General features: G+C 34.4%; 1 long non-coding RNA gene across 13 annotated transcripts; it reads left to right on the top strand.

Moving 5' to 3' along the window:
* The first annotated feature begins 69,112 nt into the window (after positions 1-69,112).
* On the top strand, positions 69,113-254,479 carry LOC144301721 (uncharacterized). 13 transcript variants are annotated; one of them, XR_013368462.1, is made up of 11 exons: positions 69,113-69,367; positions 114,974-115,099; positions 128,483-128,533; positions 180,851-180,900; positions 182,810-182,891; positions 184,471-184,552; positions 184,984-185,161; positions 192,858-193,048; positions 195,602-195,732; positions 229,337-229,446; positions 253,761-254,479. It is a non-coding gene; the product is annotated as an uncharacterized LOC144301721 (long non-coding RNA). The 13 variants fall into 13 exon arrangements; XR_013368465.1 differs by lacking the exon at positions 182,810-182,891 and having other exon boundaries at positions 69,114-69,367; XR_013368463.1 differs by lacking the exons at positions 128,483-128,533; positions 182,810-182,891 and having other exon boundaries at positions 69,115-69,367; positions 253,761-254,478.
* Positions 254,480-278,724: the final 24,245 nt, after the last annotated feature.

Below are 278,724 nucleotides of genomic sequence, written 5' to 3'. Positions count from 1 at the left end.
AAAAGTTTAAAATTTATTCTGGAAAAAAGTGAAAATGAAATAAAAGGGGGTTAGATAATTCAGGAAGAGTGTGAGAACAGTCATTTATCTATCCAGCATTTTCTCAACCAAATAAATAATTTTTAAAATCCTAACAACAAAGAGATTTTAAATACAAAAAATCAGAGCTGGAATCTAAGGGTTGGCATATCCAAATTCCATAAATTTTGAGGAATTTCAGATTGTCATTGTACATATAATAAATGATTAAGAAAAGTTTATAAGGGGGGCAAGACGGCAGAAGAGTAGGGTCCCCAAGTCCCCTGTCCCCACCAAATTACCTAGATGACCTTCAAATTATCCTGAAAATCTATTAATTCGGCCTGAGATTTAAAGAGAGACCAGCTGGAATGCTACAGTGAGAAGAGTTCGCGCTTCTATCAAGGCAGGAAGACGGGGAAAAAGAAATAAAGACACAAAAGGCCTCCGAGGGGGAGGGGCCCGCGAGGAGCCGGGCTGAGGCCGGGGCGAGTGTCCCCAGGACAGGAGAGCCCCGTCCCGGAGGAGCAGGAGCTGCACCGACCTTCCCGGGGGAAAGGGGCTCGCAGGGAGCTGGAGCAGGACCCGGGAGGGCGGGGATGCCCTCGGGCTCCAGGGACACTAACAGGCACCTGCGCCCCGGGAGAGTGCGCCGAGCTCCCTAAGGGCTGCAGCGCGCACGGGGGACCCGGAGCAGCTCGGGGGGCTCGGGGGCGGCTCCAGGGAGGGGGCTGCGGGGGGGAAGCTGCTCGGGGGACTCGGGGGGGCGGCTCCGCGGAGGGGGCTGCGGGGGGGAGCAGCTCCGGGGGCTCGGGGGCGGCTCCGCGGAGGGGGCTGCGGGGCGGGAGCGCGAATCCAACAGCGCAGGCTCCGGAGCACAGGGCGCCGGGACACAGCCCAGGATCCCGCCTCCCCCGGGACAGGCAGAGGCCGGGAGGGCCCAGGACAGCGAGGACGCTCCTGCCCCAGCTGAGCAGATCAGCGGCCCCGCCCGGAGCCTCCAGGCCCTGCAGACGGAGAGCTGCGGAGCTACTGCGGGGGCTGACTCCAGGGCTGCAGAGCTGGCCCCGCCACTGCGGTTGTTCCTCCTGGGGCCTCACGGGGTGAACAACCCCCACTGAGCCCTGCACCAGGCAGGGGCAGAGCAGCTCCCCCGAGTGCTCACACCTGAGAATCAGCACAGCAGGCCCCTCCCCCAGAAGACCAGCTGGACGGACAAGTTCCAAGGGAGGTCAAGGGACTTAAAGTACACAGAATCAGAGGATACTCCCCCGTGGTTCTTTTCTTCTTCTTCTTTTTTTTTTTTTGTTTTGTTTTGTTTTGTTTTGTTTTGTTTTGCTTTTTGATTTGTTTCCTTCCCCCACCCTTTTTTTTCTTTCTTTTTCTTTCTCTTTTTCTTTTTCTTTTTCTTTTTTTCTTCCTTTTTTTCCTCTTTCTCTTTTCTTTCTTTCTTTCTTTCTCTCCTCTCTTTTTCTCCTTTTCCCAATACAACTTGCATTTAGCCACTCTGCACTGAGCAAAATGACTAGAAGGGAAACCTCACCTCAAAAGAAAGAATCAGAAACAGTCCTCTCTCCCACGGAGTTACAAAATCTGGATTACAATTCAATGTCAGAAAGCCAATTCAGAAGCACTATCATACAGTTACTGGTGGCTCTAGAAAAAAGCATAAAGGACTCAAGAGACTTCATGACTGCAGAATTTAGATCTAACCAGGCAGAAATTAAAAATCAGTTGAATGAGATGCAATCCAAACTAGAAGTCCTAACGACGAGGGTTAACGAGGTGGAAGAATGAGTGAGTGACATAGAAGACAAGTTGATGGCAAAGAGGAAAACTGAGGAAAAAAGGGACAATTAAAAGACCATGAGGATAGATTAAGGGAAATAAATGACAGCCTGAGGAAGAAAAACCTACGTTTAATTGGGGTTCCCGAGGGCGCCGAAAGGGACAGAGGTCCAGAATATGTATTTGAACAAATCCTAGCTGAAAACTTTCCTAATCTGGGAAGGGAAGGAAACAGGCATTCAGATCCAGGAAATAGAGAGATTCCCCCCCCCCCCAAAATCAATAAAAACCGTTGAATACCTCTACATTTAATAGTTAAGCTTACAAATTCCAAAGATAAAGAGAAGATCCTTAAAGCAGCAAGAGACAATAAATACCTGACTTTTATGAGGAGGAGTATTAGGGTAACAGCAGACCTCTCCACAGAGACCTGGCAGGCCAGAAAGGGCTGGCAGGATATATTCAGGGTCCTAAATGAGAAAAACATGCAACCAAGAATACTTTATCCAGCAAGGCTCTCATTCAGAATGGAAGGAGAGATAAAGAGCTTCTAAGACAGGCAGGAACTGAAAGAATATGTGACCTCTAAACCACCTCTGCAAGAAATTTTAAGGGGGACTCTCAAAATTCCCCTTTAAGAAGTCCAATGGAACAATCCACAAAAACAGGGACTGCATAGATATCATGATGACACTAAACTCATATCTGTCAATAGTAACTCTGAACGTGAATGGCATCACAATGCCAGATTTCAGGTTGTACTACAAAGCTGTGGTCGTCAAGACAGTGTGGTACTGGCACAAAAACAGACACATAGATCAATGGAAAAGAATAGAGAACCCAGAAGTGGGCCCTGAACTTTATGGTCAACTAATATTCGATAAAGGAGGAAAGACTATCCACTGGAAGAAAGACCGTCTCTTCAATAAATGGTGCTGGGAAAATTGGACATCCACATGCAGAAGAATGAAACTAGACCACTCTCTTACACCATACACAAAGATAAACTCAAAATGGATGAAAGATCTAAATGTGAGACAAGATTCCATCAAAATCCTAGAGGAGAACACAGGCAACACCCTTTTTGAACTCAGCCACAGTAACTTCTTGCAAGATACATCCATGAAGGCAAAAGAAACAAAAGCAAAAATGAACTATTGGGACTTCATCAAGATAAGAAGCTTTTGCACAGCAAAGGATACAGTCAACAAAACCAAAAGACAACCTACAGAATGGGAGAAGATATTTGCAAATGACATATCAGATAAAGGGCTAGTTTCCAAGATCTATAAAGAACTTCTTAAACTCAACACCAAAGAAACAAACAATCCAATCATGAAATGGGCAAAAGACATGAAGAGAAATCTCACAGACGAAGACATAGACATGGCCAACATGCACATGAGAAAATGCTCCGCATCACTTGCCATCAGAGAATACAAATCAAAACCACCATGAGATACCACCTCACACCAGTGAGAATGGGGAAAATTAACAGGGCAGGAAACAACAAATGTTGGAGAGGATGCGGAGAAAAGGGAACCCTCTTGCACTGTTGGTGGGAATGTGAACTGGTGCAGCCACTCTGGAAAACTGTGTGGAGGTTCCTCAAGGAGTTAAAAATAGACCTGCCCTACGACCCAGCAATTGCCCTGTTGGGGATTTACCCCAAAGATGCAATGCAATGAAACGCCGGGACACCTGCACCCAGATGTTTCTAGCAGCAATGGCCACGATAGCCAAACTGTGGAAGGAGCCTCGGTGTCCATCGAAAGATGAATGGATAAAGAAGATGTGGTTTATGTATACAATGGAATATTACTCAGCTATTAGAAATGACAAATACCCACCATTTGCTTCAACGTGGATGCAACTGGAGGGTATTATGCTGAGTGAAGTAAATCAATCGGAGAAGGACAAACATTATATGGTCTCATTCATTTGGGGAATAAAAATAATAGTGAAAGGGAATAGAAGGGAAGGGGGAAGAAATGTGTAGGAAATATCAGAAAGGGAGACAGAACATGAAGACTCCTAACTCTGGGAAATGAACTAGGGGTGGTGGAAGGGGAGGAGGGCCGGGTGTGGGGGTGAATGGGTGACAGGCACTGAAGGGGGCACTTGACAGGATGAGCACTGGGTGTTATTCTGTATGTTGGCAAATTGAACACCAATAAAAATAAATTTATTACTAATAAGAAAAGAAAGAAAAGTTTATAAAGTCAACTTAGAATCTATCCTCCTGAACATGAGGTGAAAACTTTTAAAGGAAATAGAGGAGTTAATGACTTAAACATGCATTGCCTTTTTTAGAAGATTGAAGGATTGTGATGACAGTATGTCATAAAAAGTTGAATGTCCCACATGGCTTTTCTTTAGTGTGATAATAAAGAGAACTGTGCACGTCATTTCAGAGTCATAAACAGCTATATCAAACCAGAGGTCTTTGATGATTTAGGAAAATAGTCTATAAAGTTCTCTCGTTCAAGAACTGATGTACCTGGAGAAAGGTCCTCACCGTTTGACCACTGTACTAGTAAACATAAGATATGGGCAGTTTACTTGTTATGACTGAACTGTATCCACTGAAAATTCGTAGATTGATGTCCTAACCCTGACCATGACTGCATTTGGCAATAGTGCCTTAAAGGAGGTAATTAAGGTTAAATGGTAATACTCTAATCCAAGGTATTAGTGTCCTTCTTAGAAGAAGAAGAGATACTAAGAGAGTGTGTGTGAAAAAGAAAGGCCATATGAGGACATAACTAGAAGGCAGTTGTTTGCAAGTCCAGGAGAGAGGCCTCAGGAGCAACCAAACTGACCAGCACTTTGATCTTGGGCTTTTAGCCTCCAGAACAGTAAGAAAATAAATTTGTGTCAATTAAGCAAGCCAGCCTGTGGAGTTTTGTTATAGCATCCCTAGCAGAGAACACATCACCTGAAACATCATTTAAGTAGTAATGGCATTTGAAGAGCTGACATTTACCATGAAAGCAGGTAAAAAGAGGCAGCAAGACCAGGAACAAGAAATAAGGGGATAGGATAGGTGTGTCAAGATATTTGAAGGTATCAGGGCACCTGGGAGGCTCAGTCAGTTGAGCTCTGGCCTTTGGTTTTGGCTCTGATCATGATCTCAGGGTCCTGGGATTGCGTGGCATACTAGGCTCCAAACTCAGCAAGGAGTCTGCTTAAGGATTCTCTTCCTCTGCCTCATCCTCTGCCCCTACCCCGTGCTGTGTGTCACTCTCTTTTTCTCTCTCTCTGAAATAAATCTTTTTAAAAAATACTTGAGGATATTGTCAGCAAGACTGGTTACAGGATAATTTGTGGCCAGGCTACCCTAAATCCCACTGAATTCAAAGCAAATGTGTGCTGTTAACAAAAGGCAACATGATAAAGAAAACCATATTTGGCATATAGTTTTTATAGTGTTTTCAATCAAACCAAAGATAAAGGTGCTAAGATTTGAAATTCTCCTCTTAGAATGTTCAAGTCTACAAATTTTCCTTTTTCTGTATTTCAGTTAAATTTCTGAATGGTTAACAATTTTTAGAAAAAAAAAAGGTAAAAAACTTGGATAAAGTGAAGGGAAAAATCATAACGTGAGTGAGAGAAATGCACTGAAATCTGTATAAAATTATCATTGTTTAATAACAAATAAATAGGAGGGGGATGCCTTCTCCATCTGCCTGTGTCTCTGCCTCTCTCTCTCTGTATTTCTCATGAATAAATAAGTAAAATCTTTAAAAAAAAATAAATAAAAAAGAAACCAATAACTAGGAAAACTGGTAAATTAATGAAAAAAGATTAAGATTCCATAACATAAACATATAACTCAAGAAATGATTTGAAAATATGAACATATTCTTATAGAAGCGAGAAATAATTTTAGACCACAATAATTGTGTATTCTAAATTAAAATGAAAATTCTGAGTTGTGCATTAGAGAAGAGATAATACAATAACAGAATGAGAAAGAAAGGTAAATGACTTGCTAGTGCAAAAACAATTTAAAGATTATGAAATTCTGAAAATAAGTTTGATAGCTTTTATGAAATATATCAGAAACATTAAAAAAGTAAAATTTGGACACTATCAGCATTGCAGGTCATCTGCACATGAGGTACTCTCATAATTATGGTGATCAAGGATATGATAATTATAGAAAATAAAAAATAGAAATGCAATACATAAATAAATGATGTCTACTCATCTATTCAAGTCAATTATTCACTGACATTTGTGAACATGTAGAATGTATAATACAGATACTATATTTGGCACTGAGGACTCTATTGTGAGCAATAATAACCTCAGTTTTGCCTAACATTACATCATGTAACTTAAAGTCCAGAGTGAAGAAAAAATAACAATAAAAAATACATATATACTTGGGATGCCTGGTTGGCTCAGTTGGTTAAGCTTCTGACTCTTGGTTTCAGCACAGGTCATGATCTCAGTCATGAGTTTGAGCCCCGTGTCAGGCTCTGCACAGAGTGTGGAATCTACTTGTCCCTCTCTCTCCTTTTGACTCATTTGTGCAGCTCCCTAGCACTCTCTCTCTCTCTCTTTTAAATAAATAAAATATTTAAAACACACACACACGCATGCATATACATATACACTTGCATTTACACAGACACAGACACACATTGAAATGAAGTGGAAAGGTTTCACTGAGGATATGACAGGCTGAGGAATTTCCATCTGAGGAATAAGCAAGAAAGAAACAGGAGAAGTGACACGATAGATTTTCTCTTTAAGAGAGAATTGTTCAGTAAGGTCAAGTCCCCATGCCCAGGATTACTATTCCTAACTATCCATATGAGGGACTAAGAGAAGTCTGGTGGGACTGATTCAGAAAAAGAAGGTAACATTGTGGTAATGAATGGGGCTGAAGTAGTTCGGTTCAGAGCCAAGTCATTGCGGGCAACCATAGGGTTTCGTTCCTGTCTATGATTAATAGAAAGCTAGTGAAATATTTTAAACAGAGGAAAGAGAGGGAGGTAAGATGTGGGAGGGGGGAGATGATATGATCATATTTGAAATTTTAAAATCTCTTTTTGGCTGAAAATTGAGAAATTAAGATAAGACAAAAAGGATAAGTAGACTAATCATATATGTATTGCAGGAGTCTATTTAGGTTATATCTCATACAACTTGGTTAGCAGCAGGAGAGAAAGCAGATAGACTGAGGGGATACTGAAGAAGTAAAATCCATAGACCTTGTTGTCTATGAGTCTGATGGAATGGGGAATGTCAACCTCTGGGACCCTGGCTATAGGTTCACTGAATTTGATGCCATGGTGTCAATACTCTCCTCATATACTTTGAATAACTTTACCCCAATAAATGTTTCTACTCCCAGCAACCAGCACCTTCATCTCCTTGCCAGCGTGCTGCCCTCAAGCTCATGGAGATTCCTTAAAATCAACTCAATTCTCATTACTCTCAGACAGAGCTTTGTATAACTTCTAAGAACTGGGGCTAACTAGAGCATGCATTGCATCAGCTCAGGGGAGATAACAGTTCTCCCTTTAGCTTTTAAAACGTTTTAATCATACTGTTCCCTCGGGGGTGTGTGATGAGCTTTCTTTTTTTTGGGAGGAGGGGGTGCACTTGCATTTCATTAAATACATACTATATAACAAACAATACTGACAACCAGGTTTTGTGTCTTAGATTCATTGTTGGAATAATTCACAGAGTGTAACAACCTCCATAGGACACTCATTTATCTTACTCCACACAATATTATATATTCTTTAACTCAATGATGTAACCAGTTATCATTCAATGGCCAAATTGTCAGGTGTTTCTAAGACAAAAAGAAGGAATGAAATACTCCTCTCAATTTTTTCTTTCCCTCCATTTAATTAGATGACTGTTTGCATGTTTATAACATCCTCAATGTATATTTATGATTTCTATGATAGCAAATTTTACAGTATTTGATGCATGAAAACAAGTACAGTAAAACAATAACAATAACCAAAAGTTGAACCATCCAATGAGGCTTTGGACTTCCTTTCTTTAAAAAGCATGTTACTTGTGGCCGTAATAATTCCTTAGCACTTTTATGAAATAACTAACTCTTGGAACACTCAGCCTGCAACACACCGAGACACGCACGTGCGCGTGCACACACATACACACACAGACGCACACACATCCGCTTCTTTTTGCAAAGTCTCACTCAGAAGGCAGGTAGCTGTAATACACTTAAAAGACTTCCCTTGTCTGTCCATTTCCACTACCAGTGCATCCAAAAAAAATGAAAGAAAAATATTGGGAGTTAAAAAGATAAAGGGCTTTGTAATGTTACATTCCTATCCTTTCATTTCTACCTCTAGACCCCAGAAATCTGTCCAAGAATAATCCTTTCAGATTCAGAAAGCATAGATATTCAGCTCTTCATGATGTCATGCCCCAAATTTTTTTCTTATTTGATACCATTTGACATCCATTTTTATGACAACATATCTATAAACATGTAATTATATGTGAACCTACTATTCATATCTCTGAACATAGAGGAAAAGCTCCTGACATCTTTTTCCCATCAGTAAAATGTTGCTTTATATTGCAATTGGCTGCTGAGGTTCAACTGATACCAAGAATGTCAGAGAATCTTTTTATTAATTAATTGATTATATTTAGAGCAGTTTTAGGTTTCAGATTATTGATCAGTTAGTATAGTGTTCTCACTTATCTCCTCCCTCCTCTTACTTCTCCTATTATTAATATCTTGTGTCTGTGTGATACACTTGTCACAATTGATGAGATAATATAGATACATTATTGTTAACTAAATTCCATAGTTTATATTAGGATGTACCATTCAGATTGTACAATTCTACAATTTTGATGATTGCATGATGTCTGTAGTTAATATTATAGTATCATACATAATAGTTTCACTGCCCTAAAAATCCCCTGTGCTAATTTATTCATCTCCCCTCCTCAACCCCAGACAACCACTAATATTTTCACTGCCTTTATATAGTCTTGCATTTCCCTGAATATCATATAATCGGAATTGGACAGCATATAGCCTTTTTAGAATGGCTTCTTTCACTAATCAATATACCTTTAAGGTTTCTCCATGTGCTTTTATGGCTTGATAACTGATTTATTTTTATTGAGGAATTATATTCTAGTATATGTAAATACCATAGTTTGTTTGCCAACTCACCTTTTGAAGGACATCTTGGTTGTTTTCAAGTTTCACCCATTCATTTTTGTTAACAGGTGTTTTCCACTTAATAACCAAATTGCTACTATGCCATGACAGAAGAGGTAATTCCCACTGATGTGCTTCTTAATACACTTTTCTCTCCTGTCAGTGGTGAAAAATAATTTCTTCTAGTGAAATGAGGTCTTAAAGAGTGGTGGAATTTGTCCATAATCTGTTATTGCAAACTCCTAAAGATATTCTCTGCTATAAGTTTGGATAAGATAGGTGTTGCATAAAGTAGAATAAGTATTCTGGACAAAACCAAAATAAGGGAAGTATCCAGTTATTTCTGTGCTACCTAATATGATACCTTCCTTTCTGCCTATTGTATAGAATTATCATACACCTTTCCCAACCAGGTTTTAATGTGTGCTGGACAAGGGTTGGAAGATTTACCTCCATTGAATTTCAGAAACCTTAATCAAGAAAATGGGGAGCTTCCTTTGGTTTAGCAGGAAGGAAATCTATGATTCATCTGAAGGGGCTATCCATTTTTCTGGAAGTTTTGTCATCGATCCACAAGAGTTTCAACCTGCTCACGGATGTTATGTACATTCCCAGACCTGCCAACAGTTATGTTCTCCTTTATATCCATTTTACATCCTCACATCAGTGTGTTCTGGGGAGATGCTTCATTTTATAGATATATCTATTTTATTTTAATTTTCAGAATTTTTTTGAAATGTTTTCCTGATAAATGATATGGAGAAGAAAGGTATAAATAGCAATGATGGGGAATGCCTGGGTGGCTCATAGTTGAGCATCTGCCTTAAGCTCAAGGCATGGTCCTGCATCAGGCTCCCTGCGGGAAGCCCGCTTCTCCCTCTGGCTATGTCTCTGCCTGTCTCTGTGTGTCTCTCATGAATGAATAAATTAAATCTTTAAAAAAAAAGAGCAATGAGGGAACTTTACAATATTATTAAAATGTTATTTACCTCGAATAAATGACTCAAAGAAACAATTCTGCATGTATATTAGTGCTCTTATTTGGATTGTTTTTATTCCTAATGAAGGAACACGTTGATTATATAAAATATTAATTTGAAACAAAATATATAAGTTACTCACACAGAGATATAATCAGGGATATCATCATGCATCAAAATTAAAATTATAAAAAAAAATTAAAATTATAGATAATCTCAATAATTCAACATTTGAGGTACTACACAAAACGACCATTATTAAAAGCAAAATGTTTAAATGCCATTCTACTTCTGTTCAATAGATGGTTTGGGGAAATTTTTTTTAAGTGTGGTAAAATTTTTGTTCAGTTAAATGCATTAATAATCTAAAATGTACAGTGTGAATTTTGGCAAAGGCATGCATCTGAGTAACCCATATGTCTATCAAAATGTAGATGTTTCCTCTTGCCCCATTACATGCAATTCTTATCTCCATCAGAAACACCACTCCTCTGGTTCTATCATCCTGAGTTAAATTTGCTTTTTCCAAAACATCATATGCTTGCGATCATATAATAAGTACAGTTTTGAGTGTTGCTTCAGAATAAATGTTTGGAGATTCACCCATGTTATTATGTGTATCAGTATTCTATATTTTTTGTTTTGTTTTGTTTTCAAAGAACATTCCATTCTATGAGTTCACTAAAATTGTTTACCCTAGTCTCCTGTTGGATTTTTGTTTGATGTTGGAGAGTAAACCTGGCCCAGTTACTCCATCTTATTTGAGAGCAGTGGTCCATTTAACTTTAAGAAAATACTGGTTAAGAATTGCATAATATACAGCATCAGTGCAATCACAATCTTGCAGTTCTCAGATACAGCTCAGAATCCCAAGCACTCATTGTTCAGAGATATGTTTGGTCATGAGATATATGAATGAAGAAGGAGGGAGGATCCATCGCAGTTCAGGAAACATGATCAGTGGGGTGCTTTCAGCTTTCATACCTTCTTAGCCTTTGTTCCTCAATTACAGATTGTAACGTAAATCTTGAAACCCTCAAGTACAGAGAATTTGGATGTTTATTTAGGACAGTGAAGAGTATATAGAGCAAGATTTAAAAAATCCTTGCTTATTTTATATCTGGTACACTTCCATATAGTGACTGAATTGATATTGAAAGGAATTTAACCAAGGATAAAAATCTCATACTCCTTAAGGCTGGAGGTATGGCAGCCATGAGGTTGTGCCACTTGTGTCTGCAGGTTGTGCCTGCTGCTCACCTGCAAGGAGCTCAGTTGGTCTTTATGTGTTGGTACCATCAGGACCTACTTTAGCTTTTAAGCAGAGGCTGCACTCTTTGGGGGAAGCTCCTGGCCAATAGGCCTGTGTGATGAAATCCTAGGGCTGAACTATGTCTGCTCCATGCTGGATTTTCTGTTAGATATCTTTGCTCTGGAATTTCTATTGGGTTGGCTAAGACTGTCATTTCTATATCATGATTTGAGGCTCTCCTTGACCATTCTGCCCACCCTACCCCCCATCCTATTTATTTCCTTTTAAATCTAATTCTATTTTCTGATGTCTGTTGCAGTGTCACAGCTATCTGTTCAAGTTTATAAGTGCATCAATGGAATGTCTAATCATGAAGCCTGTATACTTTCCTCTTGATTTAGTTGGGTCCTGCACAAAGCTAGTGAAGCTGAAACTGCAGCGGATTTAGAAGTGCAGGAGATTCATTAAGGAAGAAGGAGGGCGGGGCAGCCTGGGTGGCTCAGCGGTTTAGCACCGCCTTACTCCCAGGTCGTGGTCCTGGAGTCCCGGGATTGAGTCCCATGTCCGGCACCCGGCATGGAGCCTGCTTCTCTCTCTCTGCCTGTGTCTCTGCCTCTCTCACTCTCTGTGTCTCTCATGAATAAATAAATAAAATTAAAAAAAAAAAAAGGAAGAAGGAGGGCACCTGTAAAGGAGAAAAAGCTGAAATAATCAAGGAAAGTCTTTGGAACATGATTTGCAAATTTAGCACTAGTAATTCTGAAAGAAAAAAAAATCTAATGATATCAAGAAGAATATTAACAATTTTTCTGTTTTAAAAAATCCATCATTTGATGGTTTCTATATGACACTCTCATAAGTATGCTACTGTACCTTCTTGGGGAAACTTCATGAGTTTTGTGTTTTCACTAAAAATCTTACCCAATTAACTAAACTTAAAATGTTTCCTCTGGTTCCACAGTTACTTGTGTGATGCACTGGTTTAAAAGCCGAAGAGTGGCAAAATAATGCAATTGTTTTTATTAGCCTGGGACTTTAAAAGACTTAATACAAAAGAAACTGTTGCAAGTGATATTGTTATAAGTAGGTTTTTCAGCATAATTTTTACTTTAAAAGTCCCAGTGAAAGAACCACATGGCTCTGTAACACAAAAACAAAATTTTCCTTCATGAAACATTTAAAATAATCCCTCAGTCCCAGAAGTTTCTTTTTATGTATTAAAATTCTGAATGGAAACTGAACTCATTAGCTTCTACCATTTATCCCTTATTTTCTGGATGAGTACTGTAATCAAAATTATATTTGCTTTGCAATGCTTTGGTAATGTAATAATATATCACAAGGGTAAATTCCTCACAGCATACCTCTTCAGAAACTGCTAACTCCTGGCATCCGATGCACATCTCTAGTGACTAATAATTATATGTGAGTTACTGCAAAATATAATAGAAAGCCAGTTATCAATTCTTCTTCATTTACCCCTTCCCTTATTCACTTAATCAATAAGCATGCCTTCCGTGTGCATGATGTGTCAGTTAATGAGTAGATATAATCCTTGACATCAAGGAACAATTAAATATCTCTGCTTTTTCCTTCAGAGTTTACAATGATATTGAAATAAGCATATTACTTTCGTAATTTATATACAATTGTTTGAGTTGGGTACAAAACTCTTGTCTCATCTAATTATCTTCATTCATCTTCATAGACTTGTAGGAGACACAGACCTAATAACATTGTGTTGTATGTGTAAAATTCTGTCACATGCAGCATGTCTTTCTGTGCTCTTCCAGCTCTAAGAAATCTCAGGCTTATTTTCTCTGGTCCTGATGTAGTCAGGGGCTTACTTTTATGTCATCATAAACCATATAGGCACCTAAGCTGCATCCTCCTCTTCTGATGAGCTTAAGGATGCCCGAGGTTTTGACTGAATGTGGTTTCTGCACAGGTTGGATCAAATGGATGTGGAGCACTCGGGGGAATGATAAATTCAGCCGCATTCAATGCTGGCTGGGGTTTTTATGGTCAACCCCAGAAGAAGTAAAAAAAAACAAACAAAACAAAAGGTAACTGGTTTCTGACTTTTACAGGACTCCCTGGTAGAGGAAAGTGCTCAGTGTTAGGAGTATTTCAACAAAATTGAAATTTTATCAATTCTTTGTGGTCTCTCTAACTCCTCAGCCTATGGTTTTAGATCGACCTTTAGGACTGGTGAATTTTGAACTCAAAAGTCAAGAATTTGCTTTTCTTTTTTTTTTTTTTTTTTCTGGTCAAGTCTAGTGATCTAGGGTGGAGAGTGGCATGTTTTTCTTTCTTTCTTTCTTTCTTTCTTTCTTTCTTTCTTTCTTTCTTTCTTTCTTTCTTTCTTTCTTTCTTTCTATTTTAAGATTTTATTTATTTTATTCATGAGAGACAGAGAAAATTAGGCAGAGACACAGGCAGAGGCAGAAGCAGGCTCCACGCAGGGAGCCCGATGTGGGACTTGATCCCGAGTCTCCAGGATCATGCCTTGGACCAAAGGCAGATGCTCAACTGCTGAGCCACCTGGGTGTCCCAATATTTTCTGAGACAAATATAGAAATAGACCATGTTTAAGGAAAGAAAATAAATATGCACTTCTAAATATCATGTTACCATACTGTTCTATGTTTTTATTAGAAATTTTTAGCTAAGAAATATTGATTACTATCTGATTTGGTAAATAAATGTTTCAATAACAAATAGAGCCATGCAAACAATATCATAATTCTCAAAAACATGTATAACTCAAGTTTCCTTTGAGGCCTGTGCTTTTATGTAAATTATTATATTTGGATCTGCTGGACTTGTATAATAATTAAAATTATGAATATTTTTGATTGGATGTTTTAAAGTTACATAATGAAAGATATAAATGGGCACATAGATATTTAAAAAAAATCTAATTGTGGAATAACATGGGAAAAAAGCACATAATCCCTGTTACAGTTTTCATGAGTTAAACACATCCAATGAAAACAGCACCAAGTTCAAGAAGTAGAACTCAGCCTGCATCTCAGAAAGCCACCCTATGATTCTTTTCCAACCCTAATCATTCTCTTCACAGAGGTCTTGATTCTTGACTACACAGTTTTGTTTTGTTTCTTTAGAATATACATACATTTCTTTCTTTTGTGACTGACTTTATTGTTTGATATACTGCTTGTTATTTTCATCAATGAATTATGTGTAGTATAAATTTGTATATTCTTAGTGATATGTGGTATTTTATTGTATAATATCCACAATTTGTTTAGTGTTACCACAATGGATGGACATTTCCCTAGTTTTCTGCTTGGAGCTATGACACTTAATTCTATTAATTCTATGAACATTGTGGTATGTGTCCTTTGTCAGACATTTCTGAAAAGTATATACTGAATGGTGAAATTTCTTAGTTATACTTCCTTCTATGGCATTATATTACTCTTTTGAATCAGATCCAATGTGAAAAAACCCAAAAGCATCATTATATTTTATAAACATACTGTGTATCTAGTTAATATAACCTATATATTTACATACTGTATTTTTTTCACACCGTTGAGTTCAGCTCAACTTTCACTTATTATCCAGGTACCAATTTATGAATCAAGTTTTACTTCTTATAAAATTCACTGAACACATAATCTAAGTACTAAGGAAGACAATTCATTGAAGACACATTACAAATAGAAAGAAAAACAGAATAATATAAAAAAAATCTCTTAGAGACAGCTTAATGAGTAAAAATTGTATTGGAGAGTCAAAATATAAAATCATATTAAAATCTCAATATATTTAATTTTCTTTCAAATTATAATCATCAAAAAAACCTGTATTATCATTTATCAAAATAGATTATACAGTCATGCAATAGTTATTGTTTTTAAAATTAAGACTTTATTTTTTAAAAACCATTTATTTAAAGTTCACAGCAAAATTGAAGAAAAGTTACAGAGATTTTCCATATGCCCTCTGTCTCCCCACGTGTTTAGCATTCCCCATTAAATGTCCATGAGAATGGTATTATTCCTCTCTTAAATTTCTGATACTAGTAATTTGTGTCCTTTTCTTTGTTTTGTTTTTCTTTTTTTTTTTCTTAAGAAAGCTACCTAGGGGCTACCAATTTTATTTATCTTTTCAAGGAGCCAGTGTTAGGTCTTTTTTTTTTTTTTTCTTTAATTATTATCATTTATTTTCTTCTGTTTACTTTTGTTGTTGTTTTTAAGATTTTATTTATTCATGAGAGACGCACAGAGAGAGAGAGAGAGAGAGAGAGAGAGGAAGAGAGGCAGAGACACAAGCAGAGGGAGAAGCAGGTTCCATGCAGGGAGCCCGACATGGGACTCGATCCCAGGTGTCCAGGATCACACGCTGGGCTGAAGGTAGCGCTAAACCGCTGAGCCATCCGGGCTGCCCTTCTGTTTACTTTTTTTTTTTTTTTTTTTTTTTTATTCATAGAGACAGAGAGAGAGAGAGAGAGGCAGAGACACAGGCAGAGGGAGAAGCAGGCTCCATGCAGGGAGCCCGACGTGGGACTCGATCCCGCGTCTCCAGGATCACGCCCTGGGCTGCAGGCGGCGCTAAACCACTGAGCCACTGGGGCTGCCCTTCTGTTTACTTTTGATTTAATTTTCTCTCTTTTTCTAGTTTCCTAGGGTAGAAACTTGTATTACTAATTTGAGATCCTTTTTCTTTTGTATTAAATGAAGCCAAGGATATAAATATCCACTTAAATACTGCTTTTGTTGTATTTCACAAATTTAAGTTTTTATGTTTTCATTTTCATTTAGTTCAATAAATTTTTAATTTCTCTTGAGAATTCTTCCTTGATCTGTGCTGTTATTTGAAGGTGAGTTATTTAAACTGCATGTATCCTGGCACTTTCTGACTTCTTTGTTATTAATTTGTAATTTAATTCCACTCTCCTTTATCTCTGATTAGTTTCCTTGCTTTGAAATCTACTCTAAGATTAATTTAACTACTTTTGCTTCATTTGGATTAGTGTTAGCATGGCATATTTTTACCATCCATGTCTTTAAATCAAAACATGTCTTCATACTTAAAGTGGGTTTCTTGTAGACAGCATGTAGTTGGGTATTCTCTTTTGATCCACTCTGACAGTCTCTGCCTTTTAATTGTGGCACTTAGACCAGTGACATTCAAATTGATTATTGATATAGCTGTATTAATAGCTTCTACCATATTTGTTACCATTTTGTATTTGTTGTGTTTATTCTTCTTGTTTTGTCTTTCACTTTTTCTGCATTTTGTAGTTATTGTGGATTTTGTATAATCCTCTTCCTCTTATTACTTAGCATACTTGATTATACTTCTTTTCTTTATTTTTTATTTTAATTACAATATAGTTAACATATATTGTTATATTAGTTTCAGGTGTATAATATAGTGATTCAATAATTCCATACCTCACCACGTGTACATCACTATAAGTGCACTCCTTAATCCCCCTCACTTATTTTACCCATCCCCCATCCATGTATGCTCTGATAGCTATCAGATTATACTTTATACTTAAGCCGTTTCTTGGTTTTGATTTCTCTTTTTTCCTTTGTTTATTAAATTCTACATATGAGTGACATCGTATGGTATTTGCCTTTTTCTGACTAACTTAACATAATACTCCCTGACTCCATCCACATTATCGCAAGTGGCAAGATTTTATTCATTTTTATGGCTGATATTATATATGTCTGTATGTATCTATTTTTTTTTTAAGATTTTATTTATTTATTCATGATAGTCACAGAGAGAGAGAGAGAGAGGCAGAGACACAGGCAGAGGGAGAAGCAGGCTCTATGCAGGGAGCCCGACGCGGGATTCGATCCCGGGTCTCCAGGATCGCGCCCTGGGCCAAAGGCAGGTGCTAAACCGCTGCGCCACCCAGGGATCCCTGTATGTATCTATTGTAATGCCTCCAGCTTTGTTTTTCTTTTTCAGGACTGCTTTCACTATTCGGGGTCTTTTGTGGTTCCATACAGATTTTACGGTTGTTTGTTCTGTAAAAAATGCTGTTGGTATTTTGCTAGGGATTGCATTAAATGTGTAGATTGCTTTGGGTAGTATAGACATTTTAATAATACTTGTTCTTATGATCCATGAGCATGGAATGTCTTTCTATTTCTTTGTGTACTCTTCAATTTCTTTCATCAGCGTTTTATAGTTTTCAGAGTATGGATCTTTCACCTCCTTGGTTAGGTTTATTCCTAGGTATCTTATTATTTTTGGTGCCATTGTAAATGAGATTGTTTTCTTAATTTCTCTTTCTGCTGCTTCCTTATAGTGCATAGAAAGACAACAGATTTCTGCACATTGATTTTGCATCCTGTGAATTTACGGAATTCACTTTTCAGTTCTAATAGATTTTTGTTGGCATCTGTAGGGTTTTCTATATATACTATCCTGCCATCTGCAATTAGTGAAAGTCAGACTTCTTCCTACTAATCAAAATGCCTTTCATCTCTTTTTGTTGTCTGATTGCTGTGTCTAGGACTTCCAGTTTTATGTTGAATAAAAGTGGTAAGAGTAGATAGATGTCCTTGTCCTGTTCCTACCTTAGGAGAAGAGCTCTCTGTTTCCCCATTAAGGATGATATTTGCTATGTGTTTTTCATATATGGTCTCTATCATGCTGAGGTACATTCCTTCTTTTTTTTTTTTTTTTTTTTGGTACATTCCTTCTAAACATACTTTGCTGAGGGCTTTTATCATGAATGGATGTTGTATTTTTCAAGTTCTTTTTCTGCATCTATTGAAATAATTGTATGGCTTTTATTCCTTCTCTTATTGATGTTGATGTATAATGTTGATTGATTTGCTGATATTGAATCACCCTTGTAATCCAGGAATAAATCCCATTCAATTGTGGTGAGTGATTTTTTTTTTTTTAATGTATTGTTGGATTGGGTTTCCTAGTATTTTGTTGAGGACTTTTACATCTGTGTTCATCGGAGATATTGTAGTTCTCTTTTTCGTGTGTCTTTTTTCTGGTTTTGGTATCAGGACGATACTGACCTTATAGCATGAATTGAGAAGTTCTTCTTTTTTTTTGAATAGTTTGAGAATAATTGGTATTAACTCTTCTTTAAATGTTTGGTAGAATTTGCCTATGAAACCATCTGGTCCTGGACTTCTGTTTGTTGGGAGTTTTTTGATTACTGGTTCAATCTACTTGCTGGTAATTTGTTCAAATTTTCTATTTCTCCCTGCTTCAGTTTTGGCAGGTTATATGTTTCTAGGAATTTATCCATTTCTTTTAGATTGTCTAATTTTTCGGCATATTGTTTTTAATAATATTCTCTTACAACAGTTTACATTTCTGTGGTTTTGGTATTTCTTCTCTTTCATTTGTGAATTTGAGTCCTCTTTCTCTCTCTTTTGGCTAAGTGTGGCTAGAGGTTTATCATTTTTGTTAATCTTTTCAAATAACCAGCTCCTGCTTTCATTGATCTTCCTTGTTGTTTTTGTTTTGTTCTGTTCTTTTTAGTTTCTATATCATTTAGTTCTACTATAATCTTTAGTATTTCCTTCCTTCTATTTGTTTTAGGTTTTGTTTGTTGTCCTTTTTGTAGCTCCTTTAGATATAAGGTTAGGTTGTTTTTGAGATTTTTCTTGCCTCTTGAGGTAGGCCTGTATTGCTATAAATTTCCATCTTAGAGCTTCTTTTGCTGTGTTCCAAGGTTTGGACCATTGTGTTTTCATTTTTGTTTATTTCCATGTACTTCTGATTTCTTCTTTGATTTCTTGGTTGACTCATTCATTGTTTAGTATCATGTTATTTAAACTCCATGTATTTATAGTCTTTCCAGGATTTTTATCTCATGGTTGATTTCTAGTTTCACAGAAATTAGAAAAGATGCATAGTAAGATTTCAATCTTTTTTATTTGATGAGGCTTGTTTGGTGGCCTAATATGTAATCTATTCTGGAGAGTGTTCCATGTGTACTTGAAAAGAATGTGTATTCTGCTATTTTAGGATGGAACATTTCCAATATAACTGTTAAATTCATCTGGTCTAGTGTGTCATTTAAAGCCACTGTTTTCTTGTTAGTTTTCTGTTTGGATGATCTGTCCATTGATGTAAGTGGGCTATTAAAGTTCTCTACTTTTACTATTGATTAGTTCCTTTATGTTTGTTATTAACTGTTTTATGTATTTAGGTGTTCCCATGTTGGGTGTATAAATATTTACAATTGTTATATCTTCTTGTTGGTTTGTCCACTTTATTATTATATAGTGTCCTGCTTTGTCTCTTGTTACAGTCTTTGTTTTAAAGTCTATTTTGTCCCACATAACTATTGCTACCCCAACTTTCTTTTGAGATCCTTCTACATGATAAATATTTCTCTATCCCTTCAACTTTCAATCTGCAGATGTGTTAAGGTCTGAAATGAATCTCTTGTAGGCAACATATTTCACTAATTTGTTCAGCTTGATTACTTTCCATTACTCTGTGTTTTAGTTCATTTGTTCCTCTGCTTATTCCAACCTGCTATTCTATCAAGTATATTTGTAATTTCATTTATCATGTTCTTTATCTCTGGATCTTTCTTATTTATGGGTTAAGGGTCTCACTGATGTCCTCCATTCTTTTCTCAAGTCCAATATCTTTATGATTGTATTTTAAATTCTCTAACAAGCATGTTATTTATATCTGTTTTGCTTAGGTCTCTTGTTCTGATTTTGTCCTGTTGTTTCATTTATGACATTTCTCTGTTTTCTCATTTTGCTTACCTCTTCATGTCTGTTTCTATGTATTAGGAAAGTCAGCTGTTACTCTTGAAAGTAATAGGTAGGATGTGCACTTTTAACTATGTGGCAATGGTCCTCTTCTGCCAGAGATGCATTTTCACTATGGAAACCAGGCAGCCAGGGCCACACAGAATGTGCAGGTGGTTTGCAGGGGTCTTCTGGGATTGGAAGGGTGTGGTCTACAACACAGGGTTTGAGGCAGGTCTTGGAAGAGCAGGGCACAGTGAAGGCAAATTAGGTTGTGAATGCCAGCACTGTGTTTGTTCCCACAGGTGGCTCCTATGTTTATGTTTATGATGAGGGGTGGGTAGAAGGAAATGGCCCCTGCCAACTCCTTTGTTCCTGGAGAATTCTTCAAGGAACTCTGAGATTAGCCCCAGGTGCCTTTCAAACTACTTTCAAACTGTATCTCAGCGGGTTGTTTGCTAAACTATCTCTTTAAGGACAGGGGCTTAGCTTCCTATTGCCCTCTGGGTTTTCTCAGAGCCAAGCTCACTGATTTTTCAAGTTCTAGGCTTTAAGTCCCACTGGTTATAAGCACTTATGAAATTCCAGCTCCTCTGATTTTCAAAGCCAAATGTTATGGGGATTTCTCTTCCCTTTGTAGACTCCCTGGTTTATGCTGGTCTGTTTCTCACTCCTCTTTGTGCCCAAATCTCCATCCCTCTGGAGGTTAGACCTGCAGGGTTAAGTTTCCATGGAGTCCTCCCTCTTCCTATCCACTTTAATGTGGCTTTTTCTCTACATTTCTTTGTGGGGCTTGTTCCATCAGTCCTTGCACCCTTTTCTGGGTTGTTTGATCTGGTGTGAGTGTTATCTTGTATTTGTGGGAGAAGATGAGTTTAGGGTTCTTCTATTCCAACATATTCCCCATGAGTCCAAGTTATACTTTCAAATATTTTTTTAATGATTTCCCTAGAGTTTGTAATATGTATACAGTTATAGCTAATCCAATTCCACCTTCAAATAACACTATTTGACTTCATGGGTAGGTAAGTATCTTATAATAACAAAATAAGTCTAAGTCTTTCCACATGTCCCTTCTTTCATTGCTATCAATTTATTACATTTAGGTACTTTTTTTTTTTTAGAAAGTAACAAATGATAAAACACATTTGGGAAGGTTTATACATAATTTTGAAATAGTAGTAATCATCTAGAAAATACATACTTTCTATGGATAAAAATTATTTCCCCAGAATTTTGGAATCCATCATACATATTCAGTCTTAAGGGGAATTCTTTATGGATATGCCTAACTTACCAAATTAAAAAAGGAAACAAACAAACAAAAAAAAGAAAAAAGAAAAGAAAGAAACACATGTCTTAATTTGTAAGAACAAAATGTTTAATTCCATTTGCTTAGGATCTATAATAAGGAACTAAGTGATTTAGATACCTTTTCTCTCTTATTAGAGTAGATGCACAATGTTACCTTAGTTTCAGGTGTATAACACAGTGATTCAACAGCTCTATATGCTGTGTTATGCTGACCACAAGTCTAGCTACCATCTGTTACCATGCAACGCTATTACGATACCATTGATTATATTCCCTATGCTATGCCTTTCATCCTTGTGATTTATTCATTCCATAACTAGAAGCCTGTTTCTCCCATCCCCCTTCACCCATTTTTCCCATCTCCTACTCTCTTCCCCTCTGCAATCATCAGTTTCTTTTCTTTATTTATGTTATATTTCTGGTTTTTTTTTAGATTCCACATATAAGTGAAATCATATGATATGTGACTTTCTCTGAGTTATTTCACTTAGCATAATACCCTCTAGGTCCTTCCGTGTTGTTGCAAATGACAAGATATCATTCTTTTTTTCTGGTGGAGTAATATTTTACTGTGTTTACATATAACATCTTCTTTATCCATCAATCTATCAAGAGACACTTGGGTTGCTTCCATTTCTTGGCAATGGTAAATAATGCTGCAATAAATATAGAGATGCATATATCTTTTTTTAAAGTAGTGTTTTGTTTTCTTTGGATAAATAGCAAAGAGTATAATTACTGGATCATATGGTCAATCTATTTTTTAAACTTTGGGGGGGTTCATACTGTTTTCCACAGTAACTGCACCAATTTGCATTCCCATCAACAGTGCATAAAGGTTCCTCTTTCTCCACTTTATCTCCAACACTTGTTATTTTTTGTCTTTTTGTTCTAGCCATTCTGACAGGTGTAAGGTGATATCTCACTATGGTTTTAATTTGCATTTCCCTGATGATTACTGATATTTATATTGTTCATCTGTTCCTGCTTCCTACTTTATCTATTTGAGTCCTTAGCACATTAATCATGGTTGTTTTAAATTCCTAGTGTGATAATTCCAATATCTTTGCTATGTCTGGTTCTGATAATTGCTCTGTCTCTTCAAATTGTATTTTTTGCCCTTTGGAATGCCTTGCAATTTTTTTTTCTTGATAGCCAAACATGGTGTGCTGGGTAAAAAGAACTTCTGTAAATAGGCTTTAGTAGTGTGGCAGTTAGGTATAAAAGGAGGAGAAGCATCCCATAGTCCTACAATTAGGTCTCAGTCTTTTAGTAAGCCTATGCCTCTGGACTGTGAACTTCATAAGAATTTCTCAGGGTTTTTTTCCTCCCCTTTTGGATGGAACAGGATAGCTAGAGTGGACTAGAGTTGATTATTTTTTTACTTTCATGTTAGTTAGGCTCTGATAATACCGAGCAGATTAGGCTCTTGTTAACTAGTTTTTCCTGAAGGAAGGCCTTGTTAAGAACAGGGGACCCTGGTGTATTTCAAAATGGTTCTTTTTTTAGAGGGGATTTTTCTTCGATATTTACCGTGAGAACATGGTAGAGCTTCTGGAGGTAAATCTTACAATATTGTGGAGGCACCCTGTGACTGGTTCCCTTTGAGGATTTTAATTTTCAGTCACTCTGAGCCTCCAGCAAATTGTCAACTGCAGTTGAAGCTTTCCTGCTTTGGCACTGGTTCTCACAGTGATTTTCACTTGTGGGTCGATGCTCTGGTAAGGCACAAATCCCTGTGTTCACCTACCTGTCTGTCTCTTCAATCTCAGGGGCAGTGGTTTGCTTTGTGTTATTACTTCTCCTATGGATCTGAAAAGAGTTATTTATTTTTCAGTCTGTTCAGCTGTTTACCTTACATAAGGAGCTGAAAACCAGAAGTCCACAAATTAACTTCAAATAATAGAACCATACCTTAGGGAAAATATATCGATATACATATTTGGTAAACATGGGTATATAATCTCAATCCTTTGGACAAGGGTGTATAATCTCAATCCTTTGGACAAGCAAGCAAAATATCTTATCTGTATTATCTGCATGTTTTAGGTTAAAATTTGCCTTTTATCAAATACGTAATGATTATTCCAAAAATTATCAAACTTGGCAGCCATTTACTCAAATAGATGCTCCTTAATATCTTAAAATATATTTCTAATTTTTTTTAAGATTTTATTTATTTATTTATGAGAGACACAGAGAGAGAGGCAGAGACACAGGCAGAGGGAGAAGCAGACTCCCTGCAGGGAACCCGATGTGGGACTCCATTCTGGAACTCTGGGACCATGCCCTGAACCAAAGGTGGATGCTCAATCACTGAGTGAGTCCCTAAAATATATTTCAATTTGTTATAGAATTTAGGAGAAAAGTTAAAATTTTGCTCATCTAAGAAAAATTGTCTTTATGGAGTTAGACAGATGTACAACTAATAAAAGTAGAACCATGCATAGGTTAACCTCAGAAAAGTAAAAATTAATAATTAAAACATTTCAGTGCCTTTTAAATTATTTCCTAGAAATATATATGAAATCCATTGACTGGAATTCTTTTCAAAAGAAAACAAAAACAAAAACAAAAAAATCACTAGAAGGGATTCCCAGTGGAGCACAATGAAATGATCACATGCAAAATAATTTATAAAGGATATTATCCATATGAATTAAAATAATAAATGAGGGAGCAAATGAAAAAGAGAAATATCAATAACTTTTGAAAGTAGATGAAGGATAAATAGCTTAGTGAAGTTTAGGAAACAATAATCCTAGTAGAGCTGAATACTGAGTAGAAGCAAACCAGTTTGCCCACAAAAAGGTAAGCAGTTGGAGCCAGCAGGTACCCTAAAATACTAAGGTCAGACACAGAGCTAAAAATGGGAACATTATGTGAATGTCTTTGGATAGAGTGACTGGAACACAGACTTCTCTGAGTATTCACAGACAAAGAATTTCCTTGTCTACAACTCTGTCAGCAATATCTGATTTTTTTTTCCTCTGGAGGACTGAATCCAAAGAGGCTCTGGAATTGTGGCCTCCATTTACAGCAGATTATGGGTAAAGTGCAGTCTTAAAACTGAGGGGTTTGATAAAAGGTATAAATGATGTAGTTATGTTCTTTTCCCAGATCTGCTTTTAAAATGCTGCAATCCAAGCATATTATTTTCCAAATACTCATAGCTATTTTGCAAAGAAAGGGATCAAAGGATTTTTTTTTTTTTCCTGAAGAGGTTGAAACTTCTGTAAAGGAAAAAAAAAATTATTCTGCACAAATTATGGTACAACCTTTGGTAAAACTGCAGTGATGCTCATCAGATGACAAGCCCCAAGAAAAGTTCACAGAGATTTCAGCCAAATTTTGCATATATAATTTTAAATATGATTTTAAATATGAATCAGTTTTACTAAATAAATGGAAAAGGAATAAAAAATTGTAAATTAAAGGGAATCAAATAGGTTGTTAACACTATGAATACAGGAAATATTGTCTTGATATACTGAGAAGCAGTACATGAAGTACAAAATGTAATTTATTATAAGTCATAGAAATAATAAAGGTTAAATACTAGAGTAGGTTTATAAACATCATATTCATCTAGTTTCTTTTTTAGACTCAGGAAAATGGAGTGATGTGTACAAATTTGAAAGCATAGAAGTTGGTAAACTATAATTTCTTATATAATTTACATCTATCTCATAATAGATATTTCCAAAATGGTCATCATATTTTTAAAAAATCAATCAGGTCTTTTCCTTCCTCGCCCACTGTCCTTTAAATGAAAAAGGCTAAGAGTTTTGGTAAGAAGTATGAAAATAGAATCTGTATACTTAGAACAGAATAGACATAACACAGAAACAGAAATAAATATAAGGAGGACATGAATAAAAGAGAACACAGATTATTTCTCACTGTGAGTCTAAGCTAGCACAGAAGGTACCCTTGTGTTTAGGTAGGAGGGAGACGAGATGAAATTATCACACCCTTGTATTTTTGAGAAGCATATTGATAGCAGCTGTCACACTGTAGGAGATCCTCATAATTCCTGCCTGTGGCATAAGGTTCTACCGTTCTTGCTGTCACTGTCTCCTGTGTTTTGAAAGAGGAGTTTGACACAGAGCATAGTATAGACTCTCAAGATTCTGGGAAAAGACGAAGTGATGTTGGCAGCCACAGTCGGGCATGGACTGCTGCAGATAGCTCTGTGCGATAAAGAAGGAAATTCAGTTCAGCCACTTCTTAACTTGCAAGCATAGAAAGGGCACATGAAAAGTATTGTCTGTTAATTTTAAATTTTACTATAACTCTACAACAGTGACTCATTAGTCTAGTTAAGATAGCCTAGGTTCTACTGCAATAATAAACTTCAAAATCTCAGTAGCAAACACAGCAAATAAGCTCTGCCATAGGTCAGAGTGTTTCTATGCAGCAGCTGTCCTCTAGTCATGACTCAGTGATTCAAAGTGTCTCAGTCCTGTACCACCTCTCTCTCAAAACTTGATTCTACTATTGCAGTAAGACAGTGGGTAAAGAGAAGTCTGGAGAGTCATTCAGTGCCAATCAGATGTTTTGACTTAAAAATAACACATGCTTCTTCCTATCAGAGGATTGTTTATAGTCATATGGTCACCTAAGTTCAAGGAACCCCAAAGTACAATCCTTTTGTGAGCAACTAAAAGACAAGAGAACTGAATGCAACTACTACACCTGGCGAAATGCCTACTTCAGATGCAAAAGGAAAGAGTTACCAGAAATAATTAATGGAACGTGTAGAATCATTGAGGAATAGGAAAAATACATGATGATTTTTTTCAAACTTTGATGTTGTGAATTTTATGACAAATTATCTTGGGCTTACAGGAGGGAATAGAAAAGATAAACATAAATTATAGAAAATAAGTAAGTAGAAAGAAATGCTTTTAAAATCCAATCTCTGAAACTCTGCAATAGATTGCTAAATGATGTCATTGAATCTTAAACCTAGGGTTTTTCATCAATTGCTGTGTAAGACAGCATTATAAACATTCGTGGGCATAAGAATCATGTATACACAGCTTACTCCTTCTCTGTGAAATATTGATTCAATAGATCTACCTCTAAATTGGATATCTTTTTATTTTATTTTATTTTTTTAAGTGAGAGCTCTGTGTGAGCTCCATGTTGAGGGGTAATGCTGCAATAAGGTACACATATTTTTTTCTTTCTAATTCTATTGGTCCCTTCTCATTCCAACTAAATAATTGCATTAATATTTTCTATAGAAGGATAATTTTCAGCTTTATTATGTAGTTAACATCAGTGGCAATTATTTCTTCTAAATGAATCTCTAGATGCAAATCTTAAAAGGACAATTTAATGGTAGAGGTATGTTTTAAAACAATAATTGGCATCACAGGCTGGTGAGTTTTGTTGTTTTTCATTATGTTTCACATCTGCATTATAAAAAACTATAAACTCTCCTGAGTTATCTACCATTAGCTAATCATATAAGAGATTATTCCTATAAATTAAAACCATTGCTCTGCCTTCTTGAGAGGTGTTAAATTGAAATAAATTAGACCTCTAAGTCTCTGCTTCAATATTTCCTCTGATCTACAAGAATATTTCTTGGAGAAGTGCCATTTCTCCCTTCAGCTCTTTAACTCATTGATGATTCTATTCTTTTATGAGAAATCCAGTTTATTTATAGAACATACATGTTATAATATTGCAGTGATTATGTATTTTCTTTAATTGTTGTCAAACTACCATCTGCAATATATCTGGTCTTCTTAGAGGGTGCCATCTAGAACACCATCTATCAATGTTTGAATTATTAGAGCATTTTTTCCTACCATAATGAATAATATTAAATACCACAATAAACATCACATTAGTACTTTTTTCAAATTTACTCATGTTTAAAATTAAAATAGTTTTATCTATGTGAAGTAGACAACTCTAATTTCTTCAGATGACTTTTGTGTTTTCAAATTTATTATTATACAATATTTACATAATTTAGAATACTTAATATTAGCATGTGCTCAAATTCATATTTGTGCTCAAATATATTTATATTTGTTATATCCAAATATAACACTTTATATTAAAGTGTTATGAATAGGATTCTTAATTCGAGAGTGTAAATTATAAAATATTTTTTACTTTATGAGCTAAGTGATTAAGCTAATCTGTATATTAATCTTCAAAATTTAGCTTTAGATCATTGTCCAATGTACCTCTGAATTAGGATTTGGAATAAATGATATATTTTGATATGCTTCATTCTTGTGAGTTAAATATAATATGTTAAATTGTTAAAAATATGCTGCAGGTATTTAATAGAAGTTATTCAATTAAAAACATTTAATTCAATTATATGTGGCATATAGATACATATTTTGTAGACTGGAAGACAATATAAAAGTATATATACTAAAATATTTACACTATTTACCTCTGGATTATGGAATGTACATAATTATTTTTGAGCATTTTTTAGATTTAAAGATTTCTACAATCACTACGTATTATTTATATGATAATTATAAAGAAAAAAGTTACATACTTAGGATATTTTAAGAGTATAACATTCAGTTTAAGTAACAGATTTTTTTTCTTTTTTAAAACTTTTTATTGTAATTTGAGTTAGTTAACATGCAGTGTAATGTTTGTTTCAAGTGTACAATATAATGACTTGACACTTCCACACATCACCCAGTGCTCATCACAACAAGTGCATGCCTTAATCCAAGTTAACAGATATTTACATATAACATTTCAGTATGGTGTAGATTAGTACCTTTTTTTTTTTTTTTTTTTTTTATCAGTTCAGGCTTGGTACTCTATTTTCTTTTCCACAAACATTTAGAAAGACTCAACTATTGATAATTGAAGTATTCTTGTTGTATTACAATAAGACAATGTCCACATATTTTAGTGGAAAACATATAATGCTCCCACTATAGAAAGCTGATTACTTAGGAGCAAACTAGTGGGTGAGAATTTTGATAAAAGATCATACCAACACTCCAAGTATACTGAAATATTTAATTCCAAGTATATGCAAATAAAAGTGACTAGTTTTCATTCATTAAGAAAATATTGAAGGCTATGCATTTCCTTCAGGAATAACCTAGGAAGGGCTTTGTCATAACCCATTTTTTTGGTATGAAATGCTATTTTATTGCTTGCTAATTTCAGATTAATGTGTTGATCACTCTTTTAACACTGTATGAACTCTATTAATCAGTCCTTACAAAATGCTTGTGAAGTATATATTATTTTCTCCTATTTGCCAATGGAAAATGAAATTGGATATTTCTTTAAAAGTTACCCAAATCCACACACTTAACAAATGGCATATTTGAACCAAAGAAGTCTAGTTGCTTTGTTAATTTCCATACTGAGATCTTTGATAATACACAGTTTCAGTTTGTTGCTTTGTTAATCTTTATTTTATACTAAGATCCTAGATAATACACTCTCAGTTTTGATGACCTCTTTGATCAAGGGTTAATCAGAGATATATTTTAAAGTTATTTTTCAGCTTCATTTAGGTTTAAAGTTCAAAATATATAAAAGATCATATTGCAATGACATAGATGAAACTAGAGGGTATTATGCTCAGCAAAATAAGTTAATCAGAGAAAGACAAATACGATTTCAGTCATATGTGGAATTTAAAAAGCAAAGCATATGAGCATAGGGGAAGGGAAGGAAAAATAAAATAAAAAAAGAGAGAGAGAAGGGCGAACCATAAGAGACTCTTAACAATGGGGAACAAACTGAGAGTTGTGCTGGGAGGTGGGGGAGGATGGGACAATTGGATGATGGGCATTAAGGAGGGCACTCGATGTAATGAGCACTGGGTGTTATACGCAACTGATGAATCACTAAACTCTACCCTGAAACTAATAATACACTGTATGTTAGTTAACTTGATTTAAAAAAATAATATAGTGACAATCTTCTCTCCTAATTCTGTTCCCTGTAACCATTTGAATTTTGTCTTTTATAAAATATATATTCATATTCTTTGTCTATTTTCCCCACTCTTGAGGTATTGATTTTTTTTATTATCTAAAAGTAGGGTTTTAGTATGAACAGAACTTCTCAACTTGTATACTACAGGAGCCTGGAATGGTTTAGAGGTGGTGAAATATCTATCTTCTCCATTTTCTGTTGTCCAGAAATTCTTATTCTTGTCTGTGCCTCAAGCAACCAGTCCATTTACTGAAGGGTGTGTTACATGGAAAAGCCAAAGAAATAAGCTCTTTAATATAAGGATTGTAAATATTTTCCCCCAAGCTTTTTAGTCATTTAATTTGTTTCATGATAATTTTTATGCAGAAATTTAAAATTTATGCAGCTGGTTTTATCTGTCTTTTATGGCTTCTGGGATTTGTGTGAAAGTTAGAAAAGTCTTTACTACTTGGAGATTATACAAAACTGCCACTATGACTTTATCTAGTATTTTATGAATGTTTATTATATTTAAGATTTTAATCCTTTGGAAATGATCCAGGTAAAATATATATGACATGGTACTTAATTCCCATTCTCTACTCAAATAACCCAATGTCATTTATTTCTTCAGTGACTTGAGTATGTTTATTAGAAATGGTGAGAATATATTTTGGCTTTATTATGGACTGTCAATTCTGCTCCTTAGAACCTATTGGTTTCTTTATATGCTGTTAGAATTTTTTTTTTTAATGATTTTTATTCATTTATTCATGAGAGACAGAGAGAGAGAGGCAGAGACATAGGCAGAGGGAGAAGCAGTCTCCATGCAGGGAGCCTGATGTGGGACTCGATCCCGGGTCTCCAGGATCATGCGCCGTTAGAATGTTCCTAAAATTATGGCGGCTTTATAACTGATAGGAAAAGCCCTTCTGTTTATCCTCTCTTTTCATGATTTTCAAGATATTCATGCTTTTCCTTCTTCATATCTTTAGAATATCTGTATCTTGGGGCACTTTACATTGTTTCCAATAGCATCTACTTTCACTTACTCTCTTACCAATTTCAACTTTATTTGTGTGAAATATTTTGCCTTCTACTTTTATTCCAAGAAAAGGCACAATATTTTATTTATATGTGCCATATGTTTGAGGTTTTGCTTTCCTTATTTTTTATAAGTTACCATTTAACTAACTGCTATTATAATTTGTGAAAGTTTTTTCTCAAATATCTTTACATGTAATTTCCTATTTTATTTTTCTTTCTTCATTTACTTACATTATCTTTGTAAAAACTTTGCCTGCAATTCTTTTTAAATAATATGCATTAATAACGGGAGTTTAGTGGACTGCAGTCTTTGTGGTAGACTTGAGGGTAGTAAAGTGTCAGGGCTATGTTTCACACTGGGTTGTTTCTTGGGGTACAGTTTTGTGTTTGGGGTCTTTTGGGCTTCTCCAGATCCAATGAAAAGAAACACTTGTTGCATATTTTACAATACAAAAATTCTCTTATTTGTTGCTACAGAGGCACACAAAGTCCAGAAATGTGGCTTGTTAGTGATATTCTTTATTTCCACCTCTTCTTCCTGAATTCTTTGGAACTTATGTAGACACTGCCATCAGTCAAGGAATTCCCATTCATGTAGCAGCCAACTGGAATATGAAGCTTGTTCCGCATCTTGGAGAAATGTGACTTTTATTGCACAAAGCCATTAGATCTTCTTGGTGCTATGCTCTTTTCATCATCCTCTGTTCCACTTTTCCTGCACAGACATTGTTGCTATTTTATATCTTTGCAGCTTTCAAAAGATGTTTGGTCATTTTTTTCCATTAGTTTGTAAATATTATTTCATTGTCTTCTAGTTTCCAGTGTTATTGATAAATGCATGCCATATTCTTTTCTTTCACAATTAAATTGTTTGAGAATTGTATTTCTCCCTCCCTCTCTTTCTCACTCTCTTTCTCTCTCTCTCTCTCTTTTTTAACAATCGGATTTGAACAGCTTAGTTATCTCATAATTTTGTTTTCTTTTTTAGATCTCTAAAAAGGGTACAGGTTTGATTATTATATCTACATAAATTGTTACTCTTTTTTAAAATATTTTATTTATTTATTCATAAGAGACAGAGAGAAAGAGGCAGAGGGAGAAGCAAGCTCCATGCAGGGAGCCTGATGTGGGACTCGATCCAGGGTCTCCAGGATCAGGCCCCGGGCTAAAGTTGGTGCTAAACCGCTGAGCCACCCGAGCTGCCCAAATTGTTACTTTTTATATGTTCATTTTGTTTATTGGGACTTAACTTTAAATTTATCTTTACTATTATAAAATATTGTCTCTGCTTCTTTCTCTTTTTTTGCCTTTGTCTCATATCTCTTTGCCCAACTTTGGTTTAGAAACTTATTTCTTTCTTTAGTGTTTTCCTTTAATAGCATAGAGCTAATTTTAAATTTTTTTGCTGAAATCTGTTAATAAGAATTTAGTCTATTTACATTTACTATAAAAATTGACAAATTTTACTTTGTTTTTCATTTACCCTTTATTGTCTTGATTCTTTTGTCTCTTTTTCCATATGACCTTTAAGTCCTCACCAAGAGGACTTTTTCCTCAGTGTTTCCCTATTTCCATTCTAATAGATTGTAGCTTTTACTTTTATTTTCTTAGGAGGAATGGGTAGAGGGGGAGTGGCATCGGGAGAGGGAGAGAGAGAAACCTAAGCAGGCTCCATGCCCAGCATGGAGCCCAATGAAAGTCTCAATTTCAGACCCTGAGATCATGACCTGAGCCAAGATTAAGAGTCAGATGCTCAACCCAGATGAGCCACCCAGATGCTTTTACTTTTTAATGCCAACTCTCTATTCATTTAACATTTAAATTTTATTATAATAATTATTTTTAATTTTATGATTCAGGAAAGCCCCTGGATTATGGCTTTCTTATATCAAAAACACCTATTCTGTTATATATATTTGTATTTCAAACATATTACCAAGTTACTAATATTCTATATATTTCCAGTCATTTTTTAATTACCCATTTAGATTTATCCATACTTCTTACAAAACTATTGCTTACCTTTGTTTCTTCTCTTATTATATTTCCCCATACTTAATTTATTGTTACATTAACATTTTAATAGAGTCTTTTCATAGATATTGCTCTTTGAGAGTGTAGGGGCCAATGGCAGGCTTCCCCAAGACTGACCAGTTTGGTAAGAACATAATCTTGAATTAAAAGCAATCAAAACCCAGTAGATGCAAGAAAAGCTCTCTTCACAGTCCTCAACTGCCTAAATTTCCATTGGAAAATAGAGCACCCTTATCAGGAAAAGCACTATTAACAGAGACACCCCACCCACCCACCCTTACCTAAGCAACTTATCTGCATAACAGGGCAACTTTTGTTTTTCAAAACATCTCCTTTCACCCTCCTGCTGATGGGCTTCCTCCCCTTTGTAACCATTAGATTCCTGACCCTCTCCTTAAATCTTTTGAGCTTCATGTGGTCTCATTGTTTTTGGAATTTCTGGGTTTATGTAGATTCCCCAGAGGGAATTTGATTTTCTGTTAAACTGTCTCATTTCAATTTGATTCTTAGTCTAGGTAGAATGATCTTGAAGGGCACAGGAAGGTCTTCCTCCCCAAGAGAATGCAGTCTGATATCTTCTCTTCTTCCCTACATATCTGCAAACATTTGTATTTCATGGTGATAGGTGAATGATATTATGAATAGGCATAGAATTATTGGGAACTAACTCCTTTTCCCAAGTGTTTTATGAATATTATTCTTTGTGCTATACCTCTTTTAAGTTGTTAATTCCTGGGACACCTGAGTGGCTCAGTTAAGCATCTGACTATTGATTTGGGCTGAGATCATGATCTCAGGGTTGTGAGGTTGAACCCCCCATTGGGCTCTATACTGAACAAGCAACCTGCTTAAGATTCTCTTTCCCTCTACCTCTCTCTCACCACTCTCTCTTCTTTCTGTCTAAAAAAAAAAAAAAAAAAAAAAAAAAAAAAAAAGCCATTGATTGCTATTCTTTAAATGGTGATTTTTTTTTTTTTTTCTATTTGACAATTTGTCAGAATCTCTTTGTATTTTCAAGACTATACCAAGGACTACATTCATTTTCTCATCTTCTAGTCATAATTTTGGTGGGACTTTTAATTAAAAAGCTTCATTGGTATTGATTTATTTCCTCCATTTTCTCTGTTCTTTATTTCCTCTTCTGATAATTTTATGCCAGTTTAGTGATGCTTTGAATTGTGATCTTCTCTGGTCATCTAATATTACTTACATTTTAGAGTTATAAAATAGCTCCATGATAATAGTTACTAGTTATATTTAGTGAGAGACAAAAGGCAGAATGAATGTACTTACTCCATCTGACCCAAATTAGAAACTTTTCTAGAGATTGAAATTAAAAAAAAAAAGTTAAATGGCAGATTACACACACACAAAGAAGAGTAAACTTGAAGTTAGACCTAAAAATCATTCAATATATAGCAGAGATAAACATGGAGATGAAAAATAGGAAAGAGGGGATCCCTGGGTGGTGCAGCGGTTTAGCGCCTGCCTTTGGCCCAGGGCACGATCGAATCCCACGTCGGGCTCCCGGTGCATGGAGCCTGCTTCTCCCTCTGCCTGTGTCTCTGCCTCTCTCTCTCTCTCACTCTCTCTGTGACTATCATAAATAAATAAATAAATAATTAAAAAAAAAGAAAAATAGGAAAAACAAGTTTACAATCATGGAGAATAAAATGAAGTAAATAGTATACATTTAGTTAGATTTCTAAAATTAGATAATAAGGAGAATGAGTGAGAAAAATAGTAAGAAAAAAGCTGAGGATTTTTAGAATCAATAAAATTATTCTAGAAAGAATTAAACATATTGATAAAACTTCTATTTATCTAAACAGCACTCTAAAATGTAAAGCTGGAATAAAAGATACATGTTAAATATGTATCCACAAAAGTTGTGTGTCAGGTTTCTAAAGAAACTCTACAAATCAGAAAAATAATATGGGAGAAAGAGACAAAAGATATGAAGAATCAGTTTGTTTGTTTTTTTCAGAAGATGTAACACTAATGGAGAACAAAAACATACACAAAGTTTACTTTCTTCGGTAATCAAAGACATGCAAATTAAAACTATAAGGAGACTTCATTTACGTGTGTTTTAAATTTATTCAACACTTATTTCACTGAGTATTCATTAATTGTACTAAAAATTTTAGAAGCTATAAAGTTGAGGAATGCAAAGCAGGCTAACTGCCATCACTAAGTTTACAAAATGGCAGAGGAGAAATAATTTCTATGGATATAAGGTAAGAAAATAGTATCCTAGTTAAAAGGACACATTGTTAACAATAAATTTTTTTTAATTTTTTTATTTATTTATGATGGTCACAGAGAGAGAAAGAGAGAGAGGCAGAGACATAGGCAGAGGGAGAAGCAGGCTCCATGCACCAGGAGCCCGATGTGGGATTCGATCCCGGGTCTCCAGGATCACGCCCTGGGCCAAAGGCAGGCGCCAAACCGCTGCGCTACCCAGGGATCCCAACAATAAATTTTTAACACAGTGAAATGATGTGTGGAAAAGAGGTGTGTTACTTAAATAATTTATGGAGAACTAGTTAGATATACTAACTTTCCCCACCTGTAAAAATGCAAGCCTAACTAACATACTTATTTTTTGTCTTTTGAAACAGAATTAACTATTCATTTTATTTATTATATTGGAATAGTGCTTATCTAAAAATTAGTGCTACATATGTCTGCCATTTATACATGGTAACAAAATTAATGACAGCAATCCCACTTTTTCATCTTAGACAGCCAGAATCCATCATTGCATCTGCCTCATAATAAATTTTAATTACAGGAATAAAATGTAAAAAAAATCATTTATTCATTGTGATAGAAATTGAAACCCAAAAAAATATATCTCTACTTTCTTTGGTAGATGATAAAAAATCGATGAAGATGGAGTGACATGATGAAAACCATATTTTAAAAAGATGAATTTACCTGCTCTATACTTGATAGACTGGATAAAGGAAGAGACTGTTACAAGGCACTGAATACATCCATTGTGAGAGAACAAGCTTGTGAACAAGGGTACCAGCAGATGAGTAAAGATGATGGGACTATTCAATAGGCAAATTGAATATTAAATGAATAGTCTTTAATAGTGCATACAGTGGATATTGATGGCTAAGAGAAAACAAAGGAGGAAAGGACACAGAATATTTGTTCAGTGTGAAACTTCTCTATAGTATGTAGATCATTTCAACTGCAGGTTCAAAGATGAAATTAATTTAGTGAACCAGTTAAGGAGAAGCAAACACCAACACAATTGAATTGTATGTCGATAGATATCCAAGGTGGCTCAGAATAAAAAGAGTAAAGAAATGTTGATTGCACATTAAAATATGCAAATTATTCAGTGTGGAAATTATTTCTGGGAGAAGATGAATATTGTAAATGATTATATTAACAAAAGAGTAAATAGAATTGGAAAATAGGAGTAGCAGATGTTATCTTTTGTTTTCTACTTGTCAGAGCCAGCAAGTCCTACATTTTCAACATTGTGATTTAAATTCCTCTTGCCCACCAGTAGGCATCAGGTGTATGAACTTAACCTAAATACTGGATAAGAAATCTTCAAACAAAATGAGACACTATACTTTGGAAGCATGGCTACCTAAGTTTTTAAAAGTTGAGCCTCATATTGTCAAATTCTTCACATAAAATTAGTCAATATGAATCAAGACATTTGTAATATGCTTTAACCTTAATGAACTTGAAAAGTTCTTTCCCTTTATTGTTGATCTGTCTATATACATGCGTAATCTATGCTACTCACTCTTCCCTTTATCTACTTGTATAATAATTTATAAAGACAAACTATAAATATATATTACAATTAGATCAAATTATTCCCACATATTCAACACTATATTATTATTCAAGTTCCAGAAATTAATTTTAAAGTGCTATTTTAAATATCCTAACATAGATAACACTTATTTTATACATAAGTAGGAACTAATTAATATGAGGTGGTTTTGGAAATCTAAATCTTCTTTCAACTTGGATACAGCTTCTATTTGAAGAGTTTCTTTGTTATATTGCTGATTGCACTATTTCAAATTAAAATTTAATGCAACATGTTGGTGAATTATCATGCTCTGTATGCAATCACCTTTATAGATTGAATGATTTTAATTCATAATATATTTACATAGATTTGACCAGAAAAAAATTAAATTGATTTAAAGTCAGAACAACTAAATTCTGTTACAATATTGTATAATTTAAGATCTTATCATTCAGTTTCTCTCTTGCTAATGTATGAAAATTATGTTTGCTTATTACTATTTCAAAGAACAGCTAGTTGATGATTGGTAGTTGTAATAAGACCTCTGGTGTTTTGGATGAACATTCACCAGGGGAATATGTATATAGCATCATAAAATTGATTAAAACTTAAAAAATAATTTTGGTTTTGATGTCATGGGTATAAAATGATCTCTTCAGCATTAGTCTACATTTATAGCCACAACTGAGATGAAAGCTGGTATTTCCATCAAGAAGGCTATAGTCCATTATTTCTGACCACATCTATTCTTGTCACTTTTGAATCACATTTCCTCCTCACCGGAATTATTATAAAACAACTGCAAAACAAAAACAAAAAACAAAAACAAAAACAAAAAACCCAAACATCTACCCAAACTTTTCTTTTTTGAATAACACTGAAATGATATTACTGAACCAAATTCTTATCAATAAATCTTTTTCTAGACACCAGAAATAATTGTATTATTTTTCATGCTTTCTGGCATGGTCAGGCAATCAGGTTCTTTAGAGAATTAAGTTTTTTAGTAAACAGCTTTCTCATGAACATAATCTATACATAAACTAACAAATTTCAACAAATAAAAAAAATTATAACACTGCTCTAATACTAAACACACATATGTAATTCATGTATATGTTTTTTTAATTTTTTTTCATGTATATGTTTTAATACTTCATAAAGTATATCAAAACCTTACAGTGCATTAAAGTCATTAATAGTACTTATATTAACTATTTCATAGTAAACCTCCATATTTTTGCCTCTTTCCTTTTCCTCAAATAAAATTTTTATTATACTTTTAATAGATAATATGATCTGTGTCTTATTTTAGATATTATATGGCATAGGAAAAATTACTTGGTTCTTGTCCCAAGACATTTACAGTTTAATCTCTCAGTCATTAAAATATTTCATTCTTATTTCTATAATCCCCATGTTGTACCCTAATAGCAGATCAGTTTTTAACCTACATATGTCTTTTTACTCTGTATAAAAATAACTACCAATATAAAATTTTGAGAAATATTTTCTGCTCTAATTAAAATGGATTGGCTAAGATGTATTCTTAATTGATTCTTAGCAGTTTTAAAATAAGCAGAAAATAAAAACATATTATCCAACATATGTAACCATTATTTATGTGTGTGTGGTAAAATAATTATGAGAATAATCTTCTTTTGTAGTTCTTTTGTATAATGAGTGGCAAAATAAAAAGAAACTTGTATCATAAAACTTCTTAGTATTAATTTAAAAATCAAAGAAAAATATGTATTTTAAATCTTTAAATGCATATTACATTAATGCAGTTTTATATTTGAGGTAACCTAATATGGTAAAAAAAAATTGAAAGAAAAGAAGAAAAAAAGAAAAGAAAAGAAAAGAAAAGAAGAAAAGAAAAAATAAATAATTGTGATGGACTAAGAACTTGGAATGAACTAAAGTTTAAGTATCATTTGTAATACCCACTTATTGTTCTGTAATTATATAAAATATTTTAAGGCATTTAAGATAACAAATACTTCATACACTATTTGATAATTGTCTCTTAGTGTTTTAATATTCTCAAGGCCTATAATGATTCATTGTGACCAAGGACCTTTGCTGAAGTTGAAAGGACCATGGGTAGCCCTGAAAATTATAGTATAATTAACTTGATTAGTTTATTTACATGTTTATGTTTTTAAAATATACACTGGATAAACATGTCTAACTCAGAAAAATATAGGATTGTTTTTATATTAACCATCTATTATTATCTTCATATGTCAAATGATTTTTATAAGACATCATTTAAGAAATTAAAAACATATGGGGTGCCTCCATGGCTCAGTTGGTTAAACATCTGACTCTTGTTTCAGCTCAGGTCAGGATCTCAGGGTCCCAAGATCGAGCCCAATATCAGGCTCCATGTAGCATGGAGTCTACTTGGGATTCTCTCTCTCTCTCTCTCTCTCCATTGACCCTCCCCCCACTCTCTCTCTCTCTCTCTAAAATAATAATATAAATAAAATAAGTTTAAAAAAAAGAAAATCTTGAGAGTTTTTTGGTTGCTGTTATTTATTTATTTTTTTTTGGTTGCTGTTAAAATAAAGTGGAGACCATTTGTTTTTATCAGTAAACCCATAATTATAATTTTCTTTTTGTTTTCATAATTGTAATTTTCTTTTCTGCAATGGCATAATATTCTGAACAATTAAATTTTATTATTCAGGTTTTCATTATACATAGATTTAATACAATGTAATTTAAATTTTCCTATCTTTGGGAAGCCTAGGTGGCTCTGTGGTTCAGCATCTACCTTTGGCTCAGGGTATGATCCTGGGATCCTAGATCAAGTCCCACATCAGGTTCCCCACAGGAAGCCCACTTCTCCCTATGTCTGTGTCTCTGCCTCTCTCTCTCTGTGTCTCTCATGAATATATAAAAATCTAAATAAATAAATAAATAATATTCCTATCTTTTAAAAAAATCTCTCCAGTATGTTTATAAGCAAATTAATGTTACTATAGTCATATATTTAGAATATTATTGTTTCAAAAATAAATGTAGAAAAATTAATTCCTTGATAATTGGAATAAAAATAAATGTTGATTTATCAAACTGTTTATACTTTTAATATATTAGTTCAAGTAACATACACATATATAAACACATTCATATGCAGATACATATATGTCATACATGTGTAAGTGCATGTATGCAATGTAAATACATTTTATATTTATAAATATATATATAATGTGTACAAACACACATTTACTGTTATTCCCTATGATATAAAATGTATGTTCTTTCTCACTGAGTCAAAAGATAAAAAATGTGTAAACAATAACAGAACAATCCAATTTTTTTCCCTGACCACTGAAGAATGAGGACAGTGAATCATGATTAGTTTGACATTCTTTGTTTCTTTTTTATAAAGACAACCTTAACAGAAAGATCAGAAGTTTATAAGATGATTTTCAAAAGTAAAAGCAGTAACAAAACTAATTTTTTCAGTGTAAACACCATTTCCTGGGAGTCCCTGGAAGTATCACAAGTTCACTGTGTGACAAGTTTATTTATAAAATCTGGACTTTAGGTTCTTTGTATAATCAAAGCATTGAAAAAGAACAGTAGCATTTGATATATTTTAAAACTTCAGTACATTGTAATAGACACAATTAAGATTAAGAGACTAGGTAATGTAGACCAACCCCATTTTCAGAGGACATTTAGAAAAGATGTGAGAAGTTTTAGAAATGCCACCTTGAAAGAACTAGTAAACAAATGAGATAATAAATAAATACTGATTCAAATTGAGAAATGGACAGAAATCCAAAATTATTCTTTTGACTTGGGACTTTTTTGCTTTTGGAGAATGCTAATCTCAAAGACATGGATTAAGACTGTGCAAGGCTTTTGACAGCTTTGAAGTTATAGTGTGACACAGATTAATATCCAAGAATTGCCATAGTGAAACTTCATTACCTTGGAATAGAATCCTAAAAACTTATATTCTGGACATGGGGGAATTACCAAAACCACAAGCCAAAATAAAACAAAACAAAAACACTCAAATTCACTGTACTTCCTTTGTGACTGTCACATGATGACCCAGAAAAATTTAATTCTGACAAGGAGATTGCCATTGCCTTTTATTATCTTGGTGCATGTATCATAAGCAAATGGGAATCTTCTTTAGAAAATGACATCAGGCTTGACTTCAAATTATTTCTACAATTTCTCAAAATATACTACCCTGTCTCACAATCCATACATTCAGAGATAGTAATTACCAAACAGTTAAGTTCAAAATAATTATGCAAAAAAACCTCAAAAACCAAAACAAAAATCAAAACAAAACAAAATAATTATGCATTCTCGATTTGAGATTTAAAAAATTAAATATTATAGTAGATAATTGGAAACCATAAAAATTAAATAAATTTGAAAAATACTAAATAGAAATTCTAAAAATTAACATATTTACTAAAATTAAGACAAAATTAAAATTAGTAAGTATAACTAGAAGGAAATGGAATACAGAAATATAGTTAAATGAGCAAAAAATAACTAGAAATCCATTATATGTTTCAATATCAAATGGAGTTTTCAGTAACTCATTGTAAATAAAAAAAAGTTCAGTTAAGTTGTGAAATTATTTTAAACTAATTGTTATTGGAAATTCAACATCTAAACACTTGTGGTAGGAAGATAAACATCAAAAGGGATAATTGTATCCTTAAATATATATTAGGAAAATGTAAAATATGAAATCAGTGAACTATTTATATACATTTAAAAATAAATACATTCACATAGAAAAAGTAATAAAATATAAAGAAATCTCTCAATAAAAAAATAAAGCTACATACAACTCTTTAGTAGGAGTAAATGACTCATAAAAAATGAGAGGACAAAAACAGTCAATGTTGGGAATTAAAAGAGACTTTCACTCTAGACTCTGCATAGTTTAACAGTATATTAAAAGAATACTTGGATAGGGAATCCCTGGGTAGCTCAGTGGTTTAGTGCCTGCCTTTGGCCCAGGGCATGATCCTGGAGTCCCGGGATGGAGTCCCACATCAGGCTCCCTGCATGGAGCCTCTGTCTGTGTCTCTGCCTCTCTCTCTCTTCCGTGTCTTCCATGAATGAATGAATGAATGAATGAATGAATAAATAAATAAATCTTAAAAAAAATACTTGGATAAAACTAATAATATCTTTGAAAGTTTAAAAGAAATGGAAAAATTCCTAGAGAAACCACTGCAGTATATCTAAACAACATGATATATTGAAAATTAAATATTAAATATTTCTCTATAATTTGTTATGTATATGTTTTTAAGTATATAGAAAAATAATAAGATTTTCATAGTAAGTACTCATATATTCACCACTAGATTCTATTATTATTTTACTATACTTGCTTTATCACATAACTCTAGACATTCCTTTTGCTAGCCATAAATGCATTTTATTTTTGATGCATTGGAAAGTAAATTGTGGGGATCCCTGGGTGGCGCAGCGGTTTGGCACCTGCCTTTGGCCCAGGGCGCGATCCTGGAGACCCAGGATCGAATCCCACGTCGGGCTCCCGGTGCATGGAGCCTGCTTCTCCCTCTGCCTGTGTCTCTGCCCCCCTCTCTCTCTCTGTGACTATCATAAATAAATAAAAATTAAAAAAAAAAAAGGAAAGTAAATTGTGGATATTAATAAAATTTCCTCTAAGCATACATGCTATAAGCTGAAGTTAAACTTTTATATACATTTTTATATTGAGGGAAAACTTGTATACAATGAGTTTTACAAATCTTAAGAAAATATTCAGTGAGTTTTGACAAATGTATATATCTATATAACCCTAAACTCTACCAAGGTATAGTGCATTACTTAATGGCCTGTTTCTAGTTAATTCCATGGTTTGTACCCATATACGTCCCTCAGTCTCTTCCTATTTTCTCTAAGTGATGATCCAGGAAGAGGGAGGATAGAGGAAAAAAAGGGAGAGCTCTTCAAACTTCAAAAAAAAAATCACAAAAGAAGCTTCTAGTCATGACTGCAATGTTAGTTCTTGAATTAGATTGCATAGCTTGTTCAAAAGGTATTAAGATTTAGACGAGAAGAAAGCAATGGAAAAAAAGAAACCCATAAATTGTAATTAATTATATCATTGTAGTTGCCTAAAGAAAAGAGTAACCCTTAAAGGAAATTTATTTATGCAATAAAAATATTAGTATTTGAGCATATCTGGCTTATAGTTACCAAATTTATACCAGTTATAAAAATGAGGTTCAATAGATGAAAAAACATAAGTGTTGCTTCTGCTTTGAGTTACTTATGACCCCTTTCAATCTTTCTGGCTTTATCAGTCTAATAGCTTCTCAATCTAAATTCTTTGTGACAGTGAGCTCTTCTATTTCTCCCACTGAGGTAAGTGAGCCTTTAACTAAGGTTAGCTGTAAGAAATGAATCAGGATCAATACGAATACAGGGCTTCTGTGGGAGTATATAGAGTATTTCCAGCGTAATATGAAGTCTGGAGAAAGATTCATATGTATGAATAGATGAGACAAAATTTTGTCAGTATGAGATAAAATAGTTTCAAGTGTGGAAAGTAGAAGAAGAGAGAGATGAGAAATAAGATATTTCATGATTAATGAATGACACCAAAGCACACAGGATTCACACCGCATAACTGTTTTTTTACTACAAGCGTGATCATGCTTTCTTGTGAATATTCTTAAAAAAGGAAAGGATAGCAACTGTAAGTCATGAGGAATAGTAAAACAATGATATTCATGAGACAATAATCACGTATTTCAGAAAAGTTTTTCAAAACTCAGGCTTCTCTATCCTTAATAGGCTGTTTATGGAAGGGCCAAAAAAATTATAGCTCCCTTGAGCTGCAAGCACAATATCATTATTTACCTCTACTAAATATAGAAATCCTTTACACACTTCTGTTGGCAATGGTGTTCCACAAATGTCAGCATCATGCTTTGTTTTTTAACTTTATCAATAATATCAATCGTAGTCTACTTGATTTCAATCACTCTGAGGAATCCAAATACACATCACCTTCTCCAGGGCCTCAGGTCCTGAAAAGAAGACATTAGTTCAAAATAAGGAAAAAGTGGAAAGGTCAAAAGGGACTTTAGGAGAACTGGAAGCTAAAATGAGAAAAAAAAAAAAAGTGTGTTTGGAGAGTGTATCACATTTCACCAAAATCATATTATAATCATTTTAATACATAAGGCTCTCAAGTTCTATTGTTTTCATTATAGAAACACACACATTTATAATAGACAGTTGGCCAGAATAGGAAATATATTCTAATATATCCTGTAGATACAATGGTCTGAATTACTTTATATAATCACATCCACCTCTTTCCACCCTGACTGCTGAAAATTGTGCAGTTTTGTAGGTGGAAATAGAATATCTTTTCTAAATTGTTAGTGAGATGTTAATAGTTATTCCAAGATAAAAGAGACTATAATTGATAAGATTGAGAAAAGTTGGTTTAAAAAATTAAATAACCATATATGTCAGGGTTTCTCAAAAAATATTCTAATGAGAATTGTAACAAAGTGTTAGTGAAAGGTGACTGAACATGATGCTTGAATGTGGGAAGTGGTGTTTTATAGGAATTGGAAGTCAGTAATGTGGTACTAGGAACAGAGGAAGGGAGGCCGGAGAGATAGGAACAAACCAATTATGTGGGACTTTGTCATTATCTAAGAGGAGTGGAGAAAGTCTTTGAAAGACTTCAGAGGAGTAAGTAACCTAGGTGTTAGAAGATGACTCTGGCAGCACTGCAGAATGGATTTGAGCGTGGAAGAAAAGGGGATCCAAGTCAAGAGAATATGCCAGTAGTTGAGAGGAAGTAGAAGATCTTTAAATCAGAACAGTGGCCATGGTACTGTGGAGACATGTCTATGCCCAAGGCAATTTTATTGACTGATTTATGCATTCATTAAAAAAATTATTTGGTCCCTACCATGGAACTAGAGCAGTTCTAGTCAGAGGAGATATTAATGAACAAGATAGATAAGGGCTCTGCTCATTTAGAATGTATATCTCCTGGGTTCAGAAATATAAAAACATATGTAAAGAAACTAACTGAATAAGTAATAAAGTTTAACATGATCATAATAACTCTGCAGAAAAAAATGTAAGACCATTTGTGAAAGAATAAATTAGAATTCATAGAATTGAAAATATAATTGTTGAAATTAAAATCTAAATGGACAAGTTAAATAGCACATTAGAGAAGCTGAAAGAAAAAAGGTGACTGGGATGGTATTATTTAGAATGAAATACAAAAAGAAAAAGAAATTTTAAAAGTACATAGAGAAACTGAAGGAGAAGAAGAAAATTTATGGTGCTAAAAGTCAGAAAATCAGCTACCTGTAGGTGGTTATTGATTATAAGTGGCACAGTGATGCCTTCTGAAATACTGAAATTGTTCCATATCATGGGTGTGTATAAAAATAAATTTGTATTATGACACATTCTTCTATTTGGTTTAAAGTTCTAGATGTAAGCTATAACTCAAAAAAAAAAAAAGTAAAAACAAAGCAATAAATAAAAAGTAGATAAAAAGAAAAACTAAAAAAATGTGTGGGTTTTTTTTTTTTTTTTAAGATTTTATTTATTTATTCATGAGCGACAGAGAGAAGGAGAAGCAGACTCCATGCAGGGAGCCCGACGTGGGACTCAATCCAGCGTATCCAGGATCATGCCCTGGGTTGAAGGCAGCGCTAAACCACTGAGCCACCCAGGCTGCCCCAAAAAATATGTTTGATTAGAGTTTTATATGTAGAGAAGTAAGTAAATAGATGAAAAGCAAAGAAAAAATAACTGGAAGATTTCCAATGACGGTTTTAACATTTTTTGGGAAAAATAGAAACATGAAGAAAAAGCAGTCTCTATAGAATTAACTTTGACAGGTGAGAAGAGTTTGAGTTTTGCTTATCTTAGCCAATGTTTTTAAGGACCTTTTCAATACTTCTGTAGCTTTGTACAGAACATTCCTATTAAATAATGTGAAGGACAATCTATAACATATGGGCTTCGTTTAGTATATTGAATATAAAGCTGTTAACATTATTCTGATCATTCATTAAAAGCAAAGACTTCAAAAACAGGCAACAGAAGACTTTTTAAAAGGGATGTTAGGATTTGGAATATAAAAGGAAAGCGTGCTGTAGCTCCACTACTACTTTTAAAGCAATTGGGACCCTTGAGAATAATTACAGCTGTTACACTTCTTTATATCTTTATAGGATCCCATGAGAGGTACAAGAACATTTTCTTTAGGTTGCAGGTTGGACCTTTTTTAGTTCCAGGATGCTAATTGAATAAATAAATATTAAAACAAGAACAATCATCTCAATAAGCCTTCCAGAATTATACTTTCAACCTTTCCCCATTATTTATTTTTCTTCATCTTTCATTTTCATGCCTCCATACTTTTCTTGTGATATCCAGTTGTATGTTTCATAGTGACTATTGGAAAAGCCATGCTATCTCATAAGCAAAGTTCAGCCTATGTTCCTCTACTGCATCTTCAGTATAATACATAACATTTTGCACAATTTGCATCACCAAGATGCCTGTAACAACTTTATTTTCTATATAATCATGCACAAAAATATTACTGAACATTTTGTCACAGGTCAGATTCTGGAGAATATACTGGAGTAGAATTTCAGATGTAAGATATGTAGTAAGAAACAGCAGTAATGGGAAGGTTGGAGGAAAGCAAGAGTTTAAACTGTGATACAAACCATTCATCAGAATGTCCTATATCAGATAGAAATGGCTGAGACTGTATATCCTGTCTCATTAGAGATCAGAGCTCAGAGTTGTAGGGATGGTAAGCATGAAACCTCCCAGTAGGTAGGGGAGATAGTTATAAATGGGGCCATTCCCCATTTGTGGCACAAATCTTATATCTCTTATTACCAGACCTATGTATTTTTTTCTTTTGGGGATATAATACCACTTTTTGTTCTCTGATTTTATGAAATACTGCATGCTAGAGAATGGCAAAACATCCTCACAGAGTGTTGTCTGAGCTGGCACTTCAGTTATGTCTTCAACAGGCAAGACAATGCTGAAACATTGAGTATGTGATACAATAAATGTTTCTTATGTTTGCAATCCTACACCCAACCTATTAAATGGTTCTGCTGGTCTGATAAGTTCTTATGTAAGATTCCACGTTGAAAAAAGCAAACTCTTCCACATGCTTTCCTATTATAGTGCTGACTGGTCTCTACAGGAAGAAATGGTAACCAAACTATGGATGGAATATGTAACAATCCCTGTGAGAATGAAGTGTCATTCTATGATGAAAAAGTCCCAATGTAGTCAATTTTAGCCATGTAGTTGGTCAGTCTCTTTGAGAAATTATGCCATATGAGAGTCTTAGCACTTTTCACTCTTGTTGACAGGCTGTACATTTGGCATCAGCAGTAGATGGTTCAGTTTTGATAAGAATGGGTTCTCGGTATTGGCCATTATTAGCCTCCATCTCTATCAGTGTGGATACCTCAGTCATGTATTCATTATGGCAGGACTGGGTTGCCCAAGACAGAGGGGCTTATATAAATGGCTTGAATCATTTTGCCTTTTCATATTCACCTCAGACTACCTTGCCTCCCACTCCTGAATAAAACACTTTCCTTTGATTTTCATGGCCACCCACAGATGAGGCTGCAGTGAAACCTCTGTCAATTTTGGTTAGCACCCACATACTGAAATAACCAAGCACCCACATATATAAACTAACGTTGTTTTCATCGTTCTCCTCCTTCAGCTGGTTATTTGGAATTCTTCCATAAAATGACAGACATATACTGTCTGAAGGAACAGAGCTATTGTAGAAGTGGTGGATACTGTATTGCTTGTGACTTCTTGTCTTATGTGTGCCTTTACCACTTTATCATACAATGGATTATCTCTTGGCCTTTATGGCCACATGACAAATCTGTAGGACCCAGCTCATGATGGTAGCTCCAGCCATATGGTCATTTAGTATCTCATGGTTGAGTCTTTTTCCATACCTACCAGGGCCCAGAGACATGTAAGAATTGTTTTTCAGAAGGCCTATAATTCTCTTATAGAGATTTCATGGCTTTGCTTCAGAAACTCAGGGCCTGTGTCACAATGCTTTTAATATGGCTTGCTACAAACTTCATGTGGAACCTTTTCCCTCCATTGATACTACCAATTTCATAAAATCTGCCAGATTACAGGGCCTCAGTGACAAGGATGTATGTACCACACCTTAGATCTACTGTAGAGGAATTTCCTCTTTTAAGACCCATTCAGAGATGGAAGCATTTTGCATGCCTGGTTTCTGACCAAGACATATTCCTAGGTATGAAATTTGCTGTTTCCAAAATGTGAAAAGGCCCACCAGAAATTTTGCCTCCTTCTTTGCAATAGGCAGTATAAGGTACAATAATTTATCTTTTACCCTGGAGATTATGTCTTCTTACCCATTAGAATCACTTTTAATATTTAAATGCAAAAAGTGAGCACATTTCTTTTTCTTTTTTAGATACATATGCAGGTCCAGTAGCTAAAATGGGCAGAACAAATGAGCTCCTGCTCTGTCCTCCACACTCTCCATCCAGCTTCAGCTGCTGCCAGCCCTCTCTCATTTTTAACATAGAAATTCACAGTGGCTGCTTTACACTACATCTGTAATGCATTATGTATTTCATATTTTGTACATGTCCCTTCCCAACACCTCCTTACTTAAAAACAAATATTCAGAGGTACATCCTTCCTAGTGGCATCACTTCCTCTGCCACAAGGGGAGTCTGAGAAGATCTTGTAGTCACAAGTTACTTGGCAAAGGGGGTGGGATGGCAGAGCTGGACTAACCATCTACATTGCTGCACTCTGGTTTCGGAAGGAGGACAGATGAAATGGGACAGTATGGAGGGCACAGCTGCAAGTTAGCCATCTCCATGATAAACTGGTAGAGAATTCTCCCCACCAAGTTTAGATAGATCAGTGTTCTAAAGTCACAAAAAAAGAAGAATCAAAATAATCACCAGTTCAAACACTATTGAGTTTTCAAGTTTTTCTCACCAAGGTAAGTCATATAACATTAACAATCGAGATCTTTCCAGGAAGTGAAGATAGAGCCCCTGGCATTCTTCCAGAGAGTTCTGTGCTCCTCCCTAGAAGTATTTGCCCTTGCTACAGTTGTAGTTCCATATTCAACTTATCAGTCTCAAAGACAAAAGGAAGAACCAGGATCATGAAGGAAAATGGTTCCAATCCACAAGACTTCCCTGGAAAACCTGTACATGTTTTGAGCTACAAAGAGAGAGAGATAGAGATGGATCAGAAGTGTCTCTAGTTGTGGACTGGGCCCTCTCTGGGAGCATCTCTATTCGACCCCACAATCTCTCTGACATGGCTTATTCTAGCTCCTTGTCATTCTCCTCTTCCAGTGCCTCCTTAGACTTCTTGGCATCGTCTCTCAGAAGCAATTTGTACTGGAACGGGGGAACCTCAGGGCTGGTAGGGTGGCAGCAACCATGGTTCTGGATATTATGTCTTGACCTGATTTGAACCACTAGACCCTTAAAAATATTATGGATAGGTGGCTCAGTTGATTAAGCATCTGACTTTTGGTTTTAGCTCAGGTCATGATCTCAGGGTTGTGAGATTGAGCCCTACATGGGGCTCCTTGCTCAGTGTGGAGTCTGCTTGAGATTCTTTCCTTCTCCTTCTTCCTCTGCCCCTCCCCTCACTGCTGCTCTCACTCTCTCAATTAAATAAATAAATAATAAATAAAGGGTTTTCTTCTTTGCTCAGTGCATAATAAGCTATGCAAATGGCAATATATCCCTTTAAGAGAATTACTGGAAGAACAATTATCTTGTATACTTGCTGTGTTGTGTAAGATTTTTCTTTCTGAATACTCAGCCACATCTTCAGTTGGTGGCTTCTAGGGTGACCAAATAGCTCAACTGTGGAAACCAGACATGAAATCACAGCCCTCAACAATCTAGTTCTTCATTGTTGATTTTTTTCATGCTTTCCCTTGTCAGCTGCCCATGCATTTGTTTCAAAGGATGCTATATTTTATTAAACATACCCATGACTCAATGAGTCAGATTATTTGGGCTGCCACTTTGACCTTATGGGTTGTTGCAATAATTATGACCCCACCCCGACCTCTGGAGGTTAAATTCTTCCACTTGGCTTCTATTGTTTCTATCATCACCACTATCTTTAAACTAAGTTTTGTAACAGTCTCTTACTTATATCAACTTGGGTGAACAACTTTGGGTTTTTCTGGAACAGAACGGTTTCCTGGGATATAGAGTACTAAAACTAAGAGAATTGGTCATCCTACATACCACCAGCCCTGGACTACAAAGGAGAACCATTATGAAACTTTTAAATTCATGCTGGTACTTCTCTACTAGAACACTTTTTCCATGGCCTGGGTAAATAATGTAGCTTCTGGGTCTTCTTGGGAGTCATGATTATCTATCTAGTTTATCTCTGACCACAAACAGTGTACCCTATAAAGGATATCTTATTCCCCCAAATTTCTCATCCCATCCTTTATGTTTGCCATGGCAATTCTGATATTTCAATTCATTCAGCAAAATTTAGCATCACTTTTTCCATGCATCTGAGAGGCACCCTGGTAATGCATTAACATTTCCTTGAGTCTTTTTCATCATGTTAAATATTATTCCTTGGAGAGTGCCCTTAAGTCAAAAACCTATTTCCTATCCAGTTTTATGGTTGACATTCAGTGCCCTCTGTCCTCCCACCAGAGGAGATAACTTTTTTGTGTACAAAGAGGACTCTGGATTTCGTAGCTGGTTTTAAATTGCCTATCTCCTACCCTCAGTTCTTCACTTTCTTTCAGTAGAGCACCAGTGGTACCTGGCAATAGCCATCCAGTTCCTTATCCTTACAGCCACTATGTCTTCAGTACATTTTAATGTGTAACACACCACGTATTATACATTAGAAACACAGGAATAGCTTCACATTTCATCACCAGTGAAGTTTTAACAATTGGACTGCCACACTGTGCCACTGGCTGCCTGTGGGCCATCTATCACAAATCATAGGTCCTCACTGCCAGCCAGGTAGTGAATCATCCAGCTCTAAAAAGTCACCATTTGCTTTCTTGGACTACTCCCAGTGCCAACTATTGCCAGTTGGGTCTCTAAAAGTAGACACTGAGATGGAGTTTAAGGTATAAGATGATTATGAGGGATCAACACCAATAGAAGAAAGTGGGAAGAAACATTATTGAGCAGAGGAAGTAGTCAAGCTACAGTACAGGCCCAGCACATCTTTGATCCATCTGATGAGAAGCCCATCAGATTGCTCTGTGTTGAACCAAAGTGCATGGGCCTTTATATCATTCCTATCAGTAACTGTGGGATGTGGGCTGCCCCAGCGATGAGATCTCTGCAGCTGAGGCAGCCCCTGCAGGGTCCCACAGCTGGAGGGTATGTGCTGGCACTGCAACCATGTAGCCTTCCTTGAAAATAGATCTACAGGTCAACCTCCTTGTCTCCCAGAACATCATTCTCTGATTCATGCTATCTGAGGGAAAGAAAACAATGTATATTAAATGATCATTTTTTTTGCCCTATTATTACTTGTACTTGTATTCTGAACAAGAATATTTATAGATGTTAAATTCATCTCACCATTTTAATAGTAATTGTAATTATGCATACAATTGGCACTCTCATCCTAGTAAAATTACTGATATGTATAAGCTACATGTAAATATAGGAAACGAATAAAAGCTTGGCCCTGTGTGTACTAGATTATAATAAGAGTATAGGGGGAATTATGATAGGGTTCAGTTGCTTGCAATAAAAATCGGGCATAAAAAGCAAACAGTGGTACAAATGGGTAATTAGGCTGGTCTTTCTCATGTTACAAGTAGTTGGAAGGTCAGTATTACAGGGCTGGATTTTACTGCTCAAAGGCCTAGTCTCCTTTTATCTTTCTTCTCTATTCTTCGCCTATCTTTTCTCCCCTTGATTATAAGATGGCAACTAGACTCCAGGCATGAAATTCTGTATCAGACACAGAAGGAAAAGGATAAATGGTAAAGATGGTTGATGACTCTTTTCCTTGTATCAGGAAAAAAACAAAAATGCCTTCCCGGAATCTTCCTTACTCAGGAGATTCATGCTTGTATCTCAATGCTTAGAATTATGTCACATGGTACCATTACCTGTAAGGATGCTTGTAGGGATGGTTTTTTACCTGAGCACATTAGTACCCAAAACTACATCTAGGTTCTTTTTTTTTTTTTTTTTTTTAAGTAAGATCAGAATGTAACTTGCAGTGTTTGCCATAGGGCGTGTTTAAATTATTAAATGGCTAACCGCTGACTGATAGTACTATTAATATTGCAGAAACAAACTTTATAGAGAATTTTAGTATCTTTAGCATTATGTATACTATTACCACTATGTTCAGCTTCTTTTATTTATAGATTGAGTCCAGTTTTCACCAGTAATTTTGCCCTGAGATGGTCTTACAATCAACAAAATAAAGGCACATTCTTTCCTGATATAGTCCTCACAAATTTAAAAGCATTCTTCTAAGATATCAAGAAAGGAAATGAACTTCTTTGCAGTTACCTATCATAAAAGTGTGTTAACCTTTTAGTCACATGCTGTTGAAATGTGTTTAAAAATTCCCCCTTCCTTTCAGCATGCAGTAGTAATAGATGAATTATTTATAAAAAGAAAAAAATGACAAGACTATAAAATAAGATAAACATCCCAGTCTATCAGAAATAAAACAAAAACTCAATAAGGTAGTAGGGCCAATGCCTGAGGCCAGCTGGACAGCAACACCTGAGGCAAAAATCAATCAATCAATCAATCAATCAATCAATCTAGGAGTTCATCTTCTGTGATGTAATTGGTAACTGAAATGTTCCTATTGAGATTACCATTACCAAAGTCAGTTTCACATATTGGGCTGGAGCATGGATCTTCTGTCCATATAAGACAGATGCAAGAGACCTGAGGGTATTCACTGCTTGGGGCTGCAACTTCTATCAAGCTGTCTACCTAGGGTCAAGAAGAAGCAGGCAGAGCCTCAAGGCCAGAAATTTAGCCAAGTTACTTGCTACCTTAGTTATTATCTGTCTCCTCAATGTGACAGTGGGGATGGGGCCCTGAGTACCCCTCTTTCCACACTGGGGAGTCCGACAGCTAACATGGAGGAAGCAAGATTAGCACTGGCCAGATAAATGAGTTGAGTTTCTCTGCAACCTAGCCCCCTTAGAGTTATTCTTTAACTTCCTTAGAAACTCCCCCTTCTCCCCTTTTGTCCCTCTTCAGTTGTTTGAATCCACATTTTGAAAAAGACTGATCTCAGAAATTCTGATAAAATAAATAAAATAAAGGAATTTACTGTTTCTTAGAGTGGTTTTGTTTCTTTTTGAATTTTGAACTTTAAGGGGTCACTTCTGCCACCGTTTTTAATATATGTCCTGCCCCCAGAACAAGGCACACTACCGAATTCAGTTATACATCATTAGATTATTCCTTCTACTTTGCATAGAATTTATTAAATTAATATCACCTAAAAAGTATGCTAAAAATAGATGGCTTTCTTACCTACCAATGAGATGCATAACTGATTCAATTTGAGAGAAAGAAGCATTAAACCAAGTGAGATTTCAATAAAGGTAGCAGAGGGAGTAAGTTAGCTGTAGGAGGTGAGCCAGCTGATTAAATTGAGCCAGAGTCTAAAATTTGACATGAATATAACTCTCCAAATATTTTCTTCTTTGGGATACACCCTGGAAGTCCTGGAATCATATTCCTCTGACTTTCCTAAAAAGGCTTTCATATACTAAAAAATATATATAGTCACTTTCTGCAGAAGAAAATTAGGATTTCCCAATCCAAATACTATAATTTTCCAACTAGATCTTAACTTATTTAGCCCTACATTTTTTGTATTTTCAATAAATCTGAGTTAACATTGGTAGTTCTTCTGACTTGCAGCCCTATGAAGCAAATAATGCCTAAAATTTAAAGAATTATGTTTAGTCAGGGAAACAAATGTGCCTATGATTTTGGAACAAGAGAGTAGGTAAATTTCAACTTTTACTCTGGCTGCCAAAATGGACTAAAGTAAAAAGCACAGATCATTTGCTTTGTCGTCATAGCATCCACAGACATAGTAAAAGACAAGGCTATAATGTACTTATATTATTTTTTGTGCATGAGCAGAGGTTAGTTTTTTTCCCTAAGAGAATTGAAAATTGAAGACAAGCATGCATGCATGCAGGCAGACACACATACACACAGTGAATGGAAAGCATTTAAGCATTTTTGGTTGATCCAATACCCTAATCTTGTTCTTTTCAGGGGCAGAGATAGTGCCTATGAAACACTTCAACAGACACTGTGTTTAGATTTTATCTGTGATTAAAAAGATTTTACTGTCACTTATCTGACAGAATTGTGATGTGATCATTGGCAGATTGGTATAGAAAACTTGGGTTGCAATAAATGATGTAATAAACTTTCTTTTTTTCTTAGCAGGTTACAGCACTAGACACATTTTTAGTCTGTAAACTTTACTTATGGTGCTTCTTTTTCTTTTTATCAATTTGTGTCTCTTTCAGAGGACTTACCCTTTGCCAACCATACTCTAAACTCTTCTTTCAGACTCCCCAACTCATGAGAATTATATGATGTTTTATTGCTTTATAAAAGAATTTTTGAACTATTGGCTCCAAGTCTTATATAGTTTTAAAAGAAAAGTCAACAGCCAATACCAATACTTATTTTTTTTAAATTGAAGTTTGATTTGCCAACACATAATACCATCCAACACTTAAATCTCGACTTAACAACTTTTCTCAGAAAAAATTAGAAACTTTGAAACTATTAAATCTGCCTTCTCACGTGGTTGTGATTGTTGAGTGCTAAAAAGAAGCTGGCCCTCCAGAAAGGTTAGGTGGTCCCCAGTTCACCCAGGCTCTTCTAGCCTCTTTTGTATTATACTTGGATTTAGGCTATTTCTCTCATTTGCATTAACAGCATAGCCCCTGTGGGCTTTTGAATTTGTGACCCCTATTATATAACTTTCTCTCTGAACTGTCAGCTAAGCCCAATTAACATGTTTATTGATAAGACAATATCTCTCACTGGTACATATTAATAAGAACTACTTGAAATCTTTCAACACTTAAACCTTTCAAAATCTGAAGAAAAAAAAGTGGTTAAATAGAACATATTTATAGAAGTTGTTACCTCTGGACCAAGTGTTTCCTGAAAACTTCTTAAGAGTGGGATGCCAATTCTAGTTTCACCATTGGCCGTATGATCCTCTTATTCCATCTTTTTGAACCTTTATATTTACCTGTAAATATGAAGAAATTGGGTTGAGACCCCCGCCTTCCCCCACTTCACTATCTCCATTTCTACCTTGATTCCTTCTATCTATCCCTTAATCTCCCCTTAGTTTTAAAACTAAGGTTACTTCCTTCTGGAGAATATTTTCTAGATCCATTTTTATTTAGACAGATCTCTCTGTATTCTCAATATTTTATGCATACTTCTCTTGTAGCCATTATCATACTGCATTATCATGTTTTGGTTTTCACAAATGATGGAGTTGAGTTTTACTGTATAATATGTATCAGTAATAAGTGTTTCATTTTTTTTTTTTTAAGTGTTTCATTTTTTAAATGTCTTTGAATTTGGTCTTTAAGCCAGATCATCTAAGACCTCAACTTCCTATCCAGGGGAAAATCCAATTTTAGGACTGTTAAAGGGGAACTTTGTCCTTAAAGCCAGGAAAAATCCCCATGAGACCAAGTACACTCAAGGACAAACACTTTTCTCAATCAATAGTCATCGCTGTTGATAATTTTCATTGAGAGAGGTTCTACTGGTCTCTGTTAAATTTGGATAGGAGTATCTTAGCTGAAGCCAGAAGACTGATGCCTAAAATCCAGTCTCCATTAACAATTCATTCAAGCTAATCACCTGATAGCTTATATGGGCCATTTCTCAATAATTAATGAAATCACATAGCCATCCTCTCTCTTGCCTCAAGAAAATCACTTAAAATTTTTTTTTTTCTCAAGTTGACACATTTCCATCACTTCTAAACTTCAGTTTTGCCTTCTGGGACTTTTGAATTCCATCTATTCTAGGAGTCTGGATAGGTATTACATTGTAGATGGTTGCCATTTATTCCTCTGTTCCTCAGACACTAGTTTGTTACCTTCTTGAGGAGATAAGGAAACAAAAACAAAAACATAGTGAGACAATAATTTTTTTAAACACTGATTGCGGTAATTTGATAGGTAACATAGAAAAATAATATGGAACCTTCATGCAAGAGCTAGGGAAAAGACAATATCTCAAAGATTGAGAATACAGTATTCGGAGTATTTTTTGTTACTTACTTGTAATTTCATTGAGGGTAGATATTGGTCTTAGTCGTGTTTATTTTCTCAGTATTAGCCCAATATCTGAATGGTAATAGATGATACATCTTTTACTTGGATAAATTTATGGATAATATAAGCTAGAAAATGTTATTGTTCTAAGAAATTTAAATATTAAAGTAAGGAAGAAATATTTGGAGATAAAAAATTTAAAAAGAAAGAAAGAAAAGAAAAAAAGAAATATTTGGAGATGATCTAAGGAAATAGCAGGATTTGGTATAATACTTTTATCAGAGTATATGTCTTAATAAATGTATAAACTTAAGCAAAGGAGATTGAAATTAAATGAATGAAAGAGCAATCAAGATAAACTAACATGCACTTAATATGACTTTGCCATCACACGATGAGATGGACAGTCTACTAATTGCCATCTTTGTTTTGGAAAGAACACCTAAGGGCATGAGAAGACTTCTATTTCTTAGAAACATTTATATATAATATATAAAATAAAGTCATTTTAACTTTTAACAGCATAAAGGATCACACACAGATGCAAACACACACCTAAAATGAATTAACTGAAAACTAGTGTTCCTGAAAATCCTACATTTGAAGTAAGGTATGTGTGAACACGGAAGGCACAGGAGGCATTACAATCTAATATTATACAGAAACAAAATCTAATACAATTTGAGACTTCATACGGAGAGCAATCATATCAGAGAGTAAGAAGGTAATAGTTCCTCTTTACTAAGTTCTGGTAAGAGCATTGGGAATACATTGCACGTTCAATCCTGGGGATCTCTGTACTGAAAAAAAAAAAGAAAGAAAGAAATTCATCAGCTAGAAATATGTGAGAGAAGAGGTACCAAAGGTTGGGGTGTTAGAAGAATTGAGGCTCTTTGGGAAAATAACAAAATAACTTATAACATCTAATTGACCTAAATCATCTGGAGTAGGTAAAATTTTCTTCAGTTACATGGAGAGTGTAGTCACAGAAGACACTGAAGAAATTACCAGGGCAGTGCTTCCCAAAGGTTACCTTGAAAACAATTTCTTTAGGAATCTGATTGGACTCGGAAAAGCAATTCAACCTTAAAATTTTTCTCCCCAATGATATTTCCTATCACTTCCCACTCTTCATCTTGTTATTTAAAATTTTGTACAGTCCAGGGCTTTTTCCTTTCTTTCTGTTATAAACTGTAAGCTACTTTATACAGAAATCCATCCGTTCTGTTATTATTATTATTATTAACAACAATGAACAGAATGATAATCTTTCAAATTCAGGAAAGTTGAACATGTATATGTTCTTAATCAGCAGAAAGATTAATTTATTAATCTGATTTGCACAAGCAAAATATGAACAATGTTGGTGATGACATGTTTCATGTTTTTATGTTTTTACTTGTGCTTTAGGAAAATCTAGAATATACAAATATATTTTTAAAATGGTGAAATACAATTCCATAATAATTCTTTCCAAATCCAAAAATGAATGCACTGAGACATTGAGAAATTTGGATGTTTTTTGGCTTCATTTTCATAGCCATAGGTCTCAGACAGCATTATTTGTCATATAGTAAGATTTCTCTCTTTTCTTTAATTTTTTAAAACAATATTTTTATTAGAACTACCCACATATTGAATGAGCCTTTATCAGAGCACTTTATAAAATTCTTAAAAAATGCTTTAAACATCTTTTCAATTATTTTTTTATGTTTACATTTAATACTTGGTGTGTTTATTTTATTTTTGTACCATTAATGAGCTTTTGATGATGTCTTTTCTGAAACAAGTAAGCTTACTCAACAGGGACTTGCACTGGTGAGGATCTTTCAGGTTTCTGTGAGGTGGATTTCTTGTATTTGAGTCTACTCACATGTGCTGCATGTCCACACTTTACATGTCCCCATCCTCTACCTCCCTACTTCCCTTTACAACTTATTCTTTGAAAGAAAAATCCACCGAAGAAAGTTCCGCACTTCATTTAAACCTTTAGAGCTAGGATTTGTTACTATTGTGTCTGTAGGGACTGATGTGAGAGAAAAGTAGGAATTGAATCACTGTCTCTCATGAGCAGAGGATTTGCTTGCCAGGAAAGGGCTAAATGGCAACTCTCAAGTCCTCTTACTAAGCAACTGTATTTCCACTTATTAAGCAGGTTAAGGCTTATTAAACTGTCTTTTCTTCACAATAGCTAGTTTTCTTTTAAGTCAGTTGATTTTTATAAGAAAGAGTTCAACAGTATACCCAAGGCCATTACATAGTACATGATTATACTGTCTATACCAGTAGCAAAAATTGATAGATACAGAGGATTACAGTTGGGATGAGTAAAAATGGTTAGTACTTAATTAATCACATATTTATAAATCCTTCTAATTGATTTCACAGAGGTGCTTCAACCAATTGGAGGGATACACATAAAAATGCTTTACTTTTTTATATAACTGCTAATAGCTGTACAAAGTCAAATCCACTTTGCTAGTGGGAAATGAGTTTCCTTAATAAATTTCACTCTGATTACATTTTTAAATATAATTTGGATTTGGAATTTACTGTAGACAATTTAATTTCAATCTGATATTAATCTTTTAGTAATCCTTCTTACCACAGCTGAGGTGAGACTCATAGTTCTGAACTGAAGGCATGGGGTTGATTATTCACTTTCAATTCCTTCTATCTTCCCAGGGCTTTTTGTTTTTTTGTTTGCTTGTTTTTGTCTTTGTTTTGTTTTTTCCAATTGCTGAGAAAAAGATAAAAAAGAAAAGAAGATTCCTTATTCCAGCACCATTGGTGAGTAGGTTATCTTTCATGTTAGTAATAAATGCTATTTATTTTGTGAATAATTACAAGGCTGTAAAGGCAGCGTTGTGACTCCTCATATTGGCCCCAAAGTGATATAGTTCATGGCTCAGCCTATGGCTGGATGTGGGTGTGAAACCTTAGTGGGCCTACTAGTGAGCATCTCCCTAGGCCTTGACAATTAGAGACGGGACTATACCAAATGTTTTCCACATGGTAACATTAGACCACGTTCATCAAATGGACTCAGTCCCCACCAATTCCGTAGTCCCTGATCTCAATCACTTCCAATGGTCTAACTCAGGATAGCAGACAAAAATAGAATTAATTTTTCTAACCTCTTCAAGACAAGAGAATTAGAACCAGTGATTCTCCTCGCTTTGTCTTCTCATAGTGCACAGTCATTTGACTACAGTGTTTTTTTTTTTTTTTTTTCTTTCCCTGGGACACATCAGCTGATTCATGCCTTTAAGTTTTTGTATTTCCTGTTTCTTCTTACTACAATATTTTTCCTTATAATAGATAAATAAATCTTTAAAAAACAGGGGCTACTGAGTGGCTCAGCCAGTTAGTGTCAGACTCTTGGTTTTAGCTCAGATCATGATCTCAGGGTCCTAGGATGGAGCCCTGCATCAGCTTCCATGCTCAACAGGTAGTCTGCTTGAGAACTGTCTCTTTCCCTCTCCCTAAACTCCTCCCCCATGCTCTCTCTCTGAAAAATAAATAAATAAATAAATAAATAAATAAATAAATAAATAATAACTAAATAAATCTTTAGAATATTATTTCCTTAGAAGTCTTTCATAGTACACTCTTTCTTCCTTCAGGTGGTGCTATGAAATTAATTCTGCTCCCCCCTCCCACTTGAATTCATATATTGAAGCCCTAATTAACAGTGTGACTATATTTGAAGAGGGTCTCTAGGAAGTAAATTAAATAAAATAAAGTCATAAAGGTAGGACTCTAATCCGATAGAACTAGTGGTCTTATTTTTTTTTTTTTAAGATTTTATTCATTTATGCATGAGATACAGAGAGAGAGAGAGGCAGAGACACAGGCAGAGGGAGAAGCAGGCTCCACACAAGAAGCCCGATGTGGGACTTGATCCAGGAATTCCAGGATCATGCCCTGGGCTGAAGGCAGGTGCCAAACGGCTGAGCCACCAAGGGATCCCAGAACTAGTGGTCTTATAAGAAGAAGAGAGAAAGAGATATGTTTCACTCTCTTTATGAGCATTCACCAAGGAAAGGCCAAATGAACATACAACAAAATGGCACCCAACTACTAGCCAAGTAAAGAGAACTTACAATGAAATTTATCCTGATGGCACCTTGATTTTGAACTTCCCTGCCTCCATAATTGTGAGAAATAAATTTTCTGTTAAGTAAGTTACCTGGTCTATGGTATTTTGTTATGGCAGCCCAAGCAGACTAAGAAAGATGGTAACTCAAAGGCCACTTGCTTAGAGAGAACATTCTCAGATACTCATACCCTCCATGAAAAAATCTCAAATATACTTCATAATTTGATCCTTATTCTCAGCTTTTATTGTGTAGTCCTAATGCTTGACAGAACTTTCTTATTTCCTTTGCTTTAAACTATGACTTGGATTTTTCTGAATAAGCCAACTTTAGCCCACCCATGTATTTATTTCCTCTGATCCAGTATAGCTCTTGGGGATGATTAATTTTTGTGAGTGGCGCTTCATTGGAAGTACTTTTCACAGATGTCCCTGTGGCTTCATGAGCAGGGTCCACAAAACATGGAAAAGAACTTTCCTGCTTTGCTTCACGAGTTATCATAATTGCTACTATAGTGACATCCCTCTCTCGACCAGAAAAAAGTGCTTGGTTAGTACTGTTTCTTTATAAACTCTTCAAAATGTGCCAAAATATCATTTGAAATTAAAATTAAATAATTATGCCAAACAATCTGTCATTATGTTGTCCTTTGTGCTCCACTGGAACATGTCATAAAATTACTATGATATGATGTAACAAAAATTCAAATATCACAAGAAGTTAAAAATGCAACATATAATCCATATTATTTAATTAATTCTCCAATTTTCAAATATAGTTTTGCTGTCTAAAATAACAAATTAATTAAAATAAATCTAAAACAATGTCTCCAAATTCACTGTTAATTTGGGAATCTTCTCCATCACTTTTCTCCCACCTATCCCTTTTCTAAGCTTATCAATTTATTTCTATCAACATGTGGTGGTATGGTGCTCTTAAGACTAACTATATACTCTCAGTTATTGAACATGAAGTTAAATGAATAAATTTTTCCTGAGATAATAGTGGAACTCTTGAGTGTCAAGTGGAAAATTAATCCAATGTAACAGTAACCTCCAAGAACACTAATGGTTCCAGAGACCATGAAACAGAAAGGATTTCAGACTACACTTACATCTTGAATCTCATGTTAGTTGAATCAATTTAAAACACACATCAAATAGCAAGAAGAAAGAGTTTAGGGGAGTTAACATTTTGAATAGGATGCAAGCTAGGTAGAAACAACAACTTAGAGGCAAACACACATACGAATTAATGAATAATTTTGTAAAATTTGTTTAGGTATATATTCATGAAAAAATGTCTGCTTAACACAATAGAGATATTCTTTTATTCCCTGCTTTTGTCTATTTAACAAACAAAATCAAATTATCTTTATCATTAACTGTAGACTTAAGTGATAATTTTAATAGTTTCCTATCACTGATATCTATATGTAACCTACTGATTTAGTAACCTCATATTATTGAATAGTAGCTATTAATATCTTTTTTTATTAATGTGAGCAATACAATGTAGGAATTCTGCAATTGTTGAATTATTTCCTCTGAGTCAATTTCCTAATGTGTAGTCTTAGTAAAAGGATCAATGTCTTCTTCACACTTCTGAAAAAAATTGAAAGTATATGTTGTGCTGCTTTAAAATGTCTATTGTAATCACCAGGATAGCCCTTAGGAGTGATTTATCATAGAATGGACACTCATGGGAACTACTTTTAATAAATTCTTCTGCACACCCAAAGTGGTAAAGGATTTTGCTTTCATTTGCATTCTTCCACAAATAATATTTTAAACTTAACAATTTTTTTTAATTTTTTAAGTAATGATCACTTTTGAACTATTAATCTGTGTTTTGGCAACCCTCTTTTCTGAGTAAAATCATTGGGTTCCAGATATTTTTTTTCTCATTAAATATAATCTAAAATACTTTTTAAAATCTTTCTCTTCCTTTTGTTTTCCTTTTCTTTCCCTTATCTTTCTTTTCTTTTCCTTTTGAGCATTTTAGTCCTAAAAACATTAGAAGGAATAAAGGAGTATAGATGTTTATGGTATAGGAACCTGGGGGTCAGAAGCCACAATGATATAAGAGCTTGCAGGAGGTGGGTTAGAGTTCACATAAAGTAATAGGCAACCTGTGAAGGAAAAGTAGATTGAAAAAGATGGCCTTGTTTGAGGTGTCACACCCCAGGCACTGTAGGGAAGTTTTGCATGTGGAAAGATGGACTCTTGAGATAATTGGAGTCCAGGAAATATTCACAGGGGCCTCGACAGTGGGTCAGTGATCCCGTATAAGGTGTTCTAACCTGATCAGAGAGAGAAGACCACCATGGGTGGTAAGATCTTGGTTTGTGGTGGGGAGGGTAGTTTTGGTGGGGAGAGGAGAGACTGGTATGATGACTGTGAGCTCAAATGGGGTGAGAAAGTCATTCATCCATTGGTGACACTGATATGGGGTGTCAGACCCTGAGAAATGTGAGGGGGGCATTTCAACAGAAAGTACTCAGTGTGAATGTCAGAGCCCAAGCAAGGTGGGAAGATTGTCTAAATGATGCATGACTTAGCACTGGAGGTCAGAACAGGGTAAGGATAGTAACTACACGGGCGGAGGAGATGACAATGAAAATAGGACATTTACACATATGAGAGAATTGATCAAGAAATTAAATATAAGGAAAACGGAAAACAGATTTCTTACTGTTTAAGAAAGAACTTCTAGTTATAGAAAAGCAGAAAATAGATGGCACCTGGGTGGCTCAGTGGTTGAGCGTTTACTTTTGGCTCAGGTCATTTTCTCAGGTCCTGGGATTGAGTCCCATATCAGGCTTCCCGCATGGAGCCTACTTTTCCCTCTGCCTTTGTCTCTGACTCTCTCTCCGTGTTTCAGATAAATAAATAAATAAATAAATAAATAAATAAATAAATAAATAAATAAATATTTGAAAAAGCAGAAAATAGAAATTGTGCTGTTAGTTCTATATTTGTATATATTTGTTGGATACATTCTGTATGTATGTGTGTGTACATTCTGTAGATCTATTTATTAGGAGGTTTGGGGAATAATCACACCTCAATAGCAATATGTACAGTTATGTCATTGGGAAGGAAAGCAAAGCTTCCTAGAGAAATGTCTAGTTTCAAGATTGGGCCAGAAAAATGATGAGACAAGAAGATGAGCTAAAACATCTTGTTGTACCCCCAATAAAGAGAGTGTTTAAAAAATGAAGGAGACAATTTCTAAATAACACAAAATCCAGATGTATTGAGTTCTTTCTGGCCAAAACGAATACCTCAAGCATCAAAATAATAGTAATAATAAATTATCTTTTCACTGAATAAACTAAGAAAACATGAATCTATACAGATGTAAATAAGGGAATAAATACTTTGAGAGTTTGATGATGAATGGGATGTTTTTACAAATTCAAAACATTGCTCCCATAAATTCATGTTAATTATGAAGAAGTAGAGGAGTAACTTTATATTGGAGAAACCTGGCAGATAACATCTTAAGTGATCAAAGTGAACACCATTAATAATTAGACAAATTGATGTTGCCTACCACTTGATAGAAGTAGTTAGAAAATGTACCATCACCCCTGTGATATTTCTGCCAAACATGTGTGGCCTGAATATTATGAGGAAATGTTAGACAAACCCCCCAAAAAGACACATTATACAAAATAAGTAGCCTATAATCTCAAAAGTGGGAAGGTCATGAAAATCAAGGAAAGACTGAAGAGACATTCCATACTAAAGAGACTAAGAAGGAAGGATATTTAACTGCAGTAGATGATGCTAAATGGAAACTAAATAATAACATTACTTAGATCTTTGAGAAAACTTGAAGAGAATCTGAAGATTAGATGGTATAGCAAACAGCCTCCAAGATATCCCCAATGACTCCTGATCCTACTATTCACATCTCAGTGTAATCCCCTCCCTTTAAGTGTGAGCTGGAGCTAGAAACTCACTTCTAATGGAAACAGTATGGTGAGAATTTTAAAATGCTTCTCTCAATAGTAGGTTATAAAAGGAATGGGGTTTCCAATTTGCGCCATCTCTCGCTTTCTTATCTTCTCACTCTGATGGAAATTGCCTGATGTTTTGTCAACTACTCTTTGGAGAAGCTCCTGTGGCAAGGATGTGAGGGAAGCTTCTGATCAATATAGCCAGTGGGGCACTGAGTCTCTTAGTTCAAGAACCTATGAGCATGTAAATCTTGCCAACAGCCATGTGAGTGAGCTTTGAAGCAAGTCCTTCCTGAGCTGAGTCCTCAGATGAGACAACAGCCCAAGTAGCTGCTTTAACTGCAATATTATGACCCAGTGGAAAGATCCAACTAAACCACATTCAGATTCCTGTCCCACAGAAAGCGTGAAATAAAAAATGTTTTAAGCAATTATATTTTAGGACTTTTTATGCAGTAAGAGATAACTATTACACATAGTTATCAATAATGTTTCCTTGCTAAATTCTTGATTTTGATGAATATATGATGGTTATGTAAGAAAGTAGCCTATTTATAAAATACACACACACACACACACGTTTTGGAGGGCAATGAAGTGTCAGCTTGGCAATTTACTCTCCAGTGACTCAAGAGAGAAATATTTCCGGGATGCCTGGTGGTTCACTGGTTAAGCCTCTACCTTCAGCTCAGGGCATGATCTCTGAGTCCTGGGATTGAGTCCCATATCGGGCTCTTAGCATGGAGCCTGCTTCTCCTGTCTCTGCCTCTCTCTCTGCCTGTCTCTGTGTCTCTCATGAATAAATAAATAAAATCTTTAAAAAAGGAGAGAAATATTTTCTTGTAATACTTCCATTGTTTATTATTTTAAAAATGTGTTGGAAATTTAAAAAAAACTAATAAAGCATAGGTTTTCCTTATTATTTCATCTCTTTCTGCTTGGAAATATTGTTATTTCCTTAGGTTTATTTTTAGTTGTCTATCAAGAACATAATATTTGCTTCTCTGGAAGCTTCATTGTTTTCCTTGGACTTAAACAAAGGGAGTTCAAATATCAAAGTAGATGAAGGGAAATATGTGAATTCAATAGCTAGATCCAATGTCTCTTTTAATTTCCCTGTGAAGCTTTAAGTGGAAAATACATACTAGAATACATACTAATTATATATTCTGCAGAAATGCATTCCTCTATTAGCACAGATAATCAAGAATTAACTGTGTAGAAATAAAGTTCTATATAGACGATGAGAAGACAGTGCCATCACCTGCAAGGCAAGCTCATTCTATTCCTAGTTACATAATAACTGTTGTTATTTTGGGAGCAGACATTTGGAATTAATGATATTTGTGATCAGGCATTAATCTTCATCTTAATTATTTAGAAATTTTATTCTCTGTAATTATATTTTATTCCATGCGTTACTCTTCATCCATATTAGATTTTTACCTGCACAAACACTTCTCTTTAAAAATGTCCATTAGTTGATATACTTAAATGCTTATGTTTTAATCATAAAACAAAAAAAGTTGTTTTATGTACAATAAACTCATATTTTTGGAATTTTTATTTGTAGGACTATAGCACTATTTTTAAGTATTTTTTACAATCAAAACATTCCATGTCAATTTTTCTGTCTTTAATTAATTATTTTTAAAGAATTTTCCTAGGTATTTGATAACTCATTATCACCTACTGAGATAAATGTTTCTAGTTAAATCCCTAAAGAGTCAATGCTACAAATCCTGTAGCATCTATAAATAACAAAATCTAGATAATATAAGTCAAGCATAGGCAACATATAATACTTGTATTTGCAAAAGAAGCACAAGTTAGTTCTGGAAGTAATATTCCTCTACGTCTTTGATTTTTTTCTTTCTTTGTGCTTTCTTTTTTTTTGCTTCATCCTCTGCTTTCTCTATTCAATACAGTCAATTCTAATTATTTTTATTGTTTTTGTTTTCTGAGTTTACCATTTCTGCTCTTACTTCTTGTCATTCTGCATTATTCTGCAAAGAATCCAAAGATGGATTTAAGTCATATATTTATGTATTTTTCAAGATTGTCTTATTTAAATATATTAAAAGTTTTTGTGGAACTTATGGTTAAACATGTTTAAACATATGGTTTAAAAATCATTTTAGAAACCTAAGAAAGTTGAGATGCCTGGTGGCTCAGGGGTTAAGCATCTGCCTTTTTGTACATCTTACATTTCTTATTGTACATTTCTATGCTATTATTGTGGCTTGCATTTTTCAACCCACTAATATGATCAAGGCCACTTCTCCTGATATCTGGGCTGCATGATGTAACAGTCAGAGACAAAAGCCACATGGAATAAGGAAAATATATATCACCCTTCGTCTCCAGTGGAATAGAAAACTCCAATCATCTTGCTCTTCTCTAGAAGCACATAGTGCTATTAGAATTTCAAAACTTTTTACTAGAGCCTCAGTCTTGAGAAATTTTTCTTAAAGCTTTGGAAGTCTGTAAACATCTTAATTTTAGAAAATTTGGCAGAATGTTTAATTACCAGAAGAAGATCATGCTATTAATCAAATTTTGGAATTGCTACCATTACAAATAAATGATTGTAAGGAAATTGAGGATTTAATTACTTCTTTCAGATGCAACATTCTGTTTGCTTTCTCTTTGAAATTGTCCCCAAATGAAGACAGCACAATAACATCTTGAAGGAAATACTGGTAAACCTCATTTAATTTGTTTCTATCCCTTTTAAGAATCTACTCCTATTAAAAAGGAATGGCTTGTTGATAAGAAAGCAGTCCAGTGTTATGACAGATTCAGTCTCCCCAAACTACTGACTTTCAGTTTGGCTCCAGAGAAAGATTATTGCCTCAGATATTTATTTTGCTGGTTCTCATATAGTTTAAACTCCATAGTTGAATCAAAATGTTAAAAGAATAAAATGGTCAGAGAACTCTGAGAAATCTTATTAATTTTGTAATGGTGTTGAAAGCTTACCAAAGATTTCTGTTCCCTAAAGCTACTGCTTTGAGTAAATCAGAAGGGATTTCTTCTTAACTGCAGAAAAGAGGCTGGTCTTTCTCTGGTTTGCTGTGTATAAAATGACAAATGTGGAGCCTCAGCATGTCTTATGGATGCTTGTCTGATTATGTCAGCTTTGATTTTTAGAATACACATTACATGTATACAGGCACATGTATGCATGCATATATATTAATTTACAGCAGTACAAATATGAGGGAACAGAAAGTATAAATGAACCAATTGTTGGAAATTATGTTATTTGTTTTTTTTTCAAGTTTTCTTTTTTTTTAGCTTTTATTTATTTATGATAGTCACACAGAGAGAGAGAGAGAGAGAGGCAGAGACACAGGCAGAGGGAGAAGCAGGCTCCATGCACCGGGAGCCCGACGTGGGATTCGATCCAGGGTCTCCCGGATCGCGCCCTGGGCCAAAGGCAGGAGCCAAACCGCTGCGCCACCCAGGGATCCCGGAAATTGTGTTTATGACTGTGATGGGTACATACCTAATCTTAGCTATCATTAAAAGTTACAGAATTTCCACAAAGTTGTTATTTATGAAAAAAATCATATGATATTTTAAATTAAATACTGGGGCATGGAACAAAAACAAAAGGGGAAGAAGGAAGAAATGTGGCAAGAGAGGTGCTAACAGTCCGGGAGAGTTACAAATAAAATCTAAGAATATGATATCTGTCAGTCTGTGGTAACAGCTACCTGAGAATTGACAGCAAATGAATAAAATATTTAATAAATTGAAAAAATGCACAATAATTATTGTATATGAAGAAATTATGTTCTACATTCTAGGTGACTTACCTTATGAAGTTTTTCTTCAGTTAATTATCCAACAAATATTAAGTGAGTGCTTACTATTGCCACATTTTATTCTAGGCACTTCTGAAAGGACAGTGAGCAAAACAAACCAAAATATGTCTTTTCATGGACCTTACATTCTAAGGAAAGGACTAACAATGAAGAGGTTAGTTGAGTGAAATATATGATGATTTATATAGCATTTAGAAATAGTATATATATAGTAGTAGAAATTTAAATAGAGTTGTTATGGGTGAGAGAGAGAGAGTCTGCATTGGGTGAATGGAAGTCTCAGTCCTTGGATTCCCCATGAGAAGATTTATAGGGGGAATCTGCTCTCAGTATAAAGACAGCCAGAAGGAAAGTAGCAAGCACAGACACTCTCAAAGTGGGAGAGTTGGCAGGTCCCACTTCCAATGTGTTTGTTTGGGGATTGGGTATTACTGAGTGTCTCTGGGCTGGGGGGGAGCTGTGATATACAGTGAGGTGGTGTAAAATGGAGGCTGCTTCCAATCACTTGGGAACCTCCTCCCACAGGTTGGAAGGGGGAGTTTTTTGAACCTACAAGGTTTGTATAGGAACCCTCATGGCAGCCTTTCTTCATTGGTTGGATTTGTTCATACAATGCTAATGTATTATAATGAGTCTAGGGGCAGAGAAGGAAGAGGAAAATGCATGTTCTGTACCTGTGGCTCTTGATCATCGGGCCTGAGGTCCTGGAAGCCACAAAGTTAGGATGTTGTGTTCCCAGGCTTATAATGTGTAGCTTATTTATCTAGGTCCTTGCCTTCAGCTCACATGTCTCTATCATTTCCCTTCAAGGACTTGAGACTCTCCCTCAGATCTAGCTCCTCTCTCGCTTCTACATAACAGAGTTACTGTGTATGGTAAATATATAGTAATGTAGATGGTGATAAGTATTAGGTAGAGAACATAAAGCAGGGAAAGGGCATGGAGATTCAGTTTTAGTATGGTGGGTATGAAAGCTGTCACTGAAAGGTGCCTTCTGAATGAAGACTGGGGGTAGTGAGGGACTAGCTCTGCAAGATGTGGGAAAATAGTATTCTAGATGAAAGGACAGCAAGTGAATGGGCTCTGAGTGAATGAGATATGTTTAAAGAAGAATAGTAAGCAATTCCATAAGAGGGGTGTGAAGAAGGAAGAGAAGAGTGGAACATAAACTGAACTCTTAGAAATAACAAACAAATTGTGCAGTTTCTCCTAGGTCAAAGGATTCTGGGTGTTACTCTTTGTAAAGAAGAAGGTATCTGAAGAACATGATATGATTTATGTTTTAAATAGATCCCTCTGTTGATTGCAGTGATGCTTTCAAAGAGTGTATGCATTGCCAAATCGTACCAAATTGAACATTTTAAGTATGAGTATTTTTTTAAGTTTTTATTTATTTATTCATGAGGGACACAGAGAGAGAAAGAGACAGAGACAGAGACATAGGCAGAGGGAGAAGCAGGCCTCCTGCAAGGAGCCCAATGTGGAACTCATTCCCAGATCCGAGGATCACGACCCAAGCTGAAGACAGATGCTCAATCACTGAGCCACCCAGGCATCCCTATTGGTACTTTTTAAATGTCAATTATGTTTCAATAAAAGCTGTTAGAAATTTCATCTGGCTGCAACATTGAGAATTGAGTGTTTCTGGGGGCAAGGCAAATTCAGGGAGACCCCTTTGGGGCTCATTCAGTGATAGAATTGTGAGACCACAATGCTTGGACCAAGATGATAGCAGCAGATATACTGAGAAGTGAGCATGTGCTGTATATATTTTAAAACTGATACCAACAGGATATCCTGATGAGTGGATGCTCACTATGAAAGAAGAGGGGCATGAAGGAAGATACCAAGGTTTTGACTTAAACAACTAAGAAGATGGATTTACTATTAAGATGCAAAAGGTCAAAAGAAAAACATGTTTGGATATGGATTAACAGGAACTGTGTAAGTGAAATTTCTATTAGATATCTGGGTGAATCTGTCAAATAGGCATTTGGATAAATGTGTCAAATTCAGTGGAGTAGTCTGTGCTGGAAATATCAGTGTAGAGCTGTTTATCATCTATCATCTATCAATCTATGTCATATCTACCTACATGTTCACATATCTATATGTCAATATCTTATGATGTTTGAAAGTATAAAGCTATGTGTTACCCTTTAGAAACAATGTGTAGACAGTGAATGGGAGATAACTGTGGGGGCATTCTCAAAGTTAGAGGTTGGGAAGGTGATGCAGTATCAGTAAAAGAAACTGACAGAGAATAACCAGCATATGAAAGGGAAATAGAGGAAGACAGAGTGATTAACCATGTAAATTACACTACGATGCCACATAAGATGAACCCTGACAAACAACATTTGGTCACACTGAAATAATGTTAATGTTGGCCAATTAGTAAAAACCTTAGAGGAAGAAATTGAAGATGAGGAGGAGAGAATTGTAGAAATTCTTTCCCAGTGTTTTTATCCAAGGGAATAAAAATAATTATACCATGATTTGGAGAAGGAAGTAGACCAAACAATTTGTTTAACGTGGGAACAAAGAGCTTATTTCTTTGTCAATAGAAATGAACTTCTGGGCTGGGAAGCATAGAAGTAACAAGACATAAGGGGAAATTGCTTGAATCATGTCCATAAGTCATCAAGAGGCATTGTGTTCAAGCATATGAATAGAGGAATTGGTCTTACCTATTGCATGGACAGTGCATCCGAAGACGGTAGGAAGGACATGTGCCTACAAATGCTGATAGGGAGATAGGTATGGCTGCAACTTGTAGAAATCTTTATCTCATTGATTTTTTGTTTTCATTAAAATAAAACAAAAATTCATTAGCTGAGAGTGAGGTTGGAGTAAAGGAAGTTGGAAAGTGTGAGAAGAGAGGGATAATTATGAGTCATTTACAGAGGTAGAAGAGTGAATAAAGTAGGGATGTATACAGTTGCCTGGCAGCAGTAAGGCTAACTATATATAATGGATATAAATTCATATAAATGGTGACCAGTCAGCATAATATCATCATTTTTTTACTATAGCCATGTTCAGACACATGGATGCAGCTATGTGATAGAAAGAGCTTTAGATTTAACCAGGATTGTGGTTGAATCAAAAGGAGAGTGATGCAAGATCAGAGATCTTAGTCTCATTTGTCTGACTTCAAAGCCCTTTTGCTTAATTATTCTACCAGATTCTTCCCACAGCAACTGTATAGATTCTGAGGAGAGAAACAAAAAATGGTCTAGATGCTTAGCATATTTAAAATTATCTAGATGCCAGAAATTCAAAAATTAATCATAACCAGGTTTTCACTTAATTGGATTCATGGTACTAGATATGAAAGTATTTTTAAGTTCCTTCCAGTTCTCTTAGACAAAAGTAGGTAAGCATTTTAAAGGAACTCTCATCTACTAGCTTTTTTAGCATACAATATTTTTATATTTTCCTCATCAATACTGTAAAAATTGTGTTAATAGTGGGAAAATGACTTCAGTTGTTTAAAAGTTTGATATACTCTTTAAGAGACTATTCATAAAGTTACTATTGATGTTCATATATGTGACAGAACATCTAGTGAAAAATCACCATATTTTAGATTAAGTTTTACAGATGGTATTTCAGAAGTATTATAATGTTTGGCATTGCTGCTAGTTTTATGTCTAAAATTGATTAGAAAAATCTAAATTTTAATTTGATAATTAAACTATATTTTTTATAGAAAATATTAGAAGTCAGCCTGAAACTTACTATACAAAAATGAAACCTTAATGATTAAATTTGGTTACTCACATTTACTGAACTTTTATATTCCAGATGCTGTTTTTCAGCACTTTTATAAAAATTTTCTCGCTAGAAGTATACAACAATCTGAAATAGAAGCTAAAATTATTTCGATTTTAAAAATTAAAGCATAGAGAGGTTTAACAACAAGCTAATATCCATAATAAAAATTTAGTGTAAATATCTATGTATATAAACATGCATTTTTAATACACAACATTGCAAATATAATTTTAAGAATCAGCATATTAGTCATTTGGAATTTTGACATTTGTTAAAGAAATATTCCAATTTCATTTAGTTGAAAACTCCTTATTTAGGAAAATTCAATTTATGGTCCAAAAAAGAGGGGGTGGGAAAAAAGAGAAACAGATACTAGGGAACATTAATTGGCAAATAAAATAAAATATATGATAGAAAAGCCAAACTGGCAAATTTTTGTATAGTTCCTTTATAACCTGACATTGAAATATAACCTGATAAGGCTTACTTTATACAAATTTACATGCATACATACATATGCATACATACACATAATCTCTACTCTCTCTACATATAATATAATGTAGAAAAAATGTATATGTAATTTAATAAATAAGTGAATTCAAATGTTAAGTGAAATGTGATCTGCCTTACAACAGAAGAGATAATTCATATATAATTAAAATATTTTAAATATTTCTTCAATTGTTATATTATTGAGTTATATGAAACAAATTCATTGTCGCTTATGTTTTTCATAAAAAAAATAAAGTCAAAATGCTTATATATGTTGTAAACCTTCTAGTAAATACCACCGTTTTGGAAATGATGAGAAAACAAGAACAGATAAGTTAATATATGATTCTTAAAAGAAAATATACTTTATAGGTTTAGACTAACATAATATCTGGACATTCATTTAGTTCAAAAATTTTTAAATGATCTAGTGTAGTTTCTTGAAGGCAACATAGGTTATTTTGCAGTTATCAAAAAGCTATTTTGTTATTATATGGACTCTGCTTGGGATTTTTTTTTTTTAATTTTTATTTATTTATGATAGTCACAGAGAGAGAGGCAGAGACACAGGCAGAGGGAGAAGCAGGCTCCATGCACCGGGAGCCCGACGTGGGAATCGATCCAGGGTCTCCCGGATCACCTCCTGCGCCAAAGGCAGGCGCCAAACCACTGCACCACCCAGGGATACCTCTGCTTGGGATTTGTAATGCACTATGCAAACATTAAATTTTATATTCAACTAATTGTTTTAGGTAATAGAAATATAGATATGGAAGAAAGCATTACTGACTCCAAGAGGGCCATGGTCTAGAAAGGGAAATAAATAAATTACAGTAAGTTACATTCTGACAAAAATTAATGCAGGGTGCTAGGAAAGCCCATACGATGAGCAACTTTATCAGATGTATGTGTGCCTATATGCAGAGAAGGAAGAGAAGAAAGAAAGGAGAGTCTTACAGGGAGAGCAGGAACTAGTGAAGATAAAGTAGACTGTAGGTAAAAAGGAAATCGTAGAATGAGATACTGCTAAGAACCTTATTCAGATCACCAATATCTTTCTCCCAGATTATGGCAATAGCCTAGTACCTGTTCATCCTGGTTCCACTCCTACTATCTACAACCAGTTCTTAACACTTAACACTTAAATTGATGTCTCTCAAAAAAATCTTCCCGCGAAGGAGGAAGTCTTTACAAGGCCCTCTATGACTCTTGTCTCACCTCCCTACCTCTCTGTTTCTTACTTGCTCACATTACTCCACTCAGATTGGTCTGTTTTGCTTCAGACATGACACACAGACTTTTCCTCATGACCTTTAGACTTGAAATCCTATTTTTTTCTTTATTTGGTTTGTTCCTCATTTTCTTTACTTGGATGCTATTTCTCAATGCTACCCACCCAACTTAACCACTTGAATTTACATCACAAAATTCCTCCTGTGATACTAGTATTCTCTTTGACCTTTGTTCATGCTTTATTTTTCTTCCCATAGCATTCTCCATAGCATTTAGTACCAACTAACACAGCATACAATCCACTTGTTTATTATATTTATTTACGTTTTTGGTATGCTTTATCTCCTATCCCCAAGATTTTAAGCAACATGAAGGCAGAAATATTTCCTTTAAAACTTATTTGTGCATGCCAAATCCCCAAACAGATTTGTTATTTTTTTGTCTCACCTATAGTAAATGCTTAATGTAATATTTATTAAGTATACACCAGAATAGAATGTTACGTATAAGAAGTCACAGAAGAGTGGCCATGCAACAGTCTGGAAACTTCAAGTGGTTTAGAACTGCTAGAATATCTGAACTTGAATGTCAAGACTGGAGAGAGATCACTCTAAAAACTATGCAAAGACTTTTCTGGTTCGTAGGTCAAATGTAAGAAACACATTTATCTTAGGTAAATAAGATAGAAAAAACTAGGGCTCACATTAAAACATGAAAAATTTATGCCAAAGGATAAACATTAGTACTTTTAAATACTAAACATCACTCAGAGTTGTAAAATGGTCACATGAACCATAATAGTCTCAGTTTGTTTTGCACTGGCCAGAACTAAATATTTAAAAGTTACACTCTTTCCCCCATAAAAAGGAATATCCTAAGGATAAGTAAATGCCTGGCCTCATACAGAATTATGACAAAAACTTTGGAATTTCTTTTCCTTGGAGCCCATGCAAATAGCTAAGCATACTCCTTTTAAATAAGTCTATTATATCCCTGCAGAACTCAAGTTAATTGTAATAACAAGCTATATATGATTTTATAAGAGAAAAAAAATTCCTTGGCTTCCTGTAGGGCAAAAAGACAAATAGACAAAGAAAATTTCTCATCATACAGACTCTCGCTTTCTCTCTCTTGCACTTTTTCTATTATAAATTAGAAGTAAAGTTTAAATCACTTAGAAGATTATTTTTTATACCCAAGAAGCCAGGCAAGAGTATAATCTATTCTGAAATTCATGAGAAAATCCTTTAAAATGTCAGACAACAGTTAAAACATTCTATGATTAGGGCATATTTTAATTTTCTTAATGTCAAAACTCTGCTGTGGGAGAAGCTTATGCACACTCATTTGATATTCACACGAGCTGATATTAAAATGGAGCCACACTCTTACAAGTATCGATATCAGGGATTGAGGATATTTTTAAAGGGAGACCAGTCTGACCTTCAGGAAGGACAGTGCAGAGTAAGATGAACCAGAAATAAAATCATTTTTTTAAACAATAAATAGCATAATTTCTTTTAAGAGGATCTGGGCAAGGGTAGATAAAATTTTTCTCATGGATAATGTTCATTAAGTACATTTGCATTCAATTAAAAGAATTGACCTGGGACATATATTAAGTGAAGGTTAGACAAGGTGATCTTAAGTGTAAGATACTTCTATCCTTTCAAATAATGGGGACAATGCAACAGTCATGTGAACACTTCCCAGACATGGATAGGGGCCAATGAATTTAGTACATTTCATATTCTATAAATATTTCTTAAGAAGATGCAATGTTCCAAGTGTTAACCATTAGGAGATTTCTTTCTTCACTGAGCATAGGCTCCATGAGGGCATTTTTGTAGGTGAACTGTACTATGTATTGTGAATATAGGAGTGAACATGGGACAGACTTTGCCCTCGGGGTTGCATTGAAGTGAAAAAGATGAATGTAAGTCAGTCTTTAATTTAATGTCAAGTAGTGAACAGTGCTGTGAAAGAAAAGAAAAGCATATTTTATGGGGATAAAATATGACAAGTAAATTGCTCTTACTGATGGCAGTTGAGGAAGTTCTCTTGAAAGAATGGACATTGGAAGAGCGATGCAAAAAGTTGGAGACATGCGTTATAAACATATAGAAGAGCATTTATGGAAGAGTGAATAGCAAGCTTAAAAACTTTGAGATGGAAAAATGCCTTACATACTTATGGAAAATTAGAAGTCTGGTATGGTTGTACTAGAGGGAAAAAAGAAGCAGTGTGGTAGGTTTAAGATAAGACCTAGAGACATAGCTCCATGTCACATAGAAATTTGTAAGCCTCTAGGAAGGATTTTAGATGTTATACTAACTATAAAGAAAAGATATCAGGGGACTTTGAGTTGGGTAGTACTAGAGTGTTAAAATCTGATTTATACTTCAAATAGCTTCAGAGCAAATGCATAATCTCCTATTGCTTATATTCTAATGACTTTAACTATGAAAAAATGTCTTGACTTTGGTGATAGCAGCAACAAAACACCAAGCTATATATTACCTCATATTCTATGACTGACATTACCACATGTCAAGTCTTTCTATATGAGCTATAAGGGGTCATAGTTGGCAGAGAAATCTCAGTCTTTTGCACATACTATTTTTACTAAAGAGAAACTTTGACCAAGGCCGGCCTGATGAGGGTGAAAGAATGCAAAAACAACACAATCTGCATGAAAAGTGGAACAGAAAAGAATAGAGAAGATCTTATATGTTGGGCAATTATCAACATAATTGTCAAGATGTTAAAATAGAGTTTATAGGGCACCTGGGTGGCTCAGCAATTGAATGTCTGCCTTTGGCTCAGGTCATGATTCCAGGGTTCTGGGATTGAGTTCTGGTTCAGGCTTCCCCCAGAGACCCTGCTTCTCCCTCTGCCTATGTCTCTGCCTCTCTGCCTCTCTGCCTCTCTCTGTGTCTCTCAAGAAAAAATAAATAAAATCTTTAAAAAAGATAGAGTTTATAAAATCTTACATAAAGGATCAAAAACAAAAAAAGCATATCTAATGTCATCCCTAAAAATAAGTGTAATACAGATGAAGCAAATTTAGAGTACTGTGGTCTACTTAAAATAATGCATGCATATCCCAACTCCCTTCTCTGAATCATCTCTTTTGCTATGGTACAAACGTAAAGGAAATGCTTTGGCAAGTGGCAGTCAGGCTTCCTGGCAAAATACCAGTTGAGAGGTCTCCGGAAACACTAGGAACACGCTCATTTTAGCATATTAACAACTTTTGGAATTCCCTTAAAACTCACTTCATAGCAAATAGCTTTTAGTTATACATAAATTTGAAATCTAAGCAACTCTTATTATAAGAATCAATGGAAGGTTGTCTATTTGTGGATTATTTTGCAACCCAAAAGGAGATATTTAACTAGTATAAGACCTTACCCTGAAAACCACTATTCAAGTTCAAAAACCTGGAGAAATACTTTGACCTTTGAATGGATATATTACTTTAATGTTTTTTGATGAACATAAAAAAAAGTTAGGTAAATGTAGAATTTAAATGCAACTTCAGATGCACAGCACTATACTTTTTTAGATGTAAAGTTAAAGGTAATGATTTTGTTAAATCTTCAATATATGTGGCATTAAAATTATGATTTATTGTTTCACTTGCATTGCTCTACCTTCTGTGTTAAAACTTTGATTTTCCTTTAAAATAACAACAAAGATTGAAGTGAAAATAAATATGGTTAATCAGATCCTAGATCATGATATTCAAGATAATGAGTTCTATTTATTTGTCTTATATTATTTGGATACACGTGTACCTTTTTTTCAGTTCTTAGAAATAAACTCAAAACTCAAATAAAAGTTTAGGTATAAGTATTGCTATTTTTGTTAAATGCAACCCTTAATTTTCCATGCCCTAGCCATTTATTTTACTAATTTTACTACATTTGGAAAACACTAAATATATTTGAAAAGGATATTGCTAGAAGGATTTTTCTAATTATATCTTCATCTCATCTATGTGCATATATGGCAAATCATTGTTTATATAGCCAATTTTTAGACATCAAACTAATCATTACATATTACCTTTATTTTTAATATATATCCTTTGTACTTTATAGTGATTACTGGAATATAACCTCCATGAAGGGATGCTCTACAGCTCTTGTGTTTATCCATGTATTTCTATTGCCTTGAGTAGATATCTGTTGAATAAATGGCTTAATAAGTGATTATTCTCAGCACATCTTGCTGATTTTTATTTCCACTGCTGCTAACTATAGCCATAGCCTTTTAAGTTCTGGCTTACTTTTTGATCTTCTAAGGTTGAGTCAATCTCTCTCTATATTTTCCTTCCAGAGATGCCTTTCCGTTTGATTCTCCTTATATATAATATCCATTCTTATAACTTTCAGTGTTTTCTATGTATCAATGACTTCCAAATTTTTAATCTCAGTCCAGACACTCCTCTAAGCTCCATATTTTCAGTCATACTACCTACTTGATATCTCCATTTATCTATTTCTTAGGCATCTCAAATTTACTATGGTTAAATAACAGTATTTGCATCTAACCACTCAAAATATTTTTCATAATATTCCTTATCTTGGAGCTCAACCTGGAGATATAGAAGTCTCTTTTGATGCTTCTATATCCGACATCTTGAATATTGAAGATATCAACAGGTCCTTTTAGCTATTGGCCAAAATATTTTGAATCGATGCATGCTTTATATTTGTACTGTTGTCCTTTTTTTTTTTTTTTTTTTTTAATTTTTTTTTATTTTTATTTATTTATGATAGTCACAGAGAGAGAGAGAGAGGCAGAGATACAGGCAGAGGGAGAAGCAGGCTCCATGCACCGGGAGCCCGATGTGGGATTCGATCCCGGGTCTCCAGGATCGCGCCCTGGGCCAAAGGCAGGCGCCAAACCGCTGCGCCACCCAGGGATCCCTGTACTGTTGTCCTTTTATCTAAGCCACCATCATCTGTCATCTCAATCAGCATAATATACCTCTAACTTATTCACTTTTCATTTATGTTCTCATTTCCCTATTGAAAGGGATGATAATATATCACCCCAAACTTTGTCTCTTAGAAACAAACAATATTTTAAGCTGAAAGGCAAGTAAAAAGTAGTAAGTGCGGCAAAAATTTCTCCTTTTTTATTTAAAGGCAGAAAATAAGTTCTCTTTTAACTAGAGACAGACTAATCATCCCAGAGAGGACACCAAAGGAATTTGCAAGCAAATCCTAAGAAGGTTGAAGAAAGTGTTTTCCTTCCCTATAGTATTTATTTATTTATTTATTTATTTATTTATTTTTTTTCCCCTATTCTATTTAATACATAGTAGTCAGAATGATGATTTAAGTAACTAAAACTGCGCATTTGAGGTTTACAATTTGGTGTCTCAACTTGAAACCATCACCACAATCAAGATAATAAATGTAGCCATCAGCTCCAATAGAGTTCCCTTTATAAATCCTCCTTTCTGTTCTGCCTTCCTCTGCTTTTGCTCCATCCCTGGTCAACTCCTAATCTGTCTTCTGTCTCTAAAGATCATAAATCGATTCATAAATAGAATAATAAGTGAATTTGAGTATGCATTCACATCTGACTTTTTTTCACACAGTGTGATTATCAGGAGAGTTCTTCATGTTGTGGCATAGATCTATACTGCGGTTGTTTTTCAAGGGACATTTTATTATTTTCTTGTTTAAAGGCTTCCATTATTTTCTTGTTCATAGGAGATATTTGAGCTGTTTATGGCTGCCAAATTAGTTTGACCATCCTTATGGTGTCTGTAGATGTGTCCCCATTTTGTGTGTGTGTGTGTGTGTTTTTTTTTTTTTTTTCTGTTGCTGTTGTAACACATTAGCACGATGTGCTTAAAGTAACACAAATTTATTATCTTACTCTTTGGGAGATCAGAAATCTAAAATGGATCTTCAGAGCTGCATTTCTGTAGGAGACTTTGGAGGAATCTATTCCCTTGCCTTTTCTAGCTTTTAAAATCCCCCCTGTATTTCTTGGCTTGTGGCTCTTTCCTTTGTCTTCAAAGGCAGCAATATAGCATTATCTCACCTTTCTAAATTCTCCTTTCCTTCTTTCAACTGTTTCTTAATCTTTCTCTTTCTCTCTGTCTCTGTCTTGTGTGTATATGTGGCTAGCAACTATAAAGTTCCTTTTGCATGTAGTAACAAAACGTATCCAAAGATTCTGGGAATTAGATATGAATATCTTTGGTAGGTCATTATTTAGCTAATACACAGTCTTCTAACCTAAAATGAAAATTAAAATTCATTCTTCTAAGCCTTCTCATGGCTATTATGTAGGCATTTATTGTATGTTCCCCAGTCAGAATCGTTCATTCAAAAATCATGATTTAAAGAGAGCAACATGAGGAAGTAAGGATACATTTATCTTTTGTCACACATGATGAGATATATTTCTAAATTCTAAGAAGTAACAGTGGTGAAACTTCTAGATCCCAGTTCTGAGCAGTATCAGTAGCAGTGGTCACTTTTTCGTCTACAAAATTGAACTACTAGTTTTAGAAGGTAGTTAATAGTAAATTTTTTGTTATAGTAAATCCATATATTGTGATGTGGCATTTCTCCTAGAGAGCTCTGCTCTATTCAGTTATTCTATGAGCTATCTAGAAACAAAATCCATTATTTCCCTAAGTAAATTAGTAACAAATTAGTAATAAGGACTTTATTTCAGCTAAAATACCTTACTGCTATGGAAATTGGTACTGAAAGTACCAATTCTTTCTGATGAAAGATCCTAAAGAAAATGGGAATCTGGAATTGATTATCAGGTCTGTTTGGGTCCCAGAGCAGTGAGATGGTAGCTATAATGAAAATATTGGACTTTATCAGCCCATAGAATGAAATGGTATAATAGTTAAAATATACCATAATATTTAAAGTATACCAGAAATCAGAAAGGATTCCAGATAAATCCTTTCTCATTTATCTGGAAAGGAGTGTGCATTGGATGAAAAGGTTTTGAAGCAATATGATTAGCTTGAGGAATATACGGGCTATGGAGTTTTGTGTATAGCTTAAAGATTGGAAGTTATAAGCTCAAAATTCTAAATCTAATTCTACAGCCTCAAGAACTGTAAGAAAGTAAGGATTTTCTAAAATTAGCATAGAAGAATCTCAACTAAGATTGAAAAGGTAACATGGTCAAAGGTCAACCTGAAAATGTTCCATGTTCTATTTGTTAATTAAAACATGATTTGAGTTGAGAGCCACCAAATTCATGTGTGAAAGAGAAAACATTAGTAGGAAAAGAATGGGCCCTGTGATTGTAATGGGGGCATGGGAGTGTTCAGTTCACCAAGAGTACTTCAAGCCCCCAGAAGTCCCTGACTCTCCTCTACCAGCAAAAGCAGCACCTCCTCCCCTTGCTTTTTTTTTTTTCCTCCTCCCCTTGCTGATGATGCTAATTCTCCTTTGCCTAATGACCCTAATGACATCCCATGATATAGTTACTCTCCGTAGAAAGCCACTTCTTACTTCCCAACCCGATGCCTTTTATTAACCTCATAACTAGAGATAATTGCCTACATAACCCATGAGGCCAATTATCAAGTCAAATCTTAGAGGAAAAAGGCTTACACATGAAAAGAATTATGAGATTTTACAACAATCAGAAAATATGTACCTATGAATAGATTCTGAAGACCAGAGGAAAAAAATAAATTAATTTTGATACAGGTTAAATTTAGCCATAAAGGTACATTTACCAGACATCCCTGAGTCAAATGTTTAAACTCAAGCAGCTTGTAAATAGTTCTTTTCTTTTTTCTCAGTATTTTGAATTAAGCATAGATTTTTTTGGTGACCTGTGAAAAATAAAGTTGATGTATTAGAAATCTTATGATATAATATAAAGAAATGCAAAGATTTAAGGAGCCAGGGATGTTAGAATGGATTTATCTTATGCAATCTGCCCAACCACCCACTAACCCTAATCCATTTCTAGTTGTGTGTCAGATAAGCCATTTTCAAGACAGTGAAAAAGACTTCATTGGGACAAAACATGTTTGAAAACCATAATGACTATTTTCTATAGGCCAGGAAAGGTGGGGTAAGACTTTGTCACTGAAATGGGCTCTCAGGGACACCTCGTTGGCTCAGCCGTTGAGCGTCTGCCTTCAGCTCATGCCATGATCCTGGAGTCCCAGGATTGAGTGCCACATTGGGCTCCCTGCATGGAGCCTGCTTCTCTGTCTGCCTGTGTCTCTGCCTCTCTCAGTGTCTCTCATGGGTAAATAAATTAAAAAAAAAAAAAGAAAAATGAAATGGGCTCTCATTGTGGGAGTAGCCATATTGCAGTACTCAAAAAGGGCGATCTCCATGTGGTTCCACAGCAGATAGTGACTCAATGTTAGTACACACATATATTTTCTTCTATCATTTCTGTATTTGAAACTTTAACATCATTTACTCTATGTTAAATATCCCAGGAAGTGTTAGAATAGTGCTTTGGAAAGGAATATGTGTCTTCACTGCCCTTTTCTTGTTTATATTCTAAGATAATAAATTCAAACAGACATTGTAATTAACAAATCTATTGTATTAAAAGTCATCATCATACATTATAATAATGTGCATATTTCTTTGCTCTAGCACTGATCTGTGCATTCATTTTTTAAAAGATTTTATTTATTTATTCATGAGAGACACAAGAGAGAGGTAGAGACACAGGCAGAGGGAGAAGCAGGCTCCATGCAAGGAACCCAGTGTGGGACTTGACCCCGGGACCCCAGGATAATGACCTAAACCAAAGGCAGATGCTCAACCGCTGAGCCACCCAGGTATCCTGATCTGTACATTCTCAGCAGAACATCAACATAGTACCCTGAAAATAATTGTCATTAAATTGCGTATATTACATACTAATAATCTGTGTTTGTCTTAAACAATATTTAGTACCAATTTTGAGAGGGGATGGTAAAGAGAAAAATATAAATTTAAGGAAAGGTTTCTAAGGTATGGTGGCAAGTATGAGGTTTGAAAAGATGATAAAAGGTATTTTGTGGATTGAGAATAATATCACACTTGAGATTGGTTTCTTTTGGAAAGTAATACCAGGAGAAAGAAATGTATGGAAGACTGAATAATGAAGGCTGTGAGTAGAGAAAACCAATACAGAGGTATATGAAAGAGCGGGTCACTGCTTGGGTGCCATGGATTCAATCCCTCAGATCTTCCACAGCCACTGAGCATGGACCTCAAAATCGTAAGCACAAGAAACAGAAGTCCCTATCCCCTTTACTCACAGGTTGCTGAAGGGTGTAAATTCCCTTACACTTCCAGGCTTGCTCATGCAGAAGTGCTAAACTGGTTTCCTTAGGTACCCAAGAGTAACATTTCCAAGAAAGTTACTGGTCTCTGATCTTATCTCAATTTAGACTTCCCATAATTTGGATTCCAATGATTGTATGCTCTAGGGTAGTAATTTTGGAGAGTGGGGCATTGACTTCTGTCTTTGCCTCAGTCTCAGGAATGCTCTTTAAAATTATGCAGGATTCACTCAGCTGATTTTTCTTGAGTGAAAAATTAATCTAGATGCCATTAGAGTAAAATATACTTAGAAATGCATTTCTGTTTGAATATAAAACTGGTAATTAGAGAACTTTGCATATAAAAAAGAAAACTCTTCACCTGAAATAACCCACTGCCTGCTGTTCATTTGCATATCTTCACTTTAACAGTTAGATTCAAGCAGTCGGAATATGTTAATAGCTGCACCCATTTCATATCCTAATGCAGGAAATCCAATAGCTCAATGATAGGCATATATGTGCTTTAAAGAGAATCTCTAAAATTACTTGGCAAAGGAAAAATATTTCTTGCAGCTCTGCACAAGTTCTCAGGAAGCCCTTTCAGGAGCTACAGTGAACAGTCCATCAGCACCAGTTTTAAGCTGCAGAAATGGCATCTTTCTACCACAGGCACTATGTAATCTGAATTTTAATCACCTCCTTTTCTTACCATGTCTAATCCTTTCTCAAACAGCTGATCAATTTAGCTTTACCTTATAAAGAAATATGTTACATAAGTTCTATTCTGATATAGAAAAAGAAATACCGTGGCAGCTAATAAAATGTTCTTGGTTCAAATTAGGAAATAGAAATTTAAAACTTAGTTAAACAACCTCATATGACTCCCTGCTATTACATTAAATCTCTATTTAATCTCATCCTTCAGAGTGCCTAAGCATTATTCACGACATTGTTCAAAATGAAGGTCTCCACATACCCCAAAATGTAAATTTAGTTAGTGCAGAAGTGGCCTTTCAGTGTTTTGGTTCTTTTTTTTTTTAAGATTTTATTTATTTATTCATGAGAGACACACACAGAGAGAGAGGCAGAGACACAGGCAGAGGGAGAAGCAGGCTCCATGCAGGGAACCCAATGTGGGACTGGATCTCCGGAATCCCAGATCACGCCTTGAGCCGAAGGCAGACGGTCAACCACTGAGCCACCCAGGTGTCCCTGTTTCAGTGTTTTTAACAATCACAAAGGTGATTTTGATACTAATTTGAGAAATCCTACTTTAAACTGACAAAAAACCTGACATACAGTATATGTGTCAGTAGTATAGTGGGATTATTATTATGTATCTATATAATCAATGTATATCAAATTTTCTCATATATTCTGATGACTTCCTTCTTTCCAGTTCCCAAACAGATACAGCCAACATGAGAACATAATAACTACCAGTTGTAAATTGGAACATTGTATCCCAAATAGAAAGTGTTAGCAGAAGCTGCCAAATGCTCAACACCTGCACGGTTATTTGAGGTAGTAGATCATGAAGTCAATGTATAAAATTTCTCATTGGCCCAGAAGAAAATACTGTCAATCTGCTATATCACTTGGAGATTATCGTGCCAAATATGAAAACTTAGTGCATACGTTCTCAGTATGTACATGATGTTTTATATATGATTAACCCCAACTCTATTTTATGTTTTATTTGCTTATTCATTTCTGTATCTGCAGTTCCTGGACCTATAAAATAGTCAGTGTGTCTAGTTGAAGAGATGTGTGTTCATAAATATATTTTTGGAAACTACAATATTTACCTGATTTACTTAGATCCAAATGGTATCTCTTTTTACTTCCTTATTTTGTATGTTACAACCGTTTGTACTAGAAGCCTATTTTGATGGGGCTGGTGGCAGCATTTCAAACTGAAGATCCCTGCTCAGTGCTATAGGTTTAACACCTCGTTTCTTGAACGATATTTTGGAAAACTTCCCAGTTCTACCTCCAAAACAGGTGGGACTGGGAAAAGATGCGTCTGTCAACAGGGCTCTATAACTCCTTCAGTTTCTGTCAAGTAGTCCACTGGTGCATTTACTTTCCCTTCTTAGCTATTCAATATCCAAGCACCCGGCTGTTGGCTGATGAACTGCTCCCTTCCAGTGCAAGCAGCAGTCCAGACATAACACACATGTCTCAGCTGCCTACACTGTGGAGAAAAGCACACTGCAACTCTTCTCTGTAAGAGGAATAATTAGTGACAATCATTTAAAAGGGTCAAACTTAGTCCAAGTGAAAGAAAGAGCATCTCATTGTGTTTGAATCCATAATTTAAAGAAAGTTAAGTTCACTTTTTAAAAGAATGTTCCGCCTCGGTCTGGTTGAAGGTGGTTTAATGACTAGAACCATAAACCTGATGCATAATGGCCAGCATGTCAAATACACAGAAACCATTATTAGACTGAACATTTTGATTTAGATGGCTAAATGGGTTATGTTTTACTTTAAAACTTAGTTAAATAACCTCATATGACTCCCTGTTATTATACTATCAACCTTTCAGTATGAGTTCAATAAAACACTCATGTGACAGAGTTCCCCAAATAAAGGACATTTCATTCTTAGTATTTTAGTGTATTAATATTGGTTTAATGAAAACACATTTGTGTAGTTGCATCACAATTGTTTATTAGCAATGGGATAAAAATATGTTTTACATTGATATATTTCTAAGAAATAATTAGAAGAGCACCTGTGTGCTCCGTGTTTCCCATTTATTATAGATTCATTTCATTATATATTGTGGCATGAAGATGGTAACTAAATTAAAAGTTAAAGTGTATGGACATTTTAATGATTTTGCTTTCCCAAAAAGACAATATTTAACACGCAATGTAAGATTCAGCTTTTGTAAGCTGATTCAAAACCATTTTTCTTAGCATTAAATCAGTTTCTGAACATACACTGAGAATTTTAGAGAATTATTTTAAAAATAGAAATAATAAAATTGTATGTTTCTTACTGATTATATTTATTTTTGCTTTGTCACAGTGAAACCATTCTGTATTTTTTAAATTTAGAACTTATATAAATAATTATAATAATGTTGATGTGATTTAAGTCACGTGTGCTAAAGTTTTTGACAATTTCTAGACAAATGGCAAAATCTTATAAAATTATTTTTCAGTTTTAATTCCAGAAATATTAATTGAAAGAATTATGCTGAAATATTCCAACACAGGTTGAAATAAGATGGAAAAGGAAATAGATTTTTAAAAGAATATTTCTATTTAAGTTGATATTAAGAAACAATATCATTTCACCAGTCAACACTTTTATAATGCTGAGATATAAAAGAGGCTTGTTATCTATAAGGAGGCAGATGCTCCTGAATTAATTCACATATATCACTGGGAATTTGCTCTTTAGGTGAAATAAAGTTTATCATACTGGGTAGAAGGCAGAAATATTTTTTTAAAGCCCTATGTAATTTCTTAAGCTCTTATAAGTGAAGAGCTGGAAAAGGCAGGAATGAGTCTTAATTAAGCATTCTTATTGATGAGTTATTTCTGTTCTATCAAAGATATCAGTGTTCTCAATTTTAATATAATTTTAATAAATTCTATTTAAATAAATATAAAAGAATTTGGAAGATAAGTAAAACATGTTAAGGAAATTTAACATCTAGTGAATAAAAAGTCACATGGAATATTAGAACTACACAAATTAGACACTATTCTGCAAACTAATATTAATGTGCTCAGCATTGTGCTAGAACTGACATAGTATCCCATATTCATTCATTAATTGTTTTTTAAGATTTTATTCATCCATTCATGAGAGACACACAGAGAGAGAGAGACAGAGAGAGAGAGAGAGGCAGAGACACAGGCAGAGGGAGAAGCAGGCTCCATGCAGGGAGCCCGACGTGGGACTCGATCCGGGGTCTCCAGGATCATGCCCTGGGCCGAAGGTGGTGCTAAACTGCTGGACCACCGGGGCTAATCTACTTGGGGTGATAGGATAAATTAAAAATAAGTTAAAATTGTCTATTCAGATAACTGCATTTTTGATACAGGATAACATCGTGCTGATATACTATACTATTATATACTAGTGGATTATTACTCTATGAAGCGTCAGACCTCTAACTATAAAGCTAAAGAGTAGGAGGGCTAAGCAATAGCTTTACAGAGGAAACAGATACTGGAAGATTGTTGGGATTGAAATAAAGAGAAATGATGGCATCTCAGCTATAGGATAGAATGCAAGTATGTGGGGGAAAACTTAATAGGATTATAGAAATAAGAAAACTGACATGACCACACATGCATCTAACTGCTTCTTTAGTCTAAGACTTCTTTTGGATATAAGATATAAAGTCATCCTGGAAGAAATCGAGGAATATAAATTCTAAGAACTGAGAAATCAAAGATACTTTCAAAGTATTTCAGAAATAGAACAGCGACTTCTTTCACTTTGTTTCATTAAACACTGGTTGAGTTGGAAGGAGCCTTGGAATGTTGCCAAGTTTGCTTTTAAATGCCTATTATTAGAAAAAACGCCAATAATCTGAAATTGCTGTCAATTTTACCCTCTGACTGCATCACCCAGTTTTAAATGTTCCTTCTTTCCATCCAAAGTCAAAATGAAAAGACAACAGCATGACAATTATACGGAGTATCTTCTGTTTCCTTCTACTAAGGCATCTTTGTCAGGCACCAGACTACTTTTTTTAAGCTTCTAAACTTAAAGATACCCCTATCTTGATATATTGACATAGTTAAGGAAATAAAATGCTTCTTTCTTCTTATTTTATGTAGACCATTTTCTTTCTATGTTGCTGTATCTTCTTAATTTTTTTTCTATTTTTGTCTCCTATTTCAAAGCATTAAAAGAGTTCTTTCTTTCTCAAAATGTCATTTATGGTACTGAGAATTAACAAGTGTTGAGAATCAAAAAGTAGGAGAGTGGGAAATTAAGATTAAAATAAATAAAGGAGTAAACCAATTTTTTTCTCTTTTCTGTTCATTTTAATAAGAAGTCAAAAACATTTATGGGGGCTAACCAGGTAGTTCTTAAATAAGGCAACCAAAATTAAAGGAATTTGACAATAGTTAATGGAAAAATAAAAGATAACTAAAGAAGAGTGAGAAAGATAACCAGAGAAACTATAGTTGAAATCTTTTTTATTTTCTTCCAATGCTTAAGTTTAACACAGTATACTAAATCTGTCCTATTCAGATCCACAAACAATTTTGTAAAACTGCAACAAAGAAAGTGAAATGCCCCTCATTAATGTTAGTAATATATGCCCTGTTTAACAAAAAAAAAAAAAAAAGGAAAAAGTAAAAGAAGAATTCTAAGATTTCTAGAGCTGAAGAAATAGAAGATATTACCTGGTCAATCTTGAATTATAGATAAGAAAAAAAAAAAAAAAAGAAGAACCTTAGAGTATTTGTATCTTTTCTAGGAAATCTCATGTAATACAAAGATTAAAATAAAAGTATATAACTATATCCTATATATCAATATCTCTCATCTCTATTATTTCTATTCATCTACATCATCTATCTATTGAATGCACTTTCATTTTAGTGTTTTTTCTAATATATCCAAACTCACTTTTTATGCAAAGTAATGTAGTTAATCCAATATATAGTATCTTACACGTATGCAAAGAAGGAAGAAAAAAGAGGAGAAAAAGGAGGAGAAAGGAGGAGGGGAAAAAGGAAGAGGAAGCAGAGGAGGAGAGAGGGAACCAAGCAAGGAAAGATAGAGGATTAGAAGGAAGGAAGGATGCAAAGGATAAGAAAAGTGAAAGAAATAGAGGAAAGGAAGTTTTTGTTTTGTTTTGTTTTGTTTTTATTCGAGAGAGAGAAAGAGAGAGAGAGAGCGAGAGAGAGAGAGAGAATGAAGCAGAGACACAGGCAGAGGGAGAAGCAGGCTTCATGCGGGGAGCCCAACGTGGGACTCGATCCCGGGTCTCCAAGATCAGGCCCTGGGCTGAAGGCAGCGCTAAATCGCAGAGTCACCCGGGCTGCCCTGGGAAGAAAGTTTTTAAAAATCCTTCAAGTGTTCTAAGGAAGTGTGAGAAATATTCTACTATATTTATTTAGTATGAAGAGTTTTTTTGAAATCTTGTGTCCAATAAAGATGTTTAATATAGATATCTGATAGGAGGGAGCAAGTTTTCATTGCATTTCTACATATCTTATGATAACACTTGTCCTAGAATATCTTTTTAAGGATATTTATATAGTATCCATCGTGTTTGCTCTGCATCACCCATATGGGGCTTGGGCCAGCAAGAAGAACCATAAGACTCATGCTATTTGTTATACCACAGGTAATAGTCCTTTGTCTCTGACCCAGAAATATCATGTCCTCTGCCATCATTTATGCCACTGTGGCAGGGTAAATTTTTAGCTTGTGAGTGTGGTAAAACCTCGAACCCTTCACAATTTCTGATTGAGAACTGCTTCTCTTTTGGGGAAGGTTTCGGTGAGGATCTTGTAGAGACATAGTAGGGATATTAGATAAATTGCCATTGTCCTTTTTAATGAAATGAACCATTAACTTACTCAGCAGTCCAATGTAGCCAAATAACTTCCTTACTTCATCTGACGAATGCTGTGATAGGTGGTGGACTCTTGAGCAAAAATAAAGCGTATCTATAATGAGAATATCATGTGCTTTACCCAGATGATGGGCAAGGTTGGTTTTTGATGCTCCTGAGGTTCAGGGCAGACCATCAGCCTCCAAATTTTCCAATCTGTGCCATTTATTAGCACTAAAGCGGTTCTAGAATCTAGCATCCAGTTGAGTGCAATTGGTATCTGGTTTGATTGAACCTGCTGTCACCCATGTACCTGCTTTTTTACAGCAAGACTGCAGATGTCAGAATATTATTTGTCAAGCACACAGTAAGATAAAGAATCTGGAGATGCTGTTTTTTCTTGCCACTAAAATTAGAGAGGATATGCTGAAAAGATAATATATTGTACAACTGGGTCAATCTGCCAGGCCAAAATGGAATGTCAAAGTGTCAGTTGTGATAATTATAAGATACATTATGATTAAATGGGCTTCCATCTGGAGCTCTGGTGAAGAATTATGCCTTGAGAAATTATGCCTGGAGAGATATAACTCAAAAGGCTGATGGCACTTGGTACTGAGTAACCCCGAACACACTCAATTGGCTATATTGTTGAATTCAGATTGATGGTCACTGACCAAATTTGGCACTCTGCTGAGATATTGCTATGATAGGCATCTCCTAATCGACTATTAAAAAAAAAATAACATAGGGTCTTGCAGATAAGGTTAATAACTGAGAAAGTTTAAAACTTAGGCTGTGTACTTTTAAGTTTATATAGAACTTAGTCCTAAACAAATTTTCTTTCTACTCCCTCATTTAAAGCCATCACTATTTGTTCCTCCAAAAGCAGGGGTTACATTCATGTCTAAATAACCTCAAACAATTGTAGCAAGACTTCTGAATGAAATATTTGTGTTTCTTGTCCTGAAATGACACTGATGTGATCTTTCAGTGATCTTTCCTCTTCTAGCCATTTAATATTATCTTAATTTAATTTGTATTCAGGGTTTGTAACAACTTTAAAAAATTTAATGTATGATTTCACTCAGTCAATAATATCTACTATGCATATACCAGTTCCAAAATATTTTATTGAAAGTGACACAAGGAAGAGATTTTATGGATGCTTATATTAAAATGCTTACAGACAGGTTAGCTATACATAATCTATGTGTTTTAAAGGAAGCAATTAAATGTGTTTAGAGAATGAGATCATTGGGGTACATGTGATTTCAAATTATATTATTCAATATATACTAAATATTATCTGTAATAGTTCATTGAGAAGTACATAAAGAGTGAAATGATAAATACAAACTTTTGTTTTTTAAAGATTCTATTTAGGGTAGCCCTGGTGGTTCAGCAGTTTGGAGTCGCCTTCAGCCCAGGGCCTGATCCTGGAGCCCCGGGATCGAGTCCCACGTCAGGCTCCCTCCATGGAGCCTACTTCTCCCTTTGTCTGTGTCTCTGCCTCTCTCTCTCTCTCTGTGTCTCTCGTGAATAAAGAAAGAAAGAAAGAAAAAGAATGAAAGATTTTATTTATTTATGTATTTATTTATTATTATTTTATTTTATTTTATTTTATTTATTTATTCATGAGAAACACAGAGGCAGAGACAGAGACAAAGGGAGAAGCAGGCTCCCTGCAGGGATCATGCCCTGAACTGAAGGGAGATGCTCAACTACTGAGCCACCCAGGCGTCAACTTAAATAACAACTTTAAAACCATATAAATAGTCATGGCATTCTTCTCTGAACACTATTGTTAACATACGATTTTCTTGACTGGAAGGCTTAATTTTAGATACAACTTTAAACTTTTTTTTTTATTTATTTATTTGAGAGAAAACAAGAGAGAGAGATCATAGAGGGAGAGGAGAAGCAGACTTCCCCCTGAAGAGAGAGCCAGACATGGGGCTCCATCCCAGGACCCCAAGATCATGACCTGAGCTGAAGGCAGATGCCTAAACAACTGAGCCACCCAGGGGCCCCTAGATATAACTTTAATATGAAAAGATACTGCATTAAAATGACCTATAGACAGAATTTTAGAAACCACTAGGCATATCAGTTGCATCAACATGACTGTCTCTTATTGAAAATACTTATTTACATTAACTCCTAATATCTCACTATAACTTGTGCTAAAAGAAATCAATATTCTCTGGCCTTTGTTGGTCTCATAGAAAATTATAAAAATAGGGATCCCTGGGTGGCGCAGGGGTTTGGCGCCTGCCTTTGGCCCAGGGCGCGATCCTGGAGACCCGGGATCGAATCCCACATCGGGCTCCGGATGCATGGAATCTGCTTCTCCCTCTGCCTATGTCTCTGCCTCTCTCTCTCCCCTCTCTCTCTCTCTCTCTCTGTGACTATCATAAATAAATAAAAAATTAAAAAAAGAAAATTATAAAAATATTAAACTTATATAATTTACTACATCTCTTTTCTGAGTACTGGATATTTTATCCAAATCTGCCTGTTTCAAACAGCTTATATAAAATCTTATAAAATTAAGATATAAACTCCATCTCTCATTGCAAGAATTCTAAAAATCTCACTTTTTCAGTTTTATTGAATTATAATTGACAAAATTATGAGATATTTAAAGTGAAGATCATAATTTGATATATGTATACATTTTGCAATAATTTTCCCATGTAAGTAAGTAACACATCCATCATCTCACATATTTATCTTTTATTTTTTTTTTATTTTTATTTTTTGGTGAGAACATTTAGATTCTACTTTCTTAGTAAATTTCAATTATACAATACAGTGTTATTAACTATAGTTACTGTATTATTCATTACATCCTTAGTCCTAACTCATCTTATAGCTGAAAGTTTATATCCTTTGACTAACCTCCCTCTAACTCCCCTACTCCCAACAATGGCAACCACTTTTCTACTGTTTGTTACTATTAGCTTAACTTCTTTTTTTTTTTTTAAGATTCCACATATAAGTGATACTTTGCAGGATTTATCTTCCTCTATGCAAGTTATTTCATTCAGTATGATGCCCTCAAGATCCATCCATGTTGTCACAAGTAACAGGAATTCCTTCTTTTTTGTGGCTGAATAATATTCCATTGAATGTATGTATCTCACATCTTCTTTATCCATTCATCCAATGACAGACATCTAGGTTGTTTTCATACCTTGGCTATCATAAACAATGGAATAATTAACCTGGGAGTACATGTATACCTTCAAGATAATGTATTTATTTCCCTTGGATGTACACACAGAAGTGGTATTGCTGAGTCATACAGCAGTACTATTGATTTATTTATTGATTGGTTGATTGAGGAAACTTCATACTATTTTCCATAATAGCTATACAAATTTACATTCCGATCCACAGCGCATCAGCCTTTTTCTCCCCATCCTTGTCAGAATTTATTATCGCTTGTATTTTTGGTGATAGTAATTCCAACAGGTGTGAGATGTGACTTTGATTTGCATAAAATCTTATTTGTAATAAGCTAATATACCTAACTAATTTTATTTCTGGATATTTATATTTTCTTCTCTATCTCTTCATTATTTAAATCAGAGATTGGGATTTGAATTTTTACTGATTGTGACATCTTGCTTTTTTTTCTTTCTTTTTTTTCTTGCATATTGCATTGTACTTGAAAGTTATGGAATCCACTGACAGATGAAAATTACATAAAATAGATCAATGAATTGGCATATATTTTAATAGTTCTTAAGCATTTTCCCCCATTGCTTTCCTTGGATATATGCTATCTCCTTGGCAGATCCATTTATTAAAAAGCACCTTTTCCTGTCCTTTATATTAAACTTTCACCTTGTTCTTTTGAATTTAGCTCTCTTCACTGATTTTCTAAAGCTTATAAGAAATGCTGGCAATATGGAAATGAGGTCTGGCAGAGGGGTGTTGAGATCTCCTGCTACTCAGAGATATAAAATAGATAAGGCTATGAAACAAAATGTCCTTCTGGGTATTGGCAATTGTAGTGCAACTTTTATTGCAGTTATTAGCCTCTAAGTACAAAGACTATTTTGTGGTTGTGCAGCTGTTCCAACAGATTGTCTTCTTCAGTGAAGTACAAGAAGTGATAGGAAGTTGGTATTTGTAAGTGAAATCTGAATTTAATTATTTCTTAATTAAGAAAATGTTGTTCCATGATATCAAAGCACAATACAAGAAAATAGAATCAAATGGCTAAGGAGATTTAAAAAGAAAAAAAACAATGCAATATAAAACAAAATGTAGAAAGTACATATCAGTGAAGATAAAGAACAACGAGAGATTTAAAGAGAGACCTGACAGAGAAGTTATATCAGGTGCAAAACTTGTCATTTTGTTTTATTGCTTTTCTGACATTAATTATAAATGACAGGTGACCTGTCAGCTAAGTACAGTGTGTTCATAGAGACTGTAAAAAAGTTTTAGATCCTCTGATAACTCTACTGGGAACAAAGCACAAAATTCAAGTTAATTTTAGCAAGACTATATTATAAAAGATGGTTTTAGAATTAATCAACTATTCAAAACATTTTACAAACATTTGATAATTAATTAATCCTTGCACTGTAATTTTGTTTTTATTTGATATTGTCTGATTATCACATGTTTTCTCTATTAGAAAGAACAGCCTATGAAAAGACCATATTTATTTTGTTCAGCACATAGTAGGAGTTAAGTGAATATTTATTAAAGAAATAGTTCACCTGGAGACCAATGCAAGTATTATCCTTTATACAAGGGGAGATTCTCCTGTGTACTGAAACAGAAAATGCACTTTATTAATGTGTTTACATTCAAAGTATTTAAGTAAATATGCATATGTACATATATTTCAAAATCAATAGGAATAGAAAGGTACAAAATGATGTAAACATATTTTTAAACCCTTCCTCCATTCCTCTATTTGAAAACAAATAATTTGAACCAAATTAAATACCTTATTTACTCCCTGTTCCTCAGCTGTGGGAGAAGGTGCTCAATTTTGAAAAGAAACATCAAAGATCATAGAATAACAATAACTACCATCTATTGTGCCCTTATTAAATGCTATTAAGCCTTCATAATGGCAAATCTAAAAAGGTATTATTAGCATGCCTATTTTACACTAAGAGAGCTGAGTAGCTAGTCAGTTCTAAAGAGGTTTGTTTTTGCCAAGGAATACATCTTCTACAATACATTATCTGAAGCCCCTTTAGCATCATCATCATCATCATCATCATCATAATTATCATTATTACAAATAATTTTGTAGGATAAGTAATTCTATCTCTATTGATAGGAGATTTCTAACAGATATAAGAGAAAGAATTGACAGCTCTAGGTTTGATCAATTGGGAAAGAAATTATGGTCAATACTATCCAGAAGTCCAAGAAGCTGGTCATATTAGTGATTATTCACAGCCATGATAATAAGTAAAATCTCACATAAGATGTATTCAGTGAGGTCTGTGATACTGTAGACATGTAGACAGGATCAAAGTTCCTTAAATACTTATCCCAAATGTTTGAAGAAAAAAAGTTACACAAGAAGAAATTACAGGTATGCCCTCCGAGCACTGGAACCTGATATTTAGAAGGCAGTACTATATAATTTGTTATATCATTATTGTTTTATGGGCTTACTGCTCTGTGAGGACAAATATTACATATTTGTACCAATATGTACATCACAAACAATATTCCCAACATCTGCACATCTGCTAGCAACCACCCTCACAACCCCAAAGATGTCTACAGGTATAACTTCAATATTCCCTAGACACCATCACTTATTGAGTCCCTTATATGATTGGTTTTCTTCTAAAAGATCAGATTCAGTATGATTTTTTATAAAGATACGATTAATCAGTGCCTTGATTGTGTAAACTACGGAGTTCTGCAAGATCACAGTCAAACTTCTCTGCCTTAATCTCTGGTGACCACATAGCTATCTCTAACCTCTGCAGGAGATATTTTGGAAATCCCAGTATCACAATCCTTTTCTTTCTCCCAGAATCTTGCTTTCCCCACTCTTGAGGGTGAAGGAAGGCCTCTGAACATAGTATGATGTAAGCAGCTTTTCCTAGAGCATAAAGCAGTGATGGCTTGCCTATTAAACAAAACAGTTGTCCAGCCAACATACACTGCTATGGTTTGTAAAAAAAAATCATGAAACATTGAAATAATTCAAAGAAGACTAAAAAACAAATACAATATCAAGGTGATTATGATGTGCAATTGCTAAGAAAGGTAATGGCCCCTTTGATTATATTTGGAACATAAATAGGAGTTACTAAGAAAAAAATCCTTTCTTTAGAAGCATATGGAGTAAGATGCTGAGACAGCTGAGAGAAACAGAACTTCCATGTTTTGGGGAGTTATTTTGAAAAATTATCCTTAGATTGAGGTGTTAAAATAGATGGACATAGAAGATATTGAGACATAGAGTTTCCTTGCAATATAAAGACCAAAATCCTTCCCTGATTAAAAAAGAGAAAGAAGGAAGGAAGGAAGGAAGGAAGGAAGGAAGGAAGGAAGGAAAGAAAGAAAGAAAGAAAGAAAGAAAGAAAGAAAGAAAGAAAGAAAAGAAAAGTAAGGAAACCAGTCTATATCCTCTGACTTTATTTTGTACTTCTTCTCTCAATGTCAACTACATTCCACCAAACTACAGTGTTTTTTCTTACACAAAAGTATGCAGAAGAGTAAGGAAAGATTCTACAGTTTTCATAGAGAAAGAAACAGTGAATTCAGTATAGTACAAATCAACTTGTCATATTACCTAGCAAATTCTAGGATTGTTTATTAAATGGAAGATATGTAGAAATTGAAAGACATGGAAAAAATGGGAAATAGAAAAAATGTAGAAATTATTTTATGCTTTTTCAAAAGAAGCCATGCAGCTTTTATCACCTTTCCTTTTTCTATTGCTCAGTGCATTTTCAGATTCTTTTTTTTTTTTTTTTTTTTTTTTTTTTAGCATTTTCAGATTCTTAGTTCAAGAGATCACTTTATATTTAGGACAACTGCTTCAAAAATCTTTGTTTTTGTGCATAGTATGTATGCTGTACATATGCATAAATAGTTAAATATGCTCTTACCTTGTTAAAAAATTTTGTGTAAAAAATATTCTTGAGGATCTAACATTAACCTAAGAGGAGAGCTCTGGTAAATATATTTGCTCTATCATAGTGAATGTATTTATTAATATATTGAATTAAAAAAACATAAAGCATCCTCCTCAACTTTCCATATTTTTGTATTCATTCAACAAACATTTACTAATTTATTAAATTACTAGGTCAAAAATGAATAAGACATAGTTTCTACCCTTGGGAAACTCACAGTCTAGTAGGGAAGACATAAATAAATAACACCCTAAAATATGAAAAGTGCTATAAAGGATGCTTATGTCAATGATTCAAAGGGAAACCTAATGAATTTGATGACAGAAGTGATGTATTGATTATAAGTTCAATATGAGTCAACAGTGTGATTGCTGCCAGAAAGAGAAAACAAAAACTTAGCCTGGATTTGTGTATATTTAATGCCCAGAAATGAAGAAGAAAATCATGTCACAATACGATTTAAAAATTCGATCACATCTGGACTGTCACTCAGCAATTATATATGGGCTTTCAGTAATGGAATGGATAAACCACAGGGATAAAAGGTACAGCTTAGGAAATACAGTCAATGGTATTGTATTTGTATTTATGGTGATAGATGGTCACATTTATGGTGAGCATAGTATGACATACATATGTATTGAATCACTATGTTGTGCACCTGAAATTAATATAACATTTGTGTCAACTATACTTCAATTAAAAAACACCTAGATATGTTTAAAATTGACAGAGAAAAAAACTAAGTAGGAAAATTCTAGGAATGGTATTCAGGATAATAAAAATTGATGACATTGTGACATTGAAATATGTTGAAGAGAATGGGACTGTACTGTTTAGTATAAAGAAATATGGAGGGCACATGGATGAATGAATGTGGTTTTCAAATATTTTAAGAATTGCCACATTAAAATAAAATCCATTTACCTCCAGAGCATAGAACTAAGATGCTCTGGAACATTGCAGGAAGGAAATTCCTGTTATAACACAAAGAGCTGTTTTTTGTTTTTGTTTTTGTTTTTGTTTTTTTTAAATAATTAGAACTATTTAGAAATTGAAGAAGCTTCTCCTAAACTTCTTTCTGACTATCCTCCACTTAGAGGAGGCAAATGAACTGTCAGAATTGTTGCAGAATAGGTTGATGCATTGGGTGGGTGAGTGAACTGGTTGACCTCATGTTATTTTTAAAGCTTACCTCTCTCTATTTCTCTTTTTAATACACCATGCACATAAACATAAATGCATGCATTCTTTCAATCTCTCTAACATATTCTCTATTTACATACACACTTAAAACTTTACACACATGTTGTGTGTCTATGTAAACAGAAAAGGCATCTAAATTCATTGGAGCAATTTTTATTTGAAACAGGATAGGGAAAAAAACATTTACAATAGAGTATATCAACAATGACACATTATCCAGTGATTACATTTTACAGTAAATATGTGCATAAGAGATTATTGTAATGATCTGCTTAATCTTTGATACTGGAATCATTTTTAAGCAGTAAAAATAGATGGACCCCTAGATTAGTAGTTTATAGTGTTACCAGCTAACCTGTTTTACTACAGATTTAAATGTCCATTTTCACCTGGTTCTAAGATATTGATCCCCAGTATCAGACCGATTTCTCGCTTTCTCATCTCTATGTGCAAACTTGTTTTTCATTTGCTTATTTCTTTACTAGAATTTAAATTTGTGTCTCAGTCCTTACCTTTAAAATCTGCTGAATTCTTTTTTTCCTATATCCCCACCCCAGAAGGTCCCTGTTGTTAGCCTCCTACTATAAACTGAGCTACCCTTACAACATTGATGTTTTTTTTTGTTTTGTTTTGTTTTGTTTTTTAATTTTTTTTATTTATTTATGATAGTCACAGAGAGAGAGAGAGAGGCGCAGAGACACAGGCAGAGGGAGAAGCAGGCTCCATGCACCGGGAGCCCGATGTGGGATTCGATCCCGGGTCTCCAGGATCGCGCCCTGGGCCAAAGGCAGGCTCCAAACCGCTGCGCCACCCAGGGATCCCAACATTGATGTTTTTAATGGAAATAATCTTGTTCTTAAAAAAATTGAAGACTCATCATATGTTAGGCACTAACCTCCTTCTTTGAGAGACATTATCTCATTGACTTCTCATAGCACCATCCTGTGAACTAGATTTCAATATCGCCATTTTAAGGACAATGACTAAATCTGCAAATAAAATTTCGGTTAATGTCTTACACTTGTTCAGTGTTCAAGATAGGAATTGAACTCGTTATATATTTTAAAGTCAAGTAATTTATTAAGCAAATTAAAATAGAAACATTCCTCCTGAATTTGAAGTTTAGATTTCTATCATAAGCAAAAAAAAAAAAAAAAATCATAGATAAGTATGAGAAAAATTAATACAGTAGTTCAAACATAAAAATAGAATAGCCAACGTAATAATGTAATATAAGATCTAATAGAACAGAAAGAATATATTAAGTCAGAAATGTAGAATGAAGAGTTTAGAGATTAAAAATATTGGGAATTACAAGAAACTGGAAAATGAAAGAAATTTAACAGATAGGAAGATATGTGGCATCTAAATCAAGAATATTTAACAAAAAAAAAAGAATATTTTAAGATCACTTATAATTTGGCTTTCTTAGTTATCACCAAGTTCTCTATATTACTTATCATATCATGTAATATCATAAAAATAATTGATATTTTTGTATTAATTAGCCCAGTATGTAAGTCAACATTATTTTAATTGTAAATGACATGTGCTAAAATGTGAAATTGGCTGAGATTAAGTAGCGCTGAAGAAGTAAAATTCTTCCTATAGCAATAAATAATTTTCATACATTAATGAAAAAATAATTTTGCTATTTTCTGTAGGAACTGAAGACTTCAACTCTTGTATCTATGAAAGCTGGAACATTAGAAAATAAAATAAAAAAAAAAAAAAGGGAGAGACACCTGGGTAGCTCAGTGGTTGAGCATCTACCTTCAGCTCAGGGCATGATCCTGGAGTTCCTGGATCAAGTCCCACTTCGGGCTTCCTGTAGGGAATCTGCTTCTTCCTCTGTCTATGTCTCTGCCTCTCTCTGTGTGTCTCTCACGAATGAATGAATGAATGAATGAATGAATAAATAAATAAATAAATAAATAAATAAATAAATAAATAAAATCTTTTTTAAAAAGCTGTAACATTAGAAAACTCAGTAAGAAAAAATGAGAATATTAGTTTATGTTAATTTCAACTTGTAATTTGTGAGGTCTTAATACAAAAAGACAAGCTTATCTGAAAAGTAATACCTATTAGCATAGATGACTTTATTTCTTTAGAGACAAGTAATTTTACATTTATTAGGTAGGACCATGGAAACAACACTTAAATTTCAGTGCCATACATTAGCAAATGTTTACTGCTTACTCATATGGTATATTAGTTATATGTTGGCTACAGCTTTGTGGCACTAATTCATCTGTCCTTCAACTTGGGATCTAGACTTGGTAGTCTTTACCTTAGATGTGGACAAAGAGGTGTGAATAAGACATGTGATGGCTTTTAAATCTACTGCTTGGGTTTGGCATACCTTACCTCTACTTCTTATTTTTCATTAGCCAGAAAATGAAGTGGCATGCCCACAAGGAAAGAAAATAAACTACTTAAGTAGGGGTGAGAATGGCCAGGATATGTATATAAAATCTCTTTATTAATAAGGAAGTAAATATCTGTAAGCAATAATACAAACTACTATCCACTGTTTTGTTTCATATTCATATCCTACCTCTGCATGCAAAACACATTTGCACGTATTCAGGAAGACACTTTAAAAGTCTCATCTCATCAAGATATAGATTCAAAGTTTTAGGTTTCACAATAATCTATACATCTGGTATAGATGTGGCTGCTCTTGATCTGGATATCTAAGAACTGAAATATGAGAACACAGAGTAGTCAAAGAGGGATAAATAATTGCCATAAATACTATTATTTATTCTAGACAAAAATAGACAATAGCAACTGCTCCATAGCAAATTTCAAATACTACTGGGAAGATGTTTTGAGGACTCATTCTCCAGGTTTCATAAAATATTTCTTCCTAAGGCCCAGATTATATGTCCTGTGATTAGCTCTTGGCTTTGCCCTTTGGAGGTTTTTTCTTTTCTTTTCTTTTCTTTTCTTTTCTTTTCTTTTCTTTTCTTTTCTTTTCTTTTCTTTTCTTTTCTTTTCTTTTCTTTTCTTTTCTTTCTTTTCTTTTCTTTTCTTTCTTTCTTTCTTTCTTTCTTTCTTTCTTTCTTTCTTTCTTTCTTTTTCTTCTTCTTTCCATTTGGTTCTTTGGTCATAAATGAAGCAGGCATTGGAGATTATGCCATGTTGGGGTTGGGTATCTTTCCCAGCTAGCTTTCTGCCCATAAAAGTTGAAATGACTTATAAAGCTTACCTTAATTACCAAGAAAAATTAGTAGTAATGAAATAGTAATAGTCATGCCTAACCATCCATTGGTCATAGCATCAAATTTCCTTTGGCCAGAAGTGAGAAAGCTGAGATCAAGAGATGGGCAGAGCACCTATTGTTAGATTGAAATTCCCGGGCCACAATTAGTCCAGTCCATAATTTGACAAGTTCACCCAACTTTGAATAGAAATTGAATAGAAGTTGACTAGATACAAATGCTGAAAAGTATCTACAGGATACTTAATGGAATTATACTGTCAGGGTACTCCTAAACTGAGGAAAGAAAGGCTAATTGGCACTTACTCAGATTCTATGAGAAATCCTTTGTTTCTACAAACTAACACTAAGTGTTAAAGAAGAGTAGGCTCTGAAAGAGGAGTCCCCACAAAGGCCATTCTTTGTAGTATCCATTTTATAAGGTGCCATGGGGGACAAAATAAATGGTCATCACAGATTGGAAACCTGTGAAAGTTCTGCCATTTGCAATTAAGGGAGCACTAAATGAGATAACATTTCCCCTGTTCTATATACATGCATTATATATCAAGGTGTAAAGAGTCATACTTCAAATCAAGTATTGCTACTTATTTTACTAGGAACATTTTGGCATAAAACTTGGTAAATTAATTTTAATATTTATAACTAATGTGAAAGAAGAACACTGTAGTAGGTAAAGGGATGTTAGCAAATATTTCCACTCTTTGTCACTGAGCAGATGGTAGATGTGATAGATTGTGATAACAATTGACACTTTTCATCCTTTAACATATCCAGGACTTTTGCCACAGGAGTTTTGTGATGTCACAGTTTCTCCCACTAAAGAAGCAAAATATATTTTCCTGCCCCTTGGATTGGTATTTGACCATATGATTGGCTTGGACCATTTGAATAAAATTGAAATGTCTTTATGCCAGTTTCAAGTTAGGGCTTTTATATACCTACTTGCTTTCTTACCCTTCTATCACTATTAAGAGCAGAACATGCTTGAACAAGCTGCCCCTGAAGAGGAAGAGAGAGGAGTGAGGCAGAGGTTAGCTCTGAGGTATGAGTAAACCGGTTAGTCATTATCAGCATTGTCATCCAGACAAGCCCAGCCTAGATTGGCCATCACCCAGGCAATCCAAATAGTCATAAGCTTAATAAAAGTTTAATGTTCATTTTGTATTTACTGTGGGTTTAGTTAACTGATACAATAGAAGACATGTCTCTGCTCTTTTAAATCCAGTTTGGCCATGTATCTTGTTTTGACAACCAAATTTTAGGAACTGATATACAATTTGCAAATCTCTCCGTGTCATGACAACAGAAGTGTTCTAGAGAAGGTATGCACCGTCAATTTGGATCTGTAAGTGGAGACAAAATAAAGCAAAATCACCGGAAAATCAAGATAGGAATCAGGCAGAAATGAGAAATAAATATTTTTGCTTTAAGCCCATCCTAACTGATAAATGAAGTATTTTTTTCTTTGTAAAATATTAAAATGTAGAAAACTAAAATGTGCCAAAATCTGAAAAAAGGTTATTGTCCTTTACATTAATATATAAGAGAGAGGAAAAGGAGAATTGGCAATAATAAAAAAAAAATACTATAAAAATACTTGGCCAATTGAAAATAGCATAAAATAAAAATAAATATGCAGTTTCTCATACTCTGAAATATTTCAAATTTAATCTCATAGTTGTATAGTTAGAAAAAAACAATGATAGTTTATTATCTTTAAATCAGGCAATTAGAACTTTTGATGTTAATGTAAGAAGCCTTATTTTGTTCACAAAATTCCCTCAAGTATTAAATTTTTATGTCTGAAGCACCTGAGTAGCTCAGTGGTTGAGTATCTGCCTTTGGCTCAGGTCATGATCCCAGGATCCTGGGATCAAGTTCTGCATCGGCCTCCCTGCATGGGAGTCTGCTTCTCCCTCTGCCTGTGTCTCTGCCTCTCTCCCTGTGTCTCTCATGAATAAATAAATAAAATCTTAAAAAAAATAAATTTTTATTCCTATTTTCTTAAAAATCAAAACTTGGACATTTTCTTATAATTTCTATTTCATCATTTCCTGATTCTTATAACTAGAGGATAAAAATAAACCATATTACAATAAAGACATGAATATTTAAGGACAGTTATCCAGAAACAAGGCGAGGGAGACACACCTGCATAAACCAGGTGCTAAAATAAAGTGCTACTTGATACTTAATATTAAAAATTAAGTACATATTTAACATCATACTTTGCATCCATTCTCATTTGTTATTTCAAAAATTACTAAAGTATGATCATTACCAGTTTTAGGGAAACCTATAGACTATAGTCTGGGACCTGTGTTTTACCAGGCTCCATTCTGTTCCTCCTCTGGATACACCTTTCTCCAATGTGCAAAGTCTGAGGGCTCAGGGGTATGTCAATACCCGTACCTCACATTTCTCACTCCAGACTATGCTCTGAGTAATCTGGATTTTAAAATGTCTGTTCAATATGCCCATGCCCACTTCCAGGGCTTTTGTGAGCTTCTCACTGGTTCTCATTCTCTCAAGAGCTTATGTGTTGCCAGGGTTGGTGTGCACAGCTTTGGGTCTATGTGAAGACTAAGGGGCAGCTGCTTGAGACAACTATAGAGAGAGGTTGAAGAGTCTGGCTGATGTTCTCACAAATGCCTTGAAAGACCCTATATGGTCTAAGGCAGAGCTAGGTGTCCAAAGATAAGTGATATGGGCTGAAGACCAATTCCTCTACCCCACTGCACATGGCATAGAATTCTGGAAGTCCTGAGAATTTAAAATTTTAAACCTTACCTTTCAAATCACCTTGTGATGAAGTTGTACTGTTTATGATGGAAGAACAATATAAAACATTTTGTGTAGCCATTTATTAGTTGTTGTTTTTTAAAAATTTTATTTACTTATTTTTGAGAAACACACAGAGAGAAGCAGAGACAGAGGCAGAGGAAGAGGTAGGCTCCTTGCAGGAGACTGATATGGAACTCCAGGGATCATGACCTTAGCCAACAGCAGATGCTCAGCCACTGAGCCACCCAGGTGTCCCAACCATTTATTAGTTTGAATTATTACTTTAAAATCAGGCATATGGTAATTGTGTCTCCATTACTACTACTGCCCACTTGTACAAACAAAGTGACTAGGATTTAGGTTAAACCAACTGCTCAATTTCCTATGGCTAGTAAAGCACAGAATAGGGACTATACTGAAAACCTGTAGTATTTTAAAACTCTGTATGCTGGCCCATTTTAGTTTCACACTGCCTGCAAATGGAATGATGGAGTAAAGCATCATGTAGAGAGAAGTAGAACAGTGAAAAGTTGTACGATATTTACCAAAAAAAGTACATGTTGTATATGTCCAATTAAGACTTAGTCTTTTTTTTTTTTTTGTAGTTTCAAGTTTTTATTCAAATTCCAATTAACATATATTGTAATATTAGTTTCAGGTGTAGAATTTAGTGATTCAACACTTAAATACAACACCCAATGCTTATCATAGTATTCTCCTTAATATCCATTTAATCCATACCCCCGCCCACCTCACTCCAGCCAACCTTTGTTTTTTTTCTCTTAACTATAAAAATCCATTTTGTGTATTGCCTTTCTCTTTATTCCCCCTATGTTCATCTGTTTTGTTTGTTTCTGAAGTTCCACATAAGATTGAAATCATATGAATTTTGGTTAGCATAATAAACTCCAGCTTCAACCATGTCAGTGCAAATGACAAGATTTCATTCTTTTTGATGGCCAAATAATATTCATGTATGTGAATATTCATTCATACACACACACACACACACACATATGGGGATATTTTATCCATTCATAAGTTGATGGACATTTGAGCTCTTATTATAATTTGGCTATTGTTGATAATACTGTTAATGCATGCATCCCTTTGAATCTGTATTTTTGCATCCTTTGTAGTGCAGTTGCTGAGTAGTAGGGTAGTTCTATTTTTAACTTTTTGAGGAAACCCCATACTGCTTTCCAGAGTGGCCACACCAGTTTGCTTTCCCACTAGCAGTGTAAGGAGGGCTCCCCTTTCTCTGCATCCTCCTTAACATTGATTGTTTCCTGTATTGCTAATTTTAGCCATTCCGATAGGTGTTGAAGTGATATATTATTGTAGCTTTGATTTGTATTTCCTTGATAATGAGTGATGGTGACCATCTTTTTATGTGTCTGTTAGCCATCTCCATGTCTTCTTTGGAAAAATATCTATTCATGTCTTCTGTCCATTTTTTAACCAGATTATTTGGGTTTCGGATGTTGGATTGATAAATTAATTATAGAGTTTGAATACTAACCCTTTATCAGATATGTTATTTGCAAATACCGTGCCCCATTCCATAGGCTGCCTTCTAGTTTAGTTGTATGTTTCCTTCACTCTGCAGAAGCTTTTTATCCTGATGAAGTCACAATAGTTCATTTTTGCTTCTGTTTCCCTTGCCTGTGAAGATAGGTCTAGTAAGAAGTTGCTATGGTCTAGGTCAAAGAGTTTGCTGCCTGTGTTTTCCTTTAGGATTTCTATGGTTTGTCTCAAATTTAGGTCTTTGACCCATTTTGAATTTATATTTGTTTGGTGTAAGAAAATGATCCAGTTTCATTCTTCTGCATTTTGCTGTCCATTTCCCCCATCTATTTATTGAAGATATTTTTTTCCATTGGATATTCTTTCTTGCATTGTGGAAGATTAGTTAACCATATAGTTGTGGGTTCATTTCTGGGTTTTCTATTCTGTTCCATTGATCTATGCTTCTGTTTTTGTGCCAGGGCTACACTGCCTGGATGACTAGAGCTTTGTAATTATAGTTTGAAGTCTGGAGTTGTGATGCCTCCAGCTTTGGTTTCCTTTTTTCAGATGGTTTTGGCTATTTGGGCTCTTTCATGGTTCCATCCAAATTTTAGGATTTTTTGGTCCAATTCTTGAAAAATGCTGGTGGTATGTTGATAGAGTTTGCATTAAAAATGTAGATTGCTTTGGGTAGTATAGACATTTGAACAACCTTTGCTCTTCCAACCCATGAGCATGGAATGTCTTTCCATTTTTTTATGTCATCTTCAATTTCTTTCATTGCTGCTTTGGTTTTCAGAGTACAGGTCTTTCACCTCATTCATTAGGTTTATTCCCAGTATCTTAAGTTTTCTGGTGCAATTGTAAATGGGATTGACTCCTTACTTTCTCTTTCTGCTGTTTCATTATTGGTGAATAGAAACGCAACAGATTTCTGTCCTATAATAACTTTTAAAAAAAAAAAAAAGATTTTATTTCTTTATTCATGAAAGACACAAAGAGACAGAGACACAAGGCAGAGGGAGAAGCAGGCTCCCTGTGGGGAGCCTAATGTCGGATTCATTCCCAGGACCCGGGGATCATGACCTGAGCCAAAGGCAGATGCTCAACTGCTGAGCCACCCAGGTGCCCACCTAACTTTAAATCAAGTCAGTTGCTTTCATCTAATGTTTATAATAGTTGTTTCGCTGTGTTTGGTTCTTGAAACATTTCTTAGCAATTTTCAAAATACATTTACATCAATACAGTGTCAAATTTAGAGATTTTGATGATTCCATCTCCATGTTGATGAAATGGTTTACCAACTCACTGGAAATTAGTCTCAAGTTAATGTTGCTCCTGATGTTATATACATTCCCATGCTGTCTTTAAAATGCATTTTTGACATATTTAACCTCTCTTCTTTTTCTTAATGATATATTTCAAATAATTATTTTTTTCCAAATAGAGCTTTTCTTGTAAACAAAATATAAACAAATAATTATTTTGTCTTTCTGCCCACTGACATACATTTATAACTTATAGATTATAGCTACAGAACATCAAAACAATGGCATGTAGGCAAAAAAGGGGAAAATAAAGTTTCTCACTGGCTCCTTTGCCAATAGGCAGGAATTATGGTAGGAAAAGTGATGGGGATTATCTATCAAGTGGATGTATGTATAATAGAACTGAAAGTAGTTAAGGTGTTTCTAATGCAGACATGGGTAAGTTATATATAATAAGATCTCAGTGGGTTTGAAGAAATCAAATAGGTCAGTGTTTCCAACCAGGGGTACAGATGAGAAATTTCTGGGGAGCTGTTAAAAAATACAAGTGCTTAGGTCCCACTACAAAGCTATTGAATAAGCATTTCCTGGAGTCCCTGAGGAAAAGAAACATGTTCATTATAGTTAAAGACAATTTTTTAAAGATTTTATTTATTTATTCATGAGAAACAGAGAGAGAGAGAGAGAGAGAGAGAGAGAGGTAGAGACACAGGTAGAGGGAGAAACAGGCTCCCTTCAGGGAGCCTGACATGGGACTCGATCCCAGGTTTCCAGGATCACACCCTGGGCCAAAGGTGGTACTAAACCTCTGAGCTACCTGGGCTTCCCCAGTTAAAGACAATTTAAATTATACCTTAGGGGAAGTAAAATTCTGTGTAGGTACTGACTGTGTCCATTGGCTAGGAAATAAAACAATCTTATTCAAGTTATGAACTTAAGTGTTACCTAAATAACATAATGTCTTAAAACTTCAGTATGTCATTATAAGAAACCAAATCCAATACAACTTAAAAAAATAAAATAACTTTTTATATCTTAGCTTTTGTAGGTATGTAACCTTGAGACTTTGGATAGAAGCCTATTGTGATTTCTGAAACTATCCAAGAAACTGCACTGCATTGAAATCATAGTTTAGCATAAGCTCATTTGAAGCATTTTTCATCTCTAGAGCATAAAGTCATCTTGAATACAGCAATATTGGAGAATTTAAGTCAGTGTATCACTCCATTTTCAAAGTCAAAATTATGCCTAGGCAAAAAACTGAAAAGACACACTTGATCAATAATTCCTTGTTTGATGGCCACTCCCTTTGACTCTCCTAGAAGTGCCCAGATATTTTATTTCTCAAACTCATAGAAACTTTGATCATGAATTGAATGGAGTTTTAGGAAATTTCCTTATCAAGATCAGGAATAAAATAGCTAGTATTTATTGAGTGGTTAATGTGTGCCAGCTACTCTTCTGAATACTTTGTATGGATTAACTTGTTTAATCCTTTAATAACTCATCAAATACTTTGTTATTATCTCATTTCATGGAGAAGGAAGCTGAGGTACAGAGAGCTTAAATAAGGGGCCTTAGGTCATACTGGTAGTAAGTAGCAGTCTAGCATAGAAATTTGGGTTTATAATCATGATGCAAAGTATATAAATATATATTAATATATAAATATGCATATATGTTTTATATTTATATTACATATTATATATTTATATTATTATATTTATATGAATTTGTTTGTTTATTTATTTATTTATTTATTTATTTATTTATTTGACTGCAAGAATGCCGGAAAAATTATCCACTATTCTTAAGGTTATGTGATGTGAAACCGGTGTGTCCTTTACCTGTCTTGAAGCTTTAGCACACTACCTCTCTCACTAACCTTTATCTTAAGTACTCTATCATCCAGGATCTGTGCATCCTCCCTGCCATCTGTTCCATAGAACTAAAGATTTGTCATCTCCATTCTATTATACCCTGCATTGAAACATATCTGTTCTGAGTTTCTAGCCATCAAAGGCAAAGTTTCTTTGCCTTCAAAAGGAGCATGACTAATTAGATGTACCACTATTATCAGAAAAAGGCAGAACTATCCAAAAAGAAGCAAATACACATTCTAAACACAAACTACTAGATTCTGTTAGAAAGTCTAGCAAAGCATGCTTAGCAAGAAGGTAACTCCTCCAGAAACCTGCCCATTTATCTCTTTAGCTGGTAGAGAGGAGAATAGAATTTTTCCTAGTTCTAAGCAACTGATAATATCTCCTGAGATTAGGATTAGAAAATACTTCTTATAAACAGATGGTTAAGAAACCAAGAAAATAGGATGAGAGTAGGAGGTCCCTCATACCTCTTGAAGAGCCCATTGGGTAATGATCTCAGTTCAAAGCACATTTCATATTCTCTTTTTTTTTTTGTTTTGTGAGAAACACAAATCACTTTGGCCACTTATTTTTTTGCCTTTACTCCCAACATGAACTCAATATTGTAAACTTTTTCTTTGTTTCAAATATATTTGTTTATTATAAGATATCAAGAAAATAAATTTATTTTATTGCTGGTAATGTTGATTTTTTGTTTTGTTTTGTTTTGCTCTACACTTTTTTTAAATAGAAGATTAACCAATGTTGAGGAACTGTGATTATATCAAAGGCAATTCATTTTAAAGAAAAAAAAAGTATAATAAAAATGAAAGCCAGCATGCAATGCTCTTTTCCCCTAAAAATAATAATTTAACAAACATAATCATTTACTGTCCAAAAACATAATGTCCAAATATTCAGGAGGTTTAATATTCTTATTGGCTGTTTTGTTTGAAAAATGTATTTAGATAAAAATACTTTTCTTCTAGCCAAACATATTTTAAAAAGTTAAAATATTTAGAAACATTCTGAATTAAAGAATTACATTGATTTAAAAAGCTCGGTTTTTCCTTTAAAATTAATTTATGTGCATAAATGAACCACAAAATTCCATATTTCTACAAAATCAGTCTAAAATTAAGGCAATTATCCAGATTAATTCAGGAAAGCACATTGTTTTCTAGGAAGAAAATGGTTTTCTTTTTCTTTTTCTTTTTTTTTTTTTAAGGATTTCACTTATTTTTTTTGACAGAAAGACAGCAGGAGCAGGGGGAGGGGAAGAGGAAGAGGGATAAGCAGACCCTCTGCTAAGCTAGGAGCCTCATATGGGACTGGATCCCAGGACTCTGAGGTCATAACCTGAGACAAATGTGACTGAGGTATCCAGGCACCCCAAGAAAATGGTTCCTTAGTTTTCTGTTATCCTGCTTAACTGTTTATCTAAAATTTTTTCAGAAGAATGCCTACTCTTTTCATCTTTTTCAATATTTATGTTGGATTTTAGTTTTAAATGCGATTTTCTTGTAGCAAAATATGACATATTGTTGAAAGAAAATATGTAAATTCACATTGCTAAGTAACAAGCTTATGTCAATATTTCACACTTCAATCGTGAAAGCAAGTTCTATTAAGTTGATGTATAATTTAACCAGTTAATATCTTCATAATAAAAGAAATTTCATTTCACACTTTTATCCACAAAATACCATTTATATCATTAATAATGACATTTTCTATTTGATCTTGATCATTATATGTATTAATAGAATTACCTGTAATTTGTATTTTAATTTATGGAGAGTCAACTTAGACAATGAAACTAAACCCAGTGAAATATATTTGTTAGAGTTTAAGATGAGGTTTACTAAATGATATGGCACTCTAGATCATATCCATAAGATAAACTATTGTGATCATTTTTTAATTTTCCTGAATTTTATATTCATATCATGGTACATATATGGAGGAAGGGGGAAAAAGTGAGAAAATTTGTATTCAATATAAAGTTATAATTTCTACTTTTGTATTTCCTAATGCTGATTTATTTTATTTTAGTAAATATATATGATAGATTCAGGCTAATTATAATAAATATTTTCATCAGCCCCAAACTAAGTAGACTTTAATGTCTTAATCTATGTAATCATTTTTGTATTGAACTTTAATGCTTTTTTTTTTTTTTTTACATTTTCTTTATGTTTTAATTGATAGCATAGTGGTTTATTTTTTAGGTTATCAGTGTTATACTTTTGAGATTTTTAAGCTTCCACATATCTTGTAATGCCATCCTTATTTTTAGCTTCTGCTTCTTAAATAATTTCTACAAGTTGAAAACAGTTCAAAGCATTTTACTGTATTATTTATATCCTGATATACTATGTAGCATGTACATGGACATAATCAATTCAGGGAAAATACACGGGGGACATAAGCTATACACATAAAAACCTGGCTCACTCTCATGTACTATCTGGACTCATGCTCATACAAGTTTTACTCATATATATTGTGAGAAACTGTGTTTGAAGAGCAAACATATTTTATGAAATTGATGTTCACTGAAGGATTCTATTTAGATTATTGATGATGAGGAAAGTATGCCAGTGACTATTTGATTGTTCTGAAAGATTTTTCCATACATAGTTTTCTTTGTTTTGTTTTTACATAAATCTCTAATGCATCTAACATTCCAAAAAACACTCATATATTAATAATTTCATAGTCCATAGCTCCTCATTATGAGGAAAACAAATATCTGGAGTTTGACAGAGGAAATCAACCATAAGTAGTACACTATTTAAGAGATAACAGCATTATTTATTGTATCTTGATGAAAAATTGATCGGAAAGTGACTATATGAGGTAATAGTAAATCAATTTTTAATTAATAAATTTTTAAATTGTTGGAAGTCCATGCAGTCTTAATCTTAGTTCAATTTTAATCATTTTTTTGATCATAGGTCTTTATGAAAGTCTCTTCTGAAAAAAACAAAATCAAATTGTGGAGGGTTGTATCTGGTCACAGAAGAGATATCCAACATTTAGTGACAATATCCATATTTTTTGAAAATAAAATAAATCAAATCCTCATGGTTATGAAAATAATTGGAGATATTAAAGTTGCTCAATCTTTGTAATTATAAGAAGCATATCCTGATATCCAACCTATCCAGACCCTGCTTTTGCTTTATGAGACAAGTAATATGAGAATTATTTAGTTCTTACTGTGAAGGGATGGATAGCATTAGGAAAAATAAGTTGCACTCACAAAATCATTACCTAATTTGTTTAAAAAAACTGCAAGATTAATGATTTTTTAAGGCAGTGAAACTCTCTTTTTATTTGTGCTGCCAATAAAAGAACCACAGATCACAATGAACAAGAGTTTTATGAAATAAGACTTTGTTTAAATAAACTCGTTTTTGTTTGAATAGTGCTTTCATGTGAAGAATTAAATAACATATCTTCACTGTGGAGCTTTCTTTCAACTCCTCCATTTTCATTTTTCCCACTTATTAAAGAAAAATCTAGAACATAAATTGTACTTTTTGGTGATAATCTCATAGATATATTTGGTCAAGGAATAATTATTAGCTACATCCATCATCTATTTAAGTAATCATGTGTCTCTAGAAATGCACTTTGAATATACCATGAAAAAAGTTTCTATTTCAGTTTTAAATATCACTAAATACAACGTTCAACTTGTTACTCTTTTAATTCTTTTTATAATAGACTACTCCCCTTTCCTCTGGTATTTGTTTTTTACATTATGACTTGAAATAATTTAGGATCAGGAGTTTTATATTATTTTGAAAAGATAAGACATGGTTAAAAGGTAGACATACTTTTTTAGTGAAGTTAGTGGCTTTGTAAAAAGTAAGTTTGTTGCCAACATTTATAACAAGTCTAGGCTGGGGAGTCTAAATTTGAGGCTCTTCTTCTGTGGTTGTTTTGCTCTGGCATGTGATCATACAGGACCCAGGCTGACAGAGGTTTCAGCATTGCAGAGCTGTGTTTGTTAAGGTCACTATATGTATATCCATGACAGTCTGTTAGAAAGAAAAAAGAGCATAGACAAGTTCATAAAGGATTGTTAGAGCCCAGCCTTGAAAACAGGAACATTGTTTCCATTTAGAGTGGCTAAATTCAGTTTGCTTTTGTCTTTCCTGATTTTAGCACTTAAATTGCCACATTGTGGGAATCCCCTTAGTTGTGTATAGAAATGGTTGGTTGGTCTCACTATTTCTGCTCACATTCCACTGTGGAGAACTTAGCCACATGGCCACACCTAAAGGCAAAAAAGCTCAGACAATACCTTGCTCTGTGGTTAAGAGGAGGATTATAGATTTGGCTGCTGGCAATCCATTCACAAAATCCTCCACAAAAGACTAGAATTTATTAATCTTTAGTTCAAAGGCCCTAGCTTAGTACTTGGCTTAGATAAGGATGTAAATAAATGCTGATAAAATGACATTAATGACATAGATATGTCTTTGTCCCTTTAAACTTAAAAAAAGAACTGAACAAATATGTGGCTTTCTTATATAAAGCTCTGGTAAAACCCTTTGTTTAAGAAAAATATTTCTCTACTGTAATGACTTGATGTTAATAATGAACTCAGTTTTCTATCTTAATGCCCACTCTTCTCAGTCTCTATAAATTAGCTACTCTTGTTTTTAACAAAGTAAGAAAACATATTTTCCTTTAATGGACTGTTAAATATTGCACTTCATTACCTCCTCCTTTTTTGACTTTGGAAGCTCATCTATATTTAGCTGAGTGTGTAAGATGTAATTGACAGGGTACTTAGTAGAAGGAACAAGGATACGGATTCAGGTAACCTAAGTGTCATCCCTTAGCAGATGAATGGTTTTAAACATGTCACTTAAACTTTCTGGACTTCAATTGTTCATTGTTGGACTTCATTGTTTCTCAGATTGGAATATTAATATATGTCCTATCTATATCAAAGGATTATATGAAAGATAAAATTAGGCAGTGTAAACAGAATGGAAAATGTTAGGAGCACGTTAGGTCTGCTATTCACTTACTGGGACGTGTAAAGCAGCATGCTTGCTTTTCAGCACTGTCATAAAGCACAGACTTCAGAAATCTCTATTTCTGAGCATTTTCTTACCATTGCAGATAAAAGTAATCAATGAATCATCGTGTTGTTGGGACTTGTTTATTTTATAAGATAAATACCTCAGAATGGAGGGAATTATTTTCCCATTCTTGGAGAAACATTGCTTTTCTAAATATTGGCAGAGTAAGTTATGTTGAAATGTTTTACTATCTGCCTTTGGTCATAATACGTACTTCTAAAACTATAGGATGATGACCAATTGAGAAAAAAATATTGCAAAGTGATACATTTTTTTTTTTTGTGGAATATAAAGTTACCTGCCCCTAACAAAAAAGCATTAAGATAAATACACATATGGGTACCCAACTGATGATGCTAACTTCAACTGAAAAATAGATTTTAGCCAATGCATAAGGTCAGCATTTTTATGTATCCATTTCTTTACTTTTGAATTAATCAAAGGCAGTTTAAGAGTTCTTTGTTCTTTGTGATAATATGAAAGAGATAGAAGGAACAGAGAGCAGAAAGCTAGTTGGAAAGACAGAGGTAGGCTTAGAACAGGAGTTTTTAAACTATGTCTCTTGGGCAACTCAGCTGACAGGCAGAGAGTGAAAAGAGAAACAAGGCAGGCAGGCTGAAGCTCTGTCACTTGTACTTCAACCACAACAGTACGTTTTTATCTGATTCATGGATCCTGATGAGAAAGATATCTCACTCCTTTAAGGGAGCCTGAAAATCTTTTAAAATATATTTTAAATTTCATATATTATAGAAATACTTTTCAAGTTGTAGAAATTTGATCAAGGGTCAAGCAAGTGTCCTGGAGAAAGGGTAGAAACATACTGAACTGATGGAGACTACATTATGCTTTTATATAGTGAAGGAGTATCTAGGAAATAATCTTAAAGGAAAAAAAAAAAAAAAAGCCCTAGAGTTAAACATATAATCAGCTGAAGATGACTCCGTCAGGATCAGAGGAAAGCTCTGAAGACATATATGACATAGGAGGATGCCATTGTTCTGATCCACAATGTCACTTGTTATGGCCACAGCTGCCTAGAGATAAAGTAATTTTGTATTAAAGGGGCTACACAGTTGGAAGTATTGGTGGACAGAGTAAGAAATTAAGTGCTGGTATGACTGAATAGATTCGATTTTAGGGTTTGTTACTTGAGCTAAATAATATCAGTAGTTAGTATTGATCGAGTGTTTTCTATGTGCCAGACACCTTAAGAATACACATTCAATAGCTCACGCAGATATTTCAAAATTATTATTCCCATGTATGAAAAAGGAAAGTAAATTATGGAGATTGGGTAGTTCCCCAAGGTCACACAAATGGTAAAAGTAAGGATTTGGATCAGTTGAGCCAAAGTTCTTAACCTCAATACTATATTTTATTTTGAATTCATGTGAAATATTGATATATTCCTCCAAAATGAAATGATCACTTTTTATTTGACTTTCTTAGACCTAAAATGTAATATTATACTTTTAAGAAATTACATTAGAAAAAAATTTGTCATTTTTTATCAACTTTTAATTGATAATTTGGAAGTAACATAAACTCAGTGTTTATATTCAGTCAGGCCTGGTTGGAATTCCAAATCCATCTTTCATTCTTACATGTAATTTGAGGACAATAGAATCTACTGCAAAGGATGGTTTTAAGGCCTAGATGATATACCATATTACCATATAAAAGTGCTTAGTTGTGGGCCTAATAGCTCTGTGAATGTTTGTCCTCCTTGATTTATATTTCATGTTTACAATCTTCCTCTCTGTCTCTGTCTCTGTCTCTCTCTCTCTATATATATATCTATATCTATATATCTATATATATATATACACACACACACACACACAAACACACAAATATATATATATAAATATAAACTATATTTATTTACATAAACAAAAGGCTTATGGAAGTTATTTAAAGCTTTTGTTTTTAAAATCTTGAACAGAATTCACACTAAGGTTAATCCCAATGGATTAATGGAGCTGTTTCCTAATGGATGAGCTTTTCATATTAGTTGGATGAATGCCATAGACTCTTTTTTTCTTGGTTTGATACTATTTTGAAATATCAACATTTCTTTTTGTCTCAGAAATGTTCTGAGAATGGACCCCGTTCTGAGGATGGATTCCCATTTGGAAGAAGAGAGGAGAGAGTGTTCTGCGCTCACTGCACTGAAAGTACGTTTGGTTCACAGAAATACAGAGAAAAATAGAAGGTAATGTTGGATTTTGACCTTCAAAAGATCTAAGCATAAGGCAAGTTTTTCCTACTACAGAGGACATCAGTAAAATATGGTAAAAGCAGAGGGCAAGAATCAGAGAGAGCTGGCTGCTCAGGAAGTTTCCTCAGAAGTTCTGGAAATGACTTTTCACCCACTATGAGCTCAAAACACCAAAAGAAGGATAAAATTCTCAACTTATGTGGGAATCTGAGCAGAGGAATCCAGAGCATTGTTTTCCAGATGGGACTGAGGAAAATAGAAAGTTTCTAGAATTACCTCACATCTTGCCATGATTCATTAATTCATGAGTAATATGATTCATTAACAATCAACTAGATATGACTTTGGTTTGGTCTATTCACATAGACAGACCCTGAAGCAATCCTTCTGAATTCACTGCAGATGCATAGTTACCTGAGAGTATTCCAGAATTCTCTGTGTTCTTCAAAAGAGCCACAAAATACATGGAGAACGTCTATAGATTTGAAGAGGTCTATAGTCAGGATAAAGAGGATATTGAGTGATGTATGTATGTGAGCTCTTGACCAGATAGGAATGAGGACGCTTAAGGGAGTTAGGGGATACACACTAGTAACTTTAACCAGTGGAGAAAAGTAGAATAGCAAGGGCAGGGAATCCAGGCAAGACTTGAATGTGGGTAGTTACCTCCTAGATATTTTATAAAATCATTTGGAAATGGTCAAAGTAGGAAAGATACCTGAATTCATTAAAAGAAATTTGTTTTTACAATTAGAATGTGGGTAATGTCCCCACTGCAATAATATTGTCATTGCCTTTTTAAGTTGAAGTATAGTTGACACACAATGTTACTTTAGTTTCAGCTGTACAACATAATAATTTGACAGGTCTCTTGTCATTCTGCTCTATCTCCTATATTTCATTGACCAAAACTTAAGGACTCATTAAGTGCAAGAAAGACTGAAAAATATGATCTTCCTACCCAGAGGAACAAAAAATAGATCTAGTGAGCATCTAACTCTGTTCAACAACATGGTAACAATTGCTGTCAAGACAAATACAGTCAATTGATATGATAGAGATTAATGGGGCAAATGTGTAGACAGTATTTTAAATATGATCTGTAAGGAAAGCCTGACTAGAAGACTTTTGTGTGGAGATTTGAATGAGGAGAATCAGTAAGCTACACAAATAACTGAAGGAAGAGCAGTCCATAATAACTTTGATAGATGGAAGTCATGGGTTATGTTCTAATAAGAATAAAATGACTGTACTTTGATATAGGCAGTTCAATTCCAAAAAAGGTATAGTTTTTAGATCTCTTTTTCTCAAGATCTTACCGTGAGCTTGGCAAAATATTTATGTAAAGAACCAATGGTAAATATTTTAGTCTTCGTGGGTTATATGCAATGTGTGTCTTAACTAGTCAACTTTGTCTTATAGTGTGAAAGTGCTGTAGACAAATACCAAAAAAATGGGTATTGGAATGGCTGTATTCCAATAAAAAATTTAGCAAAATAGGCAGAAGGCCAGATTTGGACTATAGGCTATAGTTTTCCCACTCCTACTTTATAGCAACATCTACAGGATGCACTGAGTTCTAATATCTTTTTTATTCTTCATTACTTGTCATACTTTTAAAACAATCAAGCAAATTATTTTATGCCTAACATAGAATTTGGTAACTTGCCTAACAAATGCATGTTTAAGACAATGCAACATACTTCATACTATGACAAGAATAATCAGACTGAAATAGCACATTACCTTAAGATTACTTTAATATTTATGAAAGTATATTTTTAAAGTTATTTTATTATAAAACTTAGGAGAAATAAGTCAATAGAGAGATTGAGCAAAAACTATTGATAATGTTAGAGTGAGTTTTAATTTTTCCCCTGAACATCTGCTACTGCTGTAAATTTTTAAATTGTTAATGCCTTAGATTTTTCAGTAAAATACTGTTATCTTTTCTTTTGACTGTAATTAGAGACCAATTTTAAGCTTGACTAAGTGAGTCTCAAAGTCAACCTCCATTACACTTAGCTCAAGGTGTTTTTTATAGTTACTCTTGCAAATTCTCTTTCAATTTGACCTCAAAGCTATGGAAATACTTATGCAGTAGCTTTGTGTTGAAAACAGTGTAATAGAAAAATGAACTTGCTAAATTATTGCTTGATTACTACATTGCTTATGGTCTGATTGGAAGGCACTGCAATTTTAATTCTACTATATTGCAGAAAAGCATTATATATGCTTGTGCAATGGGATTTGATTTCTTAACTGATATGGGCTAAACACATTGATAATAACTTTGGAAGTTGAATAGTGTGCACAAATGCAATACACAAAATTAAATCATCATCTTGATTCAATATTATTTCAGGGGAAGAAATAACTTTTTATTTGCTTTTTAATAAAATATATATCATTCTAAAATGTTCATGTCAATGAGCCAATAATGAATAAAGAAAAGACAATTAATACTGTATGTGTGTGCACACAAACAGTATATGTGTATAAATGTATATATCAGCCACTTCAATCACTAAGATTCATACCCTCAAAATGAAATAGCATATTTTTCATTTAAAAATGTTTTCATTTTTAAATTGCCTATCCATAATAATAATCAAATGAGTTATATGTATGTATATATTTTTATATGTTATAACATATATAAGCTAATAGAGAGAGCATCTCTATATTTATTATCTATCTATCTATCTATCTATCTATCTATCTATCTATCTTATACATCTTATGTAATAGTCTTCCCTTCTCAACAATTTTACTTTCCAGTTTTAGTTTTCCATTGTCAACTCTGATCTAGAAGCAGATGACCCTTCTTTTGATGTATGGTCAGAAGGTCACTGGTAGTCAAATGCTGTATCACATCCTCTGCTGATAAGGAGCACATGGCGGATTACTCTGTAGAGGTCCCAGACTCCATCTTCTCTGTTGCTCCACCATATCCTAAGGCATCTGGAGGATTATGTAGGAACTTTTAGATTCTAGGAGCCAGCCTTGCATCTCTTCCACGTTTCATTGTGTGTGTATTTGTGTGTATGCATATAGATAGATGATAGATAGACAGACAGATACCATATGTACATACATAACTGGTTTAACTCTTATTACACTTAGGCAATGGCAAAAAAAAAAAAAAAACCTAAATTATGTTTTTAAAAATATATGGGGGATCCCTGGGTGGCGCAGCGGTTTGGCGCCTGCCTTTGGCCCAGGGCACGATCCTGGAGATCCAGGATCGAATCCCACATCGGCTCCCGGTGCATGGAGCTTGCTTCTCCCTCTGCCTATGTCTCTGCCTCTCTCTCTCTCTCTCCGTGTGTGTGACTATCATAAAATAAATAAATAAATAAATAAATAAATAAATAAATGGATGCCACTCTGTTATAGGCAAAATTTGTTGGTGTTTCTTAAGGTTTTGTCCTATTTAAAATCTTGCTTGGGATCAGATGGTCAAATTTTATTTGCAAGTCTAGAGAATATCAATATTGTGATAGTACATGGTGCTAGGCACTAGGGATATATAGAGTAAGAATACAAAATACTTGCACTCACAGAAATAAAAATCCACAGATATAATCCATCCAGTACAAAGTAGTGGGAAGAAAAAGTGAACTTTGCATCAAGGACTCTGATTTTGTTTGAATGCAGACACTAGCCAGCAGTGTAACATAGAGAGAGTTATTTAACATTTCTGGTGTTAACTCCTGAAAAACGGTAAATTATACTAGAGATTATATATCTGGAAGATCTCTTCTAATTTTAAAGTATTAAAATCTTAACATTGAATAAAGGCATACAAAATTGTCTCTACTTAAGTAACAACAAAATTTGATGTTTTGATTAAGAGTGTGTCTTGCTACTAAATGAATTATCTAGATTAATAAGTAAGGGCTTTCTATCTTTCCAAGTCAAATATATTTTTAAATTAAGATTTGAAACATAAACAAGTAATAAGCACAAGTTAAATTTGTATTTTGTACTTTAATCTGTACTTTTAAGAAAGGCTTATATCAGTAGGAAAAGTGGGATTTCAACAACATAAGAAGAATCATTGGAACCACATGTTTCTATAATTCTAACAGCACAAAATCTAAATCTAAAGAAATCCTCGCAGAAAAATTATTACTTAAATAATTTAGGAATATTTATAATTTATTGCAAATTACCAGAGTAGGGGTACTGGATTTAAACTTAGTCCTAAGTCAGTTACTTGCTAGTCAAATGAATTTGAATTTGAGCAGGCCCTAATTTCCTTATCTACATGGGTTTTAATATATGATCTGTTAGGTTCTTAAAACTAATGACATGCGGTATGATATAAATGGCCCATTCAAATATTTCTCATTTTGACATCTCTGAATTTCCCTTGCTCTTGTCCAGGAGCAACCATTTTGTAATTGCTATTGTTTGTACATGTGCAAAGAAGGGTACTTTTCTTGTCACAAATGGACAAATGCAAACCCTTTGCTTTCAGTCAACACATAATTTAAGAACCATTTGAAGAAGGAATGAGAATCTTGACTGTTATTTAAATATCTTCTGATGAAAATTTCTGGTCTAATAAATAAATTAACATCTTCAAATTTTGCAGAATGAGAGTTAACAGGTTGGAAAAATCTTCCCTTTGACAATAATGAAAAACTTTTGTAGAAATTTTGCATCTCAATTGCACAGAGAATATCTTCTGACGAAATATACATAGGATGACTCTAAGTAGAAAAGTAATTTAGAAGAATTAGATTCCAAAAAAAATATTTTAAGGATACCTGATCCACTGTATTTGCTAATATCTATATCAACGATATATATTTCTATCTATGTCTAAATTTATGCAAATACAACTAAAAGAGCTTTCCTGACAAATATAAAATATTATAAGTATAATTACATTCTAATGAAAGTGTATGCCATGTTTTAATTGACAGACTATTTTTTAGTGGATATATAATAATGGTATATTTTACAAGTGATGGCATCTTTGATTTCATAAAATACAATAAAGTTACATTATAAATTCAAGTGTTATATGTAAAAAGTCTTGGTATGTTATTATTACTAACAATATTTTGCTTCAGCATCATTCAGAAGCAAAAAAAAAAAAGCTAATATGAAGATTACACAGGATATTGGAGTAACAGGTTATGTTGGGTAGTTGAGAACTTTTATATGTAAAAAATATATATGGCAGGAAAATAATTTATGGAACCAGATGTAAAAAAAAAATGCTTGCATTACCTCAAAGAGAATAAATAAATGTGACATTGATGGGAATTGCTAAATTTAATTTCTCATACATCTAAAAGCTATCTTGTGTTTCCTTCCTTATATTTATTTTTTAATATGCAGAAAAATATTAGAATACCACAGGAGGATTGGAGGGATATATAAGAAAAATTATATGTAGTATCAACACTAATATATTGACTTATTCAGTTACAAAGGACATATTAGAATTTATTATGTATTATGTTCTAGGTGCTGCAAATTTAGCTACAAACAAAACAGATGAAAATGCCTGTCCTTATGAAGCCTATATTTTAAAAGAGTCAATAAACATAAATAAATGTAGAATACATATTAGAAGATGGCAAATACTCTGACTAAAAATGAAGAGGAAAGTGATGTTCTCTAATAAGGAGACCACTGAACAGAGACCTGAAGTAAGAGGTAGAAGATATTTGAGCCTCAGATGCAAAAGTGCCCAGGCAGATGGAATATTACATACAAAAATATTTTTTTATATAAGGAGTTCCTTTGATAAAAGAGTTTTGATAAGATAGCTTACAGGCTGGCATGGTCACCCACCCTAAAATTTTAGATGTAGAGTCAGATGATTCAAATCACTCACCAGTAAATAAAAGTAAAGTACATTCAGTGCTCACATCAAGTTGAAGATTTTGGGGAAGGGAAGAGCTCACATAGGAGTCTGAAGAGCAAGCTGTGAAAGCAACAAAAATGGACTTTAACTTGGACTTTAACTTAACTCATCTGTTAAGTTCCCATGCTTGGAGAAGCTAATGTCAGCTCATCATGTGATACTCAATTTGTACAATAAATTATGAACCTGAAAAATAAAAGGGGGCAGGCTGGGTGGCTCAGCAGTTTAGCACTGCCTGCAGCCCGGGGTGTGATCCTGGAGACTGGGGATCGAGTCCCAAGTCGGGCTCCCTGCATGGAGCCTGCTTCTCCTCTGCCTGTGTCTCTGCCTCTCTCTCTCACTCTCCAAAAAAAAAAAAAAAAAAAAAAAAAAAGAAAGAAAAGAAAAAAAAAAAGAAAAAAAAAGAGGAACTCTGCTAATAGCTTTACATATATTAAAAAAAAAAAAAGAATAGGAAGTGGTGAGAGTTAGCTTCAGATTTTTACTGTGAGTAGGGAATGAAATTGGAATGAGATTTCTCATGTGGTCTAGATGGACTGTGCTGTTTGAAATGCCCACCATCCTCCAGGGGCAGAAAGTACTCATAAGTGGGTCCTTCTAAGTCACAAAGATGGAGAAGTGACCGGGTGTTAAGACTGAAGAGGGAAAAAAAAAGGAGTGAAGAGGGAGACAGGAAGCCTACTTAGGGTCAAACATCAATGACAGAGTAATGTTCTTTATTATAGGAGTGAAGAGGGAAAACAAAAAAGGAGTGAAGAGGCAGACAGGAAGCCTAGTTAGGGTCAAACATCAACGACAGAGTAATGTTCTCTATTACAGGAAATCAATCTAATTTCAAAGCAGGTATAAAATACTTTATTAACATAATATCTTAAAAAGTATTTTAAAAAGATTTATAAGTACTGTAGAATAGTGAATGAAAAGATATTTGTTACATAAAAATATTGCCAATAAAATGGTAGGAATACTAGCAGTTTGGATTAATGAACAAAACTGCTTAGTGTTTTCATGTTTCAAACTGTTTTGCATTTTTAACAATTCAATTTAATTTATGTCCAATTTTTTATATATTTTTCTCTTTAACACCTGATATCCAAATTAACCTCTAGTACCTCTCAAATAATGAGAAATAATATAAAAGTAAATGAATACATGTATTTACAGATATGTAAAGTTTTCAGAAAATTTTACAGATATTTGGTAAAGAAGTCACCAAACTAGGGCTAAATCCAATATGCCTCCTGTTTTTATAAATAAACTTATAATGAAATGCAGACAGGCTCATTTGTTGAAGTATTGCCTGTACTACTTTTGTGCTACAATCATTCAGTTGAACAGTTATGACAGAGACCTTATGATGTTCAAAGCTTAAAATATTTACTATCTGGCCCTTTACAAAAAAAGTTTGCCTAGTCCTAATCCAGTTTTATTAATTTGATATTTTCCATTAATTTATAATGGTGTATAAGTGTAATCTTCATGACATACAGAATATTAAAGAACTCACAACTTTGTAAAAGTCATGTAAATAGATATAGGGATTTTACATTAGAATGTTCAGGGAAGGCTGACAGTAAAATACATATTATAGTTTAAAGAGAAAACAACAACAACCAAGATCACATCACAATCAAAACCCATTTTTAAATCAAAACATTAATTACTTCATGGTACTTAGCCGACTTGCCCCATGTCCAGATGTAGAAAAATGGATAACCATTAATATTATCAAAAGAGTTCCTTTGTCCTAAGAGCAAATGTTTATTAAAACCAATACTTTTGATAGTCATAGATGTTTAGACAGCTTTTCTTATCTAATTTTGTATTTGTCTGAGCCTGCTCTGCTGCTAACTGCACTTTAGAATGACTGACCTTGGGAAATAAGAGCCAAGAAAATAGTAAGCAGTAATAGTGTCATTTATGATTAAACTTCAAAAACCTATATATCAGGTAACTCAGCTTCCTCCATATCAAAAATTTCTGGTCAACCTTACCTTAATCATTGCCAATCTTTCTGTAAATCATCTCACTCTGTCTCTCTGTCTCTGTATCTCTATTTCTTTCTCTCATTCCATCCTTCTCTCTCTTCTTCCTTCTCTCCTCTTTCTCCTTCTCATTCTGCTACCTCTCCTTTTTTTTTCCTTCTCTATCTTTCCACTATTTCTTTCTCTTTTCCAACACTACCTCTTTTTTCACCTTCTTTGCTAATCCTGGAAGTACTGGAATCAGTACTACAGGGGCCCCAGCATTTTAGAAACTAAAAGATAACTAAAAAGTAATCATGCTTCAAACTATAGTCCTCATGATGCTCATACTGAATATGAATTAAATTCTGGTTGATCCCAGTCATTTCTGGGATATTACGATCCGTCCCTCACACACACACACACACACACACACACACACAAACCTAGAAAAAACCACACAAAACATTTTAGTAAGAAAATGGAAAATGATTATCACTGAAACTACATCCACAGCCTGGTCTCCTCTCTACTCCCATTTACCTCCATATCACACAAGAAATCACAGCCTCCACCATTAAGGTAATTCGTAACCTATCTTCTTCCTTGATTCTATAAACTGCACAGCAAATGCCATTCATAATATTGACTATATAATTTAATATTGATATTAATATTTAAATCTTAAGTTTTGTGTTTTTAATTTGCAAGTGTGTATCCAGACTTTCATTATGCGTATATATATATATATATATATAATATTATATATATTATATAAGCTCCTATAAGGCACATGTTGTGCTTCCTCTTCTCATGCCTTTGTCCCTAGCTCCAAGTTCAATGACCTAAGTGATTTGTTTAATTTAAAAAATGCATTCCAAGAGATCTAATGATATGAAAAGACTGTTAAAACATTCCACATGATGAACTATATGATCCCTTGTGATAACATAAGGATGTGAAAACAGAAACCAAGAAATCTGAAAAGGATGACTTCATAGACACATACATCAGGGAGTCAGCATGTGGAGTGTTCATCAGAGTTGCCATGTGAAGATACGAAAGATGTCCCTTTCTATAATCCCTTGTACACAGATTGGGACATAGACTAGGATATTTCTTTTATCACTTTCTGAAAAATGTTCAAATATTATCAGTTATCTCCCTATCCTTTACTGCAAATTGAGTGTTAATCATAAATCTTGTTTGTTTTTGCTTTTTAAAGAAATATGAGCTTTCAGTCTTTTAGTCTATTATTCAAGTAAACTTAAGCAAGGCCACAGCAGTCATCTGGGTAGTTCCATTTAGGTATTTTTCAAGCTGGATCATTCAGGTCAAATACAAATGTTTTTCAATCATGCAGGTTTTTTTTTTTTCCCTTTCTCGATTTAATTTCCTCATCATTCCACTTCACATTGCCTATGTAAATTAAGCTGTCGTGCTGTAAACCACAGTTCCCCCTTGTCTATTTTCTCAGTAACAGCTTCAAAGTACTAAAAAGCTAAAATAGCTACAAAAGAACAATTAATTTGAGCAAAATCACAGAGGCGCTGTAGGTATTAAAAACACTACAATAAGGCTTTTATCAGCCAGCTAAACTGCACAGCATTAAGCTCAAAACTAATAGGGCTGAACATGCAGCACAATGATGAGGATGATAAAGGAATTTCAAGGACATGCAGAGAATTGGGGTAACGTGACTTAGAAATGATGCAGTTATTTCAAATAAACATCTACATAAGTACATATGAAAAATGCTGATCTGTTGGGAAAGGCAGGTTTAGACCAGTAAGTAAAATTTCATCTATTTTTGGAGAAACTTACATTTTTATGGAAATGACTGTTGATGATTTTGATACGTTCCCTGAGGTTGCTCAACATACACCTGTAGATTGGCGACTGGCTGAAAATTTGATATTTAAAAACTCAAATCTCTGAATTGTAAAAAAAATAATAATGGCATCTTATATCTAAAACTGCCTGAATGTTAACATTAAAACATAATCAGGAGTGTCACCACCTCCTGTGGTAAACAGAAATGGAAAAAATTATTTTAGTTTTTTAAAGATTTTTTAAATTTTTTTATTCATAGAGACACAGAGAGAGAGAGAGAGGCAGAGACACAGGCAGAGGGAGAAGCAGGCTCCATGCAGGGAGCCCGATGGGGGACTCGATCCCGGGTCTCCAGGATCAGGTCCTGGGCTGAAGGCGCCGCTAAACCGCTGAGCTACCTGGGCTGCCCGAAACGGAAACAATTATTTTAATCATTAATTGTTTATTTAATGGCTGCCCTTCATACAAAATTGTGTTAGGTTCTGTGGGCTGGAAAAGAAGTTAAGCTATTGCTGTAATTTCCAAGTAAACACATTAAATGCTTCCAGAACTAGATAGAGAAGAATGAATTTCTAATTGTTAAGTAAATACAGTGGATGCAACAAGACCTAGAGGGAGGATAATATGGGAAGATACACCTTTATTTATTTTGCAACCAGATATATCTATATTTAAATCCCAGGCCCTCCATTAATGTACTGTGAGATTTTTATGCCACTTATTCTTTCTGTTCCAGTTTAAGTTTCTAAACTGGAAAATGGAGGAGAATAAGACATACCTCACAGAGCTGTTATAAGGCCGAAATAAGAAAAATACTTTAACTGTGTAGCACATGGTCAGCGTTCTGGGAATATATGCTTAGTTTATCTTTTTTTTTTTAATTTTTAAAATGATTTTATTTATTTACTTGAGAGAGAGAGAGAGAGAGAGAGCGCATGAGCAGGGGAAGGGTCGGAGAGAGAGAGAGAGAAGCAAACTCCTCCGCTGAGCCACGAGCCCAGGTGAGGGCACAGACCCCAGAACCCTGAACTAAAGGCAGATGCTCAACAGATTGAGCCACTCAGGAGCCCCAGTGCTTAGTTATCTTTAACAAAGATATCCACATACAACAAATACATGCCTACTATGCTTACTATAATTCATAGAATTAAAAATATTAATTTTTTTGGAAGTAATCATTTGGTCTAATGTATTTAATTTACAGATGTGAACGTTGATATTCAACAGCTGACATCTGAGATTCCCTCTGAAAAGGAATACCATGTACAGAGTGCCCTATAAAGAACCAATAAATGTTGTAATGTGTTTTGGAATATTAGATCCTAGACTCCACCGCTGAACATAAGAGAATACTACTAGCCCGTTCTTTTAGTTGTTCCTTCTTTTTCCAATGTCATACTTCAAGAAAATCTAAATTACTTATTGCATAGATTTGCATGCTTTCATTATAATGTGGCCACACGTCAAATATTCATTTGCATATAATTCATAACTTAATATAAATAAGAGTTCCAAGTTTATTTAGACTGATTTATGTAAAACACAATGAGAATTATGAAAAGCAATTTGTCTAACATTAGCTCTTCAATATCAGAAAATTTTTTTTTTAAATGCAAGATATTTACACCCAGAGATTGTAGAAAACTCACTGCTTACTTTGTGGTAACTATATTATGCTAATTCAATGTATATTAAGAGAAATTTTACCAGTGCTTATTATTATCAAACTGTGATGTGCAGTTAGGAAATATTTCCAAGCAAATGGAAATAATTAACAGTGGTCTTATTTTCACACATTTTTCTGGATATACAGTTTAAGCTTTTCTACTTCACATTTTACTTTATAAATTCCCAAACCTGCCAAAATGATGAAAAAAAAAAAAAACCCATATAGATAACACTTTCACTCACATTCACACATTTTTCCTCTTGTTCTATTTCTCTGTTGAATTATTTGAAACCTTTTGTAAATATCCTTTGACCTTACTCCCAAATGCTGAAGCATTTAAATTATATATGACTTTATAAGGAAATTTATCATTGATTCAATAATATTATCTAATAAAGAAAGCATAGTCAAAGTATCTTTTGGAGCCGGTGTTAAATTCACATAGAAAGTTTTGCTCTGTACATACGTTTTTCCAAACCTATGAGAGTCACAGATACACTACATTTATACCCTTGAAATGTACAATCTTAACACTATGTAATGTAAGGTTTGTTTCAGATTTCAGTTATTACAGCTTATTATGATATTTTCTAAAATGACATTTTATAAAGAGAAGTGAATCTTGAACTGATCGCCCCATTTTATAATTCAAGGAAATATAAAGATGTACAATGCAAGTGTGAATAAAACAGAAAATAGCATGCTATACTAGTCATATACATCTTTAATAGAGATCATTAAATTAATTTAAAATCAGAATTTGAAATTCTGTACTCTAAAGTATAGAAAAAGTTTCTTGTATTCTTATATGGATATTTTGATAGTAATACCAAAAAACAATACTTAAATAATATTGAATTTATCCTTATAGGATTATAAATATACAAAATAGATTCTATTATTAACATAACTTGAATCTTGATGGTAGAGCAGGAGGCTAGGCATCAGTGGGTGGTTATTGAAAGTACTAATACTTTATATATATATATGTATATATATACAAATATATATATATATTTGTCCTATACATTTCATCAACTAAATATTAGAGACATTTACTTAATGCAGTACAATATTCAGCATCCAACTACAGAAGAGATTTGTTTTTATTACCAGAACATTTGCCAACATATTTACTTGATTTTTTAAATGTATATGTTCAATCAATAAATACTGAGCGTCATCCTTGTTCATTACATGAAACCAGGTGATGGAGGGTATACGAATATGAGTTAGATCTTAACTATTCTTAAGATGCAAAAATCTCATAAAAGAAAAGAAAACAGAATCAAAATGTATTAAGTAGTTGAGACAGAATGAATCTATGTTACTTCTGGGAACAAATTTCTTCAGTTTGTTAGTGTCATAGTTTTATCATAGAAAAGATAAATAGAGTATTTGTTCAATGTGAAAACACCATGATCCAGAGAAGATCCAAAATGGTAATTTCCCTAACATTCATTTTTCAGATCTTGTTGTATAATTTCTAACTACACAATGAATTGCAAATGCAGTAAAATTGATATTCTTATTTTTTAAGATGTTACTTACTTATTCATGTGAGACAGAGAGAGGCAGAGACAGAGGAAGAGGTAGAAGTAGGCCCCCGACTGGGGAGCCTGATGTGGGACTTGATCCCAGCACCCCAGGATCATGAGCTGAGCTGAAGGCAGATGTAACCACTGAGCTACCCAGGGGCCCTGATATTTTTATTGTTAACAAACATTTAAAGCATAGATATTATGTATTGATTTAATATTTACTAAACTCTACTCTGTTTTAAGGTATCTTCTATATATTGTGGGTAAAATGTAAGTCTTAGTTGCTTTAGTTAGAAAGCCACACTTGTCAAGCCTTGGCAGGATGAGAATGATAAAGGGCGATCCTGAGACTCTTCAGTAGTCTGTTTGATAAACTGGTACATGGAGATTGTTATTTTTTAAATGGACTTAGAGAATTACTTATAAGAATATAAATGTTGAAATTGATGCTGTATTCTATTTTCTCTGCCAACCCATTAGTTCAGTGGAAAACAAAAAAGAGACTTCATGAATCTTGATTCTGACAGAAAGGTAAATGATTAAAACCTATTCAGTTTGTCGGATGAATTTTCAAAATTGTTGATACACTGATAATTAAAGCTATATATTAGTTGTATTATATTTTTCCATAACTCTCCTACAGCAGCTGGAAGATATTAGTTTAGTGTGGACCCATTTAAAACGAGTCTTTTATTTTATTTCCAAGTGTTAGTTTGGAACATAAAAGGTAAAGGGAAATTGTATGCTTCTATTAACTGTAGGAACAAAATATTGAAAGATTGGAGTTCAGGGAAATGAACACAATAGAGAAGCTATAGGAAATTATAATGAAACATAGGAGAAAGTAAACTGTAATTAAGCTTCTGAAGCTTTTCAATAAAAAACAAAAATATATGAGTGGAGGAGCATGGCCTTTGTTTTCCAGTTACAGCCTGTCATTCATTTCTCTTAGTCTGTTATCACATGACCCATTTAGTGACAGTAATTCCTGCACTGTTTGGGGCCAGCGATACTGAGCTAAGAGGAAAGCAAACGAGACCAGTTGGAGTTACAACAGCCTTTTCCAGACCAAGGGCGGGGCAACTGATGGAGAATAGGGTACACCTTAGCGTCAAAGGTAGGACAGGAAGCAAGAGAAGTTGGATGCATTTCTTGGACTGCACAAGTGAGTCCCCTTTTCTGATTAGGGTTTATGAATGTCTTTCTCATTAAGAAAATTTATTATTGATTGACTGATTGATTAATTGATTTTGCTACACTTTATTCATTTTCCTGATGGCAAGGAAACCAGAGGAGCTTTCTTATAGAGACACTTTGAATTGCCTGAGAGCATTACAGATAACTTAGTGGACACATCAATAGAAAAGAATATACTGGAGATATTCAGTGTTCTCAGTCTTAGCATAACGTGTTAATCTGTTGCAGTTTGGTTGCAACTACAATTTTAATTAAAAATTCAAAAATGTCATACTCGTATATTCCTTGGTGTGTTACTGATCCAGATGCAAAGCTAAACAAATATATATGAATAAGATGATACTAAGTTTTAGAGAGAAAGTGACTAAAAAGGGCATAAAACTTGAAAAGAGAAAAAGAATTTTGTGTGAAAATAGAATAGACATTCTTAAATAAGAAAAGATTTAGGGGTGCTTGGATGGCTCAGTTGGTTAGGCATCTGCCTTCGGCTCAGGTGGTGACCCTGGGGTCCTGGTATAGAGTCCCACATTGAGGTCCCTGCTTCTGCCCCTCCCCTCTGCTAGTCCTCTCTTTCTGCCCCAATTAAATAAATAAAATTTTTAAAAAAATTCATAACATGGAAGTGTTACTGTCATTATTATCCTTATATTTTTCTGTTTCTTTTTACTTCCACATATACAAAGACAACAAAGGCAATAGAATAAACCACATGGATTTTCAGATCATTAGTTTCCTCTCTTCTAAACTAGGGAAAAAATGATGTAATTATATTCATCATATATAAGAACCTACCTGGTGTTTGGCTTACTAGGGTTCCATATAATTTGGTTTCCTTTCTTTGAAAGTGTTTAAAATTACTCCCTGTAATATTCAATGAAAAACCTAATACAAGGCCAGGCAATAAAATGGATTCAAATAAATGTATGGAGAAAAAAAATATTGTACACACAATATTAACACAAAACAAGCAATATAAAACTAAACACTAAATTTATGGCTCCTATAGTAGTAGAAGTATAATGCAGGAGTAATTAAAATAGCACAAGGCAACATATAATTAAATAGTGATACTTATTAAATCTAGCAGTAAATAGTTGTATAATTACTTGTTTAAGGAGGTCAAAGAAAATGGAGAATAATGGCAATTCTATTGGTCAGGAAATATTTAATGGAGATGGCAGGTCTTAAACTTGAAGAAATGACCCAGTGGGACAAAGATCATTGGGAGAAGAAACCAGCTTTATGAACGAAAGGTCAAAGTATGTCTCCCCAAAACAAAAACACATATACAAGATGCATTGGCTATGTAGCACCCAGTCAGGAATGGTTTCATTATTTCTCTATTCACAAATGGTATGACTTGTAATAATAATCAGATGAAATCATAAAAATGTATATATGTAAAGACATTACATTCATATTTTCTTGACATAAAGTTTTATAAATTTTCATTTATAATTACTTGTTCCATATGTTTTCCAAAACATTTATTTTCTTGCCTGAACTAGACATAATCCTTCAATTTGGGGGTCCCCACCTTAAACAGAATAGCATTATCAAGGTGTAGCTTTAGAATGACTCATCCACAGACAGGAACTTTGGAATTCCTTTTTTTTTTTTTTTTTTGTATTTTGTAGATATCCCATTATATTTTGTATATTTTAGAAATTTGTAAGTTAGACAATAGTGTCACAAACCTCATCACTCAGCTTTCACAATTACTAGTAGTTTGAAAATTTTCCTTCAGTTACAGCAATTATTATTTTTATTTTTTTAAATATTTTTATTTATTTATTATTTGACAGAGAGAGAGCAGAAGCAGGGTGAGTGGCAGGCAGAGGGAGAGGGAGAAGCTGGCTTCCTGCTGAGCAGAAAGCCTGATTTGGGGCTCCATCTCAAGACCCTGGGCTTATGACTTGAGTGGAAGGCAAACACTTACCCAACTGAGCCACCCAGGCTCCCGTATTACAGTTATTTATTTATTTGCTGTTTTAGTCCTAAAATAAATCCTAGATACAGTTTAATTTTGTGCACACACATTACAGCATTCACCTTCAACAAAATCACACTTTTAAAAAACAATCTCACAAGTTATTGCATTTAATATAATTGACAATATTTGCTCAATGCTATCTTAAATTTTGATTCTGCTCAAATTTCCCTTTTGTAAAATTTACCTTTGTAAAAATTTACCTTTGTAAAAATTTACCTTTTTTGCACTTGATATTTATTTATTTATTTTTAAAGATTCATCTATTTATTTATTTATTCATGACAGACACAGAGAGAGAGGCAGAGACACAGGCAGAGGGAGAAGCAGGCTCCATGCAGGGAGCCTGATGTGGGACTAGATCCTGCCTCTCCAGGATCACACCCTGGGCTGAAGGCAGCGCTAAATTGCTGAGCCACCCAGGCTGTCCTGCACTTGATATTGATTTGATTAAGCAAATTAATATTATATTTCCTTATTCAGCTTTTTGTCAGCTTGTTGAGATATACTACAAAATTGTAAGATACTTGAAATGTACTGCGTGATGATATCATATACATGTGCATTGTGACAGGAGTTAATTGACACATCATCACCTCACAGATTAATGTAATTTTTCTTTTTCAGTGAGAACATTTAAGTTCTACTCTCTTAGAAAAATTTAATTATAAAATACAGTGTTATCAACTATAGTGATTTTTTTTTTAAGATTCCACATATAAGTGTTAGCATGCAGTATGTGTCTTTCTCTCCCTAGCTTATTTCACTTGACATAATATCCTCCAGATTCATCTATATTGTTGCAAGTGACAGGATTTCCTTATTTTAAAGCCTGAACAATATTCCATTATATACATACATAATATATGTATCTCACATTGATATATTTTATTATATATATTAAATGTGTATATATATTCCATTTTACATAGAGAATATGTGTATATCACATATATTTACTTTTCATATATTGTGATATATTAATAATGTTAATATAATAGATATTAAATATGGATATGTACATAGATAATCATTTTTGATCCTTTTATTTATTAATGGACACCTGTTATTTTCATAAGTTGGCAATTTGAATAATGCTGTAGTGAATATGGGAGTTCAGATATATCTTTGATAATATGGAATTAACCTCCATACTATCTTTTTATAGTGACTGTACCAATTTACATTACAACTAACAGTACATAAGAGTTTCCTATTCTCCACGTCATCCCAGCGTTTATCTATTTTTCCTTTTTTTTTTCTATCTTTTCAATAGTAGCTCTTCTAGCAGGTTTGAGGTGATATCATGATGATTTTCCTGATTAGTGATATTGAGCATCTTTTCAAGTACCTGTTGGCCAATTATAGGTCTTCTTTGGACCCACCCAATGTCATTTCATATATTCCTTCTCTCCTTTATTCTAAAACAGATTTCCTTCTCCTTAGCTTTTAATACTATTTATTGGTTGAAGATATTGGATAATTTGTCCTGTAGCATCTGGCTGATTTCAACTTTATGGTGTTTTCTAACATGTACCTTTATCTTTTATATTTCTAACACACTGGTTATTTAATATGGAGGCCTTATTAATATTAAATTTCTTTTTTGTGTAAAAATACTTCATGTTAACAGTTTTGTGTATGTTGTGCTGCAGCAAATCAGGTGGTCTATAGTGTCTGATTTTCTAAATTTACTTTAAGTTTGATCAGCGAGTTCTGATGTGGTCATATTGATTCATTCATTTTTCTCTATCACAACATTTCCAACTTGTTTTGCTTAACTAGTGATGTGTTTTATATAGGTTACTTATTTCACTAGGGATTGCAAATGATGATTTTCTAATTTTATCAACATTTCTGCAGTTATTTCTTTTAGTCTTTAAGAACTCTCATTGATCAGTTATAGTTACCCTGAAATTGAATTGTACAGGAAATACCATATCAATGCTTGGTTAGATTTGTGCATTTATTTTTTTAGAATAACTAATTGCATGTGTTTCAATGATTTACAGTCAATATTCTGTTTGATGCTCCAATTGTCTTGCACTTAGCCAGTGACTATCCTTCCAAGTTGGAGCCCAGGTTCTTTTAGGGACATTGATATTTTCAATGCTTTCTGGCAAAACAAAATGCCTGGGACATCCTATATATTTACTGCCCCGGATGTAGATTTATCCATTTCTCCAAAGAGCTCTTGTTCTTTTAATCACATTTAGAGATCACAATCTGAAGACTCCATGTGTTCACTGCTACTGGTTTGTCGTGAATATTGAAAAAGAAAAAGCAAGGAAATAATTACTATTTAGAAAAATAGAAAAAAATCATATGTTTGTATATTTTTTCTAATGCTTAGAAAAATCATTAAGTCTAAGTTTCATTAATTTCTTCTATTTTTATTCTATTTATTTCGCTTACACACAAAATCTTTTCTCCTAATGACTTCTACATCATTCCTTATTTGCTTTAACCTGTATTTATATTTAATATTTCAAAATACCATTGTTCTTACTAAAATGAAGACTATGATGCAGTTTAAGATTGTTTTGATCATTTTTCTACTGTAACTCGCAGTAAGAATATAGAGTCATTGATGTAATTTTTATCTGTGTTGTTGTAGCACCAGTTTTATTTAAAAGTTACATTCTTTGGTTTCAATTTACCTTTGACTTTTAGTTACTATGGTAAAGGATTGTTTTAGAAATCAACCTGGTGAAGGCAGAGTTTTTCCCATATGGGATTAGAAATTTATCTCAGGTATGGATTTTTCTTTGTGGTTTTCAATTCTTTTTCCAGCATCACTGTGTATAGACAAACAGAAACAACTAATTCATAGCCATCGTGTTCCATGCAACATTACCTCTGACCAAAGAACACTTAAAAGATAGAGGGCAGCAATGAAATTGAGTTCATGGAATTCTCTACTCGTAGCACATACTCCAACATCCAGAAACAGAGTAGTGAAATGGTCTACTGACAGCTCAGTGATGATACCAGTCAGGAGACAACTCCTTGTGTGGCTGGCCTTAAACCAGTGCCTTAAGCTGCTGCCAAGCATTTGATGTCATTTCCTACTGCCTGAATGCAGGGCTTTTCTTCTTCATCTCTTCACCCTGCCTCTATCACTGTAGATCTTGTAGATCACCTAGTTATAAAGTAGTTTGGGAAACTCATTTACATACAGAGATACTTGAGCACATTATGTCACTAGATTTATTGAAATTATTTTTTTTTTCCTATCGCCATCTTAATTGCTCTGTTTCCGTGGAGAGATTTGGAGAAATTTAGAAACACGAATGACCATTTTTTCCCACCTGCTCACTTATTTTTTAAACTACAGTGGTACATTACTCATTCAGATCTGGCTTTCAATCCTAAATGTCATCAGATCTTTTCTCTCACATTTCTTTAGGAAAGTATTCCTGAAAAATTTTTTGATTTGGAGCCAGCAGGACAGGTTTTGATTTCTGTCTAGGTGACTTATTTGATGTGAGAATTTGAATAATGTACTTAATTTTCAGAAACTTCAACTATCTTTTCTGAAAAAGTGATAATCCTACTTACCTTAGACAGTAAGGAATAAAATAATGTCCGGGCAGCCCGGGTGGTTCAGCGGTTTAGCCCCACCTTCAGCCCAGAGCGTGATCCTGGAGATGGGGTATCAAGTCCCACGTTGGGCACCCTGCATGGAGCCTGCTCCCTCTGCCTGTGTCTCTGCCTCTCTCTCTCTCTGTGTCTCACATCAATAAATAAATAAAATCTAAAAAAAAAAAAAAAAAAGGAAAGAAAAAATGAAAAGAAAACATTAAAAAAAAAAGATTAATTTCTTAGGCACAATGTTGAGACATGGATATTTTCCCTTTTCCCCATTGTGATTTAATTTTCTGTTTTCTTACATTTCAATAGTTGAAGACATCAATTAACAAACAATTTCTATTTTTCTTTGCAAACACTGCACCTTGGGAGTAAATTCCTTAAGAGAAAAATTGTCTAGCATCCAAAGATATTGAAGGAAGCACATTGGTTTATTTCTTTTCAATAAAGTGTTTACCAAATGTATATTGTCATAGCAATTCCATCAAGAAACTTCTGACAGCAAGCCATCAAAAAACCTAACCACATTGGCTAAAGAGATCGGTTTCATTAAAAATATTGATCACTCATGTCTTCCAAAGTACTTATGCTGATTTGTCAGACATATTCAGTTTAAAAATAGTGAAAAAAATAGTAGTGTTATATATGTAATATATGTTTGTAGCAGATATGTGTAGTACTTGACTTTAAAATATAAATTCCTAGAAATTGAGGACCTTGTCGTGTCTATTTTGTGTATCACTCCTAACATATTGTGAGAGATCAATAAATATTAAACCAACATATTGTGCTTCCACAAAACTAGACATGAATTCAGAAAGTGACAATATAAGCACTGGGCAAAATATCTCATTTGGAACTAACCATATAAAGAGGCAATAGGGAACAGATTAAAGGGCACTGTGGTCTCATTCCACAAGTTTAGTTGGAAAATAAACCAGAGAATATGGGAATATGTGATTGTATAGCTTTCCTATAGGCTCATCCCTTCTGGGCTCCACGGGGTTTTACAACAGTATCTTTCCTCTTCACTGCAAATCTGTGATGCTCACACATTGACAGCAGTTAGTTCTTCTACTTATTGAACTAAAATTTTAGTGTGACAGTTGTTCCCTCAATGACTAATGAAGAGTCAGAAAAACATAAACCACATTCAATTCAGTTCTACACAACCTTGGGTTGATTATTTTCAAGATGATAGTAGAGAAGTTAAAGTAAATGAAGCACATAGTCCATATTTTCTTTAAACAGTATTTTATAGATTCTTTCACTTAGTAAAGCTGTATCTTTAGTCTTGAACCGCATTCAGGTGCACCTTATATGGTCTCATTTGTCACATATCAGCAGGCAAACAGAGCGTTTAAAAATTACTATGATCTATGCTTTGTGTTTTCATAATATAACATTTTTACTTTTAGCACTGTCGAAAATATTAAAATATTACAAACACAGTATTTAGTCTTTTCAATTACTCTGCAGGAAGAAGAGGTATTGTTTTTCTCAATAGAGAGATGAAAATCTGACCCTAAGAAAAATTATGTAATTTGCATAAGCTCATTAGCAAGAGGCCAGGCCAGAACTTGGGCCTCTGGGCTCTACTCTGCCACATATTTTTAAAGTGATACACTGGTTGAATTCATTAGTACTGAGTTATGTATTGAGTGCCCACTATGTGTCAAGAAGGGCTACTCTGCTAAAAACGGTAGAAAAGGTCACTTCCTTCCTGAGCTCTGTAACCTAATGAAACATCTATACAAATAAATGAAGTAATAACACAATGTGTTAAGTGCAATAAAAGCAATACAGAGTGTGAGATACAGGACACCAGAGACGGACTGTGGTCATAGGGCTGCCAGACTAAGAAAAAACAAAAACAAGATACCAGGTAAATCTAAATTTCAATTAACCAGCATTTTCTGTTTGCATGTTTATGTCCTATGTAATATTTGTAACACTCAAAACATTGTTTAACTGAAGTTCATATTCAACTAAGCATCCAGTGTTTTACCCTTACCAGCTTCTTTCGGAAGTGACATTTGACCTAGGACCTGAATAAACTAAAGAGCTAACTATACAAAGATTCAAACAAAGAACATTCCAATAGAAAATCAGCTAAGTTCTGAATCCAGAAGGCTCTTGAGAAACCTGAAGAAGCCAGTATGTCTTGATTTTGGTGAATGAGGGTGATAACAGTGCAAGATGAGGCTGAAGAGGTAAACAGAAGCCAGAAATATAGAGTCCTCTGGGTAAGGGATATGGACTATATTCTTAGTACTTCATATTAAGAGATTGTAAATTAGAAAGGCGATGACTGACTTTTGCTTTAAAAAAAAGACCCTTCTGGCTTCTGTGTAGAAAAGAGGTTGAAGATGGGAGCAAAAACTAAAGCAGGGTGCATGATGGGAGATTATTTTCAAGGTTCAGGGAGAAAATCTTGGCTTGAATTCAGGGATGATGGTACGCACAGAGAAGTAGATGGATTTGAATTTGACCCTTCTGTCAGAACCCAGAAGGCATGCTCATAGATTCGATATGAGGGATGAAAATGGGATGAATTAAGAACCCCTAGGTTTTGGACTCTGGTGTATAGTGATGGAATTCCCCGCGATTAAGCAGAATGTATAAAGAAAAACTCAGGGATAGGTGTTGATAATCAAATGATCTTTTTTTTTTTTTTAAAGATTTTATTTATTTATTCATGAGAGACACAGACAGAGAGAGAGGCAGAGACACAGGCAGAGGGAGAAGCAGGCTCCATGCAGGGAGCCTGACGTGGGACTCGATCCACGTCTCCAGGATCACGCCCTGAGCCAAAGGCAGCGCTAAACCGCTGAGCCACCCCAGGCTGCCTCAAATGATCTATTTTCGGCATAAGTTTGAGAGGTCTGCTAGATTTTAAAATGGAGATGCCAAATCAATGATTGATTCTTATCCAAGAAAACAGAATGAAAGTCCTCAATGAGAGTGACATTTAGAGCAAGATCTGAGAAAATATCACAAAGAAAAAGGACATGTAGAGAAAATCCAAAGTTTCATAACTAAGGTCTGAAAAATTTAAAGGAGTAAAAATCAGCAACAGAAAATGAGAAGGAGGTCCTATAATGTTAGGTCACAGAAGCTAAGAAGAACAATGTTTTATAAAGAGTAGGATGACCGATCACCTTTTTCTGAATATACTGCTGAGACTTACAGTGGGTTCAAGACAAGCGTATACATCTGATTTGGTCAAATGGCACTCACACTGAGAAAAAAGAGCTCTTCAAAAGTATTAACTGAAAAATTCAAACTTGATCTCTAGCTATTTTGGAACTGAAATTTGTGTTTGTTGAAACAGTTTATGTTGCTATTTGTGGGGGATTCAAGCATTAGAAACTCTCTAATATATTAAGATGAGTGGAGGTATTCCTCTTCTAAAATACTGTTCCCTATTTACTTCCTTATCAAGCATTTATTTTGCGTCTATTATATACAATAACTAATTTAATTTTCCGGATAAAAGGAAGTTGCTAATATATTTCTTAATCTCAGGAATGAAAGTAGAAGAAATGGAAAAGTCTGTAACAAACTGTACAACAGTACCATTTTATAAGGGCTAAAATAGAAATGTTAATAAAGTTGTACAAAATTTTGTTTGGGATATTTGGTGAATGTACATTTGAACCAAAACACCAAATAATATGCCAATCCTTGAATTTCAATTAAAGGAGTACTTTCCAAATGATTGGTCCTTCTTGCTGATCCCTAGAAGCTGAAGCTGGTGAATCACTTGGTAAAAAATCAGTATTGTTGCATATCCTACTTTGTCTTTTGGCATTCACAAGGAAAGATTAGTGCTACATTATTAAAGTGGTTGATGTTAACTTCATCCTAAAAGTTCCTTATTTCAGTGTAGAGTGCAGAATACTATGAGAGGAGGCTTAAAATACATTAAATCTATCAATTATAATGTTGACTGCAATATACTGAAACTATTTTTGATCTGAACGATCCAAGCACATTTTCTATACTTTGTTAGTTTAATCTTGTCAAATTCACTGAAAAACAATCAAAACGAGATGTGTTTTTATCCTTTAAGAGTGAATCCATGGCATTGCGCTTTATATATCAATCTATATTTGTACCTTCCCTGGAGACAAGGAGAGCTCATCTTTGTGCTCCTGATGCGTATTTATGCTTCATTGTTTTGTATCCAATTAAAATGTATTATACATTTCACAGAAAAGTAATTTGTTTTGTGGTTATATCTGTGAAAAAAGTATGTGTTTAATCTTTCCATAATGCTTAATTGGAGGAAGTTACTTAGAGAAAGTAGCCTTAGAAAAAGGAGTTTGGATGGATGAAAATACCATTACTGAGGTTTTGTAAATTTTTTTTTTAATTTTTTTTATTTATTTATGATAGTCACAGAGAGAGAGAGAGAGAGGCAGAGACACAGGCAGAGGGAGAAGCAGGCTCCATGCACCGGGAGCCTGACGTGGGATTCGATCCCGGGTCTCCAGGATCGCGCCCTGGGCCAAAGGCAGGCGCTAAACCACTGTGCCACCCAGGGATCCCATTACTGAGGTTTTGAAGGGAATGAAATGCTATGTCAAATCATGTCGAGGAAAAAATTCTCAAATTCAAAAACACTACATATGTAATTCTCTCAAAAATTGATTTAATGTCTCCATAGCTTTGAAAATATCATCCTTATCCAACAGTCTTCAAAAAGAGTTATCAGTGGAGCCTTTCTTAGTTTATGATAACAGCATAACTAATGACTATTCTGGAGAATTAGTGGTATTGCTGACAAAAAATGAAGAGATTAATTATAGTAATATGAATAGTTTCTATACTTTTTCCATAAATAATTTGTACAAAACCATGAAAACTTATAATGTGATCATTATCACACCCAAATGTCCATATTTGTGGTTGTTCATGTAAACAAGGAAATAGTAATATAACTCTTCCAAAGCATCTTCAATTGATTAGCTGTGTCATTGGAGTAAATTTTGGGTTCCAATTCTAATATTTAAAAAAGAGAAAAAAAATTGGTTCTAATTAAAAAATTACTACTACTACTACTACTTCTACTACTACTACCAATTAACCTAATATTTATTGAACACTTACAACGTTCCTAATCACTTAGCATGCATTATATCATTAATGTTTACAATATTCATATGTGTTAGGTAAAATATTTTCCTCATTCTTATGAAAACTTGCCCAGGGAGTTTAATGAAACAGCTTAGTGTTGTCAGTGAGTGGTGGGATCAAAATTCAACAAATGCTGATGTGTCTTTAGGCATCTTTAGTCTTGTACCAAATAGTGTACCATGACACCTTTTTCTTTCTGTACATTTTTTTCCTAGAGTTATTTACTTCAATTTTCATTTCTTGGGTATTTTATATTGCTATTTATAATTCTTCCAAACTCTCTATCAGAATAGAATTTCCCACGTGGCAAAGCACATCAGGTGATGTATCAGTTCCAATTAATTTTCTTTCCTGGAGTCTGTCCTCTTGGCACTTTCTATTCTTTTGCCCCTATTTGTACTCTAGTTCTGTAGGCCAACAGTACAGCTGGCTCTCCTCTTACTGATCTTCTTTGGATCAATTTTCTCCATTTTGCTAGAAAGTGGCTTCCAGAAAAGTATGGATAATGATTTGCATAAATGGTACATTTTTGAGATATTGTAAGCTTGAATGTATTTCCATTTTACCATCATTTTTAATTGAAATTTTTACTGATAAAGAAACCCAGTTGAAATTATTTTTCTTTAGAATTTTGAAGGCATTGTGCCTTTGACATCTCACTTCTGATAGTTCTGTTGGGGAATCAAATGCCATGTTAACACAATTGTTTACATGTATTTATCTTCTTTTCCCCCCTCATTTTAGCCTCTTCACATTATCTTCACTTTTCAGAAGTGAGAAAATATGTATTGGAAGACAATGCTCTGTGAATATTTTTACATTGATCATGATTTGCTGAACAAGGATTGCTAATGACCAAGGTTAAAAGTATGCTTGAATGGCAAACATGCATTGCACATTAGAAATTGCCTATTTCTAAAAAAATAATAAAAAAATAAAATAAAAGAAAAGAAATTGCCTATTTCTTTGATAGGATTTAAAGTCTTCTCTGTCCTGAAGCTCTTTCTTCAGATTACAGAGATGAGGTAAAGGTAGAGATTTTCTCCTTTTTCTAGAGAGGAATTGTTTATATTTCAAAGCAAAGAATTTCTTACTCTTCTCTCTCTCTCTCAATCTCCTCAGATGTAGGAGAGCTAGATATCTCTTAATCCTGTACAAGCTACAAGAATTTGGAGTTTTTGTTTTGTTTTGTTTTTTGTTTTTTGTTTTCTTGTGATGCAACCCTATAGCATATGCAGACTAGAACAGGCCCTATCCCTTGAATCATTCTTTGGGGAATTGGGGTGTGGGGAACTGGTATTTTGATGCTACTCTGCTACCATGACTAATAAAAGGTTCAAACTCTCACCTGGACATTGCAGGTTGACTAACATTTAAGTGGGTAAAATCTTAGATCTTCACAATCTCAGGTGCAAAAACATGTTCAATGTGAGTCATTTGTTCATTATTTGTTCAAGAGACCCTCAATCTAGAAATTTATTTCATTTAGTCTAAGATACTTCCTTTTATTGACTTTTGATGACTCACTTTCCTCTGTTTTCTCTGTTCTCTCTTTCTGGGATTTCTATTACTTATATGTTAGAGCAGACTCCACTTTTCTTATTTTTCTTTCTTTTCAATTTTCCATGTTTTGTTTTTGATGTTGAGATTGCTATAATTCCTTCAGTATGACGTATATTTAATGTTCTAAGCAATATAAAAAAAACAAGATTTTTATATTTTGACTCGATTTTAAAGCAGTTTCTTTTATGTCCTGTGTCTTTTAAATATAATTAATTATTGTTTCATGAGTAAAAATACCTCACCATTTTGAATATATTATATTCTCAGATATTATAATATCTAACTTTTTACTCAAGAACTTCTTTTTCTTGTTTGATAATGTTTCTCACTGTCATTCCTCAAATCCAAATATTTTTGCAATGTCTACTCATATAAAATTTTGAGGCACTAAATAGCTAATGATAAACATTGTGGAAATATGAGGATAGGCCAGGGACTTGCCAATTGTTAGGATTTCTTGGCAGGGAATTCCCAAATGTGAGCCTGTGCTAGTCTTTTCTCTGGGACCATTTAGTTGCTAACTGAGGTGAAGTGATGGAAGGGAGTGGATGCTGATGTGTGACTATCATCATCCTAAAACTGAGCACCCCAGGGAGGTTGGAGATTTTAATCATTCAATGTAAAGATTTTCATTTAACCCTACTCTTTCAGATTTTGCTTTTACTGTGCTCCTCTGTGACTGAGATCCCAGAGTCTGGGCCCTTCTAGCTAAGTTTCTTTATAGAATAAGCTAAGCATTGAGAATAGTCAGTTTGCCCCATATTTAGAAGATAGCATGGAGTTGACATGGGGAATATAACATGTTTTTTTTCCTTACACAGGCTTTCTAACAAATTCTCTGTTTCAGTCATGCCTTCATTCTCTCCTTCCTACTTATCAGGCACATCCAAAGCCTTAGGATTTGTGGTCTTCAATAGAGAAACTCATATTTCTTCTTCTTAGAATTCATTTGTTCTGGTCTGGTGTTCAGCTTATTTTTCTGCTAATTTCTTCATGTTATTATCACCCTTCAAAATATTAGTCATCTATTTTTTTTTATTCTCTTATACTTTTTTATCCTACTTTTTTGAAGTAGGATAATATTTTTTTTCAAAAAGATTTTTATTTTAAAAATTTTAATATTTTGTTTCAACTCAGGTTGAGCTGAGTTTCAGGAGGGAATATATCTAAAATATGTGTTCAATTCCCTATGTTAATTTGGAAATCCAAATTCACTTTTTGTTTCAAGTTAAACAAGTATATATTTTGTTTACTGTTACCTTGAGTTCTATATTAAGCTTTTTTATCTTAGTTTTTATACTAGCCATTATCTACTATGTCCTAAACAATAGCCATAAATCTGATTAAAATATCATTAAAAAAAGTCTAATTACTCAATAATCTGAATAGTCTATTCATTTATTGAGTCAACAACTATTCAGTGAATGCTTGAACTAAATGAGTTAATAAGAAAGCGAGGCTTCCTACTGCCTGTGAGAGCACATTCAATGAGGAAGCCAGGTATTAAACAATAGGCCTTATTATTAACTACAATAACTATTTTTATATAAATCATCATATGCTTTAACTATAATTTATATAGTGTATAAGATGGTTATACATTCTATATAGAATGTAGAAGAGGAAAGAAGGTTTAGAAATGCTAGACACAGTACGAGAAGGGCAAGTTGAAGTATTAACTGACAGTCTGCCTAAGCCTTATTTAGAGGTTGGTATCTGAGCAAGGACCTTAGGAAGGTAATGGAAAAAATCAAATGGATATTTAGTAAAGAAATGAATATGTAAACAAAGATACCAGTGCAGTAATGTGTCTCCCAACTGTTATGTTCAAGGAATAGCTAGGAACCTTGTTGGAACAGGATGCAACAAATACTGGCATGAATTTCAATATGCACCCAAGGCATTATGTACATTATAAATGGATTTTGAATTTTATAAACTGAAGACTTCAGTAGTTCACTGTATTACGGAATTCACTTTTTGTTCTTTCTGTTATTCTGCTGAACATAACTGAATGTTTATTCCTATAAGTATTTTTTTTACAGATTTTATTTATATATTCATGAGACAGAGAGACAGAGAGAGAGAGAGAGCAGAGACACAGGCAGAGGGAGTAGCAGGCTCCATGCAGAGAGCCCGATGTGGAACTTGATCCCTGGACTCCAGGATCATGCCCTGGGCATGAAGGCAGGTGTTAAACCACTGAGCCACCCAGGGATCTCTTTTTCCTATATATATAAAAGCTGTATTTGTGTTAATTTTCTGGATTTTTGCCCCCAAGAATATTGCACTGTTTCCTCTCAAGCCTGCCTATCATAAATGTACCTTTTCCTTGTAGTTTTAGTTCTGTATTTCATGCTGTAAATGACTATGTTTCACTGTTTTTTTTTTAAGTTTATTTATTTATTTTTTTAGTAATCTCTACAGCCAATGTGGGGCTTGAACTCATGACCCCGAGATCAAAAGTTGCATACTCTTCTGACTGAACCAGCCAGTTGCCCTATCTCTCACTTTTTTACTTTGTTTCAGAAATAACTGACACAAATTAAAAATACATTAAATGAATAAGATATCTCCATAAATTTTTAGGGAAGGAATTATGATCGTATCCAAAATACTCTAATAATTTTTACCAATAATTTTATCAACAAAATTAGTTGCACCATGAAAACAACTTTTATATGAGCAATAAATAAGTTGGAAGTAAACAAGTCTATCGCAAAAATGTAATATAATGGATATGGCATTTTTGCAACTAAAGGAAGAACTTAATATTGATTTGGTGGAGGAGGGTTGTGAGAGACACATTCCTTGGAAGGTGATATAGAATCAGATGAGCAATTTTCAGGCAGGCAGGCAGGCAGGCAACCTTTATGCCTTGAAGTCTTATACTCAAACTGCTCTTAAAAATAAATGTATAATGCCAAAACATCTTTAAGTGAGGATAGAATGGGGTGGGGTGAGAAGAGATTAAATACAAAATATTTCAAAATATATGGAAATAGAATCTGGGCCTCAGTGAAGATTCATAAAAGATGCTACCTCTTTATCCCACGTGTTGGGATGAGAAAACCATTTTGGGTCCATGTAAATATGGTACAGGGTTCAGTTTATTCTTTCTGATATTCCCTGACCAGAAATAGCTGAGTCAAGTGAAGTATCAAATATATGTATTCACCTGAAACAGTCAGGTCAAAATCACGACTTCTTACAATTATTTAGTAAACTCGATGGCAAAAAAATAATTCACTCTGTGAAAGGTAGTATAAGTTTTTCAGGTCCATTTTGACAAGAATGAATAAAGCCATCATTAAGTGAATAAGATGTTTTAAACACTGAATTGAATCTATAGCTACTTCAGACCAGATCCTTGCACTTGTCACTCATCATTCATTAAATGAATGAATACGTACATACATACATACATATATATGTACATCTATACCAATGAGTTTAAATGGACCTCTATCCAGAATAAATTAGTGTATCAAAGGCTCAGGCAGTTTTCTCCTAAACTGTTTTAATTTTTACAAATTATTATTATTTATATTGACTTAAGGAGTCTTTGTTAACCTCCTAGTTAAATGTATCCTCAAATCTGGTTTATTTGTGTTAACTAGTTAAAAAAAACAAATCCTTTTTACTTTTTAGTTTTTGATGATAGCAATTTAAGAAATTCTAAAATCAAATGTTTAAAACAAAGAATGTCCACATAAGTCATAAAGGCATGTTTCTCTCTGACAGCATGTCTATTCAGATAAGACATAAGTATAAATGTACCAAGCATGCACTGTGATTTTAGACTTCCTCCTTCATGTGCAGGAACGCAACCAAATTAAGTCCTCTGAAAGAATAAACTTAGAAATAGGATGCAGTGTTTGTTTGCATAGATGTGTGCACACTTATGTATGCTATATCCCTCATGTTATTTTTTTCTCTCTTTTCCTGAGATTGGAGTCCATGGATGATCAAAGGGCACCAATTACAATGGCTCACTTACTGAGCATGTTAAAGGGCTTTAGGACCTCTGTTTTGTTGTTGTTGTTGTTGTTGTTGTTCTAAATGTTGGAGATTGGTTAGTTTCTCTTGCTAATGATTTGACAACACTGCACAAAAGGCATTGAGGAGCTATCAGATATTTTCAGGCATTTCATATGAGAAATTTCCTGCCCTTCTTATTAATCACAAGAATATCTTTTTATTGTCCTCTTTCCAATCATATTCACACACTACTTAAGATTTCAAAGGATAATTTCATTATCACTTAATATTTTATTACCACCCTGTACTATGTGTTTAAATGAAAATTTCTTAAAATTCCAGTTAATGGCAAGAGAAAATAGAGAACAGAATAAATATATAATAAGGTGTGCTATTTGGCTACTATGATTATTTTTTTATAGTATCTTGAACAGTTAACTTCTGGCTTAACTGTAAAGCCCAAGTCTCAATTAAGTTTATATTTCAGTGGTCACCAATTACTATAGAATAATTTGATTGAAATATAATATGATGTGGTTGAGTTTACTGTTTTTCTAGTAAAGGAAAGGGCATTTTAACATCTAGAAATGCCTTATAAGTAGAATGAGGGAAAACCAAGACATCCATGATTTAGCTTCACAACAAAATTTCTATCTCCCAAACAAACTCAGAAGTTAATAATAACATTGGAATTTATGAATATTGATAATTATCTTAGCAAAGGTGTATAGTTTTCTTAAAAACTCAACATACTTGAGTCCCCATTAAGGAGATGGATTGCCTACCTTTAAACTCACGTTCTATACTTGCTAACTTAGCAAGTTTGAAAGAGTTTCTCAATTTCTTCCAGATACAGTTCCTTTCTCTCTAAAATAAATGTAATGCCTACTGCTTTAATGCCTACTGCATAGCTATTTTTATGGTTAAATGACATAATGATTGGAAAGTACTTAACATGGCACAGACATGCAGACATGGGACAGTTGTTAGTTGTCACTGCCATTGCTACTGCTGTTGATGTTGCTATCATCTTTAGAAAGCTTCAACTATTAGGTGGCTTAGTTGGTTAAGCATCTGACTCAGTTTCAGTTCAGGTAATGATCTTGTGGATCATGGGATTGAGCTCCACATTGAACCCAAGCTCAGCAGAGACTCTGCTTAAAGATTCTCTCCCTCTGCCCCTCCCTCCACTCATGCTCTCTTTCTCTTTAAAATAAATAAATCTTAAAAAAAAAAAAAAAAGCTCGAACTATTAGAAAGTTTCCCTTCCATGAAGACAAAAATCTCATATTTGTAAATTTTATTTTCTCTTTCCACAATTTTTTTGCTTGATGAAGACAGTCAAGATAAAGCTCGATAGGTTTTAAGTGATACTTTCCACTAGATGTGGGATATATTTTAAGATTTTAAGAATATTTGCAATTTTTAAAATTTATGGGTTAAGAGTTAAGGTAGTTATCTAATTTATTGTTCCAAATAGGACTTATTTATTTATAAAATATTTTATTAATTTATTTTAGAGAGATGGAGAGAAAGGGAGAGAGCAGGGAGGAGGACTAGAGGAAGAAGGAGAGAATCTCAAGCAGATTCTATACTGAATGCAGAGCCTGATGCAGGGCTTGATCCCACAACCCAGAGATAATGACCTGAGCCAAAATCAAGACTTACTTGCTTAACTGACTGAGCCACCCAAGTGTCCCCCTCCCCCAACTATGACTGTTTTAAAATTAAGAATGGTTCTTATTAATTACGTGGGAACCACAAATTGAATACACGATTGAACCTCACTTATGCTATTATATACTTTTAAAATAAGAAATACTAATAGGGAATTTTGTAATGTTCACCCTGAAAGTATCTGTTATGCTATTACCTATAATAGGCTAGAAAATAAAAGAAGCACGTGTCCCTGTGTTTAAATCTGTCTCATTACAAAGGCAATATGATTTGGGAAATAATTTTAACAACAGCTCTCTGAAATTTTCCATAGCTTTGTGAGAGACAAGAGTAAATCTTAGGATACTAGGAAGCTTAGAGAATGTTCATTGCAATCTCTCATATTATAGATAGGGAAGTTGTGACTGATACATAAACTCACCTAAAGTCATATTATTGTTGAGTCCAGTCTTCTAATCACAGGCCATTTTAGTTCCATTTGTATGTCACAAAGGCTTATAGGAGCAAAAATATAGACCAAGTAAGTGAAGAAGGAAATCCATATTTCCACTGAGTCATTTGTTATTGAGGGTAAACACAAAAAAAGTCACATGTGGTGAGGATTAAACCAAAACTATACTCCTATTTTTCAGTTTTGGGGGGAGCATACCATAAAGATGTTTATTGATATGATAACATTTGTATTTTATGCATCTTGTTATATTTTGGTTTATTAAAAGACAAGACAGTGATCACTCAAATGAAATAGATTTACTTTGCAATACATTTCTTTAAATTATCAAGTAAATGCTGTAAACACCATTTCTAGTTTCTCTGAAGTCTTCCAAAGCTGTACTACAAAAAATAAAATAAATAAATAAAGTTGTACTACAGTAGGTCATCAATTTTGGAGAGGTGATATTGGTAAGATTTCATGATAGGCAAAGCATGTGAATATTGCATGCATTTAAATATGGAATAATAACTAATCATCTATAGAGGAATTTGCAGGAGCCAAGACTATTTGTCTTTTTTTCTTGCTAGGAATATGCATACGTCTTGATTTTTATACTCCTAAATGATTTGATAAATACCTGTACCCTTTTTGAAAAATGGAAACAGAACCATTTTACACTCTGACAAGTGCCACAAAGTCTTTTTGTTTCCTCATTCCCTGTTTCTAATTATGTTGTAAGTTTTCTCTGAATACATAAGATTTATGGTAATTTTAAAAAGTAGAGTGCAACAAGGTGTACTAAAATATTTTATTAAGAGTAACTGAATATGTTGGTATTTAAAACTTAGTTAAAAAAGAACAAGCAAATGAGAAACTGAACAAAGAGTAGGAATATTAGATATCCAACATGGATTTGTTCCCTCTTCTCCTGTAGCCAAATTAGAGATGTGTAATGATGTTTTGTTAAGTGATTCAATGGGAGTCACTTGTTCTCACCACTCATTGAGCTGCACAATTGTCCTGCTTTCTTTAGGAGTCATCTCTCCAAAGGTAGCTGGGTAAGCACAATAAAACAATGAAACAATGTGTAGGCTAAAAAACCAGAAATTTATTTAATAAGGTTCAGGAAAACAAATCCCTTTAAATAAGCACTGATGCAATTTGGAATATTGCAAATGCCTACAATTTTCAAGAGATTAAGTCAAATATTCTTAACCCAAGTCACATTAATTCTTCTAGCTTTTAACATTGCTTAACATTATAATATTATAAAGGAGTGATGTGAAAAAACACTTAAAATTCTATATAATCATGTAAGCCTTTTTCCCTTTTAAGCAATTGTTCTGGGAGCTGTTAGTATGCTAAATTTCTCAAGCTATTTTTGAAACTGTTCTTTGGCTTTTCTTTCTTTCTTTCTTTCTTTCTTTCTTTCTTTCTTTCTTTCTTTCTTTCTTTCTTTCTTTTCTTTCCTTCTGTCTTTTTTTTTTTTTACCACAACCTACCAGAATGTTCTTTTTGATACAACTAGCTCTGTATATTTAAAAGATAACTTTCATATTCTCAAATAGCTAAAAATTCTTAACAATGTCTACAACTCTCTTCCAAATCAAAAACAGTGTCTCTAGGCAGCCTGGGTGGCTTAGCGGTTTAGCGCCTGGGATCGAGTCCCATATTGGGCTCCCTGCATGGAGCCTGCTTCTCCCTCTGCCTGTGTCTCTGCCTCTCTTTCTCTGTGTCTCTCATGAATAAATAAATAAAATCTTAAAAAACAAAAATCAGTGTCTCTGAAGTGAGATTAATTTACTTGTGTGGGTCAGAAGTCCTCTCTACTGTTGTCAGCGATTTTATAGTGACATTACAATTGTAATAAAAGTGATTCCAGACATAAAAGGTAAATTATTATGTCATGGTGATCTTTTAATTTGTAAGAAAGTTCCATGCAAATTACTTTTAAAATAATCTCATTAAATATATATATGTAAATTGCATATAATCATAAATGATAGGAACACTTGAGAATAGCAGAACAATAAACCTGCAAATTATCTCAAAATTCTATCATATTATAACATTGAACCAGCGTATACAAATTCTTCTATTAAGAAAGAGAGGAAGAAATAAAGATCTATAAGTTATCACAGTTTTACTAATAATGTTGAAAAATGGAAATGATCTAAATGTCCAGAAATAGGAGATGGATAATTATGTTCTCATTTAAATGCTTATGAAACATATACATGCTGTAAGAAATTGTTATAATAATTGCAAAAATCAGGACATGAACTGAATGTACAGAACGAGTGCACCAATTATTTATGCTAGAATAAATAGATGCAATAACAGCTATTTCTGTGGCAGCAAGGAGAGGAGATTTGGTGAGCTTAATTTTTTTATTTATATATTTGGCATGATATATTACTAACAATGAGCGTGTATTCCTTGCATAGCTGGGGGGTGAGAACAGTAGCTGTGATTTACTTAATTTTTAAAAGGAAATAAACAAGAGGGTCAGAGTGTGGGTACTGCTTCCATGAGTTCAAACCTTATTCTGGTAAACAGTTTGTGTATAGTGCTGTGGATTATTTGAGAAACATAACTCCGTAGACAAATGCTTACTGTCAAAGCTCCTGGAAAAAATTGCAGGGCTTAAAATAAACTTTAACCCCTTTAGTGCATCTCTGTTCAGCTTCTCCAGTTCTTCCATCTGCCAGCCCAAGCCCATCTCATTGCTTTGGTTGCTTTACAAATACAACCCAATCTTTGCTGCCTCTCTCCTAGATAAAACTCACTTCATTTAGTACTACATTAAATTAATTTGCAGAAAAGTCAATATTTTTATATGGAGTAAATATTTTCTACTTAGTGGCAATGAATGATAGGCTTAAACATCTGGGATGTGTTTGCTTACTTAATGAAAAGCTTATTATTTCTGGCCCAAATACTCTTTTATTGAATCTATTGAATCTTTTATTTCTGTGTGTCCCTGAGATCTAATTTTCTTTGTGCTATTAAAACTCATTTCTAAGAACTGAGAACAGAGTCGAACCATCCTGACCACATAGGTCTTTTCACATAGATTGCTCCTCAATACATATACATTGTCTTATTCCAGAGTTTTCACTCATGTGTTCAAGAAATTCTTCTTCACAGCAGCAGCAAAGCAACTAATCTCTTCCTTCCCATCTCTCTATTAAAAGCTATTTACCTATTTATTTTTTAAAGTTATGTCTACTGAGGTATGACTTACCTACACTAAAATTCACCATTTGGGGACTTTTTTCTGGTCAGCAAATATCACAGGGACCAAATTTGCTTTTTGCCTACAAGAAAATCAGGACAGGTGGGGAGGACAGAATGGTATTTCGACTATTCATCAGGAAGTGCAGGACTCTATGAGAAAGGGGAAGCAAATAAAATTAGTGCTGATGATTAACCCAAAATAACTGAATGGAGAGAGCCATAGTCCAGGGCAGGGGAAACTGGAGGAGTCTGTCAGGATTTATGTGTTGAGGGAATGGAACAGAAAAATATAGGAAGGATACACAGATGAAGTTTTCAAGGCAGAGAACCAGAGAGAAGGGGAGATTGCTCCAGAAAAGAGTTCTGAAGATCTCAAGAGACGTCTTTAACTGTTCAGATAAATAATATCACCACAAGCAGGTAGGAACAGAACCCAATCCCAGGGAAATAACCACCCAAAAGAAACAGATGGAACAATCACCTGGCTCACACAGGACCAGGAATAGTTCCTGTGCTCACTATTCTCACGATTCACAGGGCACTGAATACTTAGAGGTACTGCCTATGCGGTAGAGCAAAGTAAACCTTAGAATAAGAACCTTAGAATAAAGCTCTTTCACTTCAGTCTAATAAAATATAAAAGAAAGCTTCAAAAATATCAAACCTAATTGCATTCCAAAATAAAGCTCAAGGAGATTTATAGGAATCCAAAAATTCTCATTTATTTTTATGTGTATATATGTGTGTGTGTGTGTGTGTGTGTACATATATATATAATGTATTTATACGACTACAGCAGTACTTGTTCCCCAACAAGACAAAAATTACAATGTCTGATAGTCAATAAAAAAATATTGGGTCAGACAAGAAGCAAGAGATTACACTCATAATGAAAAAAACCTCAGTGAAAAAAGACCCAGAAGGGCACAAAAAATAGAATAAATAGACAAACATTAACATAGTTAATGGGATTATATTTCAAATAAGAAGGTGAGAAAAGTTTGAGCTGATTAAATATAGAACAGAGCACATTATATACATTTATATTCTATATCAAATATATGTATATATCATAATATGTATAATATAGTACATACACATAAATCAGATTCAACTTAACAAAGATCGAAAATATATCTTATATGTAATATACAGTATCCTGTTTAGTGACTAAAAAACAAAATAAGGGCAGCCCGGGTGGCGCAGCGGTTTAGTGCTGCCTTCAGCCCAGGGCCTGATCCTGAAGACCCGGGATCAAGTCCTACGTCGGACTCCCTGCATGAAGCCTGCTTCTCCCTCTGCCTGTATCTCTGCCTCTCTCCCTCTCCCTCTCTCTCTCTCTCTCTCTCCTCTCTGTCTTTCATGAATAAATAAAAATAAATTCTTAAAGACACAGAAGTACAAACTGTTTTAAGTAAAATTCTGAAAAAAATACTGCAAAAATAGAATAGCAGTGTTTATGTATAACTTCAAACACCTGAATATAAGTAAATTTACTTATATTATGAAAATAGAAGAAAGAAATAATGGCAGAAAATTACCCAAATTTTATAAAAACTATAATTCCTCAGTGTCAAGTAGCTCAATGAACTCCAGGTATAAGAAACATAAGAAAAATAAAAATAAAAAGGCAACAGAGGCATGTCATAATCAAATTGCTTAAACCCAAAGATTAATACAAAATCATAAAATTAGTCCACAGGGAAAAATATAAATTGTATAAAGAAGAACAAAGATAAAGAATGATGGCAATGCTTTATCACCAAAAGCAATGCAAAAAGACTATGAGACAACATCATTAAAGAACTGAAAGAAAAAAGAATGATGTTAGAATTCTATTTATAGTGCAGACACCCTGAAAAAAATATAGATGGAATAAATGCTTTACAGACATATAAAAGTTGAAAGAATTGATCACTAGCTGACCTGCCATACCAAAATTGTGAAAGATAATCCTTTAAGGCAGAAAAAGGCCAATACACTCAGAAATCCGAATCTACACAAAGAATAATTAGCACCAGAAATGCCATGGGGCAACTGTAAAAAATATCTTGTAAAAGGATAATTGACCATGTAAATAAAAAATGTTAGTAAAGTGCTTTTGATTATTTAACATACATAGAAATAAAATATACAGCAATAGTTATACAAAGGTCAGAAAGTAAAAAATGGAAAACAATTTTGTAAGGATTTTAAACTATATGTGTAGTCACATGAACTTTTTTAAGGATGGTCTGTGGTACGTTAATAATGTATGCTTTGAAATCTAAAGCAAAGACTAAAAAATAAAACAAACAATAAAGAAGATGAAATGGAACAATGAGAAAAATAATCCAATTAATATTAAAAACGTAGGAAAAGTGGAAAAAGGAACAAAGAATACATGATTTTAATTTTAATTCAACTACAGCAATAATTATATATAGATGATCTAGCCACCCCAATTTAAAAGCTGAGATTCGGAATAAAAAAAAAGATAACTGTGTATTGTCAATAAGAAATGGATTCTAAGTATGAAGAACAAATACCTAACAAGAACAAAAAAGTAAAAGGGTGTAAAATAGTATAAAGCACTAACACTAATCAAAAGAAGCTAAGATGGCTATATTAACATCAGGCAAAGTAGATTTCAGATAAAGTAGTATATTACTAATAATTAAGGGTTTCAGTTCATAATCTTAAAGGGGTAAATAACATCAGGTGCACATAGCAATTCTAAAAAATATGTTACTTATTAACAGATTTTCAAAATAGACTCAAGAAGAAATAGACATATCCACAATTATAGCTAGGAAGTTGTCTATTCCTTTGAATAATAGATAGAAAAAGTAAAGAGAAAATCTATCTGGGTTTAGAGGACTTATCAATTGACTTAAACCTAAATGAAATTTATAGAATACTTAATTTAAAAACAAAAGAATATATTTTCTTTTCAACTACACCGAAGAACATTTATAAAGATAGACGATATTCTGGGATGTAAAAGGACAAAATAAATTTAATATTACTCATTTCACAAAATGTGCTCTCATTGGGTTACAATGAAATTAAATAGGAATTCCATAATATAATTGCATCTGGAAAATTTCCAAATATTTGGAAACCAAATAGCACACTTCTAAATGACAAAGATGAAATTAAAATGAAAATTACAAAGTATTTGTACTAAATGGGAACCATAATTCATCATATCAAACTATGTGGAAAGTTATTAAAGCAGTACTTTAAGAGAACTATATTATAAAAGAAGAAAAGCCTCAGATCAACGATTTCAGGGATTGATAGACATGATGTGATTTATTATTAGAAACATATATTTGGTCTTCCTCCCAAGTCCTGGCACAGAGCTCCTAAAACTCTCAGAATTCCTTAAGTGATAAAAGCCATAAAGGTGTCTTGATATTCTTAACAATTGCCTTTCAATCTTAGTTTATGTTAATGAGGTGACTTTTGGAACCTATCTTAGCAGGAGCACTAGTGTCCAGGACACCAACCATGTAATTGAAGATTTGGAATTTTCTCAATGCCCTCTAGGGAAGGAAGAGGGGCTGGAGGTTGAAACAATTACCAATGGCCAATGATTTAATCAATCATGCCTACAGAATGAGGCCTCTGTAAAAACACAAAAGGACTTGGTTGAGAGAGCTTCTGGGTTGGTGAACATGTGGAAATTTGGGGAGAATATCATGCTGAGAGAAGGCCTGGAAGCTTCAAGCCCCTTCCCTATATATTGCCCTATGCATATCTTCCATCTGGCTATTATTCCTGAGTTATTTTATTTTATAATAAACCAACAAGCTATTAAATAAACTGTTTCTTTGAACACCATGAGACACTCTAGCAAATTAACTGGAACCATGAAGGGGGTCATTGGATCTTCCAGTTTATAGTCAGTGGTCAGAAGCACAGGTAACAACCTGAACTTGCTATGGGGTCTCAAGTATTGGAGGGAATAGAGGAGAAAACAGTCTTGTGGGGCTAACCCCTAGCCTGTGGGATCTGATGCTCTCAGTAGATAGTGCTGGAATTTAGTTGAATTATAGGGCATCCAGCTTGTGTTGGAGAATAGCTTGATGTGGGGAAAGAATCCACACAATTAGAATTGATCCCAGAATATATTTTTTGTCCTTTCTATATTTTATAAATGTCACTCCATTGTCTCTAATTTCATGAGCTATCTGCTAGAATTCTCATCATTATTTCTTTGCAAGGAATATCTTATTTTCTTACCTGCCTTCATAATTTTCTATTTATTTTTGCTTTTCATTTGAGCATGATGTATTTGGATGTGTGCTGTTTGTTTTGGTACTTCTGCAAAATATAATTCTCTGATGCCTTTCATTAATTTAGGACATTCTCAGACATAATCTCTTCGAGTATTACTTTTTGTACTGTTCTTTCTCAGTTTTCACCTTGAAGGATTCCATTCCAAAAACATCATTTGATGTTTTTCATCTTTTTTTTTTTTTTTCGCTTGGGTGATTTCTATTGAACTACCTTAAGGTTCACTACTTTTCTCCTCACTTGTATTGATACTACTAATGAACACTTTAAAGGAATTCTTCATTTCTTTACTGTTTATTTTGTTTCTAGCAACTCTTCGACTCAGTTACCATCTCTCTGCTGAAATGGCTAATCTGATCATGCATGTTACCATAATTTCCACTGGAATTTTAGCCGATGAATCAGTTATGGTAATGATTATATGATGAAAGTGATGACAATGGTATTTAAATTCTCTCTTAATTCTAATATCTGGGTTATTTCAATCTGTTTCTATTTATTCCTTTATATATTGACAGTGGGTTGTATTTTATTGCTTTTCTTTGTGTTTCATTGCCTTGATTTTTTTTTTTTTTTCATCAAATGTCCCAAAGCATGCATAGAATGGCAGGGACTAAGGTAAAGAATATTTCTATCTAGACATGGACATATGTCTTTTGCTAAGCTTATTGAAGGAGGTTATGTCAATCTACTCAGGATTTAAGCTGAGTTTGAATTTTTGTGTTGCTCTACTTATTAATGCCCAAGAGCTTCAAATTCCTTTAGCTTTGTTTGACCTAGGATGAATGCTATTTTGACTGTGAGTTTTAATCAATGTTTCCATTCTACCCTCAACTTTAGCCTTTCTTGAGCACCTGTGCCAATAAGGGTCCCTTTCTCCATGTACTTGCCCCTATCCCAGTGGTACATTTTTGTTGGTGCTTATTTCATGCTTACTAGCTTGATGGTCAAGCAGGGTGGTCATCTGATGTCATAGTTTGTCCCAGTTAGGCAAGACATGTTTGGGTGCATTTCAAGGTGGGATTTTCTAAATAATCCTGTTCCTTCTCCTTACAGGCATCAAAATCTGCGTTGTGGGACACCTGGGTGACTCAGCAGTTTAGCACTTGACTTCAGCCCAGGGCCTGATCCTGGAGTCCCAGGATTGAGTCTCACTTCGGGTACCCTGAATGGAGCCTGCTTCTCCCTCTGCCTGTGTCTCTGCCTCTTTGTGTGTATGTCTTTCATGAATAAATAAACTCTAATGTTGTTTGACATTATTCTTTAAAAAAAAAAATCTGCCTTGTAAATTTTGGGGACTTGTGCAAGGGAATTCCATCTCCTCTGCCAGCTATGCAAGATTACTAATAGTATTTGTATAGAGTAACCCTTGAAAATGTGGGTTTGTACTGTGCAAGTCTATTTACATGTGGATTTTTTATAGTATGGTACCATAAATGTATTTTTTCTTCTTTATGATTTTCTTTAAAAAATATTTTATTTATTTTAGAGAGTTGGGGAAGGGCAGAGGGAGAGAGAGAGAAGCAGACTCCCCACTGAGTGGGGAGCCAAATGTGGGACTCAACTTCATGACCCTGAGATCATGACTTGAGCTGAAGTCAAGAGTCAGATGCTTAACTGACTGAGCCACCCAGGTACCCCTTCTTCACTATTTTCTTAATCAGTAAGGCTTCTTGTCAATAGTAGGCTATAAGCAGTTAAGTTTTGAGGGAGTCAAAAGTTATATATTTATTTTTGACGGTGCAGGGGATCCATACCCTAAACCCCTGTGTTGTTCAAGAGTCAACTGTATATAGTAAATAGAAAAAGACCATCCGGAGATGTCTTCTAGGGACCAAATTGTCTGCCCAAATATTTTGGATATGCTGAAGCCCTAACCCCCAATGTGCCAGTATCTGGAGATGGGATATTAAGGATGCAATCTGGTAATACTGTGACCTTGTAAGAACAGGAAGAGAGAGAGAGGTTTCTCTCTTTTACTCCAGTTGAGGGCACAGCAAAAAGATGGTCTTCTACTAGCCAAAAAGGGAGTCTCAACAGAACTTGACCAGGCTGGTCCCAGACTTCAAGGCTCTGAAACTGTGAGAAAATAGATTTTTGTTGTTTAAGTGACCTAGTCTATGTATTTTTTATGGCAGCCCTAGCTGATAAGATGATGTCCATGTCTTAGTCCCTAGAACTGTGACTATGTTACCTTAAATGTTAAGAAGGACTATACAAATGCAATGGAGAGATTATCCTGGATTATCTAGGTGGATCTAACTTGCTTTCATGAGTCTTTAAAGTGAAGAGCTTTTCCTGGCTATGGTCAGAGATATGAAAACTGATGGAGGGTCAGAGAGATTTGACATGTTTTCTCTGAAGATGGAGGAAAGGGAAAAGAGCCAAGGGATACGGTTGGCTTCTAAAAGCTGTAAAGACAAGGAAATAAATTATCCTATATCCTCCAAAATATACACATCCCTTGTTCAGTGAGATATATATAGGAATTCTGACCTACACATATGTAATCAGATTGATTTGTATTGCTTAAAATGCAAAGTTTGTGTTAATTTCTTACAGAAGCAAAAAGAAACAGACCCAATATAGAATTCTTAAGCCATAATTGTTTCCTGTCCCTACTACTGTCCCAAATGTAGATGGTTATTTTATTTGTTTTGGTTTTGGTTTGTTTTGTTTGTTTTTAGAGAGAGAGGGTAGAAGAAGAGGGAGAGAATCTTAAGCTGGCTCCATACTTTGTGTGGATCCCTATATGGGGCTGAATCTCACAACCCTGAGATCATTACCATAAGACCATGAACTGAGCTGAAATCAAGAGTTGGTTGCTTCTCAGATTGGGCCACGCAGGCACCACTTAAATGCAGACCTTTTTTATTTGTTTTCTTTTTATTCTTCTCCCAGTGATAAGTCTTCAATTGTGCTCCCAGGGTGAAAAAAGTGGACCCCCCCCATCTTTGAGGTTTCTGCTTTTTACAAGAGAAGGGTCTGTGTCCTTTTTTAAGCCTTTCCTGTATCTCAATAATTGGTCCCCTCCCTCAAGCCAGAACCACAAAGTAGACTCTCCAATTTTCCTCCCTTCCTCAGTGTTTTTCATGAGTCCCTGATAGAGGAGAAAAACGTGCATGCCAACACAAACTCTACCTTGGCTTAAGCTCTTCATGCTTTCATGCTTAGCACATACTTGATATTTAACTGTATGTTAAATTTTTAACTGAATTATTCGTATTCTATGTGGCAACCAGAGGCTCTGCCTCCCATACTTTTCTACAGATGGCTCAACATTTATGTTCTGTTTTTCCTATGAAGAGCTAGCCTTCCTTGAGTTAATACTACTTAATTAAAAAATGTTATGATTTTATATCTTATCTGGCTTTTCCTTATAATAAGGGTGGGGGCAATGCTCTTGTTAGCTTTCTATATCTCAAGTAGAAGCAAATTCCAATTCCACTTTTAATGCAGGTCTTTTGCCTCTTTTGTTCATGAACGTGAAATGATATAACTAAATATATGCCCTAAAACTTAGCATGTCTAATAAAATATTTATATTACATATTCCAGCATGAACACATTATGCTTTTAAAAGCTATTTAGGGGATCCCTGGGTGGCGCAGCGGTTTGGCGCCTGCCTTTGGCCCAGGGCGCGATCCTGGAGACCCGGGATCGAATCCCACATTGGGCTCCCGGTGCATGGAGCCTGCTTCTCCCTCTGCCTGTGTCTCTGCCTCTCTCTCTCTGTGACTATCATAAATAAATAAAAAAAAAAATTAAAAAAATATAAAAAAAATAAAATAAAATAAAACCTATTTAGTAATAAAAATTAACCACCTATGTTACTTTTTATCTGGATTCTTTCATTTTCTATGTCTATCTTGAAATATGATCAATATTAAAACTAATGTTCTAATAAGAATATATTACTAAAATAAGGCAAATCAAATGCTATTATATAAACTATGTTATATAAAAACTTACTTATAAATATGTATAAAACATTAAAATGAATGTGGAAAAAAATAATTGCTAGTAGAGATACTCATATTCTGGAGATCCATAAAGATGTCTTCTAGATATCTTTTCTAGAGGAATTATGCACATATACATAAGAGAATAATAGCACTTCTTTTTTTTTATTTTTTTTTTTATTTACTTATGATAGTCACACAGACTGAGAGAGAGAGAGGCAGAGACACAGGCAGAGGGAGAAGCAGGCTCCATGCTCTGGGAGCCCGATGTGGGATTCGATCCTGGGTCTCCAGGATCACGCCCTGGGCCAAAGGCAGGCGCCAAACCGCTGCACCACTCAGGGATCCCCTAACACTTCTTTTTAAAAAAGATTTTATTTACTTATTCATGAGAGACACAGAGAGAAAGGCAGAGACACAGGCAGAGGGAGAAGCAGGCTCCATGCAGGAAGCTCGATGTGGGACTGGATCCAGGGTCTCCGGGATCACCCCTGAGCCAAAAGCAGCGGCTCAACCGCTGAGCCTCCCAGGCATCCCAATAACCCTTCTTTCAATAGTTTTGTAATGAAGAAAACTTGGGAAAAAATCTTAAGCAACATAGAAAAGGTTAGGAAAAATGGGGCTTATACATAGAGCAATATTGCTGTTAGAATGTATTATATTTATATGAATAATACAGATAAATGTCAAAATCATAACATGAGTGAAAAGAAACTTTCAGAAAGATAGGTACAGTATGATAAAAATTATGAAATATGTGTATAAAACAGAGTGGTATAAATTATTTTGAGGTTTGTGCATGTGCATATGGGTGTAATACACTTTACAGAGCAGAGACTTCACAAACCAAATTCATAATAGAGCTAAAGTACGGTGGTGAAAGGATAAAGGAAATGGGATAGTTCGTAATTTGATTTCATCCTTATCTCTAATGTTTTATTTTTGACTACTAAAATTATGTAAAGTGACAATGACAAAATTGTATTAATCTTTAGTCAAATTACACTATTTATTTTACTCTCTGTCTGAATTTTTATTTTGTTTCCTAGTTATAAAAAAATACTACATTGGATATAATTTGTAATCAGCTTTGACAATTTCTTTCTTTAATCTGTACTTAAGCTCTACCAGGATTCTTCTAGGCAATACTATATGTTATTTTTAAGTGTATGTCCTTGCATTTATCCCTGCTGGATGTTATTATTTCTTTTGGACAGTTGACTAAATCTTAAAAGGCAATGTAGATTTCCTTATTACACTTAGCAATAGTATCTATCTAACACCTTACTATTGCCTGTGAATTGAGTGAGCATATTGGCAATTCCTTTGTTCAAATCATCCAGATATTTTTATTGAATGAACATAAATAAAGAATGTTTACTTTTGGGGACTACACAATATCCCACCTTGGGATGATGCTTAACTACTGGTAACTATCGAAATTCAGCCCTAAGGCCCATTAATTAGTCTAACCACTAGAGTCAGTATATGCAGATCTAGTAGGAAGAAAAGATGGAGGCCAAAGATATTTTCCAGAGTTTGATCATCAGTAATTAACATCTTTATTGTAATAAGGCACAGGTTTACATATTGATCTCTGATTAGCAATACAGAAATTCTCATAGCCTTTCAAGAAAGAGACTAAAACACTGTGGAAATCTAAAAGATTCTAAAATGTGATCCTCATATTTTAAGTGCAAGATTGAATGTGATAGGTATATGGTTCTCTGTTTATGAAGGAAGCTTAGGAGTACATGTCAGAACATCTAAGAGGCAAAGAATGCATCATAATTCATCATCAAATGTCCTATTTTTAGTGAGCAGATTTAGAAGCTAGGACAAAAACCGGTTAATAAAATAAGCACAACTGGAAATAAAAGTTAATATGAAAGTTACTGAAAACACAAGCAAACTTGTAGAATTCAGTTAAACTTATTACTTTGCTCTTCTCTATGTTATATGACAGTTATAAAGGAAAATGAATGATAACAAAGATCACAATTTATTGAGTAGGTGGTATGTTCGGTAAAACCTTCAATTTATTGAGTACATGGTAGGTTCGGTAGAACCTTCTTTTACGTATATTTTTTTATTGAATGACAAAAATCATAATTACAGTAAATAAACTGGTTTTTTTTTTTTTAATTTAGAAATGTAAGCTATACTTGTACTCCCTTTAACTGATTCCATCAGTATTGTCTGGATGTAACTTTGCATTCTAGATTTAGTTTGACTCTATATACATTTTTAAGAGTTCATTTTGTATGATATGAATTTCCTAAGACCATATTATTTTTGCTACAGTCTTTAATGCACATGAAGACATTACACATTTATATTACTGTAATCTTTACGTGCATCTATATACACATACTTAGATAATATAAAGGATTCATAGATCATGTTTCATTTTAATTGCTCTTATAGAGATGAATTTAGTTGGGGCACCTGGGTGGCTCAGTTGGTTAAGCGTCTGCCTTTGGCTTAGGTCATGACCCTGGAGTCCTAGGATCAATCCCTGTGTTGGGCTCCCTGCTCAGCAGGGAGTCTGCTTCTCCCTCTCTCTACCCCTCTGCCCTGCTTGTGCACTTGGACTCTCTCTCTCTTTCTCTCTCAAATAAGTAAATAAAATCTTCTTTAAAAAGGAAAGAAATACATTTAGTTATTTCTAGCAGCTTTTATAAATTTATTTTAATTATTGCAGCATTAATGTTTGGACATTCTTTTTAATTTATTTGTAATTTAATATTATTTTCAATTGGTTTTTCAATTGGTTTTTAGTTGATATAATTTGTAACTAAAACATGTGCTACCTTTAAGTGTTTTTAAAATGTTCCTCATGATGTAAGAATTATCTGTTCATTAATCAATGCATAAAACCTTTTGATGTATTTTATATATTTTATTTTAAAGCTCCAATTATTTGATAGAGTTGTAGGGGAGGAAAACTTTCCCCTTCTTCTCTTCTAGTTTCTTTGGCTGACCTAATAATTAAGTTGATATAAAACAGATTTACAGGAGAAAAAAACAATTTAATTTCATATATACATAAACCCATAGAAATATGAGACTCAAAGAAATGATCATAGCAGGCATCTTTCATGTCTTTAGACAAAGAAACAATAAATTTGTGAAGAATTGATAAGACAATAAGAATTGATAAGGGTTTGGGGTTAGGGAAGTAAATAAGTAAAGAAGTAACAAGGTTTGTAACAGCCTTCTTGGCTCTAAAATTTCCTATCTCTAATGAAAAAGGTACTTTCTATCGTTGTGGCACAAGGAGGGTACTTTCACATGGGAGGTTCATTTCCTGCTTTCAGAGAAACAAAGAAGGATCAAAGTGTCCTTGCCCTGGTTGTTTCTTAAGTAACATTAACTCAAAATAATCAAAATGGCAGGACACCTGAGTGGCTCAGTCGTTGAGCATCTACCTTCCACTCAGGGCATGATCCTGGGATCCTGGGATCGAGTCCTGCATTGGGTTCCCTGCATGGAGCCTGCTACTCCCTCTACCTGTGTCTCTTCCTCTCTTTGTGTATCTCATGAATAAATAAATAAAATCTTAAAATAATAATAACAAAAATGGCATATTTTGAGGTGGCATATTCTATTCCTCTTGAGAATACTCATTGCAGATATAAGCATCTCTTAAGTTGTTTTAAAAAATTACTCTAGGAGACATTTGTTTTTCACAGAATATCAACACAATTTTGCTGTTGTCTAGCTATTAAGTTAGGCATATTATATATATAGTTTTCCAGGAGAATTTAACTGGGACTCTTCAGGATTAATGATTTATTCTAGACTGGATTTTCAGCTGACCAATACATAAACAAAGTCATTAAAGAAAAATAAAAATGGCCACAGCATTTTCCTTTCTCTAATCCTTTGGGATGCCTTGTCCTGCATGATTTCCTCAAGATAATGGCAAATGGTTCATCAATGACATCTGACATTTCCTTAATTACCCTCAGGGCACATGACAGGAGAATGTTCTGATTTGAATTCTTCCAATTTTTCTAGGAGATACTTTCTCATTTCAGCCTGATTCTCATTCCATGCTCCAGGTAACAGGTTTCTTCTAACATTAAAAGCTTTATTGCTGGCTATCATTGGGTTTCTTCTTACCTGTCAAAGTAAGGTAATTTCCTCTGATTCTCCTTTTTTATTTTTTTTCTAATATATTCACATACTTTTTTGAAAGGATAGGTAATATTTTATGGACTCTGTGAGGAGTATTTCCTCTCTATTTCTGGCCTTCCAACATTAAACCTAAGTAAGTCCACTAATTAGACATTTCAACTCTTTTACCTAACTTTGAATTCTGTTTTATACAGATTTTTAAAATTTCAGTGATCAATTATTGAGTTTCTAGGCATATTTTCACATTCAATTTAGTGACACAATGGGATTTTCATCAAAATGAATTCCCAGTAAGTGAAATTTTAAAGTACTTTTATTGTATTCAAGCCAGAATTTTGCCTGGGCAAAAGTTAGTGGCAGGGTTTCATCAGAAACATTCCCTTTATGGGGGCAAAATTATTGGATTTTGGATTTAGAAACCAGAAGATACAGGTTAAATTGTATCTTTGTGACTCTGGAACAAATTCAATCCCTCTATGTGTATATAAAACATGGCAAATAATCTCTGCCCTACCTACCTCACAAAGAACACTGCATATGAATGCATTTTATAGACCATGAACCTAGGGACAAATGCAGTATACTGTTGTTAAAAACATATCCTATAAAGAGCAAATAAGAAAAAGACTCTGAGGAACTGAGAAAAACTGTTGAGGCCATGTCTTCCAAACTTAAGCATTCCCATAGCATTTACAGTTATTCTCCAGAAACTCTTTTGTATACTTGATTTAGTCAGATGTTACAGGGGAAGGAAATCTGCTTTTGTAGCTTTATGCTGTAAAAATGGATAATCCCTATGTCATTCCCTAAGGGAGTAGGAGGCTATCAAAAGCTCTTCCCACACAACTCACTCCAGCTGAGTTGATACACATACCTTTTCAGTTCAGTGTCAAGCTCCCATTGAACTCTGTGTCAGCTGAACAGCTCTTCAAATTTCCTTATAAGCTTCATCACTAGTTTGCTCACTGATGCTGAGATGTTGCCACTTGGTATATTCCCACTTCTTATACTGAGGGCTAAAATTCCCTGTTATCAGAGGACTGGAGAACATGAAATGTTCAAGTCTTACTGGGAGGCTGTCTTTCTTTAATATTTCACATTAGTCATTCCATTTTATTAAGCCAGATATTGCAAAACACAAAGAGGGAAAAAGGTGACAGAGGAAAAGGGATGATATGCTTTATACTTGATACATTTGAATTTCTAAGATGTTAATATTAATGATTAAAGTGCCTAAAATGATGTCCTAAGTAAAACTAACCATGGTTTATTTATTTTTGTTCCAATGGACACAATGGCCTTTCTTTTTCCAATTACTTAGAATTTGAGTACTTAGTTACTGGCCAAGTTACTGGGCTTTGGACAGTTCTCTCAACTTCTTTTAGACACCATCTTCTAAGTTGTCAAATGGGACTAGTAATATTTATGTGTCCCAGAATCTGTGAACAGTAATTGAAATAATATATAGGGAAGCATATCTTTAAAGAAATAGAGTATATTATAATTGGTATATATTTCACTTTCAGCAGGATCTGTAGAACATATACAACAAACCTATACCCAAAAAAATTAAGACATAGGACTATTATGCCAAGGAGCATAAGTTATAATTGTGGATCCAAGATCAAAGAATATAATAGTAGATACAGTATACAAGAACAGAACAGAATACATAGTATACAAGAGCAGAATGTACTGAAATATATTTGCTAAATATTATGGTTCAATTATTACAGCTAGGTATTCAGGGAGGTTAAGATCAATAAAAAATAAAGTGGGAAGGACCTCACAGAGATTTTCTGGGAGGCTTGGAGATATATAGGATTCAGATAGGCAGAATATTGGATGGAGAAACTCACAGGTAAAAGGAGAAGCATTCATGATTGCAAAAATCAAAATGACTGAGAAAAAAAATGAGGACTTTGCTTTCTAGAACAAGCATCATATTCAGCTGATATGAATAAAAAAATAAATGTTTGAGGGCAGCCCAGGTGGCTCAGTGGTTTAGCGCCTGCCTTGGGCCCAGGGTTTGATCCTGGAGACATGAGATAGAGTCTCACGTTGGGCTCCCTGCTTGGAGCCTGCTTCTCCTCTGCCTTTGTCTCTGCCTATCTCTCTCTCTCTCTTTTTTTCTCTCTCTCTCTGTGTCTCTCATGAATAAATAAATAAATAACTAGAAATCTTTAAAAAAAGTAATTTCTTTGGATAGGTAAGATGAAGTCAGTTTAGAAAAGATTTTAAAAGTAAACATGTAGTGCATTGAGTGGGATGGAAAATATGATTTTTTTTTAAAGATTTTATTTATTTATTCATGAGAGACACAGAGTAGAGAGGCAGAGACACAGGCAGAGGGAGAAGCAGGCTCCCTGCAGGAAGCCGGATGTGGGACTCAATCCTGGGCTCCAGGATCACGCCCTGAACAGAAGGCAGCAGCTCAACTGCTAAGCCACCCAGGCGTCCCTGGAAAATACAAATTAAAGCACAGCTTTTTAGCAATAAAATTATGTTAAATTTCTTTTAAATTGTACTTTTTTTTAAGAAGTAGTCTAGCAATGAGAAGAGAAATTAGAATTGAGAAAACAAGCTCTTTGTGGCACCTATTTATGTTAAAGGTGATGATGTTATATATTCAAATATGGTGGGAATAGAGAAAATGATAAAACTCACAGAAAACAATAATATAGTCAAGACTAAGTATCATCTTTAAGACTGACAGAAACAGTAGCAAATCATACTGTAACTCTCCTGAGAATTTCTTTCACCCTGCCATTTTAATATGAGTAAACTTAGGTAAAATTAACAGTTAATGGCCATAAAAAAATAACTCACTAAAAATGAAACCTGATATGCATGTATTAAAGAGAAATAGTTTCTTTGTTCTGGCAATGATGGCAGACTTTCTGGACTGATTTTTAAAAAATATTCAGATATCATATACCTGATTTTTTAGTTTCAGTTTATAAAATCCTCATTGTTCTACTCCTTCAATGACTGAATAGGATTCAACAACATGGAGCCCTCAAGAGTCTGGGGTCTGGGCTGATTTTGTAAAATTGCTCTCTATTAGATAGACTTCTGAAAGCAGTTGTCAAATCACACAAGGCTGCATTGGCTACAAGCTATTGAAAGCAAAAAGACAAACATAAAATAAATGGTTGACCTAGCTCAGCTTTGCAGTGAAGGAAAGCTACGCATGTCAGTCAGATCACTGTACAATTCTTCCTGGAACAGATAAAACTTACAGGAGGAGAAAGGAGGGGGAAAAAAATGAAAACTGAAACCTAGAAAAGATGTAAAGACCAAGTGAAAAAATAAAACCCCATAGAAAACAAAAGGCAGGCACAGCACAGTAGAAAGGCCAAATTCATTTTTATTTAGTAGAAAATTCAAACATTCATTTCCCCTTCCTTTTAAGTTGATCACCTTAGGGCCATAATGGTTCACGGAAACAACCCAAAGCACAGGAGAGAAACAAGAGCATCCGATGGGGAAAAGAATCAATGAAGACAAGCTGGTTTAACTTTGAAGAATTATTAACCACCAGAAAAGTCAAAATGGTTAAGAAACAAGGAGATGTAAGTCAAAGAGGAGAGTGTGAAAGATTTATTTTTAAATCCAGTTGACATGCCAGTTTACCCAGTCAAGAACTAAGGTAATAGCTTAAAACATCTTGGGAACTTTTCTATGAAGTATGGTAAAACAAGAATAGAAAGGGCTTGCCAGCTCTGTAGGCATGCACAGATTCATTGAATTCCTAATTACCCAAAGGCATCTTTTTTTTTATTTTTTTAATCAGATGATCTTTGTTCACTGCTGCTAAAAAATTTAGTATCACTTTAAAAGTCACACAGAATATATTACGAGTAAGATTGGAAAATGCAATCTTTTCTGATGATGGGTCTCTGAGTTTGCCTTCTCTGACATCCTTAATGTAACTGGACAACTGGCACTTCTTGGAAATAAAGCCCATGGCCATCTTCGAAAAGAGAGTTTTAAAAATAATCTAATCACACTATAAGCCCATCAAATTATGACTTTATATTAATTTATCTTACAGATGGCAGAAGCAGCTTATATACATATTTGACTCTATGAAATAAAACAATGTTTTAAGGGTAAACAGAAAATATGTGTTCCCAAGTTTCCTATTATTTTTCAGAAATATTAAATACTAGACTAATAAAAATGTATTCCATTACAATTTTTAAAGCATATTTCATACAATTAAACTTAATGCTTTGTGAAACTTAAGTAGACAAAAAAGATGGGTAGCTAGACTCCTCCCCACCACAAACACAAGCACAAACACAAAACATTGTAGCCGCTCTACATCCCCAAGGTATTTTCTCCAACTTTTGGGTTTCCCTTGGGATCTCTCTCTTCCTCTACAATAATGAGAGATGTACATTCTCTCAAATTCATCTAATTTAAATTGGGAGAACATTGGAGTGTTCCTCCAGTTTTCCCTTGCCACTTCTATTACTCTACCATCCTTACAGAAAGTCCCATCTGTTCTCATTCTTATGTTCAGCTTTGCAACCCTGTACCCTCCTTCCACCCAGTGTTAGCTACTAACCTAACAACTCCCTCTCAGGTTTAGAGATACATGGTCAGTCTCCCTGTTTATCTCACCACCTGTATCATCTGAATGACATTATTTTTCCCCTCAGGTGATCCAGACACTGTAAATCATCCACTGGAATACAATTTTCCTCTCCACTGTACTTCAACCACACCCTTTGTGCCCACAAACTAAGATTTTTGTCATTTCCCTCAAACTGTTACACCTCTGAAATAATAAACTTATATATAAAGTGATCTATCAGAAGAAATATGTATTTAGTCCTGTTTCTGCACAGAGCTCCTAAATTCCTTGGAATTTCCCCGCAACAAGAGTCTTAATGGTGTCTTTTGTTATGCTAATGAGTGACCTTTGAACACTCCTCACCCTCCAGCTAAGGATTGGGGCTAGTTGCCAGTGGAGCCACATTGTAATTAGAGGATTAGAACTTTCAGGCCCACCCCTTTCCCCACCCCCCAGGAGGAGATACATGCTGGAAGTTAAGTTTAATCACCAATAGCCAATGATCTAATCAAATCACACTGTGTAATGAAGCCCTTCTAAAAAACCCAAAGGACTGAATTCAGAGGCCTCTGGATTAATAAATATGTGGAGATTTGGGGAGAGAGGCATGGAAGCTCTAAGCCCCTTCCCCATACCTTGCCCAATACATCTCTTCCATTTGGCTGTCTCTGAGTTATATCTTTTTATAATAAACTGGTAATCAAGTAAGTAAAATGTTTCTAAGTTCTGGGAGCAACTTGGGCAGATTAAACCCGAAGCAGGGGTGTTTGGAACTTCCAATCTATTGTCAATTTGGTTAAGAGCATAGGTGACAATCTGGACTTGCCATTGGCATTTGAAGTGGGAATGAGGGGGCCAATTTTTGGGCTTGAGGCCTTAACTGGTGGGATCTGTGACTATCTCCATGTAGGTAGAATCAGAGTTGAGTTGCACTATAGGACACCCAGCTGGTGTCTAAGAATTGCTTGGTGTGGACAAACAACAACAATGTTGGATTTAGTGTCAGAATCCCACTGTAACATTCCACATTCTTTGGCTCCCTTAACTCAGTTACTCTTCTCACCTTTCCTTCTACCTAATAATCTTCTCCACTCCCTTGAAACACTGTTGCCTTATTAAATCATTTTTCACTTTTTTAAACCTCTGGCCCTATGATATCCTTATTGATTCTCAGCCAATGATTCGTATTCTTAATTCAAAGACAGTAGGAAAGTAATCAAACAGAAAAGCCTTCAAATTTCTTCCATCAAACTAAAACTCATCTCTCCACCATCCTTTTATGGTTCTTTCTGTTGTGCTTCTGTGTTCTTCTGTGGGATGAAATTCTACTCAGACTGTAATCAGATCTTAGTTTTGATATTCTGACCTCCCAACCCCCATCCAATTGGAGTCAAGGGCCTTTTTAATCTGTTCCCAAAGCATTTTATATATTTCTTCTTTCTTTCAGGACATCTATTGACTTCCGGCAATAGCATATTAAGTTTGATAAACCTTTCATCCTACCAAGCAGACCCTAGAATATCCACCTGGGTACATACACATTTACACAAATGAATACACATATATTTATGTATGCATACATAATATATGCATAGGTTCATTTTTTAGTACAGTTTTAGATTTGCAGGAAAATAAAAAAAAATAGAATCTCCATAAACAGAACAGTTTACCTTATTGTTAAACCTTTAATATGGTGCATTTGTTACGATTAGTGAACCAATTTTATTACATTACTATTAAAGCTCATAGTTCAGATTTCCTTTTTTTTTTTTTTTTTTTTCCCCACTGTCCTTTTTCTGTTTTAGAATTCCATCCAGGATATCACATTACATGTAATTTAGTTTAGTCATGTGTCCTTTGGCTACTTTTGACTGGAAGAGTTTCTCAAACTTTCCTTGTTTTTAGAGCCTTTATAGTTCTAAGAAGCATTGGTCAGTATTTTTTAGGATGTGCCACCATTCAAATTTGTCTGCTATTTTTCTCATGATAAACTACGGTTGTGAGTTACTGGAGGAAGATCAGAGAGGCAAAGTGCCATTTCTTCACATGGTATCAAAGGTAAATAAGATCACCATGATATACAACTATTGATGTTGACCTTGATCACCTAGCTGATGTGGTGTTTGCCAGGATTCTCCACTGTAAACTTACTTCACACACTCCTTTTCCATACTGTGCTCTCTGGAAGAAAAAAAAAATAAAGATTTTATTTATTTATTCATGTGAGACACACACAGAGAGAGAGAGCAGAGACAGGCAGAGGGAGAAGCAGGCTCCATGTAGCGAGCCTGATGCACAACTAGATCCCAGGACCCCAGGACCCCAGGAACCCAGGATCCCAGAATCCCAGGATCACACCCTGGGCTGAAGGCAGGTGCTAAAACACTGAGCCACCCAGGGATCCCCACTCTCTGGAAGAAATTAACTGTGTTCTGCCCCCATTGTGAAGTCAGGAGTTATGTTCCTTCCTTGAAGGCAGATTATCTATATAAATTATTTGGAATTCCTCTGTATGGGAAATTTGTCTTTTCTCCTTCATTTATTAATTTGTTTAGTTATTTATTCATATCACTATGGGCTAATAGGTATTTATGTTACCCTATGGTTATAATATACTATTACTTTATTTATTTTATTGTTGTTCAAATTGTATCAGCTTTGGCCACCTGAGGCCACTGGGAGCTCTTTCAATTGGATCTGGGCTCCTTTGTCATACTCCTATTATTGCGTATATGTGTGTGTTATGTAGCTATTTTGGTTTGTTTTATTTTAAGCATTTCTTTATTTTCCAACACTACAAGTTGTTCCAGGTTCGTCTTGTATATTTCTTGCATGAGCCCTAGAATTAACAATTTCTCCAAGGAGCCTGCTTCTTTTTGTTGGAGCATAGTATTAAAACCAAGACTTGGATACTAGTTATGATCATTGCTAGTGGGTATTTATTCCTTTTAGGTCCTCTCCATTGTCACAGTAAGAAAATATATCTATGTATACTAACCTATGTATATTCACTTACCTGTACACATTTTTATATGTTACCCTCCATATCTATATTAAGCTAAACATGAATTCTTAATTATGACTCCAACATTAATCCATTACTACATGGATCATTCTTGCCTACTTCTTTTGTTTTATCTATAAATTCCCACTCCAACACTGAAAAGCCTGGCTCCCAAAATCCCCCATCCATTTACTTGAGTCTACATTTCCAGTATACATATAAATCAGTATGAGATTTGTCAACCATTACCCTGTGGAAAATAATTTATCTGCTAGAGTACAGGCCTTATGTGCTGTCCCTCTACCTGTGTTCTTACTAACTTCACTCAATTCCAAATGAATAAGGCTCTGATATAATTTTGCTTGCAAAGTAGGGTTTTGTTATGGAGAATGATCTGGGTATATATTTTTAAATGGTTTCCCTATCCCTGTTAGAAAAATAAGTTTTTTTCCTTTTTCTTTTTTCTTTTTTTTTTTTTTTTTTTATTCTTTACCATGAGAATCTGGTGGGGTTCCTGGAGGTAGGACTTATGAATATGTAGAAGTTCCCCCAACACTTAAGGCCCCCAGGATTTTCTCATTCTCATACTAGTTCACACTCAGCCTCTAGCAATTTGTCAAAATTAGGATTTAAGTGTTCCTGCCATATAAACAGCTTCTGCTCCAGGTAAGCAGATCTCGGTTGTTGAGTGGCAGTTTGGCAGTCTAATGAATCCAAGAAAAGTAGTTGATTTATAATTTGTTAGCTTTTTTTCTTATTATAAAGATAAAAGTGATGACATCTAAGCTCTGACTTTACCTGCTGCAATTGAAACCAGAAATTCTTCATATAATTTAGAGGAAGCAACTAGACTTCTTAGACTCCCTCTACTTACCCAGTTCAGCTTTTTTTCCATACCCGAAAAAAGCCATTCAAGAATGCTGTTAATTCGATAATTGTACAGACTTACCAGATATCTCCCCAGGCCAAACATTAGGGTCATTAGTTATTCATCTTATATATATGTATAACAGTGAGATTAAAAAAAAGTGTAGTGGTAATAATTCCAGAGATAGACATACTAACAAAATGAGTAAAAGCTGAAAGAAATACAGAAGACTGGGAAAAAAACAAAAGCTGTTGCAAGCAACATAAATTCTTGCCAGTCTGCCAACTTTTAGTTAGGGGGCTCACAGTCTTACAAATCTGTTATATAAACCTGGTGGTAACTTATGTGTTTCCATTGAATGTAATAATTCAGGTAATTATAAGCTCAAGTCATGAAAATACAAAAACACAAAACTATGTCTGATGCATTAAGTGTATTAAGGCAGGGATATGCCTAACGTATTTTATAGCAACCCCCACACTTAATACACTTACACTTAAACACAAATTGGGACATAAGTTAGTCAGCTTCTATTGCCTGGAAAGCCTTATATAGAATACCCCAGTCTTCCAGGGTTCTCAGTAGGTGAACTGGTTTCTGCATATGCTATCTATGAACTATCTGCTACAATAGGTAATTGTAGCAAGTGACAGCCATATTAAAAGAAACATTTTTCTTACCCAGGCAGTGCTATTATGGATAAATCTCCATGAAATATCTTGACTATATGCATCAAACTGAAGTTGGTTAATAGTCACCTAATTCTTGTTCATGAGAGTGAAAACAGACTACTGGAATATTCCCTGATGATAGATTGTTTTAGGGACATGACAAACGATCTTACAGTTAGTGACAGAATCATCTTTTACTTTTTATGAGAGTGGCTGAAGAACAAATGCTTGCACTGTGACCATATTGTATAAATATCTGTTTAAAACCAATTTGGGGGGATGCCTGGGTGGCTTGGCGGTTGGGTGCCTGCCTTCGGGCTCAGGTCCTGATCCCAGGATCCGGGATCGAGTCCTATATCAGGCTCCTTGCAGGAAGCCTGCTTCTCCCTCTGCCTGTGTCTCTGCCTCTCTCTCTCTGTGTCTCTCATGAATAGATAAATAAAATCTTAAAAAAAAATTTTTTTGGAAGGGGTAACTCAGTCTTTCCTTGTAAAGACACATTTAGTAGTTACTTAGAGTGCCTCATGAAGCTGGTTATGGATTTTCACGAGAGGATACTAATGGTTCTCAATGACCAATAATTGATTAAAAGATACTTTCAGATTGCACACCAGCAAGCTATTTCAGTACAGAAGATACAATTTACAGAGCTTATCATAGTTCAAAGTTATGCTCCTTTGCCTGAAAGTCTGGCCTGATGTACTTCAGAGTCTGAGAAAAGGAGTGACATTATCAAAATGACACTTTCAAAAGATGATTCTTGGCGTCACTGGGTGTGACAGATCAGAGTAGCAGAAGCTGGCTCTGGAGAGGTTAGAAAGGAAGCACTTTATAGACATTTAGCAGCAGGCTGAATTTGGCTGGACGAGGATTCTGGTTATGGCTGAAGCAACACAAATTAATGGCTGTAATGTGGAAAATTAAGGAGAAAGTTTTGGCAAGGCTTGAAGATACTCTGAAAAATCAAAGGAAAAGAATAATATTTACTTGTCTTCTTACTGAATAGAAATGTCATTAATTACGGCTTTGGGGAAAAATTATATCAGAAATGAATTAGCTGTTATCTGTCTGAATTAGGGACTGAGGTATTTCCTAATATAATGAATGCTTCAGCATGGGGAGATACTGTATGTAGAATAGGATGTCCAATGGGATATGAGTGGGTATTGTCCAATTAAATTGCAACCAAGGCACAATGCAAAGGGTAAGGGTCTTGAAATGCCTTTTTCCAAAAAAAAAAAAAAAAAAAAAGTTGCCAGAAGTTGGAGTCAGTTACCCTCTTACAGGTCTCACTGAGCGCTGACAGAAATAGCCCTTTATTTGCCATATCCATAAACCTCTCCCCAGGAAATAAGGAGTGAAAGTAAACAGTGCGATTGTGTGTTGGAGGATGCTGATATCCCACAAAGTATATTATTCTCTTGTCTCACGTCAGCTTTTCTACCCTGAGCCAAGTGAAGGATCCAAGAACATCACTCACAGAAATTAGAAAGGCCTGGAGAAAAGATTATAGTAGGATTGTCACATAAAATATAGGAAGCTAGTTAAATATGAATTTCACATAAACAACAAAATTTTTGTATTTCAAACATGGCTTATGCAATATTTAAGATATGCTCACAATAGACCATAGTTACTCTTCATCTAAAATTTGAGTGTAACTAGGCACCCTGCATTTTTATTGGGTAAATATGGCAATCTGAATATGGTGACCTGGGTGATAGGCATCTTGTTTCCTGGATGAGTACTTGTTTCACTTATTTCACTTCAATTTTATTCTATTATTACCAGCTGGCTCAAGCATGATGAGAGAATTTTTTAAAAATGTATTATGGGAGGCTAAGAGCATGGCACAGTGTTGAGATGTCTCAATGAACCAGTTCTCTGCTTTTGAGATGTGATAAGCTCGATTGTCTTTCCATGACAAGCCAGATGCCTGCCAAGAAATTTCAAAGAGTAGCAGTATCTCAGAGCAGGACTCCTAAAATGTACTGTGCAAAAAGAATTCCCAGGGGATCTTGATAAAAAGCAGAATTTGATTTTGAAGGTCTAGGGTGGCACCTGAAATTCTACTTTTCTATTATTAGAAAAGTTATTGCCAAGGTTGAAGTTCCACTCATCACACTTTGAGTCACAATGCAGTGAGCATTATCTAGGGTGCAGAGTTAATGCAAAATATTAGGTCCAAAAACTTGGTCTTGTCACTGACCTCAGAAATTTTGGTCATCTAGATATACTAATCTAATTTGTTTTAAAGATTTATTTATTTATTCATTCATGAGAGTCAGAGAGAGAGGCAGAGACATAGGCAGAGGAAGAAGCAGGCTCCCCACCGGAAGCTCCATGGGGGACTCAATCCTGGATCCCAGGATCATGCCCTGAGCCAAAGGCAGATGCTCAACCACCGAGCCACCCAGGAATCCCTACTAACCTAAATTTAATCAAACTTCAAGCAAATGAACTGGTGTAAGAATCCAAAATACTATGCTGTAAACCACCTTCTTCCTTATTAATAAATTAAAACCTAGCACAGAACATGTCATTTCTCTCCATAAAGCCCTCTATAGCCTCCTATTCTCAGAGTAAAAGCCAGTGTACCTCATGATGGCTCTGAGGCTCTGCATGTCCTGCCTCTCATTTACCCTCGTGACCTCACTGCTAAGAGTCTCCCTACTTATCCTCACACTCCCTTTTCTTGCCACATTAACTTCATAGCTATTATTGGTAGAACACATCAGACATTCTCCTGTCTCCAAGTTTTTTTTTTTTTTTTTTTTTTGCTTGTTTTTCCCAAATTCTCTTCCTTCCAACATGCACAGAGCTTCCTTTCCCCCATCTTTCAAGACTTCACTTAAAATGTACCTTCTCAGTGAGGCTTTCCTGCTCATCTTGTTTTAAATTGCAACTCTTTACCCCACACTCCGGGTATTCCCTTACTCTGATCTAATTTTTTTCATTTCTGAATATAGCATATATTTTGCTAATGTGTCTTTTTAATTGTTATTCCTTATATTCTTATGCTAGAATGCAAACTTCATGAGGGCAAGAATGAAGCGCACTGCTCAAACATCATTCAAGTCATAATAAGCTCTTAATACATGCTTTCTTGTTTGTTTGTTTGAATTCAAGTAATTTATTTGAGAGGAATTACTGAATGAAAAGTTACTTTGAAAAGACAAAGGAGGTGGAAAGTCATGAAATACACTTATACCACGAGATAGTAAGCCTGATAAAGCATCCCTGGACCTTACCATGTCTCTAAGAATCTGATCGTTTTCTGTTGATATTATTCTATTTTTTGTTAATGAGTTTTGGAAGCACTTTTCCAAAAATTTGTTTTCTCTCTTATTCTCATTTCTCCTTGATGGTTGTATCCATTTCATTGAATCAATATTTTTAATGTTAACACCACAGACTTAGCTATTCTGTGGAAGAATTTTATCTTTTTCAGATAGCTGGACAATTATTTGATATGATCTAGGATAGCTGATTTAATTCTCAGAGATAGGGAGATGTATAGATGTAGAGACTTTGTTTTGTATGACAGCATCTGAAAACATATGATGTTGAAAAGAACTAATGGTATGAACTGACGACATAGTTCATAATGTGTAATTTTCTCAATTGTGTAATTTTCTCAATTGTGTAATTTTCTCAATTGTGGTAGAGAAAGGGGAACAAAAAATTATGAGAGTCCACGTTACATAAAGAAACTTCATATAGCAAATTCAGTGTCAAACTATTTTAACTGTTCCATATTTAGTATTACATTAGTTTATTTAATCCAGTTTTTGAAATATCTGACATTTGAAGTGTAAGAAATGAAGATAGTTGAGAAGAATGTTAAGAAATTGTTTGAGAAAATTAGGAAATGTCGTTGAGATACAGCTTTCCATAAGGGAGGGAAGATGAGGATTAGATAAAGAATAACACTGATTAATCAGGAGTTTAGTAGGTACCCTATATATAACTTGGAGTGTACTAACATAAAACAGGTTTAAAAATTATATAAAAAAAAAAAAAAAAAAAAAAACATGTGAAAAACCCATAACCTAAATTCCATGACAAACAGATCATATAGAACATTTCGGATTTCCCCCAAATGATTTTATACATTTTTGGAATTAAATCTCTTTTACAGTGTTGTTTTTTTTTTTCCTGAATATCCATCAACATACTCTGTATTAAGATTTTTGTTAAATTTTATTTTATTACCAAAACACCAATCAAAACGGCACTAGAAACAAAGTCTTAGTAATAGCATTAACCAAAATGATTAAAATACTTCCTTTTATACTTTTAAAGCTAAGGGTTAAGTGCCAGTATGTGTTTTAATATGAGACATAGAGAGAGAGAAAGAGGCAGAGACACAGGCAGAGGGAGAAGCAGGCCCCATGCCAGGAGCTGGACTCAGGACTCGATCCCGAGACTCCAGGATTGCGCCCTGGACCAAAGGCAGGCGCTAAACTGCTGAGCCACCCAGGGATCCCCTTACTTCCAATTTAAAACAAACTTGAGACCATGTCTGTATTGTTATTATCATGGTTTTAAAAATAAGTTCAAACTCTAAAAAAAAAGTGTTGAATAGTTTCCTAATGGTCTTTAATATATGCATTTCATTTTATATTTGAAGATTTGAAACTCAGATAAAGTCATGTACTTGAAATTACCTTTTTCTTTCTTCTATCAAATTTTGAAATGATAAAATTTATTCTCTATATATTGGAAAATATATTTCCATTTTGACAAAATAAATTAATATCTATATAATATCATAAGGAAATTTGAAGTTCCATAAAATGTTCAGAAAACTTATTTCCTACCTTTGTTACTATAGATGTCAGAGCATTATTACCTGTTCTGACCATACTCCAATTCCAGATTCATAGTTCTCACTTCCTGCAATGTAAAGGTTTTGTACCATTAAATCGCCCACCTCATTACTACATAACTAATTGGACTAAAGGGGAAAACCTGACCTATTGTAGGCTAGCCATCTCTGTGTCATTTGACATGTCAGGTAAAGTTGAGCCAATCTGATTCTCTAATTCAGAAATTTAAATTCAAAATCAAAGGAAGAATTGTCTTATTAGAAGTAAAAGGGAAAAAATAATATGTATAGACACATGATTGGGCAGAGTGTATGTCATGTAGAAGCCAAACTAATGAGAAAGCACAGCAAGTCAATTCATAGCATGATAAATAAAGCAGACACATAATGTCACTGGACTCATGTATCAGCAGAGGACTAGAGCAAAGATTGGTGAACTCTCTCTAGGTTGTCTTCAGCCTGTGTGAATCTAAAACTGCCCACTTGTTCCAGACTCACTTTGGCCTATTCTACTATATCCTGTTTTCATAAATCTTCATGAAAGAACTCTCATGGATTCACATCCATCATTATAATATCATCCTTCTACTTGAATTAATTTGACTGTGTCCCTGCTCTTTGCATTCAAAGATGGATTTTATCCTAACTATACCTTTGAATATGTAGCAGATTGAATAGTGGCCCCAAAAAGGTAATCCACAGAAACTGTGCATGTGACTTTATTTAGGAAAAGGTCTTACAGATGAATGAACTTAAACATATCATGCAGGATGATCTCATCCTGCATTACCCTGGTGGGCCTCAAATCTAATGATGAGTGTTTATAAGAGACAGAGAAGATACAGACACAGAGGGGAAGGCCATGGGAGGACAGAGGCAGAGATCAGAGGGATTCAGATAACAGGACCCTTGGGAGTCACCAGAAATTGGAAGAAGCAAGAAAGGATTCTGCTCTAGAGAATTCTCCCCTTGGAGGAGTTTCTTCCCCTTGGAGGAAGTGCAGGCCTGTTCTGGATATATAAATCTTGCCTTGTTTTCTTAAATGGAATATTGCGGGTATAATTTAAGCTTTTCTTAACTCTGGATAACCTTTATAAATTTTAATTTTATATTTTGCAAAGATAATGATTCTGTCAGTGATTGTAGATGTTTTTAGAGCTGTTGGTCCCTCCACCAAGTGACATTATTTCTCCTTTATGGCAATATTTTTTAGCTGTTTATCTACTCTTTAATTGTCATCATTTTATTTTCACTTATTAAACAATATTCTACCATAAAATATTAATTTAACTTATTTTGCATATTAGTGCTATTATTTTATAGAAATGCAGTGCTTTCAAAAGCTATCATTGGTACAGAACAAAATCATTTCATTTCCTAATTATTATTGGATTCGCTTTGTGTTTGAAGGGAGGCATTAAACACTATATCTTATCTATAAGATTTTGATTAAGTTGGGGCAGCCCAGTGGCTCAGTGGTTTAGTGTCGCCTTCAGCCCAGGGCCTGATCCTGGAGACCCGGGATGGAGTCCCACGTCAGGCTCCCTGCATGGAGCCTGCTTATCCCACTGCCTGTGTCTCTGCCTCCCTCTCTCTCTCTCTCTCTCTCTCTCTCGCTCTCTGTCCCTCATGAATAAATAAATAAAATCTTAAAAAAAAAAAGATTTTGATTAAGTTGTTAAGCATCCTTTACCTCAGTTCCTCTGTTTGTAAAATAGGGATATGATTAACTACTTTATGTGAGAATTAAATGAATGGATATACATGAATACTTAGATCAGTGTAGTTTTATATTAAACATTACACTGTCTAGTATTAACCAAACTCACTGTTATTTATGACTATTAATAATTAGTTACTACTTATTTTGGTTGTATGTGTTTAACAATATTTCCATCACCTAAAAAAAAAAACTTTACTTTTGATATATGCACTGGAAACAACATAATTATATTTTTATAGAAACATTTTAAGTGCTAGTATGTAGTTTCAGATTAATAATCAAAAGGGTTCCTCTAGTTGTCTAAATTTCAGTGCTTCTTTTACAGTACATATTTTTATTCCTGAGTCTTTTGTTTTTTTAAGGGAGCTATAAATACTCAGCTTCAGTCCCTTCCTTATGGAAGACAGGATATAGTTGTTGCAATTTTGGTTTTTCTATTTTTTGTTCATATTGCTGTATAGTTGGTATTTAACATTATATTAGCTTCAGTTGTATAAAATAATGATTCAATACTTGTATATAGTAAAAAATGAGCACCACAAAAAATCTAGTTAACAGCCATCACCATACATAATTACAGAATTTTTTTTTTCTTGTGATAAGAACTTTTACGGTCTATTCTCTTTAGCATCTTTCAAATTTGCAATACAGTATTATTAACTGTAGTTGTCATGCTATACATTACATTCCCATGACTTATTTACTCTTTATTTTATGAGTCTTTTTTAATATTAAAACTAACCTTGCTGATCCTCCCAACACCCTTCTTCGATGCACTCGATCCTAAAAAAAGGCATCACTGGATTTTCTCTTCCTCAATTTCAAAATATAGAATTAACTTCTCTTTTTCTCTCAACGTGGCATCCAATCTGTTAACAATCCTTTCTATTCCAACTCCAAATACTTTTAGACACATTTCTACTTCAACTTGTATAGTTCATGCCTTACTTTCTATAGCTTGAGATATGGAAACAGAGATTTTATTTGCCCTTTCTGTACTGTTTTTGCATGTATGTGTGTGTAACTAAAGAGAAACAACATAGATATATTCCCAATCTCATGCATGATACATAAGGATATAAGGATAGATGCTCTGCTGCCTCTCACCTCTAATGTTTCATAAGGGTTGCCATTCCTTGATTCTCAAACACCTTAAAATGATTAATTATGACACAATGGAGGCTATAAAAATCATCTCCAATCTCTTTAATTCTTACTTTGGGTAATATTCCAGCCACTAACACCAGTTAGGTTCCCACATCAAGTGCTAAAGGAGAACATATCCTTCTTTTTAGAGTTTAGGTTCATGGATTTTTTTCTAACATTAAAATTACATTACATATAGTGACAAACATCTAGAACTTTTATACTTTAGCAATAATTTGGGTAAAGTAGATTTTTATGGTAAGAAAAAGCATCTAAGAAGTTTAAATACTATTTTTGTGTTGTAAAAAAATGATACAGAGACAGCAAATTCTAAATGATAAAGAGAATCTATTTTAAGAGGCCATCTCTATATCATTTATACATATCTATATGTATATATGTAAATACACGTGTGTATGTGTAAAGGAGGCATACAAAAGCATACGTTTACACATAGTGTGGAATACTTGCCCTATTAGAATTTCTGTGCTATCCCAACATCCTCAGGCACAGGGTGGATTTTAGTTAGACAATCAACATTATATCATGAATGACTACTAGTATTAGCAAGGTAAATGTCACTGTCTTTTTTTAGTCACTCTAAAGAATCTAGTGATCCACAGTTACCTATCCAAACTGGCTAAGGCAGGTTGGATGATGAGGCTATAAAGAATGTAGGGTTGGAAAAGACAGCAGGAAAAGAGGCCAAGAGAAACTTCAGAGGCCCCATGTGAGACTCTTTCTATGTGAACCAAAAAGTGTATTTCATCATTTTCTGAACAGGCACTTTTTTCCCTTGCTCTGACACTTTTAGGTGGAGTGACTATCCTTGGCCATCAACCCAAACATCTTTATCCAAAAGAGGTAAGAGGAATAAATTCTGTCATTGCATTCCTTTCTGTAATGTTGAGAGACACCGAGAGTACTAGAGCTAGCAGGAAATGGGCTTGGGCTCCAGGATTAATGTGGCTGGGCCATCAGACAAAACAGTCTAAATTCATGCATGTTCTCCAAAACCACTCCAGAAAAACACCACTTGGCAACTCAAGGCCTTTCTTTTGTAGGCATGGATCACAACAAAAATAGACTAGATGAATTTCTTGTTTTTATAAAAGACTGAGCTAAAATGGAAAGGCCACTCTCCCATTCCAACCACAGAATTGCTAGGGGGAAAAACCCACCACAGGAAAAAACTACATATAAAAAGATTGAGTCTATCTCCATAACAAAAATAAAAATCCTGGTTGAAAGAAACAAAAAACTAACTCCAAATCAGAGCAATGGGAGAGAGTTGAAGGCAACAGGCACACAACACTGATAATCATCTAGCTGTGTCCTCCATGTTGCAGGGGTTTGGTAGCTTAGAAAGCAGCCCCATACACTCAGGGATCTGGGATAGAGGTCCCTTCATAAAGCTGGAAGGTGTACAGTCCATCAGTGGACCTAGGAAACTCTGTGATTGTGTTAGCGAATATATAATAGAAGTATGCCACCAGACTGGGCCATGAGAAGAAAAACCTCTTGCTAGAAATCTGATACATGTGATTATGCTGTTTGGGATAAATTCTGAATTTTAAGTAACTGTGAGTGGTAGAGCTTTGTGCCTAAACTCACATGGTTTTTGGCCACCATTGTTGCTACTAGGCTAGGGCTGTCAGTCTGTGCAGGTATAACTTGACTACACTTGGCCTCTGGTATGTTATATGCCTCTTGCTTCCTGTTGTGGACTTTTCTACATGGAACGCATGTGAGAACTACTCAAGGAGCATTCTGACTTATCCATAAGTCTGAAAATTCAATGGAATTAACACCAGAAGAGGCAACCAATGACCAAATGAGAGGAAAAGCTGATATATAAATACTCTCTTGTGTTCCTTATAGGCAAGTATGCCATATTTAGCAAATAAGAATACCAGACACCATCATTTTAATTTCAGACAAAAATTTTATTTTATTTTATTTTTAAATTTTATTTATTTATTCATGAGAGACACAGAGAGAGAGAGAGAGAGAGAGAGGCAGAGACACAGGCAGAGAGAGAAGCAGGCTCCATGCAGGGAGCCCGATGTGGACTTGATCCTGGGACTTCGGGATCATGACCTGAGCCGAAGGCAGATGCTTAACCACTGAGCCACCCAGGCATCCCATGAAATTTTACTATAAATAAATTGCATGCAATATTTGGGACTTATATTAAAAATATTGTTTATCTGAAGTTCAAGGTTAATTGTGTGTTCTGTATTTGATCTCCTGATCGCATTTGAGAAGGCAAGTCTAAGACTCATTCTAAATGGTTCCTCAGAGAATCCACACTGGAGAAAGTCCCAGTTACCCACAGCAGTGGCCAGCTTAACACACCATTTAATGTTCACTTATCTCTAGTTTTATGCTGGTCAGTTCCTTATTCCCATTCCTGGGGAAATCTAAAAAACAAAGGTTTTCAAAGCAACAGCACACAGAGATGGTTTACTTGGAGAGAAACCATAAAAAGTAACTCTTGACAGGACACTCTCCAGTGGGATTCTGGAACTATATCACTGACAGGGAAGCAACAATTAGTACCTATGGCTGGTGGGAAGTGGACTGATGATTACTATAGACTGAATGTGTGCCTCCAAAATATGTATGTTGAAAGCATAATGCCCACAGAGGTAGTAATAAACGAGGTGAGGCTTTGGGGGAGGGGGGTTGTTTAGGAAGAGAGACTCGGATAGGACTATTCCCTTGCAACTGAGACCTCAAGGAGCGCTCTTTCCCCCTCTCTTATATACAGAGACAACAATAAGTCTGTGACCCGGAGGAGAGTCCTCACCTGACCATGCTGACACCCTGATAGGCTTCCAGTCTCCGGAAGTGTGAGAAATAAATTTCTGTTATTTATAAGATATCGGTCTGTGATCTTTTATTACCACAGCCCTCCATTAAGGCTAAGCTAGCTAGTGGGCTATCACTTCAGTAAGGCAGTGATAATCCTTGGCATCCAATTATGATAGAGTTATTAAGATTCTTACATATAAGGACTCCTGGGTGGCTCAGTGGTTGAGCATCAGCCTTCGGTTCCGGGTGTGATCCTGGAGTCCTAGGATCAAATCCCACATTGGGCTCCCTGCATTGGAGCCTGCTTCTCCCTCTACCTATTTCTCTGCCTCTCTCTGTGTGTCTCTCATGAATAAATAAATAAACTTCTTAAAAAAAAAAAAGATTCTTACATGTAATGGATTGGGATGAGGTACCAAAAAAAGGTGAGGCATTGAATTTTGCAGTATCTGTCCAAAAACTGTGTAAGTAGCCAACTTTTAAGAATGGATTGAAAATCAAATGTTTGTCAATGGCCTTAAAAAAAAAAAAAAAAGGCAAATAAAAAAAACTATAGGCCAACTCTGTTGTAAGTGAAATTTGTGACCTTGTCAATATCTATAATTGTTTACATTTTTTTGCTATTTATGATGTACCATATTAGTCATTTTATATCATCCCATAAGAAGAACCAATTTTCATCATTCCACTTATTTATTGAAAAAGCTATTATTTCCTCACTACTTTGCAGTGTCACTCTGTCAGATGTTGTTTCCATATACATGGGGGCCTGCCTCTGGGCCGCTTAGTCTATTCTATCCTATTAGTTTTTCTCTAAAACCAATACTATACTATTTTAATTACTATAGCTTAATAGTAAATCCTTTATCTGTAAAGAAAATGCATGCTTTCATGTTGTTTTTCAAGAGAAAAATATTGGATGGGCAGCCCTGGTGGTGTAGCGGTTTAGCACCACCTGCAACCTGGGTGTTATCCTGGAGACCTGGGATCGAGTCCCACATCGGGCTCCCTGAATGGAGCCTGCTTCTCCCTCTGCCTGCGTCTCTGCCTCTCTCTCTCTCTCTGTGTGTCTCTCATGAATAAATAAATAAAATCTTAAAAAAAAAGAAAAGAAAAATATTGGATATTTTAAAAAGTTTTTTTTTTTTTTTTTTTTTTTTGGCTGTAATTGCATTGGATCTATAAATCAGTTTGGAAAGAATTTCATCTTAATTATATTACACTTTCCAATCCATAAGTATGTTTATCTATTTAATTAAGTCTTTTTAAATGTTTCTCAATAAAGTTTTGTGATTTTTCCCATAGAAGATGCCCACATATCTTGTGAGATTTCTTTCTAGACAATTTATATCTTTTTTTCATAACATTGTAAACAGTAGCTTTCAAAATTTCATTTGTAAACTGCTTATTGCTAGTAAGTAGAAAATAAATGGATCTCTACATTGATTTTGTATCCAGCATCTTTGAAAAACTTTCTTATTATTCTTATAATTTATCTATGGATCCTAGGAATTTCTCTGTACACAATCATATCATCTACAAATAATGACAGTTTTATCTATTCCCTGCAATTTTTGTACTTCTAATTTTATTTTCTTGTCTTACTTTACTGCCTAGGATCTCCAGTGTAGTGCTGAATAGAAGCAATGGAAATAGCCATTCTTGTCATGTTCCTGATTTTTCCAGTGGTCCATCACAAGTATGTTTGCTCTAAGTTTTCCAAAGATAATCACTAGCAGATAATTTTCTAAGTTTCCTATGGATGTTTGTCTTAAATATTTTTATTTATTTAACCCTTTTTTAATGCTATCTATATAATAATTTGGTTACTTTAATATGTCAATTTATTTAATTATAATAATTGTTTTTCCTAATATAAATAACCTTTTAGTCAATCTTATTAAAGTATCAAATCTATCTGAATAAAACTATAGATAAAATGCAAATCTATTCAAAATTCCTGCTGATATTTCAGAGAAATTCGAAATATATTTCTAAAATGCATATAGGAAAGAACAAAGCAAGTTTTAATTGGAAATAAAATTATTTTTAAAAATCTATGTCCATATTTTCTTAAACAATCCAAAAAATCACTTGAAAGCTTATTTTTTTTTAAATCTTTGTCTAAAGATGTCGTCTGCACTGGGGTCTTCATTCTCCATTCAACAGGGAAGTTAACACCCAAGGAACAACTCTGAACCTATACTTCTCCCTTCCTATGGAGTGCCTTCAGCTCACCTCCTCAATGAACCACTTTCACCCAAATCCTTTTCTCACCATCTTTTTTGTGGGAACATAAAACTAAGAGGTACTTTGGATTATTTTTTTAGCCATCTTTTTCATTCTCCCTTTCTTATATTTCTTAGGGTTTTCCATAAATAAACAACATGCTTACTTCCTAAATAATTGATTTTAGCTTTTATCCTAGAAACATGTATAAACTAGAATAATGTAACATAAACTTCTGGTGACTTAACTGTTTCTACTATATTTTAATTTTGTAAGTTATTTTTTTCACATTGTTTCTTTATTGTTCAGTATTGTTTTTAAGATCCACTTTTTTTAAAATATTTTATTTATTTATTCATGAGAGACACAGAAAGAGAGGCAGAGACATAGGCAGAGGGAGATGCAGGCTCCATGCAAGGAGCCTAATGTGGGACCTCTGGGATCATGCCCTGAGCCAAAGGCAGACACTCAGTTACTAAGTTACCCAGGTGCCCCAAGCTTTGATATTTTCAGGCATCCATAAAATCATCATCACAGACAAGAAAGTGAGCATATTCATTACCTTAAAAGTTTTCTTATACCCTAATATGATTCCTCCCAATTCTTCCTTCATTGCTAGAAAAGCATATAGGTGTGCTGTCTCTCCCTAAGGATTAATTTGTTTTTCTAGAGCTTTATATAAATGAAATCATATGTGGCTGTATCATCAGCACATTCAGTTCTGGTGGGAAGGAGACCTTTATTTATTTAGTAACGTGGGGTTGGTGATCCATATTAGCAAATGAAAAATTGGGTTATTCTCATAGACACTCCTGTCTTGAACAATGTAACAGTCAACAACTGCCTTTCAAATTTGAAAAAGGGAATAAGCCTAATTGCCCCATGGTCAGAAAGCGAAGTGACAGGATAAATTGTCAGTAATCTAAATACAGCATAGAAAAGTAGAAAATAAAATAGAAGGGAACTGAAAATGAAAGGCACTTCCATGGTGTCTATGGTTGGGTCTCTGTACAACTTGTTTGTTTCTGATCATAGATTGTACCTGCATCAGTACATCCTTTCAATAACTTTAGAGCAAAATGCTGTGCCCATATTTATGCAACACCAACTATAGAATTATTGTTTTTAAATTATGTTTCTATTTTACAAAAGGCATGCTATAAAGATGAAATGTCTTTCAGGCTTATTCTTCATATTTGAGGATCATAGTACATCAAATTATCATATTTTTTAAAGTGAGAGAGACAGTCCTAGGACATTAAAAATGCCTTTCAAAGAAATCTACATACAAATGTACTTATTTGTTATTAGTGTATACATTGTAATATAAATTTGATATAAATGTTTGATATAAATATCAAAGATAAAGAGAAGTTAGGTACTAGCAAGTTAAATAGGGTTGATATGAGGACAACATTCCAGTATCTCAGAAAAGTAGTTTCACAAACTTAAATTACCCCTAATTTCTAACAAAATTAAGTTACTCATTTCATCTTGTTTATTTAATTATCTGGTAAAAATAAAAAGTCAGGGAGTGAGTCTGAATCAAAGTAAAGAAAGATTTAATTTTTGTTTTACAGTGAGTCATACAACTTAGTAGTTAACAATAAAATGTTTTAAACCATATGCTACTTGTGGTTTTCTGTTAAGCTAGAAATTAGATTGTACTAATTAGAGTGTGGGCTACATAGAAAAATATACTGCTTTATTGCAAACATGCTTAGATAGAGACCTACACTGAATCTAAGTAAAAAAAACACCCAAAAACCAAAAAACCAAAAAACTAAAAAACCAAACAAAAAAAAACTGTATGATAATTATCATACAATTCAATAAGTAATTTTTTTTTAACTTTTGGATAAAAAAACAAATGCCTGGCTCAAAAATCACTTAATCACATTTTTATATATCCCTTCTGTCATACAATTTATTGTGCATACACAAGTGACTTATGTACCAATATAATATGATTATATTATACCCTTAAATTTTCAGCACAAATCTATTTTGGGCTACTCAGTATTATCTTCATATTAGAGATAATTCCATGAAAACAAAGCCCAAAAATCTAGTTCTGATCTTAAGGTATTATATTTTGTCTTACTTAGTAACCACTTGGTAAACTAACCTACCATTCATTTTTCCTTTTTGCTGGAATTATATACTAACATGGTTTTATCATTGTATGAGGGAAAAACATTTCTTAGAATAGTGTATTAATATAGTAAATCATAACTTAAATAGATACCATGTAATAATAACCCTCTTATTTACTTCTGGAAAATTAAAAGTTGGCAGAAAACACAGATGACTTTGTCATTAATACATTAACATATTGAAGTTTACTCATATGACAGTGATCTTAGTACTATTTTCAGCAGTGGTGTAATTTTTCATAGATTGTGAAAACATTCTGAATATAAAAGGTGAAATTAAACATAAATTGCAGAATTAAAGAGAACAAATATGAAATAAAAATTAAAATAAATATTCGATTTAATAAAAAATAACTTTAAAAAAATGTTAAGGGAAAATATTTTAAATTACTATGAAAACTTTAGGCCTTCTATTAGTAAAGGCAAAAAGCAGAAATAGAGAGTCCAGAGAAGCAATTTTGCCTGACTTTGAAAATGGAACAAGCCTTAAAATGATTTAATTTCTTTACCCTTTTGCACTTCTTATTTCTATATGCATTTCATACATCTCACTTCTTTTTACTGCTCCAATTCTTGGAACCTTAGAAATGGGTTATGAAAGGAGTGAGGGTATGCTACATGAATACTGGATTGAATGAAGAGAAGGATTCCTAGTGAAATGGAGTTGGTTACTTCACTCTATGTTCAGAGAGATTTCTCCCCTTTCCTCTCTTTTTCATAACTATCTTCAATCTCCATTCCTGTAGAATATCCATGCATTTTCCTGGTCAGTAAAAACTTCTTTAATCTCTGTTTTGATGTCATTGTTGCTTTCCCATAATTGTGTTCATAAACATGGCTGTTTAAGTTCAAAGCACTTATTTTTTTTAACATGCAATGTTTCTTTTTGCGTTCAAATTAGTTTAGAATATGTTAGTCCCTCATCTAATTCAGGAAATAGCACATTCCTTTTAATTATCGCTCTTGTCATTGACTGGAAATTAATGAAAGAAGGACCTAGATAACACATTATTAGATTCCTACCCAAAACAACTTGCAAGGAAATATATGTCTTTCCAGCGATGAATGGGAAGAATTCTGCCAAGAATTTACCATGTCATTTGTTGGGAAGCCATGTGTTGACGTTGATCTTAATTGGCTCCCATCAAATGACATATCTTGTTGACATAAGATTGAGTATGGCCATCACCAGTCATCAGCACTCTAAATATTGATGTAACATTGCTTTGCACTGGAGTTTAAAATTAAAGTAAATATGTAAGATGTGAAGTAGAATCAGTATGAGCCAGATACAAGTTACTAAAGAATTCTGTGCCTAAGAACAAATATGACATACAGAATTGAGTGACATCTTTCTTTAAAATTCTAGGAATAGTTATTTTATTTCCAAGGCTAAAAAGCAGTTTCCTATGGTTCCAAGCTAGTAACTTTCTGTGGCGAGCACTGAGGAGTTAGAGGCAGATACTATTAAGTTAATGATGAAAAATGAATTCTAATTTTTAGCAGTTATTTTTAAATAAGTCAATGACCCTATTGATTGTGTCCTATTATTTTTAATAGTGTTTACTTATAAGGAAAAGGTGTGTTTTTATAATGTCTTATAGAAAAGAAAAAAATGAGGGAGAGAAAAATCTTTGTAGCATATCTCTCCTAAATAATAGGTGATTATATTCCAACTCATTTTTACTCCCAAAGAAATACTGAATTTGGGAGCTATAAATATACTCTAAGTATCGTATCAAGCTTCCTTGTACCAAGAAAATATGCCATGCAAAATCTTCTAGGTAAGAAAGACAAGACAGGAAGTTCTGGGGGGAAAATATGACCTTTTTATCCTCCAACTCTTTGTTCTTTTCTATAATCAATATGGTCTAAAATCAAAGACAAAAATCCATATTTTTCTTTATAAAGTATATTTTATATGAAGTATAGTATGTAATGACAGTAATAAGACCTATTGACTTTTAGCTGAATTGAACTCTCATACTTAAGCCTATTTAATCTTTCAACACCTGTTATTATGCCTGTATTTCATATAAAAATATTCTTCATTGAAGTTAATTAATTTCCCAAAATCACAAATTTAATAAATATTGAAGCTACATTTCAAACCCAAGGCAACTTAACATAAAAGCTTGTGCTCATTACCATGCTATTTAGTCTCCTAAGAGCTTACATAATAGTGCAACTCCATGGGTCCATAGAAATAAATAGCATTTACACTTAAGCACTGAATTGCATTCCATCAAAAAATAAATAAAAATAAATAAAGGTGCTCAAGAACATTAGTAAATATATAGAATTTATTTTCTTATTTAAAGAAAAAATGAGGTTTGGAATGGTTAAGTACCTTGCCTAAGGTCACACAGCAAGTGCCTAGCAAGACTTAAATGAAAATATAAAAGTAATTTATATTACATATCTAACAGTGAATATTATAATTTATAATACACACACTATTTGAATATATCTTTCCTGCTGGGGGCATTTGATTAAAAAAAGACAAGGGGAAGTATAATCAAATTATCTATTTAAACTACCTTGCCCTAGAGAGTGTATAGATTTAATAACCTAATAGCATGTCCAGTGGAAAAATAGGATCTATGAATTACATAACGGAGAACCATTGCTGTTTTATTTTATGCTCTTTAGTGAAAAGGCAGAAGTGGAAACAGAAATTCAAAAATAAAAAGTAACGATATAATTGCCTACTGATATTTCTGTGGAAGTCATTCATTAGTCCTTTTAAGAAATCACATATGAATCTTTTAGAATAGAACGGTATCCTAATGTCCCCATCAAAGGAAAAGGTTAACCTTTGACTTACAGGATTCTACTGCAGGCAAAACACAACTAGCAGAGAGTCTGGCAGAAAATAAGTAACAAGATTATTTATAAATTTTACTTTATTTCGTGTCTTCAGGTTTATTTGTTTATTTGATGTCTCAGGTCATATATGAATGGTAATTGCTCAGCAGCATCTGGGTTTTGTGTGTTATTACAAATGAAGAAAGTTTATCATTTAATCAGTTTTCCTTTTTCTATTCTCCTGGATCATAAAAAAAAAAAAAAATAGACCCTATTTATCTGCATTAGAATTCTTTACACTTCTTATTTTTCATCTATTAAACTCTTTGTTGTGTTACATAGGTTAAACTCCTCTACCATTTTGGAGTTGTCCTCCCATTCTCTAAATATTCTTTTTATTTATTTATTTTTATTGAAGTTCTATTTGCCAACATATCGTATAACACCCAGTGCTCATCCTATCAAGTGACCACCTCAGTGCCTGTCACCCAGTCACCCCATCCCCCACCCACCTCCCCTTCCACTACCCCTTGTTCATTTCCCAGAGTTAGAAGTCTCAAGTTTTGTCACCTTCTCTATATTCTTATGGTCTAGTCTTAGCCCTATGGCTCTCAACAATTTTAAATGTTATTTAGTTTTATTTAAGTGGTATCCTCTATATTAACAGGAGATATATTACACTAAAAATTCTAAATACTTTTTTTTAAGATTTTATTTATTTATTTATGAGAGACAGAGAGAGAGAGAGGCAGAGACACAGGCAGAGAGAAAAGCAGACTCCATGCAAGGAGCCCGATGTGGGACTGGATCCCAGGACTCTAGGATCACTCCCTGGGTGGAAGGTAGGTGCTCAACTGCTGAGCCACGCAGGTGTCCCCCAAAATTCTAAATAATAAATGTTTTATTTCTTCTGGAGAAGTATGACATATTAGATTGGTTAAAAATAAATCAAGTTGGGTACGCCTGGGTCTCCTGCCTTTGGTTCAGGGCATGATCCTGGGGTCCTGGGATCAAGTCCTGCATGGGGCTCCCTGAGGGAGTCTGCTCTGCCTATGTCTCTGCTTGTCTCTCTCTGTCTCTCATTAATAAATAAATGAAATCTTTAAAATAAATAAATAAATAAATAAATAAATAAATAAAGTTGAATGACACTCCTACCACCACAGTAAAATTATTTACTCCATGTATACCGATGATAGTCTTCAAATGAACTCACTAAATGGTGGCAAATCAAAGATGTCACAAAACAAGTTTCTTATTTATATCCTTATGAAATGCAACACTAGAATAGTAGTAAGTTAAAGATGTCCCAGAATTATGTTTCTTGTTTGTTTATTTACCAAGAGCAATGTTGGAAATCACAATAGCAGCTGTTCCAAGTGATCGACATTTGGGAAAATACATAGCATTAGAAAGGAGTCCTGGGACACATCATTCCTGGAAGAAGCAGATATGACATGAAGCTCAAGCTTCAGTTGCGTTTATGTGATCATATATTGCTAACAAATAACTACCAAAATATATATTTGCAAAGTTTACAATGTATGATATTTTTTGGGTTGTTTTCTTAAAGAGTACTCTCAAGTTGTATAAAATTAAACCCCACAAATTCTGGTTCTATACTTGACTCCTTGACATATAATCTGGTATATCTGGGATATGAAAATTACATGTTTCAGTAATATAGCAACATCATAATTCTTGGCAGTGTGAGAGGCATTAAGGCCCATCCTTTTGATTTCACAACAAAATGAATTAAAATTCTTAAATTATGTTAATATTTAAACTACTAATACAGTGCTAATTTGGTGCTTTCCTCTTCCTCTTAAATTGGCAATTAAAACGAAAATAAACTTTGTTAGAGTATAATTTAAATACAATAAAATACACCTGTATTTAGGGTATATTTCCTTGAGTTTTTGGCTAATTTACACAGTTATGTGATGATATTTACATTCAAGATATGGAGTATAGCTCCTAATGCCATGAAAGCAGAGGCATTTTGTGGATCTGCTCCCCAAAAAACTGATGAAAATTATTTTAAAAAACATTCGAAGTCTCTGAAATTAGCCCTAAGTTTATATAGCAAATGAAGAAACTTTCATTCAAGAAAATCTTGAGTATCAGTAAGAGCTGTGAGACTCTATGGTTTCTAAACGGAGAATGCATTTTCCCTCCCCAGTCCTAGCTCAGGTAGGCAGAAACTCTGTTTCAGTCTAGTACAGTAAGAACACAGGCCTTCTTCTCCCTCTAGTCCCCAGTCAGTGGGTTATCTTCCCAGGAGGGGCAGGATATCAGCTTTTCTCATTCTATCACTGGCTACCTACTGGGAAGGCTACATAACAAGTGAGTCAAGAGGTGAGGTTTTCCTTCTTGCCGCCAGCCCCCAACCTAATGTTTGACAGTGGATTCTTACATGTAACACCCAAAGCATGAGAAAACAAATAGAAAAATTTGACTTCATGAGTGCAAAGATTTACTTTGGGAGAAACATTACCGAGACTACTGGAGTCATGATCTCTTATTCCTCAGCTCATGAAGTGGGTATGAGTGTGAAAAAGAGGCAAGTTGAAGAGACTTGGGACTATTTTCCACCCATCCACCAAGAACTCAACTCCTAAAGCTAGAGTATCACTCAGAAAGACACCGTTGTTCCTGCTCCTAGCACCAGAACCATGAATTAGAGAATTTGCCTGGGAAGAGAATTAGCCTTCAAAACAGTTCCAAATCATTTCCAAAAGGAATTAACTTTTTTTTAAAAAAGATTTATTTATTTATTTATTTATTTATTTATTTATTTATTTATGACAGAGACAGAGACAGAGAGAGGAAGAGACACAGGCAGAGGGAGAAGCAGGCTCCATGCAGGGAACCCGACTCGATCCAGGATCTCCAGGATCATGCCCTGGGCTGAAGGCGGCGCTACACCGCTGAGCCACCCGAACTGCCCCCAAAAGAATTAACTTTAATTGCAACAGACTATGTAGAAGTTCAAGCCTAAGGTAACTCAAAAACAATGAAAGTTGTGGAGAATCGCAATTGGGAGGGATTGGCAGATTCATTGGAGATAGAGGCCAGCTAGTTTGCTCGAAAGAAGCAGGGAAGACTCCCTCACCCTCCAAACTCCCCTTGGGTAATAACAAATCTCAAACACTGATCTCAGGAACAATCCTTTTATAGAAACCCAGATTTAACTGGATTAGCCTGTGAAGTCATCTATTCAGTAGGATATTATGGAAAACAATAGATGAAGCAGCTGGTACTTTGTGGAGCTTGATGGGCAGGTGTGGTCAGAGAAAGAGATAGTAAAAGAGATCTCTGCTAAACTAGTCATCCCAAGGCATATCCAAACTGCATACCCTTAGAATTACACTTCAGGGTGAAATAAACATAACTAAAATAACATAGCCAGTCACCAAGTAAAGAAATGATATCAATGAGCCCCATAGAGGAGGAGGGCCAATACACAAAATTGCTACAATTATCTAAAATATCCAAGTTCTAACAAAATTTCCAAAGCATGCAAAGAAAAGGTATAATTCACTTTTTTATTGTACAAAGTAGCTTCAAAGGAGTCATTATAAACATGTTCAAATGACTAAAGAAAACCATGAGAAGATAAGATATAACTATAATATCATATCAAATAGAGAATATAACAAAAGAAAGAAATGATTTTTTAAAAAGCCTAATAGTAATTTTAGATTTGAAAAGTACAAAACTTAGGGCACCTGGTGGCTCAGTTGGTTAAGCATCTGACTCTTGATCTCTGGTAAGGTATTGATCTCAGCCTTTGTGTTTGGCTCAATGCTGGGCATGGAGCCTAGTTGAAGAAGAAGAAGAAGAAGAAGAAGAAGAAGAAGAAGAAGAAGAAGCAGCAGCAGCAAGAAGAACAGCAACAACAACAAAACTTAACTGAAAAATTTGCCAGAGAGGCTCAATAATTGATTTGAATTGCAAAATAATTAGTAAACTTGAAGATGTGTAAACGTGACACATGAGTTCAAAGAACAGACAAAACGAATGAAGAAAAGATAGAGTCACAGAAAAATGTGAGACATCATTTGTATACCAACACATAAATATTGGGAACACCAGAGGAGAGGAGATAGAGACAGAAGAAAAAAAATACTGAAAATCTTACTAAATTTATTTTAAAAAAACAGTAATGGATACAAAGACATGTTTTTTTTTAAGAAGACACAATGCCCAAATTGATCTATACATTTAACCCAGTCCCTATCAGAATCCCAGATGGCTTCTTTATAAAAATTGACAAGATGTTCCTAAAATTTATATGGAAATGCAAGGGACCCAGAATAGCCAACCAATGTTGAAAAAGAACAATTTGGAGGATTGACACTTCCTGATTTTAAAACTTACTACAAAGCAATAGTAATTTAAAGCACTGTGGTACTGGCATAAAGATAGATCATAGGATACAAGTGAGACTCCAGAAATAAACTCTTGGCTTTATGGTCAACTGATTTTTAACAAGGATACCAAGATCATTCAATGAGGAGGCAATAGGACATTCAGTAAATGGTAATGGGAAAACTGGATAGCCATAAATAAAATGGTAAAGTTGGACCTTAATTTGTTCTATGTAAAAAAATACCTCAAAATGTATCATGAGTAAATATAAGAGCTAAAAGTATAAAACATTTAGAAAAAGTATAAAACATCATGAGTAAATATAAGAGCTAAAAGTACAAAACATTTAGAAAAAAAGTATAAATCTTCAAGATCTTGAATTTGGCAATGGATTCTTAGATATAATACCAAAAGCACAAGAGAAAAATAGATAAATGGGACTTCATGATGACTAGAATCTTTAGTGATTCAAAGGACACTATCAGGAACATGAAATAGCAACCAACAGAATGAGGGAAAATAATTAAAAATTATATATCTAATAAGGGACTTGTATCCAGGATGTATATAGAATGTTTACAACTCGACCATGAAAAGACAAACCACCCAATTAAAAAATGGGCAATAAATTTTAGTGGACATTTATCCAATTAGAATAGGTAAATGGGTAATAAACACATGAAAAGATGCTCAACATCATTATCAGGGAAATGAGGACCAAAGCCATAGTTACCACTTCACACTCACTGGAATGACTGTAAGAAGTTAGATAATGACAAGCATTAGTGAGGATATGGAGATATTGGAACTCTCCTACACTGCTGGTGGCAAGATAAAAGAGAGTGACAACTTTGGAAAACAGTTTGGCAATTCCTCAAATAACCCAAACAATCAAACATAGGGTTATCACAAGACCTAACAATTCCATTCTAGGTATATACCTAAGACCTATTAAAACATATGTCTATGGTAAACTTGCACATAAATAATGACAGCAGCATTATATATAACAGCTAAACATGGAAACAATCCTCCAATTTCCATCAACTGATGAATGGCTAAACCAATGGGGGTGTCATAGCCTGCTTATTATATAAATATTATATATATAATAATATATATTATAAATATATAAATATTATATACTGGGTGGCTTAAATAACAGAAATTTGTTTTCTTAGAGTTCTAGGGTCTGGAATTCCAAGATAGAATGCCAGCATGGTAAGGTTCTGATGACCACTCTCTTCCTAGCTTGCAGACAGCCATCTTCTCACTGTATGTTCAAATGACCTCTGTGCATGCCCTTGGAGAGGTAAGTCTCTCTCTTTTACTCTTCTCTCTCTTTGTAATTTTTTAAGATTTCATTTATTTATTTGAGAGAGAGAGAGTGAAGAAGAGAAAGCATGGGCAGGGGGAGAAGCAGAGGGAGAGGAGAAGCAGGCTCTTGCTGAGCAGGGACTCTGGGGATCCTGACCCAAGCCAAAGGCAGATGCCCAAGAGATTGAGCTACCCAAGGCACCCCTCTCTTTTCCTCTTCTATAGCATTGCCAAGCCTATCAGATTAGGATACCACTCTTATAACTCGGTTAACTTGAATTACCTCCTAAAAGTCCTGTCTTCAAGTACAATCACATTGGGGATTAGGTTAAACGTATGACTTTCAGGTTAAACAGAACAGATGGACAATTCAGTCTATAGTTGTGATATTTAGCGGTAAAAAGAAATGAGGCACTGATATATGCTACCACATGAATGAACCTTGAAGGCATTATGCTGGGTGAAAGAAAGTGGTCACAAAAGAGCATACATGATTTCATTTTTTATGAAATGTCCACAATGGGCAAATCTATAGAGACAGCAGATTAGCAGTAGTGTAGGACTTGGGAGGTAGGGATGAAGGGGGCAGGTGGCAAAGGAACGAGAAGCTGAGAGGCAAGTGATAGTTAAGTATACATGTTGCTTTTTGATGTGATGAAATGTTCTAAAGATAACTATTATGATGATTGCTCATATCTGTGAATATGCTAAAAAACATTGGATTATATCCTCCAAGTTCATAAATTGTGTAAGATGTGAATTATATCTCACTTAGGCTGTTATGTAAATGATATGGTGTATTTCCCAAAATATTTCCTTCAGCCACACTCCCATCTTGCCCCAGGCTATCCCCGATCTTTCTTACATTATAAAACTAGATTTGTATTTTCTAAAATGTCATAAGAATGAAACCATAGTGAATCTACTCTTGTTTCTAGCTTCTTTTGTTCATTATAATGTGTTTGAGATTCATCCATACCGTGTACATTGCTAGTTCCTGCTTTTTATTCCTGAACAGTATTATACTAGCGGTTATACCATGTTTGTCCATTATCTTTTGATTTTAGTTTATGGGGATTTTATGAATAAATCTACTCTGTACATTTGTGTGCAAAGCTTTGACATATGTTTTCATTTCTCTTGGTAAGTACTTTGAAGTGTAACTGTTGAATTCTATGTTAAGTACAGTAGTCAGTAAAATCAGCAATAATTATCTGCTATTTGCTAAGTGTCAGCCATTGTTTTAATTTCTCTCTATATACTAATTCATTTAATCCTCACATAGCCTAGGACCCAGTGTCCAATAGCAATGATTTGTTATATATTATTTAATATATATGTATACAGTAAAGTTATAAGATATTTTAATAATTTATCTAGTCTATATTCTTAGCCCAATTTGTACCTGACAAACTTGAAATACAGTTTCTTCAATAGCAATGCTTGTTATTATACAGAGATTGCTAACATATAAATGCACACAGTAAAATTTCAAGATGTTTTGACATATTCTGATATTGGTTTTAATGGAAAACAAATTTAAATCTTCATGTGCAATGATCACTGGAAAAAATGCTTAAAATATGAGGAAAAATTTCATTTATAATTATGAAACTGGAAAATAAGTTTTGATCTCCTCAATGTTGTCTTTTGTGGAACATAATTGTTTATTCATTTCTCTTTTTTTATCTACAATCTTTCTTTCTTAATTAATTCCTCTTTATCAAGTTACTAATATAATTAATAATAATTATTATTTTTAACTTTGTATACCAGTGTACACTAAATTGTATTTATTTAATTTTTTATTATTATTGTTAGGTTTCAAAAAGGATCATGATTTTGCACTCTGAATCTCACAGTTGGTGATGTTCAGAACCTTATCTGTTAATTATTGGTGTTGACTACAATGCTGGTGAGAGTGCACGTTGTGAAAGAGCTCACCACTGCTCTGCACCATTTTGACTCCCATCTTACATTTCTACATACATACATAAGAGTTCTGTTTCTAACACTCGTTTCTTCTAGATTCCACAGGTAATGATATTTATTTCCAAATTTTTATTTAGTTGTTATCATACTCAAAACATTGCCAAATAAATTATTGGATGCTTACTTTAAGATACAGACTGTATTCTCACCTCCTAATTAGCATTTCCACCTACATGTCTGGCTGATCATTCAAACTCAGTGCATCAAAAAACCAATTTCCTCCATTTGGCCCATTTCCAGTTAAACATTATTGATGATGATGATGATGATGAAGAAGATGAGGATGCTGACAATGATAGACTCAAAACAGATTTGCCATTCCTTCTAGATCTCTTTAATTAGCAGTGTTACTATCTATTCACTAAGTCCCATATATTTTCCTAGTCTATGTCTTTTCTTCTTCATAGATATTCCCTTATTAATGCCCTGCTTTATCCTCTTCCTGGAATAATAACTTTTAACTGATATTCACACAATTACCCTTTTCCTGTCTGTATAATTCTCCAGACAGCCACTAATACAGTATTAAAATCAAACCTGTTTTTGTCATACTTTTCTTAAAATAGTTTACAGTTTCCTTTGAGATAAAAACCAAAGCTCTTGTCTTGGACTTATGAGGCCTCTCATCATCTAGAGCCAGACTACATTCATACTTCTCATCTCATGCATTCTCCAGCCATACAAAGTTATAGGTCACATGGTAACATATAAGGCCTTCAATAAAATTGATGATATCCATGCTTTCTCTTCATAAGCACTTTTGTACCTTTTGTAGACCAGAAGAAGAACTACTAGAAATACAGTTCTCTTGTATGACATAGCATAGGCATTTTGCAAATATTTACTGATGCAAAAATACCACATTTAGATATTTTCTATATTTTCTATAAAATTCTGGCAGCCACGGAGCTGCATCACACAAAACTCTCTTCAAGAGATAATCTGCTGCATGGAGTACAATTAATTAGCCAAGAGCCTCCAACTGTAGCACTTTAGGAATCTACCACACCACCATTTGAGGTAAGACCACTCTTCCCTCCCTGAATGTTTGCTATTCAATGATTGCACACAGCAAATAATCCAGTATCTGGTCAACTTTTGCCCACTACTGGACACTCGTAGACAGTATTTACCCTGGAAAAATCTTTGGGGGATGGTTGGCACTTTCTCAGAGGTACATTCAAGTATGAAGCTATCCCTATCCAATATCCCTTTCCTTATCCTCTGCTTTCATGGAAGTTGGATCACCATCAGTGTCAGAGCTCTCTCTAACTACTCGTGCTCCTTCTACTCCTTATCCCCAGTACCCTCCTGGGCATCTAACTTAACTGTGTCTCGGTATTTACTTTTATGAGGTCCCAGACTGACACAAAGGCCTTTTTTTGATTTCCAAATCAAACATGAATAAACCTGGAGGATGTTATTCTGAGTGAAATAACCCAATCACAGAAAAACAAATACTGTATGATTCCATTCACCTAAGGTATCTGTAGTAGTCATAGAAGCAGAGAATAGAAAAATGGTTGGTAAGAGCTAGGAGGAGGAGGAACTAGGGATTGCTGCTCGATGGTTGTAGAATTTTCAGTCATGCAAGATGAAAAAGTCTAGAGATCTGTACAACAACGTGCATGTAGTTAACAATACTATATATGCTTTACACTTGACAATTTGTCAACAGATTAGATTTCATGCTATGTGCTTTTTTTTAGTATAATAATAAGTTAAAAAAACTCAGTTCTCATACTCAGAGAATTTTGTAAATTTGTACATTGTGATACATTTTCCAAATTATATTCTAAGATTTATTTATGTTGCTCTTTTTACTATAATATGAGCTATATCATTAGTTGCATGAATAGATTTTTATTAAATGAATTTACCCATTCATGATTTTAAATTTATCATGAAAATGCATTATACCCCTACACAGATTTTTTTTATTTTTTTATTTTTTGCATGCACACACACACACACACACACACACACACATGCAAGTCTGGTTAAAATCATATTTAACTTTTCATTCAGGGAAATTTTCTGAAACATCTGCTATTTTCATATTCCAAAAATAAATATCACATAGATTGTGCTTTGAGCATGCCACAGTACTTATTGGAATTTATTACTTTGGGCTGAAAATAAGTCTCTCATCTCTCAATTTCAACTCAGAGGATAATTATAACTATTCCTTTAAACCACACAGAGAACAAATATACTGAGATTAACAAAGTTCAAAATGAACTCAAAAAGTGTTAGAAAGTAGAGGATAACTAGTATAGTTTTAAACTCTTGAGCAACCAAACTAACTGAACAATATAATGAATGGAATTTACCAGTCATACTGGAAACAAAGGGGGGGATGAAGCTAAATTAAGAACACATAAGCTTACAAAATGATGAGATCCCAGTAAAGTTGGAGTTGTAGCATGGCTGCTCTTTGTACAACCGACGACCTCCTAAAAGTTGAATTCTAGCTGCAAATGTGCATATATTAAATTAATTTGCTCATTGTTATAATTCTGAAAATAAATTCTTATGGAACTGAACTAATTTCAAATTAAAATCAACTAAGAATGACAATATTCACTTCAAAGGACTGCCTATTTTTGATAAGGTATAATTCATTTGCATTTCAATTTCTCAGCTTAAACCTTAAATAAATGTTATTCAAATTTACTCTCACTATGTCTTGTTTACATAATCACAACAGACACAATGATATCACACCACCTGGGTTCTGTGTGATGTGGTATTACTTTTAACAGTAAGTATGAGACTTGTTACCATATTTTGGCTAAGAAATTCTGACTCTGCTAATGTTTTTCAATTTGTCAAGTGGTAGAGGGGATAAAGACAATATAGAAGACACATTATATATCTTTAATGAACTTGCAAACTAAATGAAAAGAGAACAAAGTTATGTATCAGACAAGATGAACATAATAAAAATTGGAGCAAAAAAAATGGAGCAAAGTATTCTTTTATTTTTTTAAGGTTTTACTTATTAATTCATGAGAGACACACAGAGAGGTGGAGACACAGGCAGAGGGGGAAACAGGCTCCTCACAGGAAGCCCGATGTGGGACTTGACCCCTGGAGGCAGATGCTCAACCTCTGAGCTACCCAGGCGTCCCGGAGCAATGTATTCTTAAAATGAATATGATCTACAGCTACAAATACATTATTCGGTAGAGAAAACATTATTGTACAACCTCTGGAAACATACAATAAGTTTGTAGCCCGGATTAAGACTGTCTAGATAGAATTAATAGAAGTTAGAAGGAACAATAGGAAAAATAAGATAGAAATAAGAATTATTATGATATTATGTGTGAAAATAAAGTGAAAAATAAAGACAAGAAGTGTGGTTTAAGGCACCAGGCTTTAAGATAAAGAATTACATTTATCAGAATAAAAATGGGACAAAATTTAAAGGGAAATGCAAAACTTGGAGATAAAGATATTTAACAAGGTTACTGTAGATGTAAAGATACATTTAGAAGTCAATTAGAAAACATGAACTCCCTAAGAAAGAGCAAAATCTATCAACAAAGCATTCACAGAAAAAAAGTTCAAATTGATAGTAATATATGCTAACTACTTAGCTTGACTAGTTTGAGTAAGCAAAATCACAGTCCTCCCCAACCATGTCCACGTTAAACTTGCTGGAATGGGTGAATATGTCATGTTCTGTGGTGAAGAGGGACCTATTTTGTTACTCTAAAATATAGCCTTTGACATAAGGATTATTTTGAAAACAGCATGTACAGGAGGGCATTCTGAGCTCCCATTTCCTTCCTGAAAGCAGGAGATAGAACTACCTTGTGAAAGATGGTCTCCCTATTCCAGGAGGAAAGAGACATCACCAGCAAACAGCTGGGGGGAAATGACCAAGAAAAATCTGCACAAACATACCTTGTTAAAATAACTTTTAACTACCTTTAATCTCTCAATATGTTTAATGACTTTTCCACAACTTCCTCTTGTTTGCTTAACCTGGTATAGATGCATTTAGGGTTGGCTGCTTCTGTGAGTCTTTGTTTCCTTAAGGCTCCCATGTGACATAATACTTATGCTGAATAAATGTATTTACTTCTCTCCTATTGACCTATGTCGCCTTAATTCTCAGGCCCAGCAAGGACGCTAAGAAGTTAGAGGTATGAAGTTGTGCCTCCTTTCCAATGGCAATGAGAATCTAAGGTTCCTAATTAGTTGACTTTTGAATAAGATTAACCTGGGTTGTGTGAACAGACCCAATGGAATCATAAGGACCTTTAAAAGACAAAAGATAAAGGCAAAGAGTCAGAGTGATGTGCTGTGAGAGAAACAGGATTTGAAGATGGAAGGGTGCATGAGGCTAGCAAAGTGGGCAGTGTTTAAGAAGTAGAAAAGGGAAAATTAACAAGGCAGGAAACAACAAATATTGGAGAGGATGTGGAGAAAGGGGAACCCTCCTGCACTGTTGGTGGGAATGTGAACTGGTGCAGCCACTCTGGAAAACTGTGCGGAGGTTCCTCAAAGAGTTAAAAATAGACCTGCCCTACGACCCAGCAATTGCACTGTTGGGGATTTACCCCAAAGATACGGATGCAGGGAAACGGCAGGACACCTGCACCCCGATGTTTCTAGCAGCAATGTCCACAATAGCCAAACTGTGGAAGAAGCCTCGGTGTCCATCGAAAGATGAGTGGATGAAGAAGATGTGGTTTATGTATACAAGGGAATATTCCTTAGCCATTAGAAACGACAAATGCCCACCATTTGCTTTGACATGGATGGAACTGGAGGGTATTATGCTGAGTGAAGTAAGTTCATTGGAAAAGGACAAACATTATATGGTCTCATTCATTTGGGGAATATAAAAAATAGTGAAAGGGAATAAAGGGGAAAGGAGTAAAAATGAGTGGGAAATATCAGAAAGGGAGACAGTACATGAGAGACTCCTAACTCTGGGAAACGAACAAGGGGTGGTAGAAAGGGAGGTGGGCAGGGGGTGGGGGTGACCGGGTGACGGGCACTGAGGGGGGCACTTGACGGGATGAGCACTGGGTGTTATGCTATATGTTGGCAAATTGAACTACAATAAAAAATAAATAAATAAATAAAATTTTTTAAAAAGAAGTAGAAAAGGCAAAGAAACTGATTTTCCTCTACCTGGAGCCTCCAGAAGAATGCAGCCCTTTGACATCTTGATTTAATCCTGTTGAGACCCATTTTAAAACTCCTGACTGCCAGGATTATAAATAATAACTTTCTACTATCTTAAGCTCTCAAATTTGTACCAATTTGATATGGCAGCAACAGGAGACACAAATAATCAAATTAAGGGACTCCTGGGTGGCTCAGCAGTTGAGCATCTGCCTTTGGCTCAGGGCGTGATCCCCGACCCGGGATCAAGTCCTACATCGGGTTCCCTGTGTGGAGTCTGCTTCTCCCTCTGTCTGTGTCTCTGTCTCTCTCTCTGTGTCTCTCATGTATAAATAAATAAAATCTTTTAAAAGAATCAAATTAAAACATTGATCAGATACATTTTCTCAGTTTGGCAAGAATAAAATAAATAGCCCACTGTGTACATTGGAAAAAGCTACATTCTCATGTTAGGATTGTATGTGTAGGGATGGTTTGGTACAAACATTCTGGAAGATGAATTTACAGTGCACATCAAAAGATTTAAGAATGTTGTTTCTTTTAAATATTGGCTCATTAATTCTGATGGTAAGATCTACTAGAGGGATGCCTGGATGGCTCAGCAGTTGAGCATCTGTCTTTGGCTCAGGGCATGATCCTGGGGTCTGGGATCGAATCCCACATCGGGCTCCCTGCCAGGAGCCTGCTTCTCCCTCTGCCTGTGTCTCTGCCCCTCTCTGTGTGTCTCTCATGAATAGGTAAATAAAATCTTAAAAAAAAAATCTACTGGACATTAATATTTTGAGAGATATTCTTAGTCTTATGACAGAAAATAAGGTGTTGATTTCAACCAAATAATGAAATACTACACATGTATTAAATTTTGTTTTTTGTTACTGTTGTTTTTTAAAGAATTGCTAGTAACATAGAATAGCAGAACCTAGTTCTCCACCCATCCCCTTGGGCTTTGCCACTCTACCATTCCAGCATGTGCATTACTGCCTGAAGCCTTTCCCTGAAGCCAAAGAGGGTCTCTCTGGCTAAGCAGGAGTTAGGCCCAATAGGTGGGACAGAAAATCAGGAACACCCATTCTGTGTACTCATCTCAGTATATTTACCCTATTCTTAAATATGGAACATTATTTATTCTGTTATTTTCAAATACATTTTCTTTGTTCTTATTTGACTGCTAATATTCTCTCCTGTTCCATGTGAGCCAAAAATAATAATAATAATAATAAAATAAAAGCCATATTTTCAATGGATCTTTGTCATTTGAGTGCTTTCTGGATCATTAATAGGAAATTAATAGAGACTCAGGACAGCGAAGTAGGTTGTTTTTCTCCCCTTTTCAAAATTGGTGAGTTGTCATACAAACAAAACGCTCATCTTTTTACTGTTCAACAAGTCATATTGGCACTTTATCAGCATAGTTTATTTATAGGGCTTGTGTGGGTAAGAATTTCACTTGAAATGCCATTGCTCCTGGGATTCGGGGAAGCATTTTATTTATTTATTTTATTTTATTTTATTTTATTTTATTTTATTTTATTTTATTTTTATTATTTTATTTTTTTAATAAATTAATTTTTTATTGGTGTTCAATTTACCAACATACAGAATAACACCCAGTGCTCATCCCGTCAAGTGTCCCCCTCAGTGCCCATCACCCACTCACCCCCACCCCCTGCCCTCCTCCCCTTCCACCACTCCTAGTTCGTTTCCCAGAGTTAGGAGTCTTTATGTTCTGTCTCCCTTTCTGATATTTCCGGGGAAGCATTTTAGAAGGAGATGTGAAAATAACTCCTCTTTGTCTTCAGGTGCCCCCAATCTAGAAGATATCAGATCTCAGTGAAAAAGGGGAGTTAACCCACTTCTCAAAGTTCATAGTTTTGAGAAAACTATGACATTCTTCTTAGATAATTGAATCTTTAATTCATACAGATAGATTTAGGCATCTTTCACTTTGTAGAAACAAAGGAATCCTTTGTAGGTGTCACAGGTTTATAAATCACATTTGCAATTTGTTTTAAGATTCCCTAAAATTGTAATTAATTATATGAGAAAAATTTGTGATGGAAAGGGTTGTGGAAGAAGTTTATTTATGTGTTTGTTGACCTTTATGAGGCTTAATTTTTCTCCTAGCTAAAAAAGATTCTTCCCATGAAAGAGACAAAATACTAAATGTGACATTAATTCAATAATTCAACAAAAATTTACTGAATATCCACTATGTACCAGTTCATGTTCCACTGACCTTAGACATAATAGTTGACAAAACAAATAAAAATCCTTGCCCTAGTAAAGTTTGCTCTCTGGCATTAAATAAATAAATAAAAATAAATAAAATTTCATAGCTTGTTATGTGAACATTCAAAAATATGTGATTTCTTTGTTAATGAAGATGAATTACTTTGGAGTGTTGTAATTACCACCTGTGTGTTTTTCTGTAAGTCTTAAACAAATTTTTTTACAATGGTCTGGGTGATTATACTAAAGTTAGCAATCAGCCGTGACTCTTGTACTTCTTCCTTATCCTTCTTCTTTGTAAGCGACTAGCAAATTTGTATTATGTCTATGCAATGGGTAAATTAGAATGAGAAATGTCTGGTCGGTCGTTCTTGGCTCTAATAGATTTCCTGTTTTTTGTTTGTTTGCTTTTTTCCAAAAAGTCAATTGAAAAATAATTTATGTTGTGCTATTTAGGTGTGATTTCATTTGTTTCAATGAGAGGAGAGTTGAAATATATATCTTAGTTCATCTTATTTTTTTAAATATTTTATTTATTTATTAATGAGAGAGAGAGAGAGAGAGAGAGAGAGAGAGAGGCAGAAGCAGGTTCCACCACACAGGGAGCCTGACGTGGGACTCTATCTTGTGCCTCCAGGATCAGGCCCTGGGCTGAAGGCGGCGCTAAATCGCTGAGCCACCGGGGCTGCCCCATCATATATTTCTGTTAGAATAAATCTATATCAAACTAATTAATACTAGGACAGCTGACAAACATCCAGAAAACCAAATAGTGGCAAAAGTTTCCAAGGTAGCCAGTGGTTCACAGAGGATAACGATGCCATGGTAACAGCTGAGCAAAAGGCAAATTCTAAAAATATATATAAAAAATAATTTTGCTTGGTTTGCTGTGAATTGCAAAATAATTTCCAAAATATCAAGCATAAAGGTAAAACCAGAAGAAAACTGGATACTTATTACAAGTGAAAGGAATATTCAACAATTATTTATTGAATGTCTACTAGCTGTTGTGCCTCATATTATTAGGTCTTGGCATGGAGTTGGGGATAAAGTAGACCAGACTTAGTTTGTTTCCTTAATAAGTCTATATTCTACTGGGGAACAGTCACATTAAATAAACACACACATATAAATAATATTAAAAATTATTTTATGTGCCATGAAGAAAAAGGACATCATATTATGAGAAAACTTGACAGAGTGATATAATGTATTTTGGGAATAAAAGAAAACAGCTTTCCCTCACTAGAATTTAAGCTGAGACCTGAAGCACTAGCAAAAAGAAGGCTCAAAGGGGTGGAAAGATACTAGGTCATTCTAGAAAATAAGAGATGGGTGGTATACCTTCACCATAGTGAGCATAGGAGAGTGAAATGTAAGGAGGCCGAACAAACAGCTTTCAGATTCAGGGTCTTATAGGTCATTCTAATAATTTTGTATTTTATCCTAAGAGCAACAAGAACCAGTCAAAAATTTTAAGCAAACAGAACACATCAACTTTAAGTTTTACAAAGTTTATATTGGCTTTTTATGGCAGCAGTCAGAGGATAGGAGCACTGAGGGGATAGGCGTTAGTACAACTGAAAGACAATGTTGGTTTGAACCTGGTTGGTGGCGGTGGAAATACACACACACACACACACACACACACACACACACTACTGGATGAGTCAGAAGGATGGATGATACAGAAGATGAAACAAATAAAGGTGTCAAAATTTATTCTGTTTCCCAAACAAACCCTAGTGAATCAGAGTAGAACTTGAGAGTTGAAAAGACAATAGAATTCAGTGGTGCACACAAGAATAGGTAAAAATGTGCCCCATATTTGCTCAATTTACAACTTGGACTGACCATATTAAAATACATTAAACTGTTTTTCTAACTTGGTATCAAGTGGTTGTACTAATAAATTATAACTTGGCATCAAATATAAGACCTATATATTCATATGTACACATATGTTTGTATAAGAAATATAGTTTAAGTGCCTTAAAAATATCACTGCCTACTAACTGATGAGATTCAGTCCTTTTGAGGAAGAATCAGCAAAAGTTTCTGTAATAGGACCAGTAAATGTTTTCAGCTTTAGGTACAGAGTCTATTACAACTACTCAACCATGTTATTATAGTATAGAATCAGCCACAGCTGATATTTAAATAAATGATCATGAGCAGAATTGGCCTGGCTGCAGGTTGCCAAACCACAGAACTTTTAAATAAACATAGGATGGACTGAAAGGAAGAAGCATTAGTATTGGGAAGAAGCATTAGTATTTTAAAGTGTCCATCTTTTAAAAAAAAATTAAAAAGTAGTAGAAAGTTAGTATGATAGTTTAAGAGGTTTATTAAACATATAATTTTGAATTATTCCTGGATCGATGTTATTTTAAAGTGAATTTCCTATGACAAGAAGTTTGACAATTTTGATACTGAAGTTTTTCATACTCCTCTACGGTATTTCTATTGCTATGTGTTGTGATATATGATTGTCAAAATAACAAACAAATGAAAAAGTGTGAAAAATTGAAATGACAACATTGTTGAAATAGCTTTAACATGGTGATGTGCTGAAATCTAAGAGCTGAGATATAGTGTGAGTTTTGATATAGTGAAATTAAATCGATATCAGAGAGTGACCAATGTGTCTGACTACCCAATGTGCCTAGCATGCAACACTAAAATTCTTCTAGCACAAGTAAGGAAATTGTCAGTGTGGCTGTCAGAGACAAAAAGAGGAAAAGAGAAAATCAGTTACAGACTGGCTGATTCTGAGAACAGCACAGGATGTATACTCCCAAAAAAGATTATGTATGTTTGGCCCTTTTATCTGGTAGTACTACATAACACAACTGAATCAACTGGATCTATCTGATACCTTATTTGAGGAATTTGCTACATACATAAACAATTGCACATATGCATATATGTGTATCTATTCAAATTTTATTCACCTGTGTCATAGACCGAATATACCCTCCCCAAGATAGCTTCATCCTAATGCCTGGGGCCTGTATATTCCTTTACCAAGGTAAAAGAGATTTTGCAGGTGTGATTATGGTAAGGATTTAAGATAAGGAGATTTTTCCAGTATTATCCAGGTGGACTCAATGTAATCATAAGCATTCTTATAAGAGGGAGTCAGGAGGGTCTGTCGGAGGAGGTAAGACTTGGGAGGGGGTGAGGAAGGAGTAAAGAGCAAACGGTGCCCTCTAAATGCTGAAAAAGACAAAGAATTTTTTCTGAAGCCTCTAGAAAGAATGCAGCCCTACTGATAGGGGGAATTTAGACTTCTGATCTTCAGAACTGTAGGAAAATAAATCTATGTCATTTTAAGTCATTAAAGTCTGTGGTAATTGTTGCAGTAGCAGTAGGAGCCAGGAAAATATGTAAAGTCAACCTTGCTTGGCATCATTTTCCTGGGAATGGTAGAGATATTTTGGGGTGACTGCTGTCATAATTTTGTGTGTGATTAATTATGGAACTCATGTCATATAGGGTTTGTTGTTGCTGAACCTTCAAACTGAAAATTTAAGATTTAACTTTTGTGATATTTTAAACATGCTGCTTGTATAAGTGATTTTATTTTTTTCTCATCCCTGTGTAAAACTCAGCAATATGATGTAGCTACAATGATGCAATGTTATTTGAAATGTGAAACCAAAAAAACTAGATAAAAATGATTCATAGTTGTTATTATGCAAGCATGAGATCATAATATCATAATACTAGTCAAATATTGGATACTTGTGACAGGCTAAGAATTTAATTTGCAGCAAAACTACATTGCCAAGTTTCACTTTTGTTTTGTAATAAAATCTCAATTTCAGGAGATATTGAAATGTAAACAAGAAATAGGTGTCAGCCTCAGGTCAGACCTACATTGCATGGTAAACTTATTTACACCAGTTATTTCACAATTGTTATCTTTAAGCTAAATAGTCACTTCTTTGAATTCTTCTTAGGAATAGACACAGCTTTTGTATGTGTAACACTTTTATATTTCCTTTTAAGGATACTAAATATGAGTGAAGAGACATATGCCAAAAGTGATGGATGTTGGAAACGATCTTGAGCTAGGAAACAGCATGAGGAAATTGAAATGTTTGAAAGATAGGTTATATTGGATGAAGAGAGGAGCAAAAAAAAAGGATATATTTATTGTATTTTAGATAGCTATCTCCATTCTCTGTGCATTTTCTTTCCAATCAAATACTTGATCTTTTTGCAGAAAACAAAACAAAAAAACAAGCAGGCAAAAATAGCAACAAAACAGGAAAAAAAATAAAAAAAACGACTTACTGATATTGAACACTGCCACAAAATATATTTTAGATTAACTTAATTAGAATTAAAATTATATTTTTAGGGGATCCCTGGGTGGCACAGCGGTTTAGCGCCTGCCTTTGGCCCAGGGCCAATCCTGGAGACCGCGGATCAAGTCCCACATCAGGCTCCCTGCATGGAGCCTGCTTCTCCCTCTGCCTGTGTCTCTGCCTCTCCTTCTCTCTCTCTCTGTTTGTGACTATCATAAATAAATAAAAATTAAAAATTATATTTTTATAATTACAAATAATTGTAACCAAGGCCACAAGCCATACCAGAAATAGATTATAAGTTAAGACAGAAGCACAAAAAAGGAAAGAAAGAAAAAAACATAGGCAAAAGCATGAAACTCAATTCTACACAGAGTATATCAGAAATAGAAGGAAAAAAGCTGCTTAGACTGTAAAGGGCAGAAAACTTTAATGAAAATGAAGCTGAACCATTGATAAACAAGGTGATCTATATTCATACCTATTCTTTAATAATTTTTTGAATAATCTATGCATTTAATAACGTTTATTTTAGATCTATGCTATGAACTATTTTAAACATTCGGAGTCAGCGTAAGTGAAATAAACAGGGTCCCTGCTCTTAGATAGCTTGTTTGGTGATAGAAAAGACTCCAGAAATATGTTAATATGTAAATAATATATGTGCTGAAGAAAATGATGAAAAGAGAATATGCTCTATGAACGTGTAAATGGAAGAACCTCAGTTTTTTTGTTTTGTTTTGTTTTGTTTTCCTTTATATGTAGGGAAACTAAGTTTTTCCCTGCATGTCTCCTTTACTACTCATATAGAATACTTCATTTCTGACACTTGACACTTCTGGTCACCAAATGTGTGGAAGCTCTTCCCCACACCAAGCAATTCTCTGAGACCCAAGCTGGGTGTCCTACAATTGAACTCAATTCTGACCTTCTCTACCTGAAGATAGCATCCAATAAATACCATAGGTTAAGGGCTCAGTCCCACAAGATGAGCATCCTCCTGTTTCCCCACTCCCACCCCAACTTCAGATTCTACTTACAAGCTCAGGTCATACATCACCTGTGTTTTTGACCAACCAGTTTCAGATCAGAAATATAGGCAGAAGGAGAAGCAGGCTCTCTGTGGGGAGCCCAACGCAGGACTCCACCCCAGGACCCCAAGATCGTGACTGAGCCACCCAGGTGCCACCCATCCCATCTTTTTAAAGATTTTATTTATTTACTCATGAGAGAACACCCCTTCCTTGGGTTTGATTAATTTGTGATAATGGCTCACAGAACTCAGGGAAACACTTTCAGTTTATAAAGGATGTGACAAATACAGATGGACATCCAGATGGAAGAGGACATGGCATGTGGAAAGGGGTGGGAAGCTTCCATGTCTTGCAGGTATACCACTCTCTCAGCACCTCTACAAGTTCACCAACCCAGAAGCTCTCTAAACCCCATACTTGCGGGAGTTTATGGAGGCTTCAGCACATAGATATGATCTATCATTAACTCTGTTTCCAGGCTTTCACCCCTCTCAAGAGAATCTGGGGCAGGGTTGAAAATTTCAAGCTTCTAATTATGGCTTAATCTTTCCTATGATTATCTCATCCAGGAGCCCACCCAGAGTTGCCTCGGGAGAACAAAAAACACATTTTATCACCCAGGAAATTACAAGGACTTCCAGAGCTCTATGTCAGGAATCGAGGGCAGAGATTTCACATATATGTATGAATGGATATATAATCTCCTATACCTTCTATGAGAAGGTATATATACATACATCTATACATACATATATGTCATAGAAGGTATAGAAAGTAATTTATTTTAAAAGAGAATTGTCAGGAAAGGCCTCTTGATAAATTTCTATTAGAACAGATGTATAAAAGAATTAAAGAATTTTAAGGTTAAGGTTCAGGGCATGAAAAACTATGGAGGAAGAATTAAAGGCAGATAGAACTATTTGTACAAAGGCCGTGAATCAGGAGCATGCTAGGTATGTTGAACAGCTAGGAGTCCAGTATGCCTATAACACAGAGAAGAGGTGGCTTGTAGAATGCTCTTAGGTGGAGAGGTAGCTTTGAGAAAGATTGTACACTCCAGCAATTCAAAGGAATAAATTGTGTGTTTTATTCTGAGTGAGATGGGAAATAGTTGGACTCCTTTGAGCAAAAACATCATGTGGTAGCATTTGTTTTGAAAGAATAATATTAGATATTCTTTGGTAAATAGATATAGACAGTCCAGGTTAAGAAAAAAAAAAAAAAAGAAAAGAAAAGAAAGAAAAGAAAAAAGCATGTGGTAACATTGAAACAGTGTGGGTGGAAGAATACGAAATACTGACTCGGAGGGACACATGCACCCTGAGGTTTATGGCAGCACTGTCAACAGTAGCCAAATCATGGAAAGGGCGGGGATGTCCATCAACAGATGAATGGATAACGAAGAGGAGATTCACACACAGTGGGATATTACAGAGCCATTGAAAAGAATGAAATCTTGTCATTTGCAATAACCTGGATGGTGCTAAAGAGTATTATGCTAAGCAAAATAAGTCAGAGACAGATGTCATGTGATTTCACTCACAGTGGAATTAAAGCAACCAAAAAGATGAACATAGTGGGGAGAAAAAGAGAGACAAACCCATAAGAGAGACTCTTAATTGTAGAGAACAATTTGAGGATTGCTGGAGGGAGGGAGGGAGGGAGGGAGGAGGGATGGTTGGGTCGCTCACTCACTCAGGTGCTTGCTTGGTAGGTCTGTCAGGATGGGGTAAATAGGTGATGGGGATTAAGGAGGGCACTAGCTGTGATGAACACCTCATATTATATGTAAGTGAAGAATCATTAGATTCTACCATGACACTAATGTCGCACTGTATGTTAACTACTGGAATTCAAATTAAAACTTTGGGGGAAAAAAAGGCAGTATAAATGGGAGATAATGTGTCTGTATTAGGTTCTAGGGCTTCCATCACAAAATCCCACAGACTGGATAGCTTACAAAACAGGTTATTTTCTGAGTTCAGAAAGCTAGATGTCTAAGAACAAGGTGTCAGCAAATTTGGTTTCTTCTGAAGCCTTTCTTCTTAGCCTGCATATGGCTGCTTTCTAGTTGTGTCCTCACAAGGTCTTTACCCCATACTTCCCCATACAATCCTGGTGTCTCTCTGTGTGTCCTAATCTCTTCCTTTAAGGACACACTTCATATTGAATTGGGACCCACCCTAATAGTCTCATTTTGGCTTTCATGTCTTTAAAGGCCCTATTTCCAAATGCAGCTCCATTATGAGGTCCAGGGAGGTTGGAGCTTAGACACATGACTTGGAAAGGGATGTAGTTCAGCCTTAGTTAGGTGGTGATGGTGGTAGTGGTCGAAATGATAAATAGTCCGATTCAGGAAAAATATTAGAGCAAATATAAGATTTGCTGATGGACTAGAGATTCATTTTCAAAGATAAATCTGATGTTTTTGATCTAACAGCTGGAAAATGGAGTTGCTAACAATTGGGTTATGGCAGAAGAAGGAAGGGATGAGTTTGCAGTCTGTGTTAGGTAGTGAGAATTTCTTACAATGTGAAATTTGAAAGACCTTTCATATATCCAAGTGAAGATGCTAACTGAACAACCAAATATCCAAAGAAATCTTACAAATGTCCCTACTATAGACTGTATAATTTCATAAGCCCATCTGTGATGGGAGCTCAGTCTGTGAGTGAAGTTTAAGTGTGAGCGGAGTGAGGTGTAAGCTCTAAAGAGTAAAGGAATTCACAGTGTACCCAGTAGATTTCTCTCCTGGAAGTATCATAGAACAATCTGTATTTTTTATCATTTTCCCTTCCTATTTTCCTGAAAAGATGCCAAAATGGCCAAATCAAGAAACAATATAGTATTGTCTGAAGCAATGCCTTATTTATGTTTCTGACAAACACTGCCTCCTCTCTGCATTGTTTTTGCCTCACTTTGGAATTTAACTTTTCATCATTTATTCATTCATTTAACCTCCTTGACCCACAATAAATAATTTATTAAGCCCTTTCCATGTGCTCTACAAACTCTAGCAGGATTAGGTGTGCAGACACCAACAAGAAGACTGGTTTTTCAGAAATTCTGAGAATGACCCATTATTAACATGCCAGAAAGGATAAAAAGACTGGAGAGTATGAAGCACTATACTTTCTAGCAAGCAAGGAAAGATACATACATATGTCTTTAAAAGTCTCATACTCTATTAGAAAACATAAAAGATGTTTGGAACTGTAAGGGTTAGAGGAGATTAATTTAAACTTGAGGAAAGGAAATATGTTTTATGTTGTGCCTTGAATAAAAAAATATTTGGGGAGAGCTTTGTAAATATTATCATTACTTATTATCGTAATCACTGGCTGGGGCCTTACATGATTTCTATTTGCAATTACCTATGTCCATTTAATAAGCTCTGTCTGTATGTCAGGCGTTACTCTAGGCATTGGGTAAAAAATATTTTAAAAGGTAGGTTCTAGGACACATACTATTAAAGTTAACAGAATGTCTAAGGTTCTGATTTAGGAAAATCCTAGTCATAAATACCTTTCCCTATTGTGGTCTGCATCTGTCTAAAAAAACAAACTTAATTTCTTTTTAATTATAACTTCAATTAAATATTTTCAATTCAGAGCTTCAGGAAGTTTATTCCAGTAATTTGAAATATTTCTGGAAAGAAAACTTGCTGTTTAGAGAGGCTAATTGTTCACCATGGTAGCCAAGCAATTAATCTCACGTCATTTTTTAAAAATAAATTGAATGCTGTAAGAGCTTATCTTTTCACTTACTGTATAATTTTCAAATATAATTGAGACAACTACATGGAATTAAGCACGCTAAAACTCTGAAGATCATTCAACTGGCAAATCTGAGCATTTTAGAATTTGGGTTGTAGAATAAATCCATTCCAAATATTTCATGTGGCCTAAATGAATAAAAAGTGTAGTAAATCTCAACCACAATAAAATGTTAACCTTTAAGGATTTGTTGGGTTTCAAAATATCAAAAATATTTGAACAATTTATTACTGCAGTCTACTTATTTTTTAATACAGATGAGATCCAAAATATATTTTGAAAAGTAAATTTTAAGGTAATTATAAAATTTTCATAGGAGAGTTACTAATAACGTCTATCATTAAAATAGCACTTACTTCAGTAATGATTTCTCTAATCAGAACCATGACATAAGGAGCCTTGGCATTAGTAACTACACAGTTAGCAAAAAATAGCTATCAACTGTAAATTAAAATATTAATTTTATATATATATATATTATTCCTTTAGTCCTAATGTATACAGAAAACCTACATAATGATATTGGATGTGAGTACACAAAACACCAATTATGTAGGGAAGGAAGAGGGAAGAAATATAGCATTGTGTTAAAGAGAAAAAGAAATCTCTAAATGATAATTTTTCAAAATTAGTTGTACAAACATGGGAAAACTAATAATACCAATGTAAAAAATGCATTACTTGATCTGTAAACTGGGTAGTTAAGTCTAGGAAAAAATTAGCTAAGAATAGATTTTCTATAGTTGAAGGTAAAAAAAGAAATGCGTTTTCTGTCTTGTAAGTGCCTATATAATGCTTCAACTCGCCCATCTTGGCCGGCAAAACCTAATGTGTTTACCATCTGACTCTGTAAATGTTTGCTATCCCCTCGTCTGGGGTTTTCTGTATTCCTATATATCATACTACAATAGTTATTCAATTTTATCCAGACAAAATAAATTTGCCTTCCTACTAGCCAAGAAAATAAAGTATCTAGATGCACTTACCTTTGATGATTTTCAGTAAAACATCGTCATTTTTATTAGCATACAGTTTTTCAGTACATACACACAAATACTGCTTAAATTGACTTTGCAAGCAAAATATAAGTTGACCTTATTAATAGGTTTCTCAAATAAAAATCTAACATTTCCTGAATATTGATTTATGAGATGTAGGATTAAATCATTTAATTAGCTGAGTTACAGCTGTCACACATTACTGGATCTCTTCTTATTAAAGGTTGAAAGAAAATCAAGCATGTCCTAGAACTGTCAACACAAAAAGTTTCCCCCCTGCAGAGTTCTTTGATTTTTATTTTGTTCTACGTAAGAAAGTAGATACTTTGACTTTTTCTGCTTAGCCAAGGAATCAATGAATTGAAAACTGTTCTGACCACCGGTAGATTAGGTGATATCCCTGTGACTCTTGGGGTATTTTAAATCACGTAGTGTTAGAAAGATGCAACTCAGTGGGGTTTTATAACTGTTTGTACTGGAATATTCTTAACACATATACAAATATTTCCTTTGTGCACTTATGTTCTATTATCTTAGTGCTCTATTTATCTAAATAATACAATGGCTACAGCATTTAGCAGATCCAAAGTGTATACTCTAAATTTTCTTTGGATACATCACTCTCTGCAGGAAGCCAATTCACAAGCAATTTTCCTGTTTGTGCTTAAAAAGCCTAACTTTTTATATGCTTTTAGAATCTGGTTCAAACACTTGCTTTTTCCTGAAAATCAAGTCTCCTTTAACATGAATTTCAAATTCCCATTTTTTCTGATTCTTCAAAGTGCATTAGAAGTTAGTATACCCTGTGCCTTGAAGCAACTGTATGTGGGCATGAGTAATACGCCAAAGCCTATCATTGTATCCATTCCTACTTACATTGCACCTTCACTGGATAAGGCACTCGGGCTGGCATCAGGGGATCTCAGTGCAGACTATTTTAAGAAAGGATCAACTATGAACCTGGATTTCCTTTATGATACTATGTATACTATGTCCTGGTTTCCCTATTCCTACATTTATCCATTTATATTTTCTGTGTTTAGTAAATTCAGTCTCTGTAACTCATCTGCCATGGTATTTTATGTCACCAGGCAGCCTTTATCTTATATCTGGTTCAGCCATTAAAAAAAAAAAAAAAAAAAAACTTTTCCATTCATAATAGATCATAATTTAGGACAGTTACAGATTATGTACCATTCAAAAAAAAATAGTAGTGAGGACCACAATTTTCAGATTAGTTTTATACATTTTACAAGACTGTCATGTTTTGTTACATCAGTGAAACATATACTAACATGTCCTCTCTGATGTCAGATTAAGTTGGGTGGTCACTGTATTAATGATAAAATCACACACACTCACATGTGCTGTGCACCCAAACAGAATTCTGAATTGTGTATTAATCTCAGGGTTAAAAATATTGTTTTGCTATTTGGAGTGATATGGCAGTACCATAAGAAAAAAACATTCAAATTTCACCAGGCCTTATCTGGAACTTTATTCCATTCCCCACTGCAGTAGACCAAAGTCAAGAACACATAATGAAAATTAACCCATATGTGATTTTCTTTTCTACTTATATTTGATCATGATATGATATAATTACTACCTATTCATGAGACTCAATTTAGATGATGCCACAAGGTCTGTCGAACTAATTAAATGCTTTTTAAAAATATTGGTATGGTATTTTGTATTTCCTAAACCTCTTTGATTAGAAGGACATATAAAACTTTGCCTTTAAAACATTATCAAATAACTAACAGACTACCATTGCAACATTTAATGCATAACAACACATTTTTAACTCTAATTATATTCTGAGTAATTCCGTGAACTTTCACATAACCATTAAAACAATATGTATATATGTTTATCCTTTTCTCTGTTTGGCTATTATTTGATTTTTAAGTATGTGAATTGCCCTAGGATAGACAGACATAATAAATAAATGTATTGGGCCGCTTGGGTGACTCCGCGGTTGAGCTCCTGCTCCTGGCTCTGGGCGTGATCTGTGGTCTCAGGATTGAGTCCCACATCCCTGGAGCCAGCTTCTCCCTCTGCCTATGTCTCTGCCTTTCTCTCTCTGTGTCTTTTATGCATAAATAAATAAAATCTTAAAAAAAAAATAAAAGTATTTAGATTTATAATGAAAAATCATGAGCCAGCGACACCTATAAGAAGATTTACTTGAGAAAGCTGTATGAATTTGTGGGATATTGTTAGGAAAGAGGAGAGAATTGAATTCTTGTACAAGGAGAATATATGAGAAAAAACTAATAAGTAAAATTTGTAACATGTCAGTTTGGCTTTCAGCATGATTAGTAGAAATTGATTCTTATTTTGCCTATTTGGCAAAAAGGATAACATCTATTGGAGAGGCTTTTTAGTTCCCCTGTGTCTTGCTTTCCCCAAGCAATAATATAAATAAATCAATATGGAAAGAGAAGTAAAGCATGGAAAAAAAATCCAATTCTTCATACTGGCATATGGACTTTCTTTGGCATTTAACAAGGTGGGCACCTTACAGACATAGGATCACTTGGTAGTAATATTTAATTGATGTGGCTAAGGCCAAATCTTCTATGTTGAATATATACCACCACCACAACTACATATCCTGTAGGAATGTTATGAGATTTACTTATATACTTTATACAATAACTTGAGTTACTTGAAAGAAAAGTGTTACCAAAAAAAACAAAATCAAAAATATATATCAATAAGTGGGTTCTTGGAGAAAGAAAGTATTGCTCTAAAATCAAGAGTTTTTTGTTCTCTTAGAATTATAATGAGAGAAATTGCAATGCAAAGCAAAGTGCTGGAAACTTCTAATTTCTTATTACTTCTCAGCCACTCATCCTTGCAGGTCAAGCTAAGTACATATTATTACATAAGTGTGTAAGAAAGTGGAGAGAAAAGTGGAAAGGTTCTGGGATATTAGCAACATTGATAAATGAGGTGCATGGTCAACTCAAACACCAGTTTAGCCAAAGGTTTCTAAACCCACTACAGAAAATCTTTCACTTGAGCATTGGACTAGGTGAAACTTCACAGTTTTGTGTTGACACTTCATTCCTCTTCAGGTGATAATGTGAATAGAAAGCACAGCATGTTTAAGTAATAAATCAACCCCTAGATCATCACACCTGATGTCTTGGTTCTAACTTCTTTGTCTTAGAGGTCATATACATGTCGATTTACAGCCCCATTATCTGCTGATAACAAAAGAGAATGTAAGTGATCTTCAGAAATAGTTCAAACATGCAACTCCCAGATTTTTGAAAAACCGCAAGTGATGGGCAAACAGACACACAAAAAAAGAGCTCATTTTCTTGAAGAACATCCTATAGTAGCATCTGTGAACTGAAATGTGGTAAGGAAGAGAGAAGTCTCCCTCTTCCCCTCTCTGATGTCCAATTTTCCTGACTTATCTAAGGAATCCAGACTGGGGGAAAGAAGTTATTGATGAACTTAGGGAAGGAGACCCACTGATGGCCAGGCCTATGCCTTCTCAGAATTAGTTATAAACATTCCATTTTACTCATTTAAGGAAGCCTGGGGGCCACAGGGTTCTGAGTCACTGTCTTGTAAAGTACTGCATAACTTTGAACTTCATTCAAGGTGCTCTGGGGAAATGTATCTTTGGGTCCTACTCGCTGAAGAGGATTATGATGGGTTCTTATTCTAGGCAGCCTGGTAACTTTGTAACAGGTTGTAGTGGTCACACATTTTTTTTTTTTTTTTAAATAACAGCTTGGTTGAGATATACTTTACATACCACACGATTTACCCATTTAAAGTATACAATTCAATAGTTTTAGTATGTTCAGTATTTTTAGTATTTTTATCACTCCTAAAACCTTGAACCTGTTAGCAATCACTCCCCATTTCCTTCACTTTCTTTGCACCCTCACCCCAGCTCTAGGGCAATCAAGAATCTGTATAGATTTGTCTATTGTGAATAGTTCATACAGATGGAGTTATTTCTTTGTGGTCCTTTGTGACTGGCTTCTTTCAACAAAGCTCATCTATGTTAGAGCGTGAGTGAACACTTCCTTCCTTCTTATGACTGAATAATCCATTGTGTGGGTATACATTTTGTTCATTCAGCTGCATGACATTTGAATTGATTAGGCCTCTTGACTATGAGGATAATGCTGTTATAAAATTAACATACGAGGTTTAAGACAGTACAATCTTAATGAAAATATCTTTGTATTTATGTCAGAAAATCTGCAGTCTCTTCGAAATGTAGTATTATCTTATGTTTCCTATAGGGAATTTGACATGTCACACTACCTTGTTCCTATGGTTTCATCTTTATAGGTTTTTAAAACCTCCTTACGCTGTCCCTCAACTATTTAAATACAGCATACTATGATTAATGAGCTATTTGTTAAGCACTTAATGCAATTAAAATATTAAAAACATATTTTTAAAAGAGCACACTATATAAATTAAGAGCTCCCTTCACCATATGTGGTGGTCTAAAGGAATTGTAATGTTTCATGTTGGCTATTGTCAAGAGTTCCTCTATTAATCAGTGGGGTATGTGGTAAGGGGAAACCATTGGCATAGGTGTTCTCATAGTAAAGTGGAAAATGCTGAATTAGACACTTTCTGAATCACTTTAGATCTAGCAAATATTTAGTAAGTCTTTGCTGAATACATAATTCCAGGGGCAGCTGGGTAGCTCAATCAGTTAAGTGTCTGCCTTCAGCTCTGGTCATAATCCCCAGGGTCCTGGGATCAAGCTCTATGTTGGGCTCTGTGCTCCATGGGGAGCCCACTTCTCCCTCTCCTGCTCCCCTTTTACTTGTGCTCTCTGTCTCTCTCAAATAAATAAATAAAAATTTTAAAAATAAATAAAACGTAATTCCATGGGCTAGTGTATAAATAAGATGAATCAAATGTGGTCCCTGACATCATATAGTGGTGTGTTACATTGCAGCAAACAGGAATGCATGAAACTGAGAGAGCCAGTTGATTCTAAGGGAGAAAAGAAGAAATATAAGTGTGTTGAGTATGAGAGTATTCAGACTTACTATTATAAACTTGGTAATCTATAACACTTAGTATTATGTATTTCCTAAACTTATTTGTCCATAAGCCCTTATGAGGAAGAGTAATCTTTAGTTATCAGCATTTTTTTAAATGGTAACAAAATACACATACACACACGCACCTATGTTTATATGTTATTTCTCCTCCTCCTTTGATGACCATTCTTCTTCCTCTCCCCTTTTCTTCTCCTTCTCTTCCTTCTTATTCTACTCTTATTTAATTTTTCCTAAGCATGTGTTTCAAAGTAGAGGGTTCCCTTGTGTTGGATAATAAAATAATATGTTAGAATTTTAAAATCTTCATATATCCATCTTAGAAGTGTGATCAATGCAGAAGAGTCCTCAGTGGTTTGGAGAAATCATGTATGGGCTTTTAACACTTGGATGGCCAGAGGATCATTCTACACAATATATAAACAATAAGCATGTGTAGTGAAGATGGAGGATGTTCAATCCAGGCAATACTGATGCATAGAAGCCTACACTAAAATGGATAACAGACAAGGTGGAATATAAAAACACTGCTTACAGGAATGTCCAGTCTCATTTAAAATTTTCTAACTTGTGGCTCCAATGTTAAAGTGTCCAACTCTTGACTCTGGCTCAGGTCAAAATCTCAGGATTGTGAGATCAAGCCCTGTGTTGGGCTCCATTCTCAGCAGGGAGTCCACTTGAGATCCTCTCCCTCCCCGTCTGCTCTCCATTCTCTATCTCTCAAATAGTAAATCTTTTAAAAAATAAATTTTTCTATATATATTGACCAGAATCTCTATGACTGGCAAGGATTTTATGTCCTTTTAGAACAATAACATCCAATGGAGCTAGCACAATTACCTAAAGGATATTTTAGAATTTCTGAGCATGTTTCTAATTATCATAGTTTGGAGGGCAATATTGCTAGACATCTTGCAATGATCAAGATAGACTATATCTTAAAGAACCAATCATCTGTGAAAATGTTGCTTAATAAGACTAGAAAATAACAATAATTAATACTTAAAAGTCAGGCATTGTTTGTACAATTTTAATAAATGGAATTTCCCAAGAATACAACAAAAATTAAGGGTAGCTTTTTTTTTTTTTAAGATTTTATTTATTTATTCATGAGAGACACACACAGAACAAGGGGTGGGGGTAAGAGAGACACACACACACACACACACATAGGCAGAGGGAGAAGCAGGCTTCATGCAGGGAGCCCGATGTGGGACTCAATCCTGGGTCTCCAGGATCACGCCCTTGGCCAAAGGCGGCGCTAAACTGCTGAGCCACCCACCTGGGTTGCCCAAATTAAGGGTAACTTCTACTTGATTTTGTTCAATTTATACTTTGAGTTTATCACTATTTTGTAGGGTCCTATCATGAACAGAAATTATGTTCATGATATTTGAATCATCAAAACAGCACACGTGTCTGCATTGGTACTTGTAGCATTAGGTGTGAGCATTTCACTATGTCATTATATTTTCTATTGTAGTATGTTTGAGCAGTTGCTTATTAGAATTTCTATTGTTTTATTTTCAATTACCTTCCCTCTATATATGCTTCATTTTACTGACACAGTGTTATATTGATGTAGATTTTTTGAAATTATTCATACAGGTTGATTATGGTATTTATGACTTCTATTTCAGGATAGAAAAAGGATGTTACAAAATATTATACAAAGGAAGTAAAAACTTTTACAAGATTGCAAAGTGCTACCTGTGGAGAGAGACAAGAATCCTTACCTCTATTGAGTTACTTAGGTATCACAGACTGACAGGCAGTCAGAAGGGTTCACCTGTTACCTCAAGCACTCATTTACAGAGGACTCTTGAGTCCTAGAAAGATTTTTTTCCCCCAGTAGTGACATAGTTTCTATTCCTATCACTGACTTGTTATCTCGTAAATTTAGAATTTTCTGGGCACCTGGTTGGCTTGGTCAGCTATCTGCCTTTGGCTCATATCATGATCTCAGGGTCCTGGGATCAAGCCCCTGCATCAGGCTTTTTGCTCAGCAGTGAGTCTGCTTCTCCCTTCCCTCTGCTGCTCCCCACTGCTCAGGTACATACACACATTCTGTCTCTCTCTCTCTCTCTCTCAAATAAAATCTTTTTTTTTTTTAATTAGAGTTTTCAGCTTAAATAGAAATATACAAGCTATTGTAGATCATTAACTTGTTTTATAGATGAGGTAAATCAGAAACTTATTTTACAGATGAGGAACTGGGGCTGGAAAATCCTGCCTAAATGAAGTTATGTATAATTTACACTCCTGCTCAGGCTTTACAGTTAGATGTTTCACTACAGTAGGTCTTTATGCATTTGTGCATTATTTTCTGCTCCATATTATGTGCTGGTAATGCCAAAAATACCCATAATTACTATGATAAGTCAAAGGCATAATAATTGTTATTATAGTTATTAGCTTTAAAGATTTTGATTTACATTCACAAGTACATAATAAACTCTACCGGTTGCACGTAAAACAAGTTGGAAATGATTTCCAAACGTGTGATCAAGTTAAACACACATTTCTGTGTTCTGATCAAAGAACTGAAGTATCAAATAAATACCAAACAAAAGTGGAAATCATGTGTTCATAGATAAAGGGCAAAATACTTTTACATAATATTATCATTTCATTTGGATTTGATTTCTAAAACTTCAGTTTATTTTCTAATGTTATAGTTATTATCAATTGAACCAAATTGGATGCACCTGTTATTTATATAGTGTTGCTGAATTAAAGCAATATTAATATTTTTTGTTGCAGTGGCAGTGTTTTCCTTATTTCTCTATTTTAAAAGGTAGAAGTCACTACACTTAACTGAATAGTGGCAGTAGAAAGTAGGGAGAAGATTTATGTGTTCTCAAGCAGAGGAAAACTATGAAAAGAAAAATCTGGCTCAGTTCCATAATAGATTTCCAATTTTTTACCTGATTAGTTGTGAGATAATTCTAAATGGAAGTGATGAGTACTTCACCTTCTAAATTAGACCAGAAAATGCTGATGAAATCCTTTATTCTCATTGTCAATATCAATGCAAGTAAGGAAACAAAAGTTTTTTTTTCTCTAGTGAAATACATAGAGTGAATAAAGGAATTTTAAAATATTCTATGAAGATACACAAATAAGGAATGAAATACTCTTCAGAATTGTTAGTTTTTATTGTATGCATTTGGAATAACCCTAAAGACTTTGGAGTCTTTCAAGCACATACAAAATGAATATATTGAACTTTTCATTCAAAAGAGTAAATTATATTTAAATACAATTGCACTGTTTTACTAGTTTTGACTTCAAAAATACCATTTATTGACGGCTTTCAAAAGAAAAAGTAGATACATTTTTTTTTCTTATTCTGCCTGTTAGTAAAACAAACAAAAGAATCCAAAAAAGCTTGCCTGCTAATACAATAGCCCTGGCTATTATATATAAAATAAACATAAGGGGGATCCCTGGGTGGCTCAGCAGTTGACTGCCTGCCTTCGGCCCGGGGCATGATCCTGGAGTCCCGGGATCGAGTCTAGCATCAGGCTCCCTACATGGAGCCTGCTTCTCCCTCTACCTGTGTCTCTGCTTCTGTCTGTCTGTCTGTCTGTCTCTCTCTCTCTCTCCGTGTCTCTCATGAATAAATAAATAAAATATTAAAAAAAAATAAGACAGAGATAGCTGGAGAGAAGCAGGTGGAAAAACTAGTGACCTCCAGACAAAAGACCAATATGGTTTTGAATTTTCTATCACTCCCCACCTTATTTAACCAGAATAGGTGATGGAGAACCCAGTCACTTAGAAATGCTTATAGATACAGATGAAGAAAAGGCCCAAAAGAAGCATTTTCTTTATAACCAAAGGGCCAGGAAATAAGAAACTTAGCCAGACAGAAAACCTTCAGAAAAATAACTGCTCTATTGCCACCAAATACCAAAATATAACATTTGTGGGCCACCCAAACCAAACCACCAGTGGCTAAGTGAGGAGCACAGACTTGTACTCTTCCTAAGGAAGAGTTCCTCTCTAACCTCCCATCCTACCAGAATAGTACTGAAGAAGACTGAGTAGGGAGTCTGGGCTTTCGCCTCTACCTGGATCATCTCTCCCTCACATTTGTGTCAGAGGAGTCCACATGGGAGAGTACTCACAAGGCATTCCTAACTCTCCAAGCCAGGGAGTATCAGTGAAGGAGCTATTGGAGAACTGCAAATATTCTATTCTCACCCAGCAATGATGAGAAGTTCTTCCTCCTTTAAGTGATAGCTGAGTGAGAAAATTAGGCTTCTATCCCCATTGAGCAGCAACTCAATTCCCTTTTCCTGGTTGAGCAGGGTCAGAGAAAAACTCTAAAATAGAAAATTTACATAAAATCCAGGGGCACATGACATTATACCTACATGTCCAGGTTTCGATAAGAAAAAAAAAAAAAATCATTCATACTAGGGACCAGAAAGATCTAACTGAATACTAAAAGGTGATCAATAGTTACCAACATCAAGATGGTACAGATACTAGAATTATCTGATAAAGATATCTTTTAAAAAATCAGAAATGCTTTGACTAATTATGAATGTGCTTGAAATGAAAGTCTCAGAAAAAAAATCTCAGCAAAGAGATAGAATACATAGAATATATAACAGAATCAAACGAAAGTTTTGGAAATGAAAAATAGTACATCAATCAATAGCTTCATGGATAGGCTGAACAGGAGAATGAAAGGAACTGGAAAAAAAATAATTTAATATAGACAAGTGTGGAGGTTCACCTGGGTGGCTCAGTTGTTGAGTGTCTGCCTTCGGCTCAGGTCATGATCCTGGGGTCCTGGGATCGAGTCCCACATCAGGTCCCCCATAGGGAAATAGACCAGTGGAAATTATCCAATCAGAGCAACAAACAACACCAACAAGCAAAAAATACAAAAACAAACAAACAAACAAAAAAAAAACAGAGATTCTCAGGGACTTGTGGGAGTACAGCTAAAGATCTCACCTTTGAGTCATGAAGTGCTGAGAGGAGTGGAGAAAGAATAAGACTAAATGATTCCTAAAAATTATAGTGACTGATAATATAAGTTTTCCCAAAAGGTTTGAATTTACAGATTCAAATCTGAACAAATCCCAAGCAGGGATTTGCTATCTATAAGAATCTCACTTTACTTTTAGTGACATAGCCAGGTTAAAAGTCAAAGAAGAAATTTACATTCCATCAAACCACCCAAAGAAACCAGAGTGGCCGTATTACTATCAGAGAAAGTAAACTTTGGAGCAAATAAAATTACCAGAAATAGAATGAGATAGTATATAGTGTTGAAAAAGAGCCAATTTCCCCAATAGCAATCCTAAGTGTATATACACTGAGCAATACAACTTCAAAACACAGGATGTAAAAACTGAAATAAGAGACAAATCCATATTTACAGCTGGAGACTTCAATATCATTATAACAACATCTAATCAACATGTTTGAATACTCCACCCTACAATAGAAAAATGCACATTTTTAAAGGTATCCATATTGTAAGATAGACCCATATCATGGGCCATAAAATCAATAATTTAAATTATTGAAAACCAACAGGGTGTGCTGTCTTATCCACACAGATTGTAACTAAAAAGTAATAAAGGATAGAATGGGAATCTCCAAATACTTGAGAAATAACCACACATTTTTAAATAATCCATAGGTCAAAGATGAAATCTCCTCAACCTTGAAAATGAAGAGAAATATAAATGCAAAACAAGGAGAAGGAAAGAAATTATATAATAAAGCACAATAACCAATAAAGTAGAAAACATAATATAGTAAAAATAAATGAATCAAAAAGATGATTTGGGGGAAAGATCAATAAACTTGGCAAAGTTTTAGAAAGATTGACAAAGAAAAAAATGAGAAACATTTTCCCCTGAGATCACAAACAAAAGAAGGCTGTTCATTTTTACCACTCTTATTCAACATAGTGGTGGAAGTTCCAGTAAACACCAGGAGTCAATAAATGAAAATTAAATAGATACATCTCAGAAAAAAAGAAAACTATACCTATAAGATATGATATGACTGTGTAGAAAAATAAAAGGAATCTACAAAAACTTTCCTACAACTGAGTAGTAAGTTCAGGAAGGCCAAAGGATACCAAGATAAAAATACAAAAATCAGTTTTATTTCTATACACTAGTGATGACATGAACACATGAGCATCAAAATTATAAAACAATACCATTATACTTGCTCAAAAATAAAGTATTTTGAGGTAAATCTAATATATGTATTAGATTTACATATATTAGATTTCAACTTGTGTGCTGAAAACTACAAAATGCTGATGGCAAATCAAACAAGACCAAAATAAATGACCAGGCATGCAGCGCTGAAGGATTAGAAGACACAACATAATAAAGGTGCCAATTCTTCCTAAATTGATATACAGGCTTAATACCTCTATTGAAATCCAAGCGATACCTTTTAGAGATAATAGCGATCATTCTAAAATTTGTATGGAAAGGCAAAAAGACTAGCATAGTTTTTTTTAATTGAAAAAAGAATAAAGTGGGTGGAATCAGTCCATTTTACTTCAAAGAGTTATTACGAAACTATCATAATCAGATCATCTAATATTAGAGATAAGTACATAGATCAGTGGAATGAAGAATCCAGAAACAGACCCATATTAGTTTTCCCACTTGATTTTTTACAAAATTGAAAACGAATTTTAATAGAGGAAGATAGCCTTTTCAAGAAATGGTCCTGGAGCAACTGAATATCCATAGCCATGACTATAAAAATCTTCAACTAAGTCTCACATTTTAAACAAAGATTAACTAAAAATGAATGTATTACTAAAATATAAATGTCAAAGTAAAAACTTTAAGAAAAAAACAAAATCTTCTGAATCTAGATCGAGGCAAAGGGTTTTTAGATATGATAAAAAAAAAGCATGGTCCATTAAAGGAAAAATAATAAATTGGATTTTATAAAACCTTGTTATATAAAACCTTGTTAAGGCATATAAGAGCAAACTACAGTATTATTATAGAAAATATTTGGTATTCACATATCCAAGAAAGGACTAGAATCTAGAACATGTAAAAATATTCAGAACTTGACAGTTAAACTGTCCAATTTGCAAATGGGTAAAACACATGAACAGATATTTCTCAGAAGAGGATGGAAATATATATATATAATACATATATATAATACATATATATATACACATATGGATGGACATATATTATATATATTTACATATACACAGATAGCAAAGAAGGATGTGAAAAGGTATTTAACATCATTAGGCACTCAGGAAATATAAGTGAAAATCATAATAAGATATCCTTACACACTTATATAGTTAAATAGTGCCAAGACCCAATGCTGACAGCCATGTAGAACAGCTTCATCACTGACACATTGCTAATAGGAATGCAAAAATAGCATAGTCACTATAGAAAACGGCTTGGCAACTTATTTAAAAACTAAACATGCAAGTAATATACAATCCAGCAGTTGAACTCCTGGACATTTATTCCAGAATATGTTTATAGCAGTTTTATTTGTAATCATTGCTATAAACAATGGCCAAGAACTATAAACAACTTTGACGTCCTTCAAAGGATGGATGGTTAGACAAACTGTGGTACGTCCATACCATTCAGTAATGGAAAGGAAAGAACTATTGATACATTCTGGGTCAATCTCTCCAGAATTATGCTGAGTGAAAAAAGCCAATCCCAAAAGGTTACATACATACTGTATGGTTCCATTTATATAACATTCTTGAAATGATAAAATTATAGAAATGGAAAACAGATTAGCAGTATCCAGGGTTACAGAAGAGTAAGGTCTAAAACGAAGTGGGTGAATCTATAAATGACAATGTAAAGGATCCTTGTGATGATGGAAGTGTTCATCTGGATTGCATCAATGTAAATGTCATCATCCTGGTTTTGATATTTCACTAGTTTCCCAAGATGTTACCACTGAGGGAAACTGAGAAAAGAGTGCACCAAATCTCTCTGTGCTATTTCTGACAACTGCATGTGAATCTACAGTTGTCTCAAAGTAAAAAAATAAAAAAAAATAAAAAAAAATAATAATAAAATAAAAATATAATTAATTATTTGTAATAAAACATTCTCTTATTTCTTCTCCCTGAAAATTTTCATATCAGTCTTAAAATCCGAGTTTCATAAATTTTAATTTCTCACAGTTTTGAATTTTAACTACTTTCTTTTTTGGTGGTTCTTAAATATTTTATTTCAATCAGTTTGATTTTTGTAATCCCTTATTGTCAGGAGCTGAGCTGAACTGGAAAGAGCTGAGCTGCCAGGTGTAGTAGTAAATTACAATAACAAACCAGGGGTCTTCAATCATGTTCTCCCATAGTGAAGCAGGAAGCTAAACTGAAGGACACACTGGCCCCCTCATGGTCCATTTTTCCCGTGGAACAGAACCAGGTAAAAGTTAGGTAGGTCAGCACAGACAAAGGGAAATTTTCATCGCCAAGAGGAGTCTAATGGCTGGTGGGGAGAGCAAAGGATAAGCCCTAGGTTTAGAGAAGTACTCAAAGCCCATGAGTCCCATGAGTCCTTGGAGAAAAATGTCTCAAAGATTTGCCTCAGTACCACCCCCCCCCCCGCCCCCCCTGGCCAATGAGGTCTCAGCAGAGCTCCCTGCTGAAGGAATGCAGATTTGCATTAGAGTATGGTTATTGCCAGGGGACTTTGAGTCCATTCCCTTCAGAGACTGTAGCTGTGCACCCAGTCTGCTGTGGGGAGGGTAGCTTGGCCCCTGAAACTGCCAGGTCAAGCCTTGGTAACTATCTTCTGTTCAGGCCTGAAAAATCACACATAGGATTTCAGTTCTCCCTTATAGCCCATATAATCCTTTTTCTTCTTTTTACATCATGTTAAATTGATATCATCACTGTTTTTATCAATTTGGTTAAATAGTTTCTGTGAGCCCATGTATACACTCTTGTCATTTAATATGGATGACTCTGGGTCACTCAGCAATCGAAGAAAGAAAAGACAAAGCTTTCATGTTTGCTTTCCACTTTCTCTAGGCCTAGAGGAGTTAAAAGGCAGAATGTCAAAGCCAAAGAGAACAAAAACAAGCTCATTTCTAATGAAGACTTTGATTCAAGTTTTTACTTTTGGAAGCTTCAAGTTCAGTGTAAGTCTTCCTATTTAAGCAAAATACTTTAATTGATATGAAATTTTATTTATTAAAAAATCTAAAGCAGCATGTCAAATATGTTTTAAGTTGTTTTTTCTTAACCACTTGATACTTGTGAACATGAAAAAAACAAATCCTGTAAGTTAACTTGGTTTCGAAGTTGTATATAGAAAGCTAATACTCATCACCATAAGAAATCCTCACACTGGCTTTGGTTACAAACACACCTAATGTGACTCAGATGATTATTTCCCCTGCAGGAATATGAACTCAACAGAAATGCATTTTCTTACAGCTGACAATCCTTTTCATAATCCGGATATTTTGATTAGTGTTCAGAATATTTTATAAAAGGACAAAAAAAAGAAAATGTCACACATATAATATCTCAATATGAGATTCAAATTGTATATCAGACAATGTGAAGCATGTCAATAAAAGGATTTTATTTTCTTTCTGTTGCTAACTTTCCGGGTCATGGCGGATGATGCTTTAACAGGATAAGTACACTACTTTATACAGAATACTTAAGAACAATTTCTAGCTTTTTTGCATTTAATTCTTCAGTAAATACCAGTCAACCTTAGTATCACAAATCAAAAAGTAGAGTGCAGAATTGACAAGATATAAATAAATCCATCTATTTTCTCATGTCTTCTCCTATAATTATTCATTAATTCTATTTTAAATATAAACTTTAGTTGCACGTTTTTAAATTTAGTCTTCTATTTAAGGAAATTATTCTTTAAGTTACATTATTTTCATTGTAAAACCTCAAAGATTATGTCAGTTTTAAAGAAGGCCCAAAACTAAAAATACAATAAAATATTTATAAAATTATCAAACAACCACTTTACTCAGACCCCTAAAAGAATTAGAAATTATGAAAGCTAATATTAAAAACACACAAGCTCAGGTAATATTTAGTTTTTATTTCACAGGATATTTCTCATCCTCCTTAAGAATGTTCCTGATATCTCATCCTCCTAGTGTGGGATTTATGATCATAAACACTTAGAATTTTGGTGCCCCAAACACAATATCATTGGTATGCTTTGAAGAAGTGAAAATATTGAAATGATAAGTGAATCTGAATATTAATATATTTGGAATTATGGAACTAAAATAATAACATTGTTTTTAAGCACCATCAACAATACCAGTTTTCAGCACAATATAGTCCAGCCCTCCCAAAGGGTAATGGGATAGTTTATGGTAATGTTTAGTTTATCATAGAAAAAATGTACACAGGATTAAGATAACTGAATGTTTGATGTAGTAAAAATATACCCTAGTGCATATATAAACTTACAAAATATATACAATATAAAAAGTGATCTCTTTACATAGAGTGACAGAAACTGACTATCCTGCAATATATTTATATTTGTGTATTATAATTCTATTTGTATGTTAATTCCCATAAACATAAATATTTTTTATTTAATAGAAATGTGTGTGTGCATGTGTCTCTGTGTGGATATTTAACCTTTAAGTCAATGTGAGGGTTTTTTTTTATGACTTTGAGAAATTTTTCTTTAATTGAAAAGGTGGACTTTTGACAATGTACTTATACATCTCACCCTACTTTTTTTTTTTAATAGTTTGATAACAAAAGAATAATGGCTGCATCATTGTTGTCTTTATCTATGATATCTGAATGCTTTATCCAATTTAATTCTATTTTTTCATGGCATTATCTTAGGCATTAAAATTTAAAATCATAAACTAGCAATGAATCAATGAATTATGAAGAAGATGTGTATATTTGATGACTTACTATTCTATTAATAGGTTGGACTTGTAAAAATTGAATACTTTCTCATGAAACTAGAAATCATCATGTTGGTTTATGTGTTCTATAATAGATGTTGTTACCACTAGATTTTTTGCCCTTTTATTTATTATATTGGAGACACAAAAATATAAGCTAATAATTTATTCAATATTTCATTTAAACAATAAAACTCATGCAGTTGTTATAAAAGGTAGTTATTATACATTGCCCTTTAAGAGAAAATGCCTTCTGAAGTCACTATAATAAATATTCATTTTCCCTTGTAGATCATGCAAAGGAACAATTTTTAATGAAATTTATGCTTCAGTTTATATTATTTTAATATACTAACGAGACTTTAAAACATCTTACTCCATAGAAAGGATGATTGAGAGTAATATGAGTATGAATGATTTTGCGTAAGAAAAAGAAATAAATGTTTGCTGAGAAACATAATGTATGTGAATCTTTCTGCAAATAAGTACTCTATTAAATAGTATTTTGTGACTGCTTAATTGAAATATTAATATCAGTAAAATGCATTATATTTACATTGTACAAGCTAAGTTTGGCTTATATGATGAATGTATCACCATAATCAAAATAGTGAACTTATCTGTCAACTAGAAATTATGTGACACTGTTTGTAATCATTCTTATCCTCCCTCTTTTTCCCTTTCTATTTAAAAAAAGATTTTTTTCTTTTCCCCTTTCTAATGATTGATCTGTTCTCTGCAACTATAGATTAGTTGTTTTATTTTTATTTTTATTTTTTTTTAGACATTTGTATAAATGAAATCAAACAAATGCGCTTTTTTTCTTTTTTTTTAGGCCTGGCTTCTATACACAACATAATTCTATTGAGATTCACCCATGTTGTTGCATGTTTCAGTAGGTGATTCATTTACAACACGGAGTAGTACACCATTATATGGGCATACCAAAAATTATTTTTTCCATCTACCTATAGATAAATATTTGTGTTGTTTTCAGCTTTGGCCATTACAATGATGTGTCTATGGACATTTACATAGAAGACTTTGTGTGAACATACACATCCTCTTCCCTGGAGTAAGGACCTATAAGTATAATATATCTATTCTATGTTATTTTTCTAAAATATTTAATTTATTTATTCATGAGAGACACAGAGAGAGAGAGAGGCAGAGACACAGGCAGAGGGAGAAGCAGGCCCCATGCAGGGAGCCTGACATGGGACTCGATCCAGGGACTCCAGGATCATTCCCGGGCCAAAGGCAGGTGCTAAACCACTGAGCCACTGAGGTGTCTCTCTATTATATATTAGATGTATATTTAACTTTTTAAGAAACTGCCAAACCATTTTCCAAATTTGTGACAGTGTACATTTTTATTAAGTACATGACAGTTCTAATTCTTCTATCCTTGCCAATTCTAGGTAACCTTGATTTTTATTTTATTATAAATTAATTATTAAGCAATCTCTATACCTAAAATGGGGCTCAACTCACAACACCAGTATCAAGAGCCACATGCTCCTCTGACTGAGCCAGCAATGCATCCTGATTTTTATTTTAGTCATTCTAATAAATTTGCCAACATATTGTGTCTACATTTTCATTTCCCTAATTACTAATGATGTTGAATATCTTTCCGTGAGATTATATGCCATCCATAGATCTTCTTTGTAAAGGTCTATTCAAATATTTTGCCAAATTTTAAGAGTTTTATTTTCTAATGAGTAAGTTTGGATAAAATATATTCACTAAAAAGTTTTTTTTTTAAGATTTTATTTATTTATTCATGAGAGACACACAGAGAGCAGAGGGAGAAGCAGGCTCTCTGCAGAGAGCCCAATGTGGAACTCAATCCCAGGACCCCCGGATCACACCCTGAGCAGATGCTCAACCACTAAGCCACCCAGTGGTCCCTGAATGAAACATTTTAATCAGATAGATGTTTTGTAAATGTTTTCTCCTACGTTGCTGTTTGTTTTTTAATTCTATTGATAGTGTCCTATGAAAAGCAGAACTTAAATTTTGATAAAGTTCACTTTTTTATGGAATGTTCTTTATTGTTGTGAGAAATACATACAACCTAAGGTTGCAACAATTTTCACTTATGTTATTTCTAGAAGTTTTATAGTTTTATTTTTAAGTTAGCATTCATTTTAGTTTTTGTAAATGATGGGAGTTCGTATTTTTTTCAATAAGAATAGCTAGTTTTTCTTGAAATACTATTTTTTTCTCCACCAAACTTTGCACTTCTGTCAAAAATTATCTAAAACTGGTAAAAACTGACTAAAGTCTGTGTGTATATATATATAATATATATATATTATATATAATATTCTATAAATATGCATAATATATATGTGGTCTCCATGTCTATGTATGTGTTTATGCATATGTGTGTGTGTGTGTGTGTGTGTGTGTGTGTATTTGAGTATATATCTGGATTCTCTACTTTGTTCCATTGATGACTTTTTCCTCTCTATTTGCCAATATGACAAAATCTTGATCACTGCAGCTCTATAAGAAATATTGAAATTAGGTACTGCTAACCTCCCAAATTCATTCTTTAATTTAAAATAGATTTTCTTATGTTATTCTGAGGTCCTTGAACTTCCATATGAATTCTAGAATCAGCTTTAAAATTTCCACAAAGGCATTTATTTGTATTTTCATTGGGATATCTATTATTCTAGAGATTAATTTACAAAGAATTGAAATCCTAATAACTTTGAATACTCTAGCTCATAAACCAGGTACATCTCTCCTTTTACCTAGGACTTCTCTCAGCAATATTTTGTAGTGTTCATTGTATAGGTTTTAACCCTTTTAGTCTGATTTTCCCAGAAGTATATACTTAGATACAATTATAAATTAATTTTAATCAGTTTAGTAACTTACTGCTAGTAAGTATGCAGAAATATACTTGTTTATTTTATATTGATTTTATATATCACATTCCTGCTAAATTTGATTCTAGACCTTTTGTTGTGTACGCCATTGGATTTTCTATGTAGATGACCATATCATCCTTGAATAAGAACAGTTTGCTTATTATCTCAAATATGTATGCTTTCATTTTTTTTTCTTGCTTGATTGTACTAGGTATTACCTCCAATAATAGGTTGGATAAAAGTTATGAAAGCAGGCATGCCTACTTTATTATTATTGAATTTAGGCAGAAACCTTCAAATATTCATTCTTAAATAGGATGTTCTCTGTAAGTTTTTCACAGGTATCTTTTTTTTTCCACGTTAAAGAAGTTCCTTCCCTCTATTCCTATGAATGGATGGCTGTGAGGTTTTTGTTGTTGTTTTTCCTTTAAAGCTTTATATTTTAAGAACAGTTTTAGGTTCAGAGCAAAACTGAGAAGGTATACCCTGCATCACATATACATGACTTGCCCCATCATTGGTGTTCTACATCAGAGAGATTTATTTATTACACTTCACAAACATATATTGATGCACCCTAATCAACTAAAGTCCACAGTTTACATTAGGGTTTTATCTTGATATTGTACATTCTATGGGTTTGGACAAAGATATAATAACATGTATTCATCATTATAATATCCTACAGAGTATTTTTACTGCCTGAAAAATCCTCTGAGCTTCACTTATTCATTCTTTTGCAACCCAAACCATGGCAACTGCTGATCTTTTTACCGTCTCCATAGGTTTAGTTTTAGTTTTAGGTTTTTTGTTTGTGTGTGTGTGTGTGTTTTGTTGTTGTTTGTTTGTTTTTGTTTTTGTTTTTTTGAGACAGAGAAAGGAGAGGGGAGGCATAGAGAGAGGAAAAGAGAGAATATTAAGCAGGCTCCATGCCCAGCCTGATGTGGGGCTTAATCTCACAACCCTGAGATCATGACCTGAGCTGAAATAAAAAGTCAGATGCTCAACTGACTGAGACACCCAAGCATACCCCCATCTCCATAGTTTTACCCTTCCCAGAGTGTCATAGCTGTAGTCATATCTTATATAACCTTTGTAGATTACTTTTTTTTTTAGTCAGTAATATGCATTTACTATTCCCTCATGTCTTTCATGGCTTGACAGCTCATTTATTTTAGCACTAAATGATAGTCTATTGCTTGGATATACCAAAGTTTATTTAACCATTCCCCAAAGAAAAGTATCTTGGTTGCTTCTAAGTTTTGGTATGAATAAAGCTGTTATGAACATCTTTGTGAAGGTTTTTGTGTGGACATATGCTTTCAACTTCTCTGGGCATATACCAAAAAAGTGCATAGCTGAATTGTATCATATGAATCTGCTTAGTTTTGTAATAAAGTGCCAAACTATCTTCCCAAGTGGCTGTACATCTTGCATACCCACCAGCAATGGAATGAGAATTCTTGTTTCTCCACCAGCATTTGGTGTTATAGTTTGGGATTTTGATCATTCTAGCAGGTATGTAGAGATATTTCAGCATTGTTTTAATTTGCATTTCTCTAATAACATGATATGTAGAGCATCTTTTCATATGCTGCTCATCTGCCATTTGTAGATTTGTAGACATTCTTTGGTGAGACTCTAGTCAGGTCTTTTGACCATTTTTAATCTGGTTGTTTGTTTACTTATTATTACATTTTAAGAGTTATTGTTATCTTTTGAAAAAATAGTCCCATATCAGATGTGTCTTTTGGAAATACTATCTCTCAGTCTGTGGCTTGCCTTCTCATTCCTTTGACATAGGCTTTCCAGAGCTACATTTTTAATTTTAATAAAGTCCAGCTTATCAGTTATGTCTTTTATTGACTATAGCTTTGGTATTCTGTACAAAAAGACATCATTGTTTTGCTTCATTGCATTTTCTTTGTCCTGTATCAATGATCAGGTGGCTATATTCATGGGGTCTATTTCTGGTCTTCTATATGTTCCATTAATCTATTTGCCTAAAATTTTGTGAATATTATACTGTCTTGATAACTGTAGTCTTAAAGTTTACAGTAAGTCTTAAAGTTGAGTAGTGTCAGTCTTCCAAATTATTCATTTCCTTCATCTGTCTTGGCTATTCTGATTCATTTCTCTCTCCACATAAAACAACAATCCGTTTATTAATATCAATACATAGCTTGATGAGATTTTAATTGGTATTACATTAAACCTATAGATCCAGTTGGAAGGAGCTAACATTTTTGACAATACTGGGCCATCCTATCTATAGACATGGAGTATCTAATTTTTTATTTCAATTATCAGAGTTTATAGAATTTTCCTTATATTGATCTTGTACATTTTTTGCTAGGTTTATAACTAAGTATTTAATTTTGAGGGGTAATAATATATATGGTTTTGTGATTTTGATTTCAAATTCAACTTGTTCATTATTGTTAAAGGAAATTGATTTTTGTATTCATTTTGTATCGAGCAAATTTGCTATAATTGCTTATTAGTTTCAGGAGTTTTTCTGTCAGTTCTTTTGCATTTACTACAGAGACAATCATGTCATCTGCAACCTAAGAGTTTAACTTCTTCTTTCCAAACTATATACCTATTATTTCCTTTTCTTATATTATTGAATTAGCTAGTATTCCAGTACAATGTTGAAAAAGTATTGAGAGAGAACATTTTTGCTTTGTTCCTTATTTTATTTGGAAAGCTTCTAGTTTCTCATCATTAAGTATGATCTTAACTATAGGTAAATACGTATATTATATTTATGATTATATTTATATTATTATATGTAATATCAAGTTGAAGAACTTCTCCATTCCCAGTTTACTGTGAGTTTTAATTATGACTGTGTGTTAGATTGTGTCAAATGCTTTTTCTGCATTACTAATATAGCCATGTGTTTTATAATTTTTGTTTTGGTTATTTTGTTTTATAGTCTTGTTTTGTTTTTTAAGCCTGCTGATATGCTAACGCGCATGCCTGTGATAAATCCCACTTTGTCATTAGGTATCTGTTGTTGTTGTTGATTTGTTAATATTTCATTAAGGATTTTCATACCTGTGTTCATGAGAGATATTAGACTGCAGTTTTCTTTTCTTGTATTGTCCTTTCTGGTTTTTCTTTTTAGGGTTATTCTGGCCTTATCAAGTGTTTTGGGAAGTATTTCCTCTGTTTGTTTATTCTTTAAGAGATCATAAAGGATTGGGATAATTTTTCCTTAAATGTTTGGTAGCATTCCTCAGTGCCCTTGTTTGAAACTGTTAATTTCTTTTAGAAGGTTATTAATTATTGACACGATTTTTAAATCAAATCCTATTCAGATTCTCTATTTATTCTTGCGTGAATTTTGGCAGATTGTGTCTTTTAGGGAATTGGCTCATTTCAACTAAGTTATCAAATATGTGGGCTTAAAGTTATTCATAGTATTTCTTTATTGTCCTTTTTATGTCCATGTGCTCTGCAATGATGACCTTTCTTTCATTTTCTGATACTAGTAATTTATATCATCTCTTTTTTAAGAAGTCAGCCTAGTTAGAGGCTTATTACTCTTGCTTAGCTTTTCAAAATCTACCTAAACTTTTTTTTTTTTTTTTTTTTTTGTGAGAGCACAAGTGAGGAGGGAAGGGCAGAAAGAGAGGGAGAGAGAGAATCTTAAGCAGGTTCCATGCCCAGCATGGAGCCCAAAGTGACACTTAATCTCATGACCCTGAAATTGTGACCTGAACCAAAATCAAGAATTGGTCACTTAACTGACTGAGCCATGCAGATGACCCAAAAATCTGCTTAACTTTTTGAAAATATGGAATAGATATATAAGAGCTCTTTTAATGTTGTTAGTTATATTTAATATGATATCTAGATTAACTTAATTGGTTTATTCTTCTCTCCATTATGCAGTTACATTTTCCTGCTTCTTTGTATTTTGGATATTTTATTGCATGCCTAATGTGATGGTTAATTTTTATGTGTCAAACTGGCTAGGACACAGTATCCAGATATATGGTCATACATTATTCTGAATATATTTGCAAGGATGTTTTTTTGGATGACATTAACATTTCAGTTGGCAAACTTTGAGTAAAGTAAATTACCCTGTTAGAATGTAGGTGAATCCTTGAATAAGTTGAAGGTCTTAATAAAGAAGCAATGACCTCATCAAACTTTTTGAGTAGTTTTCTCAGTCTCCTGTGAATTAGGAAGCCTTCTCTTGTGAGTGTCAAGTACTATTCTCTTTAATCCTTTTGGATGGTTCTTTCCATGTGCCTTAGTCACTCTGGGCTGCTATAACAAAGTATCATAGAATTGGGAGGCTTATTAAACAACATTAATTTATTTCTCAGTTCTGGAGATGAGAAGTCTGAAATAAGAGTTCCGGTACAGCCAAATTCTGGCCAGAGTTCTCTTTCAGTTTACAGACTTCCAACTTCTTGTATATTCAAATGGAAGAAAGAGAGAGCTAGGTCTTTGGTCTCTTCTTACCAGGACAGTAATTCCATTCATGAGGGCTTCATCCTCATGACTTAAATGCCTCTGAAGGCTCACCTCCAAGTATCATCATATTGAGGATTAAATTTTAACATACAAATTATGAACTGAGGGAAGAAACATTCAGGTCAAAATATTCTGTCCTTGGCCCCCAAAAACTCATGTCCTTTTCACATGAAAAATAATTTCATCCCAGCATCCCTAAATGTTTTAATTTGTTCCAGCAATAACTCCTAAGTCTCACCTAAATATATCTAAATTAGATATGAATATGGTTCAAATTATAAATCACCCTGAGTCAGAATTCTTCCCCTGTTGTCAACTTGTAAAACCAAACAAGTTATGAGCTCCCCAAATATAATTGTGGGACAGGAATATAATAGACATTCCCATTGAAAAAAAGAGAAATAGGAAAGAAGATGAGAAGGCTTATGGGTTCCAAATAAATCTACAACCTAGCAAAGCCTGAGATCTTAAGGCTTGAGAATCATTCTTTTTGATTTCTTGACCTGTGGTTCAAGTCCACTGGGTCTGTGTTCCTGCTGTCATAGGGAAGTTGGAGAGTTTCCTCCCCCAAGAGCTCTGCTGGGCAGAGTTCAAGCCCCTATGGCTTTGGGCAGAGGTTGGCTGAACTGTTGAAAATGAGGTAGTGGGCCATCACTTCTGAAACTGAGGAAGCAGCCCTGATCATTTCTGAATCACCTTTGGGGTCATTATTTCCTTATATTGAAGAATAGAGCATGTTCATAGCCAAATAGCTCAATAATCCTATCCTGTAAACCCATGAGTCTGGCAACCTTCCTTTATTCCTTCTGATCTTCTCCTTCACTTCAAACTGTTAGTTTTCTTGATTGGACTAGCTGATTAAGTCCACAATTTCACACTCATACTAATCTCCTCATCAAATGGTTGTTTGGCCACACCCTTAGCATTTCTCTTCTGAACATGCTTTCTCATTTTTTGCAATACGCGTAGACTGAGGAGTTTCCAAATCTTTCCATTCTACTTTCTTTTTGCTGAATATTTTATCATCCAGTAATTCATCTCTTCTTACATTTACTATAAGCAGTCAGGAGAACCAAAATGCTCCTTTAGTAATTTTATCCTTCCCTAAATATCTCATTTCATTGCTTGAAACATTTACATTCCACAAGAAATTGGAACAGATAAACAACTCAGCTGCTTTTGTTGCCACTTTACAGCAAAAATCACCTTTGTCCAATAAGTTCTTCCTTTCTGCCTGAGAGCTCATCAGAATGCAGTTTATTATCATACTTCTACCAACATTCTATACATAATTACTGATATATTATCTAAGAAGACAAAAGTTTTATCTTATCTTTTTTAATTTTAATTTTTAATTTTTATTACTATTTTTTTAGTTTTCTCTTTTTAAGACCTCACCACATTGCCTTTAAAAAAGATCCTGCATAAAAATCTTTGCTGTTTATAGCATGTCCTTCAATAGTCTTTCAACCTCTACTCATTACCAGTTCCAAAGTCACTTCCACATTTTTAGGTATTTGTTACATGAGCACCTCATTTCTCAGCATCAATTTCTGTCTTAATTTGGACTGCTATAACATATTACCATTGACTGGGTGGGTTAAACAACAAACATTTATTTTCATTGTTCTAGGGGCTGGAAATCCAAGATTAGTGTGCCATCAGGGTAGGGTTTGGTGAGACTGTTTTCTAGTTTGTGGGCTGTAGACTTCTTGTATCCTCCCATGGAGGAAAGTTAGTGAGCTAGTTCTCTGTCCCATTGTTTTGAGAGCAATAATCCCATTCATTAAGGCTCTACCCTTATGACCTTCTTACCTCCCAAAGGTCCACCTCCAAATATATTCACAATGAAGAATAATTTTCAACATATTAATATTCAAGAAACACATATCCAGTTTATAATACAATGTTTTTAGGTGGTTTCATTAAATGCAGTGTACCGATTAATATTAGGCTAAATATCTGATTTCTCTGTGTAGCTTTATAATAATTTGTACTAATATCCTGCAAGTCCACCTTCTTTGGTTTGCTGAATTTTTAACTTTATCTTTTCAAATATTATGAGCCCTGGGTTCTGCTTAGCTTCCTTCTCTTGGCACCATTTTTAAAACTCTCCTGTTGCAGAAATTAATACTAAGTTCATCTCGTCGGTTCAGGGTTCCGTGTCTTTTATTGCTTGATGTCCATTGTCTTGAAAACCATTATGTCATATATTTTGTTGGTTTTATTGTATATAGTTTTGTTTACTTAAAGCATAAGTGAAAACTGACCCTTGTTGTTCCATCTTCCCTGAAAGGTCTGGTTAGTAATTTTTTTCTTTTAATTCAAAAAGTTAAATGATAAGGAAAGAATGGTAAGGAAACATTATTTGCCACAGCCATATATCATCTTATGAACTAGTAGATCTAGTACCATACCTGTAAGATGTGAAATAGTTTGGCTACCACTAAAATTAAGAAAGGCAAAAGAACTAACTTGAACTAACTTGAAGAGTCAAGACTATTATAAGACTAAATCTCTAAACTTTAAAGATAATGTAGTATGTCAAAGGGTGAAACTCCAAACAGTGTGAAGCAGTGGCTTTAACCATCTAAGCAGCATGATATTCTGAAGATTGTCTTGTCATGCTGGAAGGTCAGGTTCAGAAGGCTCACTAGAGAAGTTTCTCCCCACAGAGAAGGAAAGAAAGAGTGGCAGAAGTTTTCTGCACACCGTGAAGGTGACTTTGTTCTCAGTGTGAGAGCAAGGTGGTCACAGCTCTATAGACTGAACTTGTTGTAAGCCTATCTATAATGCCTGTGCAGGAAGCAGAGAGGTGAGTTTAGCTCTAGCCTTTTATCTTCCCCTCATGACCTGGTAGCATGAGTCTAGTGCTGACCAAAAGAAAAGAAAGAAGGGCAAGAGACACCAAAGACCTTCCCAAAATTGGTATATAATTTTCTCATAAGGAAAATAAAACCACGAAACAACTCTACCAGTGGCATAAAATGGGAGAGGAAAGGAAATGAAATAGAATGCAAGCACAAAAGAGTTTTGAGAAAGGGCCATATTTTTAAGAGTTTATCATGTTGGAGCCAATTTCTCTGGGTTATTGCCTCTAAAACATGTTAAAGTCCAGGTCTATGATGTTTTTTGTCAGTTTTATAGTTCAGGCATTGTAAATATAATATATTGTCAAGTACTATTAGTACTACACCAATCAATATTTGTGCAACCCATGTATTTGCTGAATAACATTTGCTGGCTTTTTTTTTTTTTTTCCTTTTCCTCTAGGACTTGGGCATTAATCAATCTTTAAAATGGGTTTTGATAATTATCTTTCCCTTTATGCTACAGATTATATGTAAATATATGGATATTATACATACACACACCTAAGTGTGTTGGATGTATTGAAATCCATTTGAAATATATTGACATCTTTCATTTTTTTTATGTTCCATTCATTAACTACTTTACTTCAAATTGGTGACGTTTTATTGCTTAAAAACTTTTGATAGAAAGGGGGGAGGAGCAAGATGGCGGAAGAGCAGGGTCCCCAAATCACCTGTCCCCACCAAATCACCTAGATAACCTTCAAATCATCCTGAAAATCTACGAATTCGGCCTGAGATTTAAAGAGAGACCAGCTGGAATGCTGCAGTGAGAAGAGTTCGTGCTTCTATCAAGGTAGGAAGACGGGGAAAAAGAAATAAAGACACAAAAGGCCTCCGAGGGGGAGGGGCCCCGCGAGGAGCCTGGCTGAGGCCGGGGCGAGTGTCCCCAGGACAGGAGAGCCCCGTCCCGGAGGAGCAGGAGCTGCACCGACCTTCCCGGGGGAAAGGGGCTGCAGGGAGGTGGAGCAGGACCCAGGAGGGCGGGGATGCCCTCGGGCTCCGGGGACACTGACAGAGCAACTGCGCCCCGGGAGAGTGCGCCGAGCTCCCTAAGGGCTGCAGCGCGCACGGGGGACCCGGAGCAGCTCGGGGGGCTCGGGGGCGGCTCCGCGGAGGGGGCTGCGGGGGGGAGCAGCTCGGGGGGCTCGGGGGCGGCTCCGCGGAGGGGGCTGCGGGGCGGGAGCAGCTCGGGGGGGCTCGGGGGCGGCTCCGCGGAGGGGGCTGCGGGGCGGGAGCGCGAATCCACCAGCGCAGGCCCCGGAGCACAGGGCGCCCGGACACAGCCCAGGATCCGGCCTCCCCCGGGACAGGCAGAGGCCGGGAGGGCCCAGGACAGCGAGGACGCTCCTGCCCCAGCTGAGCAGATCAGCGGCCCCGCCCGGAGCCTCCAGGCCCTGCAGACGGAGAGCTGCGGAGCTGAATCCAGGTTTCCAGAGCTGCCCCGCCACTGGGGCTGTTCCTCCTGCGGCCTCACGGGGTGAACAACCCCCACTGAGCCCTGCACCAGGCAGGGGCACAGCAGCTCCCCCAAGTGCTCACACCTGAGAATCAGCACAACAGGCCCCTCCCCCAGAAGACCAGCTAGACGGACAACTTCCAGGAGAAGCCAAGGGACTTAAAGTACACAGAATCAGAAGATACTCCCCCGTGGTTCTTTTTTTTGTTTGTTTGTTTTTGTTTTTGTTTTTGTTTTTGTTTTTGTTTTGTTTTGCTTTTTGATTTGTTTCCTTCCCCCATCCCCTTTTTTTCTCCTTTCTTTTTCTTTCTCTTTTTCTTCTTTTTTTTTTCTTTTTCGTTTTTTTTTTTTCGTTTTTGTTTTTTTCTTTTTCTTCCCTTTTTTTTTCTCTTTCTCTTTTCTTTCCTTCTTTCTCTCCTCTCTTTTTCTCTTTTTCCCAATACAACTTGCTTTTGGCCACTCTGCACTGAGCAAAATGACTAGAAGGAAAACCTCACCTCAAAAGAAAGAATCAGAAACAGTCCTCTCTCCCACAGAGTTACAAAATCTGGATTACAATTCAATGTCAGAAAGCCAATTCAGAAGCACTATTATACAGCTACTGGTGGCTCTAGAAAAAAGTATAAAGGTCTCAAGAGACTTCATGACTGCAGAATTTAGAGCTAATCAGGCAGAAATTAAAAATCAATTGAATGAGATGCAATCCAAACTAGAAGTCCTAACGACGAGGGTTAACGAGGTGGAAGAACGAGTGAGTGACCTAGAAGACAAGTTGATAGCAAAGAGGGAAACTGAGGAAAAAAGAGACAAACAATTAAAAGACCATGAAGATAGATTAAGGGAAATAAACGACAGCCTGAGGAAGAAAAACCTACGTTTAATTGGGGTTCCCGAGGGCGCCGAAAGGGACAGAGGTCCAGAATATGTATTTGAACAAATTCTAGCTGAAAACTTTCCTAATCTGGGAAGGGAAACAGGCATTCAGATCCAGGAAATAGAGAGATCCCCCCCTAAAATCAATAAAAACCGTTCAACACCTCGACATTTAATTGTGAAGCTTGCAAATTCCAAAGATAAAGAGAAGATCCTTAAAGCAGCAAGAGACAAGAAATCCCTGACTTTTATGGGGAGGAGTATTAGGGTAACAGCAGACCTCTCCACAGAGACCTGGCAGGCCAGAAAGGGCTGGCAGGATATATTCAGGGTCCTAAATGAGAAGAACATGCAACCAAGAATACTTTATCCAGCAAGGCTCTCATTCAAAATGGAAGGAGAGATAAAGAGCTTCCAAGACAGGCAGCAACTAAAAGAATATGTGACCTCCAAACCAGCTCTGCAAGAAATTTTAAGGGGGACACTTAAAATTCCCCTTTAAGAAGAAGTTCAGTGGAACAGTCCACAAAAACAAAGACTGAATAGATATCATGATGACACTAAACTCATATCTCTCAATAGTAACTCTGAATGTGAACGGGCTTAATGACCCCATCAAAAGGCGCAGGGTTTCAGACTGGATAAAAAAGCAGGACCCATCTATTTGCTGTCTACAAGAGACTCATTTTAGACAGAAGGACACCTACAGCCTGAAAATAAAAGGTTGGAGAACCATTTACCATTCGAATGGTCCTCAAAAGAAAGCAGGGGTAGCCATCCTTATATCAGATAAACTAAAATTTACCCCAAAGACTGTAGTGAGAGATGAAGAGGGACACTATATCATACTTAAAGGATCTATTCAACAAGAGGACTTAACAATCCTCAATATATATGCTCTGAATGTGGGAGCTGCCAAATATATAAATCAATTATTAACCAAAGCAAAGAAATACTTAGATAATAATACACTTATACTTGGTGACTTCAATCTAGCTCTTTCTATACTCGATAGGTCTTCTAAGCAAAACATCTCCAAAGAAACGAGAGCTTTAAATGATACACTGGACCAGATGGATTTCACAGATATCTACAGAACTTTACATCCAAACTCAACTGAATACACATTCTTCTCAAGCGCACATGGAACTTTCTCCAGAATAGACCACATATTGGGTCACAAATCGGGTCTGAACCGATACCAAAAGATTGGGATTGTCCCCTGCATATTCTCGGACCATAATGCCTTGAAATTAGAACTAAATCACAACAAGAAGTTTGGAAGGACCTCAAACACATGGAGGTTAAGGACCATCCTGCTAAAAGATAAAAGGGTCAACCAGGAAATTAAGGAAGAATTAAAAAGATTCATGGAAACTAATGAGAATGAAGATACAACCGTTCAAAATCTTTGGGATACAGCAAAAGCAGTCCTAAGGGGGAAATACATCGCAATACAAGCATCCATTCAAAAACTGGAAAGAACTCAAATACAAAAGCTAACCTTACACATAAAGGAGCTAGAGAAAAAACAGCAAATAGATCCTACACCCAAGAGAAGAAGGGAGTTAATAAAGATTCGAGCAGAACTCAACGAAATCGAGACCAGAAGAACTGTGGAACAGATCAACAGAACCAGGAGTTGGTTCTTTGAAAGAATTAATAAGATAGATAAACCATTAGCCAGCCTTATTAAAAAGAAGAGAGAGAAGACTCAAATTAATAAAATCATGAATGAGAAAGGAGAGATCACTACCAACACCAAGGAAATACAAACGATTTTAAAAACATATTATGAACAGCTATACGCCAATAAATTAGGCAATCTAGAAGAAATGGACGCATTCCTGGAAAGCCACAGACTACCAAAACTGGAACAGGAAGAAATAGAAAACCTGAACAGGCCAATAACCAGGGAGGAAATTGAAGCAGTCATCAAAAACCTCCCAAGACACAAGAGTCCAGGGCCAGATGGCTTCCCAGGAGAATTTTATCAAACGTTTAAAGAAGAAATCATACCTATTCTCCTAAAGCTGTTTGGAAAGATAGAAAGAGATGGAGTACTTCCAAATTCATTCTATGAAGCCAGCATCACCTTAATTCCAAAGCCAGACAAAGACCCTGCCAAAAAGGAGAATTACAGACCAATATCCCTGATGAACATGGATGCAAAAATTCTCAACAAGATACTGGCCAATAGGATCCAACAGTACATTAAGAAAATTATTCACCATGACCAAGTAGGATTTATCCCTGGGACACAAGGCTGGTTCAACACCCGTAAAACAATCAATGTGATTCATCATATCAGCAAGAGAAAAACCAAGAACCATATGATCCTCTCATTGGATGCAGAGAAAGCATTTGACAAAATACAGCATCCATTCCTGATCAAAACTCTTCAGAGTGTAGGGATAGAGGGAACATTCCTCGACATCTTAAAAGCCATCTATGAAAAGCCCACAGCAAATATCATTCTCAATGGGGAAGCACTGGGAGCCTTTCCCCTAAGATCAGGAACAAGTCAGGGATGTCCACTCTCACCACTGCTATTCAACATAGTACTGGAAGTCCTAGCCTCAGCAATCAGACAACAAAAAGACATTAAAGGCATTCAAATTGGCAAAGAAGAAGTCAAACTCTCCCTCTTCGCCGATGACATGATACTCTACATAGAAAACCCAAAAGTCTCCACCCCAAGATTGCTAGAACTCATACAGCAATTCGGTAGCGTGGCAGGATACAAAATCAATGCCCAGAAGTCAGTGGCATTTTTATACACTAACAATGAGACTGAAGAAAGAGAAATTAAGGAGTCAATCCCATTTACAATTGCACCCAAAAGCATAAGATACCTAGGAATAAACCTCACCAAAGATGTAAAGGATCTATACCCTCAAAACTATAGAACACTTCTGAAAGAAATTGAGGAAGACACAAAGAGATGGAAAAATATTCCATGCTCATGGATTGGCAGAATTAATATTGTGAAAATGTCAATGTTACCCAGGGCAATATACACGTTTAATGCAATCCCTATCAAAATACCATGGACATACAAAAAAAAAAAAAAATACCATGGACTTTCTTCAGAGAGTTAGAACAAATTATTTTAAGATTTGTGTGGAATCAGAAAAGACCCCGAATAGCCAGGGGAATTTTAAAAAAGAAAACCATATCTGGGGGCATCACAATGCCAGATTTCAGGTTGTACTACAAAGCTGTGGTCATCAAGACAGTGTGGTACTGGCACAAAAACAGACACATAGATCAGTGGAACAGAATAGAGAATCCAGAAGTGGACCCTGAACTTTATGGGCAACTAATATTCGATAAAGGAGGAAAGACTATCCATTGGAAGAAAGACAGTCTCTTCAATAAATGGTGCTGGGAAAATTGGACATCCACATGCAGAAGAATGAAACTAGACCACTCTCTTTCACCATACACAAAGCTAAACTCAAAATGGATGAAAGATCTAAATGTGAGACAAGATTCCATCAAAATCCTAGAGAAGAACACAGGCAACACCCTTTTTGAACTCGGCCATAGTAACTTCTTGCAAGATACATCCACAAAGGCAAAAGAAACAAAAGCAAAAATGAACTATTGGGACTTCATCAAGATAAGAAGCTTTTGCACAGCAAAGGATACAGTCAACAAAACTCAAAGACAACCTACAGAATGGGAGAAGATATTTGCAAATGACATATCAGATAAAGGGCTAGTTTCCAAGATCTATAAAGAACTTATTAAACTCAACACCAAAGAAACAAACAATCCAATCATGAAATGGGCAAAAGACATGAACAGAAATCTCACAGAGGAAGACATAGACATGGCCAACATGCATATGAGAAAATGCTCTGCATCACTTGCCATCAGGGAGATACAAATCAAAACCACAATGAGATACCACCTCACACCAGTGAGAATGGGGAAAATTAAGAAGGCAGGAAACAACAAATGTTGGAGAGGATGCGGAGAAAAGGGAACCCTCTTACACTGTTGGTGGGAATGTGAACTGATGCAGCCACTCTGGAAAACTGTGTGGAGGTTCCTCAAACAGTTAAAAATATACCTGCCCTACGACCCAGCAATTGCACTGTTGGGGATTTACCCCAAAGATACAAATGCAATGAAACGCCGGGACACCTGCACCCCGATGTTTCTAGCAGCAATGGCCACTATAGCCAAACTGTGGAAGGAGCCTCGGTGTCCAACGAAAGATGAATGGATAAAGAAGATGTGGTTTATGTATACAATGGAATATTACTCAGCTATTAGAAATGACAAATACCCACCATTTGCTTCAACGTGGATGGAACTGGAGGGTATTATGCTGAGTGAAGTAAGTCAGTCGGAGAAGGACAAACATTATATGTTCTCATTCATTTGGGAAATATAAATAATAGTGAAGGGAAAATAAGGGAAGGGAGAAGAAATGTGTGGGAAATATCAGAAAGGGAGACAGAACGTAAAGACTGCTAACTCTGGGAAACGAACTAGGGGTGGTAGAAGGGGAGGAGGGCGGGGGGTGGGAGTGAATGGGTGACGGGCACTGGGTGTTATTCTGTATGTTAGTAAATTGAACACCAATAAAAATAAATAAATAAAAAAAAAAAAACTTTTGATAGAAAAAAATAACTTTTGATAGTAACCTTGCTTCCTTTCTTCCTTTCCTTAAGCTTGTCTTACATATTTTAACATTTGATCTGTTAAACTTCTCTGCTGTTAAAGATCACTAAAGAGCTTCCAGTGGGTACTGTGACACTTAGATGTTAGCCATCTTGGAATCCTATTGGAAGCGGTTTGGGGATCATTCTGTGAAACTTTTCAGCACTGCTTACTAGGTATCTTGAATTTATCTAGTCTTCCATTGTTTTCCTGTTATTACAGTTTTTTTCTTCTAGTTATCTGGTAATTATACTCATAAGTTTTCTACTTGAAAGTGATTTTTTTGGAACATTTTAACCAGTGACTTTTGTCTAGTCACTTAAATTATATACCAGTATGCCATAGACACATGATCCAAAATTTGTGTAATTTTTCTGAAAAGCCTATGGGATGAATCTTGATAATTCATATTCTGATCCATAATGTGTTTCTTTTGGCTTATGTTTGAAATGATTTTAATTATGTTTATGCACATAATAGTTATCAGGTCAAGTGAGGTTTTTTCCTCCTTAATGTATAATAACAATGATAATAATAACCATAGTAATAATATAAGGATACTGTTATGATTTTGTCAATTTAACATTTGTTAAGTAGAGCACCGAGTACTGGATATTGGGCCATAAGTTCAACAATAGACCATATGATAATTGAAAGAGAAATTTGTCACAGTTCATAGGAAGTAAATGGCATACCCTGAAGGACCACATGAGAAGGTAAGATTGCAGAGACAAGACTTGGGGCACATGCCTTTCTAAATGCCTATGGAGAGAGTGCACTGGGGTTCCCAGGCTAGAGTGGTTAATTCAAACCAAAAGTGTGAAATGTTGGTAAGTCCCCCTGGGATCTTATGTAAGAGGTACATAAGGCATACAGTCACTGGGAGACAAGGAAGACAGTTGATCACAAGAACTATCGAGGAGTCACATCAGGAACTTAACATTTTCTTACAGCTCTGTGGCTGCTGTCTAGGGCATGTGCAAGAGAAAGGAGAGATTGAAGCCTTTGCCATTACTTGGCTTCTTATTTCAGCTGTGTTCTCTCACAGGTTCTTTGGCATTTCTGCGGTACTACATAATTGTGCTCAAAGTACCTAATAAAAACAGCATAAAATCATGAGGGAATGGAATTTTTATGTAAATATATGACCTAATACAAGATTCTCTCTCTCTTCCTCCAGTTGATGGACTTTCCTCCAGATCAAAATAGTGTGGAAAAGCTTAAGTTTTCCCTCAGATTATCTAGTTGATTTATGTTATCAACCCAAGATAAATGCCAGTGGCACTCAAAACAGCATGAAAGCCTTTAAAGTGAGCCAAGGGCATTGCTATGTTCTACCAGTTTGGATCAATATTAAAATTAACTTTTCTCCAGTTAATATGTTTTCACAATTGGCTAGAAAAGCCTATCTTTTTGTTTTGTTTTGTTTTACTAGTTTAGTCCTTGTTAGTGCGAGTCTTGATGAATTCATTTTGATTCTTTAAAAAATGTAAAATAATTACTTAGCAAATAGGAGATTGAATTTGGACCTTTTGAACTTAAAATTTATCTATAATGTGAAAAATATGTTTCCATAATATGGCTCCTTTCATATACTATAATAACTTAAACCATTGGAAAGTACCGTTATTTGAACATTTTTAATAAAAATCAAAATGATAATTTCATGTTCAACTAAATATAATCAAAGATAATTATTCTACAAAGGGTTCATGATATACAGGCTATTTCAAAAGGAACACCAGGTCATGAAAAATTTCAGAAGGGATATTACTTTCAGAATCATGGAAAACAAACCTAATTTTATTCTAGTTGCATTTGATGAAATAATATTCTGGTATATCAGACATAATATAGAATATTTGGTTTTGTTACCTTGCGTATAAATTGACATTATTTAAATATGTGTTCATATATATGAATATACATATGTGTGTGTTCATATATATATTCATATATATATATGTTCATATATGTGTGTGTGTGTGTGTGTGTGTGTATTTAAACACCTTTTCCTGGAAAGATCTTGACACTCAATGGCATAACATCTCCAAAGTTTGAGACTGTCAAACAGTCACATTGGCACTGTCAGGCAAAAGGCTAATGAGTCTGAGATGGTCCTAAAATAAGGACTAAAACTTTTGGGAGGCTTGGCAGATAGCATTAAATAAATGGGAAATATTCAGCTCTAGAGCAGTTGATTAGGAAAGAGGGAAAATTTTACTTGCAAATAGGACATAGTTGGCAGGTTAACCTGCACAGGTCTCAGTGCTATTGAAATCTCATAATGGTGCTTTGTAAATGCTTGCTCTTAAGCTTTGACATTTTATAATTAAGTTATTGGTATATAGTTTCTTTGTTGGGTGATGGGCTGTTTAAGGAGAAAAACCTTTAAAAACTACAAAAATGCTTTTAGTTCATAAGTATACACAGTTATCGTTAGCCTAAAATGAAACCAGCAAATAACCTTTTGATTTTCTCTTTTCCAGTCTGTACCGTATCTATGAAATTATAGTTGCCTTTTTCCTTCTTTCTTTTTCCCATTTCCTTTTTCTTTTCTCTCTCTCTCTTTTTTTTTTAACAGTCTAGGAAATGGTAGTTTGAAAAAAATGATTACCATCAGAAATCCCTATTCAATTTTGGCTAAATATCAGAGCTTGAATGGAATTGCAGTAGGTTGCACTAAACCATTTTTGTTATGACCTTGTATTGTGAAATTTTGACTCAGACAAAATTCTGTTTATATTTGTTGAAAGAAACTAAATGTATCTGGATTATTGGAAGAAAAGTTCTTATCCTCATATCTTATATAGACCTGACTAAAGTTTGAGAAAATATAGTGAGTATTATTTTCTTATATGTAATATGAAAGTTACAATTTCTTGCCTATAAGAAAAATTATATAATAATCAAGAAAAAAATCTTGATTTTAAAAATTCAAAATTTCTTATATAATTAAGTTGGGATATGACATTGTTTTAGGATTTCTTTTGATATATTATGAGTAAAGTAACTCGGAAATAACTTGTGTCAGTTCCACACCTGTAATTATGTGGAATTATGTTAATTAGACTAACTAAAAAGTGTTGAACATTAATGATTAATGATAAGAAAGGATGGATCATAAAATTCTAATAGAATTCAAAACTGATCTAGAGTGAATATTTTGAAAGGAGTTATGCCAATAAATGGAACACTTAAATGCTAATAAAAACAGCAATAAGAATAAATTAATGATCAGAGTTTAGATTTCTATTGAAAAATTCAAGCCATTGATATGTCTATCAGAGAAGATGAACTAATAAAAATATACTACAGTATATTGTCCTTCAGTGATTAACTTTACAGTTTTCAAGATACATACATCCATTGTCTCATTTGTTTCTTATGTAAACTCTGTGGCAATGCTAACTGGAAACTGACCTCAAAGATGAAATAGCAAACCCCATTATGTAGAGTGATGAAATTGAGATTATGAGTCAGATGTTCTTCTACATTAGTAACAGAGGCTCAACTAACATAAAAGATAGCAATATGATCTATGTAATAATGATATAAACAAAATTATAGTCTAGATACAATTATAAGATCTAATCCAGAATTTGACCCTCTCCATTTTCAATGATTAAATTCATATTGTCTCTCTGGAAAACAATAGAGTTAATTCTCTAAATTTTAGGTTTTGACTTCTTCTCTGGGACCCTCAGTGTCTTCTGAATAGCCACTCACTTTGTAATTCCTCCTCCCAGTCGTGTCACTTGCCTAACTGCCACCTGTTGATATATATATATGATTTATTTATATTTATATTTTTGAAATGTCTATATCTAGGATATTTATATTTCTGTATAGGTATGTATATCTATATCTAGGATATGTCACACAAATATGTAAGTTGGATGAAGAGAATTAAGGTTTTTATTGGACAGAAGATTACTTAAAAATTGAAGCACAGTTTTACTGCTCTTAAAAACTTAGAATAATTTTCTAAGGGCAGGGGTGACTAAAGCTTTGCTTCTTTATCTAGATGAAAGAATTTATAATTTTTTTCCTGTATCTCAATCTGTTACCATTTATTAAGAAGTGAAAGGTGAGAATTTCTTGTATTATTTTTATGTCCAAACAAGAGAACTAAATGATTAAAAACATTTAGTAATATGTAACATGAATCATTTGATGGAATTGCTCAGGTATGAAATGTACATATTCTTAAGCAAAAAGGAAAACAATACATCAAATTTATATCTTGTTGTTTGTTACTCAGATGGCAAGTTCTTTTATCATCTGTTATCTATAATTTCTGAAGCTACAAATATAAAATTATCTTCTTTCTTAATTTTATTTTTCTTTCTTAATTTTAGAGCCTGAATAAGACTCTTCAACTTGCTCATTTTTATTAAAAATACCAAAATTATTTAATAATCTTATGTGAAGTAATATATAAAATTAGAGGGGATCCCTGGGTGGCTCAGTGGTTTAGCGCCTGCTTTTGGCCCAGAGCATGATCCTGGAGTCCCGGAACTTGCTCCTCCTTCTCTCTCTCCCTCTTTCTCTGGCTGTGTCTCTGCCCCTCTCTCTCTCTGTGTCTCTCATGAATAAATAAATAAAACCTTTAAATATATATACATATATATATGTATATATATATATGAAATTGGAAAGTCCTTGAACATCTTATTCGTAACCATACATTTATATGTAACGTGACAATGGAAAAGGTACAGATTTTCCTTTTGTAATTATCAATGCTAAGATTGTCATTCCTAGAATCTTATTTAACTATGTAAATTAAATGTTTTTCTTCGTGTAAAATTATATTAGATATATATGTAAATCTATACATACTTTTTCTAGATATTTTTGAAAATACATAAAATTACAAAATAAGAAAAAATAGATATTAGAAAATCTACCAAATACAGATCAATCAGCTAATTGACATTGATTCTTCCTCAACTATATGGAAGTCGTTGGGGCAGCCCCGGTGGCGCAGCGGTTTGGCGCCGCCTGCAGCCCAGGGCGTGATCCTGGAGACCTTGGATCGAGTCCCACGTCAGGCTCCCTGCATGGAGCCTGCTTCTCCCTCTGCCTGTGTCTCTGCCTCTCTCTCTCTCTCTCTCTGCATCTCTATGAATAAATAAATAAAATTTAAAAAAAATCTTATATAGAAGTCGTTGTAAATGCTACATTTATTAGTTAATGTATAAAATTAGAGAAAGCCTGATTACTTTTCTTACAAAGCTAACAAACCAGTTTTGTTTTATCTGGCAGGACCTAAAAATACATGGAAAGATGATTACAAACAAATGCTTCATGAATAATAATTCAGTGGCAAAGAAACAAAGCAAAAAACCCACAACTACAGGGGGGTTCATAGACTCGACTCCCAATCAGTACAGGAATGAAGAATATTATAATTAATAATGATGAACTTTCTGGAAGCCTTGAGCTTGGAGTCAATTTTGAAGGAAGGGCTGGCCAATTGGTCATCCAACTTTGCTCTATAGTTTATTATGAGTAAAAGTCTGACGCACTAATGAAAAAATGGTTGAAGGCAAAAGACATGAAGAGAAATCTCACAGAGGAAGACATAGACATGGCCAACATGCACATGAGAAAATGCTCTGCATCACCTGCCATCAGGGAGATACAAATCAAACCCACAATGACATACTACCTCACACCAGTGAGAATGGGGAAAATTCACAAGGCAGGAAACCACAATGTTGGAGAGGATGCGGAGAAAAGGGAACCCTCTTACACTGTTGGTGGGAATGTGAACTGGGGCAGCCACTCTGGAAAACTGTGTGGAGGTTCCTCAAAGAGTTAAAAATAGACCTGCCCTACGACCCAGCAATTGCACTGTTGGGGATTTACCCCAAAGATACAGATGTATGAAACGCCGGGACACCTGCACCCCAATGTTTCTAGCAGCAATGTCCCCAATAGCCAAACTGTGGAAGGAGCCTCAGTGTCCATCGAAAGATGAATGTATAAAGAAGATGTGGTTTATGTATACAATGGAATATTACTCAGCCATTAGAAATGACAAATACCCACCATTTGCTTCAACGTGGATGGAACTGGAGGGTATTATGCTGAGTGAAGTAAGTCAATCGGAGAAGGACAAACATTATATGTTCTCATTCATTTGGGGAATATAAATAATAGTGAAAGGGAATAGAAGGGAAGGGGGAAGAAATGTGTGGGAAATATCAGAAAGGGAGACAGAACATGAAGACTCCTAACTCTGGGAAACGAAGTAGGGGTGGTGGAAGGGGAGGAGGGCAGGGGGTGGGGGTGAATGGGTGACGGGCACTGAGGGGGGCACTTGACGGGATGAGCACTGGGTGTTATTCTGTATGTTGGTAAATTGAACACCAATAAAAAATAAATTTATTTAAAAAAAAGAAAAGAAAAAATGGTTGAAGATAGAATGTACTTCTTTTCATATGCTGATAAACCAAGGGAAAGTTAGAATGCTCCTATAAACATACATTAAATATGTGATATTTTGACCTGGTATGGAAATTATTTCTAGCCATTTAAAAATGCATCTACTACATATTTTCAAAATGAATTATAGGAAAGGTGAATTAGAAAAAGGCCTCCCAAATATATATGTAAAAACATAAAATAACAATCTTGCTAGAACTCAGTGTTTCTAGGTAGAATTAAGTCAAAAACTATTGAGGCACATGATATCCAAGTATGTACTGTCTTAAATACCAACATAAATTGACCATGAACAAAGTGAATTTAAGAAATATTCCAACTGATGCTGCGAGATACTCAATGAGTTCTGGGAAGCAAAAGTTATTTAGTCTACAAACATTTCCAGGGGAGTGACTTAGAAGAAAGGGTGGTGCTTTTCTTGATAGACTGCCTACTATATACATAGCTATCAGTGACAGGACAAGACACCACTCATAACCAGGAAGGGTAAGTAAGGCAGACCATACACTTTCATTTTCATCCATATGAATGTGCTGAAGTGAAATAAATGGTAATTTTAACAATGTATGACTATTAAAAGCATATATATCCCTTAATCAGTTTCCCTAATGAGATTGGATAACATTTAAAATAGATCATTGAAAGGGCACCTAGGTGGCTCAGGCAGGTAAGCATCTGACTTTGGCTCAGGTCATGATCTCAGGGTCCTGGGATGGAACCCCAGGTTGGGCTTCTTGCTCAGTGGGGAGTCTGCTTCTCCCTCTCCCCCTGTGCTCCCTATTTGTTCTTGTTTTCTCTCAAGTAAATAAATAAAATGTTTTTAAAAAATAAATCATTTATTCATACTACTGTGAAAATATTTTTGAAAGAAAAAACAATTCCAGAATGAGTTTAATTTTCAAAATTCCATATATAGACATGTCTAATTTCTTTGAAATACTAAATAGTAATATACATAATCATAAAATTGCCAATTAATATCAACATTTAAATATTATGAATCATTCTCATTTTATTTTTTTTTATTTTTTTTTAAATAGTCACACACAGAGAGAGAGAAAGAGAGAGAGGCAGAGACACAGGCAGAGGGAGAAGCAGGCTCCATGCACCGGGAGCCCAACATGGGATTCCATCCCGGGTCTCCAGGATCGTGCCCTGGGCCAAAGGCAGGCGCTAAACCGCTGCGCCACCCAGGGATCCCTCATTCTCATTTTAATATCAAAAAAGTTTCAGAATTTCATCTCATATCAAATAAAACAGAGAAAAATCAGCATCATAAATTTTCTGACTTTTGCCTCCAAATATGTCTTTTGTTTTTGAACTTTTTTAAAATTTAAATTCAATTAGCCAACATGTGGAATATCATTAGTTTCAGATGTAGTTCAATAATTCATTAGTTGGATAAAACACCCAGTGCTCATCACATCGAGTGCCCTCCTTAGTGCCAGTCACCTCATCACTTCATCACCCCATCACCCCGCCCATTATTCTCCAGCAGCCCTCAGTTTCTTTCCCATTGTTAAGTGTCCTATGGTTTGTCTCCCTCTCTGATTTCTTCCCATTCCGTTTTTCCCTCCCTTGCCTTATGATCCTCTGCACTATTTCTTATATTTCTCATTGAAGTGAAACCATATAATTGTTCTTCTCTGAGTGATTTATTTCACTCAGCATCATACCCTCCAGTTCCATCCATGTTGATGTAAATGGTAAGATCTCATCCTTTCTGATGGCTGAGCAATATTCCATTATATATATATATATATATATATATATATATATATATATACACAATATGTATATATATATTATATTCCATATTCCATATATATCTTTGGGGTAAATACCTAATACTGCAATTGCTGGGTTATAGGGTAGCTCTATTTTTAGCTTCTTGAAGAATCTCCATACTGTGTTCCAGAGTGGCTGCATCAGCTTGCATTCCCACCAACAGTGTGAGAAAGTTCCACATCCTCAGCAACATTTGCTGTTTCCTGTTATTAATTTTAGTTTTTCTATTTGGTATGAGGTTATATCTCACTGTAGTTTTGATTTCTATTTCCCTGATGCCAAGTGAAGTTGAGCATTTTTTCATGTGTCTGTTGGCCATTTGTATGTCTTCTTTTTTTATTCATAAGACACACACAGAGAGAGGCAGAGACATAGGAAGAGGGAAGATCAGGCTCCCACTTGGGGAGCCTGATGCGGGACTTGATCCCAGGATCATGACCTGAACCAAAGAGATGCTCAACCACTGAGCCACCCAGGTGTTCCTCATTTGTATGTCTTCTTTGGAGAAATGTCTGTGTCTTCTGCCCATTTCTTGACTGGATTTTTTTTTTCCGTATTGTTTGATAAGTTCTTTATAGATATTGGATACTAACCCTTTATCTGATATGTCACTTTCAGATATCTTCTCCCATTCTGTAGGCTGACTTTTAGTTTTATTGATTATTTCCTTTGCTATGTAAAAGCTTTTTATCTTGATGAAGCACCAATAGCTCATTTTTACTTTTGTTTCCCTTGCCTTTGAAGACATGTCTAGCAAGAAATTGCTGTGACTGAGGTCAAAGACGGTGCTGCCGTGTTCTCCTCTAGGATTTTGATGGATTCCTATCTCACATTTAGGTCTTTCATTAATTTTGAGTCTATTTTTGTATGTGGTGTAAGAAGATGATCCATTTCATTCTTTTACATTATGACTGTCCAATTTTCCCAACACCATTTGTTGAGGAGACTGCCTTTTGTAATTGGAAATTCTCTCCTGATTTGTTGAATATTAGTTAACCATAGAGTTATGGGTCCATTTTTGTGTTCTCTATTCTGTTCCACTGATCTGTTTGTCTGTTTTTGTTCCAGTTCCATGCTGTCTTGATGATCATAGCTTTGTAATATAGCTTGAAGTCCGGCATCAGACATACCTTCTGTAACTTCTTTCAAATTTTAGTAAATATGGCAACTTTGTGTGATATGATATAAACATGATCTTCTTTATGTAGTAATATCATATTGATCTTAATAGTTAAAGGTTAATGTCACATAAACTAGGTATTCTATAAATATCTTTATAAACATGGCTTTCATTTCAGAGGACACCCTAATGTATTATAACACAATTAAGAAAAACATTATGACATGCAAATATATTCAGTTTAGATCAGCATTAATATAGTGAATATATTTAGAAAATATTATAATAACACATCAATAGAACATGATATTCATTAATTAAAACCTTTTGGCATTTAAACACATAACATCACCCAGTGGAATATAACACCTTAATTTTGGTTTTCTGTTCATTATAAATTTGAACAATATTATTTAAAAACCAAGACTGTTTTTATACATGATTGGTTATTCAATAAAAGCATTAGATGGTAAACTCCACAGTGATATAAGATATTACAATTTGAATTAGTTTGAGTACTTTCTTATATTTTTTTAATTGGTTAAACATATTGAAACCTAGGAAAGTGAAGTAACTTGCCAAAGATACAAAACATGAATGCTGTTTATATTATTCCATGTGCTCTATGTTTGAATTACAAGCAAAATTTATATTAGAGGCTATAGGGTAAACAGTGATTGTCCAAATTTCCAGAGACACATGCATTTGTTTTTTTCTTTGAATGTTTAACCCTTTCATTCATCATATATTTATTGCAGGCTAAAATTTCCAAGATCTAATGGCTTAACTACGGATACAAAGAATAGTAAATTATACTTAGTTTCCATAAATAGAATGACAATTAACAGTGCAATGTAATTTGCATTGTTGTGATAGTTTCTGAAAGCTCCAAGGGGAGTTATTTAATCCAGACCAAAAAAATGAAATGAAGAAACATTCTTTATGATATCAGTGTGTGTGGGTGTTTGTTTTCCCTAAGACATTTATGTAGGGAAATATTTACGTTTCCCTAAGACATTATGATTTTTGTTTGTTTGTTTGTTTTTAATGGATCACACCTAAAATCCTCAAATATTCTTTAAGATTTTATCTATTCATGAGAGACACAGAGAGAAAGGCAGAGACATAGGCAGAGGAAAAAGCAGGTGACTTGATCCCAGGACCCTGGGATCATGACCTGAGCAAAAGGCTCAAACACTGAACCACCCAGGTGCTCCTAAAATCCTCAAATATTATATATCTGTTAGAAGATGTGTGTAATGAAGTAAGAACTACTCATCTCTGACTGTTGAAATTGCTACCTTACTGGTCTGTACCCACATAGTCTGCATTTCCCACTTGTAAAACAAAAGCACTTTGCTTCTCCTTAAGGAGACACCTTCCACCTGAGACTGAATTTCACACGGGCTTAGGCAAGGATTTCTCTTCTGCAAATATCATGTATAACCTACATCACTTTCCATTGCTAAGGAAAAATTCTCATCTACATGGAAATATGTTACACCTATTCAGCTTGAGAAGAAAAAACAAACTTTTTTTTTTTAATCTCATCCTTGCTCTTTTCCTTGCTCTCCATTTATGACACTATTCTACAACATGGTTAATATTGTTCTTATTCACCTCCTGATTCCAGCCTTAATCCACTTCTGTTGGGCCTTTCCCCCTTAGTACTTTTCTTAAACACCAGCAGTCTCTCTTTGTGAAGCCCAGTACTCAGGTTTTGTTCTGATCTTGCTGGACCTCCCTTCCCATTTAGCTGTTGACCCCTTTCCCTAGATTTCCATGTAATCACACCTTCATTTTTTTTCCTCCTCCTCCTCTTGGCTCTCTTGCCATCTTCTCACTGTTGTTTAGATATTCCCACAACCTCCAATACTATCTACATATAAAAGGTTATTATATCTTTATTTCCAACTCTGTTCTCTTTTGAGCTATTTTCAGTATCTTCATTTGTAAGTCTTATCAAACATTTTCAAATAAAATATTAATCCCCCATCCCATACCATGCTCTTTCTCCAGTCTTCCCCTTCCAAGTCCATGAAACCTTTCTTCCCCTAGATACTCAAAGAATGTCGGAGATCTTAGGTGTACCAGAGAAAATTTAGAATACCTAAGTGAAAATGGAATTTCAGATAAGTAATAAATAATATGTTGGTATGCATATGTCCCAGATATTGCATTGGCTGTAGTTAGAGTAAAAATATTTAGAACCCTTTATTTTTATTTGCTATATCTTCCAACCCCAGTGATCATATTTGTCTCTACATCAAATGCTAATAATCTCCAAATTTTATCTAAAATCTTGCAGCTTCTCATCAGCTCCACTGTGAAATAACTCAGTACAAACTGAGAGGTTAAAGCTATCACTTCCTCTTGGACTTACAACAAATTCCAAACACCAGACAAAAGCCTGACATACCTCATGCCTCACGTGACTACCTGTCCAATGTCACTTCCTAACATTCTCTCTTCATGAAATTCCAGTCAAACCCTTCTTGTATCTGTACCTTAAATATACTATACATTAATCTACCTCAAGGTCTTTGAATTTACAATTCTTTCTGCTAGAATGATTTTCACCTATTCTCTTTTATCATTTAAGTTTCAAATCTGTTAGCAGTTATTTGTTGTGTGAATTAGTTCTCATCTACAACTCCAAAATTATCTATCCTTATAATTTATTTCCTTATTATTAATTGCATTATCTGAAATTGCTACATTTTTATTTGTTTATATTTCTTTTATTCTATATATTATCTTGGTTAGGGGCAGCCCCAGTGGCCCAGTGGTTTGAAACCACCTTCAGCCCAGGGTGTGATCCTAGAGACCCCAAATGGAGTCCCATGTCGGGCTCCCTGCATGGAGCCTGGTCCTCCCTCTGTGTCTCTGCCTCTTTCTCTCTTTCTGTGTCTGTCATGAATAAATAAATAAAATCTTAAAAAAAAATTATCTCTGTGTGTTCTATGCTTTGTTTATTCCATTTGTTCCTATATTCCCAGAGCATAGATAGCCCCTGGTAAATATTAGGTGAGCAATTAATATTTACCAAAGAAGTAAATTGTTTCCAAAAAGTAGTTAGTTTCATTTAATATCTTGATATCATTATCAGCAAAATATATTTAGATATTGATAACAGAATTTTTAACAAGCACTAAAATAATATTAAAAATATCTTGTATTGCAGTTTATCAAATATAATTATTTAACCTTATATTATTTAATGATGGGCAACATATGTGTTTCCTCCATTTAATCACAATGATATGGGAATAGTAGCTTTATAATATGAATTTCAGAGTCCAGAGTGCTAACCATTACATAGTAAGTTTATTCCAACAGTAGTGATTTTGAGAAATATTGCATATATTCTAAGAAAAGCTATTTCTCTCTTTTTAGATTCTGTTTTTTAATGGTAACAAAGTATTAGAAGAATATTCTCATAATTTAAAACAATTTACTAAAATGAAGAAAAAAATGTATCTCATATTAATAAGCCAGTTTGGTATATTTATAAAATTTTATTTTAACCAAGTAATATTTTATCTGATATTAAGTTAATATAATTACTTCTGTGAAAATAATTTATATTTCCATGTGAATTATTTTTCAAGACTCAAATGTAAGTATGTGGATTTTAAATGACAGCTGTAATCCAAAGACTTGAAATATTGAATGGAAAGGTTGAATGTTTTTTTCATAATCATCTCTTTCTCTGTCTTTCACATCACCCCATAACAAGAAGGCATGTAGAAAACTTTGAAAGAAAAAAAAAAAAAAACTTGTGAAACTTTTCTCCCCCTCACATTGTTCTATTCCTTAATTAGAAAGCTGGCTGACAGTATCAATCCTTTGTCAAACCTTTATAAAGGCACACACTCTCTGGCTACTGGATTATAGAATTCTTCTGATTTTCTTCAAATTTTGGATTGGTCAAAAGCTAATTTTATTTCAGATTGAGAAATCAAGCCAATGTAATGGTTGAAAATGATCAGAAAATATTACTTCGGTAATTACATAGGAGTCATTTGGAGAAGACATAATTGGGAAACTTTTATACATGTATACACCAGGAATTGGTACCTCATTTTTATTTTACGTTATCCTTCAAGAATAGTCATTAACATACTTGAAACAATAACATTTTATCATGGGAAAGCCTTTTCAGTGTGGAAATTGGTTGTTTAATGGGCAGCCCTGAGGCAGAACCACCAGGCAGACAGGAACACAATATTTGCAACATACCCATTAAATAATGCTTTTTAAAGAAGCTATTTATATAGAGAGATTTGGACCTATAGTGGAGAATATGAATGAATATATGGACACTAAGTATGGAATTCAGATGCAAAATTTCTGAAAGGAATCTAAAAATGTTTTCCAAACGTCTTTATAGCCTGAGGCCTGGTTGAAGACAAGTTTATGATTTACTATGTGGTATCTATTGTTCACCTCTTTTTGCTAAAAACTAATATCAGAATATTTTTACAAAGTGTATGAAACATTTAATATTGTTGAGAACGCCTAATAATTCAAAATTCTCACACTAGTTCTAAAAATATATTTTAATTAAAATAATTTTAAAATGATATGATTTGGTGAAAATGCATACAGTCACACACCAGGTGCTTGGATAATAATTGGCAAAATAAAGCTAACATTTTTATTCCTTGTAGACTTATGGAAAATCCAGGGTTGTTTTTTTATTTTTTTTAAGATTTTATTTATTTATTCATGAGAAACAGAGAGAGACAGAGACAGAGACAGAGACAGAGACAGAGACAGAGGCAGAGGGAGAAGCAGGCTCCATGCAGGGAGCCCAATGTGGGACTCCATCCCGGGACTCAATCCCAGGACTCCAGGATCACACCCTGGGCTGAAGGCAGACGTTCAACTGCTGAGCCACCCAGGCATCCCAAAAAATTCAGTTTGAATTGAGTTCCTGCTCACAAAGTTTATTTTTTTATAATGTAGTAAAATCACAAACATCTCTTGAAACTCTTCAATGGATTTGATTGTCTAAAAAATTTTTTTAAAGGAAGTTAAAAATACAGAGAATATTTGCTTCCTCTGCCTCCTTATTGATATGCAAAAATGTGAAATAATTTACCTATAAATTACCTAGAATTGCTCCTTCATGTGTGAGATCAGAATCTATTATTTAAATTTAAAAATCAAATATTTTCTCTTAAACTAAGCAATTCACTTTCCATTGTAAGACATAGTTCTCTAATATTAATTTTCATGCAATAATTATCACATTGGTAAAAAATACAATTTTAAATATTCTAAGTACTCATAATTATAAAATAATTACATTATAATACAACTGTAGCATTGAGCAATATGTACCTATTAAAGAAATATGAAAAAGCTAAAACACACAATACATTATTAAATGAAAAGAATAGACTACAAAATTACATATACAAAAACATGTGTGAGTACATATGTCTTTGTGTATATATATAATATATATAAAATATATGTGTAAAATTATGAAATATATATCATGTATATGTAAAATGTACAAAATTACATTTAACATTATTTAACACTAAGCAGATCTGACATAATGGACCCATTAATAACATCACATACACACAAGTATATGCATATATATAAACATTTAGAAAATATATTTTAAAATCTTAAAAATAGGATCCTATAATTTAGCGATGAAAATTTTCTTTGTAAAATTATTTTGAAAATATCTATTGCATTAGAATGTATGAGAGGTATGGCATTAGTTTTGAAAGATTAAGGTTACTACATTTTCTTTCTAACTTTCTCTTCAAAAGCGTTTCAGGCTCCTCTCTATTTAAGCTCCAGATACCATCTCTGGCTAAGTTTGACATAGACATAAAAAATAAAAAAAGTAAAAAGAAAGGGGGAAAAAAAAGCACTTTTGGACAATTAGAAATAGCTCATAAAAATCAAAAACAACTCTTGAACAAAGAGGCTCAGGAAAGGGACTACATGTGGCAGGAATTTTCCATATAAATGAGACAAACCCATCATTTTCCAGCCATATGTAACCTTAGTTCAAGATCCAAATTCTCAGGGTCAAGGGACTCTGTTCTTGCCTGTGTTCTGTGCCCATTATTTTGCCAAAGCGAGATGAGTATGTTGACTGGGCGTCTAGATGGCTGTGTGCAAGGAAGCCTACAGTATAATGGTGCCTGAAAGAATATTATGGTACAGGGAGGAAGAAAAATGGTAAAGGCATGCTGGCCAGGCTGACAAAATGACAAATCTGCCACGTGTAGGTTAGCATACCCACCCTTAAAAATGAAAACTCTGATTTCTATTTCACTTTACAAGTTTATCTACAAAGATGGGTAGCTTTGCTCATTAAGTTACACTGTTAAGTCTCAAGTTTGATAAGTGAAATACTCACACTCCAGACACAGACAAGCAATTCAATTTCCCAATGAAATTATTCACAAAATAAGCAGCCACAACACATGAGAAGTAAGTGTGGACTTACACAGTAAAACTAGAGTCTTGTATTTTGAATGCTGACAAATACCGTGTAAAGATGTTTAGTGTTATTTGCACATTATGTGACTTTATGTCCAAAAAATCCATAATAATCAAATGAAATATGAATCTTATTAATAAGACAAATTCAACAAACATGAAGCAAAATAATTTTACATTAGGTTACCAGTAAGAATATACTGTTAAACATTATTTTCAAAACAACAATAGACTATACAATTCAGTGTAAGCAAAGAGGAAAATGCATGTTACACATATTAACTCAGCTAGAATTTTTATTCACATCATGTAGTTAAACACAATTCACATGCATTTAATGATTAAATATTTCAAAATAAATTATTGTAAGAACAAGAAAATATAATTTTAGAGAGTAGAATTTCTAGGAATAAAAGTGATAGCAAATATAAAAATATTTTTAAAATCATACATTTGATTACAAGTTGCTGTACATCAAGGAAAGCCAGGAAAATGTTGTTTATATGTATAACAAAAATAGTATAAAAATGTTTAGGCACTAATGGAAATATATAATAACATGGAAAAATGATAATATATTTCATATGAGATGTGCCCACTTACACATTATAACTAGAGTTATTTTTTTAAATCTATAAATAGAAGGGAAATAAACAGCAAACATGTTGAATATACGATTTTTCTTACCGCTTTTCTTTATTATTCTCATATTCTATAATGAATAAATATTCTGCAATAAAAGTTAAGTTCCATTAACCCACATAAATCATTAAACTCTTTTATAAAACAATATTTTCTTTCTCTATGAAGCCATTAATTTTTTAAGTATTTCTCAAATTCTTCAGGGAATAGTTTTCTGAGAAAGAGGTATTGTAGAAACACTACACAGAAATGTCAATACTTTAAGTCACGGTGAACAAATAGCATTAAAAAAATGTTGGTGAAAGGAAATGAGTCTCTTTCTAGGTCTCTTGTCTATGAAATGGTCACAGATGAGACAGATTTATCCCAGGCTTTGGGGACAGATAGGTTATAAATATCAGGGAACTGGGAAAGCATACACGTCATGAGGGGTATTTATTTTTTCCAAGTTAGCTTTTCTGAGAAATTATGATTCATCATCAGCTTATCATGAAATGGTAAGGTTTGGGATTCATGTTTTTCGTACAAAAGAAATGACTGCCTCAGTCTTTTGTATGTAAAATGCATCTCCAAGTACATGACGAAGCATTTATAGCCATGCTCAGGGAATTAGTTGTCCAATGAACACATCTGGTGAGTGGCTACAAATATAACAGAAGAATGAGCTGAAAGGATCAGGAAAACTTTTTTTTTTTTTTTTTAAGATTTTATTTATTTATTCATGAGAGACCAGAGAGAGAGAGAGAGAGAGAGGCGGAGACACAGGCAGAGGGAGAAGCAGACTCTATGCAGGGAACCTGATGTGGGACTCGATCCCGGGATCGAGAAGCAGGCTCTATGCAGGGAACCTGATGTGGGACTTGATCCCAGGATCAAACCTTCGGCTGAAGGCAGGCACTAAACCACTGAGCCACCTGGGCTGCCCAGGAAGACTTCTTTTGACAGGTGTCAGCTCATAATAGTGTACCCCAGGTAATAGAAAAAATGCTTCAATTAAAAGCATAGATGCAAATTACTTTATACTGACAGAGCCACAAAGTAACTTTGTGTATGTTTAGCATGTTTTCCTTGATTCATGTTAGTGTTTTTTATTTGGGACCTGTTAAGACTGATTTTCATGACAACAAACATTGAAAGGATAGCATCCAAGTAATTATGTTTGTTGTTTGCTTTGTCTTTTGTTTTCAAGAATTCTTAAAAATAGATTAACTAGATTTTTACAATGTGAATGAGTGGTTTTTGGAGCAGTGATTTTAACTTTATGTTAAGAGTACCAGAGATACAGAAATCTGAAAAGAGCACACATTTTCTTATTCCCAACCCACCTAGCTGAAAGTAACAAACTAATGACTACTTATGTATAAGAGTGAAGCATATTGAAAAGATGAAAAATATAAAAAACATAGCCTATGGAGTGTGATTCCTGCAGATCATTTAAAAATGAAGCTCTTGGGGATCCCTGGGTGACTCAGCAGTTCAGCGCCTGCCTTTGACCCAGGACGTGATCCTGGAGACCCGGGATCGAATCCCACATCGGGCCCCCTGCATGGAGCCTGCTGCTCCCTCTGCCTATGTCTTTGCCTCTCTCTCTCTCTCTTCTCTCTCTCTCATGAATAAATAAATAAAATCTTTATTTTTTTAAATGAAGCTCTTGTGCTACCCTATGACCCAGCAATTGCACTACTGGGTATTTACCCCAAAGACACAGATGTAGTGAAATGATGGAACACCGGCACCCCAATGTTCACAGCAGTAATGTCCACAATAGCCAAACTGTGGAAGGAGCCACAGTGTCCTTTGACAGATGAAAGGATAGAGAAGATGTGGTCTATATATACAATGGAATATTATTCAGCCATTAGAAAGGACGAATACGCACCATTTGCTTCGATGTGGATGGACTGGAGGGTATCATGCTGAGTGAAGTAAGTCAATCGGAGAAGGACAATCATTATATGGTTTCACTCATATGTGGAATACAAGAAATAGTGAAAGAGATTATAAGAGAAAGGAAGGGAAACCGAGTGGGGAAAAATTAGAGAGGTAGACAAACCATGAGAGACTGACTCTGAGAAACAAAAGGTTATAGAAGGTGAGGTGGTTGGTGGATTGGGGTGACTGGGTGACAGGCACTGAGGGGGGCATTTGATGGGATTAGCACTGGGTGTTATACTATATGTTGGCAAATGAATTTAAATTAGAAAACTTAAGAATGTAATCTTGGGTATTCGTTTATTGGTTCATTCACTCAACTATCATTAATTAAGTATTTACTATGTGCTAGCAACATCTATACTAGATTCTGAAGATCAGATGTTAAGCAAATATTGAATTTTAACCTTCATGCAGTTCTTTTTTTTTTTTTAAGTTTTATTTTTTCATGACAGACACACAGAGAGGGAGAGAGAGAGGCAGAGACACAGGCAGAGGGAGAAGCAGGCTCCATGAAAGGAGCCCGACGTGGGACTTGATCCCAGGTCTCCAGGATCCGGCCCTGGGCTGAACTGCTGAGCCACCCGGGCTGCCCCCTTCATGCAGTTCTTAAGAAAACACTCCATTAGTCTCTTTTTATTCAATTCCAGCCTCTTATATTTATCTACATTAATTGTTTTCACATATTTTTCTTTTTTCCTTCACTCTCCAAAATCCACTTTGTGATATAAAACACTTTTGTGAAACTTTGAATAACTCTTGATTCCGGGGTACAGATTTACAATAATATCAAATAAATATGCTGCAAGAGTAAATAGGACTATGAAAGGTTTAGTAAAAAAGTATCCTGACATATCTAACATTCAGTAGCCTACATAAGTAGAATACTTACTGATTCACCCCAATTATCATATTGACATGAATAATCCCTAAGAGATTTAGAAACAAGCGAGATTGCAAATGGAGACATTCTAACTTTTGAGGACCACTTGAGTATTATTAGTCATAGAACAACTAGTTTAATGGGACGAAGTGTCATGTACAGCACCTGAGTGACATCCGTATTATCTACTTATGTTTAAAACTACTAGGCTATCCATGAGTGCTGTATGTGGGCTGCTTTTTGCTTCACATGTACTCACTGAATACAGCTAAATGGTTCATTTCTAACATCCAGAATGACTGGTTCTATGGGCATGTCGGTCTATGTTATATTCTCCTCAAAAATGACAATTACAAGGGACACTTGGGTGGCTCAGTCAGTTAAGCATTTGCCTTGGGCTCAGGTCATGATTTCAGGGTTTAGGATTAAGAGCCACCTCAGGCTCCCTGCTCAGCGAGGGAATCCGCTTCCCCCTCTCCTTCTGCCCTTCCTCCCCTACCCTGCTGCTCATGTTCTCTCTCCCTCTCTCAAATAATAAATAAATAAATAAATATTTTAAAAAGACAATTACATTAAATATATACACAATTTAATATGGATAAAATATATATATTCAAACACCATTTTATAAAAGCAGTATTAGATTTCCTTATCTAAACTGCTAAAGGGAGTAGGCAGAGCCTATACACTAACTACAGTATGGCTTTTTTCTCATGTCATTGACATGTAAAGGGGAATTTGATTACCAGTTTCATATAAAATCTTTCTTAGAGAGTTTCTTCTTGACTCCTAAGAGTTCTTAAATTGTTGAATTTGATTATTTCCTATTGATCATAAATTATAATCTCTTCAAGCATTTCATAAAAGGACAAGTGGAGTATATGCCAATTCCCTTCCCTCCATGATAGAGGAAGACAATACATTTTTCCCTATGTACATTGAATACACCAGAAATAATAATAATAATAATAATAATAATAATAATAACAATAATAAATAGGAAGGTGGCTATTCACCATTACTTGGATTACTGTCTCCACATGTTAGAAAGAGTTATTTTCAGTGAGCCTTCTAAGGCCATGGAAATAAAAGAGGTGGGAAGACAATATTGATATGGCAAATTGCTTTTTATTGAAAGATGTTTTTTAATATGAATATGGCTTTATAATCTGTCAAATGAAGATGGCATGCAGAGATAAAAATAAAACGTCAGAACAAAAATGTTCTTCTCTTCCCTGTGAATAAATTTACACGTCAGTCAAGTATCTGTCAGTGCATTTGCTGAATGAGTGACATGTCTTAAGTAAGTAAAAGCAGAAGGAGAGTAACTAACAAGACTAACTAAAAGGAGAAGTGGCAAAATTGACAGCCTTGATGAGTGAGGATTCTTCTCTAACACACAGAATGTATTCAGTTAGAATAATGCCTCCAAGCAAGTAGAGAAATAGTGACAAACTACCAATTATGATGGAGGGAAATGTAAACAGAAATGCAAATTCTGATGTTTGGCTCTTTGTGATGAAGGATTCAAGAATATGTGGTAGGATTACCTTTCCACCCATGGGCTAGTGATTCATTAACATTTTATTAATATTCATTGATATTACTGTTTGCATGACATTACTTTTCTTTTTGTGAGGATAAGAGAGTGCCTAATTTCATTTGCTTAAGCAAGATTTTGGAAAAACATTTTGAAGAAATCTAACATGTTGCTTATCCAATGAAGAAGGGCTATCTGGAGGTAACCACAGATGAAATGGGGTTTTTGGAAAGATAGATTCAATTCAAGGTTTCCTAATCCTCAGGTTTCTAGAACTTCAGGTAGTAGCACAGTAATACCACCTTAATTTAAGAGGCTGCACATTTTCATTATAGTGCTTAAGTTTAAATAGTTATTTTAAAATGCAATTCAAGCTGACAATTATTTTATTTCAGAAGCAACATTTGATTTGAAATTTAAAGGTTAAATACTTGTTCACAATTTTACATACATTTTCCTTCTATTTAAAAAAATCTTATTACAATTCAGAATATGTCATTATACTACACAGCTTTATTCTAGTAATATTTACATTTAAAATATTACTTTTATTAGTAAACTTATTAGTGCTTATCCATGTGCCAAAAATCTGATGGCTAAAGGGGTGTCTTGTCTAAATGCATCCTTAGCAGTCAGAAAAGTGATTTGCAAGTAGGGTTGGTGCTCAAAATATATTTTGAATGAATAATGCTATTTATCTCTTTACTTTCCTGTTAAAGCATCTGAAATAGGCTGGTTTGGGCTGAAGTTAATATAAATACAAATCTTCAATGACATAAACAATAAGACTATATCACTTCACATTACAAAAAGTCTGCAAATTCAGGACGAGTTAATTGAACAGCTTTACAATGTTATGTTTAATCTTTTTTTTTTTCTTTTCTTTCTTTTTCTTTTTTCTCCTTTCCTTTCCTTTCCTTTCCTTTCCTTTCCTTTCCTTTCCTTTCCTTTCCTTTCCTTTCCTTTCCTTTCCTTTCCTTTCCTTCTTTCCTTTTTCTTTCCTTTCTTTCCTCTTTTTCCTAAATCTTTCTTTTCTATCATCCTTACACACTACATCCTAGTATATATATAGATTTTACATTCTAGCTTGTTCCTTTATGGTCACAAAAGTTTCAGCAGCCCAGGTAAGGTCATAATCAAACATCATACCTTCTGATATCATACCTTATGATAAGGTCTTAGCAGATGTCCGCTCCTAACCTATTGGCCAGAAAGGCACCATATTCTTAGGGCATACTCCTATTCTTAATTTGTCTGTTTTAGCTTACATTGATGCAGTTTTTTTCATGGGGCCAGAAAGTTTTCATGAAAGGCACGATCAACTGACATATAAAATAGTTTTCTTTCTTTCTTTCTTTCTTTCTTTCTTTCTTTCTTTCTTTCTTTTTTTGGCTAGCAAGCAAGAAAAGAGGTCTAGGAATACACTTGAAAATCTACTAATTATGTATGCCACAGAATATCCTCAAGTATGCATTGAAAGATATATGTGAAATTCTATCATTTTGATAAATTTTACAATAACTTTTTCTGCTGCATGTAACTCAACAGGGAGTTTTCATTTTGCTTCAGAAGAATTCTAGAGTAAACACTACTATAGGGAACACATATTCTATTTTTTAATGAAACATCTACTTTGAAACAAAATAGATTCTCCCATGTAAATGAAACACAAGGAAATAAAAATATTGAATTATCTAAACTGTAATAAAGAGATAATGAATTTACCAATTTTAGTTGAGATAATAAAATGATTTCTTAAGAACTGAACATATTTCTCTTATTTGTTATCACCAAACAATGCACATTTTCTATATATTTTCTCTTTGTAATCTAAAATAGAGTCCACCTGCATATTTTTCATCTTTATTATTTTAAGCTGCTATTCTATTACTTTCAAAGTAATATTTATATTTCTAATATTTTCATAATAGAAGATGAACATACTTTAGAAGTGGTGTACCATCTGTCTTTTACTGAAGTGACAAGGTAGAAATTAAAGTGAGGAAAGATATTGAGTATTATCTTTTGTGGCTGGAAGATATCTATCATGAGATTTTGACAATGTAATAACAGTAAGCATGGAGACAATTGCATATTTTGATATATTTAGTAGGTCGCACTCAGCAGAAGTAAAGAGAGTGTTTTTGTTTTTGTTTTGGCTTTAAATAAAGATCAGTTGACTCTTATCAACACACCTACATTTTCGAGCTTGAATTGTCAGGGCAAAAGATGCCACAACGGATATGAGTTTTACCAGATATTACATGTGAATGTCCTTTTGTCTCATCAGAATTCCATTATAAATTCACACTAATTTCTCCTAATTATTTTTGGGAAGCAATCAGAACTTCAAATCCTTATGATAGCTAGCATATAGTACTGAGAACTGAGCACTTGTTCCTTCTATGACCTAGATATATCTGATTTTTAATCTATAATCAAGAGAGATTAAAAATTACATTACAAGAGGAAGCACAACTCAGAGAATAAATAGTGAAACAATAAATGAAAGCTCTGGCCTTAGGCAGATCTGTATTTTAAATTTTGTTTTTCTTTCTTCTCTCCCTTTTCTCATTCCTGCTCTCTCTTTCTCTCTCCCTCCCTTCTCTTTTACTTCATCACACTGTCATCTTTAAAAAATATATTTGGTTTACCTTACTTTACATGCACTTTGTGTAAAACTAGGTTTTAGATCTTAACAGGGGTGATAGGGGAGAAATGGCCAGCCTTATACTCAGTCTATGTGCAAAGATGTTTACAATTAACCTTACAGTGTAGTGACCTGGCATCATCTAACCAAGAGGTCAGTGGTAACATTACCAGGAATAGAACAAATCAACCTCATGTGCCTTCTGAAGAAGACCACAATACTGTTTCTAAGCATTCCTGCCCAAATTATAATGTCCCGAATCTAATAGTGATGAACAATCAGAAAAATCCAAATTGAAGGACACTGTACAAAATGTATGGTTTGTGCACTTTAAAAATATCAATGCCATGAAACAGAATTAAAGACTGAGGAACTGCTCTGGTTTAAAAAACTAGAGAGGGGCAGCCCAGGTGGCTCAGTGGTTTAGCTCCGCCCTCGGCCCAGGGTGTGATCCTGGAGACCTGGGATAGAGTTCCACGTTGGGCCCCGTGAGTGGAGCCTGCTTCTCCCTCTGCTTGTGTCTCTGCCTCTCTCTCTCTCTCTCTCTGTCTCTCATGAATAAATAAATAAAATCTTTAAAAAACAAAACGACTAGAGAGACGTGGCAATTGATGGTAATATATGATCCTGCATTTTTTTTTCCTAAAAGGGTAATACTAAGACAACTGGTGAAATGTGAATAATGTCTGTATATTAGATAATAGTACCATATTGAGGTTAATTTCCTAAAATTGATGCTTGTGCTGTGATAATGTAAAAAAGTGTTATATTATCAGCCCAGTTTTGGGGAAATACATACTGAAATATTGTGGTAAAGGAACACTAAATTTGTAACTTATTCTTTTTTTTTTTTTTTTTATGATAGTCACAGAGAGAGAGAGAGAGAGGCAGAGACATAGGCAGAGGGAGAAGCAGGCTCCATGCACCAGGAGCCCGACGTGGGATTCGATCCCGGGTCTCCAGGATCGCGCCCTGGGCCAAAGGCAGGCGCTAAACCGCTGCGCCACCCAGGGATCCCAATTTATAACTTATTCTTAAACATAGTAAAATGTTAACATTTGGGGAAGGAAATTAGTGAAATGATTTGTACTATTCTTGTAATATAAATTAAATATATACATTTGAAATTATCTCAACCTAATATTTGAGAAAAAATAAACAATAAAGTTATAGCAATAGCTTTTTTCCTCTGAAAGAATTAATACTTCTTTCTGACCTCAAATTATTGAATATCAAACAGAAATTGAAATGCAATTACAAGATGCAAGCCTTTGTGTTAATGAATATGCATCATTATTTTATTTCTTCTGAAGTTTATAAAACTTGTACCACTCAAAACATTTGCTAATGTTAAATTCTACTACTGTCTATCAATCACTTTATGAAGCTCTATGTACGTATTTCTCACTCTGTTCCTTCCCTAATTTGTATACATACTTCTGACATCTGTAGGCGCATTTTAACCTCATGGGAAAGTCTCAGGAGGCTGAAGAGATTGCTGTCTCTATCTAAGCAACATGGCAACTGATTTTACACAAAACCATATCACTTTTTTTCCAAGTAATCAGGATCCATTGCTCTGAAAGAAACCAGGAGAATAACGAAATGTCATGTACTATCTCTGGAAAATGTGGGTCAAAATGTAACCTAAAACTACACACATACATAAACTTTCCTCTCTCAGATATATTTTTAAAATTGCATTTTAAACTTAGGCTGACATTAAAACCATTACAAGACAAAACATTTATTGTAAATGGTTGAAAAGAGAAAATAAAATTCTGTCATGCATGATTTAAGAAAGAAATCGTCCACTCTACTGAGGCAAGTAATTCATGTGAAAAATTAGATTTTAAGCTAACATATTTTATCTTTCCAACACATTCAGTATCTCCATGTAGTTCTACATATGCCAACAAAGTCATACTCCCATGATAATAAAATATACTTACCAAAGGCATAGACCTATAAATTTAGGAGGAGGAGACCAAGAAGCTTAACTAATTCTTGTCTTACAGGGGGTGTTTCAAGCACACACGTTGTGCTTAGTAGCCTTTGATCTCCTATGAAATTTATATTCATGACAGTCTAACACAGAGAAGAGTGAATAAAGTGAAAACATAAGGGACAATGGCCCAGGGGAAGCATAAAGATATAGTCGTATTTTAATATTATTTTTCTACATAACAACAGTAATAATGTCCTGGATTTCAATTTCTTTTTGCATTCAAGTGCTCAAAGACCTTAGTAAAGTCAGAAAAGCCTGCTGGCCATGCAAGTTAGTCAAGTATTATTACATATTTTATATGAAGGTAAATCAATATGTAGCAAAACCTAAAGATTATTCCAAAAGAAAATATTCTCTACCAGTTGCAAATATTTTAGCCACATCAGGTTATGGCCAAAGAACAAACGATTAGGGAAATAACAGAATCAGACACTAATAGAGGGAGAAACAAACTTCTTTTATATTGGAAAAAACAAAGCTACTGGTGTTTTCTTTTTTTTTCTTATTAATGTAATAACAGGGAGGGAAATATCAAGGATATACCATAGATATTTATTTTTAGAATATTTTAATCATTGGAGCAACCGAGTGACAGGACTTATGCCATGGTACAGAGAATTGACCATAGAAAAATAACATTTTATTTTGTTTTTTAGCAGAAAATAGGGAGATGGCAGCTAAGATGGTAAAAAAGAAAGCTATGATGACACTACTTTGTGCCACATGTCAAGAATGTGCTTAAATTCGAAATACTGGGGCACCTGGATGGCCTTTGGCTCAGTTCATGATCCTGGGAACCTGGGCCCTAGTCCAGTGTCAGGCTGACTGCTCAGTGGGGAGTCTGCTTCTCCTTCTATTCCTCTCTGTTGCTTTGATCTCTCTCTCAAATAATAAAAATGTAAATAAATAAATAATAAATAAATAAATAGATAAATAAATAAATAAAATCTTTAAAAAAAAGAATTGCCGGGTTTAGAACTAAAAGAAAATAACAATAATTAATGTAGTAGCTAAATCAAATGTTAGATTCAATTTAATGTTTAATTTTACATATGATTTTTATTCCATATAAAGTTTAATTGCACAGCAGTGTCCTCAGTTTATTGAAAAGCCTAGTCATGAATATAAAGGAAAAAAGTACCATGGTAGGAAATACAAAGCAAACATAGTCACAGGATTACAGAGAATGATAGGTATGTGATATACGACCTTTCATATATAAAATGCTTAAAGAATAATGTGATATTATAAATTAATAGGAAAAATGTAGATATTAGATGAGGCCCAGTTTACAACTATTTGCTAACAACTTAATATCCAATTATGAGCACTTGGACTGAAAAAAAAATTATAACACCAAAAACAGAATTTAAGCTTAGAAGGCCTGATTAAATTCTAGGAAATCACTAAATTGAAACTTTTATTTAAAAGATAAATGATCCATAACATATTCCCTTTGATAGTATTTATAAATATGATTTTCTGAAATCCATAGCAATATAAAAAAAGCCATTTGTGTTTATTGTCTATCACATCAGACACCTTCTCTCTTCATAAGATACAGTATCTTTAGCACATTTTATTTTTTATTTTACTATTTTTTTAAAGATTTTAAGTAATCTCTACACTTAATATGGGGCTCGAATTCAGGACTATGACGTCAAGCGTCACATGTGGCTGCCCATGAGCCAGCCAGGTGCCCCTGTTTATTTTTATGTTTTATGCTTTTCAAACTCATGCTTCCTTGAAAAATAACTAAGACTAGGCAAAACAAGCATTTTAGTTTTTCTCATACTTTTAGTATTTTATTATAAGTAGAAAAATGATATTTGCTTGATAATTTTACCTTAAGAATCTAACGGGAAAAGTTTTCATAACACCAGATTATTTAGTCTAATCTCAGTTATTTTCCAAATGCCTTTAAAAGAATTAGAAACTTCCATTAGAATTGTCACAGTCCTGGGGTGCCTGACTGGCTTAGTCAGAAGAACAAAAGACTCTTGATCTCAGGGCTGTGAGTTCAAGACCCACATTGGGTGTAGTGATTACTTAAATAAACTAATTAATTACATTAAAAAATAGTTATCACAGTCCTCATCCTATTGAAGCCTTCAGGTACAATGCTGTCATTTTTAATCTCAAAGTAAGCATTCCTTTTTAGTTGTCATTTCTGTGACCACCCTTTTAGTAAGTACAGATCCTGGATCGCTGCCTTTCTTTTGGGCAGCTGGGCGTCACCAGATTCCACCCTAGATAGTTCCCCATTACTGTCTGACACAATGTTTGTATTATAGCAGCTATCCAATAAATGTTTAATGGGTAACCTAACAAGGGAATACCAGGGTACCTTGGACAGTGACCAAGTGAAGTGTTATATCCATTTAGGTCTTCTCATTTTTCATGCAAACTCTTCCTTTTTGCTGTTTTATGCATTGTGGTTTAGAGTAATAGAAAGAGCACAGACTTCAGGGTAAGACCAACTTTGACCTCACCCTGGCTGTGATAACGCTATGAGATTTAGAGTTATTTAACTACATACTTCCATTTTTATCTCATGGCTAACTAAAAAATAGTTTCATATTTCACATTATGGGTTTGGAAAAGGGAATGCGAAGTCTCCAGTGCCATACAATGAATAAGTCATGGAGCAGAGGAGATTTTCTATTTTTCCAACCTGTGTTCTTTCAATACCACCCACCTCTATTTTGTTACCTTGACTTGTTCTTTTTTCTGTCTTTCATTGTTATAATCATGGCGCATTAATTTCCTTACATTTATTTAATGTCCATTCACTACAATTTCTACTAGGAAAATATATCAATTTCTTATATGTTTCTTACCTCTTCTCAAGTATTTTTTTAAATATATTTCACTGCATTTTCTGCATCCCTTTACTTTCTGGATACATATCTTCCAGAATTTCACTGCACAGTATTTTGCTAGATGGGCAATTTTTAAGAAATATTGATGTAAGAATTATTCCAAACTGAGTTGTGTTTAATTCCTCAAATTGAGTAGAGGCTATTCCTGTTTTTTGTTTTGTTTTATTCATTGAAGTTTTTATTCTTCACATCTGTTTGCCCTTTAGTTATTGACTAGCTTTTCTACATGCTTCACCACTATGTGCCATTCAAACAGAAAAAGTGACTATTGAGATGAATCAATCTGTGCTGCAAGATTGCCATTAATAACAGCAAGGAAAACTTATCTATGTGTTCAGGTTCTTTAGCTTACTTTTTTGATAAATGGCTACATCCTCCTCATTGTTATATTCTATATGGAAGGGCTAAACAACTATTATTATCATTATTAATTATTGTTATTATTTCCTCAAGGGAAAAAAATACATCAAAGAATGAATCTTCTCTTTTATGATATTTCTTGGTTCCTCCCTTTACAGCACATATTATTATGAGGAAGTCATTGTTTTAAGCATTTGGAATATTTCTGAAATATTGTTCTTGGAACAGAATGAAAGATAACTTGAATCAAGAACATTTTAGAGAAAATAAAAGCTTAAAAATACCTGTAATCATCCATGCACAAAGTTAAAAACAGCTACGTTTCATAGTAGGATTGATAATGATAAGTGAGGAATGAATTCAAGATGCGTTTTAAAGAAAATATTATCCAAAAACTGGTGCCAGAAAATAAATTAGAATCACAGGAAATAATGGAGAGGACTCGCATATGAATTTGCTGTGTAAAGAAAAGAAATACAGCAACTCTATATCCAAAAGGATAAAAACAGACTCAGGAGCTAATGTTGTAGGAGCATCACTGATAAATCCAGAATATTATGTTGGAAGAGGATATTGATTTCCCTATAACATTGATAACTCTAGATGTTATTTATTGAAGATAATTATTTATACATTTTGCACATGCACATGTATTGTGTCACATTTCTTTGTTTCCAGGAAGAGTATTTTTGGTTGTATATATATTCTTCACACTTGTATCCCATCTTTGTAAGTTACATTATCATTTCCTCTCAAATTTTTCTTCCAATTGACTAAAAATATGATTTACATAGTAATGTTTTGTATTATATGCATATTTTTTAAAAAATCTGCATTTAGTTTGCATATTACTTTTATTTATGTGTGTTGTAATGCAAGAATTATGAACATGGGCAATGAAGAATTTAAATGGTGGTTGTGCATCTCCATATATTGCAGGTGTAAATTTAAATTTTGTTTTAACATATTTTAGAGGGAATTTTATACTAAAGTTTATCATCATATCTACAACTACCTTCTGAATAGTTACATATGCAAGGTACACTCAAGCTTTAACATTTATATTTAAAATCATCCCTTAACCATATCATTATGATTAATGATGTCCCTTTTATAATCATGAAACTACATTCATACTCCCAGTCATCCAGGCTTGAAATCTGGACATAATGATTTTATTTGTAATTCTCTCACAACCAAATCCAATCTACTTCCTAGTCTTGTTTATCCCACATTCACACTTTTTATTTTTAATGAATGATTTTATATTGACTCCTGCTAATTAAAACTCTTATTCAGGTTCATCAATAATTTCATCTTAAACAATTGTATTATTCAAAAATTGTTTGTCTTGTAGGTTTTCTTTCCCTCCATTCTTCACCTTAAGTACAATTACAACTAATACTTATCATGTATTTAAGAATAGTGGCAAGTGCATATATGTAGTCTTTCATTTAGTTCTTACAACTTCACATAAGAGATACTGTATTTTAT

This window comes from Canis aureus, chromosome 30, assembly GCF_053574225.1.
Source record: "Canis aureus isolate CA01 chromosome 30, VMU_Caureus_v.1.0, whole genome shotgun sequence".
In the NCBI taxonomy this organism is placed as follows: domain Eukaryota; kingdom Metazoa; phylum Chordata; class Mammalia; order Carnivora; family Canidae; genus Canis; species Canis aureus.
Note: the sequence above shows the minus strand (reverse complement) of the source record. Positions and strands in the feature narration are given on the sequence as shown.